Source organism: Capricornis sumatraensis, chromosome 7, assembly GCF_032405125.1.
Source record: "Capricornis sumatraensis isolate serow.1 chromosome 7, serow.2, whole genome shotgun sequence".
NCBI classification, from domain to species: Eukaryota; Metazoa; Chordata; class Mammalia; order Artiodactyla; family Bovidae; genus Capricornis; species Capricornis sumatraensis.
In genome coordinates this window covers 44,424,708-44,713,065 of record NC_091075.1, presented here as the reverse complement: position 1 = coordinate 44,713,065, position 288,358 = coordinate 44,424,708, and the positions used below count along the sequence as shown (strand labels likewise).

At 39.8% G+C, this 288,358-nt stretch overlaps 1 protein-coding gene and 1 pseudogene across 1 annotated transcript; one reads left to right on the top strand and one right to left on the bottom strand.

The window, feature by feature from the left end:
* The first annotated feature begins 107,313 nt into the window (after positions 1 to 107,313).
* ADGRA3 (adhesion G protein-coupled receptor A3) lies at positions 107,314 to 236,211 on the top strand. Its single transcript, XM_068975206.1, has 19 exons — positions 107,314 to 107,552; positions 141,398 to 141,469; positions 152,620 to 152,691; positions 157,531 to 157,602; positions 163,998 to 164,069; positions 166,880 to 167,040; positions 168,656 to 168,869; positions 173,583 to 173,747; positions 176,289 to 176,490; positions 177,694 to 177,849; positions 189,677 to 189,838; positions 192,380 to 192,583; positions 205,297 to 205,510; positions 205,719 to 205,927; positions 219,668 to 219,792; positions 220,835 to 220,958; positions 229,983 to 230,128; positions 234,124 to 234,219; positions 234,361 to 236,211. Exons 1-19 carry the CDS (start codon positions 107,314 to 107,316, stop codon positions 235,601 to 235,603), a joined length of 3,948 nt encoding a protein of 1,315 aa, XP_068831307.1. The 3' UTR covers positions 235,604 to 236,211.
* Positions 154,536 to 155,188, bottom strand: LOC138081711 (large ribosomal subunit protein uL1 pseudogene; annotated as a pseudogene).
* Positions 236,212 to 288,358: the final 52,147 nt, after the last annotated feature.

The window sequence follows — 288,358 nt, the reverse complement described above, 5'->3', positions numbered from 1 at the left end:
CGGAACCTTGTGCATCAGGACCCAGGAGAAAGAGCAGTGAGCCCAGACCTGCCTGGAGTGTCCAGGAGTCTCCAGTGGAAGCGTGGGTTGGTGGTGGCCTGCTGCAAGGTTGGGGGCACTGAGTGTAGCAGTACATGCATGGGATATTTTGAAGGAGGTCACCATTATCTTCTTTACCAATGGTCTTAGCTTCCAGGTTAATGATAATAATGATAGCTGATCACCCTCAAATTTCTCATGCCTGAGACTTCTGGAAGAACAGCTCCAGAGGAAACTAAGAAACTGTTTACTAAAAGGACTCAGATATGGGGCCCCCAAACATACTGCTGCTGCTGCTACTGCTAAGTCGCATCAGTCGTGTCCAACTCTGTGCGACCCCATAGATGGCAGCCCACCAGGCTCTCCCATTCTGGGATTCTCCAGGCAAGAATGCTGGAGTGGGTTGCCATTTCCTTCTCCAAGTGAAGGTGAAAAGTGAAAGTCAAGTTGCTCAGTAGTGTCTGACTCTTAGTGACCCCATGGACTGCAGCCTACCAGGCTCCTCCGTCCATGGGATTTTCCAGGCAAGAGTACTGGAGTGAGTCACCAGTGCCTTCTCTGAAACATACTGCAGGTCTTTGTAAAGAAAGGACACTCCAGGTACAAGAGCTCAAATACCTTGACCGCCCACACCCCACCTCCACCCCCATACACAGGATATCCAGAAGGAGCCATCACAGCAAAAAAAATTCTTCCTTCTTCCCCAGTGTCATTCTGGCCAATCAAATAACATTAATATATGGCTTTTTATTTGGCTTCCCTGGTAACTCAGACGGTACAGAATCTGCCTGCCATGTGGGAGCCCCAGGTTCAATCCCTGGGTTGGGAAGATCCTCTGGAGAAAGGAATGGCTATCCATTCCAGTATTCTTGTCTGGAGAATTCCATGGACAGAGGAGCCTGACAGGCTACAGTCCATATGGCTACAAAGAGGCAGACACAACTGAATGACTAACACACACAGACACACACAGACACACACAGCCTTTTATTAGTATGAAAAGCATGTTATCAGCAAGAACAGAGTTTAGAGATTCTCCAACAGCATGATGAGTTTCCTCTGAGAACTGTCAATAAATAAAGGAGCCAGGACAGGCTTAGATGTTGGCAAAAGGGATTGCTAACTTGGCCCTCCACTTTCAAGAACCCCTTATAGCATAAACTCATCCTCCCAACAGTGTCTGAAAGAACACATATTCAGCAGAATGTAAAAGTTCTCTTTATTAAAAGATGTCGTTACGAAAACAAAAAGACAGTCAGAGAGTGGGAGAAAATATGCATAATACTTATATCAGACAAAGCCTTATATACAAGAATGTATTAAGAATTTCTATAGATTATAAAGAGGAGAGTGAAAAGGTTGGCTTAAAGCTCAACATTCAGAAAACGAAGATCATGGCATCTGGTCCCATCACTCCATGGGAAATAGATGGAGAAACAGTGGAAACAGTGTCAGACTTTATTTTTTTGGGCTCCAAAATCACTGCAGATAGTGATTGCAGCCATGAAATTAAAAGACGCTTACTCCTTGGAAGAAAAGTTATGACCAACCTAGATAGCATATTCAAAAGCAGAGACATTACTTTGCCGACTAAGGTCCGTCTAGTCAAGGCTATGGTTTTTCCAGTGGTCATGTATGGATGTGAGAGTTGGACTGTGAAGAAAGCTGAGTGCTGAAGAATTGATGCTTTTGAACTGTGGTGTTGAAGAAGACTCTTGAGAGTTCCTTGGACTGCAAGGAGATCCAACCAGTCCATTGTGAAGATCAGCCCTGGGATTTCTTTGGAAGGAATGATGCTAAAGCTGAAGCTCCAGTACTTTGGCCACCTGATGCAAAGAGTTGACTCATTGGAAAAGACTTTGATGCTGGGAGGGATTGCAAACAGGAGGAAAACGGGACGACCAAGGATGAGATAGCTGGATGGCATCACTGACTCGATGGACGCGAGTCTGAGTGACCTCCGGGAGTTGGTGGTGGACAGGGAGGCCTGGCGTGCTGCAATTCATGGGGTCGCAAAGAGTCAGACACGACTGAGCGACTGAACTGAACTGAACTGAGTATTGAATAAAAGACAACTAGCTCAATTGTTTTTAAGTGGGCAAAAGACCTGAAAAAACACATCATAAAGAAAACAGGCAATGCCAATTAGCACATAATAAGGGTCTCAATGTCATTTATTATCAAGGAAATGAACATTAAAACCAAAATATAATACTAATTTACACCCAGAAGAATGGCCAAAATAAGTCAGATAGAAATTCCAAGTTTTGGCAAAGATGAGCAACAATTGGAATTCTCATACAAAATATCACTCTGGGACACTGTTTGGAACTTTCTTATAAAGTTAAACCTATGGGTCCAACCCCATGACCAAATAATTCCACTCCTAGGTATTCACCATAGAAAAATAGAAACACATGTCCATACAATGGATTGTATGGGAATGTTTACAGCAGCTTTATTCATAATAGCCCCAAACTGGAAACAACCAAATATTCAGCAAGAAGAGAAAGGTTAAATAACTACAATAAATATATTTTCAATGTGTTTTTCAGCAATATAAACAACTACAAACCACACAAAGTAAAATGATTTAATCTCAAAAACATTACATCTAGCAAAAAAAAAGACATGAAATCGTATACACCATTTACATGAAGCACTAAAACAGATAAAATGAATCAACAGAAATAGAAATTGAAATTGTGGTTGCCTCTGGCTTTCTAAGGATCAACTAAACAAAGAGACAGAAAAGGTGTTCTGTGATGGTGAAATTTTTAATATCTTGAGTGAGATAGTAGTTAAATAAAAGTACACATTTGTCCAAAGTCATCTAATTTTACACCTAAATCTTATATTTTATTATACCAAGTTGTGCATTATTGAATGAGTTTGTATTAAAAAATTAACTCTAAGAAAAAATTATCAAAATCCAGATTTTACTCCATTTAAAATGATGAGTATGTCTGCCACTCAGTAATTGGCGCTCAGCTCTGACAAAGTAAACACACATCTAGGAGGAAAAACTCTTCCTCTACCGTCTTATGTTTTGTCTATGAGGCCTGCAAATCAGACAAAAGAGAGATTAACAGAAAAATGTTTTTTTTCATGTACACACAGAAGCCAACAAAAGAAGTAGGTGGTTCATTATATGATTAAAGTTTTTAAGGCTTATATATTTAGTTTAGTAAGAGAAAGTTACTTTAGACCATCACTGTCAAAAGAACATAAATTATGTATAACTTTGATTACAACAATATAACTAGTGATTTTGCTGAAAAGTTCCATGGGTCTTTTCCTGTTCATAAGAAATTGCGACCTTTATAGTAACTTCTTTATAGTAACTTCTGCTTTATTCTTACTCACCATTCTTAATTCTAGAAGGTTTTCAGAGAAGCTTGGAATATTGTTATCTTCTGTCTTGATCTAGATCAAATTCTTGAGCAGGCTTTCTACCTACCAATGTTCTTTATAAACTGGTAGGAAAGCACAATACAAAGACTTATTTTCTCAATTTTACGTGTAATTCATTGTGAATTTTCTCCAAATTTCCACAACTGTATAATCTGACCAAGAATGAGGAACAGTTTTCTCTCTCTTGTTACCTACTTTCCTACCCCACCGTGCCCACACATTTATGCTGCTGGTTTAATAGTATTACTTTAGGCTGGCAAGTTCAACATTTCTTGAGAGGCATGACAGAGTGGGTGCCAGAAGATGTTGGATTTACTGTGAAGCTAAGGAAACTTGCTTCAGAAGCCCTCACTTACACACATCCAATACGAAGCCCGAGAAGGGGCCCTAGCAACATGTGCTCACAGTGATGTGCTTTTCTGAAATTTGCAAAAGGGAGGCCCCATGCCTCCAATTTGACTTCTCCCATTGCACATGCTCTTGTTAACACAGGGTGATGTTGAAATAGCTATGGACTTTAAGAAAAACAAAAATCTAGCTAGGGAAAATTTGACTTGGGCTCCTTCTAGTTTGTATTTGGTGGGATATAACTGCATGATTTGCAATCATCTCCACCTACAATCAGTCTCTTACTAGCTTTCCAGTGAACAAATGCTCCTTTAGCTCCCTGTGCAGCCTCACCCAGCACATCAATACAAAGGTCAGAGCAAGAGACTGCGTGAAAGGAATGATGCTATTATCATTTGTGATGTTTTCTTTTCATTCATGATGCATGGTTACTTACATACCTAATTTCACATGTATGAATTTGTATTCTTTGTATTCTTCATCCTTGAGAAGATTTCCCGGGGCTTCCCTGATGGCTCAGTGATAAAGAATCTGCCTGCCAACGCAGGAGACAGGGGTTCAATCCCAGGTCCGGGAAGATCTCATATGACGTGGAGCCACAAAACCCACATACCACAACTACTGAGCCCGTGCTCTAGAGCCCAGGAGCTGCAACTCCTGAGTCCACGAGCCCCAGCTACCGAAGCCTTTGCTTCCTCGAGCTTGTGCTCCACAACAAGAAAGGCCACTGCAATGAGAAGCCTTCACGCCACAACTGGAGGGCAGCCCCTACTCGCGACAGCTAGAGGAAAGCTCACACAGTGATAAAAACCCAGCACAGCCAAAAACAAACAAACTTATATTTTAAGAAAAAGATAGCCAAAATTATATAAGGTTCTGACCCCATAAAATCCAGACATGTTCTTCATAAAAATTCAGTAAATGTTTGGTGCTCAATTTTATTAAAAAAAACTTCAAGTTAAGATGGTGAATTAAATTCCTCAATCTCTAAATACCACGTTGGTATATCAGAAAGTTTTGCGGGAAAGCATAGACTTCAGATTCAGATAGAAATGAGTTTATACCCTTCCTCTTAGTAATTCAAACTCAAAGAAGTTATTCAGTTCCCTTGGGCCTCATTTTCCTCATCTGTAAAATGAGGCTAATAATACTTAATTTGCAGAATTACACTGAGGACGAAATAAGATGAGATACATATAACAATGAGTCATGGGACTAAGGCTACAAAAGGCATCTAGAAAAGTGTTGGGGATTTGGTGTAGGGGATAAGCACACAGACTCTGAAATCAGATTACCTGATTTAACTCCTAGCTCTGCAGCTATTTACCTGTATGATTCAGAACAAAGTGTTTTCCCTCTCTGTATCTCCAAGTCCTCATCATTAAACTGGAAATAAAAATGCTACCTGTATTATAAAGTAGATATGAAGATTAAATGAGGTAATATTTCCAAAGCACTCAGAACGATACCTTTGGCACAAAGTGTGCTATATAAGTATATTAAATTGTCAACTATTTATTTACTGAAAATCTTTATTCCACTAGACCAGAACTGTTCTATTAGGTACAAGATACAGAAGAATAACCGTAACATTATTTCTGAAAATGGGAGAAGTTTGTTCTAATTAAGTCTACATTTCATTGTTCGGATTTCTAGTAGTTATAGATTTATGAGGAAAGTGAAAGTATTAGTCACTCAGTCTTGTCCAGCTCTGTGACCCCCTGGACTGTAGCCCAACAGGCTCCTCTGTCCGTGGGATTCTCCAAGCAAGAATACTGGAGTGGGCTACTGTTTTCTTCTTCAGGGGATCTTCCTAACCCAGGGATCGAACCCAAATCTCCTGCATTGCAGGCAGATTCTGTACTGTCTGAACCACCAGGGAAGCCCTACATATTTATAAACAGCTTAAAAAAAATAAAGTTAAGAATCAATGGCATCATGTTCTGTTTTGTTTTTATACATAAAGACCCCAATTATACTACTTGGTTAATGCCTTCAGAAGTATTTTTGATAACACTTTAAAAGAGCTCCAACAAAAAAACTATTGTTTTCTCTAGGATCCAAGAAAGTTTAATTAAAATGCCAACATGATCAAACAGGCTAAGAATGTTTTCTCATTATTCCAACTAAGAGTCGGTAAGAGTTGATTAATATTATTCTGACTGCATTGGGTTCTGGCAGATCTGTATATTTTCACTTAGTAATTCAACTCTCAAATATCCTATTATCTTTCTTTCTCTCTGCCTCTCTCTTCTTCAATATAACCCTTTTTCAAATGGCCTCAAGAGCTTTTTCCTTAAAATATTAAGAATTATTTTAAGTGCTACACTTAATTTTAGTCAAAACTTTTAATACCATTTTGAGTTAATTCATAGCTCAGGTTCTTCATATAAAAGGAATATGCAAATTTAAAAAAATAGAATGTCCTTAGTCTTGATAGAATATGTAACTCAGTGTCTACCCGAGAATTAGAATGATTATTTATGTTCTCCAGACTCAGAGAATAAGGGAAACATTGAACTGTGCTGACTTTCAAAAAACAAAGTTGGAATTGTTCAGTAATGCTTAATTTGCATGCAGAAAACACAACACACATTAAAACAGGTACACACTTCTGTGTTGGTTTCAAGGAAGTGAAGGTGAGCCAGTTTATTGTCAAAGCTTACATTCAGTACCCACCCCAACATTACATAAATGAGATGCCACGTTGGAAATAATAAATAAATAGGAGTCTAAAACCCAAAGTTACGACTCCCAAAGAAAGGATAACTCATTTCTTTACATATTTACAATATTAAATCCTTGGCTACATATATAATTCTGAGTAGCTGTGCGAAACGGTTTTCTATGGGGAAATGCTTGGTTAGTAGTCTTTTTCAGCCTGGTAATTGTGCTGGTATTTTTAAATATGTTATGGTACCCAGAGGTTTTGGAAATGGTCATATGTTTTATCCACATATGAATAAATGTGAGTTAGAATTATACTGCAATTTCTGAGGAAACCATAATTCTGAATTGAATGGCTTTTTTGTGTTTTTAAACCTCACCTGCATAAACGTGAATATAAAATGTGAGTTTTAAATGAAGGTCATCTATAATTATATTCTAGCTCTTTTGTGTTCTTAGTTTCATCTGTGTGTGTGTGTGTTTACACACACACATTTCTGGTTCTATAGGGGAAAGGTTTCCCCTCAAATTACAATGATATTGAGAGACAATATATTAAACACAACTACATAAAAGAAATGTTTTTTGTATTTGAGTTAGTTTCTTTTTTAAATTTTTTTCCCCTTACTTGTGAACTAGAAGAAAATAAAATATACAGGCTCTTTCCCATTTGCCCACTACCATCATGGAAGCTACTATACCTGGACCATATCACCCTCCACATATGGATTTGTGTTCCCAGAAGGCAGTATTCTTCACAGCGATTTTATACACAAAATACTTTCAACTTCATTTATCCAGGCTACATTAAGTAGAGAATGGAGAGATTGATTATGATTTGAATTATTATAATTTCACACGATAAAAAAAGCTTTAATCTATTCTGTTCTTTACTGATGACATAAAGAAGGGAACTCTGAGTGATGAAGTATGTCTTTTTTAAGAAATAAAGAATTAAAAGTCTTGAATTATGTGGCAAGGAAAATTCTTCCTTGCAAAGAATCAAATACAGCATTCTGATTCACTCATTGATGCAAAAGGAAGAATACAGCGTGATATGGTAATACTGTGATCATTTTGTTGCAAAATGGATAAGACCCAGTCACTAACTGTGCTAAATCCTAATTCTCTCTACTGTACTGTGCCTTCTTTAACTCATGTTTCAGGTTAAAAATAAAATGAAGAAAATACTTTTTTCCATATTGATGACAATTCTCAGTGAAAAAATTCACATGAAATATTTAGCTAATGTTTGTTACTTAGTGAGTGATTAGCAAATGATAATTCCTATTTAAAAATCAGCTTTGAAAAAATAACTTTTTGACCATCTCTCACAAGAAATGTCCTTCTCTTGAAAATGTATACCTTGCTCCCATCCGCAAAATGCTAACAATATACATTACCTTCATAAAATATTTATTATTATTTTTCCATAATTCCTTTTAATTTTACTATTCATTTGCTTTTAAGTTTATAGTCATAAGAAGCACTCTTTTCTTTCCATTCCAAAATTATGTGTTCAGATTTTTATTTATTCACTAAACATGTTTTGAAACCAAGTTCCTCTCCTTTAACCATAATTTTTCATCACATGCACAACTGTTTTTGTTTAAGGAAGATCTTTGTCGTTTTATGTTACTAGCAACTACGGCATCTACAAATGGCAGTAGCATTTTTCCTAAACTGTGACTTCATGAGAACATAAGGTTATGTGATTTAATTTTCTTTGCAGATGCCTCAATTTTGTTTTGAAGAAATTAAAAGCATCGATTGCCCTAAGCCTCCTGAACAATCAACAATTAAGGGACTTCTCTGGTAGTCCAGTGGTTAAGAATCCTCCTTCCATTGCAGGGATGCGGGTTCCATCCCTGGTCAGGGAACTAAGACCCCACATGTAACAGGGCACCCTCCAACTAGTAGAGCTGACACTCTAGAGCCAGTGCTCTACCTCTAGAGAAGCCCATGAACAATTTAGTTAAAACTCAGATTCAATAAACATTTTGGAAAGAAAATGAAATTATGTCTAAACCTCAAAGTCAGTTGGAATTAAGAAAGTGAGTAGGAAAAATTCTAAGTAACAATTTAACTAAGTAACAAACACTTCCAAACTCTGTTTTCTACAGGAAGCCCACCTTAAATATAAAGACGTATGGGTGCATGCTAAGTAGCTTCAGTTTTGTCTGACTCTGTGCAACCCTACGGACTGTAGCCTGCCAGGCTCTTCTGTCCATGGGATTCTCCAGGAAGAATACTGGAGTGGGTGGCCACGCCCTCCTCCAGGGGATCTTCCCCACCCAGGGCTCAAACCTGCCTGTCTTATGTCTCCTGCATTGCCAGGCAGGTTCTTTACCACTAGCACCACTGCAGAAGCCCAAATATAAAGATACATATAGTTCAAAATGTGTTTAGATTTAAAGTAAAAGGATGGAGAAAAGATATCATAAAAGTAACAATTTGTTCAGGTTGAACTTAAATGCCTCGCTTGGTGATAGAGCTTAATTTTAACTACGTAAATTGCATTCAGGATACATGAGCTCCTTTATCTAATCATAGGCTGCCAAGAATCTGTTTAGACATTCACCTGGGTTAATATGCATATTATTGTTCCTTAGTTTGGAAAATGAAGTTTCAGACAGAATCCATTATCTGTGTGTGCTGGTTTGCCTGAGCAATTGTTTCCCAAATGCATATTAATTGTATCTTTGTTATTTTTAGCTCTAATCTCTCTAGGTCCTTGTGCCCTGAGCCCTTGGATAAACACAGCTCTAATAAGTTATGGGAAGTTGAGAAATGGGTTCCAAGCGTAAGTGGGTAACTCTCGGAGACCTTGACCATCCTGGGATAGTGCTCTTCCATTCAGTGAGGGATACTGGGTAGCAAGCAATGAAGGCTTTTCATGTGTCTCCTCACTATCGGCAGTAAATCCCAACCAACACTAGCCCCCAAATGCCTAAAAATTAGTGGTCCAATGTAGCTCTTTAGGAAGTAGTTCTGCAACTCCAATGGAGAGCCAACTTTATTAAAATTAATTTTTATTGCAGTATAGTTGATTTGGGCTTCCCAGGAGGCTCAGTGCTAAGGAATCTGCCAGCAATGCAGGAGACATGGCTTCGGTCCCTGGGCAGGAAGATCTCCTGGAGGAGGGAATGGCAACCCAATCCAGTATTCTTGCCTGGAGGATCCCACAGACAGAGGAGCCTGGTGGGCTACAGTCCATAAGGTCCCAAACAGTTGGACACGATGGAAGCAACTGAGCAGGCACGCATAGTTGACTTCCAAGCTTGTTTTAGTTTCAGGTATACAGCACCGTGAATCAGTTTTACATATACACACATCCACTCTTTTTTAAATTCTTTCCCCATGTAGAAAAGAAAACTGCGTAAAGCCCCTTGTTCTATACAGTAGGTTCTTATTTGTTATCTATATTGTATATAGTAGTGTGTGTATGTCAATCACAGTCTCCCAATTTAGCACCCCCCCCCCAATTTATTGGTACATAAGTTTGTTTTCTACCTCTGTGATTCTGTTTTGTAAATAGATTCACCTTTCATATTATGGATCATAGTAAGGCTCTGAGAAGGCACGAAAAGCTTTGTCTAACTTCGTTTAAACCAAAGTTTCCCCAATTATTTTTAGGTATGGTATTGGTTTTATTGAATCATGATTAGCATAAAATATTATATTAGCTTCAGGTGTATAGCACAGTGACTCAATATTTTTATACATTATGAAATGATCACTATAGAAAGTCTAGTTACCATCTGCCACAATTCAGACTTGTTAAGGCTGTTGCTAACTATATTCCCTAAGTTTGTGTTACATCCCTGACTTATTTATTTTATACATAGAAGTTTATACTTCACAATCCCCTTCACCTACTTCATCCTTCTCCCCCACCGCCATTCCACCCCGTGTGGGGACCGCCAGTTTTTTCTCTGTATCTATGAGTCTCTTTCTGTTTTGTTTGTTCCTTTGTCCTGCTTAGTTTCCACATACAAGTGAGATCATATGGTATTCATTGTTCTCTGTCTGATTTATTTCATTTAGCATAATACTCACCAGCTTCATCCATGCTATGGCAAATGGCAAAATTCCATTCTTCTTTATGGCTGAGTAATATTCCATTATGTATATGTGTGTGTGTGTGTGTGTGTGTGTGTGTGTGTGAGAGAGAGAGAGAGAGAGAGAGAGATTTATACAGGTTGCTTCCATAACTTGGTTCTAGTAAATAGTGCTGCAATGAACATAAGGGTACGTAGATCTTATCAAATTAGTGTTTTCATCTTTTTTTATATATATAAATATCTAGAAGTTGAATTGCTGGATCACACAACTTTGTTTCAAGTTTTTTGAGGAAACTCCATACTGCTTTCCAAATTTATTTGAGCATGAAATATTTTAGGCAAAACAGCCATAAAGACTTTTCCCTTTTGACTTTTATCTGTTTTCTGAGTTTTCTGCAATGAGAAACTGTTAGTAGAAAAGAAAACAACAAATGCGTAGAAAGTGAAATAATTAAAGTTGCCACACTGGTGGTATAGAATGCCTGTGAGCAGTCACTGAGATCCTGACTTTCCTCACCACAATTTTTTTCCACTTTGAAGCACAACTGCAATCACATTCTCGGACTCACATTATTGTTTAAAGTAACACTTCTCAAAGCATGTTCTATGCACCATTAGTTTCTAGATATGTTAATGAATGCTCCACCAAAAAAAAAAAGCTTTAGGGTCAAAAAACCTAGGCTCTATAAAGTTGTGATTGAACTTCTCAGGATCTTTAATATTCTAATGCACATTGTACGTTCCCAAAAGAGATGAATTTGCTATGTTTCACCAAATTTGACCATTTTTTATTAGAAATATATTAGGAGCATTTTTTCTACCAAAAATACTTTGGAGAACACTGGTTTAAATTTTTAGTTTAGAAAGTGTTTGACAACACAGAGAGGGTGGTTATTAAAATGTTTTTAGCACTGCCCTAAGTCTTGCCTGGAGAATCCCAGGGATGGGAGAGCCTGGTGGGTCCATTGGGTCACACAGAATCAGACACGACTGAAGTGACTTAGCAGCAGCAGCTAAGACTCTGACTGATAGTGATAGTGAAGTCCCTCAGTCATGTCTGACTCTTTGTGACCCCATGGACAGTAGCCAACCAAGCTCCTCCATCCATGGGATTTTCCAGGCAAGAATACTGGAGTGGGTTGTCATTTCCTTCTCCAGGGGATCTTCCCGACCCAGGGATCGAATCCAGGTCTCCTGCACTGTAGGCAGACACTACCGTCTGAGCCACCAGGAAAGGCGGAAATCAAAAGTGAAAGTGAAAGTCACTCAGCTGTGTCTGACTCTTTGCAACCCCATGGACTACACAGTCCATGGAATTCTACAGGCCAAAATACCGAAGTGGGTAGCCATTCCCTTCTCCAGGGGATCTTCCCAACCCAGGATCAAACCCAGGTCTCCCATGTTGCAGGCAGATTCTTTACCAGCTGAGCCACCAGGGAAGGCCAAGAATACTGGAGTGGGTAGCCTTCTTCAGCAGATCTTCCTGACCCAGGAGTTGAACCAGGGCCTCCTGCATTGCAGGCAGATCAAGGGACTTTGTTTTTATATGTCCAGAAAAGATAGATATATTTGTATAATGATGATAATGAATTTTACACACATAACCAAAATATATTTCCCTAACTGTATGCAAAACCATGTGTATGTATGTGTGTTTTCCTTTCAATTGATCAACCATTTCTATGCCAATTCTATTCTCAAAACAGGAGTAACACTAAAGATACAAAAGCACTTAGGTGAGTCCATGACCTCTGAGGGTTTGTAGTCTTTGGTGATAAAAAGGGAACAGTATGTCTAGGTAGCCATTGGAGCAGAGATAAGGGACCCAGAAGTTTGAATATATTTGCTCCATGAAAGACTTTCTAGAAGAGTAAATTACTGAATTGAGACCCACTTCCAACTACTGCCTTCGTTTGAAGATCTTATAAAGCATGGAATTGCATTCTACAAATTTATCTCTTTTTATGTACCTCTGACAGCAATGGCAATTTCTATAAAATTTGAATTGAAAGCTCTGTTTACCCAGTGATAATGAAATAGTGTCATTAAGATAATAAATGCAACCTCCTAGGCTTTATATAGAACAAGAAATTATCACTAATGAAGACAGAAAAATAGTATTGACTCCAAGAATGAGGTGGGCCTATCATTCAGATCATCCACATTGAAGAAATACTGAAAATCTTCTCTTTTTGCTGACTGCAATCTGCTGTTGAATTGAACCTTTGAACCATCGAATCATTAATTTTAAAAAATTGCATTTTGCCAGCCAATTACTCAGCATTCCGTGACATGATCAATGATGTTACAGGTTTTCAGCTCATTGTATTAATCAATTAAGCACAGAATATAAACAAAAAACAACTGTCAGCTGATCTGGGTCCATAGCTGATGAACTGCTGTTTAAAACAATTAATAATGAAGTAATGCTGGGAAACTAAGGGCAAAGGCTTAATTGATTTTTCAAAAGTAAGAACACTCTAAATGCTCAATTAGTTAATAATTTGCCTACTAATTGATTTCTTCAAGGTGTCTGACTAGCAAAATTGAGAAAGGTTCTATAATCACTATCCTTCTACAAAAAGCTTGTTCCTAGACATCTAGGAAGGTTAGAAGATCAATTTAGATTCCCATTAATAGTGTAGAAACTTTCTCCAAGGATGAAAAAGCAACTATCAAAAACAGAAATCATCAACTAATAAAACTCTAAGGAGCCTTCTATGAAATGAACCAATTTTGTGAAGAACATTAATAAATTAAATAGGGGAAAAAATGAAATAATACAAATATCTATTTGAAATAACAGACATTTACCAAATGCAAAAGGACAAGCTTGAAACTGAGAGGCTTGTGATTAAAATGCTGTTAATTGCAAGTAATGAACTAAATAATGAGAAATTAACATATGGGCATACCAAGAATTCCTCAAATTATTTTCTATTCTCTAATTGTATCTTTTCACTGCATGGGGAAGATTGCAAGATTTTCTGGTAATGGAACCTTATGAACATTGTGTCAATGATGTAATAGAGATTATCGGTGTAAAAAACAATCCAAAAACATCCTGGGGGGTAGATTACAATGCTAATCGTATGACTAGTAGTAGCTGCTGCTGCTGCTAAGTCGCTTTAGTCGTGTCGGACTCTGTGCGACCCCATAGACGGCAGCCCACCAGGCTCTGCCGTCCCCTTAACACTTACTAAATATTTACTACAGGTCAGCCATTTTCGATGCATTTTACATAGACTGGCTAATTTGATCATTGTAAATTCCTATGAGAAGTTGTCTTTCCAGAGGGTAAGTAGTGTTTCCAGAATTTGAATATGGACAATCTAGTCACAGGATCCATACTCTTCATGTCCTGTTCTGTATGAAAAACGTTTACTATTTAAGCAATTGATGTAGATTTTCTTATTTATGCTCCAGCAACTCTATGTGTTGATGATGTGATGTGATGTGATGAAGTCGCTCAGTCGTGTCCGGCTCTTCGCGACCCCGTGGACTGTAGCCTACCAAGCTCCTCCATCCATAGGATTCTCCAGGCAAGATTTAGGTACTATTTTATCTATGTTTCACCAGCGAAGAAATTCTGATTAAGCAGTTTGCTCAAGGACCACTGGGCCAATATATAGTATCTTAGGAACTTACAGGATTACTATGAGAACACATGGTCTTTGGGCACAAATGTGGACAGACAGACCAAGCATCCACCACTAAGTAGCTGGACCTTAGGTTTTTAACTGAGGGGTTTGATTCAAACTCTTTATTGTTCTTCCTCCTCTCATCCTCTCACAATTTTAATACAATGATCTGACTTGAATTCTTTTTCTAAGGTAGTTTGAAAATATTTTTAACAAGTACCAGTCTGTGTAAAAATTATAAAGTAGAAAGATAATTGTACTAGTAAGAATTTATAGGCTTATATGTATAAATATTCTAAGATCATTACTGTAAATTATAGATAGTTAAATAACAATGTTAGCTTAAAATATCAAGCATATATTATCATATTGTATAATTATATATGTATAATTATTATATTATACTATTATATTGTATATTATTATACATACAAGTTATTGAACTAATTGTCAGAACATAATTTCATCCCTAAAACCATTTATCAAGGCAGGGATACAGGGAGCCAAGAGTTGGAAGAAGGAGGCAGATGGGAGCCCACCCTGACTACTGGAGCAGGAGCTGGGACCCACAGTGCAGAGTTTGGTCTCTGGCTCCATAGCAACCTGTGATGAGCAGCAGCAGCATGAGGAAAAACCAGGTGATCACCAGTTAGCCCAAAGAAAGGTTGCAAGTCTTTTCCTTCAGCCCTTCCTGTCTCTTGGTTTATCCTCTGAATAAATAGAGGTGTAAATATAAGGAAGCCATAAACACATTTTAAAGAATCAGTAATATCCATCCTTCTTCTTGATTTCTTTTATTCCTGAACAACCCTGTGTTGGAACTGTCTTCTGTGAATAAAAAAACAGGAATTCTTTTCTTCTTTTATCTTCATTTTTAAATTTTTTTGTTGAAATATGGTTGATGTACAATATTATGTTTCAGGTATACAGCAAAGTAATTCACTTATACATATAAGTATTCATTTTTATATTCTTCTCCATTATGTTGTTATAAGATATCGAATATAGTTTCCTGTGCTATACAGTAGGTCCGAGTCTATCCATGTTGCTGCAAAAGGCATTATTTCATTTTTTTATGACTGAGTAGTATTCCGTTGTATATATGTCCCACATCTTCTTTAACCATTCATTTGTCAATGGATACTTAAGCTGCTTCAAAGCAGGAATCCTTAGCTAGGGTTTTAAGATTCTAACTCAAAATCCTTTTATTTCCCTTATGTGAAATCCGACATCAGCTTTCATGCTGCTTTGTGTAGTTATGAGGATTAATCAACTAATTTATCCAGTGTGCATGGACATAGACTAACATGACTTTTAGTCAGCCTCCTTCCCCCTCCACACATACACTCATCAGCTCTCCTTCCCACTTCCTTCCTCACTGCACTGAAGAGACAAGCGCTGCACCCACGTGTTGCATTAGTCAGCCTTCCCCAACCTCCAGTTCCAGTCACCCAGTTCAAATTCCTAGCTGCACAATTTCTCATCATCTCTGCCCTTCCTCTTCTGTAGCTACCTATAGGTCTTACTGGTCTGAGTGAAAATCTTGGGTCCATTTTTCTTTTTCCCTTTGACCTTGCCCCTATGCAGTCAACCATATGCATTGTCTGAGGGGGAGGATTACAAGGATACAGAGAACAAAAAATTATCTTGGTTTTGGAGTTTCAGAATTTGCTCCTGAACCTCACAGTTTAAATAATGCACTTGAAATTATATTCTTTTAATTTTTGAGTCCCAGGATTTTTTCTTCTCTCTCCCCCCCCCCAAAAAAAAAACCCACAGAAATTTGATTTTAGGTATAGAAAGTTGCACTTCATAAAGACTGACACAGATTATATGTCTAGCACTAGATTGGAAGATAGATAATGGAAGAACCAGAATCCAATCTGGATAAGTAGGTGTGGTGTCCTTTTGAGAGAAGAAAATACTCCCAACAGCTGGTATATGTCTGTTAGGAACTGGGGCAGACAAGGGGCTTCCCTGAGAGTTCAGTTGGTGAAGAGTCTGCCTGGGATGCAGGAGATCTGGGTTTGATCCCTGGGTTGGGAGGATCCCCTGGAGAAGGCAAAGGCTACCCACGCCAGTATTCTGGTCTAGAGAATTCCATGGACTGTATGGTCCATGGGGTCGCAAAGAGTCGGACACGACTGAGCGACTTTCACTTTCACAGCTGGGAAAGTAGAAACAAGGCATGACAGAAATTACCGGTGGGTTTAGTGAGAACCACAGGGAATGACTACCTACTCCAGTATTCTTGCCTGGAGAATCCCGTGGAAAGAGGAACCTGGCAGGCTACAGTCTTCGAGGTCACAAAGAGTCAGACCTGACTGAATAACTAACACCTTCACTTTTCACTAGGGTAAAAAGACCTCAGCTAGTGCAGCGCATTTTGGCAATGATACTTATAAAGATGTCACCACCACACCCGGTGGCAGCACCTGTGTGGTAAAGCAGCATCCGAGAAGGTGGCAGGCTATTTCTTGGCAGAGAAGACTTAAGTCAACCCACAGAGATTTCTTCAGCTCTGGGGAGCATGTGAAAGCTTCCAAAAGTGTTTCTTGATCTTGAGAGACTTAGCGACTAAACAGCCAACAGCAGCAGTTCAGTTCAGTTCAGTCGCTCAGTCGTGTCTGATTCTTTGTGACCCCATGGACTGCAGCACGCCAGGCCTCCTTGTCCATCACGGACTCCCAGAATTTACTCAAACTTACGTCCACTGAGTCAGTGATGCCATCCTACCATCTCATCTTCTGTCATCCCCTTCTCCTCCCGCCTTCAATCTTTCACCTACCGATCTGGGAGTCATCTGTCAGTGTCCTTTCTTTTTGCCTTTTCATACTGTTCATGGGGTTCTCAAGGCAAGAAGACTGAAGTGGTTTGCCATTGCCTTCTCCAGTGGACCACATTCTGTCAGACCTCTCCACCATGACCCATCTGTCTTGGGTGGCCCTACATGGCATGGCTCATAGTTTCATTGAGTTAGATAAGGCTGTGGTTCATGTGATTAGATTGGTTAGTTTTCTGTGGTTGTGGTTTTCAGTCTGTAAGCCTCTATAGATTTGCTAAAATGAATTGGAATTTTCATTACAGTGAATTGAAAAATGGATATATTGAGTGAGAATAACATCAGTTTGAATTCTCTTAATATGTCACAGATAAAAATATTTAGTATTCTCAATAGCTGAAAGATGGAAACAACCCAAGTGTCCACAAATGGATAAACAAAATGTGATAAATATACACAATAGAAGATTATTCAGCCTTAAAAAGAAGGAATTTTTGACACATGCCACATAGAGGAACCTTAAGGGCATTATGCTAAAAGAAATAAGCCAGTCACAAAAGGACAAATGCTGTATGATTCCATTTATATGAATAGTCAGAATAGTCAGATGTATAGAGATAAAAAGCAAGCTGGTAGTTGCCAGGACCTAGGAGAACAGGAAAGGGGAACTGTTGTTTAATGGGTACGGAATTCCAGTTTTGCAAGATGACAGGAGTTTTATGGTTGGATCATGGTGATGGTAATCCAACAAAGTGAATGTACTTAATATCACTGAACAGTGCACTTAAAAGTAGTTAAGATGATACTTTTTCTATCATGTTTATTTTACTACAATTTTAAAAAATTTAAGATTAAAACAAAAACAAAACACATCTTATAGAAAGACAAGGAACTTCTGTTTGTCTCTATGCACATAACTCCTTCACAGAAATCTTCAAAATATATGCTTCTCTAGTTTATGTGACTACCAGGGCTTTATAACTTCCAACTTCACATCAGAGTCTCTTGAATTCAAATCCAATGTTCTCTCCATTAACTCTGATTAATGTACACTTGAGAACATGTAAATGAAGTAACATATACACAGTCATACAAATACAAGTATGGTGTGTGTGGTTTTTATTAGGGGACAAAGTAATAAATGCATTTTGCTGAGCATTTTAGTGTTATCTTGGGTTTGTGAATTTTAAACCAATTTATTTTTAAGCACAAAGTATTTTCAGAATGTCTTTGATGACCAATCATTTCAAGTGTTCTTATAGACTTTTTCCTTTGAAATGGTAAATCAGATTTACTAAGTATTTAAATACTAAATGGTTCATTTCATTGTCTCTAAACGAAGAAAAATTTATCCCTGCCTCCTCCACTAAAAGTGTGTCTGAATTTCATTGCTACCCACTTTTATTGAAGTCCAATAAAAAATCCACTTGTTACATATATATGAAATAGGAAATAACTGTCATTAAAATTGAAAATTATTTTTATATTTATACGATATTTAGACATCATTAAAAAGAACACAATTTCTAACAAAAAGCTTACATTGCAAATGGTAAAAAGAACAAATATATACTTGTGATTGTATGTTTAAGAGCTTATTTTATTACACTTTGTATTTATCTCATTTTATCTTGTTGTGGATTTAAAAAGAAATAGAACTCTTTGTTTCTCACCATTATACTTGGAAAGGAAGCAGCGTTTTATGATAAAGAGCATTGGCATGGGACTTGGACATCCAAGCTTTTCTGCTGTGCCACTTCAGTGCATTATCTCCTTTGAGCGCCTTTTTGCCCACGATGAAGTAAAGAGAGAGTAGCTGGACCTGATATCTTTCCATCTTTTATATTCTAACACCTTGTGCTTCTGAGGGGCTTCCCATGTGGCTCAGTGGTAAAGAATTCACCTGCAATGCAGCAGATGCGGGTTTGATCCCCAGGTTGGGAAGATCCCCTGGAGAAGGAAATGGCAACCCACTCCAGTATTCTTGCCTGGAGAATCCCATGGACGGAGGAGTCTGGGAGGCTATAGTCCATGGGGTCACAAAGAGTCAACTTGACTGAGCTACTAAACAGCAACGACACACTTCTGAGACCCTGATGGGCACATCAACAGCCTGGGCTGCATCCAGAGCGCATCATAAGGTAAACCTGTGCTCTCCCCTGAGACCAAGTTGGACTAAATCAGTTCAGCTTGATTTATAATCATTGATGTCCTTCATTAATGAAGACGATTGTAATGACAGGTATGACTCATTCAGCACTCACTATGTGCCAGGCTTCCCTGGTGGCTTAGAGGATAAAGTGTCTGCCCACAATGCAGAAGACCCAGGTTCGATCTCTAGGTAGGCAAGATCCCCTGGAGAAGGAAATGGCAACACAGTCCAGTACTCTTGCCTGGAAAATCCCATGGACAGAGGAGCCTGATAGGCTATAGTCTATGGGGTCGCAAAGAGTCGGACACGACTGAGTGACTTCACTTCACTTCACTTCCTGTGCCAGGCTCCAACTGTTATAGATTGTTCCCCCAAACAGCCCGTTTCTCTACCCCACCACATATCCACGCTCTTTGTGATGTGACTTTGGAGCTCTGGTCACAAAGTGGAGTCTATCTCCTCCCCCTCGGAATCTGGGTTTGCTTTGTGACGTTCTTTACCCCACAGACTGGGAGAGGCGTGGTGACGTGCCGGCTCTGAGCCTCGACTTCTGTGCTTGCTCTTGGATCTCCACTGCCACCAGGAGAACCAGCCCAGGTTACCGGCCAGAAGATGAATGAACACATGAAGCGGAGAGCTGTCCTAGCCAAGGCTCAAAATGTGAGATAGGCCAGCTGTTATTAGCAGCATTTCCTAACTCACCCATGGCTCACCACAGAGGCAGGAGTGAGCCTTGAGGAGTCTGGCTCTCCACAACCACTATGCTGAAATAATAGTAGGTTAATGCTTTAAGCCACCAATTTTTGGTGTGGTCTGTCTTACAGCATCACTGTGACAATAGATAATTTACTCTGTTGCAAACACTTCATACTGTGTTCTCATTTACTCCTCACAACAGCCTTATATGAGAGAGATAAGGAAACTTAGGCACAGATGGTTTAATTTGCCCAAGATCACAAAACGACTATACTTAACATATTTTAAGACATCACCAATTGCAAGAGGCACCATTATTTTCTATTCCACTGAGAAACATGGAGTACAATTTGAAATAAGACACATTCTAGTTTCCAAGATGTCAAAACATGAACAAAGTTTTCATGGTTTCATGCTTTGGCGGTTTCTAAGAGAGAAGAATGAGCAGATGAAACACAGAGGAGTTGAGGGCACTGAAACTGCTCTAGAAAATGTACACCACCAAGAATAAACACTAATGTAGGTTATGGTATTTGGGTGATTATTATGTGACAATGTAGGCTTATCTCTTGCAACAAATGTACCACTCCGGTGGGGGATGATGAGGCAGAGGTCTCGCATGTGTAGGGGGAGGGGGCATGTGGGAACTTTCTGTACCTTCCCCTCAATTTTTTTGTGACCCTAAAATTGCTCTCAAAATTAATCTATTAAAAAAAAAATATGAAAAAGCAAGAATCCATCTTAGAACTGATAAAATAAGGAAGTGGTGGGACCAGGTATTGGGGCTGGCCATTTTATTTATTTGAAATAATTTAAGGCACTTGAGTATTCAACTGGTAGTTTGTACAAGGTAGCCACCTTTTGTAGCTCTCTAGAATGGCAAATGTTGTGTAAGGAGCCTGAGCCTCTGAAAAATCCTTTATTAGTGCTCTGGAATTTAAATCTTTTCTCTGCCCAGTTCTGTGAACTGTATTATGATCCTTTTGCTCCAACCAGGACTTCTATTCTTTGCTGTATACTTCATTGCTTGCATTATTTCATTAACATTTCTTCCTTCTTAAGCCCTCTCTGGTAAAATTTCTCCAATTTATCTATGTCTCTTAAAAGAAATTAGATGCTCACTTACTAAATATAACATTAATGAGACCTAATCACTAGTGCTGAATTAGATTAATTACCTTGCTTGTTTGGAATGTGACATTCATCAATCAATTAATATTCCACATATGTGTCATTGCCCCTCTGTATCCCCTAAAATAGATTAGCCTGACCATGGTTTTTAGAGATAGAGAGACCCAGATCAGATATTGCTTCTTTCTGCCACTCGCTATTTATATAACCTTGAACAAGATATTTAACATCTTAAGATCAGTGTCTTCATATAAAAATGCATACAAACACATTGCAGCCTGTATCATTCAGGTTTTGTTCAAAGAAGCAGAATTACCAGAGGGAGATAGAGACAGAGCTGTAGATACAGATATACAGATAGACAAATGATTTATTTCAGAGATTTGATCTTATACAGTTGTGGGAGCTGATTAGACTATCTAAGTGGGTCTGTTGCTTTTGTGCCTGCTGTTGTAGCCCAAAGTCTGCAAGGTCAGCAGTTTAGAAGAGGAGATAAGCATGAAATTGGGAAATGAGGACATATAGGAACCACTGAGGCTGAGGGAAATCCACGAGACCTTCTGGAACCAACATTCGTCTTTCACTGTCTCCAAGCCTCCAGCATCAATGATAGGAATATCCTGCTGGATAAGCCACCTCTTTTATCACTTTTTAAAATGCTGCCTCAATATTCCACTGGCTATATATGATACATATTCTTTCTCCATTCATCCACTGATGGACACATATGTCAGGGACTGTCTGTCCTTCCATGAAGAGTTAAGCTGTTGCTAGCACTGCCTCCTTGCCAGGGGCAGCAGGGCCTTCCCAGATGACTCAGTGGTAAAGAACTCACCTGCCAATGCAGGGGATGGGGGGCTTGATCCCTGGTTGGGAAAGACCCCCTGGAGAAGGAAATGGCATCCCACTCCAGTATCCTTGCGTAGGTAATCCCATGGACACAGGAGCCTGGTGGGCTACAGTCCATGGGATCTAAAAAGAGCCCAACATGACTTTGAGACTAAACAACAACAAACAACAAGTTCCCACTGCCAAACCAATGAAATATTGACCACCAAAATACTCTGATTTCCCACCATTCTGACTCATACAAAATAGAGATAAGACAGTGTAGGACTGGAAGTTACACTGTCATACGAGTGTGTAGCATTACAACTGCCCCTGAAGAATGTGAGGGTATTTAAACTGTTCTCTGCACAAAAAACTTGCTATCCTACACCTCGTATATGAAAGAACTTATAGAGTTTCTCCCAAATGTGTCATATTACCCATGCATACAAGCCAAGAAGCTGAAAGAAAGTTTCAACGCTTGAGCTCAGTATACACCTATCAGCAAAACTGAAGGAAGTGATAAGGCAGTTGTTAGACGTTCTGAAATTTGACCTATTCCCACATCAAGGAATAAACCCATGTAACCTCAGCAATGTGCATGACCTACAACAGTACTGGGTGCCCTGAATTTAGTGTTGCCAGATTTAGCAAGTAAAATACAGAGCGCCCAGTTGAATTTGAGTCCAGATAAATAGCAAATAATAGCGAATTTTTTAGTTATAAATATGTGCCAAATATTACATACAAATCCCTTTTTAATATAAATATATTCCATGCAGCATGGGGACATATTTATACTAAAATTATTTCTGTTTATCTGAAATTCACACTTAAATTGGCATCCTCTATTTTACAGGTAACTCTACCTGTGCTGGCTACCAGAGTATAAAAATATGACTGCTGCTATACTTTTACCTTCCAAATTACACACAAAACTTCTCTTTTGGCAAATCAAAACCAAAATAAGCATATCACCTCAAACCGATCAGGATGACCACCATCAAGAGGACAGAAAACAACAAATATTGGTAATGATAGAGAGAAATTGGAATCCTCAAACTCTGCTACTGCTGCTGTTGCTAAGTCACTTCAGTCGTGTTGAACTCTGTGCGACCCCATGGACGGCAGCCCACCAGGCTCCGTCATCCCTGGGATTCTCCAGGCAAGAACACTGGAGTGGGTTGCCATTGCCTTCTCCAATGCATAAAAGTGAAAAGTGAAAGTAAAGTCGCTCAGACGTATCTGACTCTTTGCAACCCCATGGACTGCAGCCCACCAGGCTCCTCCGTACACGGGATTTTCCAGGCAAGAGTACTAGAGTGGGGTGCCATTGCCTTCTCTGCAAACTCTGCTAGGAATGTAAAATGGTACAAACTACTACAGAAGCAGTACAGAGATTCCTCAAAAAAATTAAAAATAGAACTACCACATGATCTAGCAATCCCACTTTTGGATATATAACCAAAAAAAATCAAAAGCAAGTTCTCAAAGAAATGTTTGCACATTTGTGTTTGTTGCACCACTACTCACAAGAGCCAAGAGGTAGACAATTCAAATGTCCTTTGATATATGAGTGGATAATGTGTCTTATATACACACAATGGAACATTATGCAGCCTTTAAAAGGAGATTCTATCACATACTACAACATGGATAAACCTTGAGGACATTAAGCTATGTGATACACTCTGGTCACAGAAGAACAAATACTGTATGAGTCCACTCATATGAGATGTCTAAAGTAGTCAAAGTTATATAAATAGAAAGTAGAAAAGTAATTGCCAAGGACTGGGGGAGGGGAGGAGGGTTAGTGTTTAAAAGGAATAGAATTTCAGTTTCACAAGATGAGGAAGTTCTAGAGAGCTGTTGTACAACAAGAAGAATGTACAGACGTTCCCCAACTTAATGATGGTTTGACTTATGATTTCTCAACTTTATGAAGGTACCAAAGTGATATGGCACAGAAATCATACTTCAAATTTGGACTTTGATCTTTCCCCTGGACTGGCAATATGCACTACTTTCCTATCTCACAATGCCCCACAGCAGCAACCACTGCATCATGAGAATAAACAACCAATACACTTACAACCATACTGTATCCATACTGTCATTGTTTTCTACTTTCAGTACAATAATAGTTTCCATAAAGTACATGAGATATTCAACACATTATTATTATAAAATATGTTTTGTGTTAGATGATTTTGTCCAACTACAGTCTAAGATAAGTGTCTGAGCACTTTTAAAGCAGAATAGGCTAAGCTAATAACAATGTTCATTAGGTTAGGTGTATTACATGCATGTTCAACTTACAATAGGGTTTACGAGGATGTTAAGCCCATCATAAGTGGAGGAAGATCTGTACTTACCACTGCTGAACTGTACACTTAAAAAAGCTTAAGATGGGCAGTGCACTTGGAGGTCTGTCTCTTGCTTCATATCTTGCTTTAACAGTGCTTGGTCAGAACAGACCCAGGGACACCCCTTGCTCCAGCCTCTGACCACCCTCCAACTTTTTTCTAGCCGCAACCTTTGGAATCAGCCACTCAGCTGTCCAAGATCACTGGGACCAGCCAACACCATTTTTTGAGCTTAACTCCTTATTACTGATCAACCATGAGCTCCCAAATTCATCAGAATTATTCCACTGAGGTGAGGCCACTGTCAACATTCATTTGAGGGCCTTCTACACCTCTCTCTCTCTGGGCTTCTATCTCAATCACAACGATGTGACTCTGGAGGGTATGGGCCACTTTTTTGCACAAATTGGCCAAAGAGAAGTTCAAGGGCATAGAGCTTCTCTTGAAAATACAAGACCAGCGCAGCAGCTGTGCCCTCTTTCTGGACATGCAAAAGCCATCTCAAGATAAGTGGGGTAAAACCCAGTACACTATGGAAGCCATTCTTCTCACAGAGAAGACCCCGAACCAGGCCTTTTGAATCTGCATGGCCTACGCTCTGCCCGCACAGACCCCTACCTCTGTGACTTCCTGGAGAGCCACTTCCTAGACAAGGAGGTGAAATTGATAAGCAACCACCTGACCAACTTCCACAGGCTGGCTGCTCCCCAGGCTGGACTGGGTGAATATCTCCTTGAAAGCACCCTCAAGCACGACCAGGAGCCCCTGGGGCCCAGTGGCCTTCGAGGAGCCCCACTAACATCAGAGCTTGTGCCTAAATCCCTCTCTGCAGTCACCGGGCAGCTTTTTAATGCACTGAAAACCTCTCTCAGGCCTTGGAGCAAATGGAAACAATAAAGCTTTTTGCAGCAAAAAAAAAAAAAAGCTTAAGATGGTTAATTTAATGTTATGTATTTATACTCACAATTAAAGATAAGATAAAATTAAAATGTAAATCTATTAAGACCCATGCAGGGCCACATACCAGAAAGGAAATTCTGGAAACATAGCTCCAACTTAGTCAATTTAACACAAAACAAATTCTCCACACAATGCACTCTTACATTTGGAAAATTGAATTAGATAATGCATTTGAAACCACTTTGTAGGTATATGTTAGTATCTAATCTTTATTGTAGAGTTTGTACATTTTCTTATACGGCAATTTTCTGGCCTCATATTGTTGCTATGTCACATATTATTCTCCTTTGAAAACCCCTCATCAGTTCTTTCCAATCGCACAATTTTAAGCTCACCTTCCCCTCCTAGGACAGAGTGCTGTCCACCACCAAACTTAGTAAAAAGATGTGACTGAGCAAAACTATGTGTTCTGGAACAAACTGTTCTGTGACTGAGAATTAAAGTCACTATGAGACTCCATGGGTGGAATGGGAAGCCCTGTCCTTTGAGATTAGGAAAATGAATTTTCTGTTGTTTGTCACTTCAGAAGAGCATTAGATGTCAAAGGATGCCAGATACTAAGAAACAAAAATGCCTATACCAGAAATAGAATGTGAGAGAATATCAGAGAAGTCAACAGGCCCTTCACAATGTGTCTGCAGTGCAAGCCATCAGTGGAAATTATGAGGCCAAGAGAAAGGAAAGGGGCTGATATAGGAGAACCATGGCCTGGGGATGAGAGTGTTATGGTCAGGCATGTACAGCTTCTGGGCACTCTACTCAGTGCTATGTGGTGACCTAAATGGGAAGAAAATTCAAGAAGGAGGAGCTATAAGTATTAATATATGTATAGCTGATTCACTTTGCTGTACAATAGAAACTAACGCAGTGTTGTACAGCAACTAAATTTCAATAAAAATTAATTTAAAAATAAAATTACCTTTCTCTATGAAATAATGCCAATAGCCATTCCTTTTAAAACATTGTCACAATGTAGCCTTTCAATTAAAAAATAATAATAGCACTTGCCACACACACACACAAACATACACATACGTTGAAAACATTATGGAAAAATTATACACCAAATGGTTAAAATGATTGTGTGAAGATACTGGGCATACTCAGTCTCTACTTTTATATATTTCTATATTGTTTGAAGTTTTTATAACAATTATGTATTGCTAATGTAGTTGGAAAAATAAAGATTTATAGAATCTTTTTGTAAAAGAAGACACAACTACCTTACAAAATTGGCAAGTATACCATCACAGATTTTATTATTTTTTTTTTTTTTAATTTTTATTTATTTATTTTTTTTTTATTTATTATTTTTTTTTAATTAAATTTTAAAATCTTTAATTCTTACATGTGTTCCCAAACATGAAACCCCCTCCCACCTCCCTCCCCATAACATCTCTGTGGGTGATCCCCATGCACCAACCCCAAGCATGCTGTATCCTGCGTCAGACATAGATTGGCGATTCAATTCTTACATGATAGTATACATGATAGAATGCCATTCTCCCAAATCATCCCGCCCTCTCCCTCTCTCTCTGAGTCCAAAAGTCCGTTATACACAGCTGTGTCTTTTTTCCTGTCTTGCATACAGGGTCGTCATTGCCATCTTTCTAAATTCCATATATATGTGTTAGTATACTGTATTGGTGTTTTTCTTTCTGGCTTACTTCACTCTGTATAATCGGCTCCAGTTTCATCCATCTCATCAGAACTGATTCAAATGAATTCTTTTTAACGGCTGAGTAATACTCCATTGTGTACATGTACCAAAGCTTTCTTATCCATTCATCTGCTGATGGACATCTAGGTTGTTTCCATGTCCTGGCTATTATAAACAGTGCTGCGATGAACATTGGGGTACATGTGTCTCTTTCAATTCTGGTTTCCTCGGTGTGTATACCCAGCAGTGGGATTGCTGGGTCATAAGGTAGTTCTATTTGCAATTTTTTAAGGAATCTCCACACTGTTCTCCATAGTGGCTGTACTAGTTTGCATTCCCACCAACAGTGTAGGAGGGTTCCCTTTTCTCCACACCCTCTCCAGCATTTATTGCTTGCAGATTTTTGGATCGCAGCCATTCTGACTGGTGTGAAGTGGTACCTCATTGTGGTTTTGAAAATATCTCTTTCAATGATTGATTGTAAAGAGAATCAGGATTTGTCATCTCAAAATATGACACTTTGACATAAGAATTATTTTGTTCTGAAGGCTTTTGAGTTTCTTCAATAGCTCGTATGTCTAAAAGCAGAGCTTCCCAAAAGAGCTCAAGTGTCATAAACACCCTTGAAGTGACCTAGCAGTAGCAGTAGCAGAGTAACTCTTAGTCGTCTCTCCTCAGAGAGAAAAAGTGACGACCACACCCAGACTGACATGTTACAAGCTGTCGTATTTCTATTCATTTTCCAGGGCCCATTTATCCTGCCAAAAAATCATTTGCCTTTCCGTAAGTGCCCTTTTTTCCCCCCTTTCTTTTCCCCTACTAAGTTAGGTGCATAGACCCCAGATTCTAACCACCCTTTGAAGTTACTCATCTCTGAAAGCTCCCAAATCCATGTATAATGCAGTGGTGCACGCTCAGTCATGCCCAGCTCTTTGTGACCCCACGGATGGTAGCCCACCAGGCTTCTCTGTCCACGGGAGTCTCCAGGCAAGAATACTGGAGTGGGTGGTTATTTCCTCCTCCAGAGGATCTTCCCAACCCAGGGGTCAACTGTCACCTCTTGTGTCTTCTGCATTCGCAGGCGGATCCTTTACCATTGAGCTACCAGGGAACATGTATAATGCACATGTTAATTAGTTTCTTTTTCTCTTGTTAATCTGTGTTTTGTTAGTCTAATTTACAGAGCCCCAGCCAAGGAACCAAGATGGGTAGAAGGAAAAGACTATGTCCTCCCCCACAATACCTAAAGTTGGCAAAACAAAACAGAACAAAATAAAAAATTGCATGAGTAGAGGACATTTAAACAACACAATTAGCAAGCTGGATCTAATAGATACATGTAAAACTTTGTACTTAACAATTGGAGAAGACATGAAATGCTTATACAAGTTCCCAGGTACCAAATCATAAAAACAAATATAAAATATTGCTTAATGAACAACACCATACAAGATGCATTAGTTGACAAGGATGTAATTAAGATAAAACCCACAATAAGAAAAAGAAAGAAAAATGGAAATGAATAAACATTTAAACATACTGCTTCCAATGATCAAAAGTTGAAGTATATAGCTCAAGTGGTTTTTAGAGGAAATTTATAGCCCAACTGCAAGTCTCTTAGAAAAACAAAGAACTTGAAAGTAGGTATTAAGCATCTAAAATAAGAAAGGAAAGACAGACTATAATTAACCCAAAAGGATTTTTTAAGAAACAAAGTATGCTGTACACCTGAAACTAACACAATGTTTTAAATCAACTATATGCCAAAAAAAGTTAAAAAGAAAATATCAAATATAGCAGAAGGAATTAGTAAAATAGAAAAATATATAATAGTGGCAATCAACTCAGCCAAAAGTAAGCTACATGAAAAGATTAATTAAAAGGATAAACCACTGGAAAGATTGTCCAGGAAAAAGAGAAAGGATAAATAATTCTAGAAATTTAAATGGGGACACAACCGCAGATGCATTATGGATGAAAACACCACAAGGTTTTAAAAGCTCTTGACCAACAAATTTTAAGACTCAAGCGAGAAGATACATTTTAGAAAATATTGAATTATCAGACAGAGCTGACTGAAAATGAAATAGAAGATCTAAATGACCCTAAATCCAATAAATAAAATCACCCATTTAAAATCTTCTCACAAAGAAGTACTATGTCAGTTTTACAGTAATCATCTCTCAAATTTTTACTTCAATCTTACACAAAATCTGTGAAAGAACGAAAGAAGTGGGAGCAATTTCCAAATCATTTTGTGAGGCTAAATGACTGACACAAATAGTAGGCATAGACAGTTCGAGAAAGGTAAATAATAGACAAGTCTCACACATGAACACATATGCAAAAGCCCAAACAAAACGATGGCAAATCAAATACAGCAATGAATTTTTTTAAAAAAAAGACATCACTGTTGCAGGAAGGTGGACCCCTTCCAGGGCCCGAAACTGGGCTCTTGTCTAACACTCGGAAATGAATTGTCTGAGGAAACACATGTGCTGACAAAGCAAGAGACTTTATTGGGAAAGGGCACCCAGGGGAGAGCAGTAGGGTAAGGAAACCCAGGAGAACTGCTCTGCCGCGTGGCTCGCAGTCTCAGGTTTTATGGTGATGGGATTAGTTTCCGGGTGGTCTTTGGCCAATCATTCTAATTCAGAGTCTTTCCTGGTGGCGCACGCATCAGCCAAGATGGATGCTAGCGAGAGGGATTCCGGGAAGTGGACGGACTCGCGGTGTCTCCTTTTGACCTTTCTGAGCTCTTCCGGTTGCTGGTGGCTTATTAGTTCTGTATTCCTCATCAGGATCTCCTATCATAAAACAACCCATGCAAATGGTTACTATAGTGCCTGGTCAGGGTGGGCAGTTTCAATCAGTGTGCTTCCCCTAACATCATGACCAAGGTGGTTTTCTTTTGGACAAGAGTTTGGTTGAATTTTAGAAAATCTTGTCAGGAATTATTTCTGGTGAGATGGCGGCCTGGGCAGGTGGGCAGGTAGTAAGGGTCACCAACTGATGCTTCCTCTGAAACCAACTGAAAATTCAAGGTAACAGATTGTTAAGATCATCTTCCAAGCCTCAAAGGACTAGATGGAAAGTAAGGAACACTCTGACCAGAAACTAAGAGAAGGTGGACACCCACTGAGCAATGGAACCTGAGCTAGCCTTACATCTGAGAGCATTCACTTAATCCTAGAAAATGAATCCTTGATTTATCACAGCCTTGCAAGTGTAGTAAAAAAGTAAAGTAAGGAGAATGGTAAGAAATACTCTCTCTCAAAGCTGGAAGCCCAAAAGGCCTCATCTTGAAGGATAAGCTAGAAATAAAACTTTCATTCCATATCCTTAGAGATCTGCAAGAAAAACTGCCTGTCTGAAGTCTACCTCTAAAGGAGAAACACACTCGTGACAGGTTTAACCATAACCAGTTCTTACATTGGTCTGCATCCCAAGGTGTTTATAAATAGGCAGTCCAAAAATCCTCAAACAGAGAATTTTACTGTTTTACTTTACTTATTTATTATTTTAAGGTTTTTTTTTGAAGTGGACCATTTTAGAAGTCTTTATTGAATTTGATACAATATTGCTTCTGTTGTTTATGTTCAGGGTTTTTTTGTTTGTTTGTTTGTTTGTTTTTGCCACAAGGCATATGGAATCTTAGCTCTCAGACCAGGGATTAAACCCCCACAACCACCACCCCACCCACATTGGAAGGCAAAGTCTCAATCTCTGGGAAGTCCCAAGAGTTTTGTTTAAAATCACCCTGGGAAAGGACAGAAGGGGGCTGACATGCTGTTAGAGGAAAAGGACTTCATGGTGATTTCCATAATCAAAGGCTAGAAGGGAAATCTGGAAGGAGAAGAAAAAATTTACATGAGCCAGAGATAAAAGAGGAAGAGTCCGAAAGGGAGAGTTTGAAAGGTGAAATCTACAAGCGTCTGAGACAGAAGTGTAACAGCAATAGATGGGAGTTGGAAAAGGGGGGTTATTAACTATTGTTGGAGACAAGTGCTATAGAAAAGAAAATCACAGACTAAGAATTTTAATACAACATGCAACTACACTTGAGAATTCTATTACTAGAAGGAAGAAGAGGTCTCATCACCCTGTGACTAGAGACTACCACATACCTATAGCTCAACGTATAAAAAAGGGTTTCATTTACATCTGAAAACCCCTTCCAACATTGCCCTGGGGTCAGCAGGGAGAGGAAGGGTCTCTTGCTGGTCAGACACAGCAAATGAGACACTTTGATGTCCAGCAAGGGAGATAAAGCTGGACTTTGAAAGGTCTTTATCTGCTAAAGTATTTATCTGGTAAAATATTTAGGCTTCCTAAGGAAAAACCCCATGAACAGAGAAGCCTGGTGGGCTACAGTTCCTGGGGTCACAAAGAGTCGGACACAGCTGAGCATCAAGGGATCACAGTACTGGTGCAGAGATGTATAAAATCAAGGATTTTTTTTGATAACTGAGATTGCGCTTTTAACTGTTAGAGCACACGGCAAGAATTCCTATTGACTGTGGATGGGGTGAGTTCCACATCATATACCCTCTCAGGATAAACGAACCCGCCAATTTTTTCTTGGATGTTTATCAAGCTATAAATCTGCCTTTCCAAAGCTTGTAATTGCTCATTATCTCTAAATGTCCCTTGAGGGTGGTGAACACAGTCAAGCCAAGAAAGGAAGACCTTCCTACTGAAAGCCGCAGAATAACCAAGTGGATTTCTAGTTTGCAGCAGTAATCCTGCCCATCATTTCCTGACTCTTTGAGACTATGTTGTGGCCTCCCCTCGGCCAGAGGCAAGGGCTGCAAGATGCTCGCCTTTTCCCATTTTAAATTTGAGGCCAGCACCAAGTGTTTAAAAACTCAAAGTCCTTTTCTGCTTTCCAAATCTTAAGTTCTATCTGTGATTTAAAGAAATTCACCTCTTTTTTTGAGGTCATTTTGATATAGTAAAGATTTCGAATTCACAGGTCTCTGGCTTACAGTGTTTGAGAGATTTATGAGATATATGGGTACACAGTCCATCCAGGTGCAAAACACCTTTAGTCCAGAATTCCATAACACAGATCCAGTCCGCAACTGAAAAGACTCTACTGCTGTGGAACACATGGCTGACTTGACAGGACACGTCCATGCAGAAAGGATCACACTCAGAACAAGGCTTTGTAAGTGACTCTTCCATGGTCTCCCCCTTGGCGAGAAACAGAATATGAGGTGGAAACTTGTATCATTCAGGATGATTTCAGCGAGCTGAGTACCCCAGAAGAGAGTTGCAGCTCACACATCCATCCTGATCAGGGGGAATTTGCAGGCCACTTCCACATATATTCACTGACAAATGACTTGGTCTTTCTCAGTTTCCTTTCCCTACCTTGTCAGAGCACTGTGGGTAGGGAAAAAATTAGCTTGATATTTTATATATTTAGGATTTCGCATACATACAGAAACCATATCCTATAATATGAGAACCTTGAATGAAGTTTACAATCCCCAGCAATAAGCCTACTTCTAGGGCAAGTTATATTTTTTTAATTTTTATTGGTGTATAGTTGATTTATTAATACAACATCATATTAGTTTCAGGTATACAGTAAAGTGAATCAATTATACATAACTGGTTCTTTTTGAGAAACCACTAAAAACCACTCTCTTTTAGATCCTTTTCCCATATATATCAACACAGAGCATTGAGTAGAGTTCACTGTGCTATAGAGTAGGTTTCTATTAGTTATTTATTTTATATACAGTACGGTATATATGTCAATCCCAGTCTCCCAATTTATCCCTCCCTCTCTCCCCGCTGGTAACCATAAATTTGTTTTCTGCATCTGTGATTCTATTTCTCTTTTATCAGTTCACTTCAATCACTCAGTCGTGTCCGACTTTTTGCAACCCGATGGACTACAGCAGGCCAGGCTTCCCTGTCCATCACCAACTCCTAGAGCTTACTCAAACTCATGTCCATCTGATCGGTGATGCCATCCAACCATCTCATCCTCTGTCATCCGCTTGTCCTCCTGTCTCCAACCTTTCCCAGCATCACGATCTTTTCAAATGAGTCAGTTCTTCTCATCAGATGGCCAGAGTATTGGAGTTTCAGCATCAGCATCAGCATCAGTCCTTCCAAAGAACATTCAGGACTGATTTCCTTTAGGATTGACTGGTTGGACATCCTTGCTGTCCAAGGGACTCTCAAGAGTCTTTTTCAACACCACTGTTCAAAAGCATCAATTCTTTGGGGTCGCAAAGAGTCTATGGAAGTGACTTAGCAACAGCAGCAGCTTTCACTTTCATCAGGATGCTCTTTAGTTCTTCACTTTTTGCCGTAAGAGTGGTGTCATCTGCATATCTGCGGTTATTGACATTTCTCCCAGCAATCTTGATTCCAGTTTGTGCTTCATACAGCCCAGCATTTATCATGACATACTCTCAGTTCAGCTCAGTTGCTCAGTCGTGTCTGACTCTTTGTGACCCCATGAATCAGAGAACGCCAGGCCTCCCTGTCCGTCACCAACTCCCAGAGTTCACTCAAACTCATGTCCATCGAGTCGGTGATACAGCCATCTCATCCTCTGTCATCCCCTTTCCCCCCTGCCCGCAATCCCTCCCAGCATCAGAGCCTTTTCCAATGAGTCACCTCTTCGCATGAGGTGGCCAAAGTACTAGAGTTTCAGCTTTAGCATCATTCCTTCCAAAGAAATCCCAGGGCTGATCTCCTTCAGAATGGACTGGTTGGATCTCCTTGCAGTCCAAGGGACTCTCAAGAGTCTTCTCCAACACCACAGTTTAAAAGCATCAATTCTTCCCCGCTCAGCTTTCATCACAGTCCAACGCTCACATCCATATATGACCACTGGAAAAACAATAGCCTTGACTAGATGGACCTTTGTTGGCAAAGTAATGTCTCTGCTTTGGAATATGCTGTCTTGGTTGGTCATAACTTTTCTTCCAAGGAAAAAGTGTCTTTTAATTTCATGGCTGCAGTCACCATCTGCAGTGATTTTTGGAACCCCAAAAAATAAAGTCTGACACTGTTTCCACTGTTTCCCCATCTATTTGCCATGAAGTGATGGGACTGGATGCCATGATCTTCATTTTCTGAATGTTGAGCTTTAAGCCAACTTTTTCACTCTCCTCTTTCACTTTCATCAAGAGGCTTTTTAGTTCCTCTTCACTTTCTGCCATAAGGGTAGTGTCATCTGCATATCTGAGGTTATTGATATTTCTCCTGGCAATCTGGATTCCAGCTTGTGCTTCTTCCAGCCCAGCGTTTCTCATGATATACTCTGCATATAAGTTAAATAAGCAGGGTGACAATATACAGCGTTGACATACTCCTTTTCCTATTTGGAACCAGTCTGTTGTTCCATGTCCAGTTCTAACTGTTGCTTCCTGACCTACATATAGGTTTCTCAAGAGGCAGATCAGGTGGTCTGGTATTCCCATCTCTTTCAGAGTTTTCCACAGTTTGTTGTGATTCACACAGTCAAAGGCTTTGGCATAGTCAATAAAGCTGGAACTCTCTTGCTTTTTTTGATGATCCAGCAGATGTTGACAGTTTGATCTTTGGTTCCTCTGCCTTTTCTAAGTCCAGCTTGAACTCTGGAAGTTCACAGTTCATGTACTGCTGAAGCCTGGCTTGGAGAATTTTGAGCATTACTTTACTAGTGTATAAGATGAGTGCAGTTGTGCAGTAGTTTACGCATTCTTTGGGACTGGAATGAAAACTGACTTTTTCCAGTCCTGTGGCCACTGCTAAGTTTTCCAAATTCGCTGGTATATTGAGCACAACACTTTCACAGCATCATCTTTTAAGATTTGAAATAGATCAACTGGAATTCCATCACGTCTACTAGCTTTGTGTATAGTGATGCTTCCTAAGGCCCATATGACTTCAGCTTTTAGGATGTCTGGCTCTAGGTGAGTGATCACACCATCGTGGCTATCTGGGTCATGAAGATCTTTTTTGTATAGTTCTTCTGTGTATTCTTGCCACTTCTTCTTAATATTTTCTGCTTCTGTTAGGTCCATACCATTTCTGTCCTTAATTGTACCCATCTTTGGTATCTCCAATTTTCTTGAAGCGATTTTTAGTCTTTCCCATTCTATTGTTTTCCTCTAGTTCTTTGCATTGATCACTGAGGAATGTTTTCTTATCTCTCTATTCTTTGGAATTCTACATTCAAATGGGTATATCTTCCCTTTTTCTCTTTTGCCTTTTGAGTCTCTTCTTTTCTCATCTATTTGTAAGGCCTCCTCAGACAACAACCATTTGGCCTTTCTGCACTTCTTTTCCTTGGGGATGGTCTTGATCACTGTCTCCTGTCCAATGTCATGAAACTCCATCCATGGTTCTTTAGGTACTCTACCAGATCTGTTTTATAAATAATTTCATTTGTACCATTCTTTTTAGATTCCTAATCTAAGTGGTATCAAGTGATATTTTGTCTTTCTTGATCTAACCTACTTCCTTCAGAATGACAATCTCCAGGTAGGTCTATCCCTGTTGTAGAACAAGTTATTTTTTATACTAATATAATTTGGGAAGTTCCAGCCGATCCACAGAGGAGAATAGAACAAGCAGGACATGCACGTAACCCCTAGGATAGAAAAATCATAGATGTTTTCTGAGTGAGTAGAGATCTCCCCCACCACACCCAATGGGGCCCTTTGTTGCACCTAAACTGGCTTCCCTGCTTTATCAGTGTTATAAGTAGTAGAAATGGGACAGTGCACACAATGAGGTCATACTTTGGGGGGGGCGGGGAGGAATAGAGCAGTCTGTTGTGTTCTATGATCCCCCAGTGAGTCACTTAGTGGAATAACTGGATGAGGGCAAGGAGCAGGGAATGAGACCTTGGGAAGCTTATCTGGGTACAGATAGAGTTTGTGATCAGAGAGGACTACATGGCCTGCTTTGTGAACATAGCCTTTGAAGACTCAGGGTTCCAATTTGTAGATTGGGCATTTAGGTGTCAGAGAACAAAATAAAGGTAACAGCGTAGAAGGATGATATTCTGGGATGAAAGAGTATTTGAAGCTGGATCTCCTCAAGCTTGTCCCTTTTAAATACTACAGTCGGCTAATTCAAGAAATACAAGCTTCCTGGGTGTTATATAATTCTCATTATTTCAACTTTAATGCTGTGAACCTAATATCTTAAATGAGACATAACTGTACATGATTATTTCTTAAAATCATAAAACTATAGTATTTAAATAGTCATTTCAAATTAGTTAAAAGATTGTCACTCTACTGGGCCAGAGTCTCCCATTTATTATTAGTATATCCAATATCAAATAGGCACAGCTTCCATCTCTACATGAAAATACTAATACTAATCCTAAAAGTCTGATTTTCTTCAACACTTCTGTGTACGTGTGCTAAGTCACTGCAGTTGTGTCAGACTCTGTGCAACCCTATGGACTGTAGCACACCAGGGTCCTCTGTCCGAGAGATTCTTCAGGCAAGAATACTGGAGTGAGTTGCCATGCCCTCCTCGTCCCAATCCAGGGATCAAACCTCTGTCTCTTATGTCTCCTGCATTTGCAGAACGGTTCAAGGGCTTCCCTGGTAGCTCAGACCATAAAGCGTCTGCCTGCAATGCGGGAGACCTGGACTGAATTCCTGGGTTAAGAAGATCTCCTGGAGAAGGAAATGGCAACCCACTCCAGTACTCTTGCCTGGAAAATTTCATGGATGGAAGAGCCTGGTAGGTAGTCCATGGGATTGTAAAGAGTCAGACATGACTGAGTGACTTCACGGTTCTTTACCACTAGCAGCACCTGGGAACTCTAAACCTTCTCAAGTTGGAAAAACATTATTTCACTACAGAAAACTGTGATCATACCGAGTAAAACAGTAATTACTGACATTACTAAAAGAGATTTATGCCAGAGGATGTTATTTGTTACTGATGGGATTTGCTAAGTACAATTTTTACTTGTTACATCAATGATTTCATAACTCTGTGATTGGTTAGTTCACTTTCACAGATTCAAATAATATACATGATCTAATTCTTCAGTCTACCAACAGTTCCTGTATTTGAATCGGTAAATTTCAAGTTAAGTAAAATGTCTGTCTTCTTTCAACCTAGAGACTTTGCACTTGATGGAATCCTAAGAAGTCGAACTTTAAATATTTTGGATCTGATGGCTCTTGCATTTTTTCATTCTTAGAACCATAAAATTCTTTAAAGTTTTAATATACATATATTCCCTGGTAGCTCAGCTAGTAAAGAATCCGCCTCCAATGCAGGAGACCCTGGTTCCATTCCTGGGTGGGGAAGATCCCCTGAAGGGCTAGGCTACCCATTCTAGTATTCTTGGGCTTCCCTGGTGGCTCAGATGGTAAAGATTCCACCTGCAATGCGGGAGACCTGGATTTGATCCCTGGGCTGGGAAGATCCCCTGGAGAAGGGAAAGGCAACCCACTCCAGTATTCTTTCTTAGAGAATCCCCTTGGACAGAGGAGCCTGGAGGGCTACAGTACCTTTGGGTCACAAAGTGTCAGACATGACTGAGCAACTAAGCATATTACTTGTACATTATATGATTATATATTATGTATTGCTGATATAAACATATACATACACAATTTAATTTAAGTATTTCATATCTGCTTTAGGGTCACAACTTTACTCGTATTCCCTTTGATTCAGAAAATACATTTATCTGAAGCATTTGCATTTTTTGTAATGTTCTATCCCCTTGAACAATATAACAAATTAGTCAATAACACCAACATGATTGAATAATAAGACTCAACACTTTAAGTTAAATTTTCTCTTTCATACAAAATTATATACTAATGGTTTTTCAGATTTAATGGGTGTCAGTTGACCAGAGTCATTATCCTCTTTTTGGTGCTCAAATTGTCTCAAGTACACTTTAAATTGGTTCCTGTGGTCTTTTGACATAACACCATTAATCTTCGAAGGCTTCCTAGCTTTCTGGCACAACTAGGTGCGCCGGCTTCTCACAGAACCCTCCAGCACAGACGTGGAATCAACCTTTTATTCCAAGAGGCCCCACGTTCCTTGGCACTAGAGCACATCACAGAATGACCTTGCTTCTGGGCCATGTCAGTGGACAGGGCTCAAAATGACATTGCCCCCACAGAATGGCATGAGTTCTTTTTTCCAGCTTTATGGAGGTGACCTGTTAACAAATTTCCAGTGCACAACGCAGTATTGTTAACTGTATCTAAACTGTACTCACCATGTCATACATTAGATCTCCAGAACTTATTCATATGAATAAGTTATTCAGATGTATATGTTTATTTAGATGAATAAGTTCTGGAGATCTAATGTAACTGAAATTAATGTAACTGAGATCTAATGTAACTGAGTAACTGAAACTTCATAACCTTTAAAAAATAATCTCCCCTTTTTCCCTTTCACCTCACTCCTGGCCACCATCATTCTACTCTCTTCTTCCATGAAACTGACTATTTTGGATGTCATAAGTAAGTCTGATTATGCAAGTATTTGTCTTTCTGTGTTGGACTTATTTGAACCTTATCCTCCAGGTTCATTGATGCTCATGCAAATGGCAGGATTTTCTACTTTTTTTAAGGCTGCATAATATTACATTGTATATAGAAAGGTTTATAGATACTTGCACTCCCATATTCATTGCCTCATGACACACAATAGCCAAGAAATACAAACAAATGTCCACTGATGGATGAATGCATAAATAACATGAATAGTTTAAATAGGAATTCTATGCCATTAGAAAGATTAACACAAATTCATCCCTTTCACTATGGATGAAAAGGACAGACTTTTGCAGACAGCTAAAAGTCTCTGCCACAGTCCAAGCATCTGAACAATTATGAGTGAAATCATAGCTACTATGTAACTTTTCTCAAATTTAAAATAAATGATTCTTTAAGTGGGGAAACATTATATCCAAATATTGTTCCAATAGTATGAAAATAAAGGTAAGTAAATATTTCTGAAATGCTTTAATTTATATTTCTTTTACTAAACCACAGTCTATTTTTCTGAAATGTTTGGAATATCCCTTAGAACATTAGTTCAAACTCTTTTCAGCTTAGTGAAAATTAAGTATCAACTGCAGAGATTCATCACAAAATGGATTGCTTTCGTACCTATTGAAACCAGCAAAACTAAAAAATATTTTAAAATTTCATGTTGACTAGAACAATAATTTCTTTTAATTGGCTTTATATGGGTAATATAATGTCAATTATTTAGAAAACTTTTATAACCTATCATTTACATGTAAATTAAGTGAGCCATTTCACAAACTAAATATATTATACAAGTAAAAGAAGCAACAAGGCCAAGATATGACAATGGAAATTGGTGACTGAGTACATCAATTCCCTAGGAGCCTTAAACATGCCATTTCAATCTAATTTCTGTTTCTGCAGCAACAAAAGTAAGTCTAAAAAGGAGTAAATCTAGAAAGGCTTAGGAATTTCCCTGGCTATCCAGTGTCTGGGACTCTGCATTCCCAAAGCAGGGGCCTGGGTTTGATCCCTGATCAGGGAACTAGATCCCATATGCCACGGTTAGGACCTGGGACAGCCAAATAAATAAATATTTTAAAAGAGAGAGAGAGAAGGCTTAAAGATTTAATCCAGTAATGTGGTAAACTAAATCAAGGCACTGATTCTTGACACCCTTCCCATAGATAGTTCAGTCCTGGTGGCTGACGGCTGTTTGACCAATCAAATATGAGGAAAGTGACAGTGTGCTGATTTGTAGACCTAGTAGAACCAGTTTCTACTTCCTGGTCTCTTAGAACTCTCATTTGCATAGCCTTTAGCTACCATGCAAGAAGCCTGATGCCTCTAATGGAAAAATTATGAAAGTAGGCCCTGAGGCTACATGGAGAGAGAAAATCAGCTGAGCCCAGACTTCCAGCTGTCCCTAACAAGGCACCAGATGTGAATAAAACCCTCCTTGGACTGTCTTGTCCAGACCAGACTAGCCTCCAAGTGAGCCTAGTTGGGACCATACAGAGTAGAATTATTCAGCTGAACCCTGTCCAAACTCCTGACCCACAGATCATGAGCATAATAAACTGACTGTTTTTTCAACCACCAAGTTTGGAACATCTGTTATGCAGAAATAGATGAGGAGAAAAAGTAGATACAGTCTTAGGTATTTAAAATGGGAACTCTGCTCGTACTGTGCAAGCTACATATCCTATAAAACCTCTTGTTGCAAATACTGGCTAAAACTTTTCCCAAAGTATTTTAAATGTGTAGCTAAGCTCACAAGAGAATAAGAACACATTCACAAGTGAAGGCGCCCACAATGAATCTGGACTAGTAAGTAACACTATAGTTGGCAACTGCCCAAGGAAAGTGGTTCTAAAAAGCAAGAACCTTGGTTTTAAAGAAAGTTTTGGGCCATCACAAAATGGGAAATTAGAGTAGAGAGGCTGATTAAGCCAGGAGTCCAACAGGGTGTGCCTTGAACAAGAGACTGAATAGAAAAATGTCAGTCCTGCAAAGGGATATTATTGGGAAACTATTTTTGGCCTTCAGGGAAGGAAGAAACTAAGAAGATATTTATTCTGAGAATCTGTTAACAAAAGCAGTCCTCAAACGGATTTGGGATTCCAATTCAAAACTACCTGCATGTTCCAAAAGAGCTAAGAAATTAAAGTGGTCTGAAATTGGAAACAGTCCTAGGTATCTAATTAAAATACAGACTCGTCTCCTCTGAAGAATAGATTCCTGTCATGATCAAGTTTGAATTTCTATAGATAAGAAAAGTAATGGGCTTGGAGCTGACTTGTGCTAATGCACAAAAGCCAAGTGTGTGCGTTTCTTCCCAACTCTGCATTCAACAGTACCAGGTTGATAGCCTGAAATTGGCTAGGGCTGTGGAGATTATTCATATCACAGAAATTAGCAAACACCACAAATTGGGACTTTTTTTTTCTTTATAAGTGAGCCACTTCATCAGCACAAAACTAGGTAAAGGCTCCATAAACATGAGTTATTAGAAATATCACAACAAACCACAAACAGGAATCAGTAGAAAACAGCACAATTCACCTCCTAAAAGCTTCATATGATTGAATTGTAAAATAGGAAATATAAAATAAGAGTCTTTCAGATGCTTACAGGAAAGAGATTCACAAACATAGGCAAAAAAATGAGAGATTATAAAAAGTGATTAACAGACTTTAAAAAGGTTTCAGATATCTTTGTAAAGTGTATTTATTGTGATTACTAATCATTTTTAGTATGATATAAAGATATAACTGACTTTTATAAATTAAACTGTTATCTTGAGAATTTGCTGAACTTATTTACTAGCTCTAGAAACTTCTTGATAGATTCCTTTGGACTTTGCACTTATAAGTTACCACCTACATGATTATGACATGAGACAGATTTCTTTTCTGATTTATATGCCTTTTACCTTTAGACTAATACTTTCAGTACAATGTTGAATCAAAATAGTAAGTAAATATTCTCATCTTATTCCCAGTCTTAAGATGCTGTGTATGTGTATTTATTCTTTTACTATTAGTGATGTCAAGAGATTTTGTTGTAGATTGCCTCCTATCAGGTTGAGGAAGTTCATTCCAAATTTTCTGAGATAGTTTTAGCATGAAATGGTACGATTTTCATTAAATTTTTCCCTATACCTAAGGACATGATTATACAGCTTTTCTCTTTTGTTAATATGATGGATTTAATTGATTTTTTTGTGTTAAATCAGTCATGTACTCTTGGGTCATGCTATCTGTACTTTTATATATTGTTAGATTCAATTTGCTAGTAATTTGTTGAGGATGTTCCTGTCTTTGTACATGATGGGTGTGCTTAGTTGCTCAGTTGTGTCTGGCTCCTTGCCACCCTCTAGAGTGTAGCCCGCCAGTTTCCTCTGTCCATGGGGATTCTCCAGGCAAGAATACTGAAATGGGTTGCCATTTCCTCCTCCAGGGGTACATGATAAATACTGGCATATAATTTTCTTTCTTATAATGACTTTGTGTAGCTTTGGCGTCATGGTAATGCTGACTTAATAAAATGAGGAAGGAAGTATAAGTGAGCCACTTCAGCATTTAGGAGCAGAATTGTGCTGTTTTCTACTGATTCCTATTTGTGGTTTGTTGTGATATTTCTAATAACTCACGTTTATGCGGACGTTACCTAGTTTTGTGCTGACGAAGTGGCTCACTTTAAAAAAAAAAATTGAAGCACAAGCTGGAATCGAGAGTGCCAGGAGAAATATCAATAATCTCACATAAACAGATGGCACCACCTTTATGGCAGAAAGTGAAGAAGAACTAAAGAGCCTCTTAATGAAACTGAAAGAGGAGAGTGAAAAAGTTGGCTTAAAACTCAACATTCAGAAAACTAAGATTATGGCATCAGGTCCGATCACTTCATGGCAGGTAGGTAGGGAAACAGTGGAAGCAGTGACATTTTATTTTCTTGGGCTCCAAAATCACTGCAGATGGTGACTGTAACCATGAAATTAAAAGATGCACGCTCCTTGGAAGAAAAGCTATGACCAACCTAGACAGCATATTAAAAAGCAGAGATATTACTTTGCCAACAAAGGTCTGTCTAAGTCAAAGCTATGTTTTTTCCAGTAGTCATGTATGGATGTGAGAGTTGGACTATAAAGAAAGCTGATTGCCCAAGAATTCATGCTTTTGAACTGTGGTGATGAAGACTCTTGAGAGTCACTTGGAAAGCAAGGAGATCAAACCAGCCCATCCTAAAGGAAATCAGTCCTGAATATCCATTGGGAGGACTGATGCTGAAGTTGAAGCTCCAATACTTTGGCCACATGGTGCGACAAGCCGATTCATTAGAAAAGACCCTGATGTTGGGAGAGATTGAAGGCAGAAGGAGAAGCAGATGACAGAGGCCAAGATGGTTGGATGGGAACACTGACTCAACAGACATGAGTTTGAGCCAGCTCCGGGAGTCAGTGATGGACAGGGAAGCCTGGTGTGCTGCAGTCCATGGGGTCACAAAGAGTCGGACACAATTCAGCGACTGAACTGACTTAACTGAAGGAAGTACTCCCTCATTTTCTTTACTGAAAGGTTTTTTAATAAGATTGGATTTATTTCTTAAACCCTTGATCATATTTGCCAATGAAGCCATCTGGAACTGGAACCTGTGGTAATATGGTATTTGTCTATTTTGCCTGGGTTGTTCAGTTTATTGGCAAAAAATTATTCATAATATTCTTTTATTTTTGTTTCAGTGTCTGTATCCTTGTATTGGTATCTTGTGTTTTCTCTGTTTTACTCTTGGTTATTCTAGCTAGAGGTTTATCTATTATATCAGTTTTTTTTTTTTTTTTCAAAGAACTAGCTTTTGGCTTCATTGGTTTTAACTTTTTAAATTAACTTTTACTCTTATCTTTATTATTTGTTTTCTTCTCCTTTGGGTTTAACTTGTTCTTTTTCTTGGTTGCTAAGAGGGTGTTTAAAACATTGATTTTAAAACTTTCTGTTTTCTTAATAACTATACATATCACTATGAGTACTGTACTGACTACATGTCATCAATTTTGGTATGCTTTTTTCTTTTTCATTCCATTCAAAATATTTTCTAATTTCTTTCATGAGTTAGTCTTTGATGCATAGGCTGAATTTCCATATATTTAGGGTTTCTCTGGGTGTCTTTTATTATTATTTGCCCGCATAAACATCACTTTAATGCTTTTCATTTCCTTGTGATTTTCAGATTTCTACAAGATACCATTTATCTTCCATCTAAATAATGTCACTTAACATTTCCTATAATTCAGGTCTGTCTACAATGCATTTTTTCACATTTTGTTTCACCAAAATTTTCTTATTTAGCCTTCCCTTTGAAGGAGATATTCACTGAATATAGACTTGTGGGTTCAAAATCTGTCAATGTTTAAAAATGCCCTTGTCTTCTGTCTGGCCAAAGTTTCTGTTAGCTCTTATCTAACATGGAGTGGGTTTTCCATGCCCTTCTCCAGGGGATCTTCCTGACCCAGGGATTGAACTCAGGTCTCTTACATCTCCTGCATTGGCAAGTGGGTTCTTTGCTAGCGCCACCTGGGAAGCCCAATTCAGTCCATAGCAGTCTCTAAATCTTCAGATGGAAATCAAACCTTGGAAAGCTGGGTTCATGATGTCAGAGTAAATCACTTGGGTAAAACAAATGCACCTGGCTTACCTGTAGACTTGACGGTTTATTGCAAGTGAACTACAACTAGTTATACTAATCATTGTTTTAATTTGCTGTTTGTTTCCAAATTGTTTATGCTTAGTGTTTCCCTGCTGCCCTATAAGTTTGTCAGTGTTACTAGATGTACTACTTATGTCCTGTCTATTTTATAAGAATGTTTGCTCTTATAGTTACCAATGTGTAATCAGACCTCCAAAAGATTGGTGATGGCTAAATATCGTGAGGAAATAGATCACATTTATGATTTTTACAGAATGATTGTAATAACGTGGTTCTAGGTATCAGTTCAGTTCAGTTCAGTCGCTCAGTCATGTCCGACTCTTTGCGACCCCATGAATCGCAGCACGCCAGGCCTCCCTGTTCATCACCAACTCCCGGAGTTCACTCAGACTCACGTCCATCGAGTCTGTGATGCCATCCAGCCATCTCATCCTCTGTTGTCCCCCTCTCCTCCTGCCCGCAATCCCTACCAGCATCAGAGTCTTTTCCAATGAGTTGACTCCTCGCATGAGGTGGCCAAAGTATTGGAGTTTCAGCTTTAGCATCATAACTTCCAAAGAAATCCCAGGGCTCACCTCCTTCAGAATGGACTGGTTGGATCTCCTTGCAGTCCAAGGGGCTCTCAAGAGTCTTCTCCAACACCACAGTTCAAAAGCATCAATTCTTCGGCGCTCACGTTTCTTCACAGTTCAACTCTCACATCCATACATAACTACTGGAAAAACCACAGTCTTGACTAGATGGACCTTTGTTGGCAAAGTAATGTCTCTGCTTTTGAATATGCTATCTAGGTTGGTCATAACTTTCCTTCCAAGGAGTAAGTGTCTTTTAATTTCATGGTTGCAGTCACCATCTGCAGTGATTTTGGAGCCCAAAAAAATAAGGTCTGACACTGTTTCCACTGTTTCCCCATCTATTTGCCATGAAGTGATGGGACCAGATGCCATGATCTTCATTTTCTGAATGTTGAGCTTTAAGCCAACTTTTTCACTCTCCTCTTTCACTTTCATCAAGAGGCTTTTAGGTTCTAGGTATAGGAAGAAGCAAAACGGGAAAATATCTGCTGGGTCATAATTGACTAATAAGACAGAGGGTCCAGAGAACCTTTAATTAGCAACAGGGCTTGATCCAGAAACTGGCACCTGGAGTGGCATATCAACAAGAATTTTTGCTTGATCTGGGAAGAGACTCTCGGCACCGAGGGACAAAAATTAGTCATGAAATATCTTCCAAACACTGGTCAAATTTTGGACCAAGAAAAGGAACTGAGAAATAAAATAGTGCCCAGCATATCAGTAAGCAAAGGACGTTACAGTCAGCAATTGCAGCCCTCCAGTGTTCAGCCGGTGAGCCCTAAGGGAATCCTTGAAGGAAACAAAGAATACCTGCCATTTGGCAGCCATCAGACTACAGCCACTCTCAGCAGTGAGTCTTGAGGAGACTCAGGATATGAAAACACAGGATACAGCCCTGAAGAGCTGAGACACATACCAAAGGAATGATTGGCGTGAGCCCAGACTCACATCTTCCCACACATAGAAAAGTGCTAAATTATTTTATCTGGGATATTGTTTTGTTTTATTAAAAGTAATCTTTTGTTCCTACTACCTGCACTTTGTTGCAAAACTCCTATATATTCTAGGTCTCCTCTTGCCTCCTCAAAGCAGTTTTCTCAGGGGTTACTTGAAATGCTGCTTCCTGGGCCTGAAGTCCTCAGTGGTGGTGGTGGTGGTGGAGACTGCATTGCAGGCAGTCTCCTTCTTAGCATGTCTGCCAAATAAAACATAAGTCTCAAAAAGAAATGCAGAAACTAATAGAAGACACACACACCCACACACAAATACCCTATTCGGGTGTCAGAGTAGATAATTTTAGTTATATAAAAGGTAAGACAATAAACATCCACTATGTTTGCTCTAATAACTTAAAAGTGGATTGAGGATCTTTGAGAGCCTATAACCTAGAAAAGCATCCTTGCTCTATTTACATCAACATATTTTTGTGAAGATGAAAAATAATTAGCTAATGGTGGCTCCGATGGTAAAGAGTCTGCCTGCAATGCAGGAGACTGGGATTTGATCCCTAGGTTGGGAGGATCCCCTGGAGAAGTGAATGGCCACTCACTCCAGTATTCTTACTTGGAGAATCCTATGGACAGAGGAGCCTGGCAGGCTACAGTCCATGGGATCACAGAGTTGGACAGGACTGAGCAGCTCAGCACACACAGACACAAAACACATCCAACATTGTATGTCTTCCTTTATCCCCTGTACTCCAGCAAGAAGCACTAATTTGTAACTGGACATTCTTCTATGCCTCTAAGAAGGGAGAAAAAAAAGAAAGAAAAATTAATTTCATGGTCTACAAGATTTATTGCACAGAAAATTTGAGTCAAATTGTAAGCTTACAAAATTATAATAAGGTTCATAACCCTACTATTATCCTGAGTAATTGCCCTGAGCCTCAAATTTTATTTTTTAAAAATCTGTGAGGTATCAGGAATATTTTTAGGAATAATCTTACTTTGTTTATAATTTTTAAATATGTGTATTGTACATATCCTAACTTTACCTGTTGATTTGTAAATTAGTTTTTATACATTCCAAAATGTGCATGTCCTAAGGGCTGACCTTAACACTTTGATCTTTGTGAACCTCTGAATGTATCATTTTCAATAGAGATTTTCTTTTAAATAAATGCATGATTTTCTATTATGAACAAGTAATGCCAATGTCCAAAAATGACAAGAAGAAAAAAAACTCAATGCATCTATTTAAAGCCAAGTCTGAGAATATGTCATTTCAAAGTCATTTCATGTAGCTAGTAACTACAATTCTAAAATTAAGTAAATTTACATAGTCTAACACATTTTCCCTCTTTAAAAGAGTTATACAAAGAAATTGACTCTTTGGAAAATGTCATGCTTTGAACAATCATTTAAATTAATGTTCCATAAATCACAATCTTATTTAGCATATTAGTTCAGATAATTAGTTTGTATACACATGATTGAAACAATAAAATGTTCTGAGTTATATAATTGTTCATAATTAGAATATTAAATTACTGCCCTAGTTTTTAAATTTTCAAACAAATTGTCTCATCATTACTTGGTATTTATTTAGCTTATGTTTTTATTGCTAAACTTGAGTTTCTACTTGGCAAGCTCAAATATAATTTGTTTAATGGAGTGAAGAAGATAAAACATTTAGGTAAATGTCAGTATAGCTGAATATGTAAATTTTAGAAATAGATGCAAAAGATTTGACTCCTTTCTGACAGCACCCTAAAATACAAAAAGGAAAATATATATATGTATACATATATACATATCATTTTAAAAGGCTTATCCATGCCGAACACAGACTTATTACAGTTTTGTTTGAATCTGACTTTAAAATCTATGGTAATTCTATATCATTTGTCTCTGACAGTCATATCACTAGGGAAGAATTAATCTATCTGAGTTGCTGTCTGTTTCTCTTCTTTCTCTCCTCTATCTGCTGCTATTATTCTTTCTCCTCTCTTATTTTCCACTTTCTTTTTATCTTTTTATTTCCTAATGCCAAAAAATCTTATTTAATTAAGCCACAACTACTATGCCTGACCTCCTAGAATTCCATAATTAAAAGGTTTATCTTCATAGAAATAATGTGTCTTAGAACATATGGTAGATCTAATCTAGAATGTTTCTAGCATCCAATAAGAATAATCAAATAACAGAATTAGTCATATTTCAACTTTATTCCATGAATAAGAATTAAATACTGAAAATATGGAGATGTCATTTTTAGGGTCCATTTTAAGGCTCTACATGAAAGCTTTAGAAAACAATTTGATTCACTCTCAGAAGGTAGCTATTATGGATTCAGTTGTGTCCTCCCACAAATTCATATACTGAAGCCCTAACTCACAGTCCCTCAAAATGTGACCTTATCTGAAGATAGGGTCTTTATTGAGGTGCTCAAGTTAAATGACATTAGGATGAGCCCTATTCTAACATAACCGATAAAAAGGGGAAATTTGGAGACAGATGCCACATTCACAGGGAACCCCATGAATATCAACACAGAGATCAGGGTGATGCAACTATAAGCTAAAGAACCCTAGAGATTGCCAAGCAAACCACCAGAAGCTCAAGGACAGATATGGAACTGATTCTTCCTCAAAACTCCCAGAAGGGAAAACCTTGCCAAAGCCTTGATCCTGAGATTCTGGCCTACAGAACCATGAGGCAATAAATGTCTGTTATTTAAGCCTGTTTGTGGTATTTTGTCATGGTACCCCTAGAAAACTAATAGAGTCTCTAACTTTTGTTATTTCCACTTGGTAACTTTGTGGTTCTAATTCTGACATGTTTTCATTTGCATTGAAGATTCATTATACCAGAAAAGAAAAAAAATCAGAATGATAGGAAAAGTGAAAGTGTTAGTCGCTCAGTTGGCTCTGACTCTGCGACCCCATGGAGCCTGCCAGGCCCCTCTATCCATGGAATTCTCCAGGCAAGAATACTGGAGTGGTTTGCCATGCCCTCCTCTAGGGGATCTTCCTAACCCAGGGGTTGAACCTGGGTTTCCTGCATTGCAGGCAAATTCTTCACCATCAAGTGAATCTCAATTCATAGTTGGATTATCAAATATATCCTACATTCAGACTGGAAAGGCTCAACAATCCATGCATTATAGAAAAAGTTCTACTACATTATTACAGCAGCTGGTATTACTGATGTTTCAGCATTGTAGTGTCAAAAAAACATAGGTTCAGAACTTTAAAACAAGACTTGTCCCAGGTTGCAAGGTTTATGTAACATCCAAAACTTAGGTAATGTAATATAGTCTTTCAACATAATTAAGGACAAAAACCAAGCAGGCATCTCCATAGACATAGAAACATCATTTGACAAAAATCAGCAATTTCCCATAAGGACAACCAACAAACTAGGAAGAGAGGGTAACTCCCTTAACTAAGTAAAGGGTCCTACAATCAAATCACAACTAACATCATACTTAATGATGGTATATCAAATCATCACACTCACAATTCCTAATTTCAAACTTATTATGAAACTATAGTGATCAAGACACTGTGATGATGTCACAGTAGACATGTGTGTTCTTGGAATAGAATAGAAAGTCAAAATAAATGAACGTCCATATTAGTGGTCAACTGATTTCTAATAAGGGTGCCAAGACAATTCAACGGACAGTGAACTGGATACCCAAATGTAAATGAATGAGGTTGGAACCATTCTTCACATCATATACAAAAATTAACTAAAAACAGACCACAGTCCTAAATGTAAGAGCTAAAACTATAAAATTACTAAAATATAATGTAGGACCTTGAGTTAGGAAAAGCTTTCTTAAATATGACATCAAAATCATAAACAATGAAAAAAGAAATGAATTAAACTGCATTACTCAGGATTGTCTGCAGGAATATAACTGACAGGATATATACACATATAGAAAGATATTTCTATACATATATAGAAAGAGAAAAACATTGGCTCATGAAATTATAAAGACTAAGGAGTCTCAAGATCTTCAGTCAGCAAACCAGAGAATCTGGAGAATAGATGAGTTAAGTTCCAATAGCTCATATGCTTGAGACTCCAGAACAATGCTGTTTTGGTTTGAGTCCAAAGGCAGAGAAAGATTAATGGGCCAGCACAAACAGTTAGGCAAGAGGACTTCATTTTACTCAATGGAGGGTCAGGTTTTTTGTTCTATTTAGGTCTTCAGTTGATTAGATGAGGCCCACTCACAGTAAAGCTTTTTCCTGATAGCTCAGTTGGTAAAGAATCCGCCTGCAATGCAGGAGACCCTGGTTTGATTCCTGGGTCGGCAAGATCTGCTGGAGAAGGGATAGGCTACGCACTCCAATATTCTTGGGCTTTCCCTGTGGCTCAGCTGGTAAAGAATCTGCCTGCAAATGTGAGAGACCTGGGTTCGATCCCTGGGATGGGAAGATCCCCTGGAGAAGGGAAAGGCTACCCACTCCAGTATTCTGGCCTGGAGGATTCCATGGACTATACCTGGGATCGCAAAGAGTCAGACATGACTGAGCAACTTTCACTTTCACTCACAGTAAAGAGGGTAATCTGCTTTGATCATTCTCAGAATGTTTGACCAAATATCTGGGCAACCCCTCCACCATGACCTAGTTAAGTTGATACGGTATTAACCATAGACTTAACTGAAATTTAAAATTTTTGTGCTATAAACATTAAATTAAGAAAGTAAAAGATGAGAGAAATGAAAGAAAATTAGAGAAAACATTTGCAAATCATATCTCTGATAAAGGTTTATAAATCCATAAAGAACTCTATTAATGCAATAATAAAAAACAAGATTAAAAATAGACAAAGTATCTGAACAGATAGTTTTCCAAATAAGATATACAAGCGTCCAGTCAGCACATGAAAAGATGATCAACAACATTAGCCATTAGGGAAAATGCAAATCAAAACTACAATGAGATATTTTATAGCTACTTTCGTTGTTATTCAGTTGCTAAGTCATGTCCATCGCTTTTGTAACCCCCATGTCAGGCTCTTCTGTCCATGGGATTCCCCATGCAAGAATACTGGAGTGGGGTGCCATTTCCTTCTCCAAGGCATCTTCCTGACCCAGAAATCAAACCGGCGTCACCTGCATTGGCAAGTGGGTTCTTTACCACTGAACCATTTACACCTGCTAGGATGGCTATAAAAAAGTAAAAGGAAAACAATAAAAATAAAAACAAGGTTTGGAGAGGATGTGAAGAATTTGGAACTTTCATAAATTGCTATGAAAGTGAAGTTGCTCAGCTGTGTCCAACTCCTTGCGACCCCATGGACCATGCAGTCCATGGAATTCTCCAGTGCAGAATACTGGAGTGGGTACCCTTTCCCTTCTCTGGGGGATCTTCCCAACCCAGGGATCGAACCCAGGTCTCGCACATTGCAGACAGACTCTTTACCAGCTGAGCCACGAGGGAAGCCCTCATGGAAGTGCAAAATGATGCAGTTTGGCATTCCTCAAATTTTAAATATAGAGTTATACCAGGTGACCCAGAAATCCCATTCCCAAATACATTCACACAAATGTCTATGGCAGCATTATTCAAAAGAACAATAAATGGAAACAACTCTAATTTACATCAACTGATGAATGGATAAATGAAATAAATGCATCTATATGATAAAAGAGTATTCAGAAATAAAAAGGACCAGAATACTGATGCATGCTACAACAGAGGAATCTTGAAAACATGCTAAGTGAAAAGAATCAGTCTCAAAAGACACTTATTGCACAATTCCATTTATATGAGATGTTCAGAACAGGCAAATCTATAGACAGAAGGTAGACCAATGATTGCCTAGGGCAGAGGTGGGTGGGAAGGGAATGGGAAGTGATTGCTATAGGGAAGGAATTTCTTTCTAGGAAGACAAAAACATTCCAAAATTGATTCTGGGAATGGTTTCCCAACTCTGTGAACATAATAAAAGCCACTTCGTTTTGCACATTAAATGTATGAATTGTATGATCTGTAAATTATATCTCAATAAAGCTGTTAAAAATTAAAATAAAATTTTAAGACATTTGCAATTGATTTGTCCCATTTCCAAGAATAGCATTGAAGAAGGAAAATGCTCATCCATGACCATCTCCTAGTTTTTGAACACACCAAAATTATAAAAAATTTTTTAGTGCCTTAGTATGTCCAAGACCCTCTTCAACATCTGTCCTGTACTCTGCAAGAGAGAGGGTCTCTGAGATACTCTGATGCTTATCAGGGGAAGGGAAAGTTAGTCGTATCCTCAAATATTATCTGATTTCAAAAGGATGATTTTAACATAGATTTGAAAGAAGTCACAGGATTGGTCCAGAGAAGTAAAATTGTCACTCTTTTTGTTGTTTGAGATTTTTCAAGTATTCTACTTGCAACTCTGTTGTTTATGAAAGTTCTGATAACCCGGTCAGTCTCCCCGCTGGAAGTGTACAGATACACATATTTTACCATGTATTCTTTTATTCTATATATTCTTTAATTGTAAATATGTCTTTCAAAGCACTGTTGTTTCTCACTATAATTTTAAATGCAACTTGAGGATATTGGGCATGGTAAGAGGTGGTGGGGGGAATGTTTCTGTAGGGAGCAGCAAACTTCAAATGCAAGCAAGGTAAAGACATGTCATGACATCTCCAGTGGTTTTCTAAAGTAGTTGTAAGGGGCTTCTCTGGTGGTGCAGTGGATAGGAATCCACCTGCCAATGCAGGAGACACAGGTTTGATCCCTGATCCAGAAAGATCCCTTGTGCCGCAGGGGAACTAAGCCCTTGCACCGCAACTACTGAGCCTGCGGCTCTCGAGTCTGGGAGCCGCAACTTCTGAGCCCATGTGCCACAGCCCCTGAAGCCCATACACCCTGGAGCCCATGCCCCGCAACAAGAGAAGCCACTGCAATGAGAAGCCTGCACACCACAGCTAGAAAGCAGCCCCTACTCTCCGCAGCTAGAGAAAAGCCCAGGAGGGAAAGAAGACCCAGCACAGCCAAACATAGATACATACAATAAAGGTTTTAAAAATTAAGATTGAAAAAATCAATAAAGTAGTTCTGAGGTCAATTCTGCTTCATCAACAGGTAGGTCTTTGAAAGCTGGGGTAACCACCTGGCAGCCTTTCTTCAAGGCTAGAGCTATGTGCTACACAGAAGTGAAAATGTGGGGATTGGCCTTAGGCCGGGGCAGTAGGACCCTTGCCCTCTGTTTCACGGTTTAGAAGATGACTATAAAACACTCCAACCCCTAAAAGAATGAAAGAGAACTTGGGTCCTGCCTCACTTAGAACTTACTACTGCTAGATGCTCAGCAGCCTCTCTTGTGAGTAACACTGCTCAGGGCCCAGGAAAATACTTTTCGGTACTTCTTCCTTTGTGTTCTTGGTGGTAGGGATAAGGGTGAAAATTTGTGACTGTAAAGCTGATGATATTGAAGACAGACAATGCTTCAGTGTGCAGGAAGGATTCCCTCTCAGGGAATCAAATTAATCTATCAGATTCTTCCTCTCAGTGTGAATGCCATAGATACTCCCATAGCAAAATACAATTTCCAATCAGTGTTCCAATATGTGCTTTAGGAACTACCCAGGAATTAATTAGCGTAGTATTTGCAACATTGCACAAGGCAGCTGATGGACATTTTGTAGTAGTGATTAATACTGCTCTCAAAATTGCATTATATAATTTGAGACTCAAATGTGTGAAGCTTGACAACTTTATGTTAGAAATTTGATGGACAGTGAACACAAGGAATGTGAATAGTTTTATTTTTATAAATGTATTTAACATGATTATATTTTCAAAAGTTAATACATTTCAACTTTAGTAATTTTGAGTTAAAATATTGATGCTATTATTCTTTGGATTTGGATTTTGGTTTTGAATAATCTAAGCCTAAAGCAACTTTTTCAAAACTTATGAAAATTATTGAAAATATTTGATATTTATTTTTTATTAATATGAAAATATATTGAAATATATCCATTTTGGATACAATGAAAGTGAAAGTCACTCAGTCATGTATGACTCTTTGTGACCCCATGAACTGTATCCAGGCCAGAATACTGGAGTGAGTAGCCTATCTCTTCTCCAGCAGACTTTCCCAACCCAGGAATCAAAGTGGGGTCTCCTGCACTGCAGGTGGATTCTTTACCAACTGAACTATCAGGGTACAATAGAATTTTTTAATTTTTTATTTAACTGCTATTAATAGACTATAATTCAAAGGAGAAATAATGATTATAATAACATAATTATTGATATTGCTGAAATGGAGGCAAGAGAAAGAAATTTCATGAAAGAAGTATATAATAATTTGTGTTTTAATTTATTCAGTCATCCAAAATCACCATTCAATCAGCATAACACTTAGACACATACAATTAGTTAAATTGAGTTGTCTTCGTCTTTGGCTAAAATCATATAAAAACTATAGTTTTACACATATATTTGCTTCTTATTAAAAAGTGTAGTTGTCAAGATAGGCAATTAGAACGTGTTTTACATAATATAGCTGGTTGGCTTAATTTAGGACTTTTAATTCTTTAAACTACCTATGGTTCAGTTCAGTTCAGTTCAGTTCAGTCGCTCAGTTGTGTCCAACTCTTTGTGACTCCATGAATTGCAGCATGCCAGGCCTCCCTGTCCATCACCAACTCCTGGAGTTCACCCAGACTCACATCCATCGAGTTGGTGATGCCATCCAGCCATCTCATCCTCTGTTGTCCCCTTCTCCTCCTGCCCCTAATCCCTCCCAGCATCAGGGTCTTTTCCAATCAGTCAACTCTTTGCATGAGGTGGCCAAAGTATTGGAGTTTCAGCTTTAGCATCATCACTTCCAAAGAAATCCCAGGGCTCACCTCCTTTAGAATGGACTGGTTGGATCTCCTTGCAGTCCAAGGGACTCTCAAGAGTCTTCTCCAACACCACAATTCAAAAGCATCAATTCTTCGGTGCTCAGCTTTCATCACAGTCCAACTCTCACATCCATACATGACCACTGGAAAAACCATAGCCTTGACTAGATGGACCTTTGTTGGCAAAGTAATGTCTCTGCTTTTGAATATGCTATCTAGGTTGGTCATAACTTTTCTTCCAAGGAGTAAGTGTCTTTTAATTTCATGGCTGCAATCACCATCTGCAGTGATTTTGCAGCCCCCAAAACATAAAGTCTGACACTGTTTCCACTGTTTCCCCATCTATTTCCCATGAAGTGATGAACTAAAATTGTGCCTCTGGACCAGGGTCCCAAAATGTTAGGGGCAAAACAATTCCCTTCTAAAGTTTGGAGGTCATAAAAGTTACTTTTTTTTGCACATTGTTTTGGTGATAGTTGTAATACGTGTATGTGTGCTTAGTCGCTCAGTCATGTCTGACTCTTTGCAACCCCATGGACTGTAGCCCGCCAGGCTCCTTTGTCCATGGAATTCTTCAGGCAAGAATACTGGAGTGGGTTGCCATGCCCTTCTCCAGGGGATCTTCCCAACCCAGGGACTGAGCCCAGGTCTCCCATGTTGCAGGTGGAATATTTACCATCTGAGCCATTAAGGGAAGCCCAGTAGTGGTAATATAATTTGCCTCAATTTCCATGACTTTCTTGCTCATTACACAAAGCAGACTTTCAGTGAAATTTATGCATCCACAGGCATGATCAGCTACACTATATAGTTCTGGAAGTTCACAGGGCCCAGCTAACCCAGGGCAAGGCAGATATATCTCTGGAATTTTTGTTGACATAGACCTTGGCTGCAGACTTGTGTCAATTTGGAGTTCAGAGTTGGCCCACCCACTCACATGCTGAAAATGAATTTGGAACGACAATGCATGTTTGACAGGGGCCACAATCTGCCAGACAGTTGTTGGAGGGAAATAGTGGGAACACATGCTGAGGCCCATCTGGTGATGATTTCATATAGTCTGAGGCCCATAGTCCCTTGAATTGCATTTCCCATGTTCACCATGTTAGTTGAAAGTACTTCAAGCCTTTTACGGTCTGGTTTTGTGGGTTTTTTTTTTTTTTTTTTTTGCAAAGTTACTTTGTTTTCTATGGTTGCTGTCATAATTTTGCAACAAACTGTGTCATACAGCAGAAATTTCTCTTTTATGGCTCTGGAGGCCAACAGTTTGAAATCAGTTGCACTGGACCAAAATCAAAGTACCTTCAGGGGCCTCTTCTCTCCAGAAGCTAGAGGAGAGATCTGTTCTTGTCTCTTTTGGTTTCTGGTACCTGCCAGTACACCTTGTCTTTAACCACATGACCAGCTTATGGCCAACATCTTCAATGCCCTCTCTGCTTTGATCATACAGCTTTGTTCTGTGTGTAATAAAATCTCCATCTGCCTCCTTCTTCCAAGGGTACATACACATGATTGTATTTAGAGTCCACCTGGATAATCCAGGATTCTCTCTCCTCAACATTCTTCATATCATTCCATTGACACAGACTTTGATATAATAAGTAACATTTATAGGTTTCAGGCGGAGAAGGAAATGGCAACCCACTTCAGTGTTCTTGCCTGGAGAATCCGAAGGATGGCAGAGCCTGGTGGGTTGCTGTCTGTGGGGTCGCACAGAGTCGGACATGACTGAAGTGACTTAGCAGCAGCAGCAGCATAGGTTACAGGAATCAAGACCTGATATATTTGAAGAAAACATTTTAAACCAACAGCAAGTACACAGTCCTTTCTTAATATCATTGTTTCTCTGTTCTACTTTATCAGAGTTTTTAGGGTAGTATGAGGTTCAGTTCAATTCAGTCACTCAGTCGAGTCTGATCTTTGCGACCCCATGCACCGTAGTACACCAGGCCTCCCTGTCCATCACCAACTCCTGGAGTCCACCCAAACCTATGTCCATTGAGTTGGTTATGCCATCCAACCATCTCATCCTCCGTCATCCCTTTCTTCTCCTGCTCTCAATCTTTCCCAGCATCAGGGTCTTTTCAAATGAGTAAGCTCTCCGCATCAGGTGGCCAAAGTATTGGAGTTTCAGCTTCAACATCAGTCCTACCAATGAACACCCAGGACTGATCTCCTTTAGAATGGACTGGTTGGATCTCCTTGCAGTCCAAGGGACTCTCAAGTGTCTTCTCCAACACCACAGTTCAAAAGCATCAATTCTTTGACACTCAGCTTTCTTTATAGTCCAACTCTCACATCCATATGTGACCACTGGAAAAATCATAGCATTGACAAGACGGACCTTTTCTGGACAAAGTGATGTCTCTGCTTTTTAATATGCTGTCTAGTTTGGTCATAACTTTCCTTCCAAGGAGAAAGCATCTTTTAATTTCATGGCTGCAATCATCATCTGCAGTGATTTTGGAGCCCCCCAAAATAAAGTCTGACACCGTTTCCACTGTTTCCCCATCTATTTCCCATGAAGTGATGGGACCGGATGCCATGATCTTCGTTTTCTGAATGTTGAGCTGTAAGCCAACTTTTTCACTCTCCTCTTTCACTTTCATCAAGAGGCCCTTTAGTTCTTCTTCACTTTCTGCCATAAGGTGGTGTCATCTGCATATCTGAAATTATTGATATTTCTCCCAGAAATCTTGATTCCAGTTTGTGGTTCATCCAGCCCAGCATTTCTCATGATGTACTCTGCATAGAAGTTAAATAAGCAGGGTGACAATATACAGCGTTGACATACTCCTTTTCCTATTTGGAACCAGTCTGTTGTTCCATGTCCAGTTCTCACTGTTGCTTCCTGACCTGCATACAGGCTTCTCAAGAAGCAGGTCAGGTCGTCTGGTATTCCCATCTCTTGATAAATTTTCCACAGTTTATTGTGATCCACACAGTCAAAGGCTCTGGCATAGTCAATAAAGCAGAAATAGATGTTTTTCTGGAACTCTCTTGCTTTTTCCATGATCCAGCGGATGTTGGCAATTTGATCTCTGATTCCTCTGCCTTTTCGAAAACCAGCTTGAACATCTGGAAGTTCACGGTCCACATATTGCTGAAGCCTGGCTTGGAGAATTTTGAGCATTACTGTACTAGCGTGTGAGATGAGTGCAATTGTACAGTAGTTTGAGCATTCTTTGGCATTGCCTTTCTTTGCGATTGGAATGAAAACTGACCTTTTCTAGTCCTGTGGCCACTGCTGAGTTTTCCAAATTTGCTGGCATATTGAGTGCAGCACTTTCACAGCATGATCTTTCAGGATTTGAAATAGCTCTACTGGAATTCCATCACCTCCACTAGCTTTGTTTGTAGTGATGCTTCCTAAGGCCCACTTGACTTCACATTCCAGGATGTCTGGCTCTAGATGAGTGATCACACCATTGTGATTATCTGGTCGTGAAGCTCTTTATTGTACAGTTCTTCTGTGTATTCTTGCCACCTCTTCTTAATATCTTCTGCTTCTGTTAGGTCCATACCATTTCTGTCCTTTATTGAGCCCATCTTTGCATGAAATGTTCCCTGTATCTCTAATTTTCTTGAAGAGATCTCTAGTCTTTCCCATTCTGTTGTTTTCCTCTATTTCTTTGCATTGATTGCTGAGGAAGGCTTTCTTATCTCTCCTTGCTATTCTTTGGAACTCTGCATTCAAATGGGTATATCTTTCCTTTCCTCCTTTGCTTTTCGCTTCTCTTGTTTTCGCCTCTATTAGTATGGCCTCCCAGACAGCCATTTTGCTTTTTTGCATTTCTTTTCCATGGGGATTGTCTGGATTCCTGTCTCCTGTGCAATGTCACAAACCTCCGTCCATAGTTCATCAGGCACCCTGTCTATCAGATCTAGTCCCTTAAATCTATTTCTCACTTTCACTGTATAATCATAAGGGATTTGATTTAGGTCATTCCTGAATGGTCTAGTGGTTTTCCCTACTTTCTTCAATTTCAGTCTAAATTTGGCAATAAGGATCTCATGATCTGGGCCACAGTCAGCTCCCGGTCTTGTTTTTGCTGACAGTATAGAGCTTCTCCATCTTTGGCTGCAAAGAATATAATCAATCTGATTTTGGTGTTGGCCATATGGTGATGTCCATGTATAGAGTCTTCTCTTGTGTTGTTGGAAGAGGGTGTTTGCCATGACCAGTGCATTCTCTTGGAAGAACTCTATTAGCCTTTGCCCTGTTTCATTCCGTATTCCAAGGCCAAATTTGCCTGTTACTCCAGGTGTTTCTTGACTTCCTACTTTTGCATTCCAGTCCCCTGAAGTGAAAAGGACATCTTTTTTAGGTGTTAGTCCTAGAAGGTCTTGTAGATCTTCATAGAACCGTTCAGCTTCAGCCTCTTCAGCGTTACTGGTCGGGGCATAGACTTGGATTACTGTGTTATTGAATGGTTTGCCTTGGAGATAAACAGAGATCATTCTCATAGTTTAAAATTATCTTTTGGGTCTATGTGCATAGTTATGGAAAATTTACTATCAAAATGAGAATCTTGGTCTTAGACTATGTTATAAGAAACTCTCCAGCAAGTATTCTTGGAGTTTTTTTTTTTTTTTTTTCCCCTCCTACACTAAGGCATTTGCTTTTTGACAGGAAAATTCTTGTGGCCACTCAGAGAACAGGTGCGTGATAACTAGGACATGGGAATATCCAGCCTACTAGGGAATATTAGTCAAGTTAGTCTGTGGGTGGATAAGGAATCCTACCTACCTTCCCAGTGGTTTCTGCATAAGATTTGGTCTGGTTTCTCTGAGTTACACACAGCAAAAGTAGGGTAGCATGCACATATATCAGAAGAGCCAGGCCTGGATCAGTCACCTTCTCCTCTTCTATTGTCTTATCTCTGCCTATGGGTGCCACTACCTTGAATGTCTGGGTGAGGACAGGAATGACGGTCTGGGAAGTCATGGAAACACCACGTGGGAATAGCCAGACATCTGAAAAGTAGATGAAGCTGGCCTCAGACATCCAGGCAGCATTTATAAATCAGTGTCCATTTCATTCAGTTATTCAGTGTTGGTTTGTCTGGGCTGATAAAACACATTCTGTAGTAACTGTACTTACCACTAGGGGACCAATAAATTTCCCAATATTTTAAATCAGATTTTGAAATATTAATATAAAACATATTTTTCCAAGTAACCAAAGTTGAAGTACTAGTTGTAGAAAATAAAAGAGTTTTAAAAATGAGTCATTTAACCAAAAAGAAAGTTGGTTTGATTCAACACTCCCCTTTCCCCACCTTTCATTCTAAAATCTGGACTTTTTGCTATTAGGTAGGAGCTGAAGAACCCGCTCCAGTGTTTTTGCCTGGAGAATCCCAGGGACGGGGGAGCCTGTAGGTTGCCATCTATGGGGTCGCACAGAGTCAGACACGACTGAAGTGACTTAGCAGCAGTAGCAGCAGCAGAAACTGAAGATGATTTTCTCTCTTTTTTTTTTTTCTTTTTTTTGTGGTAAAATACACATAACATAAAATTTACCATCTCAATCTAGACAAGATTTTAAAGCATCATTTTTTCATTCCATGTGTGACCCTGACTTTCAGTCAAACCGTTTATCCATTAGTTACTGTATGATTTATTTTTAGCTGCCAAAAGATAAATTTGTCATGTTTGAATTTAAAATTCTGCGATAAACATAGAATACTGTTTTTAAAACAGTTTATTTCCTATTGATTTAGTATCAGAGAAACAGCATCTTACCATGTGTATACCTCAATTCACATCCCAGTTTAACACTTCAAAGCTAAATTATTTTTGTTTGTTTAGTTTTGGGGATTTTTCTAATACCCAACGTAGTCAAGAAGTCCCACTCCCTTTTAGATCTGCCTTGTAATCAGCAGAGGAGGAGACCTCGTGCCCCTCAGAAAGTTGAGATTTTGTGGCATTCAGCAAGGGATGGGGAAAGAACTTACTGTCATGAGCGCTTTTAAACTTCAAAAGACCATTTGAAAGGAGTGATGGCATATATTTGGAAAACTGTATAATACTTATTAAGTAAAACAGGATCTGTAAAGGGATTATAGTATTTGCCCACTGAAATAAAATATTGAAGATTTAGGAGTTGCATGACTGTCCAGGGAGCAAATAATTAAGGATCTCTTTATTCTTTGTGTTTTTTAAATTTTAGAATATGTGACACCAAGTTTTTTGATTATAGAGTGGTTGATTTTCTCTTGAGTGTTGTCTGTTGAGTTTCACTTCTGCCATGTTAATTGTAACCTACTTAAAAGTCTTTGAACCCAAAGGCTTCCAACATGGAATATTAAAACCAACAAATGCAGAAATATTCAAACAATGTATAACTTAAATCTGATACATGTGATATATTAGGTACTCAAATACTACATTAAACAAGGTCCATGAAAATACTTAGGGTCTTAGAATAAAAAATAATCTGGCTTCCTTCTTGAGGAGTCCAACTCCTGGTTAAAAATCAATGTGTGATTTTTCAGTTCTCATCATAGCCAATTATAAAGGTCCTACCTGGCAGGTCTCATGGGGGAGAGCTGCCTGCCCCACTCCAGACTCGGTGCACAGCCAGTGCACTGCCATCTTTCAAAGGAGTTATAGTCAGAAACTCAGGCACCCTCTGGTTGGTCATGCTCTTATGTTTATCTGCATTCTTAGACCAGGCTCCTATATTCCTAGGCTTCTTTGTTTGAAGCCTTGGGCTGAGGTCCTTTTAGGGTGCCTCTTCCAAAGTCTTCTTATGGAGTGAAAATGCAAGCCTTGAAGACATTTTATTTACTCTTAGTATTCAGTAATTTTCCCCCTGAGGTCTATAAAAACAATAGAGCCTTTTTGTTCAGGGCTTCCTTAACAGTCGTCCCTTCCACTCGGCTCTGGACCATCGCACCAATTCATAGGGAAAATGGAACAGGAGAAGTTGGCAATTTCTCTGATTTTAGCCTCTTTGCTTACATTATCTCAGTAACTGGTTAAAGACTTAACTCTTGTATCTTTCCTTGCTGCCTTAAATTGGTTACTCTGAAACCTATGAGGTCAGCTCTCTTTTTCCCAGCTCAGCTGAGCTTCTGATATCCCTTTGGGACATTCAGGTTATTATATAACATAAGCAACACTATTAAATCAACTTGAACATCCTTTACTCGAGTTTGTCAAGGGTGATTCTTCCTAATAAAGAAACCAGAATGGACATGGAACAAGAGCTTATGATGAGCAAACCTGGCCACATAGTCTATGGAGTTGGGATTTCCTAGTGTGGCTTTATTGTTTATCTTGCAATACTATGGATCAAACACATTTGTATTCAAACATAAATACCAAGACATATTTCTTGTAGTCACAGAATCTTACCTTCTCTGCCACACATTAATATGAATATATCAGAATCGTTTTTGTCTCAAGTTAAAGAAAACGCAGGGATTTCCCTGACTGTCCAGTGGTTCACACTCTGTGTTCCATTGCAGGGAGTGCCAGTTCAATCCACATGCTGCTTTTGTGGTACAGGTAAAACACACACACACACACAAAGTGACCAAAGTAATAAGGAAATTTTTTGCTCTAAATGACAGACTGTCATATTTGCAGCCTGGAATATACAAGCCTGAACTAAAAATTCAGACAAACTAAGAGTAAAAGCATGACTGAGTTCTTGACTGCAACTCCCTTCGCAGAGTGCTATGGCCGTGCACCAAGTCTGCTGTGTGGAGGGCAGCTCTCCCCCTGTGAGACCCGCTAAGTAGGACCTCTGTAATTGGCTTATGGTCAGGCATGAAAAATCACACATTGATTTTTTAACCAGGAGCTGGGCTTCCAGTCTGTCATTTAGAGTAGTTATGGTTTGATTAAAATGTTATCTGTCTATATCTCAGTCTTACTGTGATTCCTTTACCCTTTACCCTTTCTTTCTCTGTACATCCTTCTCTACTTTAGATCGGCACAGAATCTTTACTAAGGAAACAATATGGCTTTCAGAATTCTAGACTTTGTAACTGTGGGTCGTTCCATCCAAAGGAAAAGAAAGTCTTAGTTTTCCCAGCATTCTCTCTCTTTAATTATATTATCTTTGGTCATATGCCAACTCCTGAGCCAATCTTGGTGGCAAGGGGAGTGCATTATTCCAACTGTCTTGGCCAAGGTGATGTGCTCTATTCTTAAAGCTGATGGATGGAGTTATCATCTTTCCTAAAACTGCATGGAATCCCAAACAGAAATCAGGAGTTACTAAGAAAAGGTGAATGGGTACTGGAGAGGCAGCTGCAACTATCAAATAAATTGGGTAATAAAGAATTGACTGCACTTTCTAATTTGGTCCAGAAATTAGCATAATAATCACAAATTCTCATAATACTTCTAGCTTGCTTAATTAGTACAATGCATTTTGCACAATCACTATTTCAGAGCCATATTTAAAGTAATGTACATCAAAACTCTTTTTAAGGAAAATGTCTTTGCCATCAACAAATTACAAAACACATCATCATTGTCATTACTTTCAGAGGGGAAAAATCTTTAAATTGTTAAAGTATTATTGGATATATTAATGTAAATAGGATTATAGCAACTTCAAAAGTATCTGTTGCTTCCATTGCTAAAAATAAGTTGGTGATGAGAGATGACTTGAAATAGTCAATAGATGACAGTGTCAATTTTATGTGGATTAATCTATGTACAGATCTGAACAAAAATAAGTAGCATATGATATGTTTGCAGTATGTAAGGCAAGAAAAATTAAAGGAACAGCTTCAAGACCTCTGTAACATCTTTATTAGCTTGCCCTGAACACTGAGTACTTGCATCTCCTGCATCGGCAGGGAGTTCTTTACCATTAGCGCCACCTGGTATGTAGATCTGCTGCTGCCAAGTCGCTTCAGTTGTGTCCGACTCTGTGCGACCCCATAGACGGCAGCCCACCAGGCTGCCCCGCCCCTGGGATTCTCCAGGCAAGAACACTGGAGTGGGTTGCCATTTCCTTCTCCAATGCATGAAAGTGAAAAGTGAAAGGGGAGTTGCTCAGCCGTGTCCGACTCTTCGCGACCCCATGGACCACAGCCTACCAGGCTCCTCTGTCCATGGGATTTTCCAGGCAAGAGTACTGGAGTGGGGTGCCATCGCCTTCTTCCAATAGATGGTGTTATACTAGCTACTTCTTCCAGTTAATGCTGATGCATAACATTTAACCAATTTTAAGTTGTCCTTGGTATAAAATATATAACCAAATTATTATTCTTATTCAATCTATCTAATTCAAGGATTTTCACCTCATAAAAAGTTTCAAAATATACTTAACATGTCAATAAACACAGACAAGTAATGACATCCTTAATGAAATCGGAAAAATATTGTCAACATGTAGCCCCCTTTCATATAGCAAGGGTTCACCTGTATATTTTTTTTAATCTGAATCAGCCATATGAATGATTTTATCATTTGTAAAAGCAGATATTTATAAAATATCTCAATGCAGTAACACTGGGAATACAAAGATAAACAAGGCAGTTTCTGTGTTTAAAATTCTTATAATCTACTTTTAGAAGCAGAAATGTGAGCAAAAATTAGTCCCAAGAGCCCAGCAGATGAAAAGACTAGTTTTACCTAAATTTATAAAAGCCACACAGAGGAGGTAACACTTGAATTAGGTCTTAAAGTATAGGTAAGACTTTTACAGTAAGAAGGGAGAAGGAAGGCAGGGCATTCATTCTAAGAAGAAAGACAAACACAGGCAAAGAAAAGGGGAAGTCTGGAATTTCTGCAGCAAAGGATCCCTGGAGATTTCTGAACACTGAATTATGTTGGAGTCTGAAAAAGACAGTTCAGTCGCTCAGTCGTGTCCAACTCTTAGCAACTCCATGGACTGCAGCATGCCAGGCTTTCCTGTTCATCATTAACTCCCAGAGCTAACTCAAACTCAGGTCCATCGAGTCGGTAATGCCATCCAACCATCTCATCCTCTGTATCCCCTTCTCCTGCCTTCAATCTTTCCCAGCATCAGGGTCTTTTCCAGTGAGTCAATTTGCATCATGTGGTCAAAGAATTGGAGTTTCACCTTCAGCACCAGTCTGCCCAAAATATTTAGAACTGATTTCCTTTATGATGGGCTGGTTTGATCTCCTTCCAGTCCAAGGGACTCTCAAGGTTTTCTCCAACACCACAGTTCAAAAACATCAATTCTTTGGCACTCAGCTTTCTTTATAATCCAACTCTCACATCCATACAAGACTATTGGAATATTATGACTAATTTTGACTAGATGGACTTTTTTGGCAAAGTAATGTCTCTGCTTTTGAATATGCTGTCTAGGTTGGTCACAACTTCTCTTCCAAGGAGTAAGCATCTTTTAATTTCATAGCTGCAGTCACCATCTGCAGTGGTTTGGGAGCCCCCCAAAATAGTCTCTCACTGTTTCCATTGTTTCCCCAGCTATATGCTATGAAGTGATAGGACTGGATGCCATGATCTTAGTTTTCTGAATGTTGAGTTTTAAGCCAGCTTTTTCATTCTCTTTCTCTTTCATCAAGAGGCTCTTTAGTTCTTCTTCACTTTCTGCCATAAGGGTAGTGTCATCTGCATATCTGAGGTTATTGATTGATATTTCTCCCAGCACTCTTGATTCCAGCTTGTGCTTCATCCAGCCCAGCATTTTGCATGATGTACTCTGCATATAAATTAAATAAGCAGGATGACAATACACAGTCTTGACACACTCCTTTCCCAATTTGGAACCAGTCTGTTGTTCCATGTCCAGTTCTAACTGTTGCTTCCTGACCTGCATACAGGTTTCCCAAGAGGCAGGTCAGGTGGTCTGGTATTCCCATCTCTCTAGAGTTTTCCGTAGTTTGTTGTGATTGACACAGTGAATGGCTTTGGCGGAGTCAATAAAGCAGTAGATGTTTTTCTGGAACTCTCTTGATTTTCAATGGTCCAACAGATGTTGACAATTTGATATCTGGTTCCTCTGCCTTTTCTAAATCTGGAAGTTCACATTTCAGGTACTGTTGAAGCCTGGCTTGGAGAATTTTGAGCATTACTTTACTAGCATGTGAGGTGAGTGCAACTGTGCAGTAGTTTGAACATTCTTTTGCATTGCCATTCTTTGGGGTTGGAATTAAAACTGACCTTTTCCAGTCCTGTGGCCACTGCTGAGTTTTCCATATTTGCTGGCATATTGACTGCAGCACTTTCACAGCATCATCTTTTAGGATTTGAAATAACTCAACTGGAATTCCATCACCTCCACTAGCTTTGTTCATGGTGATGCTTCCTAAGACCCACTTGACTTCACATTCCAGGATGTCTGGCTTTAGGTGAGTGATCATACCATCGTAATTATTTGGATCATGAAGATCTTTTTTGTACAAGAAAAAAAAAAGAAATCGAGTGTCAAAACATTAAAGCTTGAGACTTGATTTTACATGCAGTGAGGGGTAATAAAGTATTTAAGAAGGAAATGGTACAAATAGTTTTGCTTTTAAGGATGACCCCAGTAGAGTGTGACTGTCAACTGTAGTAAGAATGGAGACCAGCCAGGGCCAAGTTTTAAAATTTAGGTGAGAGATCAGCTAGTTCTGCATTAAGTCCATGGCAGAGTTCAGCAAAGGGAGATTAGAAAGCAGAGATGCTTCTGATTTTACAGCTAATAAGACTTGGTGAATGAATGAAGAAGGAACATTGAGTAGGAAAGAAGAACACTAGATTTGCAGCCTAGGAGACCTCGGTTGACTTCAGGTTCTGCCATTAATTTGTTTTTTGATCTCATAAATTACTTTACCCTTATTACTTATAAGATAGATATAACCATACCTCTCAATGGCCTATTGTGATAATTAGATACAATATTTATAAATCTCCTCCATATTATTAGTTTTATTAATCATAGTATGAGAGAGAAGGAAATTCTGGGATGCCTTCTAGGTTTTTGACAGAAGAATGGATGATAAAGTCAAGAGCTTAAAAAGTGATAGAACAAGTTCTTGAAAATAAGACTGAATTATTTCCATTCTCTGTAGGACTCCAGATTGAGGTGCCCAGGCATAGTTATTAACATGGGCCAGAAACTTGGGAAAGAAAGCATGAGATTTAAAATACTATTTCTAAAATTTATCAGTGTGTATATAAGGTTTGAAGTGGAAGTAGTGGATGAAGCTGGTCAAAGAAAGAAGAAATAACTAGAAAGAAGTATCTTGTGAACTAAGCTTATGTTATATGACCTTGTGTCCCACCCTCTCCAAAAATTATCAATGAAGTTCTTTAAGAAAGGTTTATCACTTCAAAACTTCATTTTATACTAGCATAGGCTTGCTTTTTCCTTTAGGGAATCCAGACTTTCAGTTTGGGTAACTACTAGCTAGAAAAAAATGCAAAAGTGGAGCCAAAGCCCTGTTCTGGTAGTTCAGGCCCTCGAGAAGCCAGGCTGAACTGTGTAATGTAAAAAGTTGTCCTCGTTGGGTGCAAAGAGATGACTGCAGAGATAAATAGAGTGCCACATGGTCTTTTCCTTCAGAGGTCCATAGTGGTCCTAAGTTGCAAATCAGTCGCCTGACCTGGATATAGTGGCAAAAGACTAGTGGAACCATCTAGTATCTGGTTCCCTCTGAAGTCTCCCTCAGGATAGCTGGCGCTCTCGCATGAACCATGCAGTTGATCCAATTAAGCGAATGATTAGAGGTCTTGGGGCCCAAACAATCTCAACCTATTCTAAAACTTTAAATGGGTAAGAAGCCCGGCTCACTGGCATGGAGTTGGGCATGGAATGCAAGTGCCTAGTGGACCACTTTTGGTCTTGGAGGACTCTTCTCATCAACTGAGTCCTCTCGATATTCGAAGAGCCTGATACGCCACTGAACTGAAAAAGAAGAGTCTCTCTTTGCCCAGTGAGTCTTACCTCTGGATGTAGGTGACGTGGCCAGTCAGGCCTTCTTTCACAGTGAGCTGTCTAGTGCTTTACAATCTTTTGGATAGTTTGGAGACACTACCTCCCCCCCTCAAGTGGAATGAAAGGTGGGAAGTCTTGTTGACTTAGAATGCACTTTGAGATAGGGTACAGAGAGCCCCTGAAATAGCTCAAGTGAAACTGAGCCTCACAGGAAATGGACTGAATCCAGTATCGAGGAGATGTCCAAACTGACCTTCATGCCAAGGCCGCAACAACAGCTTCTTGCAAGATGATTACTGGGGGAAGGGGGCGCGCGTGCATCAAGTCCGTTCTGTCCTTTCAACATTCAACAAGTGGTCGGGACTATGGGAGGTTCCAATATGGCTGCTGGGCCAGCCACTCAGGCGGCCTCCATTTTTCTCAGCCAACTCTCTCCCCACCCACCCTCGCACCCAGCCACTCCTCCCTGCCTTCCTTCACTTTCATCAGACATGGTACTTTAAGATGACTCTGATTGTAAACAGGCATTAACAGGGAGATTTCTTCAGTCTGACCTGTCATTCCTGTAACCCTGGGGTGGGGAGGGGATTATTTTTGTCCCCAAAGGCCTCAGACCTCCTCTTTCTCTGGACCCTCTGAACCCTGGCCACTGGACTTCATTCAGCTGCCATTTAGAAAGGGGGTCATTCAAACAGTCTTGGTATGGTAGGTATGCTTTCTGTGTGGGTTGAAGCCTTCCCGCCCTCATTGTAAGCTTTAAAAACCAAATAAACAGACAATAAGAACAAAAACTAAAAGGCAACAGTGTTTGCCACTTGGGGTATACCTTCTGCAGTCTCCAGTGATCAAGACACCCACTTCACTGGGCAAATCCTAGGAGCCTTCTCTTGCAAAATTCTTTGGAACCATCACTCTTCCAATTACCCTCAATCATAAGACGACATGTACAGAACGGATGGAAAAATTGGACTCCAAGAAGAACAAGGATGACTTCCATGGGGTTGGATGAACTGATAAGTAGGATGATAAAATATATGATTTTTTGTCTAAAATAGAATTGAGTGTGAAAGTAGCAGCAGGGCGGCAAATTTAGGAGGTTGGGATGAACATATATACACAACGATACATAAAATAGATAATCAACAAGCACCTACTATATAGCACAGGAAAGTATACTTAGTACTTTGCATTAACCTGTAAGGGAAAAGAATCTGGAAACCTGAAACTAACATGATTCTGTAGATCAACACTACTTCACTTTTTTTAATTCAAAAAAAATGAGAATTCAAAAGGCCCCTTCATCTTTTTTTTTTTTTTTAACTAGTACTCTTGCCTAGAAAATCCCATGGATGGAGGAGCCTGGTGGGCTACAGTCCATGGGGGTCGCTCAGAGTTGGACACGACTGAGCGACTTCACTTTTACTTTTCACTGTCATGCATTGGAGAAGGAAATGGCAACCCACTCCAGTGTTCTTGCCTGGAGAATCCCAGGGACAGGGGAGCCTGGTGGGCTGCTGTCTATGGGGTCTCACGGAGTCGGACATGACTGAAGCGACTTAGCAGCAGTAGCAGCAACCTGAGTGAAAAGCGAGAGAGGGACAGACAGACAGAAGAAAAAGAAAATAGGATCTACTGTTAAATCTTTTGCTTTCCAGATATAAGGAAAAACAAACAACCAAAAGAACACAACTTTCAAATTTTTAATTTTGAAAGATGGACATCCATTTGGTCACTTAATACCCTGGTGGCAGAGTGGAATCATTTATCTTTTTTTCCCTACCTGGTCCTTCCAGACTTCAGAAACTCTCAGTGAAGATTCTTATCTCCTTGGCAATAGTTATTTTTATACATTCCTTAGGGGCCCAAATGATGTTTCCATGAAACGGGGATACACACTTCTGAATAGGAGATTCTGGTGCTATTTGCTTTCCTTTGTGTGTTGTTCTTAACCTGAAAGCAGGAATGGATCTTGAAGGTTTTCCAAGCTGCTTCCAATATCTGGATACAACCCTCTCCATGCACATTTACCATTTTCTCTTACCCTTCTGATTTGGCATCACTGAGAACTCAAAAGGCCCCGTACCTAAAGCCCTGCAAGTAGAAACTAGAGGACCTGGTGAAAATTTCTGAAAGAGCTTCCCTGGTGGCTTATACAGTAAAGAGTCTGACTGCAATGCAGGAGACCCAGGTTTGAACCCTGGTTCGGGAAGATCTCCTGGAGAAGGAAATGGCAATTCACTCCAGTATTCTTGCCTGGAGAATCCTATGGACAGGAGAGCCTGGCGAGCCCCAGTCCATGGGTCACGAGGAGTCGGACATGACTGAATGACTCACACTTCACTTTTGGTGTTTTTCATCCGTGAATTTATCACAAAAATGTTTTTCCCTAGGTTACCACAGTCTACAGAACTTCGGGCACACACTCTCACTTAGTGATCACACCTAGTATCGTGGCTTTGAATACAATGTAAATAGTGATGACTTTCAAATTTGTATTTACAGTCCAAACTTCTACATAAGCTCCAGACTCCTATATCCCACTGCCAAATCAACACGTCACTTGGATGTCAAAGAGGGATCTCAGAGTCAACATCTCCAAAACCTACCTCCTGATTCCTTCCTCCTTCTTCAAACTCTTCTTGCAGAGTCTTTTCCATTAATAATTCAGAAAATGATAAGTCCATCTTCACAGTGGCTCATACTAAAAACACCATCCTTGATTTGTCTTTCTCTCACAATCCATAGCCAATGCCTCAGTAAATATTATTAGTTTGAATTTCAAAATAAATTCAAACTCTGCATGAGAAGTAGAGCTTTGGGAACTATTTAGCACCCCACACCATAAATTGCAGAAATCTCACTAGACATTAACAATGCACCAGTAACATCCTAACTGAACTCCTTGTACCTGTCTCGCCTATGACAGCAGCTGCTGCTTTGCTCCGAATGATCCCACTTTCTGATAGCCACGCCCACAAGTAATCCCCTTCCGGTGATTGGGAACTGGACCTGCCGGAGTGCCCCAACCACAATAGAAGCAATGGGATGGAATGTTCCTTCTGTGACTAGGTCACAAAGACTCTGACTTCCACCTGGCTGAGATTTCTGCCTCTGGCTCTTCATGCTTGCTTGCTCTGATGGAGAGGACTACCTGGCAAGGAAGTGAGGATGGCCTCTGGCCATCAGCCAGGAAGTGACCCAGGCGCTCATTCCAGCAGCCCATGAGGATCTCAACTCTCCTCACAGCCACTGAATGAGCTTGGAAGTGTATCCTCACCCAGTTGCCCTTGAGATTACTGAAACCCTGGCAACACCTTGACCACAAGCATGGGAGACCCTAAAACAGAGGCCCCACCCAGCTAAGCTGTGTCTAAATTTCTGGCCCCTAGAATCTATGTGATAACAAATGCGTGTTGTTTCAAGTTGCTAAATTTTGAGCAAATTTGTTACACAGCTAATAAATCTCAGTGAAGTAGATTCTGAAACAGCAGCCAAACTGACTATTGTGAAAATCACATCAAGGCACTCCTCCACTTAAAATCATCCAGTGGCCAGAGATGAATCCACACACCTACGGACACCTTGTCTTTGACAAAGGAGGAAAAAATATACAATGGAGAAAAGACAATCTCTTTAACAAGTGGTGCTGGCTGTTTACAATAGCCAGGACATGGAAGCAACCTAGATGTCCATCAGCAGACGAATGGATAAAAAAGCTGTGGTACATATACACAATGGAATATTATTCAGCTATTAAAAAGAATGCATTTGAATCAGTTCTAACGAGGTGGATAAAACTGGAGCCTATTATACAGAGCAAAGTAAGTCAGAAAGAAAAACACCAATACAGTATATTAATGCATATATATGGAATTTAGAAAGATAGTAATGATGATCTTATGTGCAAGACAGCAAAAGAGACACAGATACAGAGAACAGACTTTTGCACTCTGTGGGAGAAGCCAGGGTGGGATGATTTGAGAGAATAGAATTGAAACATGTATATCAGCATATGTGAAATAGATGACCAGTGCAAGTACAATGCATGAAACAGGGCACTCAAAGCCGGTACACTGGGACAACCCAGAGGGATGGGATGGGGCGGAAGGTAGCCGATTCATGTCAATGTATGGCAAAACCCACAATATTAAAATTAGCCTCCAATTAAAATAAATTAATAAAAAAATAAAATAAAATTGAAAAAAAAAAATCATTCAATGGCTTCCAATCTCGCTTGGGATAAAAGCCAACATCCCGCAATAGCCAATAGGATCCTACCTGATCAGGCCTGATTCTACCTGATCCTCCTTCCTTAACAGTCTTGGTTTTCTCTGACTATATCTGTGACTGCATCTCCTATGAGTCTTTCTCTCTCTTGTCTTTGCTTCACACTGACCTCCTGGCTATTTTTGAACATGCAAGCATCCACACTTTTCCAGAGTATGTGCACTTGTAGTTTTATCTGCTTGGAAGGCTTTTCAAATATCCACACACTTCTCCTCTTCAGTCTTCTCAGTCTCTATTCCAAGGTCTCCTTACCCAGTAAAGCCTTCCCTGATGACCCTACCAAGTATCAGCCCTGATGACCCTCCCCTGGCATGTTCTACTTTTTCCCCATACTTTTAAAAAAGCATTTTTACTGTGGTAAGGTCACATAATATAGAACATAGCATTTTAACCATATTTAACTGTACAGTTCAGTGGTACTAAGTACATTCACATTGTTGCACAATTCTCACCACCCTCCGTCTCCTTCCTAAACTGAAACTCTGTCCTCATTAAACACCACGTCCCCATTCCTATTACCAACCCCTCACCTCTATACTGTTTGTCTACCTATTTATAACATGTAACCTATATCTTTTGGGAAGATCCCCTGGAGAAGGAAATGGCAACCTACTCCAGTATTCTTGCCTGCAAAATCCCATGGACAGAGGAGCCTGGCAAGCTACAGTCCATGCGGTTGCAAAGAGTTGGAGATAACTTAGCAACTAAACAACAACAACAGCCTACACCTTTACTTGTATATGGGTATATCGTCCATCTCCCCTTACTAAAATAAAAGCTCTGGGAATAAAAGAACTGATTTATTCACTGCCATATCCCCAGTACTAGAACAAGGCTTAATGCACAGTTAGCACTCAATTTGCTGAAAAACCTCATCCTTCTGCAGTAGAGTTGGTACATTTGAAAGTTGTAAATGTTTAATGGGAGAAACACGAGGATGGCACAGGGCTCTACTCAGGACATGCCTAGCAAACAATACGTAAATAGCCATAGGAACATGAATTGCTACGGACAACATACCACTCATTAGGATACAAAAAGAAAGAAAGAGTCAGTCGCTTATTCGTGTCTGACTCTTTGCGATCCCATGGACTATAGCCCACCAGGCTCCTCTGTCCTTTGGATTTCCCAGACAAGAACACTAGAGTGGGTTGCCATTCCCTTTTCCAGGGGAATTGTCAACTCAGGGATCGAACCCGTGTCTCCCGCCTTGCAGGCAGATTCTTTACCTCTGTGCCCCTATAGGCATTAATTTAACGCTATTACAAGCAAGTAATTTTTCACAAAAAGAAAAAAAATTGGTTCCATAATCACAGACTGTACCCCTAACCTTGGCTAATCATCTTGCAAATGCCTGTGATTAGTCACAATGGGTAATGTGAAGGGGAGTGCCTGAGGCTCAGGCAGCACCATCCATCACCAACACAGGGGACATAACTCACATATCGCGTCCTACTAATGGCAGGTCAGTTAGCATCAATTTTGTACTTGAAGGGCAATTCAAACCAAATTCCTTAAATGCAGCAAAATTTTGATAAGTATTCTCTGCTAATACTAACATTATCTAGCAAAACGTTAACATGGGAAGAATTTGTAGCTGTTGGGAAAGCAACCGAATTAAAAGTATAAAAACAAATCACGCAAGGCAATCTTGCTAGTTGTTTTGATGGAACGTCAAAATGTAATGGCTATTTAAGGGAACAGCATTTTATCAAAATGTCAGAAAATCTTACTCTTTTTCTTTTTATGGATACTAACAATTTGATTCAAATTGCCCTTCAATACAAATACCCTATATTGAAAATGAGTCAAAAGGTGATATTTATCCCTGTGTAAAATTACCATTGTATCTACCTTAGGATGTAACATTTTAAGGCTGGAGAATGAATATAAAAGAGTAAGAAGACCCTCTAAGAATACTCAGCAAGGTAGAAAATGAAGTGAATCAGGGTATCTACAAACATTAAAAATGACAGAAAGGAAGTTTTCAATTGTTGAGAGCAAGAAGTAATGATGGGATGGCCTACTGTTTAAAGAATATAATGTTAACAGGTGATAGAACACTAAAAGATTTCTATTCAGTCTCCTTCAAGTTGGAAAGGTCCAATTTAAAGAAAGAAATTATAGCTCAAGATAGTTGAAAAGATAGTAAAAAGGGCACATAGGCACTTCAAGTGAATTAAAGTTTCTAAGACCAAGCAAATTATATCCTCAGAAGCTGAAGGAATTTGTAGATGGAATCTCAGGACCACTCTTTGACATTAAGAAAGCGGTAGAACCCAAACAATTGAAGGCAGCTCTATGTTGCTCTGTTTTCTAAAAAATGAGAAATATACACATATATGTATAGACATATATTTAAGTGGTAGACAGAGACACAGACTGTGGGCAAAATCCAAGAGTGGATTTATTAAGTATGGCCATTTTAAACCTTTAGAACCTAATGCAGTGATAGATGTGCTGTGGCCAGAGTTTATAAACACATGGTCTAACTGAAGTGGCTTGCATTATTGTTTTGCCTTTTTTTTTTTTTTTCAGAAGTTTCAGGTTTGCTAGAAAGAGTTTTGGAGGCAGAGAGCTGATCATGGATATAAATGCTGGTTCTACCACTGTCTTCCTGGGAGCTCTTGGGGAGTTTTCTTCACTCTCTCTGAGTCTTGTTTACTTATAATACTGCCTCAAAGAGCTATTATGAAGGTCTTCAGGCTATCTATTGCACCTTGCATAGATGACTTAGTGTTATGTGTTAGTGCAAATCCTCCATTTCTGTGCTTCTCTATTTTCCTGGAGAGAGACCAGCTATTGCAACTTTCCTTGCCTCTCTCATCCTGTCCTTATTCCCCTTATTTGCGTACATGGGAGAAGGAAGTGGGCCTGTCCATTTCAGACGCTTCTTTTTCTCTTTTGCAATCAGAATATTGAAGGACACATGCATTCTGGTCGCCTTTTCTGCCAAGAGGAAAGCTTATTCAGGCAGGTTTGGTTTGTACAAAGGGGAGACAGGTGATTACCCAACCATGCCTGTGACTAGGTGGGTACCATGACCTATTGTAGAGATTAGAAGCCCTGGTGGCCGCAGATTAAATCACACTCTTTGGTTCAGTTTTTTCAACAATAAAGTTGATATTCTGATCTCCATCCGAGTCTGATCCTTGTATCTCTGTCATTGGGGGAAATTTTTAAGGTTGGGAATGGAGAAAAAAGTGTTAGTTATCATCCCACGAGAACCTCAGCAAGATGATGGCAACAATGGTGATAAAGCAAGTCAGCTGGGACACTGTAATCCTTAGGGAGTTTAGACTTGCATCCCTATTCCTTAAATGACAAAATCACCTGCTGCATTTTGATGAAGCAAATTGTTAAATGTCTGTCAACTAGATAAGTAATACTTCCACAATACCAAGGAGGATTGATTAATAATACAGAATAGTTCCTTAGCATTTAAGGAACCCTAGAGACTAAGTTCTTCACATGTACCATCTAATTTCTCTCTGCAGTCACATGAAGCAAATATAATACCTCATTTTCTAGGTGAAGAAAGGAGAGTTCAATGGTTAAATGATTTGTCTAAGGTCATGCAGTTAACAAGGAGAAAAATAGGATATAAACTCAGATCTAATTTCCGAGTTCATATACTGATCCAGGGCTTGGCAAAACCCTACATCCTGCACGCCAAACTCAGCCAAGACCATTTGTTACAGATTGTTTATGACTATTTTTGCACTATGATGACAGAGTTGAGCAGTTGTGACAAAAAAACATATGGCCTGTAAGGCAGAAAATATTTACTATCTGCACCTTAATAGAAAAAGTTTGGGCCTTCTGCTCTAGTATAAACCATTGTGCAACATTCTTTCAATTTAAAATCTTGAGGGTTCCCATCTCATGCCAAAAACATGCTGTGAATGGTCCTTCACTTAACGCTGGGAGACAAGGTAAAATTTGAGACTCTCTGAGAGATAAGAAAGCCTTCCTCAGCAATCAATGCAAAGAAATAGAGGAAAACAACAGAATGGGAAAGACTAGAGATCTATTCAAGAAAATTAGAGATACCAAGGGAACATTTCATGCAAAGATCGGCTTGATAAAGGACAGCAATTGTATGGACCTAACAGAAGCAGAAGATATTAAGAAGAGGTGGCAAGAATACACAGAAGAACTGTACAATAAAGATTTTCACCACCCAGATAATCACAACAGTGTGATCACTCACCTAGAGCCAGACATCCTGGAATGTGAAGTCAAGTGGGCCTTAGGAAGCATCACTACAAACAAAGCTTTGTAGGGGGTGATGGAATTCCAGTGGAGCTACTTCAAATCCTGAAAGATGATGCTCTGAAAGTGCTGCACTCAATATGCCAGCAAATTTGGAAAACTCAGCAGTGGCCACAGGACTGGAAAAGGTCAGTTTTCATTCCAATCCCAAAGAAAGGCAATGCCAAAGAATGCTCAAACTACTGCACAATTGCACTCATCTCACACGCTAGTAAAGTAATGCTCAAATTTCTCCAAGCCAGGCTTCAGCAGTACATGAACCATGAACTTCCAGATGTTCAAGCTGGTTTTCGAAAAGGCAGAGGAACTAGAGATCAAATTGCCAACATCTACTGGATCATTGAAAAAGCACGAGAGTTCCAGAAAAACATCTGCTGCTGCTGCTGCTGCTAAGTCGCTTCAGTCGTGTCCGACTCTGTGCAACCCCATAGACGGCAGCCCGCCAGGCTGCCCCATCCGTGGAATTCTCCAGGCAAGAACACTGGAGTGGGTTGCCATTTCCTTCTCCAATGCATGAAAGTGAAAAGTGAAAGTGAAGTCGCTCAGTCGTGTCCAACTCTTCGCAACCCCATGGACTGCAGCCTACCAGGCTCCTCCATCCATGGGATTTTCCAGGCAAGAGTACTGAAGTGGGGTGTCACTGCCTTCTCCACGAAAAACATCTACTTCTGCTTTATTGACTATGCCAAAGCCTTTGACTGTGTGGATCACAATAAACTGTGGAAAATTCTCCAAGAGATGGGAATACCAGACCACCTGACCTACCTCTTGAGAAATCTGTATGCAGGTCAGGAAGCAACAGTTAGAACTGGACATGGAACAACAGACTGGTTCCAAATAGGAAAAGGAATACGTCAAGGCTGTATATTGTCACCCTGCTTATTTAACTTATATGCAGAGTACATTATGAGAAATGCTGGGCTGGAAGAAGCTGGAATCATGATTGCCAGGAGAAATATCAATAACCTCAGATATGCAGATGACATCACCCTTATGGCAGAAAGTGAAGAGGAAGTAAAAAGCCTCTTGATGAAAGTGAAAGAGGAGAGTGAAAAAGTTGGCTGAAAGCTCAACATTCAGAAAACGAAGACCATGGCATCTGGTCCCATCACTTCATGGCAAATAGATGGGGAAACAGTGGAAACAGTGTCAGACTTTATTTTGGGGGGCTCCAAAATCACTGCAGATGGTAATTGCAGCCATGAAATTAAAAGATGCTTACTCCTTGGAAGGAAAGTTATGACCAACCTAGATAGTATATTGAAAAGCAGAGACATTACTTTGCCAAAAAAGGTCCGTCTAGTCAAGGCTATGGTTTTTCCAGTGGTCATGTATGGGTGTGAGAGTTGGACTGTGAAGAAAGCTGAGCGCCGAAGAATTGATGCCTTTGAACTGTGGCGTTGGAGAAGACTCTTGAGAGTCCCTTGGACTGCAAGGAGATCCAATCAGTCCATTCTGAAGGAGATCAGCCCTGGGATTTCTTTGGAAGGAATGATGCTGAAGCTGAAACTCCAGTACTTTTGCCATCTCATTCGAAGAGTTGACTCATTGGAAAAGACTCTGAAGCTGGGAGGGATTGGGGGCGGGAAGAGAAGGGGACGACAGAGGATGAGATGGCTGGATGGCATCACCGACTTGGGTGAACTCTGGGAGTTGGTGATGGACAGGGAGGCCTGGCGTACTGCGATTCATGGGGTCGGAAAGAATCGGACACAACCGAGCGACTGAATTGAACTGAACTGAGGTATACTTTTCTATTCAGAAACATTAATTTAACAAAAAATTCAATGGTCCTATAACGTTTTAACTTTTTCTCCCTAGAGCCTCAGCATTGTTCTTAAATTCCAATAAATCTCTTAGCAATACCTCTTGATTATACCAGATTTTACTTTTTCAACAAACTAAGATAATTCGTAAACAGTACAGCTGTTAGGAACAGCTTCAAGTAGCAGGTAGAGTTTTATCTACTTTATATTATAAAACTTTTCAGATATATACAAAAGTAGAGAGAACAATACTATTGTTCCTTGTATCTATCATTCAGCTTCAAATTACCATCTTCAAGGCTAATTTTATTTCACCTATAAATCCTTCCTCCTCCCCAACTCCCACCAGACCATTTGAAACAAATTGCAGACATCATATCATTTCAGCCACAAATGCTAAAAATGGTTTTCAACACAGAGGCAGGGAAAATATGCTAATAGGATACCAGCACATAGAACCATATAATCCTTATAATGGTTATATATATAATTATAATTCTGCTCAAGTTGAGAGTTTATACTAATTCTTTGTTTATAGGCACGATGTTTACTGCATTTTTTGGTCAAAACAAGATAACATGCTATTCAAACTCCATTAAGGAAAGGAGTTCAGGAACCATGATAGCAGTTTATGTCATATGGCCTCAGGTGATCTCAGTCATTCACCCAGCAGTGAATCTTCGGAGGGTCATCAATAAGACAGAGTCCATGTAATAAATGAACATCAGGGCAAGAAAGATGTCAACCCTGGTCGTGGTATGCCAACAAAAATAATAAATATACTGCCTGCCATATATTCTTGAAAGATCCTGTACCAAGGTTCCTGAAACCATTCATTATATATTTTCAAGATTACAATAATGCAACTGTTGCTGCTGGAAGCTGGCTTTTAAGTATGTAGGGAGAAGCTATACTCTATTGTTTAAAGAGGTCAGCACAAGTTGGTCATTTACAAATGTTCTTGAAAGCTACAGGTGTGATCTTACTCTATGCAAAACAACAGAAAAGAACTTGGTCAATGCTGGTTCCTCCAGTGTCCCCAAATACAATTTGTGAGTAGGAAAAGCTAAGTATTTTGTTTACCATATTAATAGAGAACAATCCTCCATGAAGTTTTGGTAATGTCTCAGTAGGGGAACAAAGTCAGAATTAATCAAGAATTGAGAACTGGAAGTTTATTTCTTTAGTTTAGGTTTTTCAGTGCAACAGGATTTGGCAAGAACTGTGTAAGGAGTAAGATGTAACAGTCCAGTATTGTTGAAACCAGGAAGGCAAGGATTTTTGAGGTATGACATTGAGAGCATCTTAGAATACAAACGGTCTGTTGTTACTTTCTATTGTAGAATGGATGGGTCTTTTGAAGGTCATGCTAATGAAGGCAATGGAATAATAAGGCCATTTTAAAGTAAACAGCTGTAAGGAGCATAGAGAGTAAGCATTTTAATTCCTCAACATCCAGCTATGGGTAAAAGTTGGTATTTCCAGTTCTCAACTTTCATCTTCAAATTAGAAGTGTGCATGCGTGCACACTCAGTCATGTCCAAGTCTGTGACCCCATGGACTGTAGCCTGCCAGGCTCCCCTGTGAATGGAATTTTCCAGGCAAGAGTACTGGAGCAGGTTGCCATTTCCTTCTCCAGGGGATCTTCCCGACTCAGGGATCGAACCCATGTCTCTTGTGTCTCCCGCACTGGCAGGCAGATTCTTTGCCAGCTGAGCCACAGGAGATATAGATAGTAGATAAGCTATGTAATGAGAGATAAATCGAGAATCTCTATATATACATATTTGTTTTAATATAATGAAGTCCGTATAGTGTTTTGTCTACCATCTCTTTAAGATGCCAGTAAAGAGACTCTGACTATGATTCATTAGGGATCTTTCTTCTGTATTTTGGAGTTCTGCCAATCATTTTTTGCCTGTGTGTCTCCAAGGGTGTAGCCATCAGTATCCTTCATCAGAGGTTTCTTGCCAGTTGGGAAGAACACCCACTATTGACAGAAAACTTTGAGTCTCTGCATCTGTACTTGCTCAAAGTTCAGATGTTAATGGAGATACATCATCAACTGTAACAAAAGGTTGGATCTTTAATTTAATTCTTTCCTTCTAAAGTTTGCTCCTAGTACTGAGAACCCAGAAATATATTTTTATTCCTTTGTGTTACACAGCATTTCTGAGATGTCATGGATATTAACACTATTAAACATTGTGCATAAACACAGTAGTTTAAGGCTTAGAACTCGGTGCTTCTGTTTAATGTTAAGCCCATATTTCTACACTGAATTTCTGGTATTAACAGATGACAAATTACAGACACATTTGAGAGATCCTAAATCATTTTGGCATATCAGTCATGAGTGGGAAATTTTTTTCTAATTTCCTTTAGCTAATGTTCACCCTTATTCAAGATTCATGCAATGTATATTCCACCTACCTTTGAAATGAGAAAATTCCAAACTTTCCTTAATTGTTAGCATTTTGGCTTCAAGTCCAGTTCATTGGCTTCAAGTCCCATTCAGCTGGAGGATTCAGACTTTTCAATCATGAGAGAACTAACTCCTGAAGTGGGACTTCTACTGATTTCTGAACCAACTCACTGTACAGCCTCCAGTAAAGGAAAGTACTGGTTACTGTGAATGCCTCCCACAGCAGCCCCTTTCAATTGCCTTACCTGACTAACCCAGCTTCTAGCTTGACACTCTTACCCCCATTAACAGATCATACCTGCCTAGTTATCATGTTCTGTATGTATCCTGTACAGCCTCTCAGTGTTCCTAATACTCAGATCATGCTTCCAAATCAGTAACTTTTCCTTACTGATTGAATGGTTGGTCTTGACTTTCCTTAAAAGAGAAAAAAAAAAACAATTCTCCATGTAAGGAGCCACAAACTCTATTCTTTTCTTGTGTAAGGAAACCATTTTTATTTGTAATGAAATTCAAATTCAGCTAACCTCAAATTATTGATTTGGAAATAATATTTGATGAGGCGAGACAGCCATATCTCAGAGACCCGGGTCTTGTTCTTGGAGATTTCTCATTAATTTCTCCTGCCACTTAATGAGAATGCTGCTCCCTCCTTGACATTTTCTTCCAGGATGGAATACAAGACTCATCCCTTAATTCTCCATAGCACAGCAAGAACCATGTTGAAAGGTTAGAAATAATTGACTGAGTACTAAACAGGTATAGAAATACCAAAAGTAACTTGGTACAAAATAATCAATATTCCACTATATAATCTATCTATTTTCTACTAGGGCTTTCTTATAGAAATTAGTCCTTTACTCATCCCTAGTCCCTGTCTAGCCCCAGATTTGCCTCAAGGGAACAAAGGTAATTTTCTCCTTGTTTGTCTTGTTAAGTCACTAAATTGTATCAGACTCTTTGCAACCCCATGGACTGTAGCCTCCCAGGCTCTTCTGTCCATGGGATTTCCCAGGTAAGAATACTGGAGTGGATTGCCACTTCCTTCTCCTTGAGATCTTCCTGACCCAGGGATTGAACCAGCGTCTCCTGCATTGGCAAGCAGGTTCTTAACTACTGAGCCACAAAAGAAGCCAAATTTTCTTCCTACTGCTTGGAAAGATAATTCTACTGCATGACTAGATTCTTTGGAGACTAAAGCCAAAGAAAGGTGAAATGCTCCTTCACACTTGTCTGCTGCTGCTGCTGCTAAGTCGCTGCAGTCGTGTCCGACTCTGTGCGACCCCACAGACGGCAGCCCACCCGGCTCCACCATCCCTGGGATTCTCCAGGCAAGAACACTAGAGTGGGTTGCCATTTCCTTCTCCAATGCATAAAACTGAAAAGTGAAAGTGAAGTCACTGAGTCATGTCCAACTCTCAGCAACCCCATGGACTGCAGCCTACCAGGCTCCTCTGTCCATGGGATTTTCCAGGCAAGAGTACTGGAGTGGGGTGCCATTGCCTTCTCCTCACACTTTTCTAAGACCTGTCAAAGACAAAAACTGGACAAGCATGGAGACTGATTTTATCCATACCATTGCAACAGGGAGAACAACCAGATCTGAAGATCGGAGCTTCTCATCAGGAGTAGTATACAAGTATCAGAAGGTCATTTACAGTTGAAATTGTTTTATAGTCAAGGAAAGCCAATCAGCTGAATAGGGAAAGGTTTCTTGTCTAGTTAGTTTCAGAGGATATATATATATATTTTTAATTGTCAATTTTTTTAAGAATATTTTTATTTAATGTATTTACTTGCCTGTGCTGGATCTCAAATGCAGCACAAAGCATCTTTGACCTCCACTGCAGCATGCAGGATATTTAGTGGCAGCATGTGGGATCTAGTTCCCTAACCAAGGACTGAACCCAGGCCCCCTGCACTGGCAATGCAGAATCTTATTCCCTGGACCACCAGGGAAGCAGAGGATACGTAGTTTTAATCTTAGCTAATCACTCATGAGACAAAGAATGGGAAGTTAGCAAAGGGGGAAAGGTCTGTGTCTGGCCTTGTTAGCAAGTCCAGACAATAGGGGAAAGTTATGTTTGGCTTTGCCACACTTCTTTCCCTTCTTGTTGAAGACAGCCATAGGTTGTCCTCAAATAGTTACATCTGGAAACAAGATGAGGAATGTCTAGCTCTATACCATTGTCAGTTCAGTTTCGATCCTGATGTGTAACAACGATCAGTTGAAACTCAGCTTCTGCATGAGAAGTCAGTTGAAAATGGAGTTGTTTTTAACTCTGATAGATCATAATACACTGCTGAATTTTGTTTCAAGATGATGGCTGCGCAATAGTGTTAGAACTTAGGACTCTGAACAAGATTCATCACCCAACTGCAAGGCATAAGATTACAAGCAAAAGGACTGATAATCTTTGCAATATACCTCAAAGCCAAGATCCTGCTTTCCATTTCCTATCCAGGAGAACATGTCCTATTGGGCATTTGGCTCAACCTTAGAGAATCGAGTAGCCTTGTCATTCAGTCTAGTAATTAATGACTCGACTTGGTCTGTGACATTAATCCAAGTGCAGCAGGAAGTGTTGGCCACGAAGCAGGCACCTCACAAACTAGAAAGGAGAAAGCCCAGTGCTATGTCATTGTCCACAACACTGGCCAATGAGTTTAGGCTTATCGGCAGTGCTTCCATCTGTGGTCCTATCTGGCTTAACGAGAATGTTCTAACCACCTTTTCAAACTGTGTAATTCCCAGAGTGGGCACAATGACTCTCACAGCACACATAAAGAGAGAATCGATGATGTTTCCTAGGAGTTTTCCTGAATACCCTGTAGTTTTCTCATCTGGAAATAATCATTTAAATCTCCTGAGGGACACATGATCAACAGGTGGGCTGGTAATTTTGAATAAATAGAAGTCCTAGAAGAGAGCTCCCATATAAGGTAATGACATAGGAAAAACTGGTATATGTGGGAAAGGCAGGGGTAGTCTTGCTGACAAATAGTAATATCTCAGGAGGAGGTGCCCACAAACAGCTTGGGGGTATAGAAATTATTAATAATACCTGGGGTTAACCATGGGGTATATCCCTCAGGAAGGCAGAGTCTTGCTTAGAATTAAGCAAAATTTGTAAGCCTGGCTGAAATGCGGTGGAGGAAAAAATGGTTATTAGGGATTTAAAAAAGTGTGTTTTTTCCTACATCCTGAGGAATTTAAGCTGTGAGGCTTGGAGACTTCAAGAAAAGTATTAATTACACTGGGAATTAAGTTTCAGTTAGCATCTACTAAGAGGTTGAGGTTGGTGATATGGGCGTAGTTGAAATGCTAATATGATCATTAAGGGGAAAGTCTCCCTGAGATGTGCTGAAGGGAATGACAATTGGGTGTTCATCCTGGTGTCAGGTAGGGGGATGAGTGGAGAATGTAGGGATAGTTTGAAAAAATTGAGCCGACTTAACAAAGGAGTTTGCCCTTCCTGTGATGAGGATGCAAAGGAGGGAAAGGACAGAGCAAAGAAGGGCAAAGTCATCGGTTTGTATTTTTTAAATTATGAAATATGAGCCCAAGATTGTACTTCTTGTAGTTTTGTAGCAGTATTGGTAATTAGGAGAATAAAGGTGGGTCCCTTTCACCTGCATTCAGACTCAATCTTTCAGGGCTATCTCTTCTGGAAGACTAGGTCTCCAACCTGAAAGTCATGTAAGAGCTGTGGGGGGATGTCCAGGGGAAAGACAGAACTGACCTGAATGTATTGAATAAATGGGAATATATTTAATAAGACCTCGGCAGTGTTGAAGCACAGTGGACCCTTGAACAATACGGGGGGTTAGGGGTGCCAAACTTTTGTGCACTCAAAATTTCCCCATATAACTTCACATTTGGCCCTCTGTATCCCCAGTTCACATATATGAATTCAACCAACCTTGGACTAGGTAGTACTGGACTAGGTGCTAATTGAAAAATCCAGATTTCCCTGGTGGTTCCAGAAGTTAAGAATCCACCTGCCAATGCAGGAGACACAGGTTCAATCCCTGGTCTGGGAAGATCCCATATGCCATGGGGCAACTAAGCCCTTGTGCCTCAACCTGCTAAACCCGTGTGCCACAACTAGAGAAGCCGCCACAACTAGAGAGTAGCCCCTGTTCGCTGCAACGAGAGCCAGCCTGCACACAGCGCTGAAGACCCAGCATAGCCAAATAAATAAATAAATGAGAAAAATCCACTCCGTGCATAGGTGGACCCTCAAAGTTCAAACCTGTGTTGTTCAAGTGTCAACTGCATATTGGATTGAATCAGATTAGAGTATCCCAAGGTGCAGGATGGGAAAGGGATCTTCCTTGACCTGTTGTAATTACTTCACAAGGGCCCAAGCAGGAAGAGCAAATGATTATCAGGGCTAATAGCAACGCTTTGAGCCAGGCAAGTTGAGTTCCTCAGAGAATCTGAGGAACCATTGAGAACTGAAAACAATCCATTTACCAATAACAGAGAGACTTGCCAGAGGGAGCTGGCTCCCATCCTTGTTTCTCCTTTACATGTTTACCAGGATTGTGTTTCTGGTGGATGATGCCAGTTGAGACTACCTGCCAATATGAGGGCTGATGCAATCTCATTATGATTTCTGCAGGAGACCTTTAAGATTTCCTTTGCTATACAGGGTAATCTTACAGGGGGCTTCCCAGGTGGCTCCAGTGGTAAAGAATCCACCTGCCAATGCAGGAGACACAAGAGACGTGGGTTCGATCCCTGAGTCAGGTAGATCCCCTGGAGGAGGAAATGGTAACCCACTTCAGTATTCTCAACTGGAAAATCCCACAGACAGAGGAGCTTGGCAGGCTGTAGCCCATGGGGTCACAAAGAGTTGGACATGACTGAGCAACTCAGTAAGCATGTAGTCTTATAGAGTAGTTGTTGTTCAATCACTAAGCTGTGTCTGACTCTGCTAGCCCTTGGCCTGCAGCACACCAGACTTCCCTATCCTTTACCATCTCCCGGAATTTGTTCAAACTCATGTTCATTGAGTCAGTGATGCCATCCTACCATCTCATCCTCTGTCGCCCCCTTCTACTCCTGCCCTCAATCTTTCCCAACATCAGGGTCTTTTCTAATGAATCAGCTCTTTACATCAGGTGGGCAAAGTATTGGAACTTCAGCTTCAGCATCAGTCCTTCCAATGAATATTCAGGGTTGATTTCCTTTAGGATTGACTGATTTGATCTCCTTGCTCTCCAAGGGACTCTCAAGAGTCTTTTCCAGCAGCACAATTTGAAAGGACTCAGTCTTACAGAGGCTATGGGCTAGAGTTCAAGTGAGAGACAAAAAGAGACCAAGCTGGTGTCTCTAAAGCTCACTGACTGGATAAAAATCCATCCTGTTTTCAGGTAGCCTTTCCAGCTTCAGGTACTGGCAGTTATGCCTTAAATTCCCTAAATAGAGTTTCTGTGACCAAAGGAGGTTGAGCAAGGTGAACTATGTTGAGGAAGAGTTTTCTTGGAAGCAGTTCCTTAGCATATTGTCAGTCAAGGAGTTTTCCTTAGCTTCAGGGGTCTGGCTATTAGTCTGAGGTTCGATTTTGAAAATATTTCTTAGAAAGTCTGGAAATTACAGATTTTTATTGTGCCCTTGTCTTCAGAGTCTGAGGATCTCTTAATGGTTATGTCTTTTGACTGATCCTATTACAGAATTACTTTTGTAGAAGGCCCCATTTTGGTCTATATCTCAAATTAGGTAAGGACTGGGAATAAGAAATAAAGACTTGATCCCAACTCATAAGTTATTTTTACATAAAGGATGAATTTTATGGAGAAATAATGTTGATTTTCTAAACGAGGATCATCAGATCACCTTTGGTGTAAATGTTCAAAGGAAATTTGAATGATCTCATTGCTTAAATTTATGTCAGGTAGCCTGGAAGAAGCACAGATCATAAGAAGCCTGTAAAAAGAGATGAATCACATTCTATCCTACTTGACATTATACTGGCCCAAGGTGCCTTCAGGTTAAGGGCTCCGGAAGCATTTAAAATGCATTTCAAGGATTCATGTTGATTTTTCAGGCAGACACCTAAAGAACTTCTTGGGTTAGACATCCTTCCAAAATGGCCCTAAGTGCTTATAATTACATTTCAAACATCTGCTGCAACAATCAGCTAGTTTTTGCAACACATGGATTGACAGACAACTGTTCTGATTCAACCTCAGTTTGAGTGGTAAGAACTTGTAGTTAGGAGCCCTATCTGAGCTGTTACCATTATGTCTTATCAACTCCAAGCAAATGGCCACCCCTGGATGTTACAGACCACTAAAACTGTCTTAAATAAAAATGTTGGAAGAACTGTTTCCAACATTTTCCAGATTTATTTATTTTTGTCCCCAGGGTTTATCATTTCCATTTTCAACAACTCAAATTGAATTTTCTAAATTAATTATTGTGGAAAGGGAAGGAGGTGGTGACAACTCAGGTTAAGACTAGCTGTGATGGTCCTCGTCTAAAGCAGAGGTCACCGCATCATCCAAATTTATGATGCCCACAAGCTAAGGTGGCTTTTGCATTTTTAATGGATGGGGAGAAAAGAACATTTCACAACACATGAAAATTACATGAAATTCCAATTTCAGTGCCCATAAATAGTTTAATTGAAACATGGTGCTCTTTAATTTATGTTATTCATCACTTTTTTTCATCACAGTAGTTGTAACAGAGACTATAGAGCTGACCCAGGCTAAGATATTTACCATCTAGCCCTTACAGAAAACGTTAGCAGACCTTTGCTCTAGTGTTAAGTCGCTCAATTGTGTCTGACTCTTTGTGATTGCATGGACTGTAGCCTGCCAGGCTCCTCTGTCCATGGAATTCTCCAGGCAAGAATACTGGAGTGGTTAGCCATTCCCTTCTTCAGGGGATCTTCCCGTCCCAGGCATCAAACCCATGTCTCCCACATTGCAGGCAGATTCTTTACCATTTGAACCACCAGGGAAGCCCTTTGCTCTATACTGCTGAGGAAAAAAACTCCTTCTGGAAATCAGCCCTAATATTTTTACCTACTTTTGTCCATAGGGAAAAATTTTGCAGGAGACTTGTAAAGGACTAGACTAGATATTCATCTTTAAAAGACATCAGTGGGCAAAAGATGGCCCTGATTGAACGATTGATTGATAAAGTATTTTTCCACTATGGCTTGATGGCAACAGAATCTTTAGAGCACCATCTGGCATGGAATTTTTAGCTCTGTCTCCAAAAAACTGAGTTGAGACACAAAGAATAGAAAATAATAAATCTCTTGATTCCTGCAACAGCTGAAGAGAAGCCAGCTGGAATTTCCATACTTACTAGGAAAACTCAGAGCAATCTCATAAAAAGTTGTACCACCAACAGTAAAGGATTTTGTTAGCACAGTAGTGGGACTGGGGGTGGAGGATAGTGTGCTGCTGGGTTTGGCAGATAGAACAGTTGATTTTGTGCTTTTAGTGTTGTTTTTTTTCCATTGGTGTTTAATTTTGTGTTCCGGAAGGCAGTTTAAGAAGGGTTAAATTAAAATAATAGATCTTGCTCCTGATAAAGTTTTCTTCAAATCTTATCACTAAGTGATCACTTAGTAGAACAATAATTAAGTGACCTTACGGATTTATCACCAATCACTTATTACACCATCAGTTTTGATATGCCCACCACTTCAGTAAACAAAGGATGTTACAGCCATCAAGACTTCAGCCACAGCTCCCCCTCCATGGTGCACCCCGAGGGGAATTCTGGATGTGGAAACACAGGATACTGGCCCTAGATGGCTAAGATACACATCAAAGGAACAATTTTAATGAGCCCAGACTCTTGCATCTTCCAATACATAAAAAAGCTCTAAAGTCATTAGCTGGAGGTGTCTGTTTTATGATTAGTAGTAATCTTTTGACATTTGACAACGTATTTGTTTTCCCAGCAAAACTCTCCTGTATCCTGGTTCCTCTCTTACCTTTTCGGAACAGTTCATCAGAGTTGAGAGGCCGCCTTCCTGGGCTATGTGTATGTTAGTCGCTTAGTCCTGTCCAACTCTTTGCAACCCCATGAACTGTAACCCACCAGGCTCCTCCGTCCATGGGATTTCCCAGGCAAGAATACTGAAGTGGGTTGCCATTTCCTTTTCCAGGGGATCTTCCCAACCCAGGGATTGAACCTGGGTCTCCCACATTGCAGGCAGACTATCACTGAACTACCAGGGAAGCTCTTCCTGGGCTATAGTTCTCAGTAAAGCCCCAAGTGAAACATAAAAGTGAACGTGAAAGTTGCTCAGTCGTGTCCAGCTCTTTGCGACCCCATGGACTATACAGTCCGTGGAATTCTCCAGGTCAGAATACTGCAGTGGGTAGTAGCCTTTCCTTTCTCCATGGGATCATCCTAGAACCCAGGACTCCCTCATTGCAGGTGGATTCTTTACCAGCTGAATCACAAGGGAAGCCCAAATGAAATATAATTTAATATAATATAACTTTTAGATTTTGCTTTTCTTTTTTCAGTACAAGTGACTTTCTCTAGTTACTCTGGTGCCAGCTCTTCTTATTCCTTATCTGCTGCTGCCTCCTCCCCTCCCAATATTCAAAAGCAGACTTTCTTTAGGACAGATGCCTGCTAATCCCTACTCTTTTCTCACTCTGACCTTTCTATTTAGGAAATCTCATCCTTACCTATGCCTCTAATAACGTTTATAGGCTTTGATTTATGGGCTTCCTTGGTGGCTCCAAGGGTAAAGAATCTGCCTGCAAAGCAGGGGACCCAGGTTCGATCCCTGGGTCAGGAAGATCTCTGGAGAAGGGCATGATTATTTCCAGTATTCTTATCCAGAGAATTCCATGGACAGGGGAGCCTGGCGAGCTACAGTCCATGGGGTCACAAACAATCGGACATGACAGCATTCACACACACATTCTTGCGTGGAGAATTCCATGGATAGAGGTGTCTTGAGGACTACAGTCCATGAGGCTGCAAAAAGTCAGACACCACTGGGTGATTTACACTTTCACTTTCCCTTATATTAAAAAAAAAAAAAATCAGTGGGAATGACCTGGCAGTCCAGTGGTTAGGACGCTATGCTTTAGTTACTAGTGGCAAGGGTTCAATCCATTGTCAGGGAATTAAGATTCCCACAAGCCATTTCTTGCGGCAAATATATATATTTGTCTCTCCAGCCCTTGTTGAAAACTCCAGGTGCACATTCAAAGCACCACCTGAATGATTAAAACAAACCTCGGTCTCAACATGTCCCAACAGCACTCGTGATCCTCCCAGGGAAACTGCTCTTCCTCCAGGGTTTCTTGTCTCGGTGAATGGCATCATCACACACTCAGGTAAACCAAAACCTGGAGGGCATCTTTGACATCACCCCTGTCCCTCATATCCCCAACCAGACAACCGCAGAAGTAAGTCCTGTGGTTTCTTAATTACAGTGTCATTCATATGTATCCTCTTTTCATCTCCATTCCCAACATCTTGGCTTAAGCTACCAGAATAATCTCTCACCTCTGGCTGAAGCATCTAACTATTTCCCAGAATCTAGTTTTCTGCAGTCCCCCATTCTCCAAGTTGTAGGAGCCAATGGAAGTACATAAAACTGTAACTTTTATGGTGTCTTCCCTCCACTTTAAACCCTTCAGTGGCTTCCAAATGTTACTAAGGTGAAAAACAACATTCTCTCCATGAACAAAGCCACAGTCCCTGCCAGAACTTACTTTTTCTTACCTCACCACTGTCATTGGCTGGCTCTCTTCCTTCCATTTGAGGCCCTGCTAGATTTGCCTTTTAACTTTTTCCAAATGTTCCATTTTCTTTCTAGCTGCAGGAGCCTTCCACAGGCAGTTCTCTGTCCTCTCAGTTCAGTTCAGTCACTCAGTCGTGTCTGACTCTTTGCGACTCCATGGACCGCAGCACGCCAGGCCTCCCTGTCCATCACCAACTCCCGGAGTTTACTCAAACTCATGTCCATTGAGTCGTGATGCCATCCAACCATCTTATCCTCTGTTGTCCCCTTCGCCTCCCCTTCAATCTTCCCCAGCATCAGGGTCTTTTCAAATGAGTCAGTTCTTCTCATCAGGTGGCCAAAGTATTGGAGCTTTAGCTTCAGCATCAGTTCTTCCAATGAATATTCAAGACTGCTTCCTTTAGGTTGGACTGGTTGGATCTCCTTGCTGTCCAAGGGACTCTCAAGAGTCTTCTCCAACACCACTCCACTTGATAGTCCAACTCTTACATCCATACACGACTACTGGAAAAACCATAACCTTGACTAGACGGACCTTTGTTGGCAAGTAATGTCTCTGCTTTGGAATATGCTGTTTGGGTTGATCATAACTTTCCTTCCAAGGAGCAAGCATCTTTTAATTTCATGGCTGCAGTCACCATCTGCAGTGATTTTGGAGCCCTCCCCAAAAAAAGTCTGTCACTGTTTCCACTGTTTCCACATCTGTTTGCCATGAAGTGATGAGGCCAGATGCCATGATCTACGTTTTCTGAATGTTGAGCTTTAAGCCAACTTTTTCACTCTCCTCTTTCACTTTCATTAAGAGGCTCTTTAGTTCTTCTTTGCTTTCTGCCATAAGGGTGGGTGTCATCTGCATATTTGAGGTTATCTCTGCCTATCTCTGTCCTCTGCATATCTCTGTCCTCTGAGTTGCACTAAATATTACTTAAATGCCTCAAAAGTACCAAAGTCCTTCAGAGACTGAAAGCCTTTGAGCCTCAGGTGGCTCAAATTCCCTGGTGGCTCAGATGGTAAAGAATCTGCCTGCAATGCGAGAGACCTGGGTTTGATCCCGGGGTCTGAAAGATCCCCTGGAGAAGGGAATGGCCACCCACTCCAGTATTCTTGCCTGGGGCATTCCATGGACAGAGAAGCCTGGCAGACTACAGTCCATGGGGTTGCAAGGAGTTAGAAGGGAATGAGCGACTAACATTTTCACACACTGAGCCTCAGAAAGGTGCTGGTCTTAAGAGCCTGCATCCCTAGGTGTCCAGGAATTTTCTTTGTTCCTATGCAGATTTACTCACCCTTCCCCCAGTGACCTGATCTACATTTGAAGGGATATTAAAAACAGAACTTTTGGTCTTAAGAAAAAGGCCTCCCTTGGGGCAATGGGTACCTGCTTGCTTTATAGTGTTTATACTTACATAATCATATTTTTTACATTTACAAAATTAAGAGGATTTCTTCAAGAAATTTTTACTGGGGAAAAATAGGACACACTTTGATAATTTGCAGTCTACTAATGTCAAAAAATTGAATGAAAAGTATACTTACATTTTTGCTCTCAATCTTTAAAATTATCTTGCCCTTTAAGAGTAAATGGGTGGCAAAGTGGTAAAGAATCCTCCTGCCACTGTAGGAAATACAAGAGACATGAACTTGATCCTTGAGTTGGGAAGATCCCGTGGAGTAGTAAACAGCAACTCCAGTATTGTTGCCTGGAGAATCCCATGGACAGAGCAGCCTGGCGGGCTACAGTCCATGGGGTTGCAAACAGTGGGACATGATTGAGTGTGCAGACGCGCACGCACACACACACGCACACACGCACACGCACACACACACACACACAAGTTTTTTAAAAATCAAATAATAAAAAAAGTATAATGAAATGTAAGTCTCCTCACCAACAATCCCTTTCCGAGGTAAGGTGGCCTTTATAACTGTTTCTTTATATCCTTCTAGAAATATTCCATATACTCATACTACAAATAGACACACATACACACATTACTTCTAGAAATGAGGATCAGTGGCTTCTTTCACAGATCAGCAAACAGAGATCTTAGTCTCTTTCCTCAGGTCTTCACCTGAGGTGAAGTGCCCCCCATTTGTAATTTGTTATAATTTACTGAACCCATTTTTCCATTCAACTTATTAATAGACATATTATTTCCAATTTGCCATTATAAAAAATGCACTAAGTTGTATCACTAATTTAGAGCATAATGATTATAGCTAATAATAATGTATCATAGATTTTACAGCCAAGAGACTAAATCTTTAGCATTCTCACTACAAAAAAATAATGGTAACTATGTGATGAAGAATATAGAGGTAGCAGCTAATATTTAGTAATAATCACTTTGCAATTTATAAATGTATCAAATCAACATGTTGACACAAATGTACACAATGTTATGTGTCAATTAAATCTCAATAAGCTGGCATCCCGTCCCATCACTTCATGGGAAATAGATGGGGAAACAGTGGAAACAGTGTCAGACTTTATTTTTGGGGGCTCCAAAATCACTGCAGATGGTGACTGCAGCCAGGAAATTAAAAGACACTTACTCCTTGGAAGAAAAGTTATGACCAACCTAGATAGCATATTGAAAAGCAGAGACATTACTTTGCCTACTAAGGTCCGTCTAGTCAAGGCTATGGTTTTTCCAGTGGTCATGTATGGGTGTGAGAGTTGGACTGTGAAGAAGACTGAGCACCGAAGAATTGATGCTTTTGAACTGTGGTATTGGAGAAGACACTTGAGGGTCCCTTGGACTGCAAGGAGATCCAACCAGTCCATTCTGAAGGAGATCAACCCTGGGATTTCTTTGGAAGGAATGATGCTAAAGCTGAAGCTCCAGTACTTTGGCCACCTCATGAGAAGAGTTGACTCATTGGAAAAGACTCTGATGTTGGGAGGGATTGGGGGCAGGAGGAGAAGGGGACGACAGAGGATGAGATGGCTGGATGGCATCACGGACTCGATGGACATGAGTCTGAGTGAACTCCGGGAGTTGGTGATGGACAGGGAGGCCTGGCGTGCTGTGATTCATGGGGTCGCAAAGAGCCGGACACGACTGAGCAACTGAACTGAACTGAACTGAAGCTGGCGGGGGCGGGGGTGGCAGGATGGGAGGAGAACAACAAAAAAATTGTATCAATTTGTATTGCCTTCAACCATGTAGGGAATTGTTGACTTCTCCACACAAGGAAGTCATGAAATGCTATTTTATTTAATTCACGAAATGCTATTTTATTTTTTCAAATTTGATGGCTAAAAATTAGTATTTAGATTTTGGTTGGTGGGTTGGTTTGCTTGCATTTCTTTTTTGTGAGGCTGAACATCCTTCCATATTACACCTTTTATTTTTCCTTCTGTGAGCTAGCTCTTCTATATTTTTCTTAAGTAATTGAAGGTTTTCTTACTGATTTGTAAGCTTTGTAAATATAATAAAGAAATTATTCCTCTACCATATACATTGCAAAGCTTTTTAGCAGCTTGACTTTTGATTTTTTTTAACACTATTTGTTCAGGCAGAATTTGTAACCTTATGAGATAAAACTTACCAATTCAAGCTTTGTGTCTTGATGTGGTACATATATGCACACACACATATACATCTACATGATCATATATATGCATATAAAGACAATGTTTAAAACACTTCATGATTATATTTTTATATATTTAAACCTTTGATCTCTGTTGCAGAAGAGAGGAATTTGGTGATAGGCAGTAATAATAGCTGGCAATTTTTAAATAGTAATTATCCTTTGCTGAAGGAATTTAAGGACCTTTACAATAGTAATTAAAGGATTATATATTTGTCCTCCCCATCTGACAACAAATGCCTTGAAGGTTTTACCAACGGCTTTTTTGCACAATGCAGCAAGCCAGACACTGAGAAGCCAAGGTTTGCCTCAAAGCGAGGATTTATTCAGGGGGCAATCAATGGAGGAGAAAGAGAATGCATCTCAAATCTGTCTCCTCAAAGGCAAGGGTCTTGGGGTATTTATAGGATAAAGCTGAGGTGTGGGGAGAGGGGAAAGGTGATTAGAGTTAAGTAAAGGCTGAGCCAAACATTCTGTACAGTTGCAACTAAGCTACCTGCTTCTCCATGAGTTTGTTTGTTTGTTTTTCTACCTTTAATAACATATTTGGAGAGAATTCCCTGGTGATCCAGTGGGTAGGACTCGAAGCGTGGGTTCTATTCCTGGTTGGGGAACTAAGACTCCACAAACCTCAGGACACAGCCAAAAGAAAAAAAAAAAAAAGAAGAATGTATTTGGAGAATTCAGCTGATTCTACACCTGTTTCGGAGGTATGTTTTCAATTCAGATTAGGCAGTCAGAGGACTTCATTGTCTCCACCCCTTCTTCAGGGATGTGTGACACGGACAGGCCAGTCACATCCCTCACTGGGAGTCCTGTGTGTGGAGGGGGGATTGTTGTTTTTGTTCTGTTGTTATTTTTATCTTTTTGCTAGGATTTTACAGCGTGAGGATGATGTAAAGGTGAAGCTGTCTGTGACTCTCCAATTATGAGTAATTCTTGCCAGAGACCGAAGCCAATAAAAGTGCTAAGAAATGAAGAGAGAAAACTGGGGACATCATTTCAGCTCCTTGACCCAGCTATGCCTGAAGCAACATTCTAGCTACATGAACTAATATATTTCTTTTTGTGTATAAACTATTTGGAATGGTGTTTCTGTTATTTTCAGCTGAAATGATTTTGACTAACATAAGACTAGTTTTGATAGCATTTCATGGTGCTTTGGCAAAGGATTTATGAATGCCTGACTCTTGACTCCCTCCTTTCAGAGTTGGAGTACAAGAAGGAAAGGAGGGGAATGAATATGCACACAAAACGAAATAAAAGCAGGAAATATTCTTAGCCAACTGAGTAATGAGTAACCTTGAAAGGCTCAAGCACGGTGAGATACAGTATGGAATAGAATCACTCTCTCCCCTTAAGACTTTGCATATGCCCATCATAAGGGGCTGAGTTTTATATAATGAAGATTAGAGAAGCTAATTAAGTGAATTTAGAATTTATATACAAAGCTTTCACAGCCAAATAGGTTTCATATAGATGAATAAGTTTCCTGATGGGGAAAGACTGGAGTCAGACTGTTGGGGTTTTTAACATTTATAATCTATATCATCAAACATTCACTTAAGGAGTAAGTGCAAGTATGAGAAATTTCAATGCAGCCAGTTGAGCCAAGAGATGAGTTCATAAATATAAGTTTTGCTTGACTTACCATATAGCAAATAAGTTATGGTTATTTGGCAGTCATGAAAAGACAAATTAATGAGTGGAGAAATATTATCTCTTCTTTTGTTCATGCATTCATTATTCATTCAACAAATATTTATGGAGTGCCTATTGCAAGTGCGGCACTGTTCAAGGTGCTAGGATACAGTAATAAACAAGGCAAAAGCTTTCCCTTCATGGCAAGTACCTAAAGAAGCATCTTGATTATACTGAACTGAACTTAGAAAATATACACATTAATCTGTATGTGTGTGTGCTTAGTTGCTCTGCTGCTGTTGCTGCTAAGTCGCTTCAATCGTGTCCGACTCTTAGCGACACCATGGACTGCAGCCCACCAGGCTCCTCCATCCATGGGATCTTCCAGGCAAGAGTACCAGAGTGGGGTGCCATTGCCTTCTCCTAGTTGCTCAGTCATGTCCAATTCTTTGCGACTCTTTGGCCTGTAGCCCTACAGGCTCCTCTGTCTGTGGAATTTTTCAGACAAGAACACTGGAGTGGGTTGCCATTTCCTCCTCCAGGGGATTGAACCCAGTCTCTCAAGTCTCCTGCATTGTAGGCCGATTCCACTGAGCCATCAGCTGCTGCTAAGCCACTTCAGTCGTGTCCAACTCTGTGCGACCCCAGAGACGGAAGCCCACCAGGCTCCCCTGTCCCTGGGATTCTCCAGGCAAGAACAATGGAGTGGGTTGCCATTTCCTTCTCCAATGCATGAAAGTGAAAAGTGAAACTGAAGTCGCTCAGTCGTGTCCGACTCTTTGCGACCCCATGGACTGCAGCCTACCAGGCGCCTTCATCCATGGGATTTTCCAGGCAAGAGTACTGGAGTGGGTTGCCATTAATCTGCACAGTGATGGTTATTCACTTGCAAAGGGATGAGGATGATTGAGGTAATTACTGGACAAATAGAACTGTAAAAGTCGGGTAGAATGAAGAAAGTCGGCTGGCTTCCTCCTGAATTTTCTGTATGATTGTCTTGATTCTCCATTTTATCTTCCTAGTAGAAGCACTGTCTGAGTGTTCACAGCGTTTATTTTGGAGGAATTTAGAGCTCCAGAGATGAAAAGAATTGATACATATATAATTGTAGTGTTATTAAAGATGAAATGCTTTTGTAGCTTATAATGTTTATAATAATATGCTATAATTACATGGAATGTTTTCCCCAGCGATTTCCTTCACACATCACATATCACTTCTTTAGATTTCCAGTAATACTGGAATGTGTGTGCGTGGGGGGCAATTATTATTTTCTCAATTTTGCAGGTAGGGAAATAGATATTAAGCAAGTGATGTTTAAATCATAACTCATGACCAGGTTTATAAGAAAGCTTGGTTACAGGTTTATAAGGAAAACCAACTACACCTGCAAAATTTTTCCAGCTCTCTGGTTCAGGCTTTCATATGCACAAAGGGTTTGACCTTAGATTCATTTAACCTCCTTAGATTTCAGCTTCATCTGGAATATGAAGCAATGGACTAGATTCAGGATCAGCTAACCTTCAACAAGTACTTACTATGTGCAAGTCGTGTGTTAGGAACTTTCAATATAATCATAATAATTCATATTAAATTTAAAATTAAATCCTATAACAGGTGAAGAAACCTAGGCCCCAAGAAATTAAGCAGCTTGCTTAAGTCAAATAATTAATTTGTATCAATAATAATTAATTCAAATCAAAATAATTTAAATTAATTTATTTAAATATAAATTAAAACACACTAATTTAATTAAAATTTATTAATTTGGATTAATATATTAATCCTATCTCCTGACTTAAAAAAATCAATGCTTTTCCCTCTATACTTTCACTTTCCTCTGTATTTTAGCATTATATACAGTTATAGAAAAATGTATATGAGCTTTGATTTATTTATATATAAACTAAAGTATTCCTATTACCCAAAACACACATGAGTAAAATAATTAATATATCTAAATTGAAATTTTAAAGTTTGATTGAGTTTATATAATCAAATTGCTTGACTGACTAGTGTTTGAGGTTTCTGAATAACATGGGAATGTGTTTTAAAACATATTACAGAAATCCAAACAGCAAGATATTCCATGTGTTATCAACATACAGATTCAGAGATTGAGTCAAAGTAGTGAATTCTTGATTGAGAACTGCATAATTTCAAATATACATTCTCATTCTGTTCAGCTCCATTAATAGGTTTTAATATGTTAACTGACCCTAAGAAGGAAGAAGACTACTATTAAAAAAAAAATTTTAGATGGAAATTTCATGATTGATATATTTGCTATTGTGTTTATCATTAATATTACTAGTTGGTTGATAGATTTTAATCATTATATTGGCACATAGGAATACAATTTATAATAGTACAGCTGATATAACAAGACATACATCATATTTGAGAGATAAATATTCAGGAAATACTGCTATTTGGGAAGGCAATATACATTTCTTGTGTGGACTCTATTTCTAAATTTCCCCAAAGTCTGCTGTTTCCTCCATTATGTACTGTGTTTTATGTTATGCATTATGTTTTAAATATTTTAAAACATATAATTCTGCTATAAAAATAATAGGCAAAAAGGAAGGAGAGTTGATGACACTAAGTAGAGAAGCAAAGACCATGTGAGACATGGTAGATAAAGAAAAAGAAAGTTGAGTACATGTGTGATGAGCAGACAAAAATGATGGGACAAAAGAGAAAACCACTTATTTAGAAAAGGATGAAAGGATAAATATTTATGATTCACTAACTGTGCATATGGCATATGAAACACTCAATATTTATCGGATTGAAAAGCAGCTGCTCATTTGTGACATCAGATTTGGCCCCATGTTCCCTCTGTCCAGAAAGCACAAATAAAGTCTGTAGCTGCTTACTGGGCAAGTTATAATTGTGGCCAGGTATAACTGCCCCTGCATCTCTAACAAAGCAGTGAGATGTTGGTTCCAGACATCATAAATCTGTTAGGTCACCTTGCTTAAACTTCAGCTCTGGTCCTTGGAACTACACCAGCAGTGGGGAAAGTTGATGTGTCTGAGTTGGAAGATGGACAGATGGACTAACTCAGTTCATATGCACATTGCATATGTTGAAGTGATAGGTCTTTCTTCTGTTTGCATCCTAATCCTTGTGGGTTAACCTAACCCAACTCTTTCCCTGCTTCTCACTGGTCCATGTGTTTTAAATGGATATAATAAACTGTGTGATTTGAGCATCTTAATTTGCACTGTGAGCCTTCCTGTTCCACCGCCTCTGTGCTAACCTGCCTGGTCATGTACTTGGAGGCTCCTATTACATCAAGGTAATTCCCCACATGGCACTGCTGGCCAATTTTTGCCTCATATTTCTTCTTTATATTTACAACTGATGGTAATTACACTGCAGTGGGTAGAGAATATACCGTTTCAGAAAGATATTTGGTCATCTAAAAAGAGCATTTAACTGTCACAAGGATACATTCCAATAATAGTCTGGCTGTAGCAGACAAACAGTAGAAGAATTCACGGTTTAGCAGGATAAAGTCAGAGCACTTTAAAGCTGGTTCCAGTTCAAATTCTCATTTCAGAAAGATGAGATTTAGTGACTTGCTGAAGGTCACTATTTCTAGTAACTAGTAAGCCAGAACAGGAGCCAATGCTGTCTAAAGAGGTTATGGGGTTACTTGAGCTACTGCTGCTTCTAGCTGGGTCCTGGGTAATAACCAAGCATGCATTCCAGCACATGCCATGTAATGACTAAAAATATAAACTACAGCTGTCACAACTAATAGATTAACATTAAATGATGCAAAAATAAACAGAGAATGTCTGTTTATTAACAGGGTTTATAGAGGTGTCACTGAGACATTTCAAGTGCTAAAAATTGCTGTTCTTTCCATGTCAGTTTAATCATGACATTACACATTTCCCTTTGATTCTGGAAGACAGGACATTAGTCAATCTTTTCAACACTCACTAGCTAATATATTTGAAGAACTGTGTTAGATGTTGGCCACATAAAAATGAGTAAGGTATAAACTATGAGAATCAACACTTTAGATTCCCTTCCATGTGCCAGGCACTGTTGTAGGGACTAGAAAACCAAAACAACGGTGGCTTAAACCAGAGAACATTCATAATAAAAATAAGTCCAGAGGTTTGAGAGGCAGCTCAACGATGACCTCGGGGATCCAAGTGTTTTTCTCTGTCTTTCCATTTCTTCCTATTATTACAGAATTTTCCTTTGTTCCTTTTGCCTTGTGGTTTCAAAAGGCCTTGCTTCAGCTCCATGCCTCATGTCCTCACGATACCATTTCCAAAGCAAGAAGGATGAGGGTGGTGAGACAGATCTTCTCTTGTAAGTCTCTATTTATTATGCACAAAATTTCTATCTTGAAGTTTCTTGGCAGACTCCCCTCAGATTGGTGTTGAAGAGTAGAACTTTCTATGAGTTGAAACTCTTCCATAATTTGTGCTACCCAAAATGGTAACCACCAGCCATGTCTGGGTAGTGAGCACTTGAATTATGACTAGTGTGACTAAGGAATAGAATTTTTAGTTTTATTTAATTTTAATTAATTTGAATTTAAATACATGTGTCTAATATCTACCATGTTGGACAACACTTTGACTCTTTCTGGGCAGAACTACAATATGGCCACCAGGAGTTCCCATATTGTGTAGCTTTTTCAGCCGCCAAAGGAGAAAAAGTTGGGGAATGGCCCTTTGGCAGCAACTAACAGAAGAATCTTTCCTTTTCTCCTTTGCTTTTCACTTCTCTGCTTTTCTCAGACAGCCATTTTGCTTTTTTGCATTTCTTTTCCATGGGGATGGTCTTGATCCCTGTCTCCTGTACAATGTCATGAACCTCCGTCCATAGTTCATCAGGCACACTATCTATCAGATCTAGTCCCTTAAATCTATTTCTCACTTCCATTGTATAGTCATAAGGGATTTGATTTAGGTCATACCTGAATGATCTAGTGGTTTTCCCTACTTTCTTCAATTTAAGTCTGAATTTGGCAATAAGAGTTCATGATCTGAGCCACAGTCAGATGGTCTTGTTTTTGATGACTGTACAGAGCTTCTCCATCTTTGGCTGCAAAGAATATAATCAATCTGATTTTGGTGTTGGCCATCTGATGATGTCCATGTGTAGAGTCTTCTCTCGTGTTGTTGGAAGAGGGTGTTTGCTATGACCAGTGCATTTTCTTGGCAAAACTCTATTAGTCTTTGCCCTGCTTCATTCCGTATTCCAAGGCCAAATTTGCATGTTATTCCAGGTGTTTCTTGACTTCCTACTTCTGCATTCCAGTCCCCTATAATGAAAAGGACATCTTTTTTGGGTGTTAGTTCTAAAAGGTCTTGTAGGTCTTCATAGAACCATTCAAATTCAGCTTCTTCAGCGTTACTGGTTGGAGCATAGACTTGGATTACTGTGATATTGAATGGTTTGCCTTGGAAATGAACAGAGATCATTCTGTCGTTTTTGAGATTGCATCCAGGTACTGCATTTCGGACTCTTTTGTTGACCATGATGGCTACTCCACGTCTTCTAAGGGATTCCTGCCCGCAGTAGTAAATATAATGGTCATCTGAGTTAAATTCACCCATTCCAGTCCATTTTAGTTCACTGATTCCTAGAATGTCAACGTTCACTCTTGCCATCTCCTGTTTGACCACTTCCAATTTGCCTTGATTCATGGACCTGACATTCCAGGTTCCTATGCAATACTGCTCTTTACAGCATCAGACCTTGCTTCTATCACCAGTCACATCCACAGCTGGGTATTGTTTTTGCTTTGGCTCCATCCCTTCATTCTTTCTGGAGTTATTACTCCACTGATCTCCAGTAGCATATTGGGCACCTACTGACCTGGGGAGTTCCTCTTTCAGTATCCTATCATTTTGCCTTTTCATACTGTTCATGGGGTTCTCAAGGCAAGAATACTGAAGTGGTTTGCCATTCCCTTCTCCAGTGGACCACATTCTGTCAGATCTCTCCACCATGCCTGCCGATCTTGGGTGGCCCCACAGGGCATGGCTTAGTTTCATTGAGTTAGACAAGGCTGTGGTCCTAGTGTGATTAGATTGACTAGTTTTCTGTGATTATGGTTTCAGTGTGTCTGCCCTCTTGCAATACCTACCGTCTTACTTGGGTTTCTCTTACCTTGGACACAAGGTATCTCTTCATGGCTGCTGCAGCAAAGCGCAGCCCCTGCTCCTTACGTTGGACGAGGGGTATCTCCTCACCGCCCCACCTCCTGACCTTGAATGTGGAATAGCTCCTCTAGGCCCTCTGGCGCCCGCACAGCCACTGCTCCTTGGACATGGAGTTGCTCCTCCCGGCCGCCGCCCCTGGCCTTGGGCGGGGGTAGCTCCTCTCGGCTGCTGCCCCTGATCTCGGACGTGGGGTAGCTCCTCTCAGCCATGCTCTGCACGTCGTCGCAGCTAACAAAAGCAGAAGATATTAAGAAGAGGTGGCAAGAATACACAGAACTATACGAAAAATATCTTCACAACCAAGATAATCATGACGGTGTGATCACTCACCTAAAGTCAGACATTCTGGAATGTGAAGTCAAGTGGGCCTTAGGAAACATCACTACGAGCAAAGCTAGTGGAGGTGACGGAATTCCAGTTGAGCTATTTCAAATCCTGAAAGATCGTGCTGTGAAAGTGCTCTGCTCAATATGCCAGCAAATTTGGAAAACTCAGCAGTGGCCACAGGACTGGAAAAGGTCAGTTTTCATTCCAATCTCAAAGAAAGGCAATGCCAAAGAATGCTCAAACTACCACACAATTGCACTCATCTCACATGCTAGTAAAGTAATGCTCAAATTTCTCCAAGCCAGGCTTCAGAAATATGTGGACCATGAACTTCCAGATGTTCAAGCTGGTTTTAGAAAAGGCAGAGGAACCAGAGATCAAATTGCCAGCATCTGCTGGATCACTGAAAAAGCAAAAGAGTTCCAAAAAAACCTCTATTTCTGCTTTATTGATTATGCCAAAGCCTTTGACTGTGTGGATCACAATAAACTGTGGAAAATTCTGAAAGAGATGGGAATACCAGAGCACCTGACCTGCCTCTTGAGAAACGTATATGCAGATCAGGAAGCAACAGTTAGAACTGGACATGGAAAAACAGACTGATTCCAAATAGGAAAAGGAGTATGTCAAGGCTGTATATTGTCACCCTGCTTATTTAACTTATATGCAGAGTACATCATGAGAAAAGCTCGGCTGGAAGAATCACAAACTGGAATCAAGATTGCTGGGAGAAATATCAATAACCTCAGATATGCAGATGACACCACCCTTATGACAGAAAGTGAAGAGGAACTAAAAAGCCTCTTGATGAAAGTGAAAGAGGAGAGTGAAAAAGTTGGCTTAAAACTCAACATTTAGAAAACGAAGATCATGGCATCTGGTCCCATCACTTCATGGGAAATAGATGAGGAAACAGTGGAAATAATGTCAGACTTTATTTTGGGGGGCTCCAAAATCACTGCAGATGGTGACTGCAGCCATGAAATCAAAAGGTGCTTACTCCTTGGAAGAAAAGTTATGACCAACCTAGACAGCATATTGAAAAGCAGAGACATTACTTTGCCAACAAAGGTCCGTCTAGTCAAGGCTATGGTTTTTCCTGTGGTCATGTATGGATGTGAGAGTTGGGGTGTGAAGAACGCTGAGCGCCAAAGAATTGATGCTTTTGAACTGTGGTGTTGGAGAAGACACTTGAGAGTCCCTTGGACTGCAAGAAAATCCAACCAGTCCATTCTGAAGGAGATCAACCCTGGGATTTCTTTTGAGGGAATGATGCTGAAGCTGAAGCTCCAGTACTTTGGCCACCTCATGCGAAGAGTTGACTCATTGGAAAAGACTCTGATGCTGGGAGGGATTGGGGGCAGGAAGAGAAGGGGACGACAGAGAATGAGATAGCTGGATGGCATCACTGACTCAATGGATGTGAGTATGAGTGAACTCTGGGAGTTGGTGATGGACAGGACGGCCTGGAGTGCTGCAACTCATGGGGTCACAAAGAGTCAGACACAACTCAGTGACTGAACTGAACTGAACTGAACAGAAGAAAGTGAAATGGTTAGTCACTCAGTTGAGTCCAATTCTTTGCCTCCAAGGGACAATGATTGCGTAGCTTTTTGAGCCTCCAAGGGAGAAAAAATTGAGGAAAGGCTCTTTGGCAGTAACTAACAGAAGAAAGTGAAACTGTTAGTCACTGAGTTGTGTCTGACTCTTTTGGACCCCCTGGACTGTAGCCCACCAGGCTCTTCTGTCCATGGAATTCCCCAGCCAAGAATACTGGAGTGGGTTGCCATTCCCTTCGCCCAGGGATCTTCTGGACCCAGGGATCAAACCTAGGTCTACAGCAGTGCAGCCAGATTCTTTACCATCTGAGCCCCTAGGGAAGCCCGGAAACTGAGTCTGCCTTAAAAAGTAAATAAGACAAAGTGTCATAGAGCTGGTATTGTAATGGGGGAGGCTAACATCATAAAACTATAAACAGACTTTTAAAGGGAGCCCATCTTCAGGTTGGAACAAGCCATGTTATCTAGATTCAGTCTAGATGACTGGTCTAGATTTTAGAGTGATGTAATAGGGAGTAACTGAAGCTGGAGGGAGTAATTTAAGAAGGGGTGGGAAAAATCTCAAGAAGCTCATCGTCTGGTAGATAAATAGGTTGGTATGTATATATAAAAATCCATGTATTTATTGTACTAGGAGGATAAACAAAGCATCTTTGAATGTTTCCCTGGTATCTCCTACAAGCTTTACATAACATAGCAAGACAGGATTCGCAGCAGAGAAGCCTTGGAATGTGGTCTATCTACCATCCTTAAAGCAACAGTTGACACAATACAACTTCACAGGACTATGTGTACAGGAATATGGTTAATGAGTGTTTTCTCAAACAGTTCCTATAGGATGTTCTAAAGCGGGATAATCAACAACACAGTGAGGACTTTGAAAGGACCTATTAAGTCCTGTAACTTCAAAAGGTATAATGTTCTTGATGCCTGAGGGGGGATCAGCACTAGATAGACCTGTCTGACAAGACACTGTCAGGGCTGGGGTATCTTAATTAAAGCGAAGATTTTGGTGTGACTGAGGGTAAATGATGGTAAGTTTCAGACAGTGTCATCCTCAGAGATCTTCGTAACTGGGGAAAGGACCATTTGCCATGTCCTTATGAATCCATGCTGGTACAGAATGATGATAACCCAAGGTTGTGTGCTTTCCAAGGACTACAGGGTTGAAAGATAGACTTTCTAAAGGCTTCTCCAGTTTTAATATACTGTATTATTATTTTGTGATTTGTAGTGATTTCTTTCATAGACAGAGTTAGTGATTTCTGTGCCAGAATGTTTGAAATCATCCATGTATTAAAACATGTCCTCCATAGTTTTCCTTGGATTCAGGATATTACTTGAGATATCTCTGTGATAATTCTGTGCTTTCTACAGCTTTCTCAACTACAGTGAGGTAAAAAAGAGGATATGTATCAAATTGGTGTTAATACGGTAAGCAAATTTAAAAAGACATGCAAATTTATTTCAACCATAGGCTGAAGTAGAGTGTGTGAAGATACTCACAGATTCTGAGTTCACATGACAATTGTGGCTCTGCCAATAGTAATATGGCTAATAAACTTCCATTTAGCTGTGAAGTTTTCATCTTTATAGAGAAAACAGATGACGATGATGATTTTGTTAGGGAATAAGAATTCTTTAAATAAATTCAAATGAATTTATTTAATTTCACCACTTAAGGTTATTTGTAGGTTTAAAGCTACTTAATGGTGATGATGATATCCCACTTTTTCTATCCATCAGTGTCAAGAACTGCACAGTTCAACAAGGTAGACACTAAGCACCTTGGACTTGAAGTTTGAATTAAATTAATTGAAGGTAAAGTGAAAAATTCTCTCTGACCTCACACTACATTTCAAGTATTAGATAGCCACCATACTGGACAGTGCAGATCTAGAATATCTTATTTCAGAACGCACTGTTAGCAACAGACACCTTCGGGTTCACATCATTGGTTTTCAAAAAATGTTGATCAAACAAAGCGCTATTCAATTTAATGCAACAGTGTCTGTTAAATAGACATCATTTATTTACCAGCGAGAAAGTTTTAGTCATATAAAGAGATTCCTAGGAACTGGTGCCTAAGATAAATTCTGTAGGGGCCTTAGTCAGTAATGACCTTAGACTTGGGGAAGAAAAACCCCTTTCTGGCTCTGCATGTTATTTTATTTTTGCCTTTATTTTTATTTTTTAGCTGTACCTGCCAGCATATGCGATCCTACTTCCCCAACCAGGGATTGAACCTGTGCCTCCTGCAGTGGAAGCCAGGAGTCTTAACTGCTGGACCACCAGGGAAATCCCTGGATCTGCGTTTTACAGGGCACCAACCAAGCTCTCCTCCCCAAAGGGTGAAAAATCTCCAGGGCCAAGGGACTTATTCCCTAAGAGCCTGTGTCCCCTTTCTGTCACTAGACCTTGTCCAAGGAGCCCAGGCTCCAGGAATTCAGTGACTGAAAATTCCCATTGCTACTTCCAGGCCCTGTGAGCTGTGCGCTAAACCGCTTCAGTCCAGTCCAGCTCTTTGCGATCGTATGGACTATAGCCCGTCGTGCTCCTCTATCCATGCCATTCTCCAGGCAAGACTACTGGGTTGGGTTGCCATGCCCTCGTACAGGGAATCTTCTCCATCTTGGGATCGAAGCCGCTTCTCTCGCGTCTCCTACATTGCTGGTAGATTCTTTGCAGCTACTGCCACCTCGGAAGCTCTATCAGGGCTTGAGCAGGCCTCTTTCCAGAATTTTCCTCTTAAGGGAGGGCCAAACAACTGGTGTTTGCACTCCTAAGCCTGAAGGGCTGCCAATACCACTTGAGGGAGTGCACGCGCTGCTTGAGGGTGTGCATGGAGTTTCGTTGAGAGGCTGGGGTGTCCACAAGCGTGCAGAAAGCTCCTCTTGCTCATGAATGGAGCGGGCACAGGAAGTTAAAGTCACCTAAGTGTGTAGACCAAGTGCTGGGGTGTACGTCCTTCTTCCCTACCACTTATGAGGTGTAACTCCAAGGTATTTGAGAGCTCGGTACACACACCTGGCTTTCCAGGTTGTTATTAAGGAGTATTTCTCAAGATCGGAGCACAGGATATATATTTTTTGAAGGTTTGACACACTCCTTGTAAATATTTAAATATAGGGTAGGTGAGCCTGGGTGTTGCAAATGTTAGCGCGGGTTGGCAGCACTGCCTAGAAGAAAAATAGATTCCTCTTGAGTTTCTTGGCTGGTTTGCTCGCAATTGATCTAACCGGTTATATCTGAGGTATCTTTGGATACCAGAGGGAAATTTCCTTTTCCAAAGGCTGCCGGTCCATCGAGGCCCCAATGCATCCTTTGCAGAGGTTATAAGTGGAATTGCTGAAGGCCAGAAACGGCTTTGGAGGGTCCTTTTCTGGGACAGGACCCTGTTCCCAGCTCGGCTGTATCTGGGACAAATGGGTCTACGGAGTGCCTAGAGGAGGTTCGAGAGGTCTGCAGAGGAGGGAAGGCGATTCCTTTGAAGACGTTGGTTTGGGGCACTCTCTTCTTTCTTGGGTACTCCAAAGAAACTGAATCCTGCTCTCCTCCCCTTCCGCAAGCCCAGGACTGGGGCTCGCCGGGCGGAACGCGCGGCCCCCAGGGACACACGGGGCGCCTTTGTCCGGAGGGTTGCGGCAAAGAGTAGAGAAGCGTGCGAGAGTGGCCACCGTGGCTGGAGTTTGGACTAGAACTTTCTTCCGCCCTCCCTACGGGTTACAGTACTCCCGCTGCCCCCAACGGCGGCCCAGAAGCCGGGAGCGCCTAGGTACCGGGGGTCCGGCTCCGCGGCGGGCGGCGCACGTCTCCGAGCACGCCCCTCCTTCCCCGAGCGGCGCGCGGCGAGGGGAGCGGAGCGGACTAGGTAGAGGAGGAGGAGGAGGAGGAGGAGGAGGCGGAGGGGAAGGGGCGGGGGCGGCGGGCGGGGAGGAGCCGCCGCGGGCAGTGGCCGGGGGAGGCGGCGGCGGCGGCTGAGGAGGAGGTGGAGGAAGCGGCGGCGCTCCCGCCCGGCCGTAGAGCGGCGCTGGGACTCACGCGGCCGTGACCCCGCGGCTCCCCGGAGGCCGAGCGCGGCAGCTGCGGACAAAGGAGCATGTCCGCGCCGAGGAGGGCGCGTCCTCCGGCCACCACGAGACTCCGGGCGCCGCCGGGCCCGCGCTGCGCTCCAGTCCGCCGGGGCACCGGGGCGGCCCGCTAGGCCAGCGCTGCGTCGCTCGGCCCGCAGGCCCCGGCCGGTCGCCCGGCCCGCAGCATGGAACGGCCCGGGCGCCCGAGGGGCCGCCCGCCGTCGCCTCTTCTGCTGCTGCCGCTGGCGCTGCTCGCGCTGCTGGGCGGCGGGGCCGTGGCGCTGCCCCCGGGCTGCAAGCACGACGGGCGGCTCCGAGGGGCCGGGAGGGCGGCGAGCGCCGCCGAGGGCAAGGTGGTGTGCAGCAGCCTGGAGCTCGCGCAGGTCCTGCCCCCGGACACGCTGCCGAACCGCACGGTCACCCTGTGAGTAGCCCGCGGAGCGCCCCTCTGTCCTGGCGCCCGGTCTCCTCGGTCCCAGCGCTTTCCGTCGTGCTGCTGCTGCTTTCTCGCAACTTGGAAGAGGGTCCCGTCGCCACCCCCGCGCCTTTGTGTGCATGGAGCCTCTGGCGGGGGTTGATGCTAGGGAACGGGGGGCGGGGGGCTCGGCCCGGAGGCGTTTCTGTGGTTGGCAAGCGGATGTGTGCCCGCGTCGCTCCGCTAGTTTACAAAGTAAAAGTTTTAGGGTTCCCCCGCGCGGTCCCGGCGCAGTGCTTGTGAGCTGCGCGGTGCCACGTGAGGATGCGAGTAAACATGCAAGCGGCGGAGTGAAAGCTCATTCATCCTGTGCTTGGGCGGCAGGAAAACAGAGCTGGGCTAGAAGGGCCAGCCCTTCAGCTTGCACGTTAAGTTACTTGGACGCTAGTTTGCGGGATACTAATGCCACACAGGGACTTTGAACGCCACAGTGTGTGATCTCCAAACTTCCAGACTGTTTCCTTTGCTTTTGCTAGCTGAGTTTTATTACATTAAAGAGCACCTTGTAAATTTTTAAGGGCCCAGAAATATATTTGAGATGAAATCGTGCACCTTCGACCCCCGGTTTCTTGGGTAGGAGAGCTTATCTTTAAAGCCGAGAACTTAAGATTTGCAAACTGGGTTTGTTGAGCCTTCCATCTCAAGGGACTTGATTTTCGGATTGAGTTTCCACCTGGAAAGAAAAATTTTTGGTCTCGTAACTCAGTTTGTGTTACGATTCACTGTCCAGTTTTGCAAGCGTGGTTCTGCCAATTCTGGCTGAACCCTTGGCACGGGTGACTTTTGATTTTATTTTCTGAACAATGAGTTGGTTTGGGAAAGTTTAAAAGTGTTTCTAATGGGTATTTTGTCGAACTGAAATATGAGTCCCTCGGCGCTGTGTGCCTCTGTGTTGTTTTGGTTGGTTTCCTAAAAAAGAATCAAGGCTGTCACTATAAAAACATGAAGGCAAGAGGAACAGCGTGACCTGTGAAAGAACTGAAAATATGGTTTTTAATTTAGCCCAGAAATATGGTTTTTAATTTAACCCAAATTAACCCTAGCAGGATTTATGAGTAAGTACAGATTTCATTACTAACACCTTTGTTCTTCGTTTCCATTTGTTTGAATTAGGAAAGGTTTAACACAGGAAAACTGTGTGTGTTTCTGTTTATGGAGGCCTGAAAAAGGTAAAAGAGTTTTTGTTTTGTTTGATTCTTTTACCAACACTTGACCACTTGGTAGTGGCAGCAGCTGTATTTATTTCTTAGCCAGATTCTTTGAAATGGAAATCTTGAGTATGGGCCCATAATTACAGTCTGGAGTCAAGTGGAGAAAACCTTTGTTTTGGAGATATCCTTTGTTACTCTGAAGAAATTAGTCATATATTTGGCTTCTGAATCAGTAGCACTTAAGCTGATTCAAGTTTAGGTCGATATTTCCTGAATTGTTGATTTCACAGGGGGAAAAAAGTTGATATTGTAGAAAATAACTTTTCAGCATATGATCAAGCTATTTCATTGAATGTTAACAAACTGATTAAAATATGTGCCTTTGAAATGTCACTTTAATCCTTTTTTTTGCACCTGAAAGCCCTTTAAAGTAAAAGTAATACAATTTAGTGAATGGGAAGAATTATAATTAAGGATCAGATAAAGTTGATGTTCTGGATGAAGTTGGTTTCAGGTGTATCAGAATGGTGTGTGTGTTGGGGGGGTATTCTGGGCCAGTTTCCTTGTTTTCCTAGAGAATAAATTAGAGGGTCATAGTAGATAAGTGACCTGCCCAAGTTCCCATGATAAATTTTTAGCGAGGGGGTCCGTGCCCTGGATTCTTGCCCTGCAGTTCACATGCTTTTCATCTTCACTCCCTGTCTTCATCTTCCTTAGTTCAACACAATTTTTTTTTTTTTTTAATTAAATCGTTTCTAGATCATTGGCAGTGTGTTGAGGTTTGGACTAGGTGTTATTTTCCTAGGACTGTGGTGGATTAATCACTAGTTTGATGGTTTAAGACAGCAAATTTCTTCTCTCACCATTCTGGAAGCCAGAAGTCCAAAAGCAAGGGTTTTAGCAGGGCCATGTTCCTGCCAAGGCTCTGGAGAATCCTTGGCTCTTTCCAGCTTCTGACTTTCCTTGGCTTGTGGCAGCTCAATTCCAGTCTGTTTGTCTCTTCCTGTGGCCTTCCCTGTGGTGTCTTTCACATACTCTCCTTTCTCTAATGAGACACCAGTCTTTGAATTTAAGGGTCCACTGGAAGTCCACCAGGCTCTTTTCTCAAGATTCATGACTTGGTTCCATCTGCAGAAAAACCCACAAAAACCAACTCTATTTCCCAGCAGGGTTATTTTCAGAGGTACTAGGGGTGAGAACTTGGACCTTTGGTTTTGGGGCACACTCACTTTTCAGTTCATACAGAATATAGACAAAAACATTGTCTTTCTTCTCCAGGAACTCACAGAGATTTGAGGAGAAAGTTTCATGAAGTCTCAGGACAGTATGGTTAACACTGTAATATCGGGGAGCACAGTTAGCAAAAGGAACCCATAAGAGGGCAGTCGAGGTTGCTCTGGGGCATAGTGGGTGGGTCGAGGATCTGAGAACCCATAGCCAATGTGAGAAGTATGAGAAAGATACTGTGGAGGAAATGGGATGAAAAGGGGGGAGTCCCCGGCAGGCCCAGGGTAGTGGAGATGCTTGAGGAGCTGTGCATTTGAAGTTGCTGGAATGTCAAGGACACTTGTCTAGTGCTTGGAATGGTGGTGGTGGTGGTGGCAGGGGTTAGGGGTGCTCTGGGGACAAGTCAAGGACAGGCAGGCTCTCTAATTCCTTCGGTGTGGCCAAACGTTTACAGCTGAGTTGTGATGTGGCTGCCGAGTGGAAAGTTGGGGATTGAAAGGATGGCAAGGATTGAAGTTTTCTTTTTCTTTAATAATGAAAAATAAGATTATTTCTTCTTAGTGGATGAACTGGACTTCAATGTACTGTAAAGCTCAGATCCTTCTGCTGCTTCTAAGTCACTTCAGTCGTGTCTGACCCTATGCGACCCCATAGACGGCAGCCCACCAGGCTCCCCCGTCCCTGGGATTCTTCAGGCAAGAATACTGGAGTGGGTTTACATTTCCTTCTCCAATGCATGCATGCATGCTAAGTTGCTTCAGTCGTGTATGACTCTGTGCGACCCCATGGACAGCAGCCCACCAGGCTCCCTCTATCGGTTTCTCTAGGCAAGAATACAGGAGTGGGTGGCCATTTCCTTCTCCGTCAGATCCTTCTATGATCTTAGTGAACAACGGTTATTTTCATAGCTGTGTTTCTAGAGAGGTTTGGCAGAAATCCTCAGCTTGACCACTCTTGTTCCTTGTATCTTATGTAGCCTTCTGCATTAAAGGATTACGTTTCATTTATTATTTTTATGCACAAATGGAATACAAATTTAACTGCATTAATGCTTTTGTTGGAAGTCTGTTTATTCCTGTGTTTCGTGTGAAATGCTCAATATTAAGTTTTTAAAATTCTGAAGACATCAGTGGTAGAAAGTTTCACAGATTTAGTCTTGATCTTCCAATAGTGTTTTCCTGGTGATGCTACATGGTGATTGTAGATAAAGGTTTCTTTTTTAAAAAATTTATATGTTAAGTAACTTTGGAACAAAATCCAGATGTTTTTCGGACTTTTTAACAGACTAAAATAATGCTTGGGTTTTGTTTTTACTTTTATAAAATGTTGCATTCTTTTGCTATCAGAGGACTGATAATTGGACATCACCAGTGTATGTAGCTCAGCGCCAGGTACACAAAAAGAAGTGCTGGTGTTGTTTGGAAACTTCAGTCTGGTTGGAGAGGGACAGTTTGCATCGAAGCAAAGCAGACATCTAGGGAACAATCTCAGAATGTCTGTAATTAAGTAATAAATTCTGTACTGCTGATTGTTTAAATGCTTTAGGAAGCCTGTTAAGAGGAGAGAACTGTGGGTCTGTGGAGGCCTGGGAAGGTATTAAAATTTTCCTGGAGAGGTTAAGACTTGAGCACGGCCTGAGGGAAGGGAAAGGTTTGGGTTTTGAGCTAGGGGAGAGAGGGCTCGCTGCAGTTGCAATGAGGCGTGCTGATGAATTGGCCCTGCTGAAAAGCAGAGAGGGTTTCAGAACCATTGGTCTGTCTATGGTGTTTCAAGCACCAGTCTGGTCGAGGTCAGTTTAGGGGAGTGTGTCCAAATGGGAAGGAGGAGGGGCCCAGGCTGAAGTCCCCTGGAGCAGTGGAGGGGCCTGAGAAGGAAGGAGCAGCTGGTGAGGTTGGGGGGCAGCAACTGGGGAGTATTTGGTCATAGAAGCCCAGGGGAGTTCAGGTTTGAAGACAGGAATGGGGGTGCCCCAGTGGAGAGATGCTGCGAGGTCGGGAACAGTAAGAACAAGCTGGACTTGACAGCTTTGGTGCCCTCCATGGGCCAGAGGCTGCAGGAGGCAGGTTGGGGTGGATTAAAGGGAGATCTGTGTGAGGATGGTGGTTCTAGTACCTTGATGAGGAAGAAGTTGGGTGTGAGGAAAGAGAATCTTTGCATCCTGCTGAGTATAGTTGGGAATAGTTGGGGAGAGGGAGAAATGGATGGTGGAAGGTGAGATATGATGGGAGCTGGAGCCCAGGTTGGGTGTTAGGCTTTTAGATGGAGAGGGGTGTTCCGTCCCCAAGTGGTGACTGGAGGGAGCTCGGGCAAAATGGTGGGTGAGAGACCGCCGAGGAGGGCATGTGGGATGCAGAGGGCTTTGCTGCCCCCTGGCATTTATTTTCTCAAAGACCTAGAAGCAGAGTGCGGGAAGAGGGTGAGGAGATGGTGTGAAGAGGAAGTGAATGAAGAGTGAAGTGGCCCTTTTGGAAAGGACCTGGGGGTTGGAGAAATGTCACCCCGGTGGACTGGTGTCCATTTTTGCCTTGTGATCCAATTCAGAGGCAGATGGTCAGCATGTTGTTGTTTTTTTTTTTTCTTCTCTCCAGCTGCTTTCAGCTTAGAGATGAGAACAGTGGATATTAGCCAGGCTGCTTCGCCAGGTGAGGACAACAGAGGACGAGAAGGAGCAGGGAGATTTTAATGAACATCACGGACAGCTGCTGTGGTCTGAATTCATGTGAATCAAGGTTTTTATCATGAATGAAAGGTCTTCTCTGTAGCCATACTTTCCCATTCTCAGCACAGCCTTTTTTCCCGATCCACATCTTTTGAGACACCATTAATATTGTACGCACAACTCTGAGTGCTAGGGATGGCTCTGAGTGCTAGGGATGGCTAGAATAAGCCATAATTCTTTCATCCGAGGATCAATAATATACCCAAATTCTCTGGTTGTCCCCTGAGCAGATTTTTATGTATTTTGCCTCCTGTATGCCTCGGCTAAGTTTGCCACTCTTGCCTGATGCCCCTTTCCTGGTAAAAGGGTCCTCATTAATCTAGCCCAGTTGCTGTGGACTCTTGTGTGCCTCTTCCAACGCTCTGAACCCTCTCTTCTCTAAACTTGGGAAGTGCTTCTTATCTGTGCTCTTGTGTCACTTTATGGGATACTTGACGAGTTCCTAAAGCATTTCCTGTCAAAGGAAGGGCTCTGAGACCTCAGTGGGTGGGAATGTAATCACTCTTAATTGATAAGAGCAATGCCAGCAATGATAGGACTATATGGTGGGAGGTCAGGACAAGTGGAGCGATGTGAATTCAAAATTTTACCCTTTTATGGCCAGTGAGAACATTTAGGTCAGCATTTCATGGCTGTTGGGTCCCCGATTCAAGAACAGATATAAATATGGGTAGTTACGTTTGACCTACATGATCTTATGTGTATGGTAAGCACACATTGCCAACATCCATTGGATCATAGAAAAACCAAGAGAGTTCCAGAAAAGCGTCTACTTCTGCTTTATTGAGTACGCCAAAGCCTTTGACTGTGGATCACAACAAACTGTGGAAAATTCTTAAAAGAGATGGGAATACCAGACCGCCTTACCTTCCTCCTGAGAAATCTGTATGCAGGTCAGAAAGCAATAGTTAGAACCAGACATGGAACAACAGACTGGTTCCAAATTGGAAAAGGAGTATGTCAAGTATATTGTCACCCTGCTTATTTAACTTCTATGCCGAGTACATCATGAGAAACGCTGGGCTGGATGAACCACAAGCTGGAATCAGGATTGCTGGAGAAATATTAATAACCTCAGATATGCAGATAGCACCACCCTTATGGCAGAAAACGAAGAAGAGCTAAAGAGCCTCTTGATAAAAGTGAAAGAGAAGAATGAAAAAGCTGGCTTAAAACTCAGCATTCAAAAAACGAAGATCATGGGATTCAGTCCCATCACTTCATGGCAAATAAATGGGGAAACAATGGAAACAGTGAGAGACTTTATTGTCTTGGGCTTCAAAATCACTACAGATGGTGGCTTCAGCCATGAAATTTAAAGACTTTTGCTCCTTGGAAGAAAATTATGACCAACCTAGACAGCATATTCAAAAGCAGAGACATTACTTTTCAGACTAAGGTCCATATAGTCAAAGCTATGATTTTTCCAGTAGTCATGTATGGATGTGAGAGTTGGACTGTAAAGAAAGCTGAGCACCAAAGGATAGATGCTTTTGAACTGTGGTGTTGGAGAAGACTCTTGAGAGTCCCTTGGACTGCAAGGAGATCAAACCATTCAGTCCTAAAGGAAATCAGTTCTGAATATTCATTGGAAGGACTGATGCGAAAGCTCCAATAATTTGGCCACCTGATGTGAAGAACTAACTCATTTCAAAAGACTCTGATGCTGGGAAAGATTGAAGGAGGAGGAGAAGGTGACAACAGAGGATGAGATGGTTGGATGGCATCACCACATCAATGGACATGTGTTTGAGTCAATGGACATGTGTTTGAGCAGGCTCTGGGAGTTGGTGATGGACAGGGAAGCCTGGTGTGCTGCCGTCCATGGAGTCGCAAAGAGTCAGACACCGACTGCGTGACTGAACTGAACTGAAACACATGTAAAACAGTGTTTTGGCAGGTTGATCAGAAATACTGAAGAATTTTGGGCAGACTTAGGCATTTGGTCTATGAATGCAAGTCTTGGTGGTGGTGGTTTAGTCGCTGAGTTGTGTCTGACTCTTGCGACCCCATGGACAGTAGCCTGCCAGGCTTCTCTGTCCATGGGGTTCTCCAGGCAAGAATACTGGAGTGGATTGCCATTTCCTTCTCCAGGGGGTCTTCCCAACCCAGGAATCGAACCCTGGTCTCCTGCATTTCAGGCAGATTCTTTTCCAACTGAGCTACAAGGGAAGTGTTTTTCCAATCTGGTGAAGTTTTGCATGACCCAGCCCCTGAATCCTGTTGCTTCTTACCTGCTTTGGAGTCCTCCAGCATCGGGAGTATTTGATGAGAAGATGGTGGGTTTGGCAATAAATCAGAAATAAAATACTAGAAAGAGACATAGGAACTTTCCAAACCTATAAAGGTGTTTTTTTTTTTTTTTTTTTAAATAGACAAAACAACAAAGTAAAAACTCCTGAAAGTACTCAGAAAACAACACAGGGTGAAATTTCTTAGAGTTGCATGTAGGACTTCTTTTCCCTTCCTATTTAGCTGTGTCTCTGAAAATAGTTGTTTTCTGTATTGGCTCTCCTCCTATGGAGGAATTTTTTTTTTTTTTTTAATTATAGCAGCTCTATTCAGCTGTGTCGAGTCTTAATTGTGGCACACAGGATCTTCGTTGCATCAGGCAGATCTTCTGTTACAGAGCACTGGCTTCAGTAGTTAAGGGCTCTGTTGCCTGAGGGATCTTAGTTCCCCTGCCAAGGATCAAACCCGAGTCCCCCGCATTGCAGGGAGCATTCTTAACCACTGGGCCACCGTGCAAATCCCTCACATGGAGAAATCTTAAGTGCAGAGAACATAACTAATTCATTGTTGTCAACATTTTTCTCAAAAACAGATGAAAATATAGAATACAGAATTCTTAAAATTTTAGTAACTTATTAAGTCAGTTTTTTTTTTGCCAAAATTAGAAAGCTGTAGATGCAGACTTGCTCAATGAGTTTTTAATAGTTGTCTGACTAAATTTGTTTTAATAAAATTTTTAATGCTTTATGGATGGTTTAGCTTGTTTTTATGTTCACGCGCAGATAATTTTAGTCTAAAGAGGGAGTTTTAAATTAAGCAGTCTCTCCCAAGCGTTTTTTTTTTTTAAATTTTGCATGTGTGGTGAGGGAAACTCCTGCATGTTGGGACAGAACAGAGCTGTAGCAGTCGCCCCACAGAAGAGACAGGTCTGTCCTGGCCACTTGTAGTGCCATGCTGATATTTACCTTGCAAATATCGGGCATTTCACTCAGGTAACCTTTTCTCGTCCTCAGAGCCTGAAGGGAGTAAACAGAAGGGGTTGGTATAAGAATCATCTAGGACTTCCCCCATCCCCCTGTGCCCACCTAGCTTCCCCCGAGTACCCTTTGTCTGCAGGCTGCAAGCCCAGGTTTAAATCTGCTTTCCCACACACAGCAGGGGCCTTCCAAAGGCCAGCCTTTTGGTAATCACTCTTCTCTAGTGGCTGTCTTCATAATTCCTATCCTAGTTTTTCAAACTGCTTGCTTTTGTGTTTGCTCAGCAAATGGTTATTCAGTGCCTACTCTGCCTCCTGTCGACGTAATTTTTGATGGGCGTGTGTGATGGTTTTTGGCCGTTAGACCAGTTTTATCCTAGTCTCGTGTGCTTGTATTCCTTTCTTGTACTCCACCTCTTTCTTGCCTTCCAGAAACACAGCATCTCCCTGGTCTGCCTCTTAGTGACACAGTTTAACCTGCACCCTCTTCCTTTGCCATACTTTGCTATGAGAGCTGGAGATAACGGGGGTGGGGGTGGGAGGGGGAACTGGTGGACTTGCAAAAATTATTATAGGCGTTGAGGTTTCTAAAGAGAGATCTGCAAGACTGGTTTAGGAACAACATAACCAATGGGACTGATAGACCATGGTGGGCAGTGGCCACCTTTGCTTTTCCCTCACATCTGTCTGCTGGGCACAGAATCTTTCCTTCACCTCATACGTCTCTGATCTCCTGTAGCACGTAATCACCTCCAGTACTCAGAGCAGTTCTTTCTGAGGATTTTCATGTTGTGACACACACAGTGGTAAGATTTGTGTGGAGGGTGCTGCAGGTGGGTACCGCACTGAGCCAGACCCTGTATCCCAGCCCAGCTTGGGGAGGGATATGGGGGAGCAGTTATTCCCACCTTCCTGTAACCTGGCTGCTGAGTTTGCTGTTGAGACTTTTCACCTTGCTTTGAATCATCTGGGAGCATTAAAAGCTCAGATGTCTGGGCCATAGGTCTCATGATCTGATTTGACTGTTTCAGGATGGGGCCTGGAAGCTGGTATTTTTCACAGCTCTGCGGGTGATTCTCTGATCACCTGGGCTAAGAACCTGTTTTCTAGGTGTTTTCTTCACCACTTGTCATCTGCTACAACAAAAGAAGGTAGAAGAAAGAGCAGTGGAGCAGACTGAGGACAACTGCCTCAAGGGGAAGGGGGCTGTTCCGAGTGGAGCAAGGATGAACAGAAATCAGGAGATGTTTTTAGGACAGAGAACTGAGAGCTTTAGACTGGGGCCTTATTCATAAGAGAGGAGAAAGGTGACTATGTAAAGTGGGGAATGATATGCCGAACTAGGATTTAGTATCAAGCCGTGAGGTTAACGACTTCCCAGAGGGCTCAGGGGTAAAGAATCCTCCTGCAGTGCAGAAGATGCAGGTTTGATCCCTGGGTTGGGAAGATCCCCTGGAGAAGGAAATGGCAACCCACTCCAGTGTTCTTGCCTGGAAAATCCCATGGACAGAGGAGCCTGGCGGGTGACAGTCCTTGGGGTTGCTAAGAGTTGGACACGACTGAGCAGCTGAACAGCAGCAGCAGCAACAGCAGCAGCAGCAGCATGGGGCTAAGGACAGGAAGGTTGTGGGGACGCGTTGTGGCACTGAAAGGATGAACGGAGAGAGTCTCAGGGCAGCAAACCGGTATGTGAGGGCCTGATGCTCAGGTGGAGCAGACAGCGAAGCACATAACAGCCCCTGCCTTGGTCTGCCTTAGTCCTTTATTGTATATTTAAAACAGAGATTTATTTCTGATACTGAATCATTATTAACATAAAATAGTAAAAAAGCGTAGAGAATCCATGAGAGGCCCAATTCCCCAAGTATCTACCTACTGAGAATTTTTTGTTTGGTCTTGTCTAAGTTATTAAAAAGAATAAAAGCGCTTATTTTAATTTACATCCTCATTGTAAGTGCAGTTTCATATATTTTTGAAATGTCTGCAAAAGGATCATTTGTATTTGGTCAACATCTCTGTACATCTTTGGTTTCCACTAGTTGTTTTTACCACTCAGCTGACACTTAGATTTTTTGAGTGACCACTCATCATCTGAAAATGTAGTACTTTCATTATTTTCTTGCTGCTTTGGCTGGGACTGAGGAGGCAGGATTGTGGACACCTTGGTCATGCTCTTGACTTGATAATGGACAAGCATGTTGGGCAAATGAGGACAAGAGATATTTCCTGGCAGGACACTTGATTTTGTTGAGATCTAAATCCACTCATATAGCAGGCATTTGCTAGTTGCTTTTAGGTCTTTATCAATTCACATGACTGACATTCTTGGTTCTTAGGTTAAATAAAAGATATCTTTTGCCCTTCTTTTCCTTCCCATATTTTGCCATGTTATGTTTAAATTATGTAATGGTTGAATTGTACATATTTGTAATCTTTTCTTCCTGAATAATCAGTATGGAGGGGGGAAGGGCATGCCTGTGGAATGCAGTCTTAGACAAAGAAGGCTCAATTGACAGTCATCCTCACTCTCTACTTCTTAGAATTCTTTTGGATGACAGTGGCATGAACATGAAGAAAATCTTTTGGCAGGATTGCTAGCTCTACAAGCAAAAGCAGTGCTTCGAACTAGTCAAGAATTGTACAGTAATCCTCCTTTACACCCAGTTTCAGTTACTTGTGGTGAACCATGGGCCACAACTAATAGATGGAAAATTCCAGAAATAAACAGTTCATAAGTTTTAAATTGTGCACCGTTCTGAGTAGTATGATGAAGTCTCGCTCTCTCCTGCCTGGGATGGGAATCATCCTTCTGTCCGGCGTATCCGCCTGTTAGACACTTGGTGGTTGTCTGGGTCATGTGTCCTCAGATCGACTGTCCTGGAAGCTCAGTGCCTTCTGTTCCAGCCACCCTTGTTTTACTTTGTAACGACCCCTCAAGTATAGGAGTATTGATGCTGGCAATGCAAAGGTGCCAAAGAGAAATCTGTAAAATGCTTAAGTGAAAAAGTAAAAGTTCTAGATTTAGCACAGAAAGAAAAATAATCATATATAACGAGGTTGCTAAGATCTACAGTAAGAACAAATCTTTAGCCATGAAATAGTGAAGAAAAAAGAATCCGTGCTCATTTTACTGTTGCACCGCAGACTGCAAAAATTATGGCCACAGTGTGTGATAAATGCTTAGTTAGATGGAAAAGACCTTTTTCATTTGTGCGATGAGATATTTTGAGAGGGAGACCACCTGCATAGAACTTTGATTACAATATGTTGTCATAATTGTCTTAGTTTATTGCTGATAATCTCTTACTGTGCCTTCTTTAAAGACTAAACTTTATCAGAGAATGTATATATAGGAAAAAAATAGTGCATAAAAGATACTGAAGTTGGAGGCATCCGCTGGGGGCCTTGCAGCGTATCCCCTGTGGATAGGAGGGACTCCTGTACTTGCAGGCCAAGATGTTTCCCCAGAATAGGAACAAGCATGTCCGCCACCCAGGCTGGGGAGAAATAAAGACCCCTGTGGGTAATCTAAGCTCCCCAAGCTGCACCCCTACTCCTCTCCCCTGCATCCTTCCAGTATGGGACATAATATACAGTAGGTGATTGTGAGTTAAATTCACTCCCTATATGAAGACATTGCTGAATTAGAATAAATAGTTCTATCTATGTGATCTTGCCTCCCCTAGATAATGGAGCTTGGAGACTTTTTTGTCCCCTCCTGCCACTCACACCTAGAAGAGTGGTAGGCTTTTCATTGGTCTTTCTGTGATCGCCTCCTATCGTGAGCTGGATAGAAAGCAGGTTGTAAATTGTCTTGGGGATGACACTTCAGTCTGAACCCTCCTGAGATTTAATTGAAGGAAGCTTAAAGCGGGCTTTGGAGATGCAGCTGTAACACAGACTCTGTGATGCAGTTGCTAAACTTCTCTTTCTTCAAGACTGCTTGAATCTAAGTCTAATTAAGTTGATTCATTTCCCATCAAGATAAGACTTAAAAGCATTCTTTGTTTTATTGTGCAGTTCTTCCCAACTCTCTTCTCAGGAAAAGGCAAAGAGTAATTGACTAGGGGTGTGTTCATCTCTAGTACCATGTTTAAGGCAGATGGGCTTTCTATTAGATTAAAAATTTTTTTTTTAACCTTCCTTTTGTTTGTTTGAAACAAGACCCAGTGTAAACTCTCCCTTGCTGGTGAAGATTTGATTAGATTTCTAAACTCTTTCCAATACCATGGAATTTGCAGTCCACCTTGGCAATCAGTGCTAGGCTGGCCCCTCCATTCCTTGTACCCGCATCCTGCCTCACCTTTACTTGCATTACTGCAGCTGTCATAATCTTTGGAATTATTTATTTACAATCCTTTCTGTCTTACCAGATCGTGAACTTTTTTAAAAATTGATGTATGTATAGTTGGTTTAGTTTCAAAATGTCCAACATAGTGATTCAGTATTTTTGTAACTTTAAATGGACTATGCCTGTGTATATACTAAGTCACTTCAGTCATGTCTGACTCTTTGCAAACTTATGGATTGTAGCCCGCCAGTTTCCTCTATGGGTTTCTCCAGGCAAGAATACTGGAGTGAATAGCCATGCCCTCCTCCATGGGATCTTCCCAACCCAGGGATCAAACCTGTATCTCTTACATCTCCTGCATGGGTTCTTTACCACTAGCATCACCTGAGAAGCCCTTAAATGGAGTAGAATCTATAACAAAATAATGGTCATATTTCTCTGTGCTGTACAATATATCCTTGTGGCTTATTTACTTTATACATAGTAGGTTGTACCTCTTAATTTCCTACCCCTATTGTGTCCCTTGCCCCATTTCTCCCCATTGGTGATCACTAGTTTGTTCTCTGTATCTTAAAGTCTGTTTTTTGTTTTGTTACATCCATCCCTTTGGAAATTAAACCAGTCAATCCTAACGGAAATCAACCCTGACTATCCATTGGAAGGACTCATGCCGAAGCTCCTATGCTTTGGGCACCTGATGTGAGAGCTGACTCATTGGAAAAGACCCTGATGCTTGGAAAGATTGAAGGCGGGAGGAGAAGGGGACGACAGAGGAAGAGATGGGTGGATGGCATCACTGACTCAGTGGACATGTGTTTGAGCAAACTCTAGGAGATGGTGAAGGACAGGGAAGCCTGGTGTGCTAGTCCATGGGGTCTCATAGAGTGGGACTCGACTTAGGGGCTGAGCGACAGTGAATGATAACATAGGGCGTTTGTCTTTCTGTGTCTGACTTTCTTGTCTTAGCGTGATATTCCCTAAGTCCGTCAACTTTGTTGCGTTTCCTTCTATTTTGAGGCCTAGTAATGTTCTTGTATGTATGTACCATGTCTTTATCTGATCAACTGTCATTGAACACTTCAGTCTTGGCAATTGTAAATAATGCCGCTACGAACGTTGGGTGCATGTATTTTTTAAAATTAGCGTCTTTGTTTTCTTGAGATGTATACCCAGCTGTGAAATTTCTGAATCATGTGGTTCTGTTTTTTATTTTTAAGGAACCTCTGTAGTGTTTTCATAGTGGCTGCACCAGATAGTAAACTCTTGATGGTGATATTTACCTCTGTATCCTCAGTGTCTATCACATAAACACTTAATAAGTCTTTGTATAAATAAGGCCCATGTTCCCCATTGTTTTTCTTTTTTTCCTCAAGTAGAACTGGAAGAAGAATCTTGCATTATTTTTAACACAGGATGATGAATCTATCACTGATAAGCTTGAGAGTCTTCAAAGCGGAGTACCCAACCTACAAGGTCGAGGCTTAAACTCCCACTCCGTATTTGATAGTGAAAAGCCTTTCTCTCTTACACATATTACTTTGTTTTTTTTTTTCCCTGCCCTTTTCTTGCTCTACTTCCCTTCTACTTTTTGAGAGACTGTCACTTACCTTTTCTGTGTTTTAAGCTTTTCCCCTCGTTTGTGATGTTTCTCCTTGGCATACACGAAAGTGAAGTCGCTCAGTCGTGTCCGACTCTTTGCGACCCCATGAACTGTAGCCTATCAGGCTCCTCCGTCCATGGGATTTTCCAGGCAAGAGTGCTGGAGTGGATTGCCATTTTCTTTTCCAGGGGATCTTCCCAACCCAGGAATCGAACCCGGGCCTCCCGCATTGCAGGCAGACGCTTTACTGTCTGAGCCACCAGGGAAGCCCCTTGGCATACATAGCCTCTGTTAAAACAAACAAACAACAACAAAAATCTCGCCTCCCTCATACCACCCTTACCGCAGCACCGTGTAAGTTACTCTTCTTATTTCACAATTAAGCTTCTTAAAAAGCAAGATGAATTCAGCCCGGCATTTCCTTACCTTATTTCAATTTCAGTCCATTGTCTAATTTTTACACTGTGCCTTGCCTGAAATCAGCGAAACTCGGAGCTCTTTCATTCTTCCATTACCATGTTACCATGTTGACTTAATCATTAAATTTCAGCAGTGTGACGTGGTTTGGGCTCAGCAGCTCCTGTGAGGAAGTGGCTAGCTTGGCTGCATGGTTTCCTGCCCAGATGACCACAGACAGCAGTACCTCCTTAGGGGATGGCGTTTTTTTGAAGGCAAAGCCCTACGGAATGCGTATTGTCCACCCTGAACCACCATAAACAGAGATTGTCTACGTGAGATTATTGCCAGCTTAGAGAAACGTAGTTAACTGTCTGCCTTGGCTTGATTTTTTTTTCAGGGATCCTTACTAGGGGTGGGAAGGGAGCTGTCTTGGAGTTTTTCCCCCAGGGATAAAGTTGAAAAACTTGTCCATCAGCTTAACTAGAACAGCTTAGCAACCACAGACTGGGGCCATGATGTAAGGACTTTGTCAGACTTCCCATTTTAAGCTTTGTTGGTGTTTCCATTGTTTTTCCTTTTCGTGTTTTATAGAACTTTAAAAATTGCAGATGTTTTGTTGTCACCGCATGGAGCAGAGATGAGGGGGGATTTTGGAGCCCTCCTACACTAAGTCTTAACTTAAGTCTTACACCATCTTAGAGTAGATGGTGACAGTTTATAAATGGAAAGAAATGATTTATTTTTCTGTTGGGAGGTTGATAGTAGAGCCAGTGCGAAGAACCTTCTTGTAGTAGGAGAAATAGGATTTCAGAAAACCTCTCAGCTTTCTGTTGAGATTAATATGGTAAACCTGCTGTTTCTACTTCTGATGTAACTAAAGAATCCATGACTGAGTTGGCGAATGTAGGTGGTTAAAAACTTTTGTTTTAATGCTAGTTCAACTTTCTTCCAAAACCAGCTCAATAATTGGCCTTAAATTACCATGAATAGCACAAACTAAGGTGTAGAACTCTGTAGAACTCCTTGGCCTGCAGAACTTTATATAGTTGACCTTTGAACAACAAAAATTTGAACTTTGTGGTTACACTTATGAGTGGAAGTTCTTTCAGTAAGTACTATAGTACAATGTAGCACTCAACATTCAAAACACTTAAGATCATGCCATCTGGTCCCATCACTGCATGGCAGATAGATGGGGGAAAAAGTGGAAGCAGTGACATTTTATTTTTGGGGGGGCTCCAAAACCACTGTGGACAGTGACTGCAGCCATGAAATTAAAAGACACTTGCTCCTTGGGAGAAAAGCTATGACAAACCTAGACAGCGTATTAGAAAGCAGACTAGAAGGTTCATTTAGTCAAAGCTATGATTTTTCCAGTAGTCATGTATGGATGTGAGAGTTGGACCATAAAGAAGGCTGAGCTCCAAAGAATTGAGGCTTTCGAATTTTTGTGCTGGAGAAGACTCTTGGGAGTCCCTTGGACAGGAAGGAAATTGAACTGATCAATCCTAAAGGAAATCAATCCTGAATATTCATTGGAAGGACTGATGCTGAAGCTCCAATACTTTGGCCACCTGATGCGAAGAGCCAACCCATTGGAAAAGACCCTGATGCTTGGAAAGATTGAGGGCATGAGAAGGGGTGACAGAGGATGAGATGGTCGGATGGCATCACTCATGGGTTTGAGCAAACTCCGGGAGATACTGAAGAACAGGGAAGCCTGGTGTGCTGCGGTCCATGGGTTGCAAAGAGTTGGATACAACTGAGTGACTGAACAACAGCAGAAGTACGTGATCTGAGGTGGGTTGAATTCATAGATGTGGAGGAACCATGTATACTGAAAGCTGACTGTAAGTTGGATTTTCCACTGAGTGGAGGGTTGGTGCCCTAACCGCCATGTTTTTCAAGGCTCAGTTGGGTATAAGGGCCCTTAACTGATTTTGAGTTCAGTTCAGTCGCTCAGTCGTGTCCAACTCTTTGAGACCCCATGGACTGCAGCACTCCATGATTTATTTAGAGCTGGCTGACTGATGGGGAAATAGAATAACTGAGACTTTAAGTACTTACTGTGTCCTAGTAACTCAGGTTCTAATTGTGATATTTATCATGTGCTGGGTTCAGTGCCAAATGTTCCACATACACATCTTAGTCGTTAAAATAACTTCATAAGCTTGGCATTGTCCCCATTTTTCAGGTGTGCCATCTGAGCGTGGACAGGTAAATTGATCCTCTCAGGTTACATGCTGTGTGGGCTCTGGCCCAGGAATGTGGCCTTTAAGCTTGTAATTCTCACTATTGTTCTGTTCATAAATGCTCATAATGGCAGTAGGGGTTGAGGGTAAGCCTTTGCAGAACAAAAGAGATGGGGAACTTCTTTACTTTGAACCGTTGCTTTAGAGTTGGCTGACATGGGAAAATGGAATAATTGAGATTTCTCCTTCAGTACTTACTGTGTCCTAGTAACTCAAGGACAAATGTAGTGTCTCTTTTTGCTATCAACAAGTGGTTATGGGAATGATCAGAGCATCATACTTAGGATTGCACTGTAGTATTATTGATTATTAAATAGTCCTCTTACCTGTGTTCCTGAGATCAAAAATTTTATCCTAGAGTGACATCTTCGAGTAATAAATGACCTACCGCAGGCATTGCCGCTCTGTTAAGATGAAAGGAATAATGACATCATAGGGGGGAGTTGCATTTTTGATAGGTCTCCATGGGACGAGACTCCATCTCACACTCTTGTCAGGGAGCACTCACATCTACCTGTCAGAGTTGTGCCTGAGTAAGCAGGGAGCTGGCATGCCTATTCCATGTTTGACAAAAGTGCTTTGAAAGCAGGATACAGAGGAATTAGCAAGAAGACTCACAGTGTTCGGGGGCTCTGTTAGCTTTGCTGCTGAGTAGAATGTGACCCTTTACACATCATAATTTTTCTGGCTATCACTTTGCTGAAGAGTGAAATAAGATTTTGAACTAGGTTATCTTTAATTCTTTTTAACTGCTGAAATTCAAGATTACTGCGATATTTTTAAAAATCCTCAGAGTTAATATGCTCATTTGATGAAGGTCAAATTGTGTATTAGAAGGGGTTTGTTGCATTATAATAGCAGGGCTGTTTTCTTGGCAGATGTTGGGGCTGTGCAGTCCTTAGTATCTGGCCACATGCCTTTTCTCACCATTCTTAGGCTGATTGCCCCTCTATTGCGGGCTGAGACCTGCCCTCGTTCCTTCCCTAGGGCTAAACCAACATGGAACTTTGTGCTTTCATCCTGTTAGCTGATTTTTTTTTTTTTTTTTTTGTCCCTGAGTTAGATCTGAATCCTTGAGCTCTAGCACTGAACTCTGGCTATCTCTTTGCACATCCTCATTTTTTTCCTCTGTTAAAGAAATATAGATTATTAAGTCCCAGCCCAGTTAGTCTACCAGTCTGCTTATCTGAGTTTCTGAGTATCACAGGAATGTACAAGGTGTCCATAAAGTTCAGAAGCATACTTTTTTAAAGCAATGTGAAAATGCTTTTTTTTGACTTTATACATACACACACACATAGATATTTTCCCCTTTTATTTCCAGACTGTATGGATCTGCTACAGATTTTATATCACGTAATTATTTTTCTTGCCTGCATACTCCCTCCACCCGCTTACTGCTTTGCCCAGTTGCCACAGGTTTATTTACGCATTCTCTGATGCCAGTGTTCTGACTGATTCTACTTCACAGCACTTCCCTGTTGACTCTCTCTCTGTACACAGTTCACCTTCAGTGGGCAGGTCACTTCCTGGTCACGATGCCTCCACCAGTTATAAAAAGTACATTGAGGTCATAATTTCTGTGATGGAGTTTCTGTTGTAGAACCAGTGTGGTGAATAGATTCCTTGAATGATAACATTTGTGAATTGGGAGCAGCCATCAGGAGTGTTGCCTAAGCTTATCAGGAAAGTGCCAGTTCAGATGCCTGCTCTGGGACAGGATGGGGAGGTGGTGGCACACATGCCCTTATTTGCCAATGGTCCTGGAACCCCAAAACTCTGTGAATGACTGGATTGTTTGGTTTTATAATCTTGGGGTCATATGGGATTTTGTACATATCCAGGTTCTTTCCTGTTTGATACAGTTTCAGTAGCTACATGGAAAGAGTGTCTCTCAATTTTACAAAAGTCTCAGGAGATTTCTTTCTTTCTTTTTTTTTTTTTTTTTTGAGGCACATGGGATCTTTGTTCCCCAAAGTATGAAAGTCATAGTTGCTTGGTGGTGTCCAGCTCTTTGTGACACCATGGATAGTAGCCTGCCAGGCTCTTCTGCCTATGGGGATTCTCCAGGCAAGAATACTGGAGTGGGTAGATATTCCCTTCTCCAGGAATCTTCTGACCGAGGGGTTAAACCCAGGTCTCCTGCATTGCTGGCGTATTCTTTACCATTTGAGCCACACGGGACACCCCCTGCCCCAGGGATCAAACCCATACCCCCTGGAGTAAAAGTGCAGGTTCTTAACCATTGAACTCCCAGGGAAGACCCAGGAGATTACTTACTGAAAGAATTAGACAATTCTTTGCTTAGTGGTGAGCACTATGCTTGTCAGAAATAATAATTTCACTCCTTGGTAATAGTTTCTGAACTCTTAAGTATCTTCTAACAGAGACTGGCACACAGCATTTGGGCCAGCTGCCTAAGAATTCTTGGAAGATCTATTGGAAATTGCTGGTCCCCATGTATTAAGAACCTTCTACAAATCAGTGAGAAGAGATAGATAATCCATTCGAAATATGGGCCAGTAATAATTGGTAATGTTTGTTGAGTGTGCCAGATCCTGTCGTAAGTGTTTTTAAGTGTTGTGTTGTATTAGTTGATTCTCATAATTCCCTCATGAGGTCATTATTATTATGATCCCTCTTCTGTGCCTGAGCAAGGGAGGCATAGAAGCTCATTAATTTTCCCGAGGTCACCCGGGCAGTAAGAGATGGAGCCAGGCTGTGAGCTGATGCAGTCTGACTTGAGAGTTCACACTTAACAACCTGTATGTTATAATGGTCAAAAGACATTTGCACACCTTCACAGGAAGGGAACACAAATTCACAATGGGAAGTGTAAATTACAAGGTATCACTTTTTTTTTTTTTCCTGCTCAGATTGAAGCATGACTGGCAAGAATATTTCACAGGTGATATGTGCACTCATTTCCCTCCTTCCCTCCACCCCATTCATTAACTTAGGAAGGAGCATCCCTTCTATCGGTACCCAGGTGCTGTGCAGCCAGCTCCTACCCTGAGCAGAAGATCCACATGCTCTGGGCCTGGGCTTCTGACCTGCAGAGCTGTGTGCTAAGTAATAGGTATTGATTTAAAGCATTAAGTTTGTGGTAATTTGTTATGCAGCAAAAGAAAATAATACAGAGTTTATCTCTGTTTAAAAGCATTTTCCCCTTCCTGTCTGCACTTGGCATTCTTCCTCATTTAACAACAAAGTTCAGAAATGTCTCCCTTATTCATTTGCATTTCTGCAACATTTAAACTCTGTATTTTCTTTGAATCATACAGTCCTCTTGTAGCACTTTATACCAAGATTCATGTATTGTATTAGTCCTTGAGACCAATTATTGTGTTCTTTAATGTAACTCCCAGGACACAATAGATGCGCAAATACACTCAATTAATGCATAGTAGGTTCATCGTGAATTTCAGCTTAAAAATCAGGCTCAAAATCCTAGAAGAAACTCATTCTGTTCCCAGGAGAGAGCTCTCTATTTGATTAAAATGCCAAATAAGCATGCTTTTATTGTATTCATAAATATTAAGTGTCCAGTGTTCTTTATGATGTTAAAGACACCTTGAAAAATAGGCTACCTTTTCTCATTGAGTTAATGTGTTCCTAAGATAAAATGAAGTGTTATTTAATAAGCAGTTTTTCATTTTTTGGCATTTTGGAAACAATCAGTTCAGTTCATTCGCTCAGTCATGTCTGACTCTTTGCGACCCCATGGACTGCAGCACTCCAGACCTCCCTGTCCATCACCAATTCCTGGAGTTTACTCAAACTCATGTCCATTGAGTCGGTGATGCTGTCCAATCATCTATTCTCTCTCTTTCCCTTCTCACACCTTCAATCTTTCCCAGCATCAGGGTCTTTTCAAATGACTCAGTTCTTCGCATCAGGTGGCCAGAGTATTGGAGTTTCAGCTTCAACATCGGAGAAGGCAATGGCAACCCACTCCAGTACTCTTGCCTGGAAAATCCCATGGATGGAGAGCCTGGTAGGCTGCAGTCCATGGAGTCGCTAAGAGTCGGACACAACTGAGCGACTTCACTTTCACTTTTCACTATCATGTATTGGAGAAGGACATGGCAACCCACTCCAGTATTCTTGCCTGGAGAATCCCAAGGACAGAGGAGCCTAGTGGGCTGCCATCTATGGGGTCGCACAGAGTTGGACATGACTGAAGCGACTTAGCAGCAGCAGCTTCAACATCAGTCCTTCCAATGAATATTCAGGACTGATTTCCTTTAGGATGGACTGGTTGGATCTCCTTGCAGTCCAAGGGACTCTCAAGAGTCGTCTCCAACATCACAGTTTAAAAGCATCAATTCTTTGGCACTCAGGTTTCTTTATAGTCCAACTCTCACATCCATACATGATTACTGGAAAAAACATAGTTGACTGACCTTTGTTGGCAAAGTAATGTCTCTGCTTTTTAACATGCTGTCTAGGTTGGTCATAACTTTCCTTCCAAGGAGTAAGCATATTTTAATTTCATGGCTGCAATCACCATTTGCAGTACTTTTGGAGCCCCCTCCCCCCAAATAAAAAGTCTCTCACTCCACTGTTTCTGCTTCTGTTAGGTCCATACCATTTCTGTCCTTTATTGAGCTTATCTTTGCATGAAATGTTCCCTTGATAGCTCTAATTTTCTTGAGATCTCTAGTCTTTCCCATTCTATTGTTTTCCTGTATTTCTTTGCACTGGTCACTGAGGAAGGCTTTCTTATCTCTCCTTGCTATTCTTTGGAACTCTGCATTCAAATGGGTATATCTTTCCTTTTCTCCTTTGCTTTTCGCTTCTCTTCTTTTCACAGCTATTTGTAAGGCCTCCTCAGACAGCCATTTTGCTTTTTTGCATTTCTTTTTCTTGGGGGTGGTCTTGATCCCTGTCTCCTGTACAATGTCACGAACCTCCGTTCGTAGCTCATAAGTAGTATGGCATAAAAAAAAAAAAAACCTTTAGTTTTTTTTAATTAACCAAATGCTATTTGATTACCGGAGAAGGCAATGGGACCCCACTCCAGTACTCTTGTCTGGAAAATCCCATGGATGGAGGAGCCTGGTGGGCTGCAGTCCATCGGGTTGCTAAGAGTCAGACATGACTGAGCGAATTCACTTTCACTTTTCACCTTCATGCATCGGAGAAGAAAATGGCAACCCACTCCAGTGTTCTTGCCTGGAGAATCCCAGGGATGAGGGAGCCTGGTGGGCTGCTGTCTATGGATGGCACAGAGTCGGACATGACTGAAGCAACTTAGCACCAGTAGCAGCAGCATTTGATTACATGCGAACTTAATGCAAAAACAGAAAAATAGATTTCCTTCCTATTTATAAAACTATTGAATAAAGTGGAAAAAAATGGAAGTGTTAAGTTGCTCAGTCTGCTCGTTGCAGCCCCAGGGACTGTAACCCTCCAGCCTCCTCCATCCATGGAATTCTCTAGGCAAAAATACTGGAGTGGGTAGAATTCCCTTCCCCAGGGCATCTTGCTGACCCAGTGGTCAAACTCAGGTCTCCTGCTTTGCAGGCAGATTCTTTACCATCTGAACCACCAGATCAGCTCTTTTATTTATAAAACTACTGAATAAAAATTCTGAAATAATTATAAGAAAAAAGCAGGCCTTAAAATGTCAGTCTTTGATAGAAATGCCTGGAAACTTGAAAGGTTATTTAATGAACCATTTGAGTATTAAGGATGACCATATGCCCAGGTTAACACCTGTTGTCTTGCTGTAATTATTAATGTGTCTGGTGATAAATTATATTGTGACCCTATAATGATATGTTAGTTGGTGATATCTTTGACTTGCTGTCTAATTTTTAAAAATTATTCAGGGACTTCCCTGCCAGTCCAGTGGTTAAGAATTCATGCTTCCATTGCAGAGGGCGCAAGTTTGATCCCTGGTCAGGGAATCAGATCTTGGTCTCCTGTACTGCAGGGGCTTGCCTATAGCTCAGCTGGTAAGGAATCCACCTGTAATGCAGGAGACCCCGGTTTGATTCCTGGGTTGGGAGGATCCCTTGGAAGAGGGCATGGCAACCCACTCCAGTAATTTTGCCTGGAGAATCCCCATGGGCAGAGAAGATTGGCAGGCTACAGTCCATGGGGTCACAAAGAGTTTTACAGGACTGAGTGACTAAGCACAGCACCTGCACTGCAGGCAGATTCGTTACCGTCTGAGCCACCAGAGAAGCCCGAATAAAGCCAGTAAGAGCTTTTAAAGTTGTTCAGTTGAGCTTTGTGCTTTAATAGTGGCCAGGTGAGGGAACAGAACTACAACTTCCCTCTCGCATCTCCTCCCCCACATACGACTCCACACCCTTGTTTAGCCTTTGGCGGTTGGATGCTGAACTACATGCCTGTGGCACTCACGACACCTGGTTGTTTTACAGGGCATCTGGAGCTTTACCTTTGGTGGACGTATGAGACATTGTTTTAAGCAGGTACCCTTGTGATTAAATGTCATCTTTCTTCCAAGTGAAAGGTGGTTGAGATTTTTCTTTGGGTTTTGGCAACACAGAGGGAAAGGCTAGCCTCCCTGTGTGCCGGGCCGGGATGGGCCAGACAGGAAGCCTGACCCCAGTCGTGTAGTGTCCAGAGAGGACGCAGCAGAGAGAGGGAGCCCTCCACTGTTAGGAAATGACTCTTTTACAACCCCCTCAGTGGATATACATTGAACCACACTTGTTTACTTTTTCTTCTTTGCTTCCAAAATTCTGTTGAAAATGACAGAAGAAACATGAAAATATGAACAGACCCGTAACTAATGGGGCTGAAAACTGAGAAAGGTGCTGCAGTGCTCCAGGCGCACTGAGGATGCAGTGGAATAAATAAAACAGATGGGATCAGATTGATGGTGAAACTGCACGGCGCGGGAACTTACGACCCAATAGAGACAGAAGAGGGAGTGACTGCGCAAATGAAGTTTTCTTCACAGGATCCTGGAAGATTCCCAAGAATTGAAACTCCAGGGAGTGGCAGCAGAAGTGGTGAGGAGAGTGATGGCCAGGAATGAATAGCTCGGAACCAGCTCTCATTGTATTTGACTCAGTGGGCTTGGTGGTAGGGTTCACTTCTGCAGTAAAGCCCTTTAGCGGAGTTCTTAATAAGCTGGGAGATTTGTCCAGGCAGAATACCAGTAGCTTACTGTAGCCAGAAGTTGAAGTTTTCGTCATTGGGGACCCCAGGTTTGTGTCCCTACTTTCCAAGGATTATTAGACTTTGTGCCTAGAGATGAATGCTTTTTGCTCAACTCCCTTTCCCCATTATTTTCATATGTGCTCAAGAAACCGCCTGCAGCGGGGAATCTGCATTGATCCAGACCTCCATTTGTAAAGATGAGCAAGCAACCATGAGTCATCAGGCATGCGAGAGGAGATCAGCAGGATGATCAAGAAGTTAATACAGGAAACTTGTAATCCCTAGTCTCAGATCCAAGAGAAGGACAAATCCAGAAAGCAACAGCTGTTGAGGAGTTACAGAGAAAAGGAGGCAATTGGAGACATTAACCCTGAGGTTGTAATGTTAGACTGGCGGCTGGGGGCAGCACATGGGCTCGAGATTAAAATAGGAACCGCATCAGACTGAGAAAATTAGTGCTCAGGAAAACTGAGCTGAGGATTTCTTCTAAAATTCAAAGCAGAAGGTTTAAGAATTATGAAGAAGAATTGAGAGATGTGAAGGGTGGGTCTACGAGCGCCTGTATCCAACCAACTTGAGGAACAGATGGAGAAGAAAAAAGCAGCCAATATTTGCTGCTAAGATGCCATCAACAGTCAGATGCCTGTTTCCAAACAGCTTTTTTTCTAAGGGAGGTAATTTCTTTAAAAATGTCAGTGTTTTTTCCCCACACCGTGAAATACCACTTCTTCAGTACTGAAGTGGACACTCAGCCATCTCATTTAGAAATCTTCTGAAGCACTTCACCGTTCTTGTCATGCAAAGTGTCATTTTAATACAAAACTTTTTATACTGTTCTTTGAAAATAATTTCAAACATGAAAGTTGAAAGAATATGAATAATGGTCAGAATCCTCATTTTATACCCAGATTTGCCAGTTTTGACTATTAATAACATTTTACTTCTTTATCAGTCCCCTTTTCTTTTCTATGTATAAATGATATATGTATTTTAAGATATTGGACAGCATGGTGCATGTATTGTAAACTACTGAGCTTTTTATAAGTGATCTTGACTTTCTCTTTTGCATCTTTAGACTTGGCAGTATAATTTGGCTGTTTGTAAGGAATATTAGGGTTTTATTTGTACTTTTTATTTGGTTAATTTAACAAACTTCCTCCAACTCCATTGAATCATGTTTCATTGAAGTTTAACTGCTTTGCTTATAAATTAGCTGGTAGCTTATGAGAGATGTGAGCTGCTTGAATAATAGTTCTCCATGACACATGAATGAATCCCACCAGCCTCTCCTAAATGTTAAATTCTGGGAGATTTAACATTTCTGCTGCCTTTAATTATGCTGACTGTCATATAATATGCAGTCTCCCATTACATGACTTTTTATTTCAGTGCTGTATCATGGTGAAACCTTAATGTATCAACATTAAGCCATCATTAAGGATCCAGACTTCACATTCAGCCACAGTTTGTGTATTTGCCAGTAGGAAAAGCTACTGATAACTGATTCCTTTTTCTAGCAGCTGGACATTTTTTAAAATTTCTATTTTAAGATGGTCCTAATTTTAGAAGGGTTAAAATGTGGGGGAAAGTATATTAAGACCACTTTTACCGCAGTATTAAAAGAGGAAGGGGCTTCCCAGGTGGCTCAGTGGTGAAGAATCCGCCTGACATGCAGGAGATGCGGTTTCCATCCCTGTGTTGGCAAGTTCCCCTGGAGGAGGGCATTGTAACCCACTCCAGTGTTTTTGCCTGGGAAATCCCACGAGCAGAGGAGTCTGTGTTGGGTTGCAAAGAATCAGACACAGCTGAACACACATGCACATAAAAGAAATCTAGGCATTTTCTGGTAGATTTTTTTTTTTATTCCTGCCCCTGCCCCCTCCAAACTTTTTTCAGTAGGTCTCAGAGAAGAAGAAATGAGCATGGGACTGAAATTTATGTCTCATCTGTATGACTGGGTGCTTGGATATTGTAGATGTTGTATCATTAATCCCTTATAGAGGGATCTTTGAACACAGAACCTTAAACCCAGCCATAATTTTATTTCACTCGTTTACCGAACAGATATTGTAGGTGTCTTATCAGTTGGATCTTGTGGGAAGCACATGCCGGAGCGGGGTTAGAAGAGTAACTCTGGAAACTAACTCGGGGTGGGAAGGGGAAGAAGGAGATGAATCAGAAGTTATGGAAAGCCTCTGGATTGGGATGCAAGTCTAGCTCCTGTGAAAGGAGAGAGAAGGAAGGAAGATTGGGTGGTGCAGACTACCTGCAGCTATGAGAGGGTTTTGGCCGCCCGGCAGGAAGCACTGGTGCAGAGCAGGACTACTGGGGAGTCTGTACTGACCAGGGATGGAGAACCTGCTTATCACTGTGGAGCTCAGTCCTGGACTGGCATTGCCTGCAAAGTGGGTGGCCTCTGCTTGGAACTGAGGCAGATCTTCTGGACAGTCGCAGCTGGAAGTGGTCAGTTGCCTGCTCTTCTGCACAGGCTCTGTCCAGAAGGGAGATCTTAGTACTGCACCTCCCTTAGCCCCGTGAGTCTCTCATGTATCAGGCACTGTTTGACTCTTCACTCTGCTACTTGGTCTGAATATGAATCTGCGCAAGTTGCCCAGCTTGCAAATTTTCTGTTGTTACTGTCTTTGAAAAAACAATAGTGCCTGTTTCATAGTGTTCTGCGAGGAGTGAATGAGTGTGTATCCAAATAGAAAAGAATGGCTGCAAGATAGACTCTCTCCAGTGTTCACCATTATGACCTTTTTTTGTGGGGATGTGGTGACAGTCAAGTTGAAAAAGATCCCCTATGCTTTATGGATTTTACCTTGTCATGGGAGACATGTAAATAGACCAATATCTGAGCAGAGTAATTTCAGATAATGAGAAGTGCTGTTAAAACAAGATGATGTGATGGAGCAAGGACAAAACATTTTTTGACCCACAGAGACAGAGCATACCACCCAGAAGTCTTTCTGCAGGAATGAATGAATGCATCCAGTTAACAGAAGGATGCATTGATGAACAGATAGCATGTGGGGCAAAATGTGTGTAATTGCTGATGCCTTTCAGAATTAAATGTGATTTTAAAATAAAGATTATTCGAATCAATGGAGAGTTTTGAAATGCAGTAGATACTCTTGTTCTTACTTGGTAGGAAGAATTAATTTAGAAATTAGCATTTGATTTTCATTTGCCTGAAAACAGAGAATAAGCTGAGACAGAGTACACTAAGACAAGAGTTGGCAAACTTTTTCTGTAACGGGCCACACAGTAAATATTTTAGACTTTCCTGGCCAGTCTCCTTCACTCCTCAAGTCTGCTGTCATAGCATCAAAGCTGCCACAGACAATATGTGAACAAATGGGCATCGTTGTGTCGCAATAAAACTTTAAGAACACTGAAATTTGGATTTCATAGATTTTTTTCATGTATCATAAAGTATCATTCTTTTGGCTTTCTTTCAGCCACTGAAAAACATAAAAAACCATTCTTAGAGCCCATGGGTTGTCAAGAAAACAGGTGGCGGGTTGTATTTGGCTGCCCCCAAGAAAACATGGGAAATAACCAGTTTTCATTAATGGGATAAATGAAGCAAAGTACTAAACATTCACTTTCGAGGAGTTAACATTTCTGATTTTAGCTTATCACAGGTGGCCTAAAGGTTTAGGCAGTGTGCCCATTGTGTAAGTTAGCAGCTCAGAAGCATAGCCTAGCCATATTGTCTATTTTTCTTGCACTTGATAAAGATGTAGTAACAGGTGCTATTCTACATGATAAATCTAGTAGAAAATCAATTTGTATTATTATTTTAGCAAATCAAAAATGTCAAGGGATGGAACCATTTAATATGTAAATATATGCCCTCAGTCTTCAGTGTGTCTGATCTGTATGAATAGCTGAAAGCTTCCTCGCCACCACCTCTGCGCCCCCATCCCCCATTCTGCATGGTATCCATTTAATGGATGACTTTAACCAATTCCGTATTCCTGGGGCCAACGTAAATATTCAGTAATTAGCTTTTATAAACAATGGAGCAATGCATAACTCTGTTATCTAAATATATGATTATATAATATTTAACATGTACTATATTTTGTACATGTGCAGGTATGTCTTTTGGAGAAGGAAATGGCAATCCACTCTAGTATTCTTGCTTAGGAAATCCCATGGGCAGAGGTGCCTGGCGGGTGGGGTACAGTCTCAAAAGTGTCAGTCATGACTTACTGACTAAACAACAGCAACAAAGTATGTCTTTTGGGTAAATTTCTAGAAGGGGAATTAATGGATCACATATTATATATGCATTTGTACTTTTGCCCTCTGTAGTGATTGTACTAATTTATAGCTAAATGTGAGTGGCTATTCCCGTCTGAGTCCAAATGTGTTACCACATTTCCCCCCATTCTGATAAGTGATTTATGGCATCCTGTTTCAGTAAGTTGCATTTCTTTTGTAATTAAGGCTGTATATCCCTTCATGTGGTTGTGATCCACTAGTGTGTACTTTCAATGAACTATCTGTTGGCCTTTGCTAGATTTTCTATTGGGGATTTTTTTTTAAAGAGCTCTTTATATATTTGGGAAATCAGTCCTTTGTCTTTGATAGTGGTTGTAAATATTATGTATCTTTTAACATTGCTATGGATTTTTAAAAGTAAAAAAATAAGCTTTAAAAATACACTACATTTAAGAACATAGTTTTGTTTGCACTTTTCCTTAGATCTGGAAAATCTTTGGTTATTATGCCTGTATATTAGGTATATCTGCCTATCTTTCATTTTCTCTTTTTCCTCTTTTTGAGGTTGCCCTTGTTTTCACATGTGCCTCTGAGTCCTCTTTTCTTTCTCTTCTGGGACACTTGTCACTGTGTTTAGAGCCCAGCCTAATCCAGGATGCGTTTTATCTTGAAACCCTTAACTTCATTGCAGATAGCTTTTTTCTAATTAAGGTAGCATTCACAAGTTCTCGGTATACCTTTTGGAGTCTTCCCTGCTGGCTCAGTATGTAAAGAGTCTGCTTGCAATGCAGGAGACCCAAATTTGATCCCTGGGTTGGGAAGATCCCCTGGAGAAGGGAATGGGCAACCTACTCCAGTATTCTTACCTCCACAATTCCCTGGACAGAGAAGCCTGGTGGGCTACAGACTGACAAAGAGACAGACACGACTGGATGCCTAACACTTTCACACGTTTTTGAGGAACACCATTCAACCCACTCTAATGACCCTATTTATCTTTTTCTTATTTGTCTTTTTTGACTGTCGTCTTTTTTTTCAGGAAATTATATTGATTTTAAGAGTTATATTCCTAACGTTTGCTCTGAATGCTCTTGAAATATATTTTCAGTTCCTCTCAAAAGGAAAATGATTCTGTGTCTTCTGCCATACAGAATGTGATGCTATGAACAGCATTCCATTCTGGGAGTTGAAATAGCATGCAACTGAGAAATTGTAATGCTGAATTTTTATTTCTTTCTGCTCCATAACCTTTTGATTTTAAAAAAACATGTCTACATTTTGTCGTATTCCTTTTTATTTTCATGTTTCAGGCATAGATTACACACCGAACTAACTTGTTTCTGGGGGGTAGCAGTGGACATCAAACTCTTCTTGACTTTGAATTCCAGAGGCATGAACCCATAAAAGCATTTCTGAGTGTTGCCTGTAGATCATGCGGTGGTGACATCATCAGTATAGAACAGAAATGAGTATATATAAGCTTTGTAACTCTGGTCAAGTTTTACATTTTTCATTTAGTTACCTCCTAGAAAGTTTGAAATTTCAAAGGTGTCAGCAAAAATATTGATTATGAATAGGTTTTAGGTTTATAATGATACATGATATTATGCACTTCCTAGTTCCGCAGTCCCTCTATCTCAAAATTGAGTATAAAAACTGTCTGCAGAGTAGATTTATTCATACCGATGCTGTTTTCTTACAAAAATCCTTAAACAGATCGAGTAATATGTAGATTGAATATATTAACATGAGGTTGTAAACTATATTTTTAAGGCTACAGTTATAACTCTTTAAGTGCGATAAAATATCTTCCTTTTACTCTCGTCAATAAAGTCTGTCATTTATTGTACTAAAGCCTTTATGACTGAGCGAATGACAGGCCTTTTGCTGAAGCAATACCAAATCTCGCTGAGTGTAATTCAGTCCCCATCCTGGCAGTTTTTCCCAAGCTACTTCTGTGTGTAGGTTTCATTCTTCATTCTGAAACAGCATAGAGGTTGGCAGTGAGCTTGGTAGCTTTGTGTAGTTTTCCTTTATTTCCTTACTTTTGGTTCATTGCTTGTAAATTCTCAGTCACCATCAGTTTCTTCAGCTTTGCTCATTACAACATGAATAATTATAAAAAATTAAAAGAAGTTGGAAGGTGCATCTTTTAAGAATGGAGATCATTCTTGCCTAATCTCTTCTGTCTTACAAATGATGAAACAGAAGTCTGTAGAAAAGTGAAGTGACTTGTCAGAGACTGAGTCACTTATTACTGGTGAGGTCTCGAAAGCTTGAGATAGCAACCACATTGTTCTTTGCACTACTTTTAACTGCCTTTTAAGTTGTAGTCACTACATAAATCTTTTTTGAGTGTAAATAATGAAATGTGAGCTTTTAATCTCAGCAGAAATAAAGTATTCCTTACTTCAGTGTTTATTTCTAAGATATACTCAAAATTAGCTCAATTTCAAGCTATACTTGGTAATTAAGATTCTTATGTTTATCATCGAAGTCTGTTTCAAAGAGAAGAGTCATTCTAGATATTTCAAAATACTGCAGGATTATAAAGACTAAGAGAGAAGTAGGAGCCTCATCACCAAGATAGTGATCATTGTGATATATTTTTTCCAGATCTTTTTGTCTCTGCATTATATTCATTCTAGTCAATGGTGTCAGTTTTGTTCTTTACTTTTGAACTGATTATAAGCATTCTCCTTTTTGTCAAGTTTCCTTTAAAAGGATCATTTTTTAATGGATGTGCACAATTTTGTTGTTTGGTATACCATCATTTGTTTAACTCCCCCTCTTACAAAAGCTGAACTCTTTGGTATAAATCATGCTTAAATTAGATCATTGAATATATTTCTTGTTAGACTTGGTGGCTTCTTAGGCTTAGGACCCCTGCCTGTTTAGGAAGGCAAGGTTGATAGCTCTTGGGTGTGGACTGCCGGAGAAATGCTGTTACAGTGGCCTTTGTGGCCTTGTCCAAGTCCAAGTTTGCTTTTGCCCATGCCTGCTACTTTACTTAAAGTCCTTTGGCAGCTTTGATTAGAAAAAATGATGTTTTAATTGGCACGTTCTTGATCACCATGTTTTTCTTGGTTCCAGTGGTTCAGGCCTTATCCTTGCTTTAGTAACCGGTTGGAGGAGAGGGAAAATGCTACATAGTGGTATGCTTTGATTGCCAGATGCGTTTTGACTTCAGAAACATTAAAATGAGGGAAGATGTATGTCTTAGAACCAAGGAAATAGAATTTGAAACATTATACTCATTGAGTGTGATAGGTGTTTTCTGCTTTCTTTCTAGAATTACATGAGGTACAATAGATACTGTTCTTCCCATTTATAAATGAGGAATTGTATTACAGAGAAATGGAGTGACTTGCTCCTGACCTGTGTAATTGCACATGATAGAGCTGGGCTTCAAGCACATGTAAGCTTGACTTTATCACAGAAATGCTGTGAAATGTTAATTTGCATTAGCTTTTTTTTTTTTTAACTTCAAACTAAAGAAGATCAGTCAAATGGCTATTTCTTTTCTCTTGCTTTCATACACATAATGGACTCTTGTTTTAAAGAAAGATGAGAGTAAACAAAATGAAGATGAGTGCCTGAAACCTTATGACCCAGGGGTGTTCTGTTAACATTTGTATGTACAGTGTTGCCCATTCTGGATTGGGGGCAGCTCTCAGCCTGTACCCAGTGTGAAGAGTCTGCCCCTGAAGTTGTACAGCACCTTGTGGGATGGAGAGTTTTCAGCCTAAAATGCCAGTAAGGGTGTCTCTTGACCAGCATTGGTGTATATTGAAGAACAGGGGGTTTGGAGTGAAGTGTACCAGGGTTCCTATTCCAGCTCTGCCATTTCCTAGTATGGTCTTGAGCCATTAATTTAACTCTTCTAAGGCTGTTTTTTTCATTTATTTTATCTCATTATTTCCACTCTCCCAAGTTCAGTTCAGTTCAGTCGCTCAGTCGTGTCTGACTCTTTGCGACCCCATGCATCTCAGCACCCCATCACCAACTCCCAGAGTTCACTCAGACTCACGTCCATCGAGTCCGTGATGCTGTCCAGCCATCTCATCCTCGGTCGTCCCCTTCTCCTCCTGCTCTCAATCCCTCCAGCATCAGAGTCTTTTCCAATGAGTCAACTCTTCGCATGACGTGGCCAAAGTACTGGAGTTTCAGCTTTAGCATCATTCCTTCCAAAGAAATCCCAGGGCTGATCTCCTTCAGAATGGACTGGTTGGATCTCCTTGCAGTCCAAGGGACTCTCAAGAGTCTTCTCCAACACCACAGTTCAAAAGCATCAATTCTTCGGCGCTCAGCCTTCTTCCCAGTTCAACTCTCACATCCATACATGACCACTGGAAAAACCATAGCCTTGACTAGATGGACCTTAGTTGGCAAAGTAATGTCTCTGCTTTTGAATATGCTATCTAGGTTGGTTATAACTTTTCTTCCAAGGAGTAAGCATCTTTTAGCTTCATGGCTGCAGTCACCATCTCTCCCAAGCAAGGTAGCTTTACCATTTTCCCCTTCTGTGTGGAAATTCCTTATTGGCATCCAAGATGCAAAAGGAACATAGTTACAAGGCCTGGAGAGGAAGCAAGACCACGTGCGCATCGTCTGCTCTTGGGCAAGTTCTGCCATGGTGGTGGCTCGACCAGGACTTCTTTTAAATCAATTTTTTGTTTCCAGTTTTTTAAAGAACATCATCCTAATCCATAAGTTGTAGTATTGCAATACAGCTACCTGTGTCTGCCTGTGAATGTGTGCAAAAAGTATAATATTTTCACACATACAGATTTGTATACAAGTTAAGTTGCAAATAATATTCAGTATTATTGAAAGGGCATCTGGAAGATACTGTATTTCTCTTTTTGGAATCGTTTTTCATTTATTTATCTGTTATCGGCTGTGCTGGCTCTTTGTTTCTGTGTGAGCGCTCTAGTTGCAATGAGCAGGGGCTGCTCCGGATGCGGTGTGTGGGCTGCGCATTGCGGCAGCTTCTCTTGTTATGCAGCATGGGCTGTAGGGCACATGTAGGCTCAGTAGTTGTGGCTCACAGGCTTAGTTGCTCTGTGGCATGTGGGCTGCTTCTGGATTAGGGAACAAGCCAGTGAGTGTCCCCTGCGTTGGCAGGCCAATTCTTTACCAGTGAGCCACCAGGGAAGCCCTGTATTTCTTTTCAAGTCAGTACTTGGTAGAGCTCTTTTTGTACTAAGTTTTCAGTTTTTAAGTAGATACTCAGTTTATATAAACTAATTTTTGTGAATGTATAGACATTCTTTATTCTTACACTGAACTTAGAGCTATTTTATGTTGACTTTTTATTTCAAATATCTTGGTTTAGGGTGACAAGAACAATTTAAGATGTGACAAGATGTGCAAATTAGCTATTTTGGGTTGTTTCTCAAAGAGAAGGAAGCTCCCATTTTTTCAAGCATCTCAAAAATTCTTTGGGTAATAAGTGACTTCTTAGAGTTCCTATAGTTTAAACATAACAAGCTAAATTACTTTGATATTGATGATGTACATATATTAGGCAACTTACCTTTTTTTTTTTTTTTTTTTTGTCATTTTTAGGATTCTGAGTAACAATAAAATATCCGAGCTGAAGAATGGCTCATTTTCTGGGTTAAGTCTCCTCGAAAGATTGTGAGTATTCTTTTATTATCATCTCTTACTGGTATTTTGTTTAATACATCTCCAATGTAAGTCTGTTACTGAGCTATCAACTTTTCAAAATAAAATTGTTTTCCCAATTATGAAACATCTCAGAATTTATTTTCTTTTTTCAGAGTTGAATTTTAAAAAGCAATACATTAAAGCAGAGGAGGGCAAGCTTTTGGTAAGGGCCAGATAGTAAATAGTTTAGGCTTTGTGGACCGCGTGGTCTCTGTCACTGTGACCCAGCTATGCCACTGTCTGGAGAAAGCAGCCGTAGACAGAACATGCACGAATCAGTGTAGATGTAACTTTGCTTACGAAACAGGCTGTGCAGCATAGTTTGATGACCTGTGGCTTTTAAAGCCTCAATGCTGTTTTGAAATTCTGTCACGAAATGTGTTTACCTTCTAAGTTAGTTCAGTAGAATTAAAAGAAACCTCATCCAAGGGGAAGTACTTTTGTATAAACTTAATATTTTATTCAGCCGTCTTTGAATGTGATCCTTTTGTTTTGCTTAACAGTTAGGTCTCGTTTTGCTTCTGACCAGATGTGTGACAAGTATCACTTATTTTTTGCCTGGGTGAATTTTGCATGGTGGATCTTTAATTTGCTTGTATGCTGAATGCTACTCCAGAATCATGTTTCCAGTTCCCATGTTACTCATACGTTTCAGACAACATTTCAGATACAGCAGGGAGCTGGTCACACAGTGAGCATCTCCATGTCTGTTGGATAACAGACTTTCCTCATTTTTTTAGTTCTCATTTCTTCCTTTTCTCTACTTCTGTGTGGCCTTTCCTTGACCGTTTCCCTTGGTGTCTTCTCCTACAATGATTCCCACAGGACTTTATTGCTTTGATCTCAGATGTGTTATTTAAGCACATAGCATCTAGAATTCTTAGTCTTTTTCTTTCACTGAGATCCAATGTCTTTGAATTAGGTTATATTGAGGCCTTCCAGCTCCCCTCTACTCATTTACATATACATATATAGCAATGCATTTACATTTACCCATGTAATATATGCATTTACACATATATATGGCACTGGCAACCCACTGCAGTCCTCTTGCCTGGAAAATCCTGTGGATGGAGGAGTCTAGTAGGCTGCAGCCCATGGGGTCGCTAAGAGTCAGACACGACTGAGTGACTTCACTTTCCCTTTTCCCTTTCATGCATTGGAGAAGGAAATGGCAACCCACTCCAGTGTTCTTGCCTGGAGAATCCCAGGGACGGGGGAGCCTGCTGGGGTGCCGTCTATGGGGTCGCACAGAGTCGGACACGACTGAAGTGACTCAGCAGCAGCAGCAGCAGCAGTGCCCTCATGTGTGCATGTGTCCATATAATCGTATATACACACATATGTGTACACATACACACCTATAAAATGATCTTTACACAGTGGTGCTTAATTCTCAGATTTTTGTTTTGTTTTCTGTTTTCATTCGAGGCTTCCTGTCTTGTTCCACATTGTCCGTTTGCTTCCGAGGATGCTAGCCGCACCTCGTGTCCAAGCCTTACCTTGAGAGACCCGTCACACACATTCCATGGTCACTGGTCCAGCAATGGGTATCTGACCCAGTTGAATCCAGCTGAGATTTGCTTGGGGCTTTGGGGAGAGGAGTTTCCTCCCTGTCATCAGAAAGATGGTTGGACTTCTGGTACAGAAGCCACCATGCTGTGGGCTTGGGCCAGAGCTGATGCGCAGAGGAGAGTGGGGTAGGCCCGTCGGGTGAGTGGAGGGGAGCTGGCATGACCTCCCTGAAGCAGGACTCCCTCTGGACTGTTAAGAGTCGTAAGAGGTGGCATGATCCTGTTTAGTTTTCTGTTCCTTGTAATAAAAGTCATCATGCCTGACGGATACTCTGTCACACACAGCACAGTATCAGGCCCTGCGTGTAGGTGCTCAGTGATGCAGGATTAGCGAGGTTTGCCCTTTCCAAGGGAAGGGTAATGGGCACTCCAGGGTGCTGTGGTGTCTCTTGTGTTCAGAAACATAAGTTACTTTTGGCACCAGGATTGCTCTGGTGGTTCACGCATATCAGAAGTGTGGACAGCATTGTGGTACTGGGGTTTTGACCTCAACGTAGGAAATCCAGGGGTACACAGTTCAGCCTGTGGCAGTGATGTAGTGTTTTGATAGATTAACCCATGTATATTTTCCTTACCTGTTTGCTAATTGCTCTGCCTCCGGAGAATGGATAACAGAACAGAAAAAAGGAATCTTTGACCAATGAGTTCCTGAAGTCCTAGTCCAAGCGTAGAAAAGAGGTTTCAATAGATGTGAAAAATTATTCCTTACCTTGATACATACTCTGTGGGCTAATTGGAGAGTGGAGGGAGTATAGATAGAGCTTACATGCTGGTGGGTCCCCAGGAAGGGGCTCTGTCTTTGCTTTCCTCCCTGTTCCTACCTGGGATGAGGGGGAGACAGGGATAAAGGCAGGGAAAAAGATCACGTGAAGTCAATATACGGTTCTGGATCCAGAGGGGCATCTGAAGCCTCTTTCCTGGGGAAGCAAAATCTCAGATTTCCCAGGACCCAGTATGGCGTGGGAGCGGGAGAGCTGATCGTGTAGCCACTGAAGTGTGTGGGCTAGGACCGGATATCGAAGGGTTTCCCCAGGGAGCAGCAGGATAGGCTTGGGGCTGGTTAACAGAGAGAGGGCGCTCTCTCTGCAGAATCCTGCTGGTTGCCAGGAAGTACTTTAGAAGCGTCCTGGGCTGCTTCTGGGAACCCAACTTAAGACTGAGCTAGCCGGATAAATGACTTCTTGTTTGTATAAATGACATCATTTTCAAATCTTTCAAAAATTACCTGAAAACACTGTAGCAGACTTATTCCTTTAACACTTCCCAGAATGAGATGTAGTATAAAAAGCAAGTGGTAGGTCAAGGAATTAATCAGACTAGGGCCAAAACTGTAAAAGTCTGGCTTTAAAGTTCCTGTAGCCAAACCATGCAGGATAAGAGATGGGCTTAGTAGTGCTGGGTAGGGTGCTTGGAGTAGAATAGTAGGGGCTGGCTGGATTAACTAGCTAGCATGTGTGCCCCAGAGATGGAGAAAAACCTGCAAGGCAAGCCGTCTTGGCAGTTCCCTTGGGTTGAAGAGTGGATTTCTTAAGAGGATTAGTTTTCTCTTTTTTTCCACAAAGTAAAATTGGTGTGGGTGGACACACTCCTTCTTACAAACTCCATCTAGAATGGAACCTTTTTCTTTACCAAATTGTTCTTCCAAATGTTTGGTTTTCGTTTGGGAGCTTTCTTGTTTTCCATCATTTGTATTTGCTTTTGTCCCTCATAAGAAAGTAGCAGAGTGTGTGGTGTGTGTGCTTGTCTTTAAAAATTTTTATTTGAGTATGGTTGATTTTCATGGTTGTGTTAATTTCAGGTGCACAGCAAAGTGAATCAGTTATGCATATATATACTCTCTTACTTTTTTAGATTCTTTTGAGTTTTTCTTTAGGGTTTGGGGTTTTTATTTTTAGGACATAATACCTCTTTCTGACATCTTGGAAACTAGTTTCCTAGTGATGATCTACATTTTTTAAAGATTAGTTGACATTCTTTTAAAAGTGTGTGCCATGGATAACTGATGTAGATTTATTGTATCATGTTAATTAAAACCGTTAAAAAGGTAAATGGTCTAATATCAAGGCTTGGTACAAGTATTGTCTCAATCACTATTACGTCTTTCCTGAGTAGCTAATCTAAATTTGTTTAGCAGATATTTATTAATTGCCCACACTGTCTTAGGATTGGGATTCATTAGTGAACCCAGTCCTTTGTTGTCAAAGGTCCTGTCTTTAAAGAGTTTATGTTGTGATGGGGAGAAATTGAATAAACATAGCAAGCAAATTGATAGCAAAAGTACAAGTCCCCCTGCTCCAGGTTCCATCCTGCATGGTATGGAGGACTGACTCCGCTATACCATTTTACATAAAAGACTCGAATGTCTGGATATTGGTGTTTGTGGCGGTCCTGGAAATAAAGGAATGACTGTACTATGGGTAAAGCAACATACAGCAGGGAGTGGCGTTTGCACACCTATGCACTATGTATGTGAGTTTTGTATGGTGATAGTGTGAAGGCTTAGAGCAAGTCATTGAGCCTTGAGGAAAGAATATTATAGGCAGTCGGACCTGTAGGTGCAAAAGCTGTGCTGTGAAACGTGTTGCTTGTGTTTGAGGAGCAGCAAGGAGACCAGAGTGAGGCCAAAGAGGTATTGGTGGGACAAATTCTAGAGGGTTATTGTAAGGACCTTGGCTTTTACTGTGAGCTACTGTGAGCAGTGGTCATGTATGGATGTGAGAGTTGGACTATATAGAAAGCTGAATGCCAAAGAATTGATGCTTTTGAACTGTGATGTTGGAGAAGACTCTTGAGAGTCCCTTGAACTGCAAGGAGATCCAGCCAGTCCATTCTAAAGGAAATCAGTACTGAATGTTCATTGGAAGGACTGATGCTGAAGCTAAAGCTCCAGTACTTTGGCCACCTGATGGGAAGAACTGACTCACTGGAAAAGACCCTGATGCTAGGAAAGATTGACGCCAGGAGAAGGGGATGACAGAGAATGAGATGATTGGATGGCATCACTGACTTGACGGACATGAGTCTGAGTAAGCTCTGAGGGTTGATGATGGACAGGGAGGCCTGGTATGTTGCAGTCCGTGGGGTCGCATAGAGTCAGACATGACTGAGCGACTGAACTTATTGACTGACTGACTGACTGACTGTGAGCAGAGGGGCTTCCCAGGTGGCGCTAGTGGTAAACGACTCGTCTGCCAGTGCAGGAGATGAAAGAGATGCAGATTGATTCTTGGGTCCGGATAGTCCCTTGGAGAAGGGCATAGCAACCCACTCCAGCATTCTTGCCTGGAGAATCCCTTGGACGGAGGCGCCTGGCAGGCTTTGATCCATTGGGTCTCAAAGAGTCAGACACGACTGAAGTGACTTAACACGCACGTACTGTAAGCAGATGCTCTGGCTGCTGGAATGAGGGGTTGGGATAAGCGGGAAGTAGGGAAGTGAAACGAAAGTCGCTCAGTTGTGACTTTTCACGATCGCATGGACTATACAGTCCATGGAATTCTACAGGCCAGAATACTGGAGTGGGTAGCCTTTCCCTTCTCCAGGGTAGACTTTTTGCGATTGCATGGATTATACAGTCCATGGAATTCTACAGGCCAGAATACTGGAGTGGGTAGCCTTTCCCTTCTCCAGGGTATCTTCCCAACCCAGAGATTAAAGCCAGGTCTCCTACATTGCGGGCAGATTCTTTACCAGCTGGGACACAAGGGAAGCCCAAGAATACTGGGGTGGGGAGTCTATCCCTTCTCCAGCGGATCTTCCCCACCCAGGAATCGAAACGGGGTCTCCTGCATTGCAGGCAGATTCTTCACCAACTGAGCTATCAGTTCAGTTCAGTCACTGTCCAACTCTTTGCAACCCCACGAACCACAGCACACCATGCCTCCCTGTCCATCACCAACTCCTGGAGTTTACCCAAACTCATGTCCATTGCGTCGGTGGTGCCATCCAACCATCTCATCCTCTGTCGTCCCCTTCTCTGCCTGCCTTCAATCTTTCCCAGCATCAGGGTCTTTCAGATGAGTCAGCTCTTTGCATCAGGTGGCCAAAGTATTGGAGTTTCAGCTTCAACATCAGTCCTTCCAATGAACACCCAGGACTGATCTCCTTTAGGATGGACTGGTTGGATCTCCTTGCAGTCCAAGGGACTCTCAAGAGTCTTTTCCAACACCACAGTTCAAAAGCATCAATTCTTAGGCATCCAGCTTTCTTCATAGTTCAACTCTCACATCTATACATGACTACTGGAAAAGCAATAGCCTTTACTAGACAGACGTTTTTGTTTTTGAGCCTTCAGGGAAATGTTAAATCTAAGGTAATTTAAAGCCCATAGTCTTTGTTTGGAGACTAGTGCCCTCACCTGGACTGGTGGTTGTCCAACTTTGTGTGCAATAGAATCACTTGGGAGGACTTGATAAAGCACGAACTAGAGCTCCTGACACTGTGTTGGTTTCTGACGTGGCTGTGAGATGTCCCGATGTAGGTGTTGAGTTAGACAGGTGTGTATGCAGTAGGGAACTCAAGGGAATGGTGAGGGTGGGCTACAGATACAGCTGTGAGCCTAGAGAGGGGTGGTGATGATTGCCTCAGAGGAAGTAGTTGTGGCACACAGGCTTCAGTGGCCCACGGGGTGTAGCATCTTCCCAACCTAGGCATCGTACCCACATTCCCTGCATTGGCTTGCAGATTCTTATCTACTCTCCCACGAGGGAGAGTTAAGATATTCCTTTAATTTTGTTTATGCAATTCTTGTGTGCCTTTTCATTTATATTTTAATCATGCAACATTCAGATTTAGCTGTATATCCTCAACTTAGACTTATGTTCACTAGGGAAGTTGTGGGTTGGTAAAGGCAAGGAGGGAGGGCAGTGTTAAATGAAAGAATTTGACTATAAATATCTTTTGGCAATGCCTGATTAATATGGCTATTATTAAATATTATATAATATGTCAAGGATTTTTTATTATTGAAGAAAAAGTGCATCTTTAAATCATATTACAGTCCTCGGTTATTCATGAGAGGTATTTTGTAGAAACACATGCAGTACATCATTGACCACAAATTTATGTACTGCTTTAGCTAAATCACTTCCTGTTGTAGATACTCTTTAAAATCTGATAAATGAAACATATGTTTTAAAAAAATAGAACTGACATTGTATATTTCTTTTTGCAGAACTTTTTTGCTTATATAGGTCAAAAACATTGATTTAGTTTTTTCCTAAAATCATATCTTTGCAATAAAGAATTGGGGTCGGTTGTGGCAGGAGAGGGGGGCAGGGAGATGAGAACTAATAAATTGAGCCTGAGGGCTAGTTGTAATTCATGGGACTGAAAATAGTGGGAACAAAATTTGTATTAAAATTTTCAACATACAGAAAATTGAAAGAATGATGTAGTAATCTCCCACATTACCAGTTTACCTACTCAGTCATTAATAACAACATGTCATTATTGTTTTCCTTTATGTTGGAGTGTGCCTACATATACATGTTTGCTGAATTACTTGAAAGTCAATTGCAGACATCATGACCTTCTACTTTTATTGAGAAATATTAGTGCTTATGAATGAGATGCAGCAATTTCTACACTGTCTGAGTGGAATTTCCTAATGATTTTGTGGCTACCTCTAATTGACTAAAAAGACTTTCATGGTGAAGGTCAGGTAGTGTAATCCTGTCTCTCAGCCATGGTTTACTTTTCCATCTATTTATCATCTGTCTTAGCCCGTTCTGGCTGCTGTAACGAGATGCCATGAGCTGGGTGGCTTATGAACAGCAGACATGTATATCTCTTAGTTCTGGAGGCTGAGAAGTCCAAGATCAAGGCTCTGGCAGGTTTGGTGTCTGGTGAGGGCCCACTTCCTACTTGGCCGTCTTTTTGCTGCAGTCTCTCTCATGTAGTGGAAGGGGAAGCGGGAGCTCTCTGGGTCTCTTTTACAAAGGCATTAACCTCATTCATGAAGTCTCTACTCTTATAACCTATTCACCTCCCAAAGGCCCCATCTTTGTGGAACATAAAATCTGAGTTCTGATTAATGAAATACTTATTTAGTAATGGTAACCAGAATAGACTGTATACTATATTGAAAGAATGTTCCCTATGTTTATAGAATTGCAAGGTACTTGGGGGTTCAGTTTTATTTAGAAGAACTTGGCTCTGATTTGTAGGAGGGGGTGGAGTGGGATTGCAGTTTTGCTGCTAGCTTACAGAAGGTTTAATGCATAAGGTTGGGAGTGAGACATGGAGAAGGCAGAACAGGGTTTGTTGGCAGATGTTTATGGGCACAGGATTCACTGCTTGTGCCTCCAGAGAAGAGTTCTTGAGAATTTCTGGTCAACCTCCATCGCCCGGTATGAAACAGCATTGAGAGGACAGGAGGCCAGTGTGGATGGCACATGGAGAGTGCTGGGTTTACAACAGGGACTGACCTGAGCTGTGAGGAGCAGAGAGCCTGTTTCATCAGGCTGTTTTTGTGAAATTGCCAGGAAACCTGCCTACAAACCAGTCCTAGGGGTGCAGCTTTGTCTGTATTGATAGTTAGAATGAGCCATTAAGGAAAGAGCATGTTATGAAGCAGGCCATACAGCAGTTAGTTTTCATCAGCTGATGTCAGTAAAGTTGCATGTGCCTCCCTCACCGGATGACAGGAAGCACGTGGATGTGAGTCCACTGCGGTGAGACTTCCTCAGTGTCCTTTTCTTAAGCACCAATAGACCAAACAGGTCGGATGCTTGAGGAAGTGAACTGAGTGTTTTTCTGTTGAGTAGTTTAGACTGCTTCTCACAGGCTAGACTGCCCACAATAGGGCAGTAGTGACAAGTGATCCCAGAGACATGTCACCTCAGTGTTGTGATAACAGGCAGCACAGGTGGTCCAGGATCTGCTTTCAGGAAAGCTTTTTATTTCTCAAATAAGTGAGGTACTAAAGGACCCGAGAGGTACATGCTACCCTGGATTTGTATTGCCCTTTGCTCTGCATTTTTGCATTGTTTCACCAACTCAGTGTGTGTGTGTAGGGGGGGTAGGGGGTGTAAGTCACTTTAGTCTGTCCAACTCTTTGAGAGCCTATGGACTGTAGCCCATCAGGTTCCTGTGTCCATGGGATTCTCCAGGCAAGAATACTGGGGTGGACTGCTATGCCCTCCTCCAGGGATCTTCCTGACCCAGGGATCAATCCTGTATCTCTTATGTTTGCTGCACTGGCACGCAGGTTCTTTACCTCTTGCGCTACCTTGGAAGTCCAGTTATGAGAATAATGATGGATAATTAGGAGGGTTGATGTCAGAAGCTCACACATATATGGAAGGGGCAATGTTGCCTTTGTTAGGGAAAGACTCCCTGGTGAAGAGAAGTTGGAAAGGGTTTCTGTTCACAGTCTGACCTGAGGTTCTCTGAGAGATGACCAGAGGCCACTCAGGCCTCCAGTGGGCAAGGTTATGAGTGAGTCCTGATGAATGGGCCCAGTTTGGGTGTCTAGTAGAGCTGAACTGTGGGCCAGCCATTGGCTGGCCTGTGGGAAGCAGACCACTGTTCTCCTTCTCAGTGCTCCTGTGGCTGAGGATTGCTCTCTGCAGATGTTAGCTGGATGCTTGTGTGCGGTGACTGAAGAGTTTCAGCTGAGCTCAAGCAGAACCTTTGAAAGTGAAAGTTGCTCAGGTGTGTCTGACTCTTTGTGACCCCATGGACTATACAGTCCATGGAATTCTCCAGGCCAGAATACTGGAGTGGATATCTTTTCCCTTCTCCAGATCTTCCCAACCCAGGGATTGAACCCAGGTTTTCTGCATTGCAGGTGGATTCTTTACCTGCTGAGCCCAAGCAGAACCTTTAGTGATGGGCCAAATCTGCCCTGGAGGAAGGATCTGGCTGTGATGCTCACTGCTGCCCCCAGTGGTGGCGTGCTGGCATGCTGGCATGGAAGGGCCAAGCACCAGAGAAGAATGGGGGTACAGTAGCCCCCCGCCCCATCTGAGGTTTCGGTTTCCACAGTTTTATTTACTCTTGGTCAACTACAGGTGGAAAATATTAAATGGAAACTTCCAGAAATAAATAATTCCTATGTTTTAAATTACACACCATTCTGAACAGTGTGATGAAATCTCACACCATCCCACCCAGGGCATGAATCAACCCTTTGTCCTGCACATCCTGCTCCTCAGTCCCTTAGTAGCCATTCCAGTTATCAGATCTACTGTCAAGGTATCTCAGTTTGTGTTCAGGTCACCCTCATTTTACTCAGTAACAGCCCCAAAGCACAAGAGTACTGATGCTGACTGTTTGGATGTGCTGAAGAGAAGCTGTAAGTTAAGCTTACAGCTTAACTTCCTTTAAGTTAAATGGCGAAGTTCTTGACCTAATGAGAGAAAAAAACTGTATGCTGAGGTTGCTAAGATCCATGGTAGGAATGAATCTTTCTGGAATTGTGACCAAAAAAAATTGTACTAGTTTTGCTGTTATATCTCACATTGCAAAAGTTACGGCCACAGTGTGTGGTCAGTGCTGAGGGAAAAGCATTGTGTGCATGTGAAGTCACTTGGTTGTGTCCGACTCTGTACAGCCCTATGGACTGTAGCCTGCCAGGTTCCTCTGTCCGTGGGATTTCCCAGGCAGGAATACTGGAGTGGGTTGCCATGCCCTCCTCCTGGGGATCTTCCTGACCCAGGGATCAAACCCTTGTGTCTTATATCTCCTGTATTGGCAGGTGGGTTCTATACCACTGGGAAAAATGGAAACGGCATTGCATTTGTACAGTAAGATATTTTGAGAGAGAAAGACCGATTTTATAAACTTTTATCATATTGGTATAATTCAATTCTTGTTGATCTCTTACTGTGCCTAATTTACAAATTTTGTCATAGATATGTATGTATAGAAAAAAGACATAGTATATGAAGGATTTAGCACCGTTTCCAGTTTCAGGCACCCGCTGGGAGTCTTGGAACATATTTCACATGGATAAAGGGGGGACTGCTGTCACTAGTGATTGCTATCAGATGCCATTGCATAGAGGACTGGTGGGTCTTGGCTTTGAGCTATATACTGTGAAATAACACCTTGTTTTATAGAAAGCCTAGCCTTAGAAGTCCTGGGAGGAAAAAATATTAACAACCAAATGACGTCAATTTTAGAGTGTATAGTTTTGAAAACAATTAAAAAATTTTTAATTTAATTATGCTTGTCACCAGTACAGTCTGATTTATTTTGATAATTAAAGTGTAACATACTAAGGAAGAGACTGTAAAAATAATGTATGATTGTCATTTAGTCATAACTTTGAATTGGAGTAATACTAAGATGCATATCTTTTTGACATATACCTTTATTCTATATTGCCCAACGCAAATGGCTTCAGAACCAGATTTCTTGATTTTGAATTCTTGCTCTGCCACTTACTACTGGGCTGATTTTGGCTTAGCCTGTTTGGCCTCAGTTTCCTCCCATTCCTATCACTATCATTGCTGTTTACTGTATAGCAGGTAAGTGCAGTATGCCTAAATAGTTCTTACAGTGTTGAGATGTAAGTAACTTTTATTTTGTCTTTAACAGGGACCTCCGAAACAATCTTATTAGTAGTATAGACCCAGGTGCCTTCTGGGGACTGTCATCGCTAAAAAGATTGTAAGTGTTTGAACTGCTGGCTTATGAATTTGAACCATTCCTTTTTAAGTAACTGTTAACGTACTTCAAAATTTAACATGATAAAAAAGTGGCTTTTTAATAATTTTTAGAAGTTCATCTAGCCAGGTCTAAGATAGAAAAGCAGACTGTTTAATATAAGTAGCTCAGAAGGCAGTTTATTTATACAGCAGTTTGATTTGTTGGTGGTAGGTGGTAACATCCCTCTTTTGGTAATAAAATCATGATGGTTGGCTTTGCCAGCAGGCATGATCTGTAGATGAGTTTCAACTTACGAATGCATTTAAACAATCTATTGTAAATGCTCTAAAAATTGAGGCCTCTTTCTATTAGTGATTTCAAAATCTTGCCAATTTCCTATATATTTTATCCATATGTTATTTCAAAATCTAAAGACCAGTGTTTATTACTTCCGAGACTAAGCACTCTTGCTTTCCTTATCGTGTTCTTGTCACAACTACTTTGTGAGAGTGCTCATATTTTAGAGGTCACCTGGTGCTTAAGCCATGTGGACTGTGCCACTACCCTTCATTCCTTCTGAATGCATTTATTGAGTGCTGACTGCTTACTATGCTTGGACTTTCCTGGAAGAACTCACAGACTCATAGGGGCAAATCGATAGTGAAAATGCATCCTAAATAATAATATTACTAATCTGCCGGGGAAAGGAGGGACCACCTGAGATGGGAATGACCTGCCGTGAGAGCAGCCAGCCTTTAGACTTGACCTTGCTCCTGAGGGGTGAATATGTGTTGAAGAATAACAGAAAGAGCACTGTAAGCAGAGTGGACACAGGTGCGAAAAGAACATGTTCTTTGACCAAAGCATTAAGTAGAAAGGGGAAAAGAACATTGGAATGTAAGGTTAGTCAGAAAGAGACCAGGCTTTTGATGACCTCCTGCCATGTGGAAGATTTTCGAATCTATTATTTAGACAGTGGGGGGCTGGCAAAACTTTTTCAGTATGGAGTTGATGTGATCAGATTAGTGACATCAGGGCTGCAGTGGATCAAGCTGGGTTTAGACTTCAGTGAAAGTATTATCAACATATAGAAATGTAATTGAAGTGGAAAGACAGATCAGCATCAATTCAGTTAAACAAAAATTTATCAAGTCCATCCTCTGTGCCCAGTAGTGAGCCAGCCTCCAGAGATACAAAGGTAACTAACTCAGGAACCCCTTGGAAGGTTTGCAGTCTAGTGGAATTATGTATACCAACCAAGATCTTGGATATGGGTTTGGAATATACTTCCAGAGAGATGGAGCCCTAGCTGGTGTTCAGCTGTTAAGGGTCTTTGAAGCTGTTGGGACTTGCCAGACTGACACAAGCAAGGCCATGAAACATGCCCATCAACAGGCTACATGCATCTCCAGAAACAGTCCTCAGGGAGTGGAGAGGCAGCAGCTAACTGAGCTTGATTTATAACAATGAGTCATTTTCTCTGTGCTTCTTACTAGGACAAACTGACAGCTTGTTTGGATGGAATGTGAGTCTTCACGTAGGGAGAAGGAGTAGGAATGTAGCTGCTAGAGGGGCTGAGGCTAAATAAAGCATTTTTGTTTCAACTGTCCCTCCTGGTGATTCTGATGCTAAAGCTGGAGAATTACTAGAACTGGTTGTTCCAAGAGGAGGGAGGAGGGTGGTGGTATATGGCCAGACAAGTCCACTTATTCTCTCCTTCTCTGGTCACATGACCGCCCATATTCTGTTTTCTGATAATAGGGAACTTAATATGATAATATCTGCATGTTGAGGTAGAGATTGAAGGAAACTCAACTCTTTTTTTTCTTTTTTTGATGGTTTAGTACGGTTTATTAAGCTGTGCCTTAGTACAGATGCTGGGGCTTGCCCTTGGTGCTCTTAATGTACAAGGCCCTGACGTTCTGCCAATTTTTCTTGAGCAATGACACCAGGAGGTTGACAGCTAAGTGGATGTTGTACACAAGCTCATCATCTGTCATCTTCACGTGGCCAACAGCCACTGCCAGACACAGCACCTTCTTCATCTGGAACTTGATCATGGACTTCACTTCATCAGCTTTGGCCACCACGTTCTCATTGTGGGTCAGCAAAGAAGAGAACTTGCCAGCCTTGTTCAGGCCTGGGCCCAGGAATCAGGGGATCTGCTTGATCAGAGACTCTGAAGCCAAAAAGGCACCATATTTCTTGGCCAGCTTCTTGACCAGTTTCTTATGCTTGTGGAGTTTTTTCAGTGCCTCGATGTCCATGTGGGGGATATCCACAGCCTTGGCCTCATCACAATGCTGCCGGTACCCCAAGACACATACCGAGAACTTGGGGCGGGGAGTGGACTTAAGCCTGACGGTGCCTGAGAAGCGTTTGTCCTTCTGAGGGTCATAGCTCTTCAGGCTGATGTGAAGCTCCACTGTCTCCAAAACTTTCTGCCCTTGCGTGGGTTCCCGTGCAAGACTTCCCGCACCACCTTGTAGAGGGTGTCGCGGGAGACTTTGCTGCTCATAGTTCCCTACGCCGCGATAACCGGAAAAGAGTGGAAACTCAACTCTTAACAAAAAGCAGCTTCATCAGGCTCTTTCAAGCATACTGCAAAATATCCTGTGTTCTCCATCAGTTCTTTATCCTTCAGTAAATAATTTTTCACATATTGCTATCCAAAATAAATTAAAAATTTTCTTGTTCAGTAGCACTTAATTTAATTACCATGATTGTCCCAGATGTTGCCTTACCATTTTTTCATTGCATTACACATTAAGTAGTCTCTGGTGCTCATGTCTAGGAAGGTAATTGTCATTTATAATCTTCCCACTAGAAAATTAGTTCTTAATTCCAAACAGCTAACTTGGTATACAGTTTGCAAGCTGAGAGAGTTCTGTATGAAAACTCAGTGAGATAGAAAGGTATTCTGCTAGTCACTTCTTGAGTACAGGCACTTTTTCTTACGAGGCCTTAAATCATTCAGTTGTGCATCTCGCTCAGCAACTACATATAAAGTGTTTTTGTAAGTGTCCCGAGCCTTTGCCTTTGCTTTATAGATGATTTGGATCAGGAAGATTAAGTCAGTGGCTTTCTGAAGAATAAACTACCAGAAGTAGGTAAAACCTAGACCCATTCAGTTTCTCCTTTGCTTTATCAACAAAATTCAAGCTGATTCTCAATTCAAATGAAAACTCATTATTAGTACCTAAATTCCATTTTAAATAGGTATAGCTATAATGAAATTGTTTCCCAAAGAATCAATGGTAATTACACCATTTAAAACTCAGAACTGAGACAAGATAATGAATAGAACTTAGAAGTGCTTGTTTAAGCAACACTTCACAAGATGATGCCTCATTTTCTTAAATAATAAAGCCCAGAAATAGAAGGAAAATCAGCCGGAATAAAGAAAAGTCCCACACGATTAAATACTTAGCTTAAATATTCTGAGGAGCTAGAGCATAATGAATGTAGATAAAAACTTGTATTGCTTAAGATTTTTTTTAAATCAAAAGTTGCCATAAGAAGGGGAAAACAGAGCTATGAAATTTTTGAATACTAGGGATTACCTAAACTAGCTTTAAAATATCTAAAGGAAAACATTAATGAGTAGGTACTGAATTCGAATATGAAGTCTTTGTAATTTCTATCAGACCTAATACCTTTTTTTCCCCCCCAATTACCAATTGTATAATTTAGAATCTGACAGTTTTAGTTTAGAAATGGTTGGTATAAGTCTCTAAAGAGTAACTCAGTGAAATTCAAAGAATATGTCCTTCTCTATTATAGAGAATAATACAGACAGTGAAGAAAATATGATAAAAATATTTTTTAAAGTTTGGCTTAGAAAGCTTGTTTTACTTCTTTTATTGAAATTAAAAATGACCAATAATCCCAAATCTTAACAACTGAGAAAAACAGAGATTCATTGTTTTAGGGCTTTCATACTAAATCCACTGATGGGAAATGATGAAAGCTATGCTCTCGTATTTGAAGAAATAGTCAATTACCTCCTAATTAAAATAAATCTAATTGAAGTATAAAATTGTGTTCACTGTGCTTGGTATGAAGAAAAATAGTGTAGAAAGAACAAAATACTAAACTTACTACAGATAAAAGGGAAAAAGTTAGGTACATTGAGGAGAAAAAATGGTTTCAAATCACATTTGATAGGAACTATAAGAAGTTTAGGAGTGACTGAAAAAATATGGATATTGTTATAAAGTAATTTGGCTTGGAGCCTAAATGACAGATCTGTAAAGTAAAAGCTAATTCAGTTGTTTTTTCATTACAGTCTAAACTTCTGAGTATTTAAGGAATGAAGTTAGCATTAAGTTTCACTTGTTCTTGAGGAAGTAAAGGTTTTGGGATTGTGATAATATACCCTTTCTTCTGAGTATTTAAGGAATGAAGTTAGCATTAAGTTTCACTTGTTCTTGAGGAAGTAAAAGTTTTGGGATTGTGATAATGTACCCTTTTAGCCGTTGCCTCTTGGATGTTGCCTTAGATCAGTTCTGATCCCTTATTTACCCAGCGTGATTAGCTGTGTATATCATCATAGGCAGTAAGATAGATTGAGTCTCATTTTTACTACTTTGGTTTTATCTTGAGTCATTTTACAGGAGTAAATGCTTTAAACATCAAGGGCACTGTAATTAAAAAGCGTTTAGTTTGTACATGCCAGAAGTAAGTGAACGCAGGGATTATTTCTTCTCTCAGTGCTGTGCTTGAGATAGGTGAATATTTTAGAGATGCTTAAAAGAAAAGTCTTGTGTGATACCTGGGTGCCATTCTTGAATATCAAACGTATGAAACCTTCATTAACCAGGAGAACTAATTGAAGATACTTTTCCCCTTTCTCCCTAGGGATCTGACAAACAACCGAATAGGGTGTCTAAATGCAGATATATTTCGAGGACTCACCAACCTGGTTAGGCTGTAAGTACCTCTGTCTTTCGTATTATAATACAAGGAAGCATTTGAACCAGTACCCACATTTTTATGACCACTTATATGTTTAACATTGAAATAGCAACTGTAGAGGTTATAGAACTGGTAGGGGGATAGTTCAGTTCTCAGTCACGTCCAACTCTTTGCGACCCCATGGACTGTAGCATGCCAGGCTTCCCTGTCCGTTACCAACTCCTGAAGCTTGCTCAAACTCACGTCATTGAGTCGGTGATACCATCCTACCATCTCATCCTCTGTCATCCTGTTCTCCTGCCTTCAACCTTTCCGTGGGAAAGATTGAAGGTAGGGGATAAGGAACTGGAAATTTAATCAGGGAGATATAATGTCATCAGAATATAATGCTGCATTACATCCACTGCTCCACACGTACTTGCACACCTGCGATGTAGTATATACCCTAGAGAATGGGTCCATATTGAGACACATGATCAAAAGCTCTGATGGTTTGGGAAAATTTCTTTGAAGAGGTGAATCTTGAGCTAATGGTCCAGATCCTTAGAAGGGAAAAGAAGTCAAGCAAATGATACAGGGAGGTAGCAATCAGAGCGAGGCCAGTTTGTCAAGGTGAAGGCTAATAGTCTTATGCATAGATTGACCGTTGAAGTCACCTGTCTGACCTTGTGGTTATAGGTGACCTCTCGAGCTTTTCTGTTTTTCATCTGTACAGTAGGATTCATAGTACCTCGAAGTTATTATAAGGATGGATTAGCATTTGAATTATCTATACCTCTTATAATTTATTTCTAATATAAATGGAGAACTTTGTATATACCATCAAATATATTTTAGTTTTATTGTTAAAGTAAAGAATCTGAGAGTAACTAGAAGTCAGGACAGTTACCTGTAATAGAGCTTTATACAAGAGTGTATGAAAGGCAGACTGAAGCTTAGAACTGATTCAGTCCTAGGAGGCCGCTGGAAGACATTGATGTGGGGAAATGGCAAAAATCATGATTTAGAGAAGAGCAATCTAGAAATAGGGTGCAGCATGCAAGGCAGGATTTTGAGGTAGAAGTTCTAGTTCTGAGATCGCCTATGCTTGACTCTTTCTCTTTGTAGCTTTTTAGGATGTTTCATCTGTTTTGTTCAAGTTAACTTTGAAAAAGCCATATGGGCTTAAGTACTGAGATTATTTCATCTCCACAGTAAGCGACGGGTCTCACTTGTCAGAACAGAACAAAGTACTTCTGCTTCTCAGTCAGCAAATTCGTATTTTTCAGTGTGTCCTTTAGCTCTGGGGGAAAGATAGATGGCCCAAGTATATGTTTTTAAATAAAAGATTGATTTGGTATACAGCTTTACTCATTGCTAGAAATCAGTTAAATCTATTATGGTTTTCTTTTTTTAAACTGGATTACAAACAGTTTTGTTTCAGTGCCTTTATTATCTTGATAGTTTTTAATTTTTGGTTTTGAGGAAAGTGTAAGAATTGGCAGCCTGAGGCATTTGTGGAGAAAAATTTGTTATGTTTTTGAGTAGTTATGAATCAAATAGTGAAAGAGGGAGTCTGAAGTTTACCATTTTCTTGACTTTAGTTCCAGATGGATTTATAGCTTTGGTCTAGGGACTTTTGACCCAACAGCAAAAGTTCTTTAGGCAAAAGTGTTGTTTTAGACAGTGCTTACATTAAGGCAGGTTACTATACACTTACTTTTTTGTTTTGCCTCCTGCCTTAAAATCTAATATTGTTTCAAATTTTAAAGCCTGGATTGTCTCTTACATTTTTACCAATTCTCTGATACCTGTTGTGAGAATTTACAGGAGATAGAACATCGTGGACATATATCTGGGTGAACCATTAAAACATAGAAATAACACTACCAAGTTTCCTACTTTGTGATTGATTGAGATAATTTTGTAGTCCATGTAATAGTAGATCATAACCCTCTTAAATGCAACAGTATGGCACATATAGAACTATACCTGACATATCCTTTAAATACTGTTCTAAGAAAAATTAAGGCTTCCCACATGACTCTTTGGGTAAAGAATCTGCCTGCAATGCAGGAGACCCAGGAGACATGGGTTCAATCCCTGAGTCGGGAAGATCCCGTGAAGAAGAAAATGGCAACCCACTCCAGTATTCTTGCCTGGAAAAGTCCATGGACAGAGGAGCCTGGCGGGCTACAGTCCATGGGTTGCAAAGAGTTGGATACGACTGAGCGACTGAACTGGACTGAAGAAAAATTATCAGTACTAAACACATAAACATAAGCACATAGGAAAAATTAGCAGTTGTGGTAGCTTCTTAACATTCAGGAATGCATTGCAGTGGAGTTGCTTGTGATCATTTGGGTTGACATAGTTCTCGAGCCTTGGATCAGGAACCTTTGGATGGGTGTTCTGTGTGGGCTGCACAGCTTTCTGGACTCTCTAAGCCAGGTTGTATGTTGCTTGTAAAGGCTGATAGCATTTGGTATTTCAGATATGGAGAATAGCATTTTCATTCTAGCAGGTGGAAAAGAGAGTCTGATTAGTTAAGGGACATGTAGTACATTTTTAGGTTAAGAGTCAGAGAAGCTCTCTATTACTAATATTTCCCACCCAATAGAGTAAATGTGTGAAAGAAATCAGTTTAGAGTAGATTACTGTTCTAGCTCTTTCCTCTGTTACCTCTTCAGCTTAATTCCCTGGGTTACCCTGGAACTTTGGACCCTAAGAGTCACTTGGCCTCTTAGCCAGGGAGCCTGGAAACCTTGGCAGTAGGCCTGTAGCATTCCCACCCAGACTTCTCATTGGCGATTTAGTGTAAAAATTGAAAAATGACATACGTCAGAGTGTTCAGTGGACTTGGGTGTGGTAGGTAAATTGATTGAATCTGTGTATTGATCTCTGCTTTTATTGATGGAGAAGTTCTGGGAAGTGAAGCCATTCTCCCAGAGGTTCCCACTCTAACCCTAGGAGTAACTGGCAGAAAAAAGATGGAACTAATAATGGACTCCAGTGAAGTCTCTGTCCTTCACTTACGAAGTTAGGTTACAGAGTAGTTGTTAGGAGATCCAAAAAAATAAAAACTTTCCTTTTAATTTTCTTTATGGATTTTGATCAATTTAAAACCTGTGTTTTTCCCCTAAAAATTATACCTTTAATATCTTTTTGTCAATTGAGTTATATTTATAAGAACTTCCTTTCTACAGTTTAAAAATTATTGATGTTGTTAAGTAATAAAACCATATAGAAAGACATGCAGGAAGAGTTGAATTTCCCCTTCGTCTCTTCAGATACACCCTTCTGAGATAGCATATACTGTCCAGTGTATATATTCTCAGATTTTTCTATTGCCCCTGCAAATGTATAGGCATCCACACAGGGCTTTAAAAATGTGCTTTACTCTGGACTTCCCTGGTGATCCAGTGGTTAGGACTTCACCTTCCAGTTCAGGGGGAAAGTGTTTGATCCCTGGTTGGGAAGCTAAGATCCCACATGCCTTGTGACCAAAACCCCAAACATAAAATAGAAGCAGTATTGTAACAAATTCAGTAAAGACTTTAAAAATGATCTACATTAAAAAAAAAAAATCTTTAAAAAGTGTGTTCTACTTGACAACTTACTTAAAAAATTTTTTACCAAGGTACCGTTATCTTTTTAGGAGAATACTATTATCGTTTCAGGAGGACGTTTTTGTTGATGCTTCTGACTAGCTACCAACAGAATATTCCACAAGTATAGAACAGTATGCTGTGCTTAGTCGCGCAGTTGTGTCCAACTCTTTGCGACCCCATGGACTGTAGCCCTCCAGGCTCCTCTGTCCATGGGCATTCTCTAGGCAAGAATACTGGAGTGGATTCCCATGCCCTCCTCTGGGGGATCTTCCCAACTCAGAGATTGAACCCAGGTCTCCCACACTGCAGGTGGATGCTTTACTGTCTGAGCTGTGAGGTAAAAGAACAGTATGATTTAGTCAATTATTCCTGAGTTAAAGGAGGTACCATTTGATTCATTACCTCTTCCTTTAACAAGTTTGCCCTGGTAAACATGCCTGTACATACACAGATGCTGCATCGTACCCATTTAACTCACAGGAATGCAACTATCTATTTAACAAAAAGTAAGTAAATAAATACTAAGTGAGAGAGTAAGAAACAGCATGAGTGGGAGTGGGTGGATAATTCACCTGTCACTCCATTCAGTGAGCTGTATTTGGACACGAGAGAGTGACTTTGCTGTGAACATTGTCATTCTCAGTCCCATGATGCTTTTTTTGGTATAAGCATCTCAGAGTTGGAATGTGCTTTTAATGTATTAAGGGCTTCCCTGGTGGCTCAGAAGGTAAAGTGTCTACCTGCAATGTAGGAGACCCAGGTTCAATCCCTGGGTTGGGAAGATCTGGCAACCCACTCCAATACTCTTGCCTGGAAAAACCCGTGGACAGAGGAGCCTGGTGGGCTACAGTCCACAGGGTCACAAGGAGTCAGACACGACTGAGCGACATCACTCTCACTTTAATGTATTAAGGTATGTGTGAATTTTTATGGTCATCAGCCAGTTACTTCACTTGGTGTCTAGCCAATCAAATAGCAGTTTGTTCCAACACTGGAGGAAAGATTGCTTTGTGTTGGGATTTACTGGGAGGATGGCATGTCTTTCTCCAATGTGATTCCTTCCTCAGTGACTTCCAAGGAAAAACAAATTAATAGTACCTAATAATTACCATAAAGTTTCCTAGCAATTAGAATCTAATGGTTCCTGTAAGATACAATCATTTTGTTTATACTTAAATCCTATACTTGTAATATATATTTTTATTTCCAACTACTACACTCTTTCAAACATCTAAAAATTACAAATAATTGTACAAGGAATCTCCATGTACCCATCAGTCAGTTTCAACACTTAGCAACTCATAACCTATCTTGTTTTAGTTCCACGTCACGTCTCTTATCTTCCCACCTATATTATTTACAGTAAACCCCAGTAATCTTATAATTTCACATAGGATACCTTGATAAAAGTACAGTTGTTCATTTTAATTACATCCAGGTTACTTTCTTAAAATGTTACGAGTTGCATTCCGTCAGCCGTAATACCCTTTTCAAAATCCACATTTGGTGTTCACTCTGATAGGACAGAAAAGAAAAAGGCATTGCTTTCATGATTCTTCTAATGTGAAAGCATTCTTTTTATTTTTTAAGTTCCTTGGCAATTCTTTTATGAAGATCAAAATTATTTTACCCAGCCTCTTTTCTATTAAAAAAAAAATCCTAAGATATATGTAAAATGAATTCAATAATGTTTTTACTGAAGTCCACTATAGATTACTTTTGAGGGATTGGTGTTTGTGCAATGTTAAGTCTTCCCATCCAGAAATACGTCATTGCAGGTGTCATGGAAACAGCTGACCTCTGCCCCCTTCAAGTCTTTTCCCTCTCCCCACTGGGGAATCCTTCTACCCAGCTGTCACTTTTTTCCATGCTTAAAGGATTTAACTCAGCCTCTGGAGGCAAGGCAGGCCTCCCTGCGGGTCTCAGGACTTCTTCCGTGAGAATTCTAGGTCCAGACTATGGCATTCTTGATACAACGACAGGCACTGAGCAGATCATGTGGTGGTTGGGTCATCCTGCCATTTTCCTGGAGCCCTTGGTAGCAGCTCCTAAAGCTGGGGTCTATATTCTGAAAGCCAGCCACTGCAATTGAGCACCTTCTGTATACTCTGGCTTCTTACTGGCTGCAAGAGGTACCCAAATAAATAAGACACACAAGTCCTTTCTGTCCTGGAGCTTATGAAAGTCGAGCATGGAAGAAATCACAAAAAAATGATCTGTACAAACTACTCATATAGTAGCATAAGGTGTTCTACAATTTATAGCAAACTCTACAAGTGTTTATATATTTATTAAAGCCACGGATACAAGGGGAAACCAGAGAGGTAAATACTCTGCCCAAGGGCAACACTGAATTCTATCCCAAATCTTTGATTAAACCCTGGACCCATTTCACTCTTCCAATATATTTTAGTAGGTGACTGTCAGCTGCTGCTGCTTATTCGTACCATCCTTTCCTTTGTTTTTAAATTTTTGTTTCCTTAAATGAAACTGAGTGAACTCCTGAAGAGCAGTTTTAGTTGCAATTAGAGCATGATTAAAAATCAGGTTCAGGAATGTAACTTGGAGGTTCTACATGTTATTTAACAGAAAAATCCTTATCTAGCAGTAATTTTAAGTAATTTTATTTATTGCTTTATATAAGGTTAATTTTCTTCAACTTTGGAGAAAATATTTACTAGATACTTCTTTCTATGAGATTTAAAACAACTTTCATAACTTCTTAGTAACAGTATTTAATGATAGGATGTTTTAGGAAATATAAAATGATACATAATTGTTCGCCTTTCTTACAGTGAAGTTACTTCCTTTTTTTTCCAGAAACCTTTCAGGGAACTTGTTTTCTTCATTATCTCAAGGAACTTTTGATTATCTTGGCTCATTACGATCTTTGTAAGTAAGAATTTTTTCTTCCTGTTTTTGTAAATGTATCTTGGTGTCTGAAAATTAAAAACAGCTATTATATGGCTTAAGAGACTTCATGGGAAAATCTTGTGATTTTGCAATAATTAGAATCTCACTTGAGAGTTCCCATTCACATTGAAAAACATACCATAAACCTTAATAATGTGTGTCAGGCTAGAGCAACCATTTTCTTCTTAGAATACTCTTATCTCTCTAATTTATATTTAAATAGGTTGGTAATTTTTTTCTTTGTGTTTCCAAATTAGAAAATATTTTGTTTACCTAATTAAATCTCCAAAGTATAAAATAAGCCTCCCTTCTTATGAAGCGTTTATAGTTAGGACTTATGTTGTGCTTTGAGAGCTTTCCTGGTGGCTTACACAGTAAAGACTCTGCCTGCAATGCAGGAGACCTGGGTTTGATCCCTGGGTTGGGAAGATCTTCTGGAGAAGGAAATGGCAACCTGCTCCAGTATTTTTGCCTGGAGAATCCCATGGACAGAAGAGTCTGGAGAGTCTCAGTCCGTGGGGTCACAAGGAGTCAGACACAACTGAGTGACTAACACTTCACTTCATTTTATGCTTTAGAGATTAATTTTATCCTGTGACTCCATTCCCAAACTGAATTCACAGCTTATTACTGATATTTTTAGGCATGCTTACATAGAATGTCTGCTTTAGGAAGTCAGTGTATGGTCATATTTACACAGTTCTCTGTAGCTTTAAAATTGGCTGAGTTGTATTTTTTTTTTTTTTACACCCAAAACCTGTTCTGTTAAGTGAGAGATTAGATTGTCTAGGAGTTACTTTCGAAGCTTACTGTATTTTCAGTAGACTTTAATATGTCTCAAAGCATAACTTTTACTAATTCCTATTGGAATTACAGTTAAATACAATGGTTTTTCAAATTTTTATTGCATGTGACATACAGACTTGAGTCTCTTTTTCCAGTGAAAGATGTCTTCTCTGCCAGATGCCTGTTTGATGTATGCTCACTTCTTACCTTTCCCCTCTTCCCCTCCCCTTTCTTTTTCCTTTCCCTGCCCTCCTCTTCATCTTTAGTTTTATAAATTTACCATTTCAGTTTCATTTAGCAGCTTTCATTGGAATAAAGCCAATGGGTTAGGTGCTCAAGGGGGCACCTCACCATCATGGCAGACATACTTCTAGAATCCCTACATCAAACTTTTTTTTTCTTTTTTAAAAATTTAATATTAATTTTATTTTTAATACCCAAAGTATTTTTTAATTGAGGTATAGCTGATTAACAATGATGTGATAGTTTCAGGTGAACAGTGAAGGGACTCAGGCATACATATGCACGCATCCATTCTCCCCAAACTCCCCTCCCATCCAGGCTGGCACATAACATTGAACAGAGTTCCATATGCTATACAATAGGTCTCTGTTGATTATCCATTTAAAGTATAGCAGTGTGTACATAACCTTCCCAAAGTCCTTAACTATTCCTTCCCCACAGCAACCATGAGTTCTGTTTTCTAAGTCTGTGAGTCTCTTTGTGTTTTGAGAGTAAGTTCATTTGTATCATTTCTTTTTACATTTCACAATAAGGGATGTCGTGATATTTCTCTTTCTCTGAGACAGATAATAATAATTATCTTATAATTATAAAAAATAATAATTTTTTTGACAGGCAATATTTTCATATGCTTAAAAACCTGCAATCATTTTTCAGATCAAAGTAAAAGCCACTAACTTGCCGTAGTGAACAGGCTTTGGATCATCTCGTTCCCTGACTCTTCCCTGATCTCAAGTCCAGTCAAGTCCCCCTCTTCTACTGTAATCCTCCAAGATGCCAGGCAGGCATGCTTCTGCCTCAGGGCCTTTGCATTTGTGGGGCCCTTTGCCTGGAAAACTCTTCCACCGAGTGTCACCCGTGGTTCTGGGACTTCCCTGGTGGTCCAGTGGCTAAGAGTCTGTGTTCCCATTGCAGGGGGCCTGGATTCAATCCCTGGTCAGGGAACTAGATCCCACATGCCACAACTAAGTGTTGTGGCTCCTACACCCTGCATCAAACTCTGATCTGGTCTTTTTGGTACTATTAACATTCTTACCCAGAAAACTGCTTTTTAGTGAAAACATCTCCTTTTAGTGGGCTTATGTCAGCCATTTCTGTGAAGTTTAGGAAAATAAAGAGTGCAAAAATGATCTGACTTTTGAAACCCTAGATAGCAGGAATGTAGGAAGTATTTTCATGCAAAAATTAAGCAAAATTGTCAGTGTTTATAAAAGATAATGCTGTGAACTCACCAGAAAGTGGTTTGTAGGAATTAGAAGTTAGTCATCCTAGTCAGACAAACAGAATATAACCATGCGAAGCAGTCATATGTTGCTTTATGCTGTCAGAATTAACAGGGTTTGCAGACATTTAAGCCAAGAACATGGCAATGATGCTGGAAGAAATGGGGAAAGCGTCAGTTTCCAGTAATAGTGCCACGGACTTGATGACATACCCGTAGAAGTTTGATAGACAAAATAAATGTGGATGTGATGTTCCAGTACCCTGGGCTTCAGAAGTGTGTTTCATAGGTGATGAATCGATTTTGTTCACATACCATCTTTGATTGAAAGCAGAGTCAGTCCAGGATCAGGTGGGAAGGGGTTTTGGGGTCAGACATTCGACATCATCTCACTGGGAAGGAAACCATAACCAGCTGATGTGCCCTAGGTGAGACTGAGCAGCTGTGTGCTTGCCACGCAAAGACTAAGCCAGTGTAAAGCAGAAGCGCAATTTAATTCGTTTACCATACTGTCTAAATTGCATTTTGTGTGCTACAGAGAATTTCAGACTGAGTATCTGCTGTGTGATTGTAACATATTGTGGATGCATCGCTGGGTAAAGGAGAGAAACATCACAGTTCGGGACACACGGTGTGCTTATCCCAAGTCTCTTCAAGCCCAGCCAGTCACAGGTGTGAAGCAGGAGTTGTTGACATGCGGTAAGGAAGAGCAACTGAGAAAGGGTTAACTGTGTTTTACTTGCTGCCACGTGTTTCCTGACAAACTTCAGGATTCTTTTTATGCGTTGGAACCGACTGTAGCCATCACTCTTCATGAATTTGGTAATAATTAGTTTTTGTCAACAGTTAAGTCAGTTGGATTAAAAAATGTTTTTTTCAGTTGGCATTTAAAGTTCTTAGGTTCTGAACAGCTTTCTTAATGAAATTCAATTTCAATAAATAGCATAGATCTTCACATTTTCTAATAGCAAGTCAGTAATTTGTTGATAGTACTAAAATCTCAGGATGCAATCATGCATTTTATTGATAGGGTGTGAATTGATACGGCCTTTTTGAAGGGTGGCTTGGCAGGATGCATCAGTGTTCTTAAAGAATTGGTGCAACTTGCTATAGCTAATTCTGCATGTAGGGCTTAATTCTTGAGAAATCATCGGCTAGATTTTATATATGAACATATCTTAAATTCTGAAAAATAGGGCATTGGCTTACTTATGACAGTCCATTCAATGAAATAGCATAAAGCTGTTGAAAATCATGGTTTTCCAGAATACCTGAAGACTTGAGGGAAATAATACATTTACCATGTGTTTAATTAAAAACAAAACACAGAAAAAACAAGAAACAGTCCTTAAAATGATAGAGGGAGGTTCTTCTTTAGTCTCTGTGCTTGGAAATAAACAACCCTATCAGTTTTTTCCTTTTATTTTCATCATTATTATTGTTTCACGTGTGAAGTGTGCTCATTGGATTCAAGATTTATGAAAAGAAATAATGTGTACACATAAGAAGTCACCTTGGTGTACACTTTAAATGTCTTATAATTTTGTTAATTATACCTCCATAAAGCTAGGGGGAAAAAATGAAAAAACTGAAAGAAGGAAAAAAAAAACCTAAAACTCATACTTATCACTCATAGGTAGCTAACATCAAAGATATCTTGGTATACATATCAATTTTCTACCTTTTTATAATGTTTTATCCAAAATACCATACTCTAGTGTTATTTTGTATCATTTTTAAACTTCCTAAATAATGCAGACTTGTTTCCTCATCATACTGATATAAAAGGTGCATACCAATTCATTTATAGATATATAGCCATAACTTTTACTTTTACATTATAGGGATATAGCCACAATAATTTCCTTACTACTGCATATTTAGGTTGTTAATTTCTCACTCCATAAATATTAACAAGATTAATTTCCTTACGTACGTCTTTACATGTTAGCTATTTAGGATAGCTTGCTACTAAAAGTAGAATTATTGTGTTAGAGACTGAATATTTTAAAGGTTTTTAATGAGCCATGATATTTGTGTCTGTTTTTGCATATGTAGTTTAAAATTTCCTTCTTTTATTTTTTTTATTGGAAAGAAATATATCAGCTTTGTAAAAGTGACATGAAATGGTTTAATTTTAATTTTATTTAACGGTGTTTTCCTCTGGGATCCTCTTAATCCAGCGACATCTTTGTTGATGGTAAAACTAGAATGCTGATTACTGAGGAATTTGTCAATTAGAACTTCCATAATTTTAAGTTCTGTAGTGTGAATGTAGTCTTTGTTTACTGAGTCTTTATGCTGCTATCTCTAGATCCTCCCCTTGAATTACCGTCTTTCTACATGACTCCGTCTCATCGTCAAGTTGTGTTTGAAGGAGACAGCCTTCCTTTCCAATGCATGGCTTCATATATCGATCAAGACATGCAAGTGTTATGGTATCAGGATGGGCGAATAGTCGAGACTGATGAATCCCAAGGTATCTTTGTTGAAAAGAACATGGTTCACAACTGCTCATTGATTGCAAGGTAAACTCTTTTAGATGAGGAATTGTCTCTGTAGATTTTATTTATCATCTCAGAAATTATACTGTTTAGTTGGCGTTTAAATTAGTATTTTACCTTCTTGCCTTTAAAAAGCAAATGTCTGACATTTCTTTTTCTGATTGTTATTTATCTTTGAAAGTTATCTTTTCTTTATCTTTTCCATCTAGTTTTGGAGGTAAAAAAAGCATAAGGTAGAAGGGAAAGACTTTAAAAGTTGGAGACTTTTCGTTTAAAGTTTCAAGAGGAAAAAATGTAAACTTTTTTTTTTTTTAACCAAACTTAAGTTCCTGCTTTACCAAACTATTTCCTGCTGCTATTAATAAGCTCAGAATTTCACTTTTAGGAATCACCTAATTTTCACTGTTTTAGGATTAATGTTGCATTTTAAGATACTGCCTTTTTTCATCCGGTTAGTATAAAACAGTATACCACCTGTTAACCTCATGTTTGGTGCAAGTGCCACAATAGTTAGTTCGAATGAAGTTAAAGCACAAAAAACAGGATAAAAATAAATATGTTATCACTCATTGTATTTTATTTTGGTGATATGGTAATCTGTAGGCATTGAATTTTGTCTTTCCTGCTCTCTGCCTCTGTTTCTGAGTATCTCTCCAAGCCTTTTCTATGTTTCTCTCTTCTCTTTTTATCAATTTTATGAAGCTGGACCTCAACTTGAATATTTAAGGATAGAGCTATAACTTTCTACTGAGGCACTTTATGTAGTAGTACAAAAGTACCATGAAAAAACTACCAAGAAACTCATAGTTCTCTGAGTTCAGACACAGGTCTGGGAATTTTGAGGTTTGAATATTCTATTTCATAATTTCTCTTTCTCTTCTGTGATTTCCTTAGAGGCATATTTTCATTTATGTCTTTGAACTTTTATAGTAGAAACCCTTATATCCTTGCCTCTTATTTTAGTGTCTGGGTTATATGGGGGTCATCACCCTGCTTATTTTTTATGAATAAGGTTTATATTTTCTACTTTAAAAAGTATTATTTATATGTTTGGTAATATGGGATTGCATCCTAGATACTGTGAATGATTTGCTGTGGAGAAGCTGACAAGGTACGGCTTATGGGACAAATCCGGCCGATGAATTTTTTTTATAGTTTTAAATGGTTACTTTTCAAATGGTTATACAGATAACCTCCAGAATAGTACTGCTTCTCGGCCAGCAAAACCTAAAGTATTTACTGTGTGGCCTTCAAAGAAAATGTTTGCTGACCCCTGACTCTGGATTCTTTTGTATTCTTCTCAAAGACAGCTGGTTTTGTTTCATTTAGCAATTCACTTTTGGTTAAGCTAAAACTCCTGGATCTGGCTTTTGTGTAGTAGGCATCCACTGAAATCTCCCGTGTCCGCATGTAGGTCAGGGATCAGTTAAAGAACTGGGTGAATTATATATGCACAAGTTTGGGCTTCTAGCCAGGCTGCTTTCACCTCTGTCTTTGATTTCTCAACCACTCAGATTTTGAGTTTCTTTTTGAATAATGCCTGCCCTTGGGCAAAAGTCATTTAAAAAATTTCCTGGTTACTCCCCAGGGCCAATCTCTTCTTCCTAAAGTCAGTTCCTCTTTGGCTTCTGCTGGCTTTGGATCATCACCACGTGTTCAGGTAGTTGTCCTGCTGTAGTTTGTCTACAGCTTATAGCTGTTAAATGTAGGGAGTGCGGTTTGATAGGAGCCAAGGAAGGAATGGCAGTCCACTCCAGTATTCTTGCCTGGAGAGTTCCACAGACAGTCCAAGGGGTTGCAAAGAGTCGGACATTGAGCAACTCACACTTTCTCTCACTCTATTACCAGAAGCACAGTTCGCTTGCTAGGGGTTTAAGACTGTTAGGAAAGTTTTGTGTGTTCTTTGCATTAGTGGGAAGAGTCTGTTACATTGTTTTTACTGTGGTGATAATTTCACAAGTGTATGCATATATCTGAAGTTACCAAATTGTGTACTTGAAGTAGTTTATTGTCTGAGTAGACAATAATGGACATACAGTACAACAGTAAAGCTTTAAAAATGTAATAGAACTCTTGTCTGAATAAAAGCTTTGTTTTTTAAAATTTTACTGAAGTTTAGTTAATTTATAGTGCTGCGTTAATTTCTGCTCTACAGCCAAGCACCTCACACACTTTTTCAGATTCTTTTCCATTAATGGTTCATCACAGGATATTGAATATAGTTCCAAGAGCTTCAATTTAGGCTTCTTAAATTTTGTAACAAGTAACCAGATTTACTTTATAAATTCATTTCTGTAAGTCATGTTTAACTTAATCTAAATTCCTTTAGCATTAAAAAAAAATTAATTCAAAGGATAGCAACTTCACATAATGGTTTTTTGTTGGTAGGAATACTTACCAAAGTGAAAGTCTTTCGCATGAAGACTGGGACGTCCTTTACCTGGAGTTAGCTCCAGAATAATAGAAAATTGTAGGAGAAGGAAATATGTGGTTATTGGATTGGTTAACCTCATAGACCTCTTGATTCTTCATTGGTCTTTGCATGTCATTGAGCCTTCATTAATAAGAACTGGAGTTTGTATTTTTCCTGGACATTGCAATTGAAGCTACCCCCTTCTTCTTAAATCTCCTAATGTATTGTGTTGAGGATTCTTGAAAAATTTATTCTGATAATTGGTTTTAGACGTTGAAGGTATTGCTGAAAGTTATCTTTAAAAAACGTTAGGACCATTTTCCCCAGAGAGTGTGCTCTGGGATGCTGTAGTGAATGGACAGAGGTGCTGTGGGGTATTCTGAGTGTTTGAGCATAGTGATACTGGACACTTGTGGACATCTCACAGCTACCAGCTCTGGGCAGTTACGGTGTTGACATTACATCATGCTGCCTCCCTTTTGTTTGTGTCATATCTTAGATACTGGTATTTTGACAATAACTACGGTACAATGCAAGTACTGTATAAAAATCATTTTGGAATAAGAAATAGAGATATCATTGTTTGTCTGATCCGTATCTGATTAATTTTGGAGTGCCCAGTAAGCATGCACAACCCATTAGGAAGCAGCTGTGGTTATGTAAGAATGAAATATTTATTTTAAATTGATTTTTTTTTTCAAATGGCTCTAAGGTATTAGGACATATATACACAGTTTTAGGATTTTTTGTAGTCATTGCAACCACCGTAAGTGTTTCTTTTAGGCTAGGGGCACTGTGAAAGTTATCTAGTCAGTGAAGGTACCATGAACTGAGAGAAAATATGGGGACTTCTGGATTTGAGAATGCTTTTTATTGCCCCAAATTTTTATATACTTCCCCCTGGTTCAGTAGAGTCATATAAAGTAGAATTCTAGTTGGCAAAGTTTTGGTTATTTAAATTTAATGTCAAACTCTTCTGTGTCATTTTACCTTGAGTATATTTATTTTAGTAAGTTAATTTGTTTAACTTTGTAAAGATGATAAACATTTTCTTTGGTTCAGAATCACAGTCCCTCAAAGTCTTTATTAGAGCATTTGTTGTTGTATAGCCGTTAATGATTCAGGAAGCTACAAAAATGGGTATTAACTTCAAGACATTCTTTAGTGAGTTAATTAAAATGATACATGCTTTATGTCTAATGATTTATCTGTATCTACATAAAAGCAAAGTATAGTAGATCATGTGGGGGGAATAAAGGTTAATTGAAGATTCTGCCATTTGCTCTTTAATTAATAGGTTTTACATTAGAGAATTATGATGTCATCTTGAAAGTTGAATTTTTTGACAGCTATTAAGAAATATAGCTGTTATTAGAAGATGAAGTATACTTCTAAATGAAAAGCTACTTTTTTAAAAGCCTTAATTGGTAATTTATTAAATCTTTTTAGAGACTTAATAGGTTTTCCCCCCTTTTCCATAAGATATTTCATTTTAAATATTAATTACGCACTTTATATTAGTCTCCTTCATGCTTGAATATTTTCCATAGAATCTGAATATTTTCCGTAGAATTCCCAAGATGTAACCTGGTAACTTCTCTGTTAGTTTTTTTAATTGTTAGGCTTTTGATTTTTTTTTCTCTTTTTTTTTTATTGCAGTGTAGTTGATTTACAATGTTGTGTTAGTTTCAGGTATACAAGATGATTCATACATATATTCATTCATATGTATACCTGTGTGTATATATACATTTTCCAGATTCTTTTCCCTTATAGGTTATTGCAAAATATTGAGTTCCCTGTGCTATACACTAGGTTGGTTACCTGTTTCATGTATAGTAGTAGCATGTATATGTTCATCCCAAACTCAATTTATCCCTCTTCCCTCCTTTCCCTTTGAGAACCATAAGTTTGTTTTCTATGTCTGTGGGTCTGTTTCTGTTTTTATCCCTATATGTGAAATCTAAAGAAAAAGATATGAATGAACTTAGATACAAAATGGAAAACACACAGCGTCTCCGTTAGTTTTGCTGAAGGCAGGGCCGTGGTGTTTCTGTTCTGGAGCTTGGTCTCCCTCCGTGGCATGGCCTGCCCTGCCTTTTCCTAGAGTCTCAGTGCCACTGCCCTCCATTCATTCTTACGTTACACCTCTTGACTTGCTGCTGAAGTGCTTAAATGGAGGGATCATTTTTTTTATTCGTTTTTATCTAGCAAGCGCTTAGCCTCCAGCGACAGTCATGTTTGCTAAATGCATGATCGAAGCACATGTTGTCTCCCTTCTTGCCTAACCAGATTTTCTCTCTTTAAACTCTTTCTTCATGCAGTGCCCTAACCATTTCTAATATTCAGGCTGGATCGACTGGAAATTGGGGCTGCCACGTCCAGACCAAACGTGGGAACAATACAAGAACCGTGGATATTGTGGTCTTAGAAAGCTCTGCGCAGTACTGTCCTCCTGAGAGGGTGGTGAACAATAAAGGAGATTTCAGGTCAGTGACTTGGAGAGTGCGGAAAGGGGCTGATTTGCCTCAGTTCTTTCTATTCTCAAAGGCATAGATGTATGTAATTGGTCTCCTGTCTTCAGTAAGAATTTGAGAAATATATTCAAATATATATCCTTATATTTCTAAGGACTACCCTTTAGAATGGTGATTTCAGAATCATTTATGGAAACTAAAAGTAAAAACAGGTGCCTGAACTTTATCTCAGATCTGTTGATTGATGAGTCCCTGAAGGTTGAGCCAGAAGTGTTTATTTTTATTTTGTAGTTTTGTTGTAGTAGTTAACCACTGCCTTAGGAAACATTTTGGAAATTCCACTCAAATAGTGTGAAATTCAGACAGGTTAACAGCATTTCCTGTTTCTAAGGGGCTTTTTTTGGATGGCCTTTGGAAGATTTTGTTGTGTTAATTCAGTTTTAACTGCAGACAGTTGGTAGACATTGTACTTAGCAGAAACACACACCCAATTTCCCTCCCCTATGTGGTTCTTCTAGCAATTAAACGAGGGCACTTTGAGAAATGAAAGCTGTTGGGTGGCCTGAAAGCTGGGAAGCCAGTAGTGTTGGATTATGTTAGGATTGAGTTAAATGAATTTGTGAGCGGTAACAACTTTTACTTTAGACTCCCCTTACCTTCAAAGTTGCTTTAAAACATTATCTTTAAACTTATTATTTGTCTAAAATGCTTTATGTTCAGGATTTTAATAATCAGTTTATAGTTAATATAAATGAAGGGAAATATGTAGCTCTTTAAAGCAGCATAGAGATTTTTGAATACACGGTTTAATTTACACTGTAAGTGATTGGTATTTTTGCTGCCTTGTGGCTATAAGTCTGATTTTTAAGGATAAGAAAAAAACCCTCTGTTGTTATTCTTTCAAGTCCAAGGTGAAGAAGCAGTAACAACTAGCTCAGCTAGTTCTTCATTGATTTTTTTTAAAAATTAAATTAAATGCCTTTTGACATTCCTTTCTTCTCCCCCATTTAAAATTTTTCTGGATATGAGTGTGTGGAAATCATAATTTTATTGTTGCCAACAGATAAGTCTTTTATGTGGATTAACTGTTAACTTATAATATTTATACAGTATACTTTGAAGTGAAATAGATACCATTTGTTAATTTTGTTACATTCAATGCCTTTATTAAATAATCATAGTATATTTTCTATTTATGGTGTATTATCTGTCTTTACTCATAGTTTTGGAGTGTTTTCATTTTTAAAAATAGAAGAATCTGTTTAACTGATTAATGAATTATTTATCTTTTGACACTCCTTAAGATATAATACAGTTAGAACTTCCACTGCATTAGTAAGATTTAGTTTAGCATTGCTTGATCTATTTATACAGTTTTTGATAATGCATTACATTTTGGTGTGGCTGATATTGTAATTTAGAAGTTCATATGTTGTAAGTCATCTGTAGCTTTTATTAAATACACTATTTTCATTCCCAGTTTTGGAGAAATAGAGCTCAAATAACAAAGATTTCTCCCAGTCCAGTTAGTGCTGATTTCATGCCAGCAGGTTGGTATAGTCACTTGCACAGTACCTATGCAATTTATCTGGGCTTCACTCAGATAAATTTGGTTGTATATGTTATTGAATGTTTTCAATACCCCCCAAGTGCAAAAGTTTGTTGAAAGGACTCATAGGACTCAGCATGCAGCTGTGGTCACAGCTCAGATAGAGTGATGTAGTAATATACCTAGCCGGATAATAAGGGGAGAAGACACAGATGGATTCTGGGGCGATCAGTGTGTAAGTTCTTGATTATCTCTGCCTCCCAGGAGGCTCATGCAGAGCCTACCCCTCCTCCAGCCTTGAAAAGGCAGCAGCCTCTGTGTAGTGTTTTTGACCAGGAAAGTCCACTGGAGTCTCAGCATCCAAAACTCCTTTTGGGAAATGTTCATAAAGGCAACCTCTGTCTATCTCATTCCAAAATTTTAGACCCCCAGGATGAAAGCAGGTGCTCAGCGCACACCATGTGGCTTCCCCAGACTGTCTAGGTAAAGTGAATCACTCTTACCAGTTAACTGTGAACACAAAAAGCCCCAAATTCCTGGGTGCCACCTAAGGGCCAGCATTGCAGGCAGGCCACTTTAAGGATGGCAGTCCTTTCTGCAAGTATACTAACTCTCTCTCTGTGAAAGGCCAAATTCTATTCGTATTGGAAAAGATTCTGACCTTATATAACTAATGGTTATATAAGCCAACGATACAGTAACAATAATTAAAGAAACATAAGACCGTTTGGTGCACCATTTTTCTGTTCTACTTGATAAGGTACAATTTCCGTGGTTATATTTAGAATATTGTAGGAAAATGTTCTGTTATGGCATTAAAATTTATTCAGCTGTTACCTTACAATGGTTTTAGTTCATTTTAACTTCTTTTGTGTTTGTCTTTATTATTAAAGGAGTTCTGTCTCTTGAGTTTCCTCTGATTCTGTGTGACATGTCCCGATCCTTGACTTTCCCCTGCTGCTCCTTGTGTCAGCGTAGGTTCTCTTGTGTCTTCGTCTCTCTAGGTGGCCCAGAACACTGGCAGGCATCACCGCGTACCTGCAGTGTACTCGGAACGCCCACGGCAGTGGGATCTACCCTGGGAACGCACAGGATGAGAGAAAGGCCTGGCGCAGATGTGATCGAGGTGGCTTTTGGGCGGATGATGATTATTCTCGCTGCCAGTATGCGAACGATGTCACTAGAGTTCTTTATATGTTTAATCAGGTAACTGGAAAGTCTTCAGATCTGCTGAGGTTCCTAATAAGACGTGGTGCTCACACCAAATACATAAGTTTTTTAAATACTGGTAAAGCGTAAGGATTTGGTGTCTATACTTTCGTGGACTGTGTCTTCGGGATCAGACCTGTTCTTCTCAACCAGTATTCAAGGCCCTCTCTAACTCTTCCTTTCCAGGCATGGCCTGGCTTTATGCCTTTGCTTGAGTAACTTAGCATCTGTATCCCCAAACAGAATCCCAGCCATTCTTGAAGAGCACCTGGGAGGCCCCCTCTTCAGTTCCTTTTATAATCCCTTTGTCACAAGAGATGCCTTGCTGTGCTTGTCCTTTTAGTATGCCTTTTCTCATCTCTGCTTCTATGTCTTTTTTAAAACCTTAGCCGATTATAAGCAGCTGGCAGGTGGTTTCTTTTACACATTTTTTAATGCTTCTTTGCACCTGATATACACTTTTCGTAATGGTTGGTGCTGAGTTGTGTTTAATAATAAACAAACGTAAAACATTACAGGCCGTGCATGGCAGTATAGATATGTGCTAAATAAGTGGTTCGTACTCCCAGGTGGCAGGAGTTCCAGGAGAGATACTGATCCCTCCTGGCTGGAATACTTGGGAAAGGTGTTACTAGGCAATTAGAATTGAGTGTATATAGGATTTAGATAGATAGAAATGAAGAGATGGTGCAGGCTGCTTCCCTGATTTTTCTTTTTCTTTTTAAACTTTTAACTTTGTTTATTTTTATCTTTTGGCCGTGCTGTAGCGTGTTCAAACCCACATCCCCTGCACTAGAAGCACAGTCTTAACCACTGGACCACTAAGGAAGTTCCTCCCTGATGTGTTTTTATGTATTGTTTTATTTCATTCTAAGTTAAAGAAAATTCCTTCAGTTAGTTTCCAATAAAATTTGTCTTCTCAGTTTTGGAAAAAGCATTTTAGGAAGGTCATAGTGAATCGGTGATAAAGAGTTTTGAAATTGCCATGTTTTGAAATGCAAAGGTAAGATGCAATATGGGAGACCCGTGTTCGATCCCTGGGTTGGGAAGATCCCCTGGAGAAGGGAAAGGTTACCCACTCCAATATTCTGGCCTGGAGAATTCCATGGACTATACAGTCCATGGTGTCACAGAGTCAGACATGACTGAGTGACTTTCACTTCACTTGCTAAGTGCTTCTTTTTTGCCTTTTTAATACAGATGCCCCTCAATCTTACCAACGCTGTGGCTACAGCCCGACAATTATTAGCTTACACTGTGGAAGCAGCCAACTTTTCGGACAAGATGGATGTTATATTTGTGGCTGAAATGATAGAGAAATTTGGAAGATTTACCAAAGAGGAAAAATCAAAAGAGGTATTTTCTGGTTTGGATTTGTAGCATATAGTATGTCAGCAAATGGTCGTGTGATAGAGCTGACTCTCTATTTTTAAAGCCTACTTATGTTTGCTGTATTTGAACTAAATATACCTTTTAATTTCCAGAATTGTCATTGAGAAACCTATGCTCCGTCTGTCATGGGGACTTGTTGGGAGGAGTAGAGGTGGATTGTTAGTTCTTGGAAATTAGGTACCAGGGTAGGGCAGAACCAGCCTGTGAGAAAGCAGCTTTTTCTGCATCTATGGTGTGTGTGAGTTGGGCTGCATCTCTCAGGCTGCCTGGGATTTCCCTTCTCCCCACTGGTGTGTTTTCATCTTCTTTGTTTTTTTTCAATCACCACTTAAATTTGTTGGTTGAAGAAATCTTTGTATGCTTAACAATTTACAATGTTCAGAAAGTAGAATCTTTTTTTATTCTTCTATTAATTTTTTAAATTTAATTTTAAATTAGAGGGTAATTACAATATTGGGATAGTTGCTGCCATACATCAACATGAATCAGTCATATGTGAAAATATGTCCCCTCCCACGCCCTCCCCACCCCAGCCTTCTAGTTCGTCACAGAGCACTGGCTTTGGGCTCCCTGTGTCATACAGCAAACTCCCACTTGTTCATCCTTCTTCATGAGAGTTTTAGTTCCCCAGATCTTGTGTTAAATTGCTTTGGGAATGTCCTAGAGAAAATGTAAGACTATTTTAGCACTTTTGAAACAAAATTCCAAATGATTAAGATACACGAGGCATGAAAATTTAGTGACTTTGAAAAGGGGCCATGTTCAGGCTATGATATTCCTGTCCACATGATACCCTTTAGGGGAAGACACTGACAGCTACTGTTTTCAGAATGAGTGAGCGGCAGATAATGTTCTGAATAAGTTTTTAGCTGCAGATTAACATGTTTTTAAACTTTATTTCCAGCCAGGTGAGAACTTTTATATAAACTGTTTCTCTTGTGATGGAATCACATAAAAATGAATTTTTGAGCTAGAATAAACCTAGATTAGGTCATACACTGAAGCCTAAAGAAAATTAAATAATTTCTCTCAGGTTTTAGAGCTAAATTATGTAGGGCTGAAAACAACCCAAGAACTTCAGCTGTCTAATCCAGCAATTTTCTACTGTATCACATTTACTTTCTAGAAGAGCTTTGCTCTGTCACGGTATTTCAAAAGTATTGTGGGGAAAACACTGAACTAAACCAAGTCTTAATGTGTTTCTTTATGTGGGGCATCTCAGATTCATTAATGTGCTAAAAAGGTGGTATTGATTTGGCCAAAAAATTCATTCAGCTTTTTGCACACAGTGGTATGGATAAACCCAAATGAACGTTTTGGCCAACCCAATAGTATCCCTTGTTTCTCTACATAATTTAACCAAGGGAACTTTTTGCGTGTGGTGTCTATTAATACCTGGCATTTCGGTGATAAACTCTGAAACTGCAGCTCTAGTACATTAGATGCTTTGCTTGATGTAGGCCAGGTGATGAAGGAAAGAAAATGGTGACATGTTTATAAATGGGATTCAGAACACCAGACCACCTAATGATGGCATGGCATTTCGCTGTTATCTGAACTTCAGACCTTAGATTCCTAGCGAATTGTTCCTTTGCTTGATTCTGTCCTTCCCATAGCCCGCTTCCCATGATGAGTTTTTCTGGTGCTGGGAGGAGCCGTGTGAATCCTGGCTCTGTGGTAATCCTGCTCTCCCTTGTTGATTATAATCACAGGTTAGGTGCCCACATGATTAGAAGTCATTCATGGATGACTTGGATGTTTCAGGTCACTAGAGTAATTGGAATGGCTTTTGGAATTTGTACATAGGGAAAGTTCCTGCCATCATGTGACAGACCAAAGTTTATCCCCTGGCAGCCCTGTTCTGGTGTGAGGGACTTGTGTACTCCTCCCAGCTCGGGAGCAGCAGTGTGGTGCCCTGAGGTGTACGTTTCATTGTGTTGCTGCTGTGTGGGAAGAATGGTCTGAGTTTTTGTTGCTTTGTCATGTTCTTAGGGGGAAGCATCTTGTTGAAGACTGGAAGTGGACCTGGTTTGTGAGTTATTAACCATGGACCCTTTATTTTTAAAATAAGACATGATGTTTGCCCTGTTTAACTTGCAGAGTTTATGCAAGTGAGAAAATACAGGTGAAACTATTTTTATCATTGCAAAGCTAGGATACACTTTTTATAGGGTTAAGAAATTAGCATTCCTTTTTGTACTTGTGAGAATTTTCATTTATTTCTCTGCTTTAATTGAAGTTGAGTTGATGTGCAATACTGTATGTTGTAGATGCACAACAGCAGTGGCAGTTCAGTTGCTCGCTCGTGTCCTAGTCTTTGCAACCCCACGGACTGTAGCACGCCAGGCTTCCCTGTCTATCACCAACTCCTGGAGCTTGCTCAGACTCATGTCCATCAAGTCAGCTATGCCATCCAAACATCTCATTCTCTGTCATCCCCTTCTTCTCTTGCCTTCAATCTTTACCAGCATCAGAGTCTTTTGCAATGAGTCAGTTCTTTGCATCAGGTGGCCAACATATTGGAGCTTCACCTTCAACATCAATCCTTCCAATGAATATTCAGGACCAATTTCCCTTATGATTGACTGGTTTGATCTTCTTGCAGTTCAAGGGACTCAAAAGAGTCCTCTCCAACACCACAGTTCAAAAGCATCTGTTCTTTGGGACTCAGTTTTCTTTATGTCCAACTCTCACATCCATACATGACTACTGGAAAAACCATAGCTTTGACTATATGGACCTTTGTTGTATATATACAACATAGCCATTCACAATTTCTTTTTTTTTAAAATTTATTTATTTTAATTGGAGGATAATTATTTTACAATATTGTGATGATTTTTGCCATATATCAACATAAATCAGCCATAGGCATACACGTGTCCCCTCTGAAAAGTAACATTCTTATGATCTCAGAAGCTAAGAGAGAAGTCCTTTAAAAAAAAAATCACCAGACTGCTTTAGTTACTTATCTAAAAACTTACTTTGAAGGAGATTGTTGTCACTTTCACTGGCTGACATAGAAGGTGAAATTTTAACTATCTTTGGCAACAAATGATGGCAACCTATTAAGTATAAATAGAAAAAACAGAAAATTATTCAGGATTGAACAATTGAGATATAAATGTAATATTACCTTTGATGCAGTGACAGACATTTGATTCTTTGGAAGCTTAAAATTGCAGGCTAGAGCTTTCCCTGTTTATTGCTATGTTAAGAGTTCATAAGGCTTAAGGGCTCCATTTTAAGTTAATTAACACTGCATAAAATTATGCTAAGGTATCTTAAAATGCATAGAGCATAATTGGACAATTAAATTGACTTTTGTATTATATCCAGAAAGTTGTTGTGCTGTGGATTGTTTCATAAACAACCTGTGATTGAGTCTAGCCAACACAAGCTGGTACTCTTGTTGTCTTAGGGTGGGTGCTGAAAACTATCAAACTGCCAGATACAAATGAGGTATTTACCAGGGTCTTTTAAAAAGAGCCGAAGATTATCTGTCAGATAGTGTGTGTTCCATATTTACTGTAGTGATTTCTCTTATGGGAACAAACATATATATCCATTTTAAAGAGAACATCTATGAAGATTAGAGTTAGTTATATGTTATAGTTTTCTTACTGTGCTCTAGTTTTAAATATGTAAGGCATGCACCTCACATTTTTATGTATAGAATTTTTAAAATTCTTTTCGTTTATTCACTTTAAGGTATAATCACATCTGTACTGGCGAGTTTCCTTTTTATTTTCAATATTTTAAATGTTTTTTTCCTTGATCTTACTTGTCAGACTTCCTGATATTGTTAACATTTTCAAAGACTCAGCCTCTGGCTTTTTGATCCTTCTGAGAACATGGTTTCTCAAACTTGCATGGGGCCCATGATTCGTACCAGGTTCTGGGTATGAGAAGCCTGAGGATTCATATTTCCACTAAATTCCAGGTGATACTGGGCAATGTCTTTGGCACAGACTTTGAATACCATGTGAACGGAAGTGAAAGTCCCTCAGTCGTGTCTGACTCTTTGCGACCCCATGGACTGTAGTCCATGGAATTCTCCAGGCCAGAATACTGGAGTGGGTATCCTTTCCATTCTCCAGGGGAACTTCCCAACCCAGGGATCGAACCCAGGTCTCCCACGTTGAGGACCGCTGTAGTATATTTCTTTTCTATCCTTACCTCTTTTAAAAAAAATGTTCTTGTTGGGTTTCTTTTTAAAAACTTTTTTTTTTTTTAATTAGAAAATTCCTAAAGTGTATAGGAGAAGGAATATTATTATTAACACTTTTGTTTTACCTTTCACTGAGTTTCGACAATTTTCGGTGCTTACCAGTCTTACTTCATCTCTGCTCTCCACTCATTTTATGTTATCTGCCCCTCCTTCCTTCTCTCTTCCCCTCTCCCTGCGTCTCTGTGTCTCTGTCTTACTCTGTCTTTCTGTCTTTCAATGCTGGAACATTTAAGAGCACATTTTAGGTGTCATATTTCATCCATAATTTTTTTTAAATTGTAAGGAACTTTAAAATAGAACCTTGATATGGTCATTATATCACCCAAATGAACTCAAGTGCTTAATGTTATAAAATATCTAATCCGTGTTCAGTTTTCCTTGATGATTATTATTTTTAAAAATGTGGACCTTGTGTCTGGTTTCCTTATGAAATTCATTCATATAATTTTCTAGTTGGTTTTGTGGGATTTTCTAGACAGATGATTTTGTCCGTAGACAGTAGATAACAGTTGGTTTGTCTGTTCCCGTATAAAACACATCCTGTTTTTCTGGTTATACATCGGTGAGGACCTCCAGAACTGTGCTGATGCGTGTTGGTGACGAGTGGTCTTCATGAGAATGGTATAGTGTGTCATTATTATGACATGATATATGATATGATGTGAAACTTATATGCTTCTGCTAGGTGCCGGGGGGCTATATCAGTGTTAGGGGGTCACATTGAAAGTACTTCTCAGCTTGAGGTTTCTCAGACCACAGAAAAAATGAGAACTCTGTTCTCAGTCCTGTGTGAAGGTCGACTTGTGTTGACAGATTGACAGGGAAGAGATTTTTTTTGCCTCCTACCTTGTGCCAAAGTCAAGATGGACAAGTTTCAAGTTTCCTTGCGATTCCCTTCCTTCCAGGAGGCTAGTTTAATGCTGGTTGGCCCTGACCCTGCTGGTGTCCCCTTTGGCTTATCAGCTTTATGCTGTGGTTTTCTCCTGTTAGCCTGTGTTGGCAGGGCCTGGGTCTTACATGGAAGTCAAAGCATAGTCTGTGGTCAGCCAAGCTCCGCCTCAGAGCTCTTCGGATTCCTGTTGTTTTGCTGTTGGTCCCTCATGGAGCCTTTGTTTTCTGAGTGGTCAGTGGTGCATTTAAAAGGTAACTTTTTTTCCTTTACCATTTTTCACTTTTATCAGGAGAGTTGTCCATAGTACTTAGTCCTCCATGCTTCCAGAAAGGGAGATGCATGTACATTTTTGTCATCGGAAAAAACAAGATCTGCTTCCAGTGGGAGAGTTGGAGGGATCGTAGAAGTTAAGCCTTTCTGTTTGTTGTGAAGGTATGGCTGAGGATGTTGAGCATTTCACTTGGTATCTCTTTAATAGTGTTCTTCACGTGTTCTAAGAATTTTTTTTATGAAAGTGACTGTCTACTTGGAGGAAATATTCTCCTTTTCATTAATAATTGAACAGTTGTCTTCACTGCCTTGACTAGAAACATGTCAAGAATCAGTTTTTCCCCAGTCCCATTAACTTTGCCATTGATGTGTATTTTAACTTATTTGAGTCTTTTTTTAAGCGTGTATTTCCCACCAGGACTTCCCTGGTGGCTCAGACAGTCAAGAATCTGCCTACAATGCAGGAGACCGTGGTTCTATCCCTGGGTCGCGAAGATCCCCTAGAGGAAGGAAATGGCAACCCACTCCACTATTCTTGCCTAGAGAATTCCGTGGACAGAGGAGCCTGGCAGGCTACAGTTTGTGGGGTTGCAAAGAGTTGGATATGACTGAGTGACTAACATACTTTCTCACTCTCTGTGTATGTTTTAATTTAAAAAGAATTATCTCTTAAACTTTGTTAGGCTATTTCAGATACTTTCTATAAGGCAATAGAGGATAAATGCAACTTTTATTCCCTGTGACATTATTTTCAATCTTTTCCCCTTCCCACTTATTTTCCCATCGCCATCCTCTTTACTTTTGTACCAGAGTGACATCAGAGCTTTCATCTTTGCCATAGTCCTGGTGACCATCACATTTGGGCCTTTCGAGCGCTGACTGCTTATCAAGCTGAGCAGCGTTCAGTGGGGTCCCCAGGCCCTCAGGATGCTGAAGCTGGTTAATAATGCCATAAACACACTCTTAAAAGTTGACTTTCAGAACAGAGCAATTCCCTCATTAAAGTAATCAGGGCAATATAGCATACTTTGAGATGGGAATGATATTAATACAGTTATTTATAATTAGGAAAAACCATGAAGTTTACTTGAACTAAAATAATGACATCATCTGAGTTATTATTTAGTCGAGTTTGAACTGTGTGTCAGTTCTGTACTTTCTGTCTCCATCTCAGCTGTCCCCAGACGACAACTCAGCATACTGCCCTGTGGTATATGTGTCTAATTCTTGCTTCTCTGGTTATTAGAATTGCCGAGGTACCCCCTACTGACTTTGTGCTTGAAACAAGAATGTGGGAAGGGGCCTAGATTTCTTGGCTTTTCTCAAAAACTAAATGAATTGCTTAATGAAGATATTTGCCTTCTGTTCTCTCTCTGTGTGTCTTTCTTAAAGAAAGACAGTTTTCATAGGGTTCTTGGTCTCATTTTGCAAATGGGCAAACAGAGACTTGGAGAGGATAAACAATTTGCTATGGACATTTAACTTGTAAGGGATGGTTGAACTCTTAACCCAGGAGAACTTAACTCCAAGGCACATAAGCATTCTCGCTGCAATGTTATTTTGTACGCCTGTTACATTAAAATCAAATACCATCAAGTTGAGTTTATCTATTGTGTGTTACGTGAACCAACATCAGAAATGCATGAAATTTACAGGTGATTTTAATCTAGTTTTGCCCGGGATTGCAAACATAAATATTGAGAAGAGCATGAAATATTCTGCCTCTTACCACAGATGACATTTAATGGTTTCATTGTTATTAATGTGGCATTTTCATTTCTCTACCCTTTTATCTTGGATGAAGTGCGTTCACAGTGTTTTCATTTGATCCTCACCCTTTGGTATGACAGATTGCAGAGCAGGTGCATGACTCTTCCGACCCTTCCATGGCCGGCGTGGCCTTCAGGGAATGCAGTTGAAGAGAAATACGGTGCTTCCGAACACATTGGTTGCAGTTATTAAACTGTACCTGTGTGTCACATTTCAGGGATGGTTTTTTAATCCAGTGTAATTTTTCATGTACTGTTATTCTTTTTGTGTCCTTTTTTGCCACCATGAAGGATTCAGAACTACTTCCATAACCAAGCTCCAGAAGCATGTAGTGTTTCATGATTGCTTGCTATAGGGGATATTTTGGCTACAAAACTGTTTCTTTAATTCATAGCCATTTATAATGAAATAATGGGGGGGGAAGCTTATCCTCAGCTAAGGCAACCACTTTTATTAGCTCTATACCTTCTTACAGATACTACTACTACTTCTTTTTTTCTTTTTTTTAACAGTTATTGACACATGTCAAATTCCTTGGCTGGCATTATCTAGTGACCCATAGCTGTAGTCTCTTGATTAAAAAATAAACAGCTTTTCAAAAGAGATGATATATCAGTTAGGTCTCATGTTAGATTTTCATAAAGCCCATACATGTAGAACTTGTAAATAAATTTCCAAACTAGTTGTAAAATTGCTGATTTTTTTGAATACTTCATAAATATTTGAGAAGTGCCTTGGAGGAGAATTGGTATTTTCTTATATTTTATCTTTTAAATTTTTGCAGGCAATGGCCATTTCTTTTCTGATAACTATAGAACATATCATACAGTGTCATCTCTTATTTATTTTTGTATACAGTTTTGAAAATACAAATTTGAAAGGTAAGAATAACAGGTAAAAATGTAACCAAATTCTCTAGCTTCTCTGAATTCCCATTAAGAGGTGGTAGTTATTGTTCTAGTTGCTGTATAAGTGGCTGATATACAAATGGAGGAGTCACCACCCATCTTCATAACTCCAGTAATAAGCGCTTCTGTTAAAGTGAAATTTACCCCCATACCTATTGTTTTCAGGAATACATTCTAAGGTGCTGGTATTTTCTTTCTTTTTTTTTTTAATTTTCATTTTTACTTTATTTTACTTTACAATACTGTATTGGTTTTGCCATACATTGACATGAATCCAACCACGGGTGTACATGCGTTCCCAAACATGAACCCCCCCTCTCACCTCCCTCCCCATAACATCACTCTGGGTCATCCCCATGCACCAGCCCCAAGCATGCTGTATCCTGCATCGGACATAGACTGGCGATTCGATTCTTACATGATAGGATACATGTTTCAGTGCCATTCTCCCAAATCATCCCACCCTCTCCCTCTCCCTCTGAGTCCAAAAGTCCGCTCTACACATCTGTGTCTTTTTTGCTGTCTTGCATACAGGGTCATCATTGCCATCTTTCTAAATTCCTTATATATGTGTTAGTATACTGTATTGGTGTTTTTGTTTCTGGCTGACTTCACTCTGTATAATCGGCTCCAGTTTCATCCATCTCATCAGAACTGATTCAAATGTTTTCTTTTTAATGGCTGAGTAATATTCCATAAATGGGATCTAATTAAAATTAAAAGCTTCTGCACAACAAAGGAAAATATAAGCAAGATGAAAAGACAGCCTTCTGAGCGGGAGAAAATAATAGCAAATGAAGCAACTGACAAACAACTAATCTCAAAAATATACAAGCAACTTATGCAGCTCAATTCCAGAAAAATAAACGACCCAATCAAAAAATGGGCCAAAGAACTAAATAGACATTTCTCCAAAGAAGACATACGGATGGCTAACAAACACATGAAAAGATGCTCAACATCACTCATTATTAGAGAAATGCAAATCAAAACCACAATGAGGTACCATTTCACACCAGTCAAAATGTGTGCGATCCAAAAATCTGCAAGCAATAAATGCTGGAGAGGGTGTGGAGAAAAGGGAACCCTCCTACACTGTTGGTGGGAATGCAAACTAGTACAGCCACTATGGAGAACAGTGTGGAGATCCTTAAAAAATTGCAAATAGAACTGCCTTATGACCCAGCAATCCCACTGCTGAGCATACACACCGAGGAAACCAGAATTGAAAGAGATACATGTACCCCAATGTTCATCGCAGCACTGTTTATAATAGCCAGGACATGGAAACAACCTAGATGTCCATCAGCAGATGAATGGATAAGAAAGCTGTGGTACATATACGCAATGGTATTTTCATGAAAGTGAAAAGAAAGTGAAGTCACTCAGTCGTGTCCGACTTTTTGTGACCACATGGACACAGGTTTCTCTGTCCATGGGATTTTCCAGGCAAGAATACTGGAGTGGTTTGCCATTTCCTTCTCCAGAGATCTTCCTGAACCAAGGATTGAACCCAGTCTTCTACATTGTAGGCAGACGCTTTACCATCTAAGCCACAGGGAAGCCTGGTGTTTTCATCAATTGTACCAAATGAACAAGCTCAGTGTTCTACATAGTTTGATTGTAGGTTCTTCTTAATTCTTTGTCAGTTGATCTTGTTCATATCTTGGGTTTAAATGAGTTGCCTCTTGAGAGAATATATGAGTCCATTAAAATTGGGTTTTGTGGTTAAATTCCATTACTAACTGTTATTTATTACTCTGTTTTTTTTTTCATCTCTTGCAGGTATCACAACCTAGTCACTTTAAAAAGAAATGTATTAGTTGCTTATTATGTATTTTCTTGATAGATACAGACTCCAAAATAGATCTTCTATGTTTCTCTCACTGCTATATCTCCATTACTTGGGATAGTGTCTGGCTCACCTTGGTCCTCAATAAATATTTAGTCAGGGAGTGAATGGGTATTATATAGCTACTGGCTTTTATAGAGAAGTTACACTAATGAATGAGCATGAATATAAGTAGGACATTGTGCTGTCCCTGCCCCCAAGATGTTTATATTGGAATTAAAATAAGGACAGAATTGTGACACATGATAGTAACGGCAGTATGAAGTCAATTAACTGTATTAGAATTGGATAAGATGATGGGGCTTTACAGAGGAAATAGAGGCAGTTTTGCTGGGTACATTGTTCCTCTTTATATATGAACATATAGACTTTAAAAATGTACCCTTCTTAACACTTCTTCTAGAGCCTGTCATTCTCAAAGAGACTTATTTTGGGATGGAAATGAAAAAAAAGAAAAAGGAGCAGTAAAATTAGAGCTGTGTTTTGAATGCCTGCCATGTGCAAGGCATAGTTTGAGGAGCCTTATAGTTATTAGTGGAGCTTAATCTTCACAACATTCAGAAAAGACAGGATGGTTATTATCCTTGTTTCACAAATAAAGGAAGGTACGGAAGGTGCCAGCCCTGTTCCATGGCTCGGGGGTGGAATCCGGTAGATTTCCGCAGGCTTGTCTCCTTCCTGAAATGAAGCATGGGTGGAAAGGACTGATCTTTTTCCAGACCCACCTTAGCCCTCATAATTACATACCCTGGGAAGAGTACTGGGGGCAGAACAGGCTTGAAAAGCTCAGCTGGACTCTTCTGGGGTGATGAAAAGACATCTGCTGAAATGTCCTTGGCAGTCTGGCTTGGCTTTGGGGCTTCTGAGGCTTTTTTCTTGGTTAGAGGACCTGCCAGCTTGTCAGTCCTCCAGTGCTACCTCCAGAATGCTTGTGTGCTCCCGTTCTCGTGAACAGTTTGCTCAATAGTAGACCCTCCCGGGAACAGGCTGTCTGCTTATCCTGGACTGTTCAGTGCACTTTTTTGATAGGAGACCTACAAGTCACCAGCAACGACAGCCCGTTGATAGTTCACTGGTGTTGCCTGACAGATGTTTACATCTGTAAGTTATGAACTGAGCTAATGAAAAGAATTCAGGAAATGAAACAAGCAGTGGAAAAGTGGACACTTCTTGGGATTCATTTGTTTCTGTGACCATGTAAATCTAAAAGCATCCCTAGAGTTGGGAGACGGGGAAGAAGCAGTTCATTCAAGATAAAGGGGGAAACATGTGTGCACAGACTCACGTGATGGCCCAGCGCATACAGAGAACTCAGAGTAGTTGGACATACCTAGGGTTTTAAACATGACAGGATGCTAAAGAGGTCACCAGTATATTCTTCTATTTTTAATTAATTGAAGTATAGTTGATTTAATGTTGTGCCAGATACTTCTTGATCATATTAAGTAATGCTTATGCAAAAAGAAGATAAGTGTTTTTCCAGACAGAGTTGAGATCTGTTTATTCTGAGAATCATGTGATTTTCTTCCCCTTGATTAATATAAATGCCTTTCTCCCCCCACTCCCTGACGGCGCCCCCTACCCCCACCCCAACCTGTCAATTTGAGTACTACATGTCAGTCTTTTCCCTGATGATTTGGTGGTTACGTGAGTACACTGTTTTGAGCTAAATATTACCGAATGGTTATAACGACTGTACTCTTCCTATCTGAAGATGCCTTAATGAGAAATGAGTCAAGTGCTTGTTGGGTTTTCCTGTGAAAATTTAGACTGAATGCCCATCTTAGTGTCTCATTAGAATTTTGGTGATGTAAAGCCTCCTGTGTGGGCTTTAAAGATCTTCCTTTTCTCTCTTGCATGCCTGCTAGCTTGGCGATGTGATGGTTGACATTGCAAGTAACATCATGTTGGCTGATGAACGCGTCCTGGGGCTGGCGCAGAGGGAGGCCAAAGCCTGCAGTAGAATCGTTCAGTGTCTGCAGCGCATCGCCACATACCGACTGGCAAACGGAGCTCATGTTTATTCAACAGTAAGTGTCAACGTTATCCTAGATTTCTAAGGAAAAGGTTCATTGAAAGCAGCTCTAAGCTCAAAATAGATACGTCTCATCCCATTATGGGGTGAGTATTTTGTTACTGCTGATTATTACAGAATTTCCTGTTCTCAGACATTTAAAAAGACAGTTTTGCTTCTGAGTAGTCTGTTTTCTTGGTAACTGGGCTTAATTTGTAATTTGAACAGTTACCACCGTCTCATCCTCTGAAACTTTCCACAACACAAATAAGAACACCATAGCCTTGCCCTCCTGTTACATGCCCATCACACATCCTAGCTGATATTGTCTTCTGGGCCCTGAAGGATGTTTTGAGACAGTGCTTGATTGCTTGCCCAGGTTTCAATTTCAAAAGGGAACTAGGATTCCCCCAACTCTTGTGAACCTGTTGACATTTTTCAGTCAATTCCACTTTGGGGGAAGTTAGTTATTTATATGTAATAACCAATCTTGGGCTTCCCTGGTGGCTCAATGGTAAAGAATCCGTCTGCCAATGCAGGAGATGCGGGTTCGATCCCTGGGTTGGGAAGATCCCCTGGAGAAGGAAGTGGCAATCCACTCTAGTATTTTTGCCTGGGAAATCCCATGGACAGAGGAGCCTGGCGGGCTACAGTCCAGGGGGTTATAAAAGACTTGGACACAATTTAGTGACTAACCAACAGCAATGATCACTCTGTTAAATAATCTTAAATTTTGTTTGTGCAGAATTTCTTGGTGTACTGCTTTACTTTTTCTGTTCTAAAATGTAGATATGATAAATGTGGAAACTATGATAATGTTTTATTTTATTCTTTCAGCAGTCATATGCTGCTCTGGCCCATGATTTTCATTTTCTAACTATTTTAGTGGGTTCATTGAATGTTTTCTACTTCCTCCTATGATTTTATACAATTCAAAATTACCGTCTTTCCATTAGCTGATGGAATCTTTTTGATGAGACCGTGTTTTATTGATCCTTTTGTTAAGTTTAGTATTACTTTCTTGAATAATAAACAGAATGGAGGCCTAGACTGGCTCCTGTCAGGACAAAGTAGTTTAGGGGTAGGTGCTCTCTGTGACCTTACTTGAAATGAGCTTGCCAGTTTGAGGGCCACACTTGGTCCTCCCAGATCATTTAAACCCATTTTCCATCCTGTGCTTCACCCTTGCTTATTACTCAGCACAGAGAGCTTCCTTCATTCTCCTGAGAACCCACAGGTATAATAGAGGGTGCAGGGGGAATTTGTACACCATTTCAAAGCATAAAAAAGTTCCTGAGAAACAATATATCTGCTTAAGACATGGCTTCAAGGGCACTTCAAAGTGGCACTTTTCTTTCGACTGAGGTTTCACATGTTTATCATAATTCTAATGTGTCTTTGATTAATAAAAAATTTCAAATAAACTTTGCTGGTAAGTATGATTGAATTTAGTAAGATTTTTCACACTCTGTCATCTGTGGGGCAAAACTAAATGCAAAGATTTCTTACCCTTAAAAATTTGGGGAACCGACAGATATTTTCTACTATATATATGGTACTTGAAAAAATTCTACCTTCATATATTTAAAAATTTTAATCTTCCTGATAGATTTTGGACACCTTACATGAAAGTCCTATATATATATAAAAAAAAGTTTAAAGGAGAACTTTGTCCACATATGGCACTTAGAATGGTGCCCTGCTTCCATAGTAAACGTAGAATTAACCATCCTTAAAGGAGGGAGTTTACCGCACATCCTGTCATCTTGCTGTATGTAAATGAAACCGGTCAGCCTGTCACTTCTTATGTTAGCTCTGTCGTGGTTCTGACAGGTGGGAGTGGTGCCAGAAGCTCCTGGACATGGGTGGATGGTTTGTTTGTATCGGCAGACCATAGGTTTTGATAGACTCTCAAGTTCAGTTGCACTCCTGCATTGCTTAAAATTGTCAGGACAGGTGCCATCTTTTTCAGGCGATTTTCTGGCCTAATTCGCCCTTCAAAATCTGTTCATTTATTTCTGTTTGGACTAGCACCTCCCTTCCTTTTCTGAAGAAAACTTTGCCATGAGTCCGTATAAAGATTTTATTGGTGAAACTTAATGCTAAGTGTTGATGTTCCTGTGAAAGGAAGAAGTGTAAAGATGTTATGAAGCATTGAATAAGGCAGCTTTTAAGTGTACTAAGATCATTAAGGGGGTCTACTGATTTCTCTAGCTGTTTTTTCTTTTTTTTTTTTAATCAGGATACTTCCATTTTCAACTTATAAATTCCTGCAACTACTCTTCAAATTATTAATTGACTTCTCATTTATATCTGATCTTCCATACTTCGTGACTTACTCTTTTCCTCTTCGTGGGTATCTTGCTATTTTAGGACATCCTTCTGTAGCTGGCATCTTTTTTGATTCTGCCAGTTATCTGCACAATGTCTTTGTTTAGTAAGAGCTCAAGCTTTGTCTTCTAGCTTATGTAGTATTTTGTGTTTGAAACTCTTTGAAAGTGCTTTTTCCCCCCATGTTATAAATCTTTTGTAACTCCTGTTTGATTGACTTTTGAAGTATTCACCCAATATTGCTCTGGAAGCTTATGTCATCAAGGCTACTGGCTTCACTGGGATGACATGTACCGTGTTCCAGAAAGTGGCAGCCACTGACCGGACAGGCCTTTCTGACTATGGGAGGCGAGATCCGGATGGAAACCTGGATAAACAACTGAGCTTTAAGTGCAACGTTTCGAATACATTTTCAAGTCTGGCTCTGAAGGTACGTTATATTCTGTAGTCATTTAAGACTTTGTAGTTAGATTAGAATACAATACCTCCATATCCATAGGTTCGGTATCTACAGATTCAACCCAACTGCAGATTGAAAATATCCAATTTAAAAAAATATCCCGAAAAGTTCCAACAAGCAAAACTTAAATTTGCTACATGCTGGCAACTATTTGCATAGGATTTACATTATATCTACAGTTATTTGTATAACACCTGCAGTAGGTATTATAAGTAATCTAGACATCATTTAAAGTAAGTATACCAGAGGGTGTGCCTAGGTTATATACAGATATTATGCCATATTAAACAAGAGACTTGAACATCCACAGGTTTTGGTATCCAAGAGGATCCTGGAATCAGTCCTTTGAGGATATGGAAGGTGCTGCACTTAAATGCTCTGCTTTGCAAAAATAATCTTACCAAAGGTTGTTCGGAGGGAGAAGTGTATTAGAATTGCCTTTGTTCTTGTTTTGAAAGAAATTCAGACGAAGAAGGAACACATCATGGCCTTCATGGGCCTAACCATTTTTGCCCTCTGGACCCCTTTCTGCATATGAATATATCACAATTAAATTTTATGACTGGAGTGGTAAAAGCATGAATATATTAGTTACATATTGAGACATTTTCTTTGACTTTAAAGTTCATTTTTATGCTGCTGATTTTAAAGACATGAAGACATTTTTGTAGACTTCCTAAAAGTATTCGGTGCCCGTGGCTCTGTGCTCATGGGCCTAATGGCTAAGTCCAGGCATTTAATCCAGCCAGCTATATATCAAGATTTTTTGCACAGAAGTGCAGACACGAGTGTTCGTAAATTGGGGCTCCCCTGGTGGCTCAAATGGTAAAGCATCTGCCTGCAATGTGGGAGACCAGAGTTTGAGCCCTAGGTTAGGAAGATCCTCTGGAGAAGGAAATGGCAACCCACTCCAGTACTCTTGCCTAGAAAATTCCATGGATGGAGGAGCCTGGTAGGCTATAGTCCATGGGGCTGCAAAGAGTTGGACATGACTGAGCGACTTCACTGCAGCAAGCAAAATTAAAAGCATTTTTATTGGTTTTTAAAATTGGGGGTTTAGGCGTGTTTTATTAAACTACATTGACGCAAATGGTGGAAGTACAGTTTGACCCCCTAATGGAACTGTGTTTTTTCATTGAGTTTTGTGTGGCTATGTGTAATTGTGTTCTTGGTGGTTTTTAATTACACAGTACTTTTCTTTTTTTATAGTTCGTTTCTTAATTATATTGCAAACGATATTCCACCCATTCCAGTGTTAATGCCTGCATAGTAATCAAATAGGTCTTAGGTGTCCTGGTACACTGGAAGCGCAATGAATATTGAATGAATGAGTGAATGGATAAGTGAAGAATTAATATATTTTGTCATACTTTGGTGGTTTAGTCTGGTGGTGGTTTAGTCGCTAAGTCATGTCCAACTTTTGCAATCCCATGGATTGGGAATCTTCCAGGCTCCTCTGTCCATGGGATTCTCCAGACAAGAATACTGGAGTGGGTTTGGAGTCACGCTTTACACTTGTGACCTCCATAAGGAGAGCCAGTTTGCCTAATTTAGAAATAATCTTAACTTCTCCCACTGCCCAAGACAGCTATCTCAGCTATATCAGAATGTCTAATGATAATATATTTACTTGATGCCATATATTCAGAGGAAAATTAGCAAGATATATTTATTACTCTTGGCTCTGGGAGAGTGTTTTGCACCTAGCAGTGCAACTCCTTAATGTCTGTTCCTTTGCTTAGAGTGTAGTATTGGCAAAAACATACTGCAGAAGGCATCGAAACAGCATCACACACAAGCCCACAAGAGAGGGGTGTGTGTCTTTGAGGAACACTTAAAATTGATGAACCCTTCTATCTTAGATGATCACAGTTGGTAGGAAGGGATTAAAAATGATGAAACTCAACATTTCATCAATTTCACAACCTACCCCTCTGGGTAAGGAGAGTTTCTACCTGCTGAAGTAGAAAGCTTTAAATGAACACTCTTAAATTTGTCAATTTCATACTGTTCCATCATTTTAAGATCATCTTGTGGCCAGAAACCAAGGATGCATCACACTATTATTCATGCTTCATAGATGGACATGCTTACACCGAGTAAAAAAGGACCATATCCTTTGTGATACAAAAGTCAGTTAAAAATTTTTGCATTGACAATGCAAAATGCCTTAGCATTTTAACAGAAAACTTTTACATTTTAGACTTTATATTATGGCAGCTTTTACTCTCTTTGCTTGTGCTTGTTTTTTTTGTTTTAATGCCATCAATGGACTAACTAGATCTTGAACATGTCATAATTGATTGTATTGCCCTTGGATGGGAGAACACGCTAGCATATAAAGTTAAACCCATAAGAAGGCAGTCCTTGGCTGTAGGAGCCTAACTGGAGTTGTTTTCTACATATTTTTTGAATCCCTATTGTCCTGTCTTTGCTCTCTTTATTACCATCACAGCCCAGTTTGGACTTTCATTCTATATTGCCCATACCATTGTGAGCTTCTGTTTAGTCTCTGTGTCTCCAGGCTCTTCTTAAAAATCTATGCTTTTCTGAAGCAGGACACCCAAAACTGGTGCTCTGTGACATCCTGGAGGGATTGGGTGGGGATGGAGGTGGGAGGGGGTTTCAGGATATGGGGGGAGACATGTATGTATACCTATGGCCAATTCATTTTGATGTATATATGACGAAATCCATCAAAATATTATAAAGTAATTATCCTGCAATTAAAATAAATTGATTTAAAAAATATCCATGCTTTTCATACAGGTTGGTCTGCCTAGGGCAGTATTCAGCCAGTGCATACCAGTCCAACCATGACAGTTAGTAAAATATTGAAGTGCTTCCTTACCCTTTAGTGAATAGCTGTGCTGTGCCCCCGTGCCACCCCCCCACCCCCCCGGTCCCCTGAGTCCCTCCACAGCTGACATTCTGGTCCTTCTTCTGGGAACACTCTCCAGTTTCTCCGCTCTTTAGCAACTGAAGGGCCTGCAGAGCCAAGGACCTATAGGACCTTCCTCTCTGTTCACACTCTTTGATTGTGAATGTTATCCCTGGGTCTGTCCCACATGGAGATGACCTTGCAGATCCCACGATAAATGCTTCATGTCCTCTGGGAGGCTGGCTGTCAGTAACTTAATAATTTGGCATTTATCTGCCCTTGTCTACTTTGTTGTCTCTTCCAACCACTGACCAAGTTTACTTAGGCCAGCCCCATGCTAATGCTTCTTCTAGAATCCCTGCTCCTCTGCTCCCCTCCCTTCCCCAGCTGCTTGGTTCTGTGATAACACCCAGCAGAAAGATGTAACCTTCGAGAATCCTAACTAATTCCATCTGGTCAATCCTTGCCTCTCCCATCCTCATCTTCATTTCTCTTCCTCACTTTGCCCATAGCATTCTGCTCATCTCTGTCATTGCATGTTACACACAGGGGCCCAATGGGCTTCTTATTCCTGCCCTGGACTGAGGGTTGCTTGAGGTCAGAGCTGCTCTTTATATCACTGATGAATTCCAGTGCTGGCCCTCAGTCATTCAACCATTTGGAGATTGAATTACGTGTGGTATGACTCTTTCAGCACCTGATCTAAATTTTTTCTTTACCAAATGCTTCCTTGCACTGTTGGTACCATAAGTCAGATTTGTTAGCATCACAAAATATTGCCTATTTTTCGTTAAATATTAAGAGCTTTTAGTAAGTGTCGGTGTTTTGAATTCAGTAATTATTGTCGCCAGAACTAATTGGTTTTTTAAAGTTTTCTTGGCAGGAATTTGGAAATCAGGTTTTCTTTATGTATCCCATCTTTCTGTTGTCCCATCGAGGGCTTTAGCCCAGATGAAGTTTTCATTTCCAAGCCAGTCGCGTACATCTTCGCGCTTCCTTCCTTCATGTGTGCCCCTTCTCATGGCCTCAGTCACCCCCCTGCTCAGGGAAAATCCCTGTTACCCTCTTCTAAGAGCCAGTTCAGATGGCAGCTTCCTTTTTTTCTCAGACAGAATTCATTGTGGCCGTTAGTTCATAGCGCTTTGCTCATTGTCTGGAATAAATGGAAGCGGATATGCTGGCGAGTTGAGCTATACTAAGGCTAGAAGATACGGCTACTAAAATGTGTTCATGTTCTGCTCCCCCGCTTGAAAGCTGTGCACACTTGGGCAAGCACCTTAACTTCTCTGAACGTCAGTTCCTTTCTCTTACATAGGAATCATGAAGCGGTGTTAAACTCAAAAGGGTTATTGAGAGGGTTTAATGAGGCAAATATGTAGACATACGCAACAGTGCCTGGTACAGGACAAGCACTTAATAAATGTTAAGCTTGTATTGTTTTATTATGGTTATTGTCTCTTCCTTGCTAAATTTTGAATATTTGAGGTCAGGGACTGTGGCTTATTTCATTGTTTATCTCCAGATTCTGCACAGTGCCCTGAGTAGAGGAATGAAACATCTAATAAACATCGTTGAATAAAAATTAACAGCCAAGCTTAATTAGTGAAGTCAGTTAAAAAAATTCTAAAGGCAAGCATAATCCTTGTTAATCTTCAGCAGTGAGATAATCAAAAGGTAGAATGCAGTTAATAACTAATTATGCATAAGAAAATAATTAGGATGTATCTGAACACCTATCTGTTTAAAATCCAGTGAGTAGATAGTCAAGAAAACATGAACAAATTCGTGTTTCAGTCAGCTAGCTCTTTGGCCCATTCTAATTTTATTGTTAAAATTCTAGAGACTTAAACAAAATGAGGATTTCAGAAAATTTTAATTTATCAATTATGTAGTTTTCAGAGTCAAGATTATTTCACAAGGAATGATAAAATATAGTGGAAATATTTGAGTTAACATCCCTTATGATACTTAACCATGTTCTTCTCAGTGTCATTCTAAATAAGCAAAAATGCATGCAAATAAATTCATGATGAGAGCTCAGTGATGACATTAATTTCATGTGTGTTTATAGTTTGTCAGTTTTGATTATTTAAACCTAATTCTGAACTGTGGCGGTCAGAACGTGAGGTTCTAGGTGATTGTTGGTAAGTCAGTTACTTTAAGGCATTTTTCTCTCCCCAGCCTCCAGATAACACCTGCCACCCTGCAGCGGTATAGGCAGATCTTTGAAATATTGTGGGTTTGATTCCAGATAAGTGCAGAAAAACAAATATTGTAATAAAGCGAGTTACATGAGTTTGTGGTTTCCCAGTGCATATAAAGGTTATATTTACACTATACTGTGGTCTATTAAATGGGTGATTGATTATGCCTAAAAAATAGTGTTGTTCTTCAGTTGCTTAGTCCTATCCATCTCTTTGCGACACCATGGACTACAGCATGTCAGGGTCCTCCGTCCTCCCCTATCTCCTGAGTTTGCTCATATTCTTATCCCTTAAGTCCGTGGTGCTATCTAACCATCTCATCTTCTGTTGCCCCCTTCTTTTGTCTTCAGTCTTTCCCAGCATCAGGGACTTTTCCATTGAGTTGGCTCTTTGCATCAGGTGGCCAAAGTATTGGAGCTTCAGCATCAGCCCTTCCAATGAATATTCATGGTTGATTTTCTTCAGGATTGACTGGTTTGAGCTCTTTGCAGTGCAAGGGACTCTCAGGAGTCTTCTCCAAAACCATAGTTCAAAAGCATCAATTCTTTGGAGCTCAGCCTTCTCTACGGTCCAACTCTCACATCCATACATGACTGTTGGAAAAACTATAGCTTTGACTATACAGACCTTTCTTGGTAAAGTGATGTCTCTGCTTTTTTTTTTAATGCGCTGTCTAGGTTTGTCATAGCTTTCCTTCCAAGGAGTGAGCATCTTTTAATTTCATGACTGCAGCCACCATCCACAGTGATTTTGAAACCAAAGAAAATAAAATCGGTCACTGCTTCCACTTTTTCCTCTTCTGTTTGCTATGAAGTGATGAGACCAGAAGCCATGTTCTTAGTGTTTTGAATGTTGAGTTTTAAGCCAGCTTTTTCACTCTCCTCTTTCTCTCTGATTAAGAAACTCTTTAGTTCCTCTTCATTTTCTGCCATTAGAGTGGTAGCATCTGCATATCTGAAGTTGTTGATATTTCTCCCAGCAATCTTGATTCCAGCTTGTGATTCATCCAGCCTGGCAATTTTGCATGATGTGCTCTGCATAGAAGTTAAATAAGCAGGGTGACAGTATACAGCCTTGACATTCTCCTTTCCCAAGTTTGAACCAGTTCATTGTTCCATGTAAGGTTCTCATTGTTGCTTCTTGACCTGCATACAGGTTTCTCAGGAGACAGGTAAGGTGGTTTGATATTCTAATCACTTTAAGAATTTTCCATTATGTGATTCACATAATCAAGGCTTTCATGTATTCAGTGAAGCAGAAGTAGATGTTTTTCTGGAATTCCTTTGGTTTTTCTATGATCCAGCAGATGTTGGCAATTTGATCTCTGGTTCCTTTTCCTTTTCTAAATCCAGCTTATATATCTGGAAGTTCTCAGTTCATATATTGCTGAAACCTAGCTTGAAGGATTTTGAGCAGAACCTTACTAGCATGTGAAATGAGCGCAATTGTATGGTAGTTTGAACAGTCTTTGTCATTGTCTTTCTTTGGGATTGAAATGAAAACTGACCTTTTCCAGTCCTGTGGCCACTGCTGAGTTTTCCAAATTTGCTGGCATATTGAGTGCAGCACTTTCACAGCATTATCGATCAGGATTTGAAATAGCTCAGCTGGAATTCCATCACCTCCACTAGCTTTATTTATAGTAATGCTTCCTAAGACCCATTTGACTTTACATTCCAGGATGTCTGCCTGTAGGTGAATAACAACACCATCATGGCTATCCAGGTCATTAAGACCTTTTTTCCTTAATCTCTTCTACTTTTATTAAGTCCTTATTGTTTCTTTCCTTTATTGTGCCCATCCTTGCATGAAATGTTCCCTTGATAGCTCTAGTTTTTTTGAAGAGACCTCTAGTCTTTCCCATTCTGTTGTTTTCCTCTGTTTACTTGCATTGTTCATTTAAGAAGCCCTTCTTATCTCTCCCTTCTCTTCTCTGAAACTCTGCATTCAGTTGGGTATATCTTTCCCTTTTTCGCTTGCCTTTCACTTCTCTTCTTTCCTATGCTCTTTGTAAATCCTCCTCCCAGCCGCTTTTGCCTTCTGGAGTTTCTTTTCCTTTGGGATGGCTGTGTTCTCTGCTCTGGCTATGTTCCTGTACAGTGTCTCTGTCCATAGTCCTTCAGCACTCTGTCTTCCAGATCTAATCCCTGGAACCTATTAATCACCTCCACTGTACAATCACAAAGTACTTGATTTAGGTCGTACCTGGAAGGCCTAGTGGTTTTTCTGACTTTCTTCAGTTTAAACCTGCATTGTATAATAAGGAGCTGAGTTTCAGGTCTTGTTTTTGCTGACTTTATAGAACTTTTCCATTTTTGGCTGCAAAGAATATAACTGACCATTTGGTGATGTCCATGTATAAAGTCGTCTGTTGTGTTGTTGGAAGAGGACGTTTGCTATGACCAGGGTTTTCTCATGACAAAACTCTGTTAGCCTTTGCCCTGCTTCATTTTGTACTCCAAGGTCAAACTTGCCTGTTACCTCAGGTGTCTCTTGACTTCTCCTTTTGTATTCCAATCCCCTGTGGTGAAAAGGACATCTTTTTTTAATTTATGTTAGTTGTACGTTTTGTAGGTTTTCATGGAACCAGTCACCTTTAGCTTCTTCGGTCTTAGTGTTTGGGGCATAACTTGGGATTACTGTGATGTTGAATGGTTTGCCTTGGAAACAAATGAAGATCATTTTGGTTTGAGATTGCTACTGCACTTCAGCCTCTTGTAGACTATGGTGGCTGCTGCATTTCTTCTAAGGGATTCTTGCCCACAGTAGTAGGTAGGTCATCTGAATTAAGATTCACTCATTCTCGTCCATTTTAGTTCACTGATTCCTAAGATGTTGATATTCACTCCATTTTCCATCTCCTGCTTGACCATGTCCAGTTAACTTGGGAAGCCTGGAATGGTACAACTCATGGGGTCTCAAGAGTTGGACGCAGCATAGTGACTGAACAACAACAATGAACCGAACATTCCAAGTTCCTATGCAAAGTGGACCACATTTTGGCAGAACTCTCACTGTGACTCATCCATCTTGGGTGACCCTGCATGACATGGCTCCTAGCTTCATTGAGTAATACAAGCCCCTTTGCCTTGACAAGGTCATGATCCATGAAGGGGAAAAAAACAATGTACATACTTTGAATTTAAAAAATGCCCTCTTTTTTGCTAAAAATTGCTAACCATCTGACAATGTAGGATTGCCACAAACATTCCATCAAAGCAAACAACTCCCACCTCCAAAATGCAGTATCTGTGAAGTGCAATATAACAAGCTATGCCTGAAACAATAATAAAAACACCACCCACAGTTCCATTCCCTTTCATGCTTGTCATGGTTATGATCCCATTTGGTCCTCACAAGTATTTGTTAAGAAGGTCATTAGGTATATGTAACAAATGGAACTCAGAGGGTAGACAAAATCTTGCAGTGTCTAGCCACTACTTTCTGGTGATGCTGGGACCCAAATTCTGGTTTCTTGTTGCTGATCCCATGTCCCACCCCCCCGAGGGGTGGCATATAATCTTCAATAGATATTAGACTCCAAAAACATATCTTTCCAAAAGAGTTGGTTGTGTTTTTTTTTTAATTGAAGGATGGTTAATTTATAATTTGTGATAATTTCTACTGTACAGCAGTCATTCAGTTATATTAATACATATATATATTTATATTCATTTTCATATTCTCTTCCATTATGATTATCACAGGTTATTAAATGCAATTCCTTGTGCTATGCAGTAAGACCTTGTTTACCTAGTCTATATATAAAGGTTTGCATCTGCTAACACGAAAATCCCAGTCCATCCTTCCCCTAGTCTCTTTTGACAGCCTTAAATCGGTTCTCTTTGTGTGTGTGCCTGTTGTGGTTTTGCAGGTAAGTACATTTGTGTCATATTGTAGATTTCATATGTAAGTGATATCTGTGATATTTGTCTTTCTGACTTACTTCACTTAGTGTCATAATCTCTAGTTCCTTCCTTGTTGCTGCAAATAGCATGATTTTATTTTTTTATGACTGAGTACTGTCTCATTTGTATGTATCCACATCTTCTTTATTCATCTCAGTGGGCATTCAGGTTGTTTCCACATCTTGACTATTGGGAATAGTGTGCTATAAACATAGGCGTGCAGGTATCTTTTTGAATTTTGTTTTGTGAGATATATGCCCAGGAGTAGGATTGCTGGATCATATGGCAACTCTATTTTTTAATTCTTTAAGGAACCTCCATACAGTTTTCCATAGTGACTTCATCAACTTACATTCCCACCAACAGTGTAAGAGAGCTTCCCAAAGGTTTTGAAAAGAAAGTTTTCTGATTTAGTAGCTTTAATTCATATGTTTTATGTCAATTTCCATTGCTGTAATCCATAAATTTTAAAATGAATATATGGTTAAATGAAATTATTGCCTTTGTGTTTTTGTCTTCAGGCTAAGTGGCAAATATATAGCCACAATAAATGTATCAAAAGTGTCCATTAGTTTTGGACATGCCACATAGCATGTGGAATCATAGTTCCTCACCCAGGGATTAAACCCTCACCCCCAGCATTGGAAACACAGAGTTTTAACCACTGTACTGCTGGGGATGTCCTCCTTGGTGAATTTTTTCATTAGATTTACAACCTTTCTGTAATAAATGGTCGGGACTTCTTTTAAAGAGATCAGATATGCAAGTGTTACATATTTACTATAAAAATATTTTTGATACAGGTGAAGTTTGCTTTCCCACCTTCCCTAGGCTACGCCAAGGGACCTATAATTATTATTTGACAGTACTCTTTATTGGACTTTGAAGGATATCTTATAAATTATAAGCATGTAACAGCCTTGAATTTGTAGCTCTCATCTCTCAGGGATTTGTCCTTACTCTGGAGTTTTTTAAATTTGTTGTTGTTGGGTTGGTTTTGCCAGTTTAAATTTGTATAGAAAAAAAATTGGACTTGTAGAAACTGTAATTGTCATTTCCTTTTTCTGCTGTCTTTTAGAAAGTAAAGTATGACTTTCTTTATTTAAATTAATTTGATTTATCATAAGGAATACTTTCCCAGAGAGGTGTGCTTTGTTTTCAAGTTATTTTGTGTTCATAGTAGAATTATTTTATGGACTTTTAAGTACTTAAGTTTTAATAAATGTCCAGCATGTAACATTTCATCAGGATTTTGACCTTCTAATTAAATTGATCTATTGATGTTTTTCCATTTTGGCATGCATCTTTATATACTTAGGATAAATTTATATACTTAATAGAAATGTACTATGTTAGTGAATGAATTGGTAATATCTTTGTTTGCCTATCAAGTTGTATTTGGGAGAATAGTAGAAACCTTATTATATGTTTTCTTAGATGTAATATTTTTACTAAATTTTTTCTTATTATCTGCAATTTAAAAGTAATGTTCACCTATCAATATTTAAACTTCAAAAATGCTTTCAGCAGATATTTATGGTTATCTGCTGTGTTACAACACTGTTTTAAGCACAGTAGTTAAGAACTAATTCTGAAGTCAATCGTTTGCTTCAGTAGAACCTTAAAAATGCCACACAGACTTTCAGTAATTTCATAAACAATGGGCTATTTTATTAATGCTAGTGCCTGGAACTATTATTAACATAGGCAGTCCCCAAATAAATGAGATGATCTGCATTTGAAAGTTCTCTCACCCTAGTTAAGAGGAGTAGACAGTCAGTTACACTGTCATACTTTAGGACTTTCGTTATGCTGTGCTCTGTGCAGAATGCTGCCTGAGTCCAGAATAGGGAGCAGTACCTGCAGTAGTGATGTAATTAATCACCCCCAAAAGCCCTATTAATAAAACCTTGCAAAGTCGTTCTCTTCTTGGCTGCCAACCTTTCTCATCCTGATCCATCCTTTGCAGAAGCAGCAGAATTAACTTACTAAAAATCAGATCTGACCAGTTTGAGCTTACCAGATAAAAGAATCATGGGGCATTTCAGCCATAGATACTGGCATGTGTGCAGTGGCATTTAAGAATCAGGGGATGGGGCTTCCCTTGTGGCTCAGTGGTAAAGAATCTGCCTGCCAATGCTGAAGACACGGGTTGGATCCCTGATCCAGGCAGATGTCACATTGAGCCTGTCCTCTAGAGCCCAGGAGCTGCTACTACTGAGCCCATGTGCCACAATTACTGAAGCCTGAACACTATAGAGCCTGTGCCCCAGAACAAAGAGAAACTACTGCAGGGAGAAGCCTCTACTCTGCAACTAAAGGGTAGCCCCCACTCGCCACAACTGGAGAAAAGCCTGTGTAGCAGTGAAGAGCCAGCACAGCCAAAAATAAGTAAAAAAGAAAAGGAAAAAAAGCAGGGGATGTCAAAAAGTGATCAACTCGAATCGTGTGTAGTATCATATGTGAAACAGATTGCCAGTCCAGGTTCGATTCCTGAGACGGGCCGCTCAGGGCTGGTGCACTGGGATGACGCTGAGGGATGGGATGGGGAGGGAGGTGGGAGGGGGATTCACGATGGGGAACACATGTACACCCATGGCTGATTCATGTGAATGTATGGCAAAACCACTACAATATTGTAAACTAATTACCTCCGGTTAAAATAAATAAATTAAATATATATATATATTTTTTCTGTCAATGTGACACCCCCCCCCAAAAAAAAAAAGTGATAAACTCACTGTGGCCCAGTCATAGGTTGTGGTGTAGGGAGTGTTAGGAGATGAATTTGAGGAAAGGATTTTAGCCAAATTATATGGCATACTTAAGAATTTTTGGCTGTATTTTCTAAACATTTGGGAGCCAAGGTGTTACTTGAACTGAAATAACAACAGATTTGTTGAAGAGGAATTTCTGTTGGCATCATGAGCATTGGGTTGGGGAGAGAGGTTGGTGCCAAGAGAAAGGCTCTGTGATGAGTCCTTAAAATAGGGAAGTTTTTAGATTATTATTTGCCTCCTTGGTGTACAGATTTATTTTTCATTAAATGCTGAATAATTTATAATTTAAAAATCCCTAATAAAGAAATCTGAAGAACATTTAGTGCCCAGCCAGCATTTTCACTTGTTCCTCTTTGTAACTGTGTTTTTGTAAACCTAATGTGTTTCTGAGTCTAAAGTTCTGTTATGTTTTTGTATAATTTCTTCTGTTCTTTGACAGTCGGAATCTATCATAAATCACCTTAAAGTTTCATAAGCCCAAATTAATTATACTCACATTTGTGATATGCTCCCTTTGTGCTCATTCACCATATTTTGTCATTGTAAAATTCATAGGCAGAGGGATTGCTGAGATCTTGTTCTGTTTAATGCAGTTTACTTCAGCAGTATACAGTATCAGGGGAAAATTCACTTTGAAATAATCCCTTGTTTACTACTTTAATGCTTTGAAATAGAGTTTACATTTCTCTTTATTTTCTGCTGCTTTTGTTCTATGCTGTTATATGATCTTTAGGCACTTCACTTAATGAATAAATTGTTTTAACTACTAAATCTCACTCACATATTTAAAACCTGTACTCAGCATGTAACTAGTCAGTATTCATAACTGTCTAAAATGTTTCTGGTTTTAACCTACTAAGATGTCAACTCTTCTATGTTTCTGTTTTTTCTTTTTTAAATATATTTTCAGAACACTATTGTGGAGGCTTCTATTCAGCTTCCTCCTTCCCTTTTCTCACCAAAGCAAAAAAGAGAAGTCAGACCAAGTGATGACTCTCTCTATAAGCTGCAGCTCATCGCATTCCGCAATGGAAAGCTTTTTCCGGCCACCGGGAATTCAACAAATTTGGCTGATGATGGAAAGCGGCGTACAGTGGTTACCCCCGTGATTCTCACCAAAATAGGTTTGTCTGTGGCATATGTCCTCCTGTAGTCACCGGACAGCACGACTCGATCATTCCCTGTTCCTAAAGATGCTTATTTTTGTTCCTTCTCATTTTAATGAGTCACTAGAGAAAAAAAAGATATTTGCAGATGCCCATTCGTGTATGTTGACATTTAATTGTTCATGAAATTTGTTTCAGAAATATTTTTATTTCCCATTTCCTCCAGATGGTGTGAACATTGATACCCACCACATCCCTGTTAATGTGACGCTGCGTCGAATAGCGCATGGAGCAGATGCTGTGGCTGCCCAGTGGGATTTCGACTTGCTGAATGGACAAGGAGGCTGGAAGTCCGATGGGTGCCATATACTCTATTCGGATGAAAACATCACTACCATCCAGTGCTACTCCCTTAGTAACTACGCAGTTTTAATGGTATGGCAGTTGTTAATGTTAATGTGTAAACACTAAGCATTCGAATTTCTTCCCTATGCATAGTTAAGCTCAAATGAAGATTTTTTTTTAACTTTTAACGTGAATTGCTCCCTTAATTAAGGAAGAGGTGACATTTGGTGTCATTCTGATTTTAAAGGGAAATTGAGTTACTACTAAGTGAAATGTATGGGAATTTTCAGTAAACTTTAAGCCAATCAATTCAACTAGACCTTGACCTTAAAATTTGGAAACATGCTGTCCAACTCTTAATCAAGAGTGATTCATTTGCCCAAAGATACACAGTAAACAGGGCTTCCCTGATGGTTCAGCTGGTAAAGAATCCGCCTGCAATGTGGGAGACCTGGGTTTGATCCCTGGGTTGGGAAGGTCCCTTGGAGAAGGGCAAGGCTACCCACTCCAGTATTCTGGCCTGGAGAATTCCATGGACCATATAGTCCCATGGGGTTGTGAAGAGTTGGACAAGACGGAGCAACTTTCACTTTCAATTTCTTCACCCAACGAATGGGGCTTCCCTGGTGGCTCAGATGGTAAAGAATCTGAGTGCAATGCAAGAGATATGGGTTCGATCCCTGGGTCAAGAAGATCCCATGGAGAAAGGAATGGATACCCATTCCAGTATTCTTGCTTGGAGAATTCCGTGGACAGAGGAGCCTGGAGGGCTACAGTCCATGGGGTAGCAAAGAGTCCGGCACGACTGAGCGACTAACACTTTCATGTTCACACGGTGAATAGTGAGAGATTTTCCTACTTAGTTGTTTACTGCCTCATCCCACTACACATCATAATTTTTTAGATTCCTTTTGTATTTAGAGTAATGGTGATAATTTCAGTTTAGTTGCTGCCAGCAGTCTTCAATTTTAATGCTAATCAAGTTAATGTTTTCTGTTATTTACTATTTTTCTATTAATCTTTTGTGAAATAGCTAGTTATTAACGTATCTTTTATTAATGAATCATTTATGTGAATCTGATCTCTGAGTTGATAATTATGAAATTAGCTGTACTAGTTTTTATTGCATATTGTGGTTATTCTAAGATACATCCTGAAGCATGTATACATGCATTTAGAGCAGAGCAGAAGAAATTACTGATGAATATGAAGGACATTTCTTAGCAATGGCTTGAGGCTAGCCTGGGAGTGAGGATGCCTACATTTTGATTTCTGCCACCAGCTCTGAATCTGTTATCTAGATAATATTTTATCAAAGCACCAAATAATCTTGAAACATGATATATTTTACTCTTAAGTGAATTTTCTTTTCTTAAAACTACAAAAGAGCATTTTTACTGGAAATGGTCTTAAAGCATACTTTAATTGGAGTAGATTTTCTTCAGCTCTATACTTTGGTTTTCTCTTTGCTCCTCAAATTAGGCTACCTACCTAGTGTCCCGAACAGGTGGAGGAGTAAGCAGATTAGCAGGCAGGGGAGAAGGATTAATGTGTGTGTTATTTAACCCAGCAGGCAGTGGGTGGGGTCTACACTAGGAAGGAACTCAGCTGTTTTGACATAAGTTGTCTCTCCGTTTGAGTTTAGTGTTAATAGTATAGGATCTCTTGACAAATAGATGTTTGAGTTCTGTAAGTCTACGTCTGGTTTCTGTAAGTTCACATTTTATTGTTGTGTAGTCAGCTTTCAAAGAATGCTTGAAGCAGTAATTAAAATATGAAGCATTTGCTCTTTCAGTATAAAATGTTTTCTCATTCAGGTTTTGATTATAAAGTAATGTGGAACTAAGTACTGAAGGAGAAATAAGAGATAGAGCATCATTTGAAATTTTTTTAGTAGTTAACTAGAAAAAGTTGGGCAAGAGAAATGAAATGCAGACACAACGAAACGCATTTTATAAGCTTCAGTGTTCAAGACATGATACTGTACCATGTGAAACTTTTATTTAATACCAGTTAAAACATCTATTTTTGAACTTCCTAGCTGTGCTTCTCCACAGTTTAAATTAGTATAATCCTTTTCTTGAAGAAATAAGCTATTCTTTTATCTTTCATACTTTTAATCTTTTAAAAAATGTAATACACAATTCTTAAAGCTAAAATACAGCGCTAATATTTTTTTTCTATTTTCAAAGAATATCCTTTCTCTTTTCTTAAATATAACTGTGCCACCTAGAGGTAGCAAGGTGAAAAGGATCTGAAATTGTTGACAAAACCGGCAAAGTTAGTATATGGCATTTTTAGAGTTGCTGATGAAATGTGAAGGCAAACTTAATGAAATCATACCTACTCTTAAATAAAGTCATGTCTGAGTTAGAAAACATAGCTTTAGAAATTGGAAGTCAACGTCTTTTTTTCTTTACCTGGCACTGTTTTGAATAATAGATAAAATCCTATTATTATTATTGTTTTTTGGAGAACTGCTTTAATGGAGGATTTTATTTAGTAAGTCTAAATTCCTTTATTGGCAGCTAGCTCATAAAACTTTTCCTGCTGTGGTTTAAAAAAAAATGTGTGTTTAAAAAATGAAATGAAAATAATATATTTCTTTTTAAATCTCAAATAGATATTCATAGTTCTAGACAGAGAAAAAAGTTAGGTAGAAATTGAGTTTGTTTGAATTATGTGATCAGAAACAACCAATTGACCAGAGGTCAGTAGGGTACAAAGAAAACTGAATGAGGAGGGCCAGACTATTCATGGTAGTACTTACTACTTAATTGGTATTATAGTGAAGATAAAATAACCACTATATCTTGATTCTCCTTTGTTACTATATTCACCTAGAAACACATGAAACCAGAGGGCACTCATTTGCTTTTACATCTCTAGTTTTTTTTCAAGGCAAACTGGTTTCATTTACTCTTCTTTCATTTACCAAGGGCTTCTCTGGTAGCTCAGTTGATAAAGAATCTGCCTGCAATGCAGGAGACCCAGGTTCGATTCCTGGGTTGGGAAGATCCCCTGGAGAAAGGAATGGCAACCCACTCCAGTATTCTTGCTTGGAGAATCCCATGGACAGAAGAGCCTGGTGGACTACTGACTGTGGGGTTGCAAGAGTCGGGCATGACTTAGCAACTAAACCACCACTAAACCACCAATGTACAGTGAGAAATTAAACTCCTGACACTCTATTGTCTCTTCTTCAAAGAGTCAGTTCAGTTCAGTTCAGTCGCTCAGTTGTGTCCAACTCTTGTGACCCCATGAACTGCAACACACCAGGCCTCCCTGTCCATCACCAACTCCCGGAGTTCATTCAAACTGACATCCATCAAGTCGATGATGCCATCCAGCCATCTCATCCTCTGTCGTCCCCTTTTCCTCCTGCCCCCAATCCCTCCCAGCATCAGAGTCTTTTCCAGTGAGTCAACTCTTTGCATGAGGTAGCCAAAGTACTGGAGTTTCAGCCTCAGCATCATTCCCTCCAAAGAACACCCAGGGCTGATCTCCTTTAGAATGGACTGGTTGAATCTCCTTGCAGTCCAACGGACTCTCAAGAGTCTTCTCCAACACCACAGTTCAAAAGCATCAATTCTTCGGCGCTCAGCTTTCTTGACAGTCCGATTCTAGCATCCATACATGACCACTGGAAAAACCATAGCCTTGACTAGACGGACCTTTGTTGGCAAAGTAATGTCTCTGCTTTTGAGTGTACTATCTAGGTTGGTCATAACTTTTCTTCCAAGGAGTAAGCGTCTTTTAATTCCATGGGTATAGTCACCATCTGCAGTGATTTTGGAGCCGCAAAAAATAAAGTCTTTCACTGTTTCCACTGTTTCCTCATCTATTTCCCATGAAGTGATGGGACCAGATGCCATGATCTTCGTTTTCTGAATGTTGAGCTTTAAGCCAACTTTTTCACTCTCCTCTTTCACTTTCATCAAGAGGCTTTTTAGTTCCTCTTCACTTTCTGCCATAAGGGTGGTGTCATCTCCACAGAATAGATAACCCTTAATAGTTTTTTTTTATACATTATTGAAGGACTTTCACATATGTTACAATGAAATGAATACATGATCCTACTTTCTTACATTTTTATATGAAGGTAGCATGCTACAAACATTCTAAACCATGCCTGTTTCCATGAAGCAGTATATCTTATACAAGGATGATGATAACCATGGAACAATATATCTTAACACTGATGCTGCTGCCTTGTGTTGGTGATATTCTTGGGATGATATGAGGGTAGTGATGACAGTGGTTAATTTTTATTAAGTACTTAATGCATCGAGTTCTCTTAAATCGTTACCTACAATTAACCTATTTGGTCATCATAACCACATCATAAAATGTGGTGCTACTATTATCACCCCTAGTTTACAGATGGAGAAACCAAGGCATAGAGAAGTGAAGGACCATGACCAGGTTGACAGAGGTAGTTAGTGTGGAGTTGGAGTTCAAACTCCACAAATGTCTTCTAATCCCACTACTGAATTTCCTTTCTGAAAACTTCCTTATCAGTGTTAGAGAGCTTTCTCATTCTTTTTTGTCTCTGAATATTACTTTATGACCCCACCATCATTTATTTGGGCGTTCCTCTGTATTGTTTGTTTCTAATAATTTCTGTGTATAGAATGATTTTACACATTAGAAAATCTGTATCATAAATTATCTGAAGTAGAACTGATAATCAAAGGGAAACCAAAACTTTTCCTTTTTTCATTAAATTGAGCTATTGATCGATGTCCACAGATCTTAACTGTATAGTTTAATGATATTTTTACCTGTAAACCTACATGTTTAGCTGCCATCAAGGTAAAAGGCTTTTATTTGAGCACTCAGAAGCTCTGATATGTTTCTTTCTAGTAAATGTTCACTGTCATTTGAAGAAATAGCCTTCTGATGTGTATCACTAGATAAGTTTCATCTGCTCTTTAATTCTGTATAATTGGAATTGTACAGCTTGCACTCTTTGTGTCTGGTTTCTTTCCCATCATTATGTCTGTGATATTCATCTTTGTTTTCACATGTGGTAGCAGGTTATTTTTTTCTTTTCCTTCACAGTAGGCCATTCTATGGGCTTCCCAGGTGATGCTAGTGGTAAAAGAACCTGACCACCAATGCAGGAGATGTAAGAGACATGGGTTCAGTCCCTGGGTCAGGAAGATCTCCTGGAGGAAGGCATAGCAACCCACTCCAGTATTATTGCCTGGAAAATCTCGTGGACAGAGGAGCCTGGTGGGCTATAGTCCATGGAGTCACAAAGAGTCGGACACGACTGAAGTGACTTAGCATACACACAGGCTATAGTATGAAGATATCAGAATCTGTGCATTGATGGATTTTTGAGTTGTTGTGAGGTTCTAGATATCAAGAAAAAGTTGTTGTAAATATTTGTGGATGGTGACTGCAGCCATGAAATTAAAAGATACTTGCTTTTTGGAAGGAAAGCTATGACAAGTCTGGACAGTGAATTAAAAAGCAGAGACATCTCTTTGCTGACAAAGGTCTGTCTAGTCAAAACTATGGTTTTTCCAGTAGTCATGTATGGATGTGACAGTTGGATCATAAAGAAGTCTGAGTCCTAAAAAATTGATAATATTTTTGACCTGTGGTGCTGGAGAGGTCTCTTGAGAGTCTCTTGGATATCAAGAAGATCAAACCAGTGAATCCTAAAGGAAATCAACACTGAACATTCATTGGAAGGACTGAAGCTGAAGCTGTAATACTTTGGCCACCTGATGTGAAGAGGCAACTCATTGGAAAAGACCCTGATGCTGGGAAAGATTGAAGGCAGGAGGAGAAGGAGGTGACAGAGGATGAGATGGTTGGATGGTGTCATTGACTCGATGATTATGAGTTTGAGCAAACTCTGGGAGATAGTGAAGGACAGGGAAGCTTGGCATGCTGCAGTCCATGGGGTTGCAAAGAGTCAGACACGACTGAGTAACTGAACAACAACAACAAAATAATTTAGGAACATGTTTTTTGATGGATGTGTGCATACAGGATTGGAATTACTAAGTTGTAGGCATCTGTATGCTGTGAGAAGTAATGCCGTGCAATTGATCAAACTGGTTTTATTGGTTTACAGTCTCACCAGTAATGAGTGTTAATTGCTCTATATCCTTCCCAGTGATTGGTATTTTCAATCTTTAGTTTTGGTCTTCTGGTGGCTGTGCTGTGATAGATCATTGTGGTTTTAATTTTTTAAGTTTTTTCAGTTTTTAAAATTTTTTAAAATTTAGATAAGATAAAAATTAAAAAAAAATTTTGTTTTCCTTTGGTAACTGATAATACTGAGTACCTCTTCATTTTCATATTACAGTTTGGGTAGCCCTTTTGTGAAGTTATTGCTCAAATCTTACATATTTTTAATTTGTCTGTTGTTATCTTACTGGCTTATAGGAATTCTTCATGAACTCTGAATAGGAGCTCTTTGTTAGATTTATGTGTTGCAAAAATCTTCTCCCAGTTCATGACTTGTTTTAATCAGTTCAGGCTGCTACAACAGAATATCAAAGACTAGGTCACTTACAAACAGAAGAAAAAAAAATTTTTTTTTTCCATAGTTTTTGTAGGAGACAGGAAGAATTAAAAAAAAGCAGGCCCTGGCAAGGGCTGCAGAAGAAATTTATAATTATTGATAAACTGGATGCTATAAGGCATGTGACTCTTGGAACAAGTCCAGAGAGAACAGTTCATAATCTTGAAAACAAGATATGATTCTGATGTCAGAAAACTGACCCCAGACTGCTTCTCAGCTGGCGTCTCAGAGTCACATGTTTTACGTATCTGGTGAAAAATCTATAGATAAAAATATTAGTCTTAGTTACTGATTTGTTATTGATTACTGTTTCCTAATTACTCAATGGTTAATAATCATTTTGTTCTTTGGCCCTGAAGGCCTCATGAGTTATAGTTTAACTCCCCGCTTATTCTTTCATTCACAGCTGAAAGTATAATAAAGCTGACTTAGATTCAGTTTCAGCACCTTCACCTTGGAGCAGTATTGGTCCCCTGATCTTTGTTTTTCTCTTAAATTCTTGTGTCTTGTTTCTCATTCTCTCGCCGTATCGTGCTTTCAAAACCCCTGCTTGTCGAGCTGGTCTCAACAGTTTTGGAGGCTTAAGTCCATGATCAAGAAGCTGGCAGATTCTTTGTCTAGTGAAGCCCTGGTTCCTGCTTCATAAATGCTGTCCTTTCTCTGTATACTCCTGTGGTGGAAGGGGCAGGGGAACTCTCAGGTATCTCTTTTATAAAAGGACACTAACAGGATACAGGATGCTTGGGGCTGGTGCACGGGGATGATCCAGAGAGATGATATGGGGTGAGAGGTGGGAGGGGTTCAGGATTGGGAGCTCGCATACACCTGTGGGCGGATTCATGTCAGTGTATGGCAAAACCAATACAGTATTGTGAAGTAAAATAAAGTGTAAAAATTAAAAAATATATATAAAAGGACACTAATTCTGTTTATAAGGGCTCCACCCTCATGACCTAATCACCTCTCAGAGGCACCACCTCAAGATAATATCACATTGGAGGTTAGGTTTCAACATGTGAATTTTAGCTGGGTGACATAAACATTTAGTCTGTGGGCATGCCTTTTTTCTTTTTTTTCTTAATGTTGTCTTTTTATAAGCAGAGTTTCTAATTTTTCTAAATTTTTTTTAGTAGCTAGTGGTTTTTATGTCCTATTTAAGAAGTCTTTGCTTACCGCCAAATTATGAAGTTATTGTCCTTTATTTGCCTTCAGTTCAGTTCAGTTGCTCAGTCGTGTCCGACTCTTTGTGACCCCATGAATCGCAGCACACCAGGCCTCCCTGTCTATCACCAACTCCCAGAGTTCACTCAAACTCATATCCATCGAATCAGTGATGCCATCCAGCCATCTCATCCTCTCCCGTCCCCCTTTCCTCCTGCCCCCAATCCCTCCCAGCATCAGAGTCTTTTCCAATGAGTCAACTCTTTGCATAAGGTGGCCAAAGTACTGGAGTTTCAGCTTTAGCATCATTCCCTCCAAGGAACACCCAGGGCTGATCTCCTTTAGAACGGACTGGTTGGATCTCTTTGCAGTCCAAGGGACTCTCAAGAGTCTTCTCCAATACCACAGTTCAAAAGCATCAATTCTTCGGCACTCAGCTTTCTTCATAGTCCACTCTCACATCCATACATTACCACAGAAAAAACCATAGCCTTAACTAGATGGACCTTTGTTGGCAAAGTAATATCTCTGCTTTTGAATATGCTATCTAGGTTGGTCATAACTTTCCTTCCAAGGAGTAAGTGTCTTTTAATTTCATGGCTACAGTCACCATCTGCAGTGATTTTGGAGCCCCCCAAAATAAAAGTCTTTCACTGTTTCCACTGTTTCCTCATCTATTTCCCATGAAGTTATGGGACCAGATGCCATGATCTTCGTTTTCTGAATATTGAGCTTTAAGCCAACTTTTTCACTTTCCTCTTTCACTTTCATCAAGAAGCCCTTTAGTTCCTCTTCACTTTCTGCCATAAGGGTGGTGTCATCTGCATATCTGAGGCTATTGATATTTCTCCCAGCAATCTTGATTCCAGCTTGTGCTTCTTCCAGTCCGGCATTTCTCATGATGTACTCTGCATAGAAGTTAAATAAACAGGGTGACAATATACAGCCTCTACATACTCCTTTTCCTATTTGGAACCAGTCTGTTGTTCCATGTCCAGTTCTAACTGTTGTTTCCTGGCCTGCATATAGGTTTCTGAAGAGGCAGGTAGAAGCTTTAAATACGTTTTATCTTTAACATTTAGGTCTGTGATTCAACTGGAACTGACTTTTGTGTATGGTGTGTGTTAGGAGGATTAAACTCTTGAAATTATTCCTTGTTTCTTAGGGGAAAAATTAAAAGAAAGAGACATGGTCTCAACTTTTTTAAAGACATTTTTTATTTTAAATCTGTTATAAAATTTTATTTTATTGTCAAACTCTTTTTAAAATACTTATACTCTGACAAACAGAGGGAAACTGAGATGTTTTTCTTTGGTCTTCCTTCCATTGTTTAGATCTTGATGAGTTTAAACCATAATTAATTTATAATTATAATTGATGTGATGCCAATGAATTATTTAAAACTGCTAGTGATTTTATGTTTAGTAATTTTGAGGCTAAAGCTACTGTAAATGTATGAATCTCTATCAGGTTAATAAAAATTTCAAAAGCTCTTCTTCATTTATTTGGTTCCTTAATAATAAGTACTTTTGCAGTTTTTAACACACTTTAACATGTTTTAATATTCGCTGAATTGGTGCAGTTTATTTTGGTGAACTTTACTTTCCATTTTCTGGCCTGTTTTCTTAAACTTAGTAGTAGTAGTAATAACACTTCATTTGTGTCCGACTCTGCAACCCTATGGACTGTAGCCCACCAGGCTCCTCTGTCCATGGGAGTCTCCAGGCAAGAAGACTGGAGTGGGTTGCCATGCCCTCCTCCAGGGGATCTTCCTGACCCAGGGATTGAACACACGTCTCTTATGTCTCCTGCTTTGGCAAGTGGGTCCTTTACCACTAGTGCTACCTGGGAAGCCCTTTCTTAAACTTTGCACCATACATAAGTGTGACTAAGATCACCATTTAGTGATAGACTGTGGTTGAATAAGCACCAGAGGCAGACTTTTCCTATTTTATGTATCACTGTATTGCAAATGTGAGTGACGCTTTTTACTTTTCTTCCATGGGTGTCTCCTAGTGGCCATTTGGACAATGTATTTGGTAATTTTTTTGTAATGGAAGTGATTTGATTTATAAAAAGAGAATAAAAGCAAGAATCATGGGTTTCTGTGAAATTAAAGAGATTGAAATCTTTTGATATGTGTCTCCCTGAACAGGTAGATTTTTTTCAGTAGAGGTATAATTGACATACAACATTTTATTAGCTTCAGGTATACAATGTCATGATTCAGTATTTGTGTATAGTACAAAATGATCAGCATAATAAGTCTAGTTAACATCCATCAGTATGCAGTTACAGCTTTCTTCTCTTATGGTAAAAACTAGCTTTGCTCTTTGAGCAGCTTTCAGACTTCTATATTATTAACTGTAGTCCCTTGCTGAACGTTGTATCACCAGGGCTTCATTTATTCTATATTTGGAAATCTGTACTGGTGGACTCCTTTCACCTATGTTTTTGTTACAGTATCACAAAGCCTCTATTTGTTGATGGGTATAATTGAAAATAATTTTGACTTAAGATTTCTACTTTACCTCTTTAACTTCTCTTGACTTTTTACTTAGTCTTTTTTACTTTTAACTTAGTCTTTAACTTCTCTTGACTTTTTTCCTATCCTGATCTCCTCAGTTGTCTTATATGGCCTTAAATTCTCTTATATTTTGTCTTCAAGATACAAGATCAAGTTTTTATTAACTTGATTTGTCTCCTTTACACCAGGAAGGGCGTCTGCAATCCCTGGCAGATATTTGATCCACAGGCCTGTTCCAGTCAGCTCTCATTTGGTTGTTTGATGTTCTAAATGCTGGAAAGCTAGAAGTGGTTTCCAAGTTTTAAAGGTTATATTTTAAGTGGTTAATAAGTACCTGCATAATAGCCTCAATTTTGCCTTTGGCCTGCCAAGCCTGAGCTCCTAACTCTCTGGCTCTTCACACCCTGCCAGGGGTTCTCTTTCCTTTGGAAAGGTCTATTTGTTGTGGCAACAAAAATGCCCCTGTGCTGCAGTCAGTAGTACTTGCTTCTTCCTCCAGGACTGCTTTGGAGTTTTAACAGTCTGGAGCTTCTGTGTCCACATCCAGCTTCCTGCTCATGCTATGTTACATTCATTAGCTTTTGAAAAAACTGAATTCTTGTAACCATAAATATTGTAAAAAATGTAAGTCAAAGAGGAGAGTGAAAAAGTTGGCTTAAAGCTCAACGTTCAGAAAACGAAGATCATGGCATCTGGTCCCATCACTTCATGGGAAATAGATGGGGAAACAGTGGAAACAGTGAAAGACTTTATTTTGGGGGGCTCCAAAATCACTGCAGGTGGTGACTGTAGCCATGAAATTAAAAGATGCTGACTCCTTGGAAGGAAAGTTATGACCAACCTAGATAGCATATTCAAAAGCAGAGACATTACTTTGCTAACAAAGGTCCATCTAGTCAAGGCTATGGTTTTTCCAATGGTCATATATGGATGTGAGAGCTGGACTGTGAGGAAAGCTGAGCGCCGAAGAATTGATGCTTTTGAACTGTGGTGTTGGAGAAGACTCTTGAGAGTCCCTTGGACTGCAAGGAGATCCAACCAGTCCATTCTAAAGGAGATCAGCCCTGGGTTTTCCTTGGAGGGAATGATGCTGAGGCTGAAACTCCAGTACTTTGGCCACCTCATGCGAAGAGTTGACTCATTGGGAAAGACTCTGATGCTGGGAGGGATTGGGGGCAGGAGGAGAAGGGGATGACAGAGGATGAGATGGCTGGTTGGCATCACGGACTCGATGGATATGAGTTTGAGTGAACTCTGGGAGTTGGTGATGGACAGGTAGGCCTGGTGTGCTGCAGTTCATGGGGTCAGGGAGAGTTGGACATGACTGAGGAACTGAACTGAACTGGCAGTTTGTCTGATGTTTTGTTGGATAATATTCAGCCACCTGTGTTTTATTATTCTCTGCAAAGGCCTGTGGAAGGCAGGCATACACAGGTTCTGCCCCTTCCCCAGACCCTGCCAGATGAGATGACTGTGATGTCTCCGTTTTACTGTGGGGTAAGTGCCCCAGATCATTCGGCTAGTGGTGGCAAAGTATTCTTTGAACATTTCCTGAAGGATTGGAAAACAGGCAGTGCACAGAAAGAGTGAGGAGACCACATCCTAGACACTGAAAGTTTGTCCTCAATTATTTATTCTCCATGGGAATAGAAGCTTTTCATAGAAATGAGGGAGAATATGTCCACTCCAGCTAGCATCTAAATGGCTCTCATTGCCCCGATCTTCTTTGAATTTCTCTTCTAACATTCTGGATTTTTAGCAGAATGCAAGTATGGATATGTTGTAACTGTATACAATAGACCATGAGCATATTACAAGGACATTTTGTTCAGAATGGTGGCTGTAGGTTTCTGTCTTGTATTTTCCCTTTCAGGTCTTAGTTTATAGACTGTCAGCCCCCAAGAGATCCTGTGTTTCCCTGAATACCCGGTACCTGGCATAGTGCCTGGCCATGGTGGTCACGCAGCTGGCATTTATCAAATACGTAGATGAAAAACCCGCTTGTGACTCCTGACTGTGGGCTGGAGTGGAATTTCCCCTGTTGTACCTCCAGTTTCTCATTAACTCTGACTTTTGTCAGACTTTGTGGCCTCTGTTAGTCATTTGTTAATGTGAGGGACTTGTGAAGGTGTTCGGATAGATCTTTCTGGATGTGTTATTATATGCAGTTGACCACTGATTCTTCCCAGGAAAATGTGCTGCTTCCTTCCCTCCTCCTCTTCTGTTGAGCCATCTTCAGTGTCCTCGTGTGTCTGTCACCCATGCCTTGCTGTCTTCATCATCTTGGTTTTTCTAGATTCAAGAATTAATCTTAATAACTCCCTGACTAGAGGTGCATCCCACTGTGAACTCCTTCCCACGTCCAGCTGTCATTTTGTAGCTTTCAGAATCGGTTTAGAAAAGAGAATTTGGTGACAGGAGCTGGTGAATCTGTGGCTTTGTCTCCTGACAAGCTGGTTGTCTGGCTTGGTGTCCGGGAGAGACATCTTCCAAGTCTGCCCCAGTCCTTTGTCAGGAATGAAGGCTTCAGGTAAATGGTATTTTCATTTTAGGAAGTCACTCTCTGCTTTGTTTTAGGGAGCAGAGCCTTGGCAGCCACAAACTGTTTCAGATCGGATCTTCCCAGCCCTTAACCTCTTTGTGCCTCAGTTTTTCAAGCTATAAAATGGGAATAACAGTATACCTAGTTTATAGGTTATTCTGTGTAGGGTGCTGGCACAGTGCCTGGTTTATGATAAATGCTCTGTGAGTGATCTGCTATTATTTATTATTACTGATATTTGATCTCTAAGCTCTCAGTCACATGGCTGCCCTTATGTTGATCAGACATTGTTGTGATCTCATTGTGTGTCTGAGGACCCTGTGACTTCTCAGCTCTTCAAGAGCAGGAAGCATGGGTTAGCATTACATCCCTGTCCTTCGCACAGTGTCTGGTCCATTCATATTTGTTGAACTTGACTGTGGGAGGTTAGGCTCTATTGACTGGAGATACTGCTGTCTTGTACCTTATTAGCTGGTGAATGTGCAGAGTGACACGTTGGGTGAAAGTGAAGTGTTAGTCGCTCAGTCACTTCTGACTCTTTGCAACCCCATGGACTGTAGCCCACCAGGCTTCTCTGTTCATGGGATTCTCCAGGCAAGAATACTGGAGTGGGTTGCCATGCCCTTCTCTAGGGGATCTTCCTGACCAAGGAATCGAACCTGGGTCTCCTGCATTCTTTACCATCTGAACCATCACGGAAGCCGAGGGCATTAAAAAGGCTGAAGTCTGTGGTTGACCTTCTAAATCACTGCTTTCCCTCTCCACTACCCTCAAAGGAGAGTCAGTGTTCACATTTATAAAGCAGATGGTCTATGGTAAGAAGAGTGTATGTGTGCATGTATGTGTTTATACATGCTACATGAGTAGTTAACACCGTGCAAGCTAGGAGGGCATAGTAATGGGTGAGGGAAATAACATGAAGCAGCCCTTGGATACAGTGAAGAGATCCAAGGGCCAGAGTTCTCTTTATCGGTATGTTTTAGCCCCTGAGAAAATCCCAACAGCTCTGTGCAGAGGAGCATTCCTAGAATAATGCTTTCATTCTCCCTTCAGGATCTGACGGGATCCGAACTCTATACCCAGGCAGCCCATCTCCTGCACCCTGTGGTCTACACGACTGCTGTCGTTCTCCTCTTGTGCCTCTTAGCGGTCATCGCCAGTTACATATACCATCACAGGTAAGAGATGAAACTGAGACTGCAGAGACCTGTGGACATGGTTTCACATTTAATTAGGATAAAATTTTATCCTAATTTAATACCATGCTGTCCTTCCAAAGTAAGGGCAGGTACTTCAGAGTACCTCCAGGCCTTCTTCATGCAAGTCGAGACATAAATAATAAGTGCATGTGGTAATAAACTCATCTTCTGTAGCATCCAGTCATCCTGTTGGGTTTGTACCTGGCAAAGAACATGGGAAGTGTGTGTTGGGGAGTGGGGCATGAGGGTGAGGTAAAGTGGAGCCTGGTTACCTGCAGAGGTGTCTTCCAGAACCAGACTGTGGTATTATCTCTATTTTCATAAATTTTTGCCTGTTGTGATAGTCTCTTTTACAAATGGCATTTAAGAAAGCTTGTGGCATTAAAGTGTGGGATATGGTTTTTGTTAATTAGAGGCAAAGGTACAGAAATTTTTATTTTATGGTAAGATATAATGAACTGAAGGGATTTGCTAAGCAGAAATACACTTTCAAGAGGTTTTGCTAGAATGTATTTTCCTCTTTAAGCTGGACATATATGACATTTCTTGACATTTAGTTAAGAAACAAGGAGATTTTGATTTGAGAAAGAAAGACTTGAGCGTTTCATTATGAAAGGCCACGAGGAAATGCATTGGTTGTTTAGACCGTGTTATCCTAGTAGGTCAGGAAAAATAGAGATTGGCACCTTGCAGAAATTTCTGGGAAGCAAACAAGTAATCCATCTGTCATAAGACATCATAACTAACAAAAGCGGACGTATTTCTTATTATGGAGAATTTGTGTAGCCTTTAGTGGATGTAGTAGTTCCATTTGACTTGTCTGTTTTAGTGTATAAAGTTAAATGTTAAGAAATTGTATTGTGTTGAGGGATTTCTCAAAACCTGTATGTGTGTGTGATAGCATGTTTTAATAAAATGTTTACACATTTATATTTGGCCTTGTTTTAATTAGGTATGTTAACTTGGAGATGTCCAGCTTCAAGTATATTAACCCCAGTATTAATTTTTTCTCTTTTAACAGTTTAATTAGAATCAGTCTCAAAGGCTGGCACATGCTTGTGAATTTGTGCTTTCATATTTTTCTGACCTGTGTGGTCTTTGTGGGAGGAATAAGTCAAACTAGAAATGCCAGCGTCTGCCAAGCAGTAAGTCAAAGTGAAAAAGTAAAATAAAAAAAAATATACTGGTATTAAAAAGTAATTTCATATGTTTCATTAACTGTAAAAGGAAAACTGTTTCTTTAAAGCTTTTTTCTTTAGCTAATTAACGTTAACCTGAATGTTACTTAAATAATTCAGCAGTATACTTCAAGTTCTGAATTATAATTTTACAACTGGATATATGACTTATGGAGCTTGTCTTTTTATCTTTGGGAATTTTGTGCTACTTGTTATGTCTGTTACAATGACAAACATTGAATTTAAAAAATTTATAAAATTCTGATATACCTGAAGGAAGTAACATTTTCTGACAGGATTTTAAAAATTGTTTTATCTGTTTATGGAAATGGGAATTATAAAGATTTTAACCATAAGATATAAAAACAAACTTCCTAGGTATGGTAAATATGAAGAATTTAAAAATCTAAAGTCTTATTAATTTCAAGTAAATGATTACATATATAACATTAGTAAACAGTATTCTAATAGTATAAGTATAAAAAAACAAAACTTCTTAATATACGAGTAGGAAATACATAAAATTGTATTTATTTGCATATTATTTTCTATGTGCGTCATAGCAAACAGTGTCACATAGAAATTCACAGTTCAGACTACGTGGATTTGGATGTCAGTTCTGCTTTTCCAGTGTTTTTATGGGCAATTTGTTAAACTTTTTTTAATTGCGTATAATGAGATCTTCCCTCTTAACCAGTTTCTAAGTGTGTTGTATGGTGATTAACTCCAAGGACATACAGCAGATCTTTAGGACTTTTTCATCTTGGTGGCTGAAACTAGACCTACGAAACGGACACCTCCTGTATCCCTTCCCCTCACCTCCTGGCCCCACCATTCTACTTTCTGTCTCTGTGAGCTTGACTTCATAAATACCTTGTATAAGTGGAACCATGCAGTACTTTTCCTTCCATGATTAGCTTATTTCATCTAACATGACATCCTCAAGGTTCATTCATGTAGTATGTGACAGCACTTCTTGCTTTCTAAGACTGAATACATATGTCATTGTATGCATACACCACATTTTCTTCATCCATTCGTCTATCAATAGACATTTAGATTGTTTCCGACTCTGGAATGTTGTAACACTGCAGTGAACATAGGACTGCAATTATCTTTGATCCTGACGTCAACATTTAACATTTCTGTGTCTCGATTTTCTCACCTGTAAGTTAGGAATAATAATTGAGTTGTTGTCAAATGATGTGACAGTGTACATTAGAAAAGCTAAAGTAATGTACAGATAAATTATTAGAAAAATAGGAAAACTTAGTTTCCTATGTATATAGTGTTTTTTTTTTTTTTTAATGTAGTTTAATATACAGAAATGTACTGCTAGGATGCAGAAATGTAACCAAGAGAAAACATAATTAACGAAAAGGTAACATTTATGTAGTATCAAAAAAATATCCAGTACTTAGAAATAATAAAAAATATTCAGGATTTGCAGGTAAAATTTTAGTGTATATTAAAGAAGACCTAAATAAATGGAGAAATACACTAGGTCTAAGGATAGGAAAAGTTAAAGTCAGAGAGGTAGCAGTTCCTCCTAAATAATCTGTAGATAAGAGAATTTTTCATGAAACTCAATAAAATGGTGTTTATATGAAAGTAAAGAAGGATCAGTGATTGATAGGATACTCCCGAAAAATAGTAGAGTAGGAAGTCTTCTAATCACCCAAACTGTTGAGACTGTTGGAATTAGAACTGTGCATCAGAGTAGGGATAGATAAATTGACCAGACTAACACAGTAGAATAGCAGCCTTGGAAGCAGACCCACGCAGAGCTTTGGTATGAAACAGATGTCACGTGTCTGATCAGCTAGGTAAAGACAGACCATTGTCCAGTTAAGGGAGCTGGGGAAAATCTATGTGGAAAGAAAGATTAAAGTGGGTCTGTACTTCATGCCATGTTAAAAAAGTCAGCTTTGGGTAGATTAAATATTACAAGTCTAAACGAAAGTGTTAAAATTTATATTAGAAAGTATCATAATCCTTGGGATAAGGAGGGATTTCTTAAATATGACTAGAAAAGAAAGGATGTACTTTTGACTAAATTAAAAATAATATCTTTTTCTTTAAAAAATGAAGATTCCTAAGGAAAGTGAGAAGACAAGTTCCACATTAGAAGACACTATTCTTAGTACATATGGGCTTCCCTGGTGGCTCAGATGGTAAAGACTCTGCCTGCAGTGCGGGAGACCTGGGTTTAATCCCTGGGTTGGGAAGATCCCCTGGAGAAGGGAAAGGCTACCCACTCCAGTATTCTGGCCTGGAGAATTCCATGGACTATACAGACCATGGGGTCACAAAGAGTCAGACACGGCTGAGCGACTCAGCATATCACAGCACGAATTCTCAATACATAACCACTGACAGAGCATTAGAATTAAAAAATATATACTTTAAAAACTAATCAGTGAGAATGGCACAAACAGCCCAGTTGGAGAAGTGGTGAGAGTGACAGGCATTTCATAACAGAAGAGACACAGGGCCAGGGTACACGGCATTGGTGGTGACGGAGATGCAAATTCAGATCGCTACCATATTATGCCTTTTCTGTCAGCAAAAATTAAGGCTGGCAGTGCCAAGTATTGAAGAACACGTGGATCCACGCATTTTATACATACTGGGTAGGAATGTAAGCAGATGACTCTGGGAGGCTTTACCTTATACAGGTAAACATTCCCACAGTCCCACTACAGGGCTTAGAGTGAGTGCCTGTGAATATTCATAGCGGCACTCTACACAGTAGCAGAAGCCTGGAAGCAGCCCAAGTGCCCATCACTGAGAGAGTGAATGAATAAATGGTGATATTATGCAAGAGTCAAAATTAATGAATTACAGCAAGGCGTAGCAGTGTGAGTCAGTCTCAGGAATGTAGGTGAAAAAATTAAGTCCCATAAATTACATTCTTCCTGATATTTTTCTTTATAAAGATAAACATAACTAAAATGAAACAGCATACTTTTAATGAAAATATGTAGGTATAGTAAAACCGTATAAGAAAGAAAGCAAAGGGATGATAAACATAGGATAAACGGTGAGGATTACCTTGGGTGAAGGGGTTCTTATGTGCTGATACAGGCTTTTGTCAAGATCTTACCTTTTGTCTTATTGATAGGTGCGTAGATACATTAATAACAACTATTTAAGAAACTAAATTAAGGCAGGCCACGCTTGTGTGCTTGGCTCAGTCATTACAATGTGTCATTAACCTAAGGTTGATGATGAATCCAATATTTTCTTCATGTAAAACAGTTTCAAATATGTATGTGTGTGTATATATGAGAATTGTTGAGAGAATTAAATGACTCCAGAGTACCAGGTATACAATAAGTGCTCAGTAATGTAAGCTATTATTACGATGGTTATTGGTATAATTATCTCTTAGCTGTGCAGAATATTCCCCTGTATTAGGGCCATTACTATACATCTGAAATCAAACTTGTTTGAAGCCTACAAGAAGTTAGGTAATTGATCCCAAATCAACTTAATACGCGTGCAAAAGATAGTGCTTCTCTTTTCTGTGTTTTCTCCCTTCTTCACCTGGGTGACTCCCACTTTGTAGGTCTCAGTTTACTGTTTTAGAGATGTAGTCCCTCCACCTCTTCCCTTCATTATCCTCTGCTGCTGATTAACATTCCATAGTGCCTGCAAAACTTTGTAATTGACTGGCGTAATTGACTGGCATTTACCTATTTGTTGTCCCTGGACTCGAAGCTCTACAGGGACGGGGATTATACCAATTTGATTCACCAGTGTTCATCCAGGAATCAGTATAAGACCTGACGCATAGTAGGTGCTCAGCAGATACTAGGTAAATGAACAGGAAAGGCCTCTGTTTTGCAAATAGTAGAACTCATTCAACCCTGGAGTTATTTTGAACATAGACTGTTAGAGTACTCAACACACAATGGTGGTAATAGTCTCAATTCTGTCTAAAAATACTCATTGATTTCGGGAAGTAGACACATAAATTTATTTCACTAAGGAAATGAACAGAAAGAGGCCATAGTAGAAATGACTGCCTTTCATCATGCTGAATGGTATTTTATACCATTTCTAGAATGAAAAGGATAGGAAAATGCACTGAGTTTTCAGGGCCTCCAGAATGTCTATAAGGTAAAGAATTACCTGAAAAAGTGTGGGGCAGGCAGGCTTCTTGATGTTTTCATATGTTGTTTTCTTCTGTTTTTTTTACAGTGTTCTTTCTCTGTGAAAGACATAGCATCATTCTTATTATTTCTGACTCAGACATGACTTGCTTCACTTTATCTTTCTAATACTCATTCAGTTAGTAGCCAGCTGTGTCTGCCAGAATGGCCTGTGTGACTCGTCTCTTAACCTCAGTTCCTTTCAGTTGCTCCGTCATGTCCGACTCTTTGCGACCCATGGACTGCAGCATTCCCGGCTTCCCTGTCCGTCATTAACTCCCAGAGCTTGCTCAGACTCATGTTCGTCATGAACTGACCGAGTGGTGGTGGTTTGTTCATTCAGTTGTGTCTGGCTCTTTGTGACCCCATGGACTGAACCTGCCAATCTCCTCTGCCCATGGGACTTCCCAGGCAAGAAATGCTGGAATGGGTTGCCATTTCCTTCTCCAGGGGATCTTCCCAACCCAGAGATCAAACCTGGGTCTCCTGCATTTCAGGCAGATTCTTTACCTACTTAGACACCTGGAAAGCCCCTTAACCTAGTAGGGGCTTCACGTTTCTTCTGCAAAATAATGGGGTGGGCTCGTCTTCCATCTCTAAAACTGGACCCTGAAGCGTACATTTTCTACACGCATTTCTTACGTGCACGTGATCAGTGTTGTCTTTGGCCTATCTCCCTTTTAGAGCTCATGTATTTTATGAATGGTGTGAACAGGTTCTAATGCAGTTTCTTCCCTGAAGTAATGGCTGAGGTTATTAAAGGCCGCACCAGCCAGGGACTTCCCACTCTGGCTCTTACGTCATCCTTTCTGGGTGGTGCCATGGGTGCATGCTCTAGCCTTGAACTTTCTTTTGCAAAAGGAGCCAAAGAGAAACTGAGAAGTTGAGTGATAGAGTAGGAGAGGCTGTTGACTCAACAGGGTTTGGAGGAGATCTGGGTTCTGGGTCAGGATGTGCTGCCAGATAACTGTGTGATCGTTGGTTTTTGGTCCTTGGTTTCCTAGCTATTCAGTGAAAGGATTTGGCTGCAGATATTTAGGACACCGTGTTGCTTGCTCTACCACTCCATGATTTCATCTGTTAACTACTGTGCCAGCTGACCTTCTCAGGTGTCTTCTGGTCTCTGTTATCCAGAGGACTGCTGCAGGGGCACATAGGATACACAGGGAAAGAGTCAATCCATGGATGTTAAGAGCTTTCTACTTGCCAGCTACTGCAAGTATGTTATCTTAACTTTCACATTAACCCTAGGAAGTAATTCTTACTCATATTTTATTAGTACAGAAATTGAGTCTTAGAGAACAGAAATAACTTGCCCCAAGTCTAGGGCCTTTGGGTGTCAGAGCCCTGATTCAAATGGGTCTCTTTGAGTATTCCTTGCCAATCCCCACCCTTAACACTGCCTTCTTCTTATTGAGGACAAGGATGATGTAATAGAAGAGTCGCAGGCTTTGAGTTTGAGTTGCTGCCCCCCCACTGACCATGTGACCTCTGGAGGATAATTTAACTTCTTTCAGCCTCCATCTCCTTGTCTGTAGGACTAAACAAATTATGACACTAAGAGGATAAAATAGAAGCACGTAAAAAATTGTCTAATACATTTTGGCGTACATAGCAGGCATTCAGTAGTGGAGGCTCTTAATTTTTATATATATTCATATCAGACTGAATATTAAGGATGATTTTTTTTGCACACTTGCTGTGTATGCTGCACTATTGTAGGTATTGTTGGTGGTTAAAAACCGAGCTGTTAAAATGTCTGGTCTCTGGTATGTGAATGTTTATGGTTAGGTAACATATAAAGTCCAACACTTCAAGATAATTTTTTGTATCCATTTTGCAGCTTTGAAAATTGATGTCTTGAGGTAAGGTGACTTTCTTAAGTTCTAATCTGTTGCATTTAATGAACCATTTACATGCCCTATAAATTAGATTATTTCCAAACTATTTACAAATTTCCCACATGTATCTGATTTATTTGGCAGAAATTGTGACTGTGAGGTTATATTTCAAGTGTAGCCCTAGTGTCTGATGGAGAATAAAATAGGAGGCACGTATGTGTGCTCAGTTGTGTCCAACTCTTTGTGACCCCATGGACTGTAGCCTACCAGGCTCCCCTGTCCATTGGATTTTTCAGACAAGACTGCTGGAGTGGGTTGCCATTCCCTTCTCTAGGAGATCTTCCCAACCTAGGGATCAAACATGCGTCCCTTGCGTCTCCTGAATTGGCAGGTGAATTCTTTACTGCTGAGCCACTTGGGAATCCCAAAATAGGAAGCAACTCTTTCCAAAAGATAGGAACACATTGCTGCTAGACTAGATCTCAATGCCTCCTTTATTCTTTCTTATGGAACATTTGGTGATTTGCTTATGTGACTATTACCAGGTGCCTTTAGACCCCTAAAATTCCACTATGGTAATAATTGTTTAACTGGAAGGCTTTAGGATCTTTTAAGTATGAACACTTCTCTGCAAATTTTGAAATGCCATAGGAAACACTTCAAAATCTAAAGATTGAGTTTTACCTCTTAGATCTAAAACAAGAAAATTCTCCATCTTGCACCTTCTGTGTTGAAAATATTTTTAACTTGTGTTTTGAAGCTTATTTACAGCCTTGTCTCATTCTTTTGACCTCTACATCGGAGAAAACTGTAGAAACAGTAGAGGATATAATTTTAAGTCAATATCATTGATTGGTTTTGAATGTTTCGGTTTTTATGCACCAAATCCAATTATACTATTTTTATTTACAACATCTGATGTGACTCCAGATAGCTCAGAGGGTTATTTTATGCTTTTTGTTCCACTTGCATCTGTAAGCTTTGCTTTTATAGTGCAGTGAGTAAAACTAGTATGAACCATGGAGCAAATTTTCTGCTTTAGAAGAAGATACTGTGAGGACTTCCCTGGTCGTCCAGTGGTTAAGAATCCATGTTTTCATTGCGGGGGACGTAGGTTCGATCACTGATTGGGGAACTAAGATCCCCTGTGTTGCACAACACTACCAAAATATAAATAAATAAAAATTAAATTAAAAAAATTTTTTAAAGATGAAGATACTCTGACCATCTGGTTCGGCCAGGCTGCATCACCCTCCTAGCCCTTTCAGCCATTGAGAGGCTAGTGACTTCCCTGGACAAGTGACCACCCTAATTTTTGCCTTGCAAAATAATCTGTGTACTTCCATGTCACCAAGTCTAATGAGGTTCATGTCTCATTAACATGAGCCTTAGCAGTCTAGATGCTTTTGTTACTTACGTAGGATTGATGATGTCAGTCAGTTTGATTTTCTTGAGATTGGAGAGTCATCCTTTTTGAATTAAAAAAAGTTTTTTTCTCCCTTGGAAATTTCCATTCATAGAATTTCACCTGTAATCGTTGTATAAGAAGAAAGGATCAAAAGATAGAATTAGATAAGAAAGTTGAATTATGTCCTTGCTGCTCCATGCATTTATTTTTCTTAAAATAGATTTTAAACCTCTCTTATCTCATATTTATTTTTATCTAGAATTTTATCTTTAACTGCTGTTGCTTCAGACACAGTTCACAAGGGAAACATGCCCCCTATCATCCCTCTGGGAGGAACTCAGTGTTATCACTTACCTATATTGCAGTTCTCCATCGTCTTTCGAGTACTTATTATGTCCCAGATGTTGTGCCCTTTCAGTCCCTACAAAAACCCCTAGGGATGCTTATGAATAGTCTTTGTGCTGTTCAAATGAGGAACATTAATTTCAAGAATGTTGATGTTATTTTCTTAAAACCATACTCCTAATAATAATAAAAATATTGCTGTATTTTTAATCATGTATAATGTACCAGGCAAAGTGCTAAATGCATTATATAGGGTGTTCTATTTAAAGCCTTATGGTACTTTGATATTATCCTCAGTTTACAAATGAGAACAGTGCTTGAGATATTCTGCGAGTTTGCTGAGGTGTCACAAGGGGTAGATTCTGGTTTTAAAACCAGGCAAAATTGTTAATTCTAGAGCTCACTCATTTCAAATAATCACTGATCTGTTATACTGCTCACTTGCCATCCATTTTGATACGTAAAAGCTGTGAATTAGAACTATTCAGGTCTCTAACTCCAAAGTTTATTCTCTATGCTGTGACTTTTGCCCTCCAGTTACCCTTGACGTCCTCCTGATAGCTCAGTAGGTAAAGAATCCGCCTGCAATGCAGGAGACCCCAGTTTGATTCCTGGGTCGGGAAGATCTCCCAGAGAATTGATAGGCTACCCATTCCAGTATTCTTGGGCATCCCTTGTGGCTCAGCTGGTGTGGGAGACCTGGATTCAATCCCTCGGTTGGGAATATTCCCTGGAGAAGGGAAAGGCTACCGCACTCCAGTATTATGGCCTGGAGGATTCCATGGACTGTATAGTCCATGGGGTCGCAAAGAGTCGGACACGATTGAGCAGCTTTCGCTCTCACTTGCCCTTGACATCTGCATTCCTCTTTAAAATAGACTTTAGGAACTCAACTCTGATTTATAACATAGCATCTATGGGAAACATGGCTTTGGTTTACTGTTGTCCAGGAATGAATTCCATGGTATGCTTAGTGTCATCTTAGGTATAAGTTGTAGTCCGTGGGCCTCCTATATTCAACTATAGATTCAGTCCTCTATTACATGTCTGTTAGAGTGCTTTCTTTGTTCATTAGCGGGCAAAGGAATGGATCGTTAGAATATAGCTTTGTACAGTTTTTGAGTCAGATATTCAAAATAACTTACCAGTCTTTCTGAGGAAGCTTACTGGCAATTATTATATTTTGATTGTAAAGGGGAATTTTGTTTTTTCATTTTAGTTCATGTATTCTTCTTTCTAGGTTGGAATAATTCTTCATTATTCCACTCTTGCTACAGTACTATGGGTGGGAGTGACAGCTCGGAACATCTACAAACAAGTCACTAAAAAAGCTAAAAGATGCCAGGATCCTGATGAGCTCCCACCTCCACCAAGACCAATGCTCAGGTATCCAATATCTTCATGTACTATCTTCTGTTACATGTCCACACATATTAATTTAATGAAGTATGGTCATAACAAAAAATTACTGAGTGAACTTCGGAAGGTGGAAGAATAGACTTGTAAGCAGCCTTGCAGCTGGGAGTTCTTTGTGAAGTTCTGTATCCTCTCTTGTCTTTCTGTCTCATCCAGAAAGTTAGAATGATTCTCTTTCATGTACTTGTTGTGAGGCATAAGTGACTTAATGTGTAAAGCACTTCAGACAGACGGTACTGGCCGTGGAATAGACTCTGAAAATATTAGTTGTTTTTATTTCCTTGAGGTCATTTAGTGGATTTCAGTCTTCTCAAGTATGTATCAGTGTCGTTACTCTCCAAGAAAGCAAAAACAGTTTTGGTGTTGTGCCATTCCTAATATCATAATTTAAATCAGTTGTCAATGAACTATTATTCTGGACGAGTAGAGGAGACAGATGTGAGAAGAACTACTGCAGCTGTGTAAGAGCTGGAGTGGAAGTACATTCTCTGAAAGCGCCAAAAAGGAACTGTGATTCTGAGGGGTCAGGGAGAGGGGGCGGCAATTAAGAATAGCTTGACTACCACATAAAGGGCAGAGGTGGCACTTCAGATATAGGATCATATCGCAAGCTGAACAAATTTGAGAAGTGCGGTTTGACTGTGGCTGGAACCTAGGGTTTATGGTGTAGAGTAGCATGATTCAGAGTAAAAGCTGAGTTTCAGGTTTTAGAGGGCCAGATTAAATTGTGGGCTATACATTAGAATGCCCGAAAGTAGGAGACATCTACAAATAATTCCACTGAGGTCATTAGGAGATCCCCATGACTACTGCATAGGGTCTTCTGCCCATTTCAAAATTGGGAAAGGAGTATTTCAAGGCTGTGTATTGTCACCCTGCTTATTTAACTTATATACCGAATACATCATGTGAAATGCTGGGCTGGAGGAAGCACAAGCTGGAATCAAGATTGCCAGGAGAAATATCAATAACCTCATATAAACAGATGGTACCACCTTTATGGCAGAAAGTGAAGAACTAAAGAGCCTCTTGATGAAGGTGAAAGAGGAGAGTGAAAAAGCTGGCTTAAAACTCAACAAAAAAACTAGGATCGTGGCATCCAGTGCCATCACTTCATGGCAAGTAGATGGTGAAACAATGGAAACAGTGACAGACTTTATTTTCTGGGCTCCAAAATCACTGCAGATGATGACTTCAGCCATGAAATTAAAGATGCTTGCTTCTTGGAGGAAAAGCTATGACAAACCTAGAAAGCATATTAAAAAGCAGAGATTTTGCCGACAAAGGTCTGTGTAGTCAATGCTATGTTTTTTCCAGTAGTCATGTACAGATGTGAGAGTTAGACCATAAAGAAGGCTGAGTGCTGAAGAATTGATGCTTTTGAACTGTGGTGTTGGAGAAGACTTAAGAATCCCTCCGACTGCAAGGAGATCCAACCAGTCCATCCTAAAGGAAATCACTTCTGAATATTCTTTGGAAGGACTGATGCTGAAGCTGAAGCTGAAGCTCCCAATACTTAGATCACCTGATGTGAAGAACGGACTCATTAGAAACTACCCTGATGCTCAGAAAGATTGAAGGCAAGTGGAGAAGGGGGTGACAGAGGACGAGATGGTTGGATGGCGTCACTGACTGGATGGACATGAGTTTAAGTGAGCTCTGGGAAATGGTGAAGGACAGGGAAGCCTGGCGTGCTGCAGTCCATGGGGTCACCAAGAGCCCAACACGATTCATCTGAACAACAGATGAGGACTGCCACCGGCACAGCGGCATGGAGGTTAGAGGGGACACATGTTCAGAAACTTGAGGCAGTTTCTTTAGGACTGATGACTAGCTGCATTTGGGAGCTCTGTACGGGGATTTGAAAGTGGCTGCAGGTTGTCTGCTCCAGTTCACTAGGGTCCTTCTGCAGATGGTGCATCCATCAACTGAGAAAGTCACAGAGGAAAAGTGGGTGGGGGCACCCAGGGAGGGTAAGCACAGGGGAAGTGGGCTCACCCATACTTTCTCATGGAAAGTTTACATTTGCAAAGTCTGGTGCTCAGCAGAGAGGACACACTCTGTGTCCCCTTGACAGGACAGGAGATGTGTTCACATGTGTTCATTGAAGCAGTGATAAGGAATGAGCTCTCCCAGGGAAAAGTCAGTTAACAATGGTCCCTAGGCCATATCAAGTATGGGCCATACTTGAGTAGATGGGCCATAGCAGATAAAGGGAAGAACTGAAAGAGAACACTGAAAATTGAGGGGAGAGTGGTTCACTGAGCGGCAAGGAACAGAAGGAGTGCTTGGCCACAGCCAGATTCTAGGTTGCGATTTGTCAGTGGTGTTAAAGGGCCTGAGAGGGATGGTGTTTGGCTAAGAGACAGGGATCCTTCCTCATGCAGCTGTTCGTTTCTGTTGTGTTTCCTTTCTTTTAGGTGGTTAAAAACACAAAGGGTTTAGTAGAAGGCAGTCTGAGCGCCAAAGCCTATGTAGTCCCCTGTGGCCGGCGGGTATGCCCTTTGCTGTAGATGGTCAGGTTCACCCTGTAGGCTGCCCTCCTTCCCCCGGGTTCTGGAGCTTAAGGAAACTCAGCATCTGGGCTACATGGATGATGGGCACAGACTTGTCTTGAGTCTTCTGGCCCCAGAGAGGGCAGTTTCAGTAGCACGGTAGGTTGGAAGCAGCGTCACCTCACAATAAAGGTGAGGCACATGTTGGTGCTGTTGTGTCCAGGTGTTTGTCACTAAAGGGAGCAGGAAAGAAGGTGGTAAGTTGAAGAAAAGTTTTAGAAGATGGAGAAAATGTGAACGTACATATAGGCTGGAAGGAAAAAGCAATGGAGAAGTAGATTTAAAGCTTTAAAATAAGAATTAGTTGGTAGCAGGCAGTCCTGGAGTGGAGGTGGGGAAAGAGTGGCAGAGAGTCCTGTGGAACTCGAGACAAATTTGGGTGAACTGATACTTCTTTGTCAGGGCAGAAGCAGCTATGAATTGGTTCAACAGGAAGAAGGGCAGGGTCACAAATGTTGGCCTTCCTCTAATCTATGGAATAAAAGACATGGTTATAGTTTTATGGGAGTAATTAGCTGTCTTTTTCAGCAGTAATACCATATTGAAGATTTTTAGTACCCATAAGCATGACTAAGAAAAAAATACATGGGAAAATGCGTTATGAACATTGCCTTTATCCAGCCAATTCAGCATGTGGACTGGTCTCTGGACCTGGCAAACACAGAGTTAAGACTGGCTGTACCCAGGGGTAGCTCACCAGGCCAGGAAGTTCCCTAGGATCTTTGCAGAGAACTCAGAGAAGCTGCTCCCCTCTGCCCCAAAAGTTGTTCTTCAGAGAACCAGCCAGCACTCTGTCTCCCTCAGTTCCTCCCAGCAGGTCTGTGAGCAGTTGGTGAGGAAGAGCCCAAGCGCTGTGGGCACCTGGAATCCAGGTACCTTCCTTACCCCCATTTCAGCTGACTGAGGATACGCATACACAGCAGCAGGACATTAGATCTAGCAGGTCCTGCTAAGCATTAATATGCAGGTTTAGCCTGGCATTAATGAATAAACGATGTTGTTACATTTTTAGTGTGAACAGTGGCACAGTGGGATCTTCAGGTCCATTTTGCAGTGGACTAACTTTCTGCTCCACTGGCTGAATCTAAAACAAGTATAAATTAAAGCCCTACCTGCAGGAACTGGGTGTTACTTCGCCTGCCCACAGGGTGGCAGAAGCTGATCAGCTTTCCTTCAACTCAAACTTGGTAGATCTTCTGCTCTTTTAAACTAAACAAATCAAGAATAAATAAAAACTTAAAAAAAACATGTTACTGTTAACAAAGGAGCCTGCAAATGTTAACCTCTCCTGATTTATTGAGATAGTGATTAATCTTTAAGGAATACCTTCTGCAGAAATGAGATCCTGCAATGTGTACACCTAAACAAATTAGATTGATGAGCTATTGTTTCCATCATTGCCCCTACTAGGTTCTACCTGATCGGTGGTGGTATACCCATCATAGTTTGTGGCATCACTGCAGCAGCAAACATCAAGAATTACGGCAGTCGGCCCAATGCACCCTAGTGAGTATTCAGTGTTCTCTTTGTACCTGAGTTGGTTGCTTCCCCTTGAACTGTTTCCTAGGAACTAAAGCTTAGTGCAACTTTTTAAACAGTTTCTTGACATATGGAGCATCTGAGCTGGTTCTCCATTTTCTTTCCTAGTTGCTGGATGGCATGGGAACCCTCCTTGGGAGCCTTCTACGGGCCCGCCAGCTTCATCACTTTTGTAAACTGTATGTACTTTCTCAGCATATTTATTCAGTTGAAAAGACACCCTGAGCGCAAATATGAGCTGAAGGAGCCCACCGAGGAGCAGCAGCGGCTGGCAGCCAATGAAAATGGAGAAGTCAGTCATCAGGACTCCATGTCTCTGTCCCTGATCTCCACATCGGCCCTGGGAAACGAACACACTTTCCATGCTCAGCTTCTGGGGGCCAGCCTTACCTTGCTCTTGTATGTCACCCTGTGGATGTTTGGGGCCTTGGCTGTTGCTTTGTATTACCCTTTGGATTTGGTTTTTAGCTTCTTTTTTGGAGCCACGTGTTTGAGCCTCAGTGCGTTCATCGTGGTTCACCATTGTGTCAACAGGGAGGATGTCAGGCTCGCATGGATCATGACTTGCTGCCCAGGACGGAGTGCCTATTCAGTCCAGGTCAACATGCAGCCCCCCAGCTCCAGCGGGCCGAGTGGGGAGGCTCCCAAGTGCACCAACAGCAGCGCAGAATCTTCATGCACAAACAAGAGTGCTTCGAGCTTCAAAAACTCCTCCCAGGGCTGCAAATTAACCAACTTGCAGGCTGCTGCGGCCCAGTGCCACACCAATTCCCTACCTTTGAATGCCACGCCTCAGCTCGACAACAGTCTGACAGAACATTCAATGGACAATGATATTAAAATGCATGTGGCGCCTTTAGAAGTTCCATTTCGAACAAATATGCACCCAAGCCGCCATCATAAAAACAGAAGTAAAGGGCACCGGGCCAGCAGACTCACGGTCCTCAGAGAATATGCCTACGATGTCCCCACGAGCGTGGAAGGGAGTGTGCAGAATGGCCTGCCGAAAAGTCGGCTGGGCAGTAATGAAGGACACTCTCGGAGTCGGAGGGCGTACTTAGCCTACAGAGAGAGACAGTACAACCCCCCCCAACAAGATAGCAGTGATGCCTGTAGCACGCTTCCCAAAAGCAGCAGGAATTTTGAAAAGCCTGTTTCAACTAGTAGTAAAAAAGATGCGGTAAGGAAGCCAACTGTAGTTGAACTTGAAAGTCAGCAGAAGTCTTATGGCCTGAACTTGGCCATTCAGAACGGACCAATCAAAAGCAGTGGGCAGGAGGGACCCTTGCTGGGTACGGATAGCACTGGCAATGTGAGGACTGGGTTGTGGAAACACGAAACTACTGTGTAGAGTTGGTGGGCTTCCTGGGTAAGAAACCCATATAAACTGTGATAGTCACATTCCTTTAAGCTATGAACATGTAAAAGCAGACTGTTTACAGCCACCTTAGGGATTCAAAAGAATTTTGAATAAACTTTAAAGTTTTGAATTTTGTGTATTTTATATCCCCCAAGTGTTGCTTTTTTATGAATTTTGGAAAAAGCCTCTAAAACAGTGTTTTACATGTCAAAGCACCAGCAAGACATTGGGAATCTGAAATGTAATTTTCTTGAAATCTGTAATATCTACTTAGCGTTTCAGGCTTGTATTTAATACAATAAATAGGTGTTTGTCATTGTGTCAGTCTTACATTTTTACATTTTACAGCCCCAGAAGCATTTAGTTCTAATTTAATGAAGTTTGTGCATTGGGATAGTTTAACCTGAATTGTACATAAATCAATTATCAGATTTTTTACATGATTAGCTTCACTGATGATGGCATGTAAATCAAATGGCTTCTGGAGTGACGTAATTTGTAAATAGTATTTTAAGTACTGTAAGTTTTTTTTTTTTTAAATCTCACAGTTTTTTTTGAAAATGCAAATGCCTAAAAACTTTTCCTAAATTACCTTATTTTCACCCTATCACTTTGGTCTTATTAATACTACTTTTTTATATTTTTGTGGCTTTTCAGTGGTTTATATATTGGTTTACTTATTCTTTTTTTTCAAACACGTTGTTTTTTTTGCTTTTTAAAAAAAATATTTGTTTGGCTGTGCTGGGTCTCAGTTGTGGCATGTGGGATCTTTAGTTGCTATTTGGCTTCGCTGGGTCTCATTTCCAGCATGCAAGATCTTCAGTTGTGGCATATAAACTCTTTAGTTGCAGTATGTGGGGATCTAGTTCCTTGGCCAAGGATTAAACTCAAAACCTCTGCACTAGGAGGAAAAAGTCTTAGCCACTGGACCACCAACGAGATCCCTGTTATTTCTTATTAATTGAAGTATAATTTGACTTACAATATTACATTAGTTTCAGGTATAACACATAGGATTTTATATTTTTATACATTACAAAGACAATGATCACCACAGTAAATCTAGCTACCATTTGTCATTATAAAAGCACTTAAAATATTATTGACTCTATCCCTTATACTGTACATTGTATCCCCATAACTTACTTGTTTTTTAACTGAAAGTTTGTGCCTCTTAATCCCTTTCCCATGTATGAACCTGAATGAAGAAGAGTTATCATATAAGGTTCACATTCATTTATTTTGGATTCTTTTGTGTTGGCAACTGCTTTGTCCTTAAACAGGTAAAGTTCCTCAGGTTCATGCTAAAGTGCTAATTTTTAAATTCCATCCCAAGGGCAAAAACAGGTCTGATCCAGAAGTTATCATTGGTTGTTGATGCACCCCAGTCCTTATCTGTCTTTTGTCTCCAGTCTCACTGCAGTCCTTCCTGCAAAAGTTAGATGGGTCTTCTCTGACTGCCTTGTACATGTGCTTACCTCGATACGCAAGACAATGCCTGAAAAGATTGGCATAGCTTAGACCTGTTTTTGGCAGCAGTCTCAAGGTTTGAATCAGATTAGATTCAAAAGTATTGGGTGGCCAAGAAGTTCCTTTGGTTTTCAAGTAAAAATAGAAGACGCATTTTAAATTTTCATCAAGAACTTTACTAAACAACATATTCACTGTTTTTTTCTACTACCTTCTGCCATTTTTCAGGTGACTTCACAGTTCTGTCTTCCCCCAATTTTTTATCTTCTTGAGCAAAGAACTGTTGCAGGTGCCTTTTACAGTCTTCCAGGGAATGGAAATTGTTTTTCATTAAGAAAACTTTGTAAAGATCGAAATAAATGGACATTTGAAGGTGCAGTGTCTGGTGAATATGGTGGATGAATCAGAACTGTAGCAGTTTTTGCCTGATTATCAGTGCTTGATTTGAATATTTTGAGTGTGTTGGTTACCTCTCACATGGTATAACATCGATTGTTTTCTATTGTCTCAATCGCTATCAATTTCAAGTGGTTTACCTGACCATGGAGCATTATCTATCAAGAAATCTCCAGCATGAAACTTCACTAACCACTTTTGACACAGTTAGTCACAGCACCTTCTCCATACACTACACAAATCTTGTTTTGCGTTTTAATTGCGTTTTTACTGCTCTTGAAATAATAAAGCATAATATGCAGAAAATGTTGCTTGTTTTCTTCCATCTTCAATATTAAAATGGCTACAGAAAAATCCACAAATTTTGTAAAGTTTTTGTAAAATGCATGCTGATAAGACAACCTTCACAATACAACCTACAAAATTGTTTTGAATGAGGTTAAAGACAAGCACTATTGGAGCCATCCTAGGAAAAAACTGAACCAACCTTTTGTCCAACACAGTATATGTTCAAGAAATGCTAAAATCAAGAAGCTTGATAAACCTGAAAACTGAGAGACTCAGAATTTTCATGCATCAAGTAATTCTCACAGGGGATGACAGGCAATCACTCATTATGGTGAAAATGTTCACTTTTCATTGAGTTACTACCTTAGAAATAAATTATTTTGTCTTAAAATAATAAAACTGGTAGTTCTATATAGGCCTTTCATTAGCTGTTGGTTTTAAAAGCATTCATTTTGGTGGGGAAAAGGCAGTTGAGTGAATAAATTTGGTACCTGTTCATTTAACTACTTCCTGGCCCAGGGTCTCCAGGTAAGTTGATAAATTTGTGCAGGATTATGTTTAGAAATGACCAAGACAAACTAATAAGAAATGGAATAAATAATTCTTATTTATTTGAATTGCTATTTAAATTTTGCTCTTTTATTTTGCAATATGTCATCCCAATGTTTAATCTGTTTTCTTTGACCCATAGATCAAATAGAAAAACAACTTTTTTCTGCTTTTTCCTTCCTCCACAGGAAGTGAGAAGTTGCCCTACCTGCAAGTGTTCACTCTTCAGTAAGCACTTTTTAATTTAAACATAGCTTTTTGTAGGTAACAGAAGAAAGAGAAGCCTGGAACTTGGCGAGTTGGAGACTGGAGAGAAAATTTAGAATGAAATAAAGATTCCACTAAAAGTATTCAGAGTGTTTTGATGCACAAAGCATAGGTGATGAGCAATGACTTAATGCCTTATATTTGTAGTATTTGGATTGAAATTTAATGTTTACAAATAAGTAAATAAAACATTGCATCCTCCCCATATTGTCTTATAAAAGACAAATCTTTGACTTCTTGCTAGTTGAGATTTCTCTGTTTTTCATAGAATCATAAAGTCTTAAGATACGTTTCAGTTTTCTTAAGAGAGCAGGTCATTCATTTTTCTCATTTAAAATTTGTAGCAACTGAGGCTCTAAGGGCTTCTGACCCGCTGAACATGCCAGTAGGTTACGTCACATCCAGGACCAGATCTGTGTTCCCTGATGATGGCCACTGTGTTTTGCACATTGACTGCTTCTGTGAAGGCAAATGCTGTTGCTCTTCACAGTGTCTACTAGCTATAATTTTACTAGACTTCTTTCTCATTCCTAATATTATGAGTTAATTTCATATTGTGAAAGTGAAAGTTGCTCAGTCGTGTCTGACTCTTTGCCACCCCATGAATTATATAGTCCGTGGAATTCTCCAGGCCAGAATACTGGAGTGGGTAGCCTTTCCCTTCTCCAGGGGATCTTCCCAACCCAGAGATTGAATCCAGCTCTCCCTCATTGCAGGCAGATTCTTTACCAGCTGAACCACAAGGAAAGCGCCATAATAAGGTATAATTGGTTATATTCAACTTAAAGAAACATATGCTTTATTTCATAAAAGTTTTTTCTAAAAATCTGTTACGTATATGTAAGGTATGTAATAGGCATATTATATATATATGTATGTATGTGTGTGCATATATATATACACATATATATAAAACTTTTATGCTAGTGTATGCTAATCTATTTTTAGGTAACAGATTTGTGTGTGAGTATTTTTGTGATTTATGTACGTGTGTAAATGTTAACATTTCAGATTGTTACTAGGTGGCAACTAATTTCTAAATCTCAGGCTATTTTGTACATGTAACTTAATTTAACTATATCTATGGTTAATCTACTTATATAAATCTACTTATAATGTAGATGCTGAGGTTTAGGTTGTATTCTTTATTGAGAAATAACAATGTTAAAACATTTAGATCTATGTGTTTCAGGCATTTAATTCAAATCCCCAAACTGAAGTTGATTGAGACCATAAAATTGAGGAATTAAAAAAATTAACTGAATGCATTTGATGCAGGAATTAAGCTAAATCATCAAGGAAAGTGATGCATACACAGCAATGAGAAGTTTAAAACAAATGTTAATTCTGTCTTTCCTTTCATATTCCCAGAATAATTTAATTACTTTAATATTCACTTCAAAGCTCTTAGCTAAGAGATGACTTGATTATTTATAACTACTTACGATATTTTCCAGATGTAAGTCATTCTATCAGTTTTGCCAATTTTGACATATTTTCCCTAAATTTACATTAATACCATCATCTGGGTCAACTCACATTTTCCCACTGAAAGATAAAAATAAACCAATAGATTTATTTGTATAAATAAAGCACTCCTGAAAGAAATGTGTAACTATAAGTTTGTTGGTAGTAAGAAATCTCTAACTCTGATGCTTGATTTTAGACAAAGATGAGATTGCAATAAGATTTTCTTTTTAAAAGTTCATATTAATTGAATCTTCTTCCCAACCTACCAGCAGGTTTCCAGTCTAGAACTATCCATTAGAAGCTTCAAGCCAGTGGTAGTTTTGAAATTCTGGAGACATCAGTTGAGAAACACAAGTGAAATATTAACTTGATCATTGTAGGTTAATAGTCCTTCTTTCTAGCTTCTCTGGTATATCGTGCTCTGTGAATGATGAAGTCTCAGGCAGCCTGTGGTTATAGGTTTTTTTCAGCGTCTTCACTGGGAACATCAGTGCCTCAAAGGTAGATACTAAATGTGAACTTATAGGACCATATTATTAAGAAACCCCCATTTATAAGGTCAGCGATGGTCCCCTATCTTTGCTTATAGAGTTAGATGCTTAGAATTAATTCCTGGCCAAAACCTTGTTAAACTTTTGTTTGAAACACACACTGTCCTGTGTCATGTGTATAAAATAGTATTCAGTAGAAGGAAACAGTTCAATCTGTTGTCTGCTACTATCATCTAGTTTGAATAGATACTGATGAAGGCTTTGATCAGAGTATTCCAAGTATATTCAAAAAGTTCAAAATCTTTTCAGAGGGCTCATTTCCAAATAGGTGGTTTAAATAAATAATTCAGCTAATCACATTTTCCATTTTGTAAACATTGTGTTCATTCTGTCTTGGCATATGCTATTGATGACATTTTGTGTGTACAGATAAATTGAATGTTCTATGTGCAAATATATGCAAGTTATGATTGCTTGCAAAGCCAGGTATACTCACATATACCAACTCAGGTTGAAGATTGCGGCTAGGAAGTTACTTCACGTGAAAGCAGTGAACTCCAGTTTTAAGCAGGTATTTTGTTATCAGTGTTCGTTCCTTTATGAAACTAAGTAAAAATGTTAATTTAGTGGTCAACCATGATTAACAATATTTTTACTGGTTAGTTTTTTTAAATTTTCATGTTGAATCTGGGTGAACTTTTTTTTTAAATATAAATTTATTTATTTTAATTGGAGGCTAATTACTTTACAATATTGTATTGGTTTTGCCATGCATCAACATGAATCCACCACGGGTGTACACGTGTTCCCCATCCTGAACCCCCCTCCCACCTCCCTCCCCGTACCATCCCTCTGGGTCATCCCAGTGCACCAGCCCCAAGCATCCTGTATCATGCATTAAACCTGGACTGGTGATTCGTTTCATATTTGAAGTTATATATGTTTCAATGCCATTCTCCCAAATCAGCCCACCCTCTCCCTCTCCCACAGAGTCCAGAAGTCTGATCTATACATTTGTGTCTTCTTTTGCAGTCTCGCATACAGGGTTAATATTACCATCTTTCTAAATTCCATATATATGCATTAGTATACTGTATTGGTGTTTCTCTTTCTGGCATACTTCACTCTGTATAATAGGCTCCAGTTTCATCCACCTCATTAGAACTGATTAAATGTATTCTTTTTAATGGCCGAGAAATTCTCCATTGTGTATATGTACCACAGCTTTCTTATCCATTCATCTGCTGATAGACATCTATGTTGCTTCCATGTCCTGGCTATTATAAACAGTGCTGCGATGAACATTGGGGTACACATGTCTCTTTCAGTTCTGGTTTCCTCGGTGTGTATGCCCAGCAGTGGGATTGCTGGGTCATAAGGTAGTTCTATTTGCAATTTTTTAAGGAATCTCCACACTGTTCTCCATAGTGGCTGTACTAGTTTGCATTCCCACCAACAGTGTAGGAGGGTTCCCTTTTCTCCACACCCTCTCCAGCATTTATTGCTTGTAGACTTTTGGATCGCAGCCATTGTGACTGGTATGAAATGGTACCTCATTGTGGTTTTGATTTGCATTTCTCTGATAATGAGTGATGTTGAGCATCTTTTCATGTGTTTGTTACCCATCTGTATGTCTTCTTTGGAGACATGTCTATTTAGTTCTTTGGCCCATTTTTTGATTGGGTCGTTTATTTTTCTGGAATTGAGCTGCATAAGTTGCTTGTATATTTTTGAGATTAGTTGTTTGTCAGTTGCTTCATTTGCTATTATTTTCTCCCATTCAGAAGGCTGTCTTTTCACCTTGCTTATAGTTTCTTCTTTGTTATGCAGAAGCTTTTAATTTTAATTAGGTCCCATTTGTTTATTTTTGCTTTTCTTTCCAGTATTCTGGGAGGTGGGACATAGAGGATCCTGCTGTGATGTATGTTGGAGAGTGTTTTGCCTATGTTCTCCTCGAGGAGTTTTATAGTTTCTGGTCTTACATTTAGATCTTTAATCCATTTTGAGTTTATTTTCGTGTGCGGTGTTAGAAAGTGATCTAGTTTCATTCTTTTGCAAGTGGTTGACCAGTTTTCCCAGCACCACTTGTTAAAGAGATTGTCTTTAATCCATTGTATATTCTTGCCTTCTTTGTCAAAGATAAGGTGTCCACAGGTGTGTGGATTTATCTCTGGGCTTTCTATTTTGTTCCATTGATCTATGTTTCTGTCTTTGTGCCAGTACCATACTGTCTTGATGACTGTGGCTTTGTAGTAGAGCCTGAAGTCAGGCAGGTTGATTCCTCCAGTTCCATTCTTCTTTCTCAAGATTGCTTTGGCTATTCGAGGTTTTTTGTATTTCCATACAAATTGTGAAATTATTTGTTCTAGCTCTGTGAAAAATACTGTAGTAAGCTTGATAGGGATTGCATTGAATCTAGATTGCTTTGGGTAGTATCCTCATTTTCACTCTATTGATTCTTCCAATCCATGAACACGGTATATTTCTCAATCTACTAGTGACCGCTTTGATTTCTTTCACCAGTGTTTTATAGTTTTCTATATATAGGTCTTTAGTTTCTTTAGGTAGATGTTTTCCTAAGTATTTTATTCTTTTCGTTGCAATGGTGAATGGAATTCTTTCCTTAATTTCTCTATTTTCTCATTGTTAGTGTATAGGAATGCAAGAGATTACTGTGTGCTGATTTTATATCCTGCAACTTTACTGTATTCATTGATCAGCTCTAGTAATTTTCTGGTGGAGTCTTTTAGGGTTTTCTACGTAGAGGATCATGTCACCTGCAAACAGTGAGAGTTTTACTTCTTCTTTTCCAATTTGGATTCCTTTTATTTCTTTCTGCTCTGATTGCTGTGGCCAAAACTTCCAAAACAATGTTGAAGAGTAGTGGTGAAAGTGGGCACCCTTGTCTTGTTCCTGACTTTAGGGGAAATGCTTTCAATTTTTCACCGTTGAGGATAATGTTTGCTGTGGGTTTGTCATATATAGCTTTTATTATGTTGAGGTATTTTCCTTCTATTCCTGCTTTCTGGAGAGTTTTTATCATAAATGGATGTTGAATTTTGTCAAAGGCTTTCTCTGCATCTATTGAGATAATCTTATGGCTTTTATTTTTCAATTTGTTAATGTGGTATATTACATTGATTTGTGGATACTGAAGAATCCTTGCATCCCTGGGATAAAGCCCACTTGGTCATGGTGTATGATCTTTTTAATGTGTTGTTGGATTCTGATTGCTAGAATTTTGTTAAGGATTTTTGCGTCTATGTTCATCAGTGATACTGGCCTGTAGTTTTCTTTTTTTGTGGCATCTTTGTCAGGTTTTGGTATTAGGGTGATGGTGGCCTCATAGAATGAGTTTGGAAGTTTACCTTCCTCTGCAATTTTCTGGAAGAGGTTGAGTATGATAGATGTTACCTCTTCTGTAAATTTTTGGTAGAATTTAGCTGTGAAGCCGTTTGGACCTGGGCTTGTGTTTGTTGGAAGATTTCTGATTACACTTTCAATTTCTGTGCTTGTGATGGGTCTGTTAAGATTTTCTATTTCTTCCTGGTTCAGTTTTGGAAAGTTGTACTTTTCTAAGAATTTGTCCATTTCTTCCACGTCGTCCATTTTATTGGCATATAATTGCTGATAGTAGTCTCTTATGATCCTTTGTATTTCTGTGTTGTCTGTTGTGATCTCTCCATTTTCATTTCTAATTTTATTGATTTGGTTTTTCTCCCTTTGTTTGTTGATGAGTCTGGCTAATGCTTTGTCAATTTTATTTATCTTCTCAAAGAACCAGCTTTTGGCTTTGTTGATTTTTGCTATGGTCTCTTTTGTTTCTTTTGCATTTATTTCTGCCCTAATTTTTAAGATTTCTTTCCTTCTACTAACCCTGGGGTTCTTCATTTCTTCCTTTTCTAGTTGCTTTAGGTGTAGAGTTAGGTTTTTTATTTGACTTTTTTCTTGTTTCTTGAAGTAAGCCTGTTTTGCTGTGAACCTTCCCCTTAGCACTGCTTTTACGTGTCCCACAGGTTTTGGGTTGTTGTGTTTTCATTTTCATTCGTTTCTATGCATATTTTAATTTCTTTTTTGATTTCTTCTGTGATTTGTTGGTTATTCAGCAGCGTGTTGTTCAGCCTCCATATGTTGGAATTTTTAATAGTTTTTCTCCTGTAATTGAGATCTAATCTTACTGCATTGTGGTCAGAAAAGATGCTTGGAATGATTTCAATTTTTTTGAATTTACCAAGGCTAGATTTACAATACAGGGTGTGATCTATCCTGGAGAAGGTTCCGTGGGCTCTTGAGAAAAAAGGTGAAATTCATTGTTTTGGGGTGAATGTCCTATAGATATCAATTAGGTCTAACTGGTCTATTGTATCATTTAAAGTTTGCGTTTCTTTGTTAATTTTCTGTTTAGTTGATCTGTCCATAGGTGTGAGTGGGGTATTAAAGTCTCCCACTGTTATTGTGTTATTGTTAATTTCCCCTTTCATACTTGTTAGCATTTGTCTTACATATTGCGGTGCTCCTATGTTGGGTGCATATATATTTATAATTGTTATAGCTTCTTCTTGGATTGACCCTTTGATCATTATGTAGTGTTCTTCTTTGTCTTGTCACAGCCTTTGTTTTAAAGTCTATTTTATCTGATATGAGTATTGCTACTCCTTTCTTTTGGTCTCTATTTGCATGGAATATCTCTTTCCAGCCCTTCACTTTCAGTCTGTATGTGTCCCCTGTTTTGAGGTGAGTCTCTTATAGACAGTGTATATAGGGGTCTTGTTTTTGTATCCATTCAGCCAGTCTTTGTCTTTTGGTTGGGGCATTCAACCCATTTACGTTTAAGGTAATTATTAAGTATGATCCCGTTGCCATTTACTTTATTGTTTTGGGTTCGAGTTTATACACCCTTTCTGTGTTTCCTGTCTAGAGATCCTTTAGCATTTGTTGAAGAGCTGGTTTGGTGGTGCTGAATTCTCTCAGCTTTTGCTTGTCTGTAAAGCTTTTGATTTCTCCTTCATATTTGAATGAGATCCTTGCTGGGTACAGTAATCTGGGCTGTAGATTATTTTCTTTCATCACTTTAAGTATGTCTTGCCATTCCCTCCTGGCCTGAAGAGTTTCTGTTGAAAGATCAGCTGTTATCCTTATGGGAATCCCCTCGTGTGTTATTTGTTGTTTTTCCCTTGCTGCTTTTAATATTTGTTCTTTATGTTTGATCTTTGTTCATTTGATTAATATGTATCTTGGAGTGTTTTGCCTTGGATTTATCCTGTTTGGGACTCTCTGGGTTTCTTGGACTTGGGTGATTATTTCCTTCCCCATTTTAGGGAAGTTTTCAACTATTATCTCCTCAAGGATTTTCTCATGGTCTTTCTTTTTGTCTTCTTCTTCTGGGACTCCTATGATTTGAATGTTGGGGCGTTTAACATTGTCCTGGAGGTCTCTGAGATTGTCCTCATTTCTTGTAGTTCATTTTTCTTTTTTCCTCTCTGATTCATTTTTTTCTATCATTCTATCTTCTACTTCACTGATCCTATCTTCTGCCTCCGTTTTTCTACTATTTATTCCCTCCAGAGTGTTTTTTATCTCATTTATTGCATTATTCATTATATACTGACTCTTTTTTATTTCTCCTAGGTCCTTGTTAAACCTTTCTTGCATCTTCTCAATCCTTGTCTCCAGGCTATTTATCTGTGATTCCATTTTGATTTCAAGATTTTGGATCATTTTTCACTCATTATTTAGACTTCTTTCTCAGGTAGATTCCCTATCTCTTCCTCTTTGGTTTGGTTTGGTGGGCATTTCTCCTGTTCCTTTACCTGCTGGGTATTTTTCTGTCTCTTCATCCTGTTTATATTGCTGTGTTTGGGGTGGCCTTTCTGTATTCTGGAGTTTGTGAAGTTCTCTTTATTATGGAATTTCCTCTCTGTGGGTGGGGTTGTACAGGTGGCTTGTGAAGGTTTCCTGGCTAGGGAAGCTTGTGTCCATGATCTGGTGGGTGGAGTTGGATTTCTTCTCTCTGGAGTGCAGTAAAGTGTCCAGTAATGAGTTATGAGATGTCAGTGGGTTTGGAGTGACTTTGGGCAGCCTGTATATTGAAGCTCAGGGGTGTGTTCCTGTGTTGCTGGAGAATTTGCATGGTGTGTCTTGCTCTGGAACTTGTTGGCCCTTGGGTGGTGCTTGGTTTTAATGTAGGTATGCAGGTGTTTGATGAGCTCCTGTCAATTAATGTTCCCTGGAGTCGGGAGTTCTCTGGTGTTTTCAGGATTTGGACTTAAGCCTCCTGCTTCTGGTTTTCAGTCTTATTTTTACAGTAGTCTCAAGACTTCTCCTTCTATACAGCACCATTGATAAAACGTCTAGGTTAGAAATGAAAAGTTTCTCCACAGTGAGGGACACCCAGAGAGGTTCACAGAGTTACATGGAGAAGAGAAGAGGGAGGAGGGAGTTAGAGGTGACCCAAATGAGATGAGGTGGAATCAAAAGAGGCGAGAGCAAGCTAGCCAGTAATCATTTCCTTATGTGCACTCCACAGTCTGGACCGCTCACAGATGTTCACAGAGTTACACAGAGAAGAGAAGAGGGAGGAAGGAGACAGAGGTGGCCAGGAGGATAAAGTGGGGAATGAAAAGGAGAGAGACAGATCCAGCCAGTAATCAGTTCCCCAAGTGTTCTCCACTGTCTGGAACACACAAAGAGATTCACAGAGTTGTGTAGAGAAGAGAAGGGGGAGAGAGCAGATAGAGGCGACCTGGTGGAGAAAATGGAGAGTCCAAAGCGGGAGAGAGCAGTCAAGTCAGTAATCTCACTCCCAAGTAAAAATGGGTACTGAAGATTGGGTTCTTAAAGGTACAAAATTGATAACAAATACCAAAAAGCAAAGATTAAAAATCTGGAGTAGAGGTTGGATTTTCAAAAATACAATAGTAAAGAAAAGAAAAAGTCACAAAAATTATAAATATATATGTATATATATGAAGTTTGCTTTAAAAAATAGGGTCTCTTTTTTTGCAAAGTAAAAGTAGGTTATAAAAATGAAAATTAAAGGAGTAATATAGGACTTAAAAATTAAAAAAATTAAAAAAAAGAATGATCATAAAAATAGTAAAGATATATCTAGGACTTTCTCTGGTGTTGTTGTGGGCAGTGTGGGGTCAGTTCATTTCGGATAGTTCCTTGGTCTGGCTTATATTTCTCGAGATCTATAGGCCCCTTCCTATGTAGTCGGTACCAACGACAGGGTTTTAATCTGTTGCACCTGTCCCTTCCAAGGCGGTTCCCTCTGTTTTAGCTTCTTCTGTTTGCTGGTCTCTTCAGTGTCTGATTCCCGCCCTGACACAAAGAGGGCGGTGGTGGACACTTTTTAAGGCTGACTTGTTCAGTCATGCTGTGGGGAGGGAGGGACGCTGCAAACAAATAACAATGGCGTGTGCTCGCAGTGTCTCAGCCACACTGGGCCTGCCCCTGCTCACGGCGTGTGTGCCTTTCCTGCTCACACTGCTCAGGCTCTAGGTTTCTGCACCCAGAACCATCCGAGGCCCGCCCTGGGCTGCATGCACCTCCCAGGTCTAAGCCGCTCAGGTTCAGGCACTCGGGTAGTCCTCAGAGGCGCAGACTCAGTTGGGCCCACGTTCTGTGCCCTTCCCAGGTCTGAGCAGCTCAGGTGATGAGGTGTTTGGCGAGTGCAGTGGCTGCGACTTATCGCCTTCCTGGTCCCTGTTGGTCGGTTTTCTGGGTGTACAGCCGGCGCACCTTCTCAAGTGGATGTTGACTGTCCAGAACCCCAAGAAGTCTTAGTTAGCAAAGAAGCCTGCTTGCAGTTTGGTAGATAATATCTCTCTGGGGCTGCGATTGCCCCCTTCTGGCTCTGGCTGCCTTTCACCGGAGGGGGATGGTCTGCAGCCGGCTCTCTCTGTTCAGTCCTTTGTTCTGTGCGCGGGCCTGGCGGTGTCTTAGGTTAGGGCTGGCTTTTCACATGGTAGCTATCCCACAGTCTGGTTTGCTAGACCAAGTTAGTTCCCTCAGATTGCCCTCGGGGCAGTCAGGCTGGGTCCTTACTTTAAGCAATGCAGCCCGCGCCTCCCTGCCCAGCCCCACTTGCCAGCAGCGGGTGCAGGCGTCTGCGCTGCTTCTCCGCTGGGGGAGTTACCGTTGGGCTCATAATCTGTGAGTTTTAATTATTTATTTATTTTCTCTCCTAGTTATGTTGCCCTCTGTGGTTTCAAGGCTCTCCACAGACTCGACAGTGAGAGTGTTTCCTAGTGTTTAGAAACTCTCTTTTTAAGACTCCCTTCCCGGGAAAGAGCTCCGTCCCTACCTCTTTTGTCTCTCTTTTTGTCTTTTATATTTTTTCCTACCTCCTTTAGAAGACAATGGGCTGCTTTTCTGGGTGCCTGATGTCCTCTGGTGGCATTCAGAAGTTGTTTTGTGGCATTTACTTAGCGTTTAAATGTTCTTTTGATGAATTTGTTGGGGAGAAAGTGGTCTCCCCGTCCTATTCCTCCTTCATCTTAGGACTGCCTCCTAGATTGCACATATAAGTAAAAATATATAGTATTGGTCCTTCTCATCTCTGATTTATTAATTTTTCACTAAGCACAATAGAATGGGAAAAACTAGAAATCTCTTCAAGAAAATAAGAGATACCAAGGGAACATTTCACGCAGAGATGGGAACAATAAAGGACAGAAATGGTATGGACCTAACCAAAGCAGAAGATATTAAGAAGAGGTGGCAATACATAGAAGAACTATACCAAAAAGATCTTTATGACCCAGATAGACACGATGCTGTGATCACTCACCTAGAGCCAGACATCCTGGAATGTGAAGTCAAGTGGCTTTAGGAAGCATTACTATGAACAAAGCTAGTGGAGGTGATGGAATTCCAGTTGAGCTTTTTCAAATCCTAAAAGATGATGCTGTTAAAATGCTGCACTTAATATGCCAGCAAATTTGGAAAACTCGGCAGTGGCCGCACGACTGGGAAAGGTCAGTTTTCATTCCAATCCCAAAGAAAGGCAATGCCAAAGAATGTTCAAACCACCACACAATTGCACTCATCTCACAAGCTAGCAAAGTAATGCTCAAAATTCTTCAAGCCAGGCTTCAACAGTACATGAACCGTGAACTTCCAGATGTTCAAGCTGAATTTAGAAAAGGCAGAGGAACCAGAGTTCAAATTGTCAATATCCGTTGGGTTATAGAAAAAGCAAGAGAGTTCCAGAAAAACATCTGCCTCTGCTTTATTGACTATGCCAAAGCCTTTGACTATGGATCACAACAAACTGGAAAATTCTGAAAGAGATGGGAATACCAGACCACCTGACCTGTGTCCTGAGAAATCTGGATGCAGGTCAGGAAGCAACAGTTAGAACTGGACATGGAACAACAGACTGGTTCCAAATAGGAAAAGGAGTACGTCAAGGCTGTATATTGTCACCCAGCTTATTTAACCTCTATGCAGGGTACATCATGCAAAATGCTGGGCTGGAGGAAGCACAAGCTCGATCAAGATAGCCAGGAGAAATATCAGTAACCTCAGATAATCAGATGACACCACCCTTTTGGCAGAAAGTGAAGAGGAGATAAAAGTTTCTCTGATCTAGGAGAAACTTTCAGTTTTTCAGAATCAAGTATGATATTATCTGTGGGCTTTTCATATATGGATTTAGTTATGTTGAAATAGTTTTCTTTTATTCCCAGTCTGTTGATGGTTTTTTTAGAAAAGGTACTGAATTTTATCAAGTGCTTTTCCTCCATCAGTTGAGGTAATCCTGTTTTGTTCCCCTTTATTTTATAAATGTGATATATTACATTGATTTTCATGTATTGAATCCTCCTTTCTTTTCAGGAATAAATTGTACTTGGTCAGTGGTGTATGTTCATTTTTATGGGCTGTTGGTTTTTTGTTAGTATTTTATTGCAGATTTTTACACTGATAGACCTGTAATGCTTCATCTTTTGATATGCCATTGGATTTAGGTATTTTGTAAATAACTTTTATGATGTTAAAAATTTTTTCTTACCCCTCATTAGCCGAGTTTTAACATGAATGAGATTTGGATTTTCTCAAGTGTTGAAATATTTAAATTGTTTTCTCTTTATTCTGTTACTGTAGTCAAAAACCTTGACTGAATTTTGAATGTTAAACCAACCCTGCATTTCTGGAATAAATACCATTTGATCATAAAATATTGTCTTTCCAATATATCACTGAGTTTTATTGCCATATATAATTTTTAATTTTTTGCACCTGTGTTTATTAGAGAAATTAGTCTATAATTTTCTTTTAATAATCATTATTGGGTTTTAGATGAATATTATACTGCCTTCTTAAGATGAACTGTGCTACTTTAGTTATTCTCTGTTCTCTCAAAGAATTTTTATAAGATTCTCATTAGTTACATATCTTAATTTGGCAGAATTTTCAAGTGAAGTTTTCTGGGCCTCAGTTTTTCTTTCAAGGGTAGTTTTTTAAATTACAGATTAAATTTTCTGAAAGATACTGAGTTATTAAAGATTTTCTATATCTTTTCATTCAGTTGTAGTGAATTGTATAATTTTCTTTGGAAAATGGAATGAAATCTGTCCATTTCACCTAAGTTGACACATTTATTATCGTGAAGTCCTTCCTAATATCTGCTCATCCTTTAAGGTGTGTACTAATTTCGTCTTTCATTTCTGATAAAGCTATTTTGTGTTTGCTCTATTAAAAAAAAAAATCCATGTTCCTAGAGGTTTTGCCACTTGTGTTAACTTTTTCGGGATGTCAACTCTGGTGTTGTCCATCTTCTCTGCTGTGTGCTTGCTTTCTCCTGTCGTTGTCTTTTATTCATTATTTCATGTTTTAGGGGGGCTTACATTGCTGTTCTCGCTCTAGCGTTTTGAAATGGAGTCAGTTCTGTAATGTACACTTAGAACTATAAGTTTCCTCAGGAACGTTGTTTGAAAACTGTGAAGACCGAAAGATTATCCATCGAAACCTTGTAAACTATACATAAATGCCTTCATGTCATTTTCTATTTTGTTTGTTTATTTTGAGGAAAATATTACTCTATTTACCCTACTTAGAGTGAGAAATTATTATTTAAAGTTTAATCCTTTATTTTTAACCCTCCTGCCTAGGATCCTCTCATCTGCTTACATTTCGTAATTCCTTATTTTGGTAGTTTTTCTTCCATGCTGTTAGAAATTACTGGCGTTGGGGGCGGGGGAGGGGGGTGGTGTTATTCCGTGGTTTAAAGATGCCTGAATGTACTCCTGTTTGAAGATACATCGCATGGGTGTCTCCTCAGTATACGCAAGACACTAAGAGACTATCTCGCTGTAGACCAATTCTAACTGTGTTTCTGGAGACATTTAGATCATCTTATGTAGAATATTACCTGAAATAGCAGCTTTATGAGAAGCTAAAGAAAACTCTGTAACTGTATAATCAGGAACCTTGAAAAGACTGATTCGAGTCAAGTGTATAGATTTTAAGTTACAGCTTAAGTGTTCCTAACATTGAATGCAAATTGTGTTTGAAGTGGTTTTTACATGAGATTTCCATACATTTTACTGCTTTCAGGGTTAAATTGGCAACCTGATACCATGACAGGCCTGGAAGATTTGGCTGGTTTTGTTGACTGAAGGACTTGGCATTCATATAGGGATAGGACAGAAGGCCTGGTGCTTAGAGAGAGAGGGATATGCAGCCAAGATGACTACACGAAGCTGAACCCTTCAATGTGCTACATCCGCAGGAAGAGATCCCACCCACATTTCAAGACAGACAGCAGGGGAGTTTATCAGACCAGGCCTGGGCTCTGGTTTGTTGCCTCTGCAAGTTGATAGCCACATAGCTTTATTGTTCACATTTTTACTTCTTGCATTCTTCTATGCTTCTCCCCAACAAGAGATGGTAGCATAAAAACATGGCCTTGCTGGATGCCACTTCAGCAGGTGGAAGCTCACTCACCCAATGACCTATAGGTTTTATGTGCACAGGTGTGAACTGTCTCTTACTTAGGTATTCAGCATCATTCTATCTGAACACTTTTGGAATGACCTGCTGTTTTTGTCTTTATTGCACCCCTCCATTTCATCGATACCATCTTAATGCAGTGGAATCTGCCTGTAGTTAATTACTCCAGAAATGGATACGTGGCCCCAGCCAGGGCAGGCAGTCTCTTCCCTGGGAATTGGAACAAATAAGTTCCTCCCTTGATAATTTGAAGACTCAGGATCCTTTGGCTGTTGTATAGTCTGCCGTATAGTCCTTTTGCCAGAGAGAACGATGCAGAAAACCAGAGGGAATGAAGACCAAAAAAAAAAAAAAAAAGAAAGAAAGTTTTAAAGGCTTTAGAGTGCCTGGGTTTAGAAATATCTTGAAATCTAGTTGCAGTCTCTACTTCCCAGGTGGCTCTAGTGTAAAGAATTCTGCCAGTGCAGGAGGTGCAAGAGGCAGTAACTGATTCCTGGGTGGGGGGAAGATCCCCTGGAGTAGGAAACAGCAACCCGCTCCAGTATTCTTGCCTAGAAAATTCCATGGACAGAGGAGCCTAGCAGGTTACAGTCCATGGGGCCGTAGAGAGTCAGACATACACCCGTGATTTGCATGACATCCATCCTATCGCCCAGTTCCTCTACCACTGGGTCCCTCCCACTGCCTTTTCTTTTTCTTTTTGTTGTTTTTCAGTCGCTAAACCACATCCGACTCTAAATGATGTTATAGCTGATTTCTGTTACTTACATTTTAGAAGAGTTCAAGCTAATACATCAGTAGAGCCTCCATCTCATTTTTTGGTGTACTCTCAAAGACTAGACATCTGTTTTTGATGGAATGTTTGGAAGAAATACTCCAGATGTGACAAGCAAAGGCTGAAGCTGCAATTGCGTTTTTGGATAAACACTAATTCATTTTCATCATTTGAGTAAAAATGCCTAAAAATAATGTGAATGTAACTTTTGGCACCATTATTTTGTGGATTTTATAAATGAGTTTAGCCATTATACTAATAGAAGTTTAAGAATGAAAAAATACATTTCTTTAGGCAAAATAGTGTGCCATCGTCACGTTGCACATTTAATATTTTGCAGGTGAGATTTGCTCTCCAGCTAAAATTATTCTTTTTCATATGAACAGAAGATTGGTTGAGTGATAGTTCTTAATTCAAGAAGGAACATCATAACTGAAAAGCTATTCAGAAGCAAAAATACTCTCCTAAAAATATTTTTGCATTCTATTAAATGTTCATTTAATATTCACCTTTGAATATTGAAGCTCCTTTTGACTCATCAAATATGTTTATTCTGTCACAAAATAAGACATGCTTTAAGAATTTAACAATTCTTGAAGGTCTGGTTATAATTTCATGTTACTACTTGAGCAAAATAGAATATTAGAATGGAACTCTTAGGATATTAGAATGGAACTCTCCTTGCCTCAGTTTCAACTAAGGTGCCAGTTTGATAAATTAGGATAATAAATTGAGTGAAAGCATCACATGTAAGCCTTATTAAAGAACTGTAAAGAAATGTGTTCCACAACTCTATATCCATTTGACAGACCTAAGGATCAAAGAAAAGGTCAGATAGGCACTTGTGAAGAGACTGGAGAAGAGATCTTTGGAGGACTTGTTGCCATCCTTGGGCAGGGAGTGGAGTGTGCTGCCATCTATACCTTGAGCCTAGTGGGAATGATTTCCATGAGGAAACCTAGAAAGGCTACTTTAGGATCCAACTCACCCTTACCTCTCAGAAATATAGTAGACAGAATGCATCAGCAAAATAATGGACCTCCTAAAGATGTCTACATGCTAATTCCTGGACCCAGTGAACATGTTACTGTACATGGCAAACAGGACTTTGCAAGTGTGATTAAGGATCTGGAGATGGGGAAGTTATTCTGGATAAGCCATGTGAGCCCAGTGTAATTAAAAGGATCCTTTGGACAGGGAGGCAGGAGGATCAAAGGAGGTGTGATGATGGAAGTAGTGTGAGACGAGCCAAGGAAGGCAGGTAACCTTCAGAAGCTGGAAAAGGCAAGAAACTGGTTGTCTGTTTCCTCAGCGATTTCAGAAGTATCACAGCCCTGCCAGCACCTTGAGTTTAGCCCTGTGAAACTGACTTTGGACATCTGACCTCCAGAAGTGTAAAATCACAAATTTGTGATAATAGGAAACTAATGCACAGAGTGATGCTTTGGTGACAGAGTTCAGAGAGTTCTGCTGCTGTGAGGTAGTCAGCAGGCTCAGAAAGTGGGGAGAAGGATGGCTGAGTATTTCCCATGGACCAGATGGGGACCTCAAAGGAGAGAGACCTGGCTGAGTATTTCCTGTGGACCAGATGTGGACATCACAGGAGAGAGATCTGGCAAGGGGTTTTCATTAGACTTATCCAGTAGTGCCCTCTGTAGGACCAAGGCAGTCTCAGCAGGCAGTCTGGAGTATACCGTTGACTTCCTGTTATTAAGGAAGGAATTCCGAATGACTGTGCATCTATACATCAACAAAACTGTAACAAAATATGGGCCCAGACAACTTAAGGCCAACATATGACAGTTCCAATTAAAAATTCTCTTGTCCCTTTCCCTGACGTGTCATTTCTGATAGAAGCTAAAGCAACCTTTAGGTAGATGGGGAAGATAAGGTGCAGAAATAGAGAAACTGGTCTCCCATGCCTTTCCTATTGCTGGTTTGGAACTATTGTAGTTACAGCAGCCTAAAAGAGAGTAGACGATTAGACACTAAAGCAAATTCACAGCTTTATTATCTTGAACTGGACTTTCTGGCTACTTAATAAAGAGTTGTTAATTGTTTAAAGGGACTGTAGAACCTTCTAGAGTTTTCTCTCAGGGAATAGTTTTGTCTCTCACCAAATAGTATAAACAAGCAATAGGGGACAAAGTACAGTTATATCTTTTAAATTTTATGAAAGTTTCCAAACATGTAAAGAATTAGAAATAATAGCATGAATTCCCCTTTATGATGGACTGAATTGTGTCCCCTCTTCCCCTGCCTTGCAAAATTCATATGTTGAAGACTAACTCCAATGTGACTGTATATGAAAATAGGATTTCTAAGAGGTAATTAAGGTTAAGTGAGGTCATAGGACTAATATCTTAGGACCTTAGATGAAGAGAAAAAGCAATCCCCTCCCTCCCTTACTCTCTCAGTCCCCCTCTCTCTCTCAAAATCCTCTTTCTCTTCCCCCGACCCCCTGCACACAATCTAAGGGAATTCATGTGAGGACACAGTGAGAAGTTGGTCACTTACAAACCAGGAAGAGCTCTCTCCAGAGAGCAATCATGCTATACCCTGACCTCAGACTTCCAGCCTCCAGAATTGTAAGAAGACATCTGTTTGCTAAATCTGCCGGTCTGTAATGTTCTGTTATTGCAGCCCAAGCAGATGAGTCCACTCTTGAACCAGCCCTCATTATCCTTCGTTGACTTTTCTCCTTTTTGTACCCCCTCATCCCTACCGCCCATTTTATGAAAACTATTTTTATATCAAACTTAGACATCATTGGGCTTCCCTGGTGGCTCAGCGGGAGCCACCTGCCTGCAATGAAGGAGACCTGGGTTTGATCCCTGGGTGGGGAAGATCCCCTGGAGAAGGAAATGGCAACCCACTCCAGTATTCTTGCCTGGAAAACCCCATGGACGGACAAGCCTGGTGAGCTACAGTCCATGTTGTCACAGAGTTGGACATGACTTCACCTTCACTTTCTTTTGGATATCATATGATATTTGCTTCTAACATCTGCATCTCTAAAGAATAAAGGTAACTTACACCCAACCCTTGAGGCATCATCCTTGCTATCCATTAGGATCTTGCTTCCCAAACATGCTGGATATGCTGGTAATTGAAGTCAGTTGTGGCCTTGCAATTTGTTTTTACTTTTGAAATGGAAACACAAGTAACATGTATCAGGTAGCTATTACTGTGTAATAAACCACGCCAGAACATAGTGGCTTAACAGGCATGAATTTTTTTTCACAATTCTTTGGGTTGGGTGGGCATTTCTTTTCTTTTGAGACAGTTTGGCTTATCTCTATGGTCAGCTGGCAGCTCTGTGTGTGGCTGGATGGTGCAGGAAGTCCCCAGTTGGGGTGATCTGTTTGACCATATGTTCTTTCCTATTAGTAGACTAACTTTGGATTCTTCATAGTGTGGTTCAAAGAGCATTAAGAGAAAGTAACCTGCAATGCAGACGTGGTTTTGATTCCTTTTGATCAATTTACTAATGTCCCATCCACCAAAGTAAGTCATATGGCTGAGCCTAAATTTAAGGGGACAAAAATAGACTCCCTCTCGTGTTGCAAAGAGCTACAGCATCGTCATGTTTCACAGGAGTGTGCATACAAGATGAGTTAATGTTGCAAAGCAATTATCCTTCCATTAAAAATAAATAAAAAGATGGGAAGAATTTGTGTCCATTTTTGTAACCTACTACAGTAGTGTGAGACTCTTCCTGAGTGATAATTAATTGAGGGTTTTGTTTTGCATACAGTACATGTGAAGTCTGGATAACAAATTAACAGTTGAGAATTGGCAGTGGAACAAAGCAAAACAGTGTTAAGAGGAAAGAAAGAATGCTTTCTAACCTTTCATTGATGGTATATAGAAAAATTGTATGTATGTAGTTATATGTATATTCCTGAAAACTTGCTAAATTTACTTAAAAATTATAGCAACTTCCTTAAGATCTTCTATATACATGATCATGTGGCCTACAAATACAGTTTTAACTCTAATGTGTATGTGTTTACTTTCTCATGTTAGGTATACAGTTTTTATAGTGTCCTTTATCAAGTTGAGACTATTCCTTTCTGGTCTTAAGGTGGAAATTTTGTTCATTGATATTTTTTTTTTCCTAAGCATCTACAGCTACAGTTTCTTCTAAATTCTATTTTAGCTTGTACCTCACAATTTTTCTGTTTTCTTTCATTTTTGGTTGTTTAAAAATATTTAAAAAAAATTTTCTCATCATTTCTTTTTTGACCATGTGTTCCAGAGAAGTGTGTTGGGAGATTTTCCAGGTATCTTTACTATATTCCTAATTTAATTCCTTTATCATCAGAGAACACACTTTGTATATCTTAAGTCCTTTCAAATTTGACTTATTTTATACTCAGCATATGATATGTCTTGTTGAATATTTAATGAACATGTGTAAAGAATGTACATTCTACTGCTGTTGGATCGAGTATTCTATAAATGTAAATTAGGTTAGTTAGATTGGTGGTATTTGAGAGGACTATATTCCTGATTTCTGTCTGGTTGTTCTATCACTTGCTGAGAGAGGGGTATTGAACTCTTTAACCATGATTTTGGATTTGTCTAATTTTTTCCTTTCTGTCATTTTGTTGTTCATGTATTTGAAACTTTGTAATTAGGTGCATACACACTTAAGACTGGTATGTTCTTTGAATTAATTTGTTATAAAATATTTGTGTTTTTATTTCTGATTACTTTTATGATTTTCTTCTGTCATTGGTTTTCAGAAATTTTATTATATGTTTGGTGTGGTTTTTGTTATGTATATATTTGTTGGATTTGTGCACTTATTGTCTTCATAAAACTAATAAAATCTATAGCCTTATTCCTTTGAATATTTTTCTTCGTCCTACATATAAGTTAGCCCACAACTGCCCCCAAATCCTCGGAGTTCTGTGTTTTGTTTTGTGTCTATTTTTCTCTCTCTTCTTCAGTTTAGATATTTCCTATTGCTTTATCTTCAAGTTCACTGATTTTTTCTTCTAGAGTTTCTAATCTCTCTTAAACTCATCCAGTGGATTATTTCTTTTAGATACTGTATATTTTATCTCCAGAATTTAATTTGAGCCTTCTTTGTATTTTTTCATTATGTGTATGGTTTTCTTTACACTATTAATTATATTTATAATAACTCTTTTAAGTCTCTGTAATTCCATCCTGTGAGTCATCTCCAGTGATTTTTTTTCTATTGGCTGACTTTTTTCCCAGTTTTTGAAGCACATTTTTCAGCTTCTCAGTTTATTAATTTTACCTGAAGGTTGTGCATTGTGATTCTTTGCTTCGAGTGTTTGATGCTTTTGTCTTGAGGAGCATTCCTTTTTTTCCGGAAGACAGCTACGTCTTGTAGGTTTGTTCACTTCTCCAGATGGTTGTTTGTGAGGGCTTGTCTAGTGTGCTCTTCACTGTAAGGCTGTTTCACCTCTACCACTCAGCAGTGACACTTCTCAGGCCTCCACTCTCAGTGGGCAGTGCTCTCAGTGGACACAGTGGCCTGTCTACACTGGCAGGCTAAACTCAGACATCTCTCAGTACTACACAAGAGGTGATAATTTCTCAGTTCTTTCCCAATTTGGTGAATTTCAACCTAGGTGCATTAGGGGCTGCAGAAGACTTCTATGCAGATTCCTGAAGCTCTTTCTTTGTGTAACAGCCTCCTGTATGGTTCTTTCCAGAGAAAGAACCACATGAGCCTCTCTGAATTCCCATCTTCCTTTCATGAACACAGTGACACTTCTGAGCTATTCTTGGGTTCTCTCTTCCAGTGTGGTCTATAAAGTGCCTCCAGGCAGAAAGCTGGGGTGACTATATTGCTCATTTTGATTTTTTTTTTTCTTTTTTGGGGAAGTCATAGTTTTATGCTTTATGTTCTCTAATGTCCAAAAACAGTTGTTTCAAATATTTTATCCCTTTTTCTAGTTCTTTATTATGGTAGATGATTCTGATCCCAGTTACTCTAGTGTAGGTAGAAGGGAAGACCTCATTCCATTAGACTTTAAGAGAAATTATTAAGTGTCTTAAAAATTTTCTCAAAGGTATATCAAACTGCTCAAAATACATTTACTATTCATAAGCAAACATTTTATCAATTCTTTTGAAAATCAGAGGAGCTAATTGTGATAAAGCTATAGATCTTACAGTAGAAATGGAAGTCTCAGTAATTCACAAGAATGTTTTTATTAATGAGACAAAAGCATATAATGAAGTACCATTTAATTGGTCATGGAAGCATAACTGTTGAGGATCTATGTAATCTTGCTATTCTCTTCTGAATTTAGCAAAACTTTTTTTTTCTGTTGTCCATAGGGATTATAATAATGTCATTGACTTTCATATTTTTTAAAGGCTGAACTTGGTTATATTTGGGGGACTCATTAATTTCTATGCTTTTAGAAACATACTTTTCTGGATAAATTTGGCTAATTTGAATTGATATAAATTTCTTTTCTCTCCTTTCTTTAGTTTTATTTAAAGACCCTAAGGGGACATATTTGAAATTATTCATTCATTTAGAGAAATCAAAGAAAGTCTGTGAGAGATTTGGTTTCTTTTCATCTTTAGTTTTAGAAATTGTATTTTCACAGATTTTGACAATATTGGACTCCTACAAGACTAGAATTTTTGTATGAATTTTAAAGCAAGTAGAATCTTTAAAGGGCTTCCCTGGTGGCTCAGAGGTTAGATACAAAACAAACATAAACATTAAAAATGCTAATAAGTGTCCCAGATTCTGCATTTCTTATCATACTCATCCCTGACATCTCATAATAGAATTCTCTTAATGAACTGATCATAATATTAAAAACCCACCATTTACACTGCTGCCACTAGTATGGACACAATCATCCAAGAACAGTTGAAACCAGAACCAGGAGCAAATTCAGCCAAGAATCAGATTTTGCACTCTCCAATTGCCCAGTTACTTAACCTGTGGCTCAATACAAGGAAGCGTGTGTGGAAAAATCATGGATGTGACTTTTAGGGTGCAGAGTGAACCCAGATAATGTTCAAAGGACATGCACATGCAGTAAATATCTTCAGATTTGGGGACTTCTCATCTTCCACAGCCACGTGTACCAATTCTTCATAACAAATTTCTCTCTCTCTACCTTAGAGAGGTACAAAGTCATCGTCATGGATGTATATCTGTATATCTATATCATATTGGTTCTTTTTCCCTGGAAAACCCAGAGTAATGATAGCTTATGGTGAAAGATGTTGGATTTGTAATCTCCGAAGAAGATTTAGCTTCATGACCAGGGACCAGCTTGATCACTCAAGAGCTTTTGTGTAGCAGAGTTTTATTAAAGTGAAAAAGGGACAGAGAAAGTTTCTGACAGAGACATCAGAAGGGAGACAGAGAGTAGCCCCACTTGTTAGTCTTATCAAGGCATTATATACTTTTACCAGACCCACTCCCACAATATGCATCTTAAATTAACAAGATTAGAACTAACAACAGAAAGATCTTACCAGACCCATTCCCACAGTATACAAGTTTTAAGATAACACGATTAGTCAGAAGCTTCTTGTTAAGGAGAAATATATCCTCGAGCAAGATACGTTGTTATATTGACTAAGACCAAGCAATGTAGAAAAAAAAAATGTCTTTTTCTCCTCCTTGAGAGCCTTGGACTTCTTTCTCCTTTTCCAGGGCCCTGGACCCCTTTCATCTCCTCAGGGACCCAGGACTTCTTATCAACCTGCCTAGGAATTGACTCTCTCAGTAATACAAGTGTTAAACCACTTCTGAGTATTAAGATTAGGACCATCCCAGGAATGGGAAAACACCAAGACAAAAGGACCTGGAATCACCATATTACCTTGTGGAACAGATTCCTACCTACCCTGGACCACATGCCACCTGAACTGCTGTATGACAGAGCTGGGATCTTCTGTCTTGTTGAAGCCATTGTGTTTGCTTCTCTGTTAGAGTTGCTTAGCTTATGCTCCAACATGGTGCCAACAGTCAACCTGGGCACATTTGTTCTTCTTCAGGTTAGTATTTTTCTTCCCTTAAGATTGCATCTTTGACTACAAAAATTCGGAAATTAGACTAGCTATGTGTCCGTGGCCTCTTTGCCCAACTCCGTAACCCATTTCAGTAGCTATAGTAAATTTGTAAAGAAATTCATGATGTATTCTTGCAGTTTGTAATTGTAATTCTTGTACTTATTAATTCACACTTCTACTGTATAGTCATAAAGGATTTGATTTAGGTCATACCTGGAAGGACTAGTGGTTTTCCCTACTTTCTTCAATTTAAGCCTGAATTTTGCAATAAGGAGTTCATGATCTAACCCACAGTCAGCTCCCAGTCTTGTTTTTGCTGACTGAATAGAGCATCTCTATCTTTGGGTGCAAAGATATAATCAATCTGATTTCAGTATTGACCATCTAGTGATGGCCATGTGTTGAGTCTTCTCTTGTGTTGTTGGAAGAGGGTGTTTGCTATGACCAGTGCATTCTCTTGGCAAAACTCTATTAACCTTTGCCCTGATTTATTGTGTACTCCAAGGCCAAATTTGCCTGTTATTCCAGGTATCTCTTGACTTCTTACTTTTGCATTCTAGTTGCCTAAAATGAAAAGGACATTTTGGGGGTGTTAGTTTAGAAGGTCTTGTAGGTCTTCATATAGTGGATTATACAGTGACAAATAGATTCAAGGGATTAGATCTGATAGAGTGACTGAAGAACTATGGATGGAGGAGGTTCTTGACATTGTACAGGAGACAGTGATCAAGACCATCCCCAAGAAATAGAAATGCAAAAAGGCAAAATGGTTGTCTGAGGGGGCCTTACAAATAGCTGTGAAAAGAAGAGATGTGAAAGGCAAAGGAGGAAAGGAAAGATATACCTATTTGAATGCAGAGTTCCAAAGAATATCAAGGAGAAATAAGAAAGACTTCCTCAGTGATCAGTGCAAAGGAATAGAGGAAAACGATAAAATGGGAAATACTAAAGATCTCTTCAAGAAAATTAGAGATACCAAGGGAATATTCCATGCAAAGATAGGAACAATAAAGGACAGAAATGGTATGGACATAACAGAAGCAGAAGACATTAATAAGAGGTGGCAAGAATACACAGAAGAGCTATACAAAATAGATCTTCATGACCCAGATAACCACAATGGTGTGGTCACTCACCTAGAGCCAGACATCCTGGAATATGAAGTCAAGTGGGCCTGGAATTCCATCACTATGAACAAAGCTAGTGGAGGTGATGGAATTCCAGTGGAGCTATTTCAAATCCTAAAAGATGATGCTGTGAAAGTGCTGCACTCAGCCAGCAAATTTGGAAAACTTGGCCATGCTCACAGGACTGGAAAAGGTCAGCCTTCATTTCAGTCCCAAAGAATGGCAATGCTAAAGAATGTTCAACCTACTGCACAATTGCACACATCTTGCACACTAGAAAAGTAATGCTCAAAATCCCCCAAGCCAGACTTCAAGTATGTGAAACATGAACTTCCAGATGTCCAAGCTGGATTTAGAAAAGGCAGAGGAACCAGAGATTAAATTGCCAACATCTGTTGGATCATCAAAAAAGCAAGCTATTCCAGAAAAACATCTACTGCTTTATTGACTTTGCCAAAGTCTTTGTGTAGATCGCAACAAACTGTGGAAAATTCTTAAGAGATGGGAATACCAGACCACCTGACCTGCCTCCTGAGAAATCTGTGTGCAGGTAAGAAGCAACAGTTAGAATCAGACTGGTTCCAAATCGGGAAAGGAGTATGACAAGGTTGTATATTGTCACCTTGCTTATTTAACTTATATGCAGTGTATATCATGTGAAATGCCAGGCTGGATGAAGCATAAGCTGGAATCAAAATTTCTGGGAGAAATATCAATAACCTCAGATACACAGATGACACCACCATTATGGCAGAAAGCGAAGAACTACAGAGCTTCTTGATGAAAGTGGAAGAGGAGAGTGAAGAAGTTGGCTTAAAACTCAACATTCAGAAAACTAATATCCTGGCATCTGGTCCTATCACTTCATGGCAAATAGAGGGGGAAACAATGGAAACAGTGAGTGTTTTATTTTGGGGGCTCCAAAACCACTGCAGATGGTGACTGCAGCTGTGAAATTAAAAGACGCTTACTCCTTGGAAGGAAAGTTATGACCAACCTAGACAGCGTATGAAAAAGCAGAGACATTACTTTGCCAACAAAAGTCCATCTAGTCAATGCTATGGTTTTTCCAGTAGTCATTTATGGATATGAGAGTTGGATTATAAAGAAAGCTGAGTGCTGAAGAATTGATCCTTTTGAACTGTGGTGTTGGAGAAGACTCTTGATGTCCTTTGGATTGCAAGGAGATCCAACAAGTCCATCCTAAAGGAAATCAGTCCTGAATATTCTTTAGGAAGACTGATGCTGAAGCTGAAACTCCGAAATTTTGGCCACCTGATGCAAAGAACTGACTCTTTTTAAAAGACCCTGATCCTTGGAAAGATTGAGGGCAAGAGGAGAACAAACAACAGACGATGAGATGGTTGAATGGCATCACTGACTCAATGGATATGAGTTTGAGGAAGCTTCAGGAGTTGGTGATGGATAGGGAAGCCTGGCGTGCTGCAGTCCATGGGGTTGCAGTTTCTTTTCATTTGAAATATACTGCAAACTTCCAGTTTATATGCATTAATAGAATAGGGCCACAGTGTAAGTATCCTAAATTCAATTCAACCGGTGTTAATTGGGTAAGTAAAATATGCAAGCATCCAGTTGGTCCTATTAGGGGACACAAAGTATTATAAAATAAATCTCTCATCCTCATAGGGAGTTAATATTTTAATGGAGAAAGGATAGTCATAATTTTACTGTAATTTCCCCAAATGGTTATTTCAGTAAAAATAATAATAATATTCAGTTTTAGAGGGAAATGGACAATGATCCTGCATTATCAAAAAATTATGCAAATGTTATTTCTATACAGTTTTTGGAATGCATGAAATTTTCATGGAATCACATGGAAAATTTTAAACCTGGGTGCATTCAGACGGCACAGAGAGGGAGATAGGAACATGACCTCAAAGGTAGAGAGTTGCTCTATGAAGTGTGAAAAGTCACTATTAAGGGCTGTAGTTGTTAACTGAGAGTTAACTTATTTACCTCCATTATAGCTTGCTTGCTTTCATTCTTTTTTTAGGCATCTGTATCATCATACCTTTCTTTACTAAAGTTTTGCTATTCAAGTACTATGAGTAAGCCTTACTCAACCAGAAATGATATACAGAATAATTAGCTTAGAGTTATAATATTTTCTTTCTGATATCATGAGAAAGAGAAAAATAATTCTTATTAGACTCACATCTGGAATGGTAGAATCCTCACGATACCTCAAATATAAGAAAAGTTTGTCATAACACGTTATTTTGAGTGCAGTTTTTAACCTATAAATTTTCCTTTCTTCCTTTTGTCTGGTGGTATAATTGTGAGTGAAGTTTGCATATGCAAAAAAGTCTATAGGGTATGAAATTAAGTTCAAAAGGATGAAAAGATAAGGCAAGTAGCAACAATCAGCTGCTATAAATTATAACTTCCTGGCCACAGTGACTTGCAATGCAGGCAACTAAAATAAATTGTGAGTGAACCCATCAAACTGCTATTTGAGGAATTCTGAGGAATAGAAAATTCAGGAAGAATCAGAGTTGGGTAAGTTTACTTCTGATTTTTTAAAAAATGAGATCTTCCACACACTGTCAAGCTTACCCACACTCAGAAGACAAGGAAAAGCCAAGATGTGACTGATGAACCAGTCCAGATACAATGAGGCATTTTTAGGATTAGACCATCTATTACTTACAGACAGTGGGGAGCTGAGTAAGCCAAGGGACTGGTGCCAAAGTCTTTGGCCCCTGCACCAACAGGAAGGGGCAATGAATCCATCTCTAGGGTACTCCATTGTTAGGTTGCCTGTGCTTCATGAGATGGTGAGAATCTGTCTCATAGTAACCTTTCAGGGAGGTAGGGAGGTAAGTGGGAGATGGCTTCATAACAGCTGATTAGAGGCATCCAAAATTTTCTCCATTCCAGGATGGCGTTCAGCCAGGACTCAGATAATCTACAGTTCAGGCTTTGTTTATACCAGTTCTTGCAAGGTTGCCAGGGCAAAGCTGTTCCTCTACACAAATCAATAAACTTGAATGGGTCTAGAGTAAAATCTTAAACACATTATTTATAAGTGAGATGACTTGTAAACACAAAGATAATGATGAGATGATGATGAAGATGCTGACAAGGTAAAATTTAATATAAATAAGTATGTAATTATGGCTTTATTTCAGGGAACTGACCTTCCAAACTGAGAATGAAAATGGGTTTAGCAGAAATCCTCAAAGAAATAGACTTAGGGGTTTACAAAACTCAAGGGTTTTACTGGATAACTTAATAAGAACATATTGTGATCTGAGTGCCGAGAGAGTAAATGGGCTCTTAGGTCCTAGAGATTAGGATATTGTTTTCAGCCCCATGGAAGTGATACGCTTTGTCTAACTCATGTACAGGAACGTGACTAGGGGATCACTTGAAGAACACACAATTTAGGTTGAGGGGGCTGAAACCACACTAGATAGGAAGTAAGGATTTTGTAGGTCAGAGGAGAATCAAGAGGAGTTATCGTTGTTGTTAATTAGATTCCTATCATGTTCTAGATACTGTGTTACATGCTTTACGTGAATTATGAATGAAAGCCTCACAATACCAACAATGACCATTATTACCCTCATTTTCCACAAGAGACAGCGAAGACTATGAGGTTAAATGGCTGCCCAAGGTTACCATGATGTTAACTAGTGCCTGAATTGGGGTTTGAACTCTGGTGGACTATCCCGGTTCACACTCCTATGCAGTATACTGTGATATCTCACTGACACTTTCCAGCATTTGAAGGGCTTTAATATTTAAATGGAGTATTCAGGACTGAATGGTGTTCCCCCCACATTTTTATGGTAAACCTCTAACCCCCAATGTGACTGTGTTTGGAAATGGATCTTTAAAGAGGTAATGAATGTGGAGCTCCTAAGCCAATAGAACAGATGCCCTTTTAGGAAGAGATTCCAGGGGTCAGCACACAGAGAAAAGGCTATGTGAGGGCACGGCGAGAAGGTGGCCTCAGCAAGCCAAGGCCTCAAACCTACCAACACCTTGATCCTGAGCCTCAACCTCCAGAGCTATGAGAAAATACATTACTACCATTCTAGCTACTGAGTCTGTGGTGTTTTATATGGTAGCTAGAGAACTAGCATAAGGGGTTAGATTACTTTCATATTTGACAAGCAGTGAGCTGAAAGTATGAGATAGGGGGACCCTGGCCCTTGATGTGGTGGCCTACGAGGACCCCAAGGGAAGTGCCAAAGTGGACGCTGTAGAGAGACAACTTTAGACTCTATAAAGGGAAGAACCTTCTTTAAAGGGGCTCCAAAAATATCCTTATTAAGTTGCCTTGGCTTTGAGGTATTTCTGATTAAAATGCAACTGAATTGTATTTAGCCTGAATGAACTATATAGTTGATGTTGATGAAAAGATTTCAATGTTCAGCAGTTGGTTGGACTAGATAATCAGGGCTTCCCTGGTGGTTTAGTCAGTAAAAAAAATCCACCTGCAATGCAGGAGAATCCAGGCTCCATCCCTGGGTTGGGAAGATCCCCCAGAGAAGGAAATGGCTACCCACTCCAGTATTCTTGCAGAATCCCATGGACAGAAGAGCATGGTGGGCTGCAGTCCACGGGGTTTCAAGAGTCAGACACAGCTTAACGCCCATTCCACCATCAGATAATCTCTAAAGTCTCACAATTCATGCCTCTCTTATCTTTGCACTTTGTACCCACTGAGGTTTGTTCAGAAAGATATATTCTGTTAAAATGGTTTTAGATTTACGAAAAATTTCAAGGACAAAACAGAGAGTCCCTTCATATCCACACCCGATTTTCCCTTGTGTTACTGTCTTACATTACTGTGGTACTTGTCACAATTAATGAACCAATATCCCCACTGAACTTTCAAACTTCTTTTTTTTTTTTTTTTTTTGGAAAAAATTTCAACTTTGACTTTAGTTTAATCAAATGGAATCTTTTCTTTGTATTGAAAGTAACTGTTGAAAATATAAAAATACCGGTTGCTTCTGAGAATTCTATCTGGGCAAAATTTTGAGGAAAAAAGTGAAAACTCACTCCCCAGATTTTAGCCAAGTGGGCAGGACAAAAGCTTTAGAATCTTGAGAATTATTGGATAGCTCAAAAATGGACACTGGGCAGAACTTGAGAAATATATGTATTGGAGGGGGAAAGCAACAAAATGCTGAGAGTTGCTCCTGCTCTTCTTCTTTTTTTTTTTTTGGTCATTTGTTAAAAAACATAGAAAAGCCATGGGAAAGCCAGATATTATTTTGCTTTCTTTGTGCTTAGGATAGCAGTTGTCTCCCCCTAAGGAGAGGGGGAGAACTCTGGAAATTCTTCCTGATTGGCAGCAGAAGCATCTCAGGCTTTGGGGGCAGGATTTCTGACTCTGTGCCCTGTCACACAGGCTGCAGTTCCTGTCATGCAGGTTCTGTAAGGGTCCTTCTCTGGACACCATTTACCTGGCACATCTTGACACATGAGGTGCCTATTGCAGAAGCACAAGGGTAACTGTCTCACTCTTCCTTTCAGCACTATTTCTGTAGTAAGAATTTTTAGAATTAAAAACTATACAAGGAAGGATATAAGATTTCATCCCAGGATTCATTTATTTTCCTAGAGAATTATGTGTTTGAAAAATTGTCACTGTCTCCCTACAGGTATTGGCATGTTGGAAACTTAGCCTAAAAGATAGTGTACTCCCACCTAAAAAATCTAATCTATAAAATCCCAAAATTTCCCACAATACTAAAAACATATTTTTCATCACAAACAGCATCCCCAAGAGGCAGGTCTGAATGCAATTCTGTGTCATAAAAGAAGCAACATGGTAACATTAACTCAGCTGATGAAACCCCTAGGAGGAGGCTATAGTATGTTTAAATGGCAGCATCCAGTTGGGCACTGAATTACGTGAAACATCCTAAAGTAAAAGCTTTCTGCCCATTGATGGAAACTCAGACATCACTCCATTTAGCAGCCTTTCTTTTCCTCTAAAATGGCAAAGCTATCTCTTCTTCACTTTGTCATAGCAAAGATGATACCTGTTCCCAGGCAGTCACACTGGAGATGGCTAACATGTTCACCAAACTGGAAAACAAACACATATTAATTCTACACAGACCTGTGCAGTAGTTAAGAAAAATATGAATAGCCAGAGTTACAGATCCATAGTTGTGAAAACATTAATGATTGAGATTGTTGAAAAGTATTTTTACATTCGCAATCAGCAGAATCAGCATTACCACCTAGGAGACAAGATGGGAATCAGCAGATTCCATGAAAGTAAGACAAAGAAAGGGGAAGATTTATGCATAACGACAAAAATGTGCCCCCAAACTGACCTGGATACAATTTCCATTAATTCTTGAATGAGGAGGGATTAGATATTAAGCATAGCTCCTAAACATCTACTGTAAACATGTATTCCTACATTAACTATTAAATAAAAGGCAAGTGGTGAGTTCATTCCATATTTCAGATTCAGTCCTTCTTAACTAATCCTTGTACTGGTTTCCAAAATCCCTGCATTGAATCCTTCAGCAACGGTTGAGGGAGGTCCCTCGACTATGTCCTCACAAACTTGCCCATCAGTCAATGGCTGGTCTGCAGAGTAGGCAGAACCAGGCACATGGCTGGCTGTCTAGGTTCTCCCTGCACACAGCATCCATGTCAGGACACAGCCATACGACTCTCTGACATCTTTGATCTGCGTTTCTCAGGCTGTGGTGGGCGGATCGTGTGCATCAGTATTCCCAGAGGGGCTTTTTTTAACATACAGACTCTAAGTCCCCCTTCCTGCATCCCAAGTAATGAATCAAAATCTCTGGGAATGTCATTTTAAAGACAATTAACTGCTCTCAATGAGCAAACAAGATTGAGAACTACTGTTTCAGGTTCTGCCAACATTAAACGGAATGTTACATAGAAATTCTTTGGGAAACCGAGAGATAATTGCCAGTTTTTAATATTTCCCTGGGAACTCTTCTACTTGTATCCATAAATGATTTTCTCGGGAAGGCTTCACTTGGATGTTGAAAATATTTATAGTATGTGTAGGGAGGTTACCTATAATTACCTACCTGAGAACCCATAAGACAGAACCATGTTATATATCTACAGATAATTTTTCTAATTGCTCAAGCAATGTGGAAAGCACTTACTTAAAAACTAAATTGAAGTCATACAACTAAGACAAATCTATTTTGTTGGTTCCCACATTTCTCCATATATCTAAACCCAGTACACATTTCCACAGCAAGTTACATGTGGTTTTATAAATCATTAATGTAAATCAGAGTAATGTACTAATATTGTTCCACTCAGAATCTTACAGAAAATATTTTCTATGATTATGTTCACTTGACAGCAACAATTATACTGTGTACTTCTGTAGCTGGACCAATATATAAACCAAAAATCTTGATTTTTAATTGACTTGTATGAAATGCTCTTTCTCTACAAGGTCATAATATAAAATTATATATGTATTTTGAAATATAATCCAAAAGTATTGTGTTAGGAGAAACAGTATTTCAGCAAAACTAAAAATATATTCTTGAAGTATGGTGTGATGATTAAGAGTATAGACTGTGGAACTAGGATTTCTAGACTCAAAATTCCAGTTCTCACATTTCTTAGCTGAACATCCTTGGGCAAATAACTTCTCTATGCCTAAGTTTTCTTATCTGTAAAATAGCAAAAATAATTGCACTTCTCTTGTTGGTTTGCTGTGATGGTTATTTGAGTCTTATATATAAGACCAATAGAACTCAAAAGTTAGTGTAGTATTATTATTAATCTATTTGATGACATGCCAAAATTATGCTTCAAGTCATTAATCCATTTTCAGTGTATTTTCCTTCCCCATTTTACTCTTGAGGGTTCTTTTCAAAATTATTGAAATCAACAACATAACATTGATTTTAGATGTATAATGTTATGATATGATATTGTATATATTGCAAAGTGATCACTGTAAGTTCAGTTTGCATCTGTCAACAACATTTTCTCTTGTGATGAGAACTTTCAAGAGCCATTCTCCTAGCTACTTTCAGCTACGCAAACAGTGAAAGTGAAAGAAAGTGAAAATCGTTCAGCATGTCCAACTCTTTGCGACCCCATGGCCTATACAGTCCATGGAATTCTCCAGGCCAGAATGCTGGAGTGGGTAGCCTTTCCTTCTCCAGGGGATCTTCCCAACCCAGGGATTGAATCCAGGTCCCCCACATTTCAGGCAGATTCTTTACCAGCTGAGCCACAAGGGAAGCCCAGGCAAACAGTAGTATTAATAACTATGGTCACAGTGTTGTACTTTTCATCCCCCTGACTTATTCACGCTGTAACTGCACATGTGTACATTTTGACCCCCTTCGCTCATTTCATTCACCCTACCCCCAACTCTGGCAACCAGCAATCTGTTCTCTGTGTCTTATGAGGGTTCTCCCCCGACCCGTTCAGCCCATATCAATGCTGAAAAAAAGATTAAAAGTTACCACTGACTTGAATGCTAAAGGAGGATTCTTGGGTCAGTTTTTATATTATCAGTGAGAAGCTTGAAGGCTTGGGGCTGGGGAAAGGCCATAATGGTGACTAGAGGGAAAGAACTGGAGGAAGAGATTGGGAGTCCGCAGAGTCGGAGGGAAAGAAAAGGCCCTTCATCTGGAGATGACTCCCAGTGAGCACGCCACCCATTGTGGACACCTGTCCTTCGCATCCCACAGGCAGAAAAACTGCTCCCCAGCATCCCTGACACGTAGAAGCTTCTGCTAACAGGCTGGGGAACCTGGCCACCTTGCATGGGTTTAGGCGTTTGAAGGGAGAACCTCAACGTTGCCGACTCAGTTGTGTATTGAGCCAGTGGGGATGTTCCTAAGAATGGAGCAGTGAACAGACAATTGCTGTTACAATGCAGATACACGCATCTACCTACGTACTGGAAAAATGCTACATTGCAAAAAGGTTAAGCTGGAGTTTGGGTGTTTTTAATTTCCATATTCTAGAATTATGAGAATTAGGCAGCTACACTGATTAATTATAGTGTAGTTTTGAGTAGAGTAAAAAAAAGTTCCTGCTCAAATAATTCTTCCCTAGAACTTTTAATATTTCCCTCTTAAATGAGTCATTTCCCTTTGTCCTTTAACAAAAACAGGCTTTTAAAAAAATCTCACAGATTTCTTTCTCATGACATAAATCTCAACCTCCCACCACCAGTTACCATGTCTCATAGCTTCTATTTGCACTTGGGATGACTAGTATCACACTGCTACTTTCATATTTCCACTGTTTATTCCCTCCTACATCTGTACATAGACAGAAATATAGGAGGATATGTATATATTATATAAGCATGATAATGTTTGGAAAATTACATTTTCCAAATTAATTAAGCCCTTACCTGTTCAACTTGATTTCATTCATTGCTTTCCTTGACTTTTCAGAAATATCTGACACCAATTCCCTTGTCTACTTTCTTGAAATTATCTTCCTTTCCAACATAGTAATATGATGATTTTCTTTCTTTCTTTGTAATTTCTTTGTGGAATCTTAGGGGTCATCTTTGACCTCAAGAAACAGTCTAGTGCAAAAACCAACATTCTGATGGACACTGCTGAATGGCTGACCCAGTCTCAGTGCTTAAACCTCTTCTCCTCAGCCATTTTCCTTTATCTAATCTACTAGCCGTCTATGGGGTCGCACAGAGTCGGACACGACTGAAGCGACTTAGCAGCAGCAGCAGTACACAATTAAGTATAAAATCTGTAAGCAGTAAAACTATCTACCAAAAAAGCAGGGACGGGGAGAAGTCATTTAAATGGCAGAGATGGGGAAGCTTTCTATAGGAGGTAACACTTGGGATGAACATCTAAAGATGGAGAAATTTCAACAGTAAGAAGTAAAGATATTCCACATGGATGAAACTACTAGAGCAATGGCACAGAAATAGAAAAATATTAAAAATTCTTAACAGCTCTGGGATGAAGAATGATCACCAGGATGAAGGGACAGATGTGAATTGTGGTAGGCTGTGGGGGGTGGAGAAAACGTAGATCATAGCTAAATGCTATGGAATCTGGCTGGCTTTATTTAGACTAAAGGGAGTCTCTGACAGTTTAGGGAGAGGAGTATCATGATAGAGCTATGTATTAGAGAGCTTGAGTATCCGTGTGGAGAACACAGTGGAGGATGAGAGAGTAGAGGTGGGGCATCCTTTTAAAAAAATCTCATTTAATATCAGTCATACGTTATTCTCCCATATTTCTATGCTAAATATTTAGTCATGCCTTGCCTTCTAAGAGCCATATCATGTTTTTCTTTCAAGTATACGATCTCAGATATTATCACCGTGCCTTGTACATTATCTTCATAATTTTCATTGTTATATTAAGTAACATTGAGCATTTGCCACATACCAGTTGTTTGTGTCTAGTCACTAAGTTGTTGATGCTTCCCCAAGGACTATAGCCTACCAGGCTCCTCTGATCGTAGGATTTCCTAGGCAAGAATACTACAGTAGGTTGCCATTTCCTTCTCCACATACCAGACACTATGCAAAATCAATTACATGCATTATCTCACTTAATCTTCAAATATGATTGTCCCCAATTTACACGTGTAAACAGGGACTTAGAGAACTTAGTCCTTTGCTCCAAAGCATGGAGATGGTAACCAGTAGAACCAGGTTTCAAAACAAGTTCTCTGCGATTTCAAAGTTATTAACAACAATGTTAAATGGACTCCCATGGTGGCCAGTCAATGAATACTTTTAAATGGTTGGGTAAATAAAAGTGGTGGATCACAGAATGAAGACATCAGCTCATCATTTGAGTTGATCTATATAGGCAATTAAACATATCCATTCATATTGGGAATACAGCATGTGTTAGACTTGTGCAAAGTATCTCTATCCTGTATTTTCAAAATAAAAATGTTAATAAACAATGGTATAAAATATTACTTATGTAAATGAACATCATTTAGGAATCAAATAGTAAATAATGTCAGTACTGTATCCATATTCCCTAATGTCCCTTTTCCTGTTCTTGTGTATCCCCAGACTTTAATATGCTTTTATTCCCATCATTCCATAAACTATAGCAATTTGGGATGGGACTTTTCAATCTACTGGTGGTTTCTTTGACTAAACACGTGGGAATTTATGTCCTCCTGGGTTGAACCTTTGCTGATGACTCTTTGCCAATGAATTTGAAAGTCAAGCACACTTGACTCAGATAACTCTAAAGAATAACTTCCTTTCTAAATAGCATTGAAACATGTATATTACCATATGTAAAATAGATGACCAGTGTGAGTTTGATGCATGAAGCAGGGCATTCAAAGCTGGTGCTCTGGGACAACCTAGAGGGACAGAGTGGGGAGGGACGTGGGAGGGGGGCTCAGGATGGGCAGGACACATGTATACCTGTGGCCAATTTATGTTGATGTATGGCAAAAACCATCACAATATTGTAAAGTAATTATCCTTCAATTAAAATTAATTTTTTAAAAAACTTCCTCTCTAGAGTGTACCATAGGAGCAAACTGAAGCTACCCTGTGCAGGACTTGGAGATCACACTCTTATTGGACTTCGTTCCCTTCACTTCCTTGCTTTCTTAAGTCTTTTATTGGTTTTGCTAATGAGATTTCCTTGATAAATCACTTGCATATGAACCTTCATCTCAGGATCTGCTTCTAGATATTGACATATGAAAAATAATATATTAAAATCTACTGAATATGTTAATGTTTCCCTTTAAAACAAATAATGGTTTCTTTTCAATACTTAACATGGTGCCTTCTTCATTTTAGGTGGGAAAAAATCAACAGTATCATGTTAGGATGCCCTCTATTATCACTTAACTTTTCCTGAGATTTGATTTTACCTAGGATAATTTTTGTAGCAAACTACATGGAAGAAAAGTTTTCTGCTGTGTTCCTGTATAAAAGTGCAACTTATAGACATTTTATTGTATGAAAACTAGAAATTGCCTTAAATTTTTCACTATTGAATTTCTAGGAGTTTTAAATTCTAAGTTCTTTAATTGTATTCCAAATATAGCAAATGTGTTTTAAGTGAGTACATTTTGAATTCACATTGTTCATATCATTCCATTTCTTCCAGCATTATGAGCAAAACATTAATATGTTTCTTTTCTTCATTTTCTAAGCTGAATATTTTATTTCCTCCAGCAGGATCACAGATAAGCACATCATTCCGAATTTAGTACACTGGAAACCTCTCATGTTTAAATCATAGATGGTATTTATGGGCTTTGTACCTTTTGCTAATTTATTCCACAGTTTGCTTCAGGTAACATTCTGAATGATGGCAGTTTCTTCTGTGTCCAGACTGCTGAGGGTGTTGAAATCTCCAAATGGCCAGGCCATAAATATGTCTTGTATTCTTTAAATAGACTCAATAGTCCTCATGATTTGCAAACTCACTGGCCCCTCTTCCCTCCAGTCACCTTCCTTAAGTTGTAAGTGATTCATGTGCCCATCTTCATCTAATCCTACTTATGTGACTGACTACTGCTAACATGGAATAAAGCTACCTAACCTAGAAATTCTCTTTGAACTTGTAATGAAAATAGACATGGTAATTTTTAGCTAAAGATATATTTTTATATTTAAGCCCTTTGAGATACATCATGTTAGCTAATTCCTGTGTCTTGGAGATTATATATTGAATCCAGATTAGAGTCTACTCTAAAGCCTTTAAGTGGAGTGAATGTTCTTCTCTTAAGTGTTAGCTGACCCTCCAGATAGAAGGCCAGGGTGTGGGAATGCAGAGAACCTACTGTAAGATGGAGGAGCAGATGGAAGACAGAAGACTGATATGCAAAAATGACCAAGGAGAAATCTATCACAAAGTTCCAGGGCCTATTGGATGCTGGGCAAGAAAGAAGAAGCTAAAAGGGCAGAAACTGAGGGAAAGATGAAGGAAGTAGCAGGAATAAGGAAGAGTTGGACTTTTCCAATGTACTGAGCTGAGATGACTGCCTTCTGATGCCTTGGTGGTTTGATCCATGTTAAAACTGCGGGATCAGGAAAACAAGTACTATATTAAAATCCTCTTATACAACAATTAAGAATGATTCACCCTTTATAATTGAAGGGCACTGCAGTAGGCAATGGGGTTGCAAATAATAATAATGATCATCATCATCATTGTGATAATAGTAATAAAAATAGCTCGCACTCCCATAGAGCTTACTTGTATGGTGTATATTATGTGCCAGATTCTCCCCTAAGGGCTTCACATGTATTAACTCCTTGCAACAACCCTATGGGGGTGCTTCCATTCTCTTATTTATTTATTTTTTTGTTTTTCAGGTGCTACTGTTCTAATCACCATCTTATGAGTGATGAATCAGAAATACAAAGAGGTAGAGCACTTTGCTCAGTGTCACTCAGCAGGTAAAAAAGCAGAGTCACAATTTAAATCTCAGGAAGTATGGATTCAGGATCTGCAATAAACTGCCTTCAAATAAGGTGCTGTTAGATGGAGAGGCCGGAAATGTCCATAACCATATAAATGACCATAAAACCCATTTTGTCCTAAATATTAAATTAATGCTACACACAGTGGATGCCTCGGAGGTCTGGAGCTGGGAGCCAATGTTGTGGTTGGCTGCTTGTACAAGTTATAGAACATCCAGGAGTCAAATACCAAACCCAGACTTTGAGAAACAAAGGGGGTTCACCAGTGACATAACTTAAAAACCCCAGAGTTTTGGCACGACTGTCATAGAATGCAAATGATATTATCAAAATATTCTCTCCCTTATTTTGGATTTTTTTTCCTTCTGTCAGCTTAATCTCAGCAAAGTCCTCTTCATGTGGGCCAGATTGCTCCTAGCAACTTCAGAGTTACATTCTGCCTGTTTACCAGTAAGGAGGTTGTTCTCTTCTGTGTTTCTAGAAACATTTCCAGGATTGATACTCACAGATTCTAATTTCCATGGCTTTAGTGATGTATCTGCTTCCTGAACCAATTACTGTGCATGGTCTGGTTTACTTATTCATTCCTCACACCAGAAGTGTGCTCCTCTGAATCTGTATGGATTAATAGCCTAGGAGAGATGGTTTCCCAAAGGAAAATCGAAGTGCAGTTGCTGAAGGAAAGGGAAATGATGAACTTTGGAAGAAAATAAAGCAAAACAACAGATCCCTTGTCCCTAAATTACCATGGGACATTGTATCGTCTAACCAGGTTAAGTACACAGATAACTATAGTTCATAGTTCAGTTGCTCAGTCGTGTCTGACTCTTTGCAACCCCATGAATCGCAGCACGCCAGGCCTCCCTGTCCATCACCAACTCCTGGAGTTCACTCAGACTCGCGTCCATCGAGTCTGTGATGCCATCCAGCCATCTCATCCTCGGTCGTCCCCTTCTCCTCCTGCCCCCAATCCCTCCCAGCATCAGAGTCTTTTCCAATGAATCAACTCTTTGCATGAGGTGGCCAAAGTACTGGAGTTTCAGCTTTAGCATCATTCCTTCCAAAGAAATCCCAGGGCTGATCTCCTTCAGAATGGACTGGTTGGATCTCCTTGCAGTCCAAGGGACTCTCAAGAGTCTTCTCCAACACCACAGTTCCAAAGCATCAATTCTTCGGCGCTCAGCCTTCTTCACAGTCCAACTCTCACATCCATACGTGACCACAGGAAAAACCATAGCCTTGACTAGACGGACCTTAGTCAGCAAAGTAATGTCTGCTTTTGAGTATATTATCTAGGTTGGTCATAACTTTTCTTCCAAGGAGTAAGCGTCTTTTAATTTCATGGCTGCAGTCACCATCTGCAGTGATTTTGGAGCCCCCCAAAATAAAGTCTGACACTGTTTCCACTGTTTCCCCATCTATTTCTCATGAAGTGATGGGACCGGATGCCATGGTCTTCGTTTTCTGAATGTTGAGCTTTAAGCCAACTTTTTCCCTCTCCTCTTTCACTTTCATCAAGAGGCTTTTTAGTTCCTCTTCACTTTCTGCCATAAGGGTGGTGTCATCTGCATATCTGAGGTTATTGATATTTCTCCCGGCAATCTTGATTCCAGCTTGTGTTTCTTCCAGTCCAGCGTTTCTCATGATGTACTCTGCCTAGAAGTTAAATAAGCAGGGTGACAATATACAGCCTTGACGTACTCCTTTTCCTATTTGGAACCAGTCTGTTGTTGCATGTCCAGTTCTAACTGTTGCTTCCTGACCTGCATACAGATTTCTCAAGAGGCAGGTCAGGTGGTCTGGTATTCCCATCTCTTTCAGAATTTTCCACAGATAACTGTAGAGAAGGTAAAGCTGAAAATTTTTATTTTGGCCAGATTATAGAGAGACTAAGATATATGTAAATTTTATTTTGTAGCCAATGGATAGATAACCATTGCACGTATTTTTGCAGTAAAGTAAGTAAATCCAACACTAATGCAAGAGAATTAATCTAGAAGAGATAGCTAGGCAATCATTGGTTCCCAAATCATTTACTAATTTTATGAGATTTTCAGAGGAAATCACACAATATATCAGATTGATATATTGATAAATTCATGTTCATAAAACTCAAGTGGATACACAAAACTGCTCTGAAAATCTTATTTCACTGTCTTGAGCAACGGTCACTTTCTGAGATGGGTATTTCATACTGGTCCCTCCATTGTCTAAACTCTAATCCTTTCTCTTGCCCGTCAGGCCTTCCTGAAGTCCTCCGTCCTCACTGCCACCACATCAGTTCAAATTCCCTTCACTCCCACTTGAACTATTGCAGTATCTCATTAGATGCTGATGCCACCCTTGTTTTCGTTATGGCCCCATTCCATGGCTCTAGCCCATTGTGATGGGTACTAGGTCCTAGGGGTGATGTGGTAGAGTCGGTCATTAAAAAATCATTTAATGAAGTCCCACAGTAGAGGAAAGGAAAGGAACAAAAAGGTGAATGAGGGATATTGAGCTTGTTTTTTGGCTGAAGAGAGGAAACCAGTAGAGAGAATTATGATGCAAAGAAAAAGAAGGGGAATAATTAATGGACCAAGGCCCCAGAGTGTAGAAATTTATTTCAATAAGGACATCTTACTCTGAAACAGGAGAGAAGTAACAAGGACTTGTTGAGTGTTGTATTGACAAATTGATGCACTTACCTGTTCTGCTGGTTTCCTACCCTGAACTCAAATCTGAAGATGCTATGGGGGTGAGTAGGTACTAGACAAATTTATTCAATGCTTTTTAAATCACTTCCTAGGCCTTTCTATACCTATTGGAATTTGTGACCCACTGAATGTGAATCATTGTAGAATGTACATTGTATTAGAAACTGAAAAACTAAAAGAAATTTAACTCAAAACCACAATGAGTTATTACATCTGTCAGAATGGCTGTCATCAGAAAGAACACATAAAAAATATTAGGGAGGATGGGGAGGAAAGGGAACCCTCCCTCACTGTTGATAGGGATGTGAATTGGTGTAGTCACTGTCTAAAATAGTAGAGAGGTTTCTCAAAAAACTAAAAATAGAACTATCTTATGATCCAGCAACTCCACTCCTGGGTATATATCTGAAAAATGCAAAAATAGTAATTAAAAAGATACATATACCCTAATGTTCATAGCACTATTATTTACAATTGCAATGAAATGGAAGCAAACTAAGTGTGTATCAACAGATGAGTAGATAAAGAAGATGTAATATGACAAAGGACTACTATTCAGTCATACAAAGGAATGAAATCTGGCCATTTGCATCAGCATGGATGGACTTAGAGTTCATTATGCTAAACGAAATGTCAGAGAAGAACAAATACTGTATAATATTGCTTACATGTGGAATCTAAAAAATACAACAAACTACCCTTATTAACTTGATGGCTTATTGTTTATGCCTGAACCATTGCAAAGCCCCAAACCCACAGATTCAGTTCATCTTTGGGCAGGTTCTTGACGTACTGTTTTTTGTAAACAACATGCATGAACCTTTAGTTTTGGAGTAAAAGTTGTAATGGTTAAATGGTGCTGAATTTCAGCTTAGTATGGGAGCACTGAATATCAGAAGCAGGCAAAGAGATTGGGATCAACAGCAACATTGCATATAAAAGGACAATAGACTTGTAAATCCACTCTACTTCAGTTTCAAAGATGACAGAGGTAGTATATTAGTACATGTTTCTTAGAAACTTACGGATCAAACAGACATTAGCAAGCTAGAATGTTTGAATAACATAGTTAATATATCCAGGATAATAGATTTATACAGAAAAAGAAATGTAAAATATGCATAGAAAATTTTTGACATTGTTAAATCTTCATAAAACATTAATAAAACTGTATAAATACTGTGACAAAGAAATTTCAATAAATAAAAGAGTACCACACAAAATAATTCAATCATATTATAAATCAGTAGCAAATGGAAAAATAGAAAATTGGCACATTTAGAAACTAAAATCATACCATTCAATATCCTTGTGTAGATATTTCATAATTAGAATAATTATTATTATTCACAAATTATTAGTACTAATAATTTCATAATCCGAATGAATATATGAAATTGTTACATGATAAAATTTATGGTATATAGTTATAGGTAATGTTCAGTAGAAAATTTAGAGCTTTAAAACATTCACTATAGTAAAAACAAAAGTCAAATGAACTAATTGGTCTTCTATAGAAAGAATTAATAATGTGTGAAAGAGTTAAGCCTGAGTAAGTAAACAAGAAAATTAAAATTATGACAATAATTTTTATATGTAGCATTTATTGACCCACTTTAATGTTTTACTCGAGTCACAATAATAAAGACAAATGCAGAAATTAATGAAATTGAGTAAAAATAGTAGAAAACGTTAATCAAACCAAGTTTAGCCATTTAAAAGTATAAATTAATTTAAATTGAATAAAATCATTTTTCTGTTGAGCTGTATCAAATTATCAAGGAAAAGATAATTCCTACCCTACTAATTTTGTTTTTTAGAAAGCAGATATATGCCCAATTCATAGTATAACTGGCTAGAAAAACCATTCTTCCAAACATGAAGATGATATGAAAAAGAAAATTTTAGGCCCCTTGCACTTAGAAATGTAAGTGCTAAAATGTAGTAAAATACTAATTAAATCTAACAATGTAACGTATCATGATTAAGTAGAATTTATTCTAGAAATTCAAATGTGATTTAATAACAGGGTTTCTATGCTAATGGATTAAAGAAAAAATTACATTAATTGAAATAAAAATGGTATAGAAAATGTATTTGATAGCATCCAATTACTGTTTGTGATTTAAAAGGTCTGGACAACTAGATATAAATGGAAAATTATATAACTCAATAAAAATCAATAAACATTACTTATTGGTGTTTAATAATACGAAATTCCCCACTTCCATCATTACTCTCATCACTGTATTGGAAGTGCTGACCAATGCCCCAGATAAGATAAACGAATAAGAGACATGTCAATCAGGATAGGTTAGATTATTCTGCAAGTCATAATAACTAAACATTTTAGTTGCTTAAAAGCCACAAGAGTTTATTTCTTGCTCATGCTAAATGTTCTTTATGGGTTGGCAGAAAGCCTGGACTCATTGACACTCAAAGAGGCAGGCTGGTGGAATAGCTACCATCTTAAACATTGCTAGTCGTTGTATCTGAGGAACAGGGCAACTTGGGAAAGTCTGGTGAAAGTGTTAGTCACTCAGTTGTGTCTGACTCTTTGCAATCCCGTGGACTGTGGCCCATCAGGCTCCTCTGTCCATGAAAAGGTCTAATATCCACAGTTAAATGTTCTGATTACAAAGTGATAATGTGTCAGCTGTCTCAGAACTCAGTTGGCCAGAAATAGTCATATGGTTCGACTCAATAAGGTCCAGAGAGGTAAGATATGAAAATATTGGTGGATAATACTAATAACTACCACAGAAGGATATTAATTGAAAAAGAAGACAAAAAAACTCTTTTTTTTTGTAGATTTAAGAGTGTTTACATAAACCGACAAGAAATACAAAATAATTGACAGTCCAACTATCATAACGAATAAGATCTTGTAGCAATGTTGCTGAAAATACATGATCAGTTTACAAAAGCAAACAGTAGTGCTAAACATCACCTGTGCGTATGTCCATTGCCTTTTCTTCGCTAACTGTGGATGAATATTTATCTTTCATGGCCACTTTAGAGCCAGATTCTAATTTCTCTCACTTATTCAAACAGATTACAACTCTCTATTTTTATTCATTCTAGAATATTCCCAGAACTCAAGCATTCTACAAGTTCTTGCAAATCTTAAAATAATCAGCAAAGTTCTCAAACATTCTACAAATGCTCACATCTTAAGAATAATCCTGTTTGTTGATTGCACATCCACCTCTAACTCCCATCCCATTTTATTGTTACAGTTAAGAGTAAAACTTGAAAGAGCTGTCTGTTCTTGCTATCTCCAATTACTCTTCTTTCTTTTTATCCTGAATCCATAATCTTTTACCATTCTTTCCATGATGGTTAATGGCTTCTGTGCGGCTAATCCAGTAGTTACTTCTCAGGTCTTTACTAATTTGACCTATCACTGGTATTTGATAAAACAAATTACTTCCTCCTCTAAACCTCTGTTCACTTGGCTTCTACAAAATAGTAACCTTGTAAGTTTACTCCACTGTCGTATGTCACTCTTTGTAATCTTTGTTCATTTTCTCTGCATCTCTGAAGATATAGATGTGGGAGTATACCAGGATCAGTCCTTGCACTTCTTTTTTTCCCCCCTTTTCTCTGTTCCTTGGTGATTTACTATAGTCTTATAAGTTATATGGTAATGTTATGCAAATTTATATCTTAGAGACAGATCTTGCCTCTGAACTCCAGACTCACATATACCACTGTCTATTCCAGTCTCACTTGAGTGTTTAATGACATCTAAAATGACCTTTTATATCCCTTTAAAAAAAGACATCTAAAAGATGAAGGGAATTTTTCTCCCTTAATTTGTTCTTTAAGTAGTCTTCCATTCAGTAAATGGAAACTCGATTTTGTAAGTCATTTCAGGATAAAAACTTTGAGATCATCAATGTTTGAGATCATCTTTCTCTCCCATATTCCAACTGATGAGTTGTCAATGAATCCAGAATCTGACCCCTTCTTTCCTCTTCCATTGCTACTAAATCATACAGATCACCATCATCTCTTATTTACCCTGTTGAAATCGTCCCTAACTGGCCTTTCTTTTCCTACTCTTGCCTCACTTACAGCTTAATTTCAACACAGTGTCCAAAGTAAGTCTGACATGTGGATCAGTCATGGTTCTCCTCCTATGTCCCAGCCCACTCAAAGGCAGTGCAGGGCAGTGTGTAAGAGCAGAGGCTCTGGAATTAGACTGTTGGGTTGGAATCCCATGTTCTGTCACTCACCTGCTGCATGACCTCAGGCAAGTTCCTTAAGCTATGAATGTATGTGCATGGTTTCTTCACCTATAAAGTAAGGAATGATAGTAGTAACTATCTCACAGTGTTGTTGAGGGGATTCAGTTCAGTTCAGTCGCTCAGTTGTGTCCAACTCTTTGCGACCCCAGGGACTGCAGCACGCCAGGCTTCCCTGTCCATCACCAACTCCCAGAGCCTATTCAGACTCATGTCCATCATGTCAGTGATGCCATCCAATCATCTCATCCTCTGTTGTCCCCTCCTCCTCCCACCTTCGATCTTTCCCAGCATCAGGGTCTTTTCAAATGAATCAGTTCTTCACATTAGGTGGCCAAAGTATTGGAATTTCAGCATCAGTCCTTCCAATGAATATTCATTTATTTCACTGATTTCCTTTAGGATGGACTGGTTGGATCTCTGTGCAGTCCAAGGGACTCTTAAGAGTCTTCTCCAACACCACAGTTCAAGAGCATCAATTCTTTGGTGCTCAGCTTTCTTTATAGTGCAACTCTCACATCTATACATGACTGGAAAAACCATAGCTTTGAGTAGATGGACCTGTTTTGGTAAAGTAATGTCTCTGCTTTTTAGTATGTTGAGGGGATTAGATAAATTAAAATGTTTAAAACCCTTGGAATATTGCCTGGCAAATAATACAGGATATGTGTTAGCTGTTATGCTGTTTTAATAAATAGTTATATTGACTTAAGACTTTATACCATCTACCCATCCTAAGATAAGCTCTGTGGTAATCAGAAACTTTTGTCTGTTTCCCCAGTACACAAAATAATGTCTGTTTAATAAAAGGTGCTTAATAAATGTTTGCTAAGTGAATTAATGGATAATAGAAGAAATGAATTCAAAAGGGCCAGTTCAATATAATGGAGATCCCAGGATCTAGTCTTTATTAAATGCTGTAAATTGCACCATGAATTACAGGAAACAGAAGGACTTTTTAATTAATATTGTTGAAGGCATTGGCTTTTATGTAGAAAAAATGAACATTGGTATTTTTAAAACCTACACCACATAGAAACCTAAATTTGAAAACTGTGATTTTTTTAGATAAACCCTTAAATCACAAACCCTAACAATCAAAAGTGGGTTGGGCAAAACTAGCAAAAGTAAGAAAATAATGATTAAAACATAGATAAATAGAGAATAGAAAACAGTAGGAAAAAATAGCAGTTAAACAAAGAGCTGGTTCTGTGAAGAGATGAGCAAAACTGACATTGAGTAAAGTCACTGAAGAATCTTGGGGCAGGAGGCCTAAGAAGGAAACCTATATGTTCTGTTGGTGTTAGTTGCTCGGTTGTGTCCGACTCTTTATGACCCTGGTCTGTAGCCCACCAAACTCCTCTACTCATGGAATTCTCCAGGCAAGAATATTGGAGTAGGTAGCCATTCTCTTCTCCAGGGGATCTTCCTGACCCGAGGCTTGAACCTGGGTCTCCTGCATTGCAGCAGATTTCTGTCTGAGCTACTGAATAGGATTGGGATTATTATAATTTGAACAATAAAAGAAAAATGACTTTTTATACCCAAACTGATGAGGGAATACTTGTTACTGATCTTGTGAGTCATTTTATATAAATAGAATCATAATATGCATACTGTTTTATAATTTACTTTTTTCTTTAACAATATGTTGTGAACATATTTCCATGAAGTAAATATATAAATGTGAAAAAATTAAGGATCTCAGAAAAAAAGGTTGGATTGACTACATTTAAATTTAAGAGTTTTCTTTGTCAGTGAAGGACGTTGAAGATAGCAGACAACTGACAAATTAGGAGCTGAGAACCATAATCAGAACACTGGAAACCAAAGGATTATTATCTAGAACATAATAGAAATATCTGAGTATCTTTGGATCTGCAGTTAAAATAAAATAGAAAATAATTCACAAACAAGGAAATCGGAATGTCTTACAAGAGATTCTTACCCTCATTAATAATCAGAGAAATATAACTTAAAAATCATATAATCCTTTATACTTTTCAGATTGGTGATATAATACTGATACCATCATTAAAACTCCTCAGATTGGTAATTAGGCATTAGGATACTAGCAAACACTGATGGTGGTAATGAAATGGGAACCCTCATATTCTGCTAGAGAAAGTATTCAGTTCAGTTCAGTTGCTCAGTCGTGTCTGACTCTTTGAGACCCCATGGACTGCAGCATGGAGTCCATGGGGAAAGTATAAATTGGTTGAAACCTTGAGGGAAGAGAAATCTGAAAATAGCTCATGAAATAACATATGTGTGTCCTCTAAAACTCCCACAATCCTGTTCTTGGTTACAGACTCCTCTTCAACATGTCTAAGGATGTGGCCTGTGTCAGTCTCTATTTGTGGTGGTGGAAACAGGAGGAAACTGTCACTGGGGAAATAATAGATAAAATGAGGCTGATGCACACAGGGATCTGTTGTGTAGCATTTAGGAGCAATAATTAAGTAGCTATCGATCTATCGATCTATGTATACATATATATTTAACTATGTGTTATAGTTGTTTTTATATATCTATGTATTTTGAGAGCATATTATTGAGTGGAAAATAACAGAACCATATTCAATGCAATTTATTTAAAGTAAAACCATATATTCACATGAAATAATCCCTATTATCTTGTAAAAATATATACGTATCCAAGGTAACATGTTAGAGATACAGAGACCAGAGGGAGAAGGAATGTGGTGAAGGTGAAATTCCCAAGTTGAGAAAGCCCTTTGGAGATCTATGGTGTTGGCAAGGTGTATACATCTACTATGAAGGAATGAAGGATAAAAATGAAGATCATCTCATGGCATAATTCTCCTGATTCTTCTTCAGTGATTTTGCACCTGACTACTTCCACGTGTGTGTGTGTGTGTGTGTGAGGAGTGACGCCTCCAACACAAGACCAAGCTGCAAGGCCAGTGCTGTATCTGATGTGCTTATTATGGCTGAGACGTGAAGACCATTGAGAAGATCTCTGCCCATCAGTGCAAATAACATAGCTGGATCCTCCAAATGCCTCAGTCTGAAATTCCTTCAGAAATGAGGATAAGAAGTACAGATTCACAAGAAATCACATTTTGGGCCAGAAAAGAAATTGAAAGCATAAGGGAAAAAGACCTCTACCTTTTCATGTAAGTAATTAAAAAGGGCAACAATTTCAAATCTTTACAAAGTTCAATATTTAAAAACACCACCACCATGTCTTAGATTTTTCACATCAGACATTAACCACAGTTTTGGACTTTGTCATTCTTAAGATGTAGCCACTATTGCTTAAGTTCTTACTGTGCCCTGGGATACACAAGCTAAAAGCCATCCCTTCTGCCCATATTTCAATAAAATCAATGTAAACACTTCATAAATTGCCTACAATACCTGTCAGCACACGTCTCTACCAGTTTGACCTGTGATTGGGCTTGTGTTTAAAAATTTAAGTCCCTAGTATTATAGGCAACTCCCAAATATTAAATCGGTTTTACTTCAAAATTTATTTTATGACCTTATTGTTTGGAAATGAGATTGTCTTATCAGACCAAAGGATTGTTATAAATGGTGTAACCCACTTGCCTGGGCACTGGGCCTGCTTTGAGCAGAATTCTGAACGTATGAATCTTGGCAGTTCCTGTGACAGGTGATGCTTCACGTGCCTGGCACACCCATCCATGCACACACCTACCCACGGGGAAATCACATCAATGCTTCAGCTAAAGAGCGGTTCTGGAGGAACTGCAGGTGAAGAAATGGGATGTACTGTTTTTCTAAATTTTTCTAAATCCCTGGATTTCAATCCTGCTTTTCAAAGGAGGAGATCAGAATCCTGGCAGGTGGGTGTTAGGTGCAGAAGCTGCTCAGGTGATTCTGGGTCCCCCCGTGTTGCCAACCAGCACCAGTCATTCCAACACTGTTCTCTTTCCTCCATGCCTGTGGTGTCCACCAGGGCTGCAGAAGCAGCAGGCAGCTCAGGAGGCCTCCGGCCTGAAACCCGATGTGCAGGGGAATTTAAGACCTCACCCCTACTGGCTGTGGAGTCTGGCATGTGTCCAGAATGACAAAGTCTCATCCACAACTTCACCCTCACCTTATTGTCTGGTGTAACACTGAGGTTCTCAGAACACTACACCTTCTCTGGTTTTAGAAACAGGTGATCAGGATGTGACTTTTGTTTCCTTTTTCTTACTTTTTTATTGGGATATAATTGTTTCACAATGTTGTAAAACATATATATCCCCTCCCTCTTAAACTACCTCCCTCCCACTCTGCTCTCCCACCCCTCTAGGTTATCGCTGCAGATTCCCACTAGAAATCTATTTTATGCACGGTATTGTATTTATGCCAATCCTAATCTCCCAGTTCATCCCATACTCCCCTTTCCCTTGCCGCCATATCCACAAGTCCATTCTCGACATCTTCTCTATTCCTACCCTGCAAGTAGGTTGTCTGTACCATTTCTCTGGATCCCACATGTATGTGTTAATATATTAGTTTTTCTCTCTCTGACTTACTTCACTCTGTATGACAGACTCTAGGTCCATCATAGAGTCTGATGAGCAGAAAAAAAGAAGTCAGATCACATTGTCTGAAATGAGAGGGAAGGGGTCAAATTCTGATACTGGCTCCCAGTGGACAGCCAGGTCACCATTTGTGCATTGATTCATGCAGTCTGTCAACAAGCAGTGAGATAAACAAAAAGTGCTCCCGCCAAACACTTCTCTAGGTTCTGGCAATATGGAAGGAAGCAAAGCAGGTGCAAGTCTGCTTATAAGCAGGTAAAATAGGTAAAATATACAGCAGGGAGCACTGAGTGATAAACAGAAAAATAAGAAAGGGCCCCAGGAATTTCCCGTTTGGGGGGCAGTGATAAAGAAGGCCTTGCAAGAGGGTGACATTTGTGTAAAGACTTAAAAGGGTGAAAGTGAGCCATGTTGCAAAGGCAGGTGGCATGTCTGGTATAGGGGAGGGATGTCAAGGAACTTGGAGAGGCCTGAATGGGAGCGAGTGAGGAAGAATGTGAATAGAAATAATGAGAAAGGAGGTTTATTTGATTCTGAAAAAAAACAAAAACAAAAACCTGCCATGACAGCGAGAGGACACGATTCCCTTTCTCTTGCCGCTTTCTTGAGTTCTGGAGCTTTTGCAGCAAGACTGAGCTGGTCTGAATCCCTATTTTCCCATCCCCTGAAAAGGCACTGTATTAGTTTTTACCAGGACTTAAACTTTCTTCCTCCAATACCCTCATCCCCAAGTGTTTTCTTCTCTTCACATTGAACAATATTCCTTGCTTCCGTGAAGATGAAAACAGCTATGTTAGAAGAAACCAGTAAAATAAGAGTTCTCACTTATGAGCTTGTCAGTAAGAATAAATCTCTAATTGATGTACCATCCAGCACCAGGAGGAACAGGGTTCCTGACCCACTGCCTTCACCTGTGAGTCGTTTCTGAATCAGGGGCTGTAGCTGGTGGTTCAGTGTATTTTCCTGTTGTTTACTCTGGAACCCCCAGGCTCATCAGGAACCCTGCTTGATGTCTTTTGGAAGTGA

Bases quoted from the DNA above. Each gene is read 5' to 3' on its own strand.
- ADGRA3 (XM_068975206.1), top strand. From the start codon at position 107,314: ATGGAACGGCCCGGGCGCCCGAGGGGCCGCCCGCCGTCGCCTCTTCTG. The intron at 167,041-168,655 runs GTAAGGAAGAGC...TGCTATCTCTAG, and splicing joins GCAGGAGTTGTTGACATGCG to ATCCTCCCCTTGAATTACCG. The intron at 220,959-229,982 runs GTAAGTCAAAGT...TCTTCTTTCTAG, and splicing joins ATGCCAGCGTCTGCCAAGCA to GTTGGAATAATTCTTCATTA.